General features: G+C 45.4%; 1 long non-coding RNA gene across 1 annotated transcript; it reads left to right on the forward strand.

The window, feature by feature from the left end:
- The first annotated feature begins 58,795 nt into the window (after window positions 1-58,795).
- On the forward strand, window positions 58,796-199,781 carry LOC143791902 (uncharacterized). Its single transcript, XR_013219917.1, has 3 exons — window positions 58,796-58,881; window positions 194,835-194,909; window positions 199,455-199,781. It is a non-coding gene; the product is annotated as an uncharacterized LOC143791902 (long non-coding RNA).
- Window positions 199,782-288,358: the final 88,577 nt, after the last annotated feature.

The raw sequence follows: 288,358 nt of genomic DNA on the forward strand, positions 1-288,358 counted from the left end.
GTGTATGGGTGGATGACAAACTCATATTCAGTGGTCAGTGTCAGGCAGCTGCTACAAAGGCAAATAAAATAATGGGATGTATTAAAAGAGGCATAGATGCTCATGAGGAGAACATAATTTTACCTCTATACAAGTCACTAGTTCGACCACACTTAGAATACTGTGCACAGTTCTGGTCTCCGGTTTATAAGAAAGACATAGCTGAACTGGAGCGGGTGCAGAGAAGAGCGACCAAGGTTATTAGAGGACTGGGGGGTCTGCCATACCAAGATAGGTTATTACACTTGGGGCTATTTAGTTTGGAAAAACGAAGACTAAGGGGTGATCTTATTTTAATGTATAAATATATGAGGGGACAGTACAAAGACCTTTCTGATGATCTTTTTAATCATAGACCTGAGACAGGGACAAGGGGGCATCCTCTACGTCTGGAGGAAAGAAGGTTTAAGCATAATAACAGACGCGGATTCTTTACTGTAAGAGCAGTGAGACTATGGAACTCTCTGCCGTATGATGTTGTAATGAGTGACTCATTGCTTCAATTTAAGAGGGGACTGGATACCTTTCTGGAAAAGTATAATATTACAGGGTATATATATTAGATTCCTTGATAAGGCGTTGATCCAGGGAACTAGTCTGATTGCCGTATGTGGAGTCGGGAAGGAATTTTTTTCCCCATGGTGGAGTTACTCTTTGCCACATGGGTTTTTTTTGCCTTCCTCTGGATCAACATGTTAGGGCATGTTAGGTTAGGCTATGGGTTGAACTAGATGGACTTACAGTCTTCCTTCAACCTTAATAACTATGTAACTATGTAACTATGTAACTATGATTACTGCTGCTTTTCCAGCTTCTGCCATTGAAGCCAGTGCTGGGCAGCGGCGAGCAGATGCTTTTGGGACTAAGTCCTGCTTTTCTCCTTCTGAGCATGCCCAGGGTAAGATCTCTCATTGGAGATTGAGGGTCACATGCTTGGATACTGCAGCAAAGCTCATTGGTTCTCCAGGAAGGTCCTGAAGGTGCTCAGGCTTTGTGGCAGCCTCTCATTGGTCCTTCTAGGAAGGTCTTGTACTTGCTGCAGCTATATAGGGTTTGCACGGCCGCACGGCCATGCTCTAGTATCAATGCATGTTATGAGTTTTGCGCCAATGTGGTCACGGTTGTGTGGATTCAGGGACCCGGCTGAAATAAGCCACTTAGAATACCGGCTCCTCCGGTGAGGAGATTGTATGTTTGCCTCCTTGACTGCATTACCACAGGCTGCTATCTGCTCAGCAGTTACTGTGTATTCCTGTGGAGTTTAACAGAACACAGTCCTTTCTTTATAGCGACTCTGTGAAGCAACAGAGATCACTTCTACCGACATATAGTGCTGCTGTTTGCCAGCAGCAGGTTCTTTTCCTGCACGGTGGACCCCGGGGCTGTGAACGCACCAAATAACATCTCTATATTTACTCGGTGCGTTCCACCAGCCCTAACAGTTAGTTTGTCGTATATCAGCCAGCCACTTTCTGCCACTTACATTGTGTTGTTTTATGCACAGGGCCTGAGTTTTGGTTCAGTCTCCCAAAAAAAAGGGAGATTTAAATTCTCAACAAGTTTATATACACCTTCTACCTTGTTTTACAGTACCATATAATGGTTGTTATTTTGGTTAGATTTTCCAAAAAATTAGGAAGTCTGGAGGAAGTCTGGTGGAAGAGCCCATGGGCTGTGGTTGCCAGCTGGTACTGATGGTGGTGGTGGTGCATCTGGTGGTAGTGGGAAAAGCATCTAAAATAGACACCTGGCCTGAATTGGCAGAATATGCATTACAGGAGCTCGCTTGCCCAGCTGCTAGTGTGCTATCAGAAAGAGTCTTCAGTGCTGCTGGTTCAATACTGACCAAAAAAAGGACACGTCTGGCTACCCAAAATGTTGATGATCTAACCTTCATTAAAATGAACGAATCGTGGATTTCAAATTATTTTGCCCCACCTTCCCCTGCTGACACGTAGCTTGCCTGAAAAATGTCTTGCTTTTGGCCTCCTCTTACTGACTTCTCCAATTCCTCCATTTGCAGCTGCTAAATGTCAACCATAGGCCATTTTTATACCTCCCTAAATGGGCTGACTCCCCCCACAGGGCCGTGGTCACCACTTGGCGCAAGCACAGATGCAAGTGCCGTTTGCCTGGACAGGTGTGTGGGCCCACTCTTGGGCGACGGCACTGGCACAGGGTCCCTCATAGTACAATGAAGTGTCTGTGACGGTGGTGGTGCACAAGAAACGTCAGACACACCGTCGTAATATGAGGGGCCCTGTGCCAGTACCGCCACTCACGAGAGAGTGTTCCCCCCCAGCTTGAACAGTGCTCTACCACTTGCAATACTTACCTCTCCCTGCTCCACCACTGTGTAGTCTGTGCTGTAAAATCCTTCAATGGCACTGCCAATACAAATTTGTTGAAATGATAGATGATAGTTAAAATATACAGGGGCCCTGGCCTCCATTTAGACCAGATAATACTTTGCACCTACTACCACTGTCTGCTACTCAGCAGAGGAGCCCACCCCTGTACCTAGCTATGCCACCTGTTTATTTATAAACAATTTTTTGGCAGACATTTAGCCCACTTTATTATTTGGGCCTACTATCTGTGTCTGCCATTAATTACAGTTTACCTCCACTGAACAAAGCAATGCAGCCTGTTTAATCCTGTTACCACATTTGAACTGCATTTAGCCTACTTTATTATTTGGGCCTACTAACTGTGTCTGCCACTCATTACAGTTTTCCTCCACTGAAGAAAGCAATGCCGCCTGTTTAGTCCTGTTACCACTGTCAGTATTCCGGGTTTTCTAAGTCACCTTGTGAATGATTTTGCCCTTTGTTAAGATGGAGTTTGCTGTTTTTGTCTGCCCTACTTCCTGTTCGTTTGTTTAAAACCCGGGTCAGGTGTCAGCCTCTTTGCTGGAGTATTCTGATTCTGTTCTCCTTCAGCTCAGCTGCTGGTTCTGAGTGTGTCTCTACTTCTGGCTCTGGACATTTCCTGCATTTGTAAGCTACACTCTCTAGGTTATCATTAGTCTGCTGACTTGAAACTTAACCCTTGGTTCACTCCTTCTGGTAAGAACTGTGTTTTTGGAACTTTGTTTCAGGACTTGTTTCGGGACTGAGTGTTGCTACTTAATCCTTCATTTACTCCCCCCGGTGGGAGCTGTTGGAAACAACACCAGTATAATACTTTAATGTGAACCTGTTTTTGAACTTACCCATGTTTATGCCACATTTGGGATCAACTTGTGAACTAGTTTATGGACTTACCCGTGTTCATGCCACACCTGGGATGAACTTGTGGACTTGTTCTGGACTTCACTGTGTTTACTTCATACATGGATTTGACTCTTTCTGTGCCGACAGTGTTTGGATCTGCACCACATCACCCGTCACACTCACCTTGCTGAGGACTCTGCCTTAAGAACTCCGCTGATTTGCTGTATATATTTCAAGGATTTGTTTCTTTCTAGGACATTGTGGGTTATCAGTATATTGTTTTGGGCGTTATTGCTGTTGTACAAATACACTATTTGCACTAAAGAAACCCGTCTCTGTCTGTTCATTGCCCCATGCTATCAGAATCCTTGAGTTCCTACAATAGTATTACAACCACATTTGAACTGCATTTAGCCTACTTTATTATTTGGGCCTACTAACTGTGTCTGCCACTCATTACAGTTTTCCTCCACTGAACAAAGCAATGCCGCCTGTTTAGTCCTGTTACCAATTTTGAACTGCATTTAGCCTACTTTATTATTTGGGCCTATATCTGTGTTTCCTCCTCATCCTGCCCATTGCCCAGCCACTGCTAGATGAGTCTGCTGGTACATTGACCCAGACCACTACATTCCCCTTGCACTCTACACAGCCAGGACCTGACCCTGCTGAAAGTCAGGTTCCCCTTCCCGCATACTATACCACCTTACACGGGGACAAAGAGGAAGGTGCAGATGAAAGTGCAGGTTCCTTCATCAGGTGGGGGGGCATACTCGTTGGCGACGTCACTGGCACAGGGCCCCTCATAGTATGCAAAAGTGTCTCTGCCAGTAGGAGGCGCCACCCGCCGTCAAACACACCGCCATACTATGAGGGGCCCAGTGCCAGTGCCAACAAGTGGGCCCCCCCTGCTTGCTCAGGATCACAGCACTTGCAAAGTTGAAATACTTCTCCCTGCTCCACCGCCGTGACGTATTCTGCGTTTCCTGGGACCACGGAAATCTTGAGCCAGCCCTACCCCCCCACAACTTTAGCCAAATGACCCCCAGTTTTCAATGCCTAAATATTATTATAAAGTAAATTAAGATTGACAAGCTTAAGTAATAAGAATTGATGTTTTTGGCATTAAAATGGGCACTGTAGGTATTTTCCTGTCCTCCACTCACTGCCGACTTTGATTCCCCATTGACTTGCATTGGGTTTCGGTGTTTCAGTCGGCCCCCCACTTTTCGCAATAATCGGCTGATTTCACCCGACCCGACTTTTGACAAAGTCGGGTTTCGCGAAACCCGACTCGATCCGAAAAAAGTAAAAGTCGCTCAACTCTACTTAACACAATATGCAGTGGGGTCGAAGAGATCTCGGATAATAAAGGAGTTACAGCTGCCTCCTCTCAGGAGGTTATCCCTTTAGGAAAAAGATTCGACGAGGCGGACGAAAAAAGAAACCCACAAAAGAAACGAAAGCAAGTCTCCTGGAGGAAGTAACAACTGATAATAATGAATTGCAAATAATAAATCTTTCTAAAAGAATTCTTACTCAAGATCAAGAATATGTATTATCGTTAGGTTTAAATTTCTGTGTTCCCGAAGAGTTTAATTTTACGGACTTTAAGGTGGACCTGTTTAAAGCCACAAGAAAACTGCATCTAAAAAAATTCTTCTCGGGCGTTAAAGAGAAAAAAACTTCTATTAATACCGCTACGGATAGTCCTGCCCTTATTGGGAATTTAGGCTTTATGGCTTTTCCGCCCAGCGATTTGAACGACATTGAAGATGCGTGGCTTCTTGCAGACTTGAACGAGTCGACCTCATATGACTTTAAGACTACCACAGAAATTAATCCTACTATAGAACCTTTCAAAGGAGGCATCAAATCAACGTTTATGCCCCCTATTTCTCCTGGAAATGCTGTTGACTTGTTCCAGGATCTGGTTATAAAGGACGTGGAAGCCATTCTTTATTGTCCCCCTTTGAATAATTTATCTAAAAAGGAGATGAATGCGATATATGAAATGCAGCACTGGAGTGACACAATCATAAGGAAAGCGGACAAGGGTGGCAATATAGTTATTTTAGATAGAACGTACTATATTGAGGAAGCAATGTCCCAGTTAAACGATGTATGTACTTACACCCCATTGGATTCCAACCCTATTCTGAAATTCAAAGAGAAGTTGAGAAAACTTTTAAACAAATTTGTTGTAAAAGGTGTATTATCTAAAAATAAAGCAGAAAAACTGCTTCCAGAACACCCCACTATTCCTAACTGGTACAGTTTGCCAAAAATTCATAAACATGCCACGAAACCACCCGGAAGGCCCATTATAGCCGGTATTGGCTCTTTAACGGAACCCTTGTCCAAATTCCTGGATTGGTTACTCAAGCCCTTGCTGCATAAAATTCCCTCCTTTATTAAAGATTCAGGAGATTTTTTACTGGCTTTACGTACTTTAGAGTGGCAACCCACTTTTTCACTTGTCTCGATCGACATTGTCAATCTGTACACACGAATCCCCCACAATAAGGGCATCGCAGCTATATGCACAATCTTACAAAATTGCAACAAAGACCAGGACTTCATTGATTTTATCGCTGAAAGCCTGGACTTTGTTTTAACGCATAATGCTTTTAGATTTATTAATAAATGGTTTTTGCAACGCACTGGAACCGCAATGGGGACGCCTGTCGCGTGTGTATTCGCAAATTTGTTCCTTGCAGCATTTGAAGAAAAATATATAACTTCAATTAATAATCCTTTTTTGCGGTTCATTCGTGCCTACTACAGATTCGCTGACGATGTCTTTATTGTGTGGGATAGTTCAGAATCAGACTTTGAGAATTTTGTGTCTTACCTCAATAACAATAATGAGGAGAATATGCAGTTTACTGCCTGCTTTGGTGGATTGTCGCTGGAGTTTTTAGATGTTAAAATTGAAGTAGTGGAAGGGGAAATTAACACATGTGTACATAAAAAACCCACAGCGACAAACAGTTTATTGCACTTTAATAGCGCCCACCCTTTCCACACAAAAAACAGCATACCCTATAGCCAGATGGTTAGATATAGGAAAATCACTAACAATGAGGAAGCTTTTGATAAGCAAATAACTGAACTCAAAACCAGTTTTTTGAAAAGGAATTATCCCCCAAAAATTTTAGCTACAGCTGAAAACAGAGTTAGAAAATTAACTCAGGAAGATCTACTTAAAAGCCGCAAAAAAGATAAAAAAACTAAAAACGCTCCTAATGTTGGTGCCAATGATAAGTTCGTTTTTACGTTCACACATAGCCCAATGAATAAAGCAATCCATGCGGCTATACAAAAAAATTGGCACATACTACAATCTGATAGGGAGCTTTCATCTTTAACAATGAGCCACCCGATTTTCGCCTATAAGCGCACAAAAAATTTGGGGGATCTTCTTGTTAAAAATCGTCTGTCATCTAATGAAAATCCTAATTGGTTGAGAAAACTGCAACCTACAGGCAACCACAAATGTGGAAACTGTAGCTATTGTCAGTTCAGATTGATAGATAATCCCATTCGTATTGGTTCCATTTGTCATACAGTCCATCAATTGATAACATGTAAATCACGATATGTGGTTTATATAATAGTATGCCCATGCCATTTCTTTTATATTGGCAAGACTATTCGCCCTTTGTTTCACAGGTTCAGGGAGCACTATAATTCGGTCTCCTCTGGAAAAGGTTGTCCTCGTTTTATTAAGCATATACGCGATATGCATTGTGCCGATCCAAATATATTGCGGTTTGCGGGCTTAGAAATTGTAAACAATCCTCCAAATGGGGGTGATCGCGGAAAAAAACTTTTGCAATGCGAGGCAAGGTGGATCATTGAAACGAATGCGCAGGGCGCTACTGGATTGAACGACAAATTGGATATGTCCATCTTTCTTTAATAATGTAAAAAATTAAGATTCTTTGTATTCTTTATATGTATATTATAAATGAATTTTCTATTGTGCTTATCAGCGAAATTTGGTGCAAGCATCCAAATGTGTTTTTAATTGTCACCTGTTCACATCATGATGTTTAGTTCCTATATAGGATGTGATGTTTTTAATTCACGCACCTGGACCCGTGGAAGCGCGCAGGCGCGAAACGGCCGTCGTCCTCTTGCCTCCCTTTGCACTACTCTCCTTACCAAGCCGCCTCTCCACTATATGTCTGTGAGCGTATGCTCTGAATAAAGGACATTTTTTGTACAGCATCATCGGGTGAGTGCCACTTCTTTTGTCTTTCATTTCTATGGACAATATGCAAGACGCGCATCACTATTACAGTACATGTAAAACCACATGGCTCTATACACACAGCGCGATTGTTGTCTTCAGGGGCAAGAACAGGATAAGACAGTCCACATCCCTACAATTATCTAACACCTACTTTACTAGGAGATTAGTCTTCATTCCTGTAAATGCATGTAAGTGGCTCCCAAACACCTGCTCTTCCTCAGTCTTCTTGCCAGCGTTCAGCTACATTGATAACATACCATTCTCATGTAAGGAAGCAGACCGGGCCATGGGTGCGGACAAGGCACCGGGTCCGGAACTGCTGGGGCCACGCCTCTTGTTGCAGGGGGGAAGGAAATTGAGGACGGAAGAGACCCATGACCTGCCGAGCAGGGGCATGGTGAGTCAGAGGAAGTTAAGGGGTTGTTGCACGGGAAGCGAGTTAGGTTCCCACTGGAGAGAGGAGAGAGCAGGGACCTGCTGCGTGCCATGGGTAGCGTTAGTTTGCACAGCAGAGGGAGAGGACGAGTGCAGGAATGACTGAGCGGGAGATTGTTGTGCGGGACTTCCAACTGCAGAGCACGCTGAGTGGGAGATTGTTGTGCGGAACTCCTGACTACAAACCACGCTGAGCAGGAGATTGTTGAGCGGGACTCCCGACTGCAGAGCACGCTGAGTGAGAGATTGTTCTGCGGGACTCCTGACTGCAGAGCATGCTGAGCAGGAGATTGTTGTGCAGGACTCCCAACTGCAGAGCCCGCTGAGCGGGAGATTGTTGTGCGGAACTCCCGATTGCAGAGCACACTGAGCAGGAGATTGTTGTGCGGAACTCCTGATTGCAGAGCACGCCGACTGGGAGATTGTGGTGGAAGGCTCCCAGCTGCAGAGTAGCGTGATGAACTAGGGGCTCAATGGATCAAATCGGTGAGTACCCGTTGCCGCCAGAAGAGGGAAAATTGAGCTGTTAGGTGGGGAAGCCTGAATATTGAATATTTCAGGAATGGCCTCAGCCGGCATCCAACATACACACCAGAGCACGTGATAAGCATCAGACTCACGATAAGTGAAGCAGACATGCGCATAAACTGTCGCCTTAAGTTAATCAGTTCTTTAGTGATTCTTAGTTTAAGGCTCATACTCACCTGTGAGAAACTCGGATGAGTCTCGCACGGCAATACCCGGCGCTGCTGCCGGTACTCAGGAGCTGAGCGTGTGGCTACATGTATTGCTATGCAGTCGCACGCTCCGATCTGAGTGCCGGGTGCAGTGCTGGGTATTAACATGCGAGACTCATCCGAGTTTCTCGCAGGTGAGTATGAGCCCTAACTCTGGTTTACCTCCCTATTACTCCCTGCAAGGAGATTTCTCACTGAAATCAGTAAATCACACCACTGTTACCCCTGCTAACCCTTGGTCTGTGCCTCTGTGTCGCTGCATCCAGTTACCTGTGTTACACTCATTTGGAGTACAGCTGATGGCAGTGAAAGGGTCAGAACCTGTGTCGCCAAAAATGCAGGAGGAGGAGACAGAGGAGTAGATAAGTGCTGACCCATCCACTACCAGCACCTGTCCTCCAAATGAGTATGTTCTGATATCAGTACTGCTGAAGGCAGCAAATAAACTGGGGAAAAAAACAGGATTTGGAAGTCAATTACAGGCAATTTCATACAGGAACAAAGACAAATCCCCTAATGAAGTAATTTGCAAAGTCTTCAATTTTTAGGATATGAAGAATTCTAAGGTCACTGAATGCACTGGATGGATTATTTTAGTCCATTTAATCCAGGCAATCCTCCTCCACACTTTATAATTAGCCGAAGTCTATGAACTGAGTTGACATTACAGTAAATGAAAATGTAATTATACCATTGATGAGACGAGATGGCTGATGCAAGATCTCTGTGTCAGCAGTAAAGTATCCAGATGATGATCTGACTCTATATTTGGGGACCTCTAAAGTCACACACCATACACCTCTGACACATTCTCCTCACTCCAGTTCACTGGGAAGTTATTCATACTTTCTGATGAATGAGTGACCAATAGAGAAGAGCGAGCACTAAAATGCTAAGATGCTCGTTACTCAAATCAAGCAATTCCTAATGCTCCGATGCTTGTTACGAGTAACGAATATAATGGGAGTCAATGGGAAATCTTATAAGGAGGTTTGGGGGGTAGTGAAAATATTGAAATGGATTGAAAAATTGCTGAATGGAAAAAGAACAGCATAGGGAAGACACCTGGAACTATCGCTGACTCCGAGATCGCAGCTGAGAACACTGGTGTCACACTTTTACTCCACTCAAAGGACTGACAAAAGTGACAATAAATCATTTCAATTCGACGAGAAATTTGAGTTTACAGGAAAAAAAATGTTAACACACATTCTTTCCTGTATAATGACATACATGTAAGGCAAACATTAAAAATAATTAACAAAACAACAATTTAAGAAAAAAAATGTAATATTTATGAATTTTTATTATTTTTTTTACTAAAAAATTGGAAATGTCAGTGTAATTTATGAAGGAAGGAGGAATTGCCAAAAATTAGATGGAAGAGGGATTCAGATACACCCTGTATTAGACATAAAGGAGGGCCTCATTCACATTATTTTCAGATTGTCATTTTGTGGTACCCCTAGACTCCTAAAGTGCGCTGCCTGCCAAAAATTATAAGCATCATCATTCATACACACTTGAAGGCACCATCTGTAATGCCTTTTTCAAATATTGTGAACAAAGTGTAGTTGTGGTACTCCTACACAAATTTAGGCCCTGAACACAGTACACAGCAATAAAATATTATAAGCAGGGTCATCCATACACCCTTGAAGGCACCAAGTGAAGTGCCTCATAAAAATGTTTTAAAAAGTGTAGTTGATGCACTCCTACACTCATACAGGCTTTGCACAAAGTGTAAAGCCAGGAAAAATGATAGGAAGGGTTATCCATACACCCCTGAAGATAACAACTGGAGGGCCTCATTCAAATACTGAACATTAAAAACACTTTATGTGGTGCTGTCATCTGGTGGTGTGTAAAAGTTGGGGTTAATCCAGGCTTAGTTCATTTTTATAAAAGTGAACCTGTCAGCAATCTCTGTTCACAGGCAAAAGCTCCTGTCTGTTATGACCCCCCCAGTGGCACTAAAGACCCGCTCAGACAAGACGCTAGTGGCAGGGCAGCACAACACCTCCAAGGCATAGAGGGACAGCTCATTCCAGGTGTCCAGCTTTGAGACCCAATGGTTGAAGGTGGCAAAGGAATTACAGAGTACGCTGATTTGGTATTGATTTACCAGCTTTAAAAAAGTATCCTTCCTTATCAAAATGACCCGGTCATCAGGCCCTGGACTTTGGTTCTAGTGTCATGAAATTGACCCAGACCTCTGACAGTGTACCCCTGTCTCTGCTGTGTGTCTCCCTTGCCTCTCCTTCTTGGTTGGGTAAAACAGCTTGCCCCCTGCTGCTACCATTGTCTGATGGGATTTTTTTCAGCATATTTTCGACAATAGGCTTCAGGCATAGCAAGATTTTAGAAGATCTCTCAGCCTCAGTAAGGAGAGATACAAAGTCCTCCTTGTAGCGTGGGTCTAGCAGGGTGAACAACCAGTTCTCTGTTTAGTCAAGATAAATATAAGGCGAGGGTCATGGGAAAGGCAGCAGTACATAAAGTCAGCCATATGTGTCAAGTTCCCTACAGCTAATACTTCCCTGTCTCCACCATGATGACGACTCTCCATCTACTCCTCCTTCTCTTCTTCCTCAGCCCATCTATGTATGAGAGACTGGGCAATGGTTGTGTGTGTACTAGCCTCTGATGCACTGGTATTCAGCTTCTACTCCCTCTCCTCCATAGCCTCCATCTCCTTATTACTACCCAGTCCACGCTGAGCAGATGAGATGAGGCTGGGTAGTATCTCCCTTTATCATGTCTTCCTCCATCTCCACCTGGTCTGAATTCATAGCTTCATAATTAATTGTGAGTAGCAACTGTTTAAGTAGGTATTGAAGTGGGATTGGTGCTCTGACTATGGCATCATCGTCACTCACCACCTTTATGAAGTCCTCAAACACTTGGAGAACCCCACAAATGTCAGACATCCATGCAGACTCTTCAGTTGTTATGTGCGATGGCTGGCCAAAATACTGATGGGCGTGTTGGAGCTGGTATTCCACAACTGGCCTCTGCTGCTTACAAAGCCTTGGCAGCAAGTGCAGCGTGGAGTTCCAACATGCAGTGATATCGCACACCAGTCAATGAGCTGGTATTTGTATGTGCTGCTGCAGCACTGCCAGAGCAGAGGCATCTGTAGCTGACATACGGAAACGGGCGCTGATGCGACGTACCTTGACCTGAAGCTCTGGTAAATTTGGGCATGTTTTCAGAAACCCCTGAACTACCAAGTTGAGCACGTGTGCCAAGCATGGTACATGTGTTAGCTGGCTATGCCCATTATCACACACGACTACGCCTCTTTGGAGGTTCAGCAACCAAAGCCACAGATCTGTCTGCTCTGTTATTCCTTTAAGTAGCTCTGCCATGCTGTGTGGTTTGTCTCCTAGACAAATTAGCTTCAGCAGAGCCTTTTGCTGCTTTGCTGAAGCAGTGCTGCAAAGCTTCCATCTTCCGGTTGATGTGGACGACGTCTATGTTGCTATGTGTCTTGAAACCAAGTTTATTTTTAATAATAAAATAAATTGTCACCTGCAACAGTCAAAACAATTTTTTGGAGTTTAATACCACCATAATGTAACACAAAGCACATACAAGTGTATGAAAATTCAATCTATTAATGACAAATTCAATTCAGAAAAAAAATTGAATGATTTTTTGATGTGTAATATAACCACAAAATATAACAGAAAGCACATAATACTCTATGGATGACTAATTGAATCCAGAAATATTTTTCAACACTTTTTTGGGAGTGTAATATACCACCAAAATGTAACAGAAAGCACCTAAAACTACTGTATATGAATGACTAATTGTATCTAGAAATATTTTTCAATACTTTTTTGTAGTGTTATATACCATTGAAAAGTTACAGAAAGCACCTAATACTTTAACTAATTGAATCTAGAAATATTTTTCAAAGCTTTTTTGTAGTGTTATATACCACAGAAATGTAACAGAAAGCATGTAATACTCTATGGATGACTAATTGAAACTAGAAATTTTTATCAATGCTTTTTTGTAATGTTACATACTACCGAAATGTAACAGAAAGCACGTAAGACTCTATGAGAAGATGATGAGCTGATCTGAAAATCCACGGCCACTTCAGTATTGACTGACGTAGTTTAAACATGTAAGGGGGCACCGTGTGGGCTGACACGATGAGGTATAGACGAAAACACATTTTCTATCAAGAAAGGGGTCAGTTTTAGGGAGTCTGCTGGGGCTGTCAGAGCTGTCATCCATGGAGGGAATCAAAATGGGTTGGATAGTGCTAGGCTCTTTGGACATTGCATGAATCTATCTATCTATCTATCTATCTATCTATCTATCTATCCTCCTTTACTTGTTTGAAATGTCTTTGTTCATAGAACTTGCCTTTTTCTATACACATCATCGTGATTAAAGCCCTAATTACACCAATTACCATAGAGACTCCCTCCTCAGTTTCGTATGGAATGTCTCTGACATTGTGTGCTAATAGGCTCATTTACTTTGCTCCAGAGCAATCGTCATGTCAATCACCCACTATTCGGGATATTGAGTTACACCCTAATATTCTGCAATTACCTATCTAAGAGTGAGCCTCGTTACAAGGAATTATAGACTTAAAGTTGCTTAATCGATATTATTATCGGTCATCACCCTACAAGTTTCCTTTAGGGAGAATATAATCTCCTTGTATTGATTGCTCAGACCATTCAAGTTGAAACATCTGATCATGGATCTTCTTGTCCCAGCATTGGTGTATGACTCCTAATCTTTTCCTTGGATCCCAACGTGCTTGGATGAAAATTTCCACAGCAGCTGGAAAGCCACGTGTTTCTCGGCCCTTGTTCGACATAATATCCAATAACTCAGGGTATGAAAGGAGCTTCTTGAAGCATCCATGTGAAACTTAATCTATGATGATAGTGTTGTTGTCACAATGGCTCTGCCATGTGGACTGTGGGTTGAGTCAGTGTTAATTTACAGCCCCCTGGGTGCCCCAGATAGTCTTAGGAGTATTTCTCGGCTGAGATATTATGCATGAAATCAATGATCACAAACAGACACCACGGACAGGAGGCTTTTGTTCGCACGTCCCCATAGACAAATGACATCCCTGGCTCTGCTTACACTCACTGATATTAGTCTCAATTATGCTGTCCGGTTGTAGAACAAGACCCTGAGGTCTGTAGGTTCGAGTTTTCCACTGTCTTTGGCTCTGTCCATGAAATTTGGAATAGTGTGAATATTATACATGTATGCTCTAACCACGTAACTCAATAAAAAATATTTCAGGCCCCCTTTAGATAGTTAAAGGGGTTTTCCGGTTTCAAAAAACCCTAGTTTTGTTTTTTAAAGATCAATCTGAGTTGCCTTGTGCTGGTTGTGAGCCATAGGGGGCGCTGCCGAACTTTGCAGAAATTTGCATACATTCTGTCCTGCAGAGATTTGCTTCCCCAGCCTATCACCTGCTAGCAAGTGATATATCAAGAGACTCCACCCTCCATTACTTGCCTGGACGTTGGTTCCTAACCTGTGAGCACCTCTTTATGCATTTCTAAGTATTCTGTCTCCTGTTATCGAACTGGCCTGTTTTCTTGCTCAGTTTGACTTCTCCATCACTGACTTTGGCTTTGTTTTGTGAAACCATGCTGTCTGACCTTACTTCGGACCGTCAGACTATGTTTTTTACTCACCCTCCTGTACCTCGTACCCGTGCCTCTGACCCTTTGGTCAGCTACTGCAGTCCTGGAGACTGCCCTGCAATGGTATCTGGTGTCTACCAGCAGCCAAGCCTATCCTCACCATCAGAGGCCCTAGTGAAGACCTGGTAGACACTTAGTCATACCCCTTCAGGGTAAGCCCAGCCTGTGGCGCAGTGGGTCCACACCCACCACCATTATATTATGGACTCCCGTCTGTGCTACTGGTAATTATAAATGTGGATGCTAAACACACACAGTAAGCACACATATATACACGAGCTGCATCTTACACACACATGTATATACACATAGCACACACTCATATACATAGAACACATACATACAGATACATGTATACCCAAAGCACATATGTACAGGCGCGTATGTACATGCAGACATAAGTATACAGAACACCATCATACAGACGCATGTGCAGCGCCCCAGAGTCCTGGTCGTTGCAGTACTGTGGCTCCGCCGCTAAGGGGGGCTATGGTACGTCTGATGGCACTGAAGGAGTTCATCTGACCAGGTATCACAGACACCAATACATTTCACAGCCGGGCCTCCAGGGGGAGCTAAGGGTTCTATTCATTAGGCCACTCCTCACATACTGGTAAAACTGGGGGTCAGGCAGGAAGTTAGTTCAGAAAGCTGACTCGGTTGGAACCAGGCAACACCTTGTGGCAGAGGGTGTTGTGGGGGAAGATTCGGTAGGGTCCCTGTCGGGGGTGGGATCCTGACAGAGGCCTGGCAATTGAAGAGAACGTAATGGGACCGTGCCTGCTCAGGATAGCGGCGGTGCCCAAGGAAGGATTGGAAGCGAGATAGATTGTGCTGAGTGAGAAACGAGATCAAAGCAAGAGGAGAAATACCAGTAGGAGTCGTGCTGTAAGACCGAGGCAACATCCTACTGAGGCGCACAACCGGCGGCCGGAACGCCGAGGAAGTATTTATATATCTAGCTCCAAGCAATACTTCAAACCAACGGCAGGACAGTCAGTCTCAGGCGGGCTGTCTCACATACATCACCTATGAAGACATGGGGGGCGCACTAGGAGAGGGGCGACTCTAGGGTCCCGGAAGAGCTCCGAGCCTACTCGTCATACGGGTGCCGTCCCAACCATAACACCGGGAGGGACGGAGGAGAAGAACATCATCCGAACGAGCAGTGAGGGAACATAAGAAACAGACACAACAGTTGTGGGGACTTTCCGTAAGCACAGCAGGGGAGGACCACAACACATAGCGCTAGCAGGATGGCACAGATTTCCACCTGCAAAGAGAACTCTGGAGGTGCCATCGGACCGGCCGGACTTGCGCAGCCTGGTTATCCGGAATCCGGACTGAGGACCCGGAGATCTTCAGTAAAGAGGTAAAGAGACTGCAACCTGGTGTCCTCGTTATTTTACCGTGTTCGGCACTACACCGCATCACCATCCTTATCTATCATTCACTGTACGTCGCCTCCCCACCAGCGGGGTCACGGACCGGGCCTAGCCACCGTGACAACCCCAGAGTAGAGACTCAGAGGCCCGGTACCGGGTATTCCTCGGCCCTGCGGCGGTGGGGGCGCTACAAACTTGGCGTCACGAACAGGATGTACTTAAGCCTGAAGAATCAGGTCATGTGTGCCTAGGAACTGTGATTTATTATACTTGGACTGTGATTTATTGCAAAGACTGTGCCGCGCCATTTACCGCCAAAATCCGCCGCCATTGCAGCGCTGAGGAGAGCGCGGGAGAAGAAGAGGGGCGTGGAGTAGGCGTAGACAAGCTGAAGAGCGCGAAGGACAATGGCCGCCCAGTCTAAATATTTCTGTGTCCTGAGGACGTGCCCGTCAGCAGCCGAGGTCCGCCTCCTGATCCTGTTTGGAGGGTGGAGACCATGGAGACGGGGCCGCCCACGAAAGAGACCGCGGGAAGAAGATACTGGAGAGGAGATAAAGATGGCGACGCCGGGAGCACCGCGTGGGGATGACCTGACTCGGCATAGAGCCGCATCACCGGACACAGCCTCGGAGACGCCATTGTTGCGGGGACTGGCCCTCACGGAACCACCGATGGGTCGACCTAACTGGCAGATGTCCGAGGAGTGTGTGGCCGCAGCCGAGGCCCGACAGATAGCACGCCGCTTGGAGGCTGATGCCCGCGTGCTCGCTCGGCTGGGTCAGCCCACGGAGGTCCGCCTGTCTCCGGTGTCCCCTGCTCCTCCCAACCCGGCCGCGGCTGAAGGTACGCTACAAACACAGGGCATGAGGATCTTGCCGGAGGCCGAACACCTGCGGCACTTGATGATGACGTGGCGGAGCCGGCCCCAACCTGCTGTCCAGATTGACTTGACCAGTGTAGAAGAAACCCCGCCGTCACACTGGGGTGTAGTGGTGTCCTTTAACTCCCGACGCGGAAGGGGAGTTATACAGGAGATTGGGGAGCCGCTACAGGTCCGTGTGGACCGGGAGGAAGGGGAGCCCTGCGGAGGAAGGTTCGCTCGCGACCTGGAGCTAGGTGACGCTGTGACCTACACCAGGTGGAGGAGGGAAACAGGTGAAGCTGGCTGGATAGCTCGGGGCGTCCAGCGGTGCGTCGCACTCCAGGCCGCTGCCGAAACATCCGAAGATGAACCTCCTGCCGAAAAGGCAACGGAACCTGTCCCTGCGGAGCAGCGGGGAACCCGGACCCACCATGTACCTTGGGGGCGTGCCGGCCCATCAGTGAGAAGAGCATCACGGCGAGGGATCCTGTCATTGCTGGGGCAGGAACCGCTCCTTGGATCGGCAGCGCGGCAGGTGGTCTGGTGAGGCCCGGAAGGAAACCACCTTCTGCACCACAAGAGTAAGATCTTAAAACTCTGCATAATATGTAAATAGTTAACTGTTTAACTTTCCTGATTTTGCTGCTAAAACCCGTCCCGGGTTAACTCTTAAAGGGATCCCTTTGTTGACCCGGGATCCCTATTGCTTTTTGGTTATTTTCTATTTGTTCCTTTGTTATCAAGAACTGCCGCCATCATGAACAGTGCATGATACAAACTGCTTGTAAATAGTTTGCACCTTCTTAAAGGTGCTCCCTACTGGTTTTACTTAAAGAAGGACTCTTTGCGAAGATACCGTACCGGAGCCTTTGCTGAGTATGGACTGGTAGCTTGAGAAGATGTGCTACCTCATAAAGACTTGGTCCTCTCTTAAAGGGGATGTTCACTTGTTGTACTTAAAGAATGGTATTGCCTTAAGATGGTTAAGATGGCAATAATGTTTTGAAAGAAAGTTAATGATGCTGCTGATATGTACAAGTTGTATGTAACTAACGTGTTGGAAGAAAGAAGTGTTTAATAATGTGTCCTGAGATAAAGCTAGAAGAAAGATGCAGCAGACCCGTAGGGGTAGACCTAGCGTCCTGCATATTTGTCAGTAAGAAAAGTAATGATGGAAGTTTAATGTTTTATAATATGTTGAAGGAAGAATGAGGACAGGAAGTGAACCCGGACGGGGTTAGTTGGTGAGTCCTCTTAGGAGCCATATAGAGATGGCTCAGTGCTCTTAAACTGAAAGAAAAATGTTATGTTCTATACGGTGTATAGTAGTTGAAAAGGTAGTAGGCCCGGGCTGAAAGGTCCTGTAAAGAAAGGAGAGGCAGTAGGTCTGGAGCCGTTAGGACAGGCGGTCCTGCAGATTTAAAGAAGGAGAATGCATAAAGTTAATTGCCTTATAATGTGTTATAAGAAGGTCTTTTGTGGAGGCAGAGTGTACGTCCTTAAAGACAATGTTAAATTATTGTTCAAAGCATTTGCACTGAGTAGAATACCCGGTTGGGTAACAGGAGTTGTTTATAGCCTGTAATTTATAATGGTTAACCAAGTTTGTAACGTTCAAGTGTCCTCACCTCCCATAAAGGGAAGCTCTGTTCAAGTATACTTATTGTTATTGCACTCAACAAAATTGTATGTCTTTTTGCTAACCTGTATTGCTGTTTTCTTCCCAGTCCAGGAGTACTGGATTTAACCGGGGGGAGTGCAGCGCCCCAGAGTCCTGGTCGTTGCAGTACTGTGGCTCCGCCGCTAAGGGGGGCTATGGTACGTCTGATGGCACTGAAGGAGTTCATCTGACCAGGTATAACATACACCAATACATTTCACAGCCGGGCCTCCAGGGGGAGCTAAGGGTTCTATTCATTAGGCCACTCCTCACATACTGGTAAAACTGGGGGTCAGGCAGGAAGTTAGTTCAGAAAGCTGACTGGGTTGGAACCAGGCAACACCTTGTGGCAGAGGGTGTTGTGGGGGAAGATTCAGTAGGGTCCCTGTCGGGGGTGGGATCCTGACAGAGGCCTGGCAATTGAAGAGAACGTAACGGGACCGTGCCTGCTCAGTATAGCGACGGTGCCCAAGGAAGGATTGGAAGCGAGATAGATTGTGCTGAGTGAGAAACGAGATCAAAGCAAGAGGAGAAATACCAGTAGGAGTCGTGCTGTAAGACCGAGGCAACATCCTACTGAGGCGCACAACCGGCGGCCGGAACGCCGAGGAAGTATTTATATATCTAGCTCCAAGCAATACTTCAAACCAACGGCAGGACAGTCAGTCTCAGGCGGGCTGTCTCACATACATCACCTATGAAGACATGGGGGGCGCACTAGGAGAGGGGCGACTCTAGGGTCCCGGAAGAGCTCCGAGCCTACTCGTTATACGGGTGCCGTCCTAACGAGAACATCAGGGAGGGACGGAGGAGAAGAACATCATCCGAACGAGTTGTGAGGGAACATAAGAAACAGACACAACAGTTGTGGGGACTTTCCGTAAGCACAGCAGGGGAGGACCACAACACATAGCGCTAGCAGGAAGGCACAGATTTCCACCTGCAAAGAGAACTCTGGAGGTGCCATCGGACCGGCCGGACTTGCGCAGCCTGGTTATCCGGAATCCGGACTGAGGACCCGGAGATCTTCAGTAAAGAGGTAAAGAGACTGCAACTTGGTGTCCTCGTTATTTACTGCACCGCACCACCACCACCATCCACATCTATCATTCACTGTACGTCGCCTCCCCACCGGCAGGGTCACGGACCGGGCCTAGCCACCGTGACAACCCCAGAGCAGAGACTCAGATGCCCGGTACCGGGTACCCCTCGGCCCTGCGGCGGTGGGGGCGCTACACATGCATGGATGGAGCACATACATACCGACAGATGCATGGACAGAGCACATACATGCCAACATATGCAGGGACGGAGCATATACATACAAAAACATAGCATAATAGACCCCACACAGCCCTTCAAACAGTATGATTAGCCTCCACACAGCCCTAAAAACAATATAATGGCCCTCCACACAGTAGGATGGAACCCACACAAACCATCACACTGTATAATTGCTCGCATACAGTATAGTAGCTTCCACATAGCCCTCCATTAATTACAAAGGCTCCCACATAGCCCTCCATATAGTATAATGTCCACCACATAGCCCTCCAATTATTATAATGGCTTTCACACAGCTTTCCAAATATTATAATGGCCTCCACATAGTCCTCCATATAGTATAATGGGCCACACATAGCTCTCCAAATATTTTAATGCTCCCCACATTGTCTTCCATACAGTTTAATGAGCCTCACATTGCCTTGCATAGAGTATAATTCATCCCCATAGTCCTCCAAATAATATAACGGACTCAATATTCCTCTATATAGTATAATGCACTTCCCATTTTCCTCTAGATAGTATAATGCACCCTATAGTCGTCCATATAGTTAAATGGAACCCCCGTAGTCCTCCATATAGTGTAATGCATCACCATAGTCCATTATAGATTAATGCTCCACAAAGTATAATACACTCCATAGTACTTTATATACTATAATGCACCCCATAGTCCTCCATATAGTATAATGCACTTCCCATAGCTCTCCATATAGTATAATGCACCCCATTGTCCTCCATATAGTTGAATGTGTGATGAAGGGCTGGGAGTGCCCAGAGTCAGCACTGGCACCAGGCCCCCCCAACTCATGGGTCCCATAGCGGCAGGGCGGTCTGCTGCTATTAGTGGCATGCCATTAGCTGGAGGCTCCTGGTGGAGTGCGGGCCCTGGGCCATTGCCCAGTTTGACCCCCTTATTCTTTAACACTGTCTCTGGTACCAGGTAAACCCCAGTGAGTCAATGTGCCATACAATTACATATACATAAGGAGACTTCAGAGATGTAAGTTGATTGAAATATATTTTTTTGGTCAGACATTTCTTTCATGTCCCTCAATGATCTAATATTGATGGCCATCTCTTTTGCGATTAGATTTTCTTTTTGTATCCAAATCAGTAAAACAAAAGCACAAAGTAAAAGACAAAAATCTGACATATGTGCAATTCTACATCCATAAGACAATTTAACGTAAGCGATGTTGTGAGTCGTTTAGGAAATAGAGGAGGTGATCCGGCAAGTGGGTAACATTCGGAGGCTCGATAGACTGCCCATATCCAATATTCATTACGATGCCATATATATTACAGGCTGACACTTTAGTACTGATGTCCAGCTGAGCTGCGCAGGGAAGATTTATGAGGACCCCAAGGTTCAGGTTCATTTTTAAGAACTGTCTGCCCTTTTGTAAAAACCTCCACATGCATTCTATATGAACAATACATGGGAGCTGGAGCGAAGGTCTGGAAAGAAGGAAACTTTAGCCTGGGTTGTCTGCCCAGTAAATCATCGCCAGGGAGGATCATGTATTCTTGGATATTTTTGTGCTCTGTAATCTCCTGCTAGATGCACCTGCTGGGCACTGTCTGGGTTATTGCATCAGAATAGTAGGGTTCAGCAGCACGACTAAAGAAAAGGACACAAGTCCTTACATTGGTAATTTAAGTTTGTGCATAAGTGTGGACATAAATAACGTTTTTACAACCAAGAACGTAAACTTCACCTTTAAAGTCTTGTGATGCTAGGAGACTATGCATATCTCCTTGTAGAAGCAAAATACTAAAGATGCACAAGTCAATTCTACATTAATCAAAATTCCTTAAATTTCTCCAGAAAATTAAAAATTTGGGGGGATTCTATTTGCACAAATCTTGTTCTCTATTTTTGCTATTTTTTTTTCACTAAGTATCTTAGGGAAGGCAGAGAAAACAGACTATATAAGGAGGAAAGAACATGAAGTGGAAATAAGTGCGGGATAGAAGCTGTGCTCACAGCAGCACCCTGAATACACAAAGAGCTCATATCCAGCCTATATTACTGGGAGAGACAATCCCACAAGAGAAAAATCTGCAACTTGGAGTAGACTTCAAACTGTATATCAGGCGGCCTGAAAATGAATGAAGGAAGGAATTAAGGTAGCCACTAACATAGGTATAATATTTTTTTACACTTCAAAGGCTTTAACCCATTACTTGCCAAATTAAAATGTTTACAAGTACGGATTTTTCAGAAAAGGGCGTCCCAATATTCAATTAAAAATGACAATGACATGATTTCCTATTTTGAAAACATTCATTTTACAAACACAACACAAAAAATTGAACCTAATTATAAAAATTATAAAATCTTAGTTGCTAGAAGCTAAAGATTAGGCGTCCCAAAAAAAGGACATTGGTAGATAATGGGTTATTAAGCATACAGAAATTTCTATATAAAGGATTTCTACATAAAGTTGGCCTACAAAATTTTTGTGTGAATTTTACCTTTATTTTGGCCACTAATACTCCTGGCGTATGTTGCGTTCTTTGCTAGTGCACTTTGAATTGTATGTAAAGAATACCAATCCATTTCTCCTTTTTGGAAAAATCAGATGCTGAAACTCTGCTCGTTTTGTAAAGGCGTGGAGAAGCTGTCGACAACTCTCTTGAAGGCCTTTTGGTTATATGATGCGTTACTATGTTTTGAGTGTTGTTTTGTCTGTTTGTGGCCTGCAGCACCTAGCTAACCAGTGGATAGTGTTAACTATTTGGGCCTGCCCATGGTGGAAGGAGTTAAGTGAACACAACAAATTTAGCTCCTGTTTGTTGGGCAGATGGGGAAGAGTGTTGATAAGAGAAAGACCTAAGGTCCTAATGTCAGCAGACTTGCACTAAAGAAGGGCTGTGTGCAAAGAAGGGAAACCATACCCGGATTCTGAAGTAAACAAGGATTAAGTGGCAGAAGGATTCCTTATCGAGTGGGGCCTACAGCAAATATTGTCTATACTAGTAAGAAGTGTAAGTGTGTCCAGATCTGAGGGTCATAGATGAGAAGATGGCCAGGCTGGGACACAAGTTCTCCGATGGGGAATTAAAGCTGCAGTAGCACACCAAGGGACTTGTGGCCCACATCAATTGGACTTTTGGAATAGTGGTGAGGAATCATGATGACCTCCCATGTGAGGTCCTAACACAAAGGGAAGATTGAGGTTCCCATAGTAAATGTATAGAAAGAAAAGTATGACCACGTGTCACAGAGACGTTCCTGCCTCTGGATTGTGCAGAAAATGTGTTGAGTCTGCTATTTGATGTATAGTCTTCTCATTGGTTTGTTCAGTAATGAAAAGTTTATTATTAGACTTTGGTCTTCCTCAATCATCTCTATCTCATCAGGTCCTGGCCTGCCATGTCAAGAGACAGCATGTCGTTTATGGTGGTGTATCGCCAAGCTAACAGCAGCAGACACATCCAAGAGGACCTCCATTTTTCTGTAGCTTGGTGGGGCGCAAAAGCGACCCTCAACCTCGGCACCCCACCCTTTACACTTTCCTTTGCACTTTCCTGACAAGCAGGTAGAACAATATTTCTACATCCTGATCTGCAGTGAACATTGGATTTCTAGAGAGACCTGGCGGTGGCGTCTCAGGGCAGTAACTGAGCATGTGTGTCCACCAGTACTCAGCTTTCTAGGTGGACACTCACATTCCCATATGCTTGAACACAAGGTGGCGCAATACTATGCAAACGCATTATTGTGTAAATGGTAAATATTGATCATATTTTTAAATAAAATAAATATTGAGTTTGATACTTATTCATTTACCTATAAGTCGGCTGGAACTACATGCACCAACAAAGTAACGTAAAACAATGTTCCATAGTTGATTAAAATGGCTTCTGGCACAGAAGAAAAAGTCTGAACTCTTCTAATTTTATACTCCCATTTGAACACTTCATGAGCTGAGTTTGCAATCATGGTGCTATGTCTCATCGATGTGGTGGCTACTTAAAGCCCTCCGTCCGTTTTAGCAGTTTTTATGTGGTTGCGATGGTACAGTGGAGTGATAAGTAGGAACAATGGCAGGGCTGGATCCACAGAAGCTGGTGTAGCCGATTCACAGCGGAGGAGTTGCAATCCACAATTAAGCAGAGCTAGATTAAAGCCATGGATACTGGTGTAGCAGAGTCAGTGCAGTGAGGTAGCAGAGCTAGCTCAATGATGGGGAAATGGTGATGCTAGGTTGCACAGGAGGTTAACGTAGCAGGATTGGCACAGCGACGACTCAGAGCTATCAAAGCAATGAGGACGTGGGATAGCAGAACTGAGTTCCTAATGTAGCAGAGCTGGCGCAGAATTACAGCAGCACTCAGTAATGTAGCAGAGCTGAGTTTGAAGCAGAGTCTAATATAGCAGAGCTGGCACAGGCATGTAGCAGAGTTTAATTGCAGTGCTAGAACTGCAAAAAATGTCCTCAGAAGAGACGCGGGTGCCAGCTACCTAAATATTCATGCGCCTGAGCCAAGTTACATGGCCGAGAGACTGATGTCACAGACATGCAATGAATTGCAGTGACAGCTATATTGCATAGATCTAATTTACTGCTCATTTTCCATTTTTGCATAATAGCATGTCAGAGATCCATACAATATTGATAAGAGTGAACATGAGGCAGGAAGTGTTGTCATGTGGACATTACTTTCAGCCTTCACTGACCCTTGACTCCCAGTAACATTCTAGGCTAGGTTTAAGCACCACTTGTACACCACATGTTCACATGAGACTTTTCTCTATATAAAGCCTGTATCAGACATATTTATCATCATCATCAGTAATTAGTCATCAAATAACTTCTTCTTCTTCTGGATGTAAGAATTTGCAGTGACCATGGAATTTCGAGGATGGGGCAGTCGATTCACCCACTAGTTATGTCTGGGCACCGGATATGAAAGTGACAGCTGTCCCCAATCTGCTCATTATACACCCGGAGTGGAATAAGAGGTCAAATAATAATATTTAATCCCATAAAGAAATGAATCTTTAGAAAATGGTATATTAATCATTTTTTTATGTTAAAAGTTGTTTTATATAATATTTTTTAGTATCACTATCTATATAAAAAATATCTGAAATCCTGCAGTATTAGGTCACATACTAGATTTACACTTTGTGTTCTCCAGAGAAGGCTTTTCAGCAGTCTCATTATCATCACAGGCAGGATTATAAGGACTGACTATATTTTTACATATAGTAGATAACAGAAATCCACCCTTCGCAATAGATGATATCACAGCTCACCTCCTCCTCCTGTACAATGACTGATAAAACCTCAATATACAGTAGATAACACAGGATCCAGCATTCACAATAGGGGATGTCACAGCTCACCTCCTCCTCCTGTACAATGACTGATAACACCTCTATATACAGTAGATAACACAGGATCCACCATTCACAATAGGTGACGTCACAGCTCACCTCCTCCTCCTGTACAATGACTGATAACACCTCTATATACAGTAGATAACACAGGATACACCATTCACAATAGGTGATGTCACAGCTCACCTCCTCCTCCTGTACAATGACTGATAACACCTCTATATACAGTAGATAACACAGGATCCACTATTCACAATAGGTGATATCACAGCTCACCTCCTCCTCCTGTACAATGACTGATAACACCTCTATATACAGTAGATAACACAGGATCCACCATTCACAATAGGTGATGTCACAGCTCACCTCCTCCTCCTGTACAATGACTGATAACACCTCTATATACAGTAGATAACACAGGATCCACCACTCACAATAGGTGATGTCACAGCTCACCTCCTCCTCCTGTACAATCACTGATAACACCTCTATATACAGTAGATAACACAGGATCCACCATTCACAATAGGTGATATCACAGCTCACCTCCTCCTGTACAATGACTGATAACACCTCTATATACAGTAGATAACACAGGATGCACCATTCACAATAGGTGATGTCACAGCTCACCTCCTCCTCCTGTACAATGACTGATAACACCTCTATATACAGTAGATAACACAGGATCCACTATTCACAATAGGTGATATCACAGCTCACCTCCTCCTCCTCCTGTACAATGACTGATAACACCTCTATATACAGTAGATAACACAGGATCCACCATTCACAATAGGTGATGTCACAGCTCACCTCCTCCTCCTGTACAATGACTGATAACACCTCTATATACAGTAGATAACACAGGATCCACCACTCACAATAGGTGATGTCACAGCTCACCTCCTCCTCCTGTACAATCACTGATAACACCTCTATATACAGTAGATAACACAGGATCCACCATTCACAATAGGTGATATCACAGCTCACCTCCTCCTGTACAATGACTGATAACACTGTTGTGAATTTGCTTTTTGCTCCCTCTAGTGGTTACTAGTTTTTTGACTCTGGTTTTTCTGTCATTCCTTTTATCCGCACCTGGGTCGTTAGTTAGGGGTGTTGCTATATAAGCTCCCTAGACCTTCAGTTCAATGCCTGGCAACGTAGTTATCAGAGCTAGTCTGCTGTGCTCTTGTCTACTGATCCTGGTTCCAGTTATATCAGCTAAGTCTGCCTTTTGCTTTTTGCTATTTGTTTTGGTTTTGTATTTTTGTCCAGCTTGTTCCAAATCTATATCCTGACCTTTGCTGGAAGCTCTAGGGGGCTGGTGTTCTCCCCCCGGACCGTTAGACGGTTCGGGGGTTCTTGAATTTCCAGTGTGGATTTTGATAGGGTTTTTGTTGACCATATAAGTTACCTTTCTTTATTCTGCTATCAGTAAGCGGGCCTCTCTGTGCTAAACCTGGTTCATTTCTGTGTTTGTCATTTCCTCTTACCTCACCGTTATTATTTGTGGGGGGCTTCAATCCAGCTTTGGGGTCCCCTTCTCTGGAGGCAAGAAAGGTCTTTTGTTTTCCTCTACTAGGGGTAGCTAGATTCTCCGGCTGGAGCGTGTCATCTAGAATCAACGTAGGAATGATCCCCGGCTACTTCTAGTGTTGGCGTTAGGAGTAGATATATGGTCAACCCAGTTACCACTGCCCTATGAGCTGGATTTTTGTATTCTGCAGACTTCCACGTACCTCTGAGACCCTCGCCATTGGGGTCATAACAGTTTGCCAGGCCAGTATTAAATGTTTAATGCGTTGCAGAAGAGGGATTATAAGAAAGAAGATTCTGAGTTTTTTTTTTTTTTTCTTTCTTCTTCCCCTTTACCTCAGAGTGGCTATGCTTGCTGCAGACATGAATGTCCAGACCTTGATTACAAGTGTGGACCAGCTGGCTACTCGTGTGCAGGGCATACAAGACTATGTTATCAGAAATCCTAGGTCAGAACCTAAAATACCGATTCCTGAACTGTTTTCCGGAGACAGGTTTAAGTTTAGGAATTTTGTGAATAATTGTAAATTGTTTTTGTCCCTGAGACCCTGTTCATCTGGAGACTCTGCTCAGCAAGTAAAAATAGTTATTTCGTTCTTACGGGGCGACCCTCAGGATTGGGCTTTTTCGCTGGCGCCAGGAGATCCGGCATTGGCTGATATTGATGCGTTTTTTCTGGCGCTCGGTTTACTTTATGAGGAACCCAATCTTGAGATTCAGGCAGAAAAGGCCTTGCTGGCTATGTCTCAGGGGCAGGACGAGGCTGAAGTGTATTGCCAAAAATTTCGGAAATGGTCCGTGCTGACACATTGGAACGAGTGTGCACTGGCCGCTAATTTTAGAAATGGCCTTTCTGAAGCCATTAAGAATGTTATGGTGGGTTTTCCCATTCCCACAGGTCTGAATGATACTATGGCACTGGCTATTCAAATTGACCGGCGGTTGCGGGAGCGCAAAACCGCAAATTCCCTCATGGTGTTGTCTGAACAGACACCTAATTCGGTGCAATGTGATAGAAAAACCGCAAATTCCCTCATGGTGTTGTCTGAACAGACACCTGATTTAATGCAATGTGATAGAATCCTGACTAGAAATGAGCGGAAAATTCATAGACGCCGGAATGGCTTGTGCTACTACTGTGGTGATTCTACACATGTTATCTCAGCATGCTCTAAACGTATAGCTAAGGTTGTTAGTCCTGTCACCTTTGGTAATTTGCAACCTAAATTTATTCTGTCTGTAACTTTGATTTGCTCACTGTCGTCTTATCCTGTCATGGCGTTTGTAGATTCAGGTGCTGCCCTGAGTCTTATGGATCTGTCATTTGCTAAGCACTGTGGTTTTACTCTTGAACCATTAGAAAATCCTATTCCTCTTAGGGGTATTGATGCTACGCCATTGGCAGCAAATAAACCGCAGTATTGGACACAGGTTACCATGTGCATGACTCCTGAACACCGCGAGGTGATACGTTTCCTGGTTTTACATAAAATGCATGATTTGGTTGTTTTAGGGCTGCCATGGTTACAGACCCATAATCCAGTCCTGGACTGGAAGGCTATGTCAGTCTCAAGTTGGGGCTGTCGTGGTATTCATGGGGATTCCCTGCCTGTGTCTATTGCTTCTTCTACGCCTTCGGAAGTTCCGGAGTATTTGTCTGATTATCAGGATGTCTTCAGTGAGTCTGAGTCCAGTGCACTGCCTCCTCATAGGGACTGTGACTGTGCTATAGATTTGATCCCAGGCAGTAAGTTTCCTAAGGGAAGACTGTTTAATCTGTCGGTACCTGAACATACCGCTATGCGTTCATATATCAGGGAGTCTCTGGAGAAAGGACATATTCGTCCGTCTTCTTCCCCCCTTGGTGCGGGATTCTTTTTTGTGGCAAAAAAGGACGGATCTTTGAGACCTTGTATTGATTATCGGCTTTTAAATAAGATCACTGTCAAATTTCAGTATCCTTTACCGCTGTTGTCTGACTTGTTTGCCCGGATTAAAGGTGCCAAGTGGTTCACCAAGATAGACCTTCGTGGTGCGTACAACCTTGTGCGCATTAAGCAAGGTGATGAATGGAAAACCGCATTCAATACGCCCGAAGGTCATTTTGAGTACTTGGTGATGCCTTTTGGGCTCTCCAATGCGCCTTCAGTTTTTCAGTCCTTTATGCATGACATTTTCCGGAAGTATCTGGATAAATTTTTGATTGTTTATCTGGATGATATTTTGGTTTTTTCTGATGATTGGGATTCGCATGTGGAGCAGGTCAGGTTGGTCTTTAAAATTTTGCGTGAAAATTCTTTGTTTGTCAAGGGCTCAAAGTGTCTCTTTGGTGTACAGAAGGTTCCCTTTTTGGGGTTCATTTTTTCCCCTTCTGCTGTGGAGATGGACCCAGTCAAGGTCCGAGCTATTCTTGATTGGACTCAGCCCTCGTCGGTTAAGAGTCTTCAGAAGTTCTTGGGTTTCGCTAACTTCTACCGTCGTTTTATCGCTAATTTTTCTAGCATTGTGAAACCGTTGACGGATATGACCAAGAAGGGCTCCGATGTAGCTAACTGGGCTCCTGCTGCCGTGGAGGCTTTCCAGGAGTTGAAGCGCCGGTTTACTTCGGCGCCTGTTTTGTGCCAGCCCGATGTCTCACTTCCCTTTCAGGTTGAGGTGGATGCTTCAGAGATTGGAGCAGGGGCCGTTTTGTCGCAGAGAGGCCCTGGTTGCTCTGTTATGAAACCTTGTGCCTTTTTCTCCAGGAAGTTTTCGCCTGCCGAGCGAAATTATGATGTGGGCAATCGGGAGTTGTTGGCCATGAAATGGGCATTTGAGGAGTGGCGTCATTGGCTCGAGGGTGCTAAGCATCGTGTGGTGGTCTTGACTGATCACAAAAATCTGATGTATCTCGAGTCTGCTAAACGCCTTAATCCGAGACAGGCCCGCTGGTCATTGTTTTTCTCCCGCTTTGATTTTGTTGTCTCGTATTTACCAGGTTCAAAGAATGTGAAGGCCGATGCTCTTTCTAGGAGCTTTGTGCCTGATGCTCCTGGAGTCGCTGATCCTGTTGGTATTCTTAAAGATGGAGTTATCTTGTCAGCTATTTCTCCGGATCTGCGACGTGTGTTGCAGAGATTTCAGGCTGATAGGCCTGAGTCTTGTCCACCTGACAGACTGTTTGTCCCGGATAAATGGACCAGCAGAGTCATTTCCGAGGTTCATTCCTCGGTGTTGGCAGGTCACCCGGGAATTTTTGGCACCAGAGATCTGGTGGCCAGGTCCTTTTGGTGGCCTTCCTTGTCAAGGGATGTGCGGTCATTTGTGCAGTCCTGTGGGACTTGTGCTCGAGCTAAGCCTTGCTGTTCTCGTGCCAGCGGTTTGCTCTTGCCCTTGCCTGTCCCGAAGAGACCTTGGACACATATCTCCATGGATTTCATTTCTGATCTTCCGCTATCTCAGGGCATGTCCGTTATCTGGGTGATATGTGATCGCTTCTCCAAGATGGTCCATTTGGTTCCTTTGCCTAAGCTGCCTTCCTCTTCCGATCTGGTTCCTGTGTTTTTCCAGAACGTGGTTCGTTTGCACGGCATCCCTGAGAATATTGTGTCAGACAGAGGATCCCAGTTCGTTTCTAGGTTCTGGCGATCCTTTTGTAGTAGGATGGGCATTGATTTGTCGTTTTCGTCTGCTTTCCATCCTCAGACTAATGGACAGACGGAGCGAACCAATCAGACTTTGGAGGCTTATTTGAGGTGTTTTGTCTCTGCTGATCAGGACGATTGGGTGACATTCTTGCCGTTGGCTGAGTTTGCCCTTAATAATCGGGCTAGTTCCGCCACCTTGGTTTCGCCTTTTTTCTGCAACTCTGGTTTCCATCCTCGCTTTTCTTCGGGTCATGTGGAGCCTTCTGACTGTCCTGGGGTGGATTCTGTGGTAGATAGGTTGCAGCGGATCTGGAATCATGTGGTGGACAACTTGAAGTTGTCACAGGAGAGGGCTCAGCGCTTTGCCAACCGCCGCCGCGGTGTGGGTCCCCGACTACGCGTTGGGGATTTGGTATGGCTTTCTTCCCGCTTTGTTCCTATGAAGGTCTCCTCTCCCAAATTTAAACCTCGTTTTATTGGGCCTTACAAGATATTGGAAATCCTTAATCCTGTATCTTTTCGTCTGGATCTTCCTGTGTCGTTTGCTATTCACAATGTATTTCATAGGTCCTTGTTGCGGCGGTACATTGTGCCTGTAGTTCCTTCTGCTGAGCCTCCTGCTCCGGTGTTGGTTGAGGGCGAGTTGGAGTACGTGGTGGAGAAGATCTTGGATTCTCGCCTCTCCAGGCGGAGGCTTCAGTACCTGGTCAAGTGGAAGGGCTATGGTCAGGAGGATAATTCCTGGGTGGTCGCCTCTGATGTTCATGCGGCCGATTTAGTTCGTGCCTTTCATGCCGCTCATCCTGATCGCCCTGGTGGTCGTGGTGAGGGTTCGGTGACCCCTCACTAAGGGGGGGGTACTGTTGTGAATTTGCTTTTTGCTCCCTCTAGTGGTTACTAGTTTTTTGACTCTGGTTTTTCTGTCATTCCTTTTATCCGCACCTGGGTCGTTAGTTAGGGGTGTTGCTATATAAGCTCCCTAGACCTTCAGTTCAATGCCTGGCAACGTAGTTATCAGAGCTAGTCTGCTGTGCTCTTGTCTACTGATCCTGGTTCCAGTTATATCAGCTAAGTCTGCCTTTTGCTTTTTGCTATTTGTTTTGGTTTTGTATTTTTGTCCAGCTTGTTCCAAATCTATATCCTGACCTTTGCTGGAAGCTCTAGGGGGCTGGTGTTCTCCCCCCGGACCGTTAGACGGTTCGGGGGTTCTTGAATTTCCAGTGTGGATTTTGATAGGGTTTTTGTTGACCATATAAGTTACCTTTCTTTATTCTGCTATCAGTAAGCGGGCCTCTCTGTGCTAAACCTGGTTCATTTCTGTGTTTGTCATTTCCTCTTACCTCACCGTTATTATTTGTGGGGGGCTTCTATCCAGCTTTGGGGTCCCCTTCTCTGGAGGCAAGAAAGGTCTTTTGTTTTCCTCTACTAGGGGTAGCTAGATTCTCCGGCTGGAGCGTGTCATCTAGAATCAACGTAGGAATGATCCCCGGCTACTTCTAGTGTTGGCGTTAGGAGTAGATATATGGTCAACCCAGTTACCACTGCCCTATGAGCTGGATTTTTGTATTCTGCAGACTTCCACGTACCTCTGAGACCCTCGCCATTGGGGTCATAACATAACACCTCTATATACAATAGATAACACAGGCTCCACCATTCACAATAGGTGATGTCACAGCTCACCTCCTCCTCCTGTACAATGACTGATAACACCTCTATACACAGTAGCTAACACGGGATCCACCATTCACAAAAGGTAATGTCACAGCTCACCTCCTCCTCCTGTGCAATCACTGATAACACCTCTATATACAGTAGATAACACAGGATCCACCATTCACAATAGGTGATATCACAGCTCACCTCCTCCTGTACAATGACTGATAACACCTCTATATACCGTAGATAACACAGGATACATCATTCACAATAGGTGATATCACAGCTCACCTCTGTTATGACCCCAGTGGACAGGGTCTCAGAGGAACGTGTAAGTCTGCGAGATTCAAAAATCCAGCTCATAGGGCTGTGGTAACTGGGTTGACCAAATAGCTACTCCTAACGCCAACACTAGAAGTAGCCGGGGATCATGCCTACGGATCGCTAGATGACTCGCGCCAGTTGGAGAATCTAACTACCTCTAGGAGAAGAAAACAAAGACCTCTCTTGCCTCCAGAGAAAGGGACCCCAAAGCAAGATACAAGCCCCCCACAAATAATAACGGTGAGGTAAGAGGAAATGACAAACACAGAAATGAACCAGGTTCAGCAAAGAGAGGCCAGCTTACTAATAGCAGAATATAGCAAGATAACTTATCTGGTCAACAAAAACCCTATAAAAATCCACGCTGGAGATTCAAGAACCCCCGAACCGTCTAACGGTCCGGGGGGAGAACACCAGCCCCCTAGAGCTTCCAGCAAAGGTCAGGATACAGATTGGAACAAGCTGGACAAAAATACCAAACAAAACAAAAGCAAAAAGCAAAGAAGAAGACTTAGCTTGAAATACAGGAACCAGGATCATAGGACAAGAGCACAACAGATTAGCTCTGATTTCAACGATGCCAGGCATTGAACTGAAGGTCCAGGGAGCTTATATAGCAACGCCCCTGAACTAACGGCCCAGGTGAGGATATAGGAAAAGACAGAAGCTCCAGAGTCAAATCACTAATGACCACTAGAGGGAGCAAAAAGCAAAATCACAACAGTACCCCCCCCCTTAGTGAGGGGTCACCGAACCCTCACCACGACCACCAGGGCGATCAGGACAAGCGGCGTGAAAGGCACGAACTAAATCGGCCGCATGAACATCAGAGGCGACCACCCAGGAATTATCTTCCTGACCATAGCCCTTCCACTTGACCAGGTACTGAAGCCTCCGCCTGGAGAGACGAGAATCCAAGATCTTCTCCACCACGTACTCCAACTCGCCCTCAACCAACACCGGAGCAGGAGGCTCAGCAGAAGGAACCACAGGCACAACGTACCGCCGCAACAAGGACCTATGAAACACGTTGTGGATAGCAAACGACACAGGAAGATCCAGGCGAAAGGATACAGGATTAAGGATTTCCAATATCTTGTAAGGACCAATAAAACGAGGTTTAAATTTGAGAGAGGAAACCTTCATAGGAACAAAGCGGGAAGAAAGCCACACCAAATCCCCAACACGTAGTCGGGGACCCACACCGCGGCGGCGGTTGGCAAAGCGCTGAGCCCTCTCCTGTGACAACTTCAAGTTGTCCACCACAAGATTCCAGATCCGCTGCAACCTATCCACCACAGAATCCACCCCAGGGCAGTCAGAAGGTTCCACATGACCCAAAGAAAAACGAGGGTGGAAACCAGAGTTGCAGAAAAACGGCGAAACCAAGGTGGCGGAACTAGCCCGATTATTAAGGGCAAACTCAGCCAACGGCAAGAAGGTCACCCAATCGTCCTGATCAGCAGAGACAAAACACCTCAAATAAGCCTCCAAAGTCTGATTAGTTCGCTCCGTCTGTCCATTAGTCTGAGGATGGAAAGCAGACGAAAACGACAAGTCAATGCCCATCCTACTACAAAAGGATCGCCAGAATCTGGAAACGAACTGGGATCCTCTGTCTGACACAATATTCTCAGGGATGCCGTGCAAACGAACCACGTTCTGGAAAAACACAGGAACCAGATCGGAAGAGGAAGGCAGCTTAGGCAAAGGAACCAAATGGACCATCTTGGAGAAGCGATCACATATCACCCAGATAACAGACATGCCTTGAGACACCGGAAGATCAGAAATGAAATCCATGGAGATATGTGTCCAAGGTCTCTTAGGGACAGGCAAGGGCAAGAGCAACCCGCTGGCACGAGAACAGCAAGGCTTAGCTCAAGCACAAGTCCCACAGGACTGTACAAATGACCGCACATCCCTAGACAAGGAAGGCCACCAAAAGGATCTGGCCACCAGATCTCTGGTGCCAAATATTCCTGGGTGACCTGCCAACACCGAGGAATGAACCTCGGAAATGACTCTGCTGGTCCACTTATCAGGCACAAACAGTCTGTCAGGTGGACAAGAATCAGGCCTATCAGCCTGAAATCTCTGCAACACACGTCGCAGATCTGGAGAAATAGCTGACAAGATAATACCATCCTTAAGAATACCAACAGGTTCAGCGACTCCAGGAGCATCAAGCACAAAGCTCCTGGAAAGAGCATCGGCCTTCACATTTTTTGAACCTGGTAAATACGAGACAACAAAGTCAAAACGGGAGAAAAACAATGACCAGCGGGCCTGTCTAGGATTCAGGCGTTTAGCAGACTCGAGATACATCAGATTTTTGTGATCAGTCAAGACCACCACACGATGCTTAGCACCCTCGAGCCAATGACGCCACTCCTCAAATGCCCATTTCATGGCCAACAACTCCCGATTGCCCACATCATAATTTCGCTCCGCAGGCGAAAACTTCCTAGAGAAAAAGGCGCAAGGTCTCATAACAGAGCAACCAGGGCCTCTCCGCAACAAAACGGCCCCTGCTCCAATCTCTGAAGCATCCACCTCAACCTGAAAGGGAAGCGAGACATCAGGCTGGCACAAAACAGGCGCCGAAGTAAACCGACGTTTCAACTCCTGGAAAGCCTCCACGGCAGCAGGAGCCCAATTAACCACATCGGAGCCCTTCTTGGTCATATCCGTCAAAGGTTTCACAATGCTAGAAAAGTTAGCGATAAAACGACGGTAGAAGTTAGCGAAACCCAAGAACTTCTGAAGACTCTTAACTGACGAGGGCTGAGTCCAATCAAGAATAGCTCGGACCTTGACTGGGTCCATCTCCACAGCAGAAGGGGAAAAAATGAACCCCAAAAAGGGAACCTTCTGTACACCAAAAAGACACTTTGAGCCCTTGACAAACAAAGAATTTTCACGCAAAATTTTAAAGACCATCCTGACCTGCTCCACATGCGAGTCCCAATTATCAGAAAAAACCAGAATATCATCCAGATAAACGATCAAAAATTTATCCAGATAGTTCCGGAAAATGTCATGCATAAAGGACTGAAAAACTGAAGGGGCATTAGAGAGCCCAAAAGGCATCACCAAGTACTCAAAATGACCTTCGGGCGTATTGAATGCGGTTTTCCATTCATCCCCTTGCTTAATGCGCACAAGGTTGTACGCACCACGAAGGTCTATCTTGGTAAACCACTTGGCACCTTTAATCCGGGCAAACAAGTCAGACAACAGCGGCAAAGGATACTGAAATTTGACAGTGATCTTATTTAAAAGCCGATAGTCAATACAAGGCCTCAAAGATCCGTCCTTTTTAGCCACAAAAAAGAATCCCGCACCAAGAGGGGAAGAAGACGGACGGATGTGTCCTTTCTCCAGAGACTCCTTGATATATGAACGCATAGCGGTATGTTCAGGTATCGACAGATTAAACAGTCTTCCCTTAGGAAATTTACTGCCTGGAATCAAATCTATTGCACAGTCACATTCCCTATGAGGAGGCAATGCACTGGACCTGGACTCGCTAAAGACATCCTGATAATCAGACAAATACTCCGGAACTTCCGAAGGCATAGAAGAAGCAATAGACACAGGCAGGGAATCCTCATGAATACCACGACAGCCCCAACTAGACACTGACATAGCCTTCCAGTCAAGGACTGGATTATGGGTCTGTAACCATGGCAGCCCCAAAACAACCAAATCATGCATTTTATGTAGAACGAGAAAACGTATCACCTCGCGGTGTTCAGGAGTCATGCACATGGTAACCTGTGTCCAATACTGCGGTTTATTTTCTGCTAATGGCGTAGCATCAATACCCCTAAGAGGAATAGGATTTTCTAATGGTTCAAGAATAAAACCACAGCGCTTAGCAAATGAGAGATCCATAAGACTCAGGGCAGCACCTGAATCTACAAACGCCATGACAGGATAAGATGACAGTGAGCAAATCAAAGTTACAGACAGAATAAACTTAGGATGCAAATTACCAACGGTGACAGGACTAACAACCTTAGATATACGTTTAGAGCATGCTGAGATAACATGTGTAGAATCACCACAGTAGTAGCACAAGCCATTCCGGCGTCTATGAATTTTCCTCTCATTTCTAGTCAGGATTCTATCACATTGCATCAAATCAGGTGTCCGTTCAGACAACAACATGAGGGAATTTGCGGTTTTGCGCTCCCGCAACCGCCGGTCAATTTGAATAGCCAGGGACATGGTATCATTCAGACCTGTGGGAATGGGAAAACCCACCATAACATTCTTAATGGCCTCAGAAAGGCCATTTCTAAAATTAGCGGCCAGTGCACACTCGTTCCAATGTGTCAGCACGGACCATTTCCGAAATTTTTGGCAATACACCTCAGCCTCGTCCTGGCCCTGAGACATAGCCAGCAAGGCTTTCTCTGCCTGAATCTCAAGATTGGGTTCCTCATAAAGTAAACCGAGCGCCAGAAAAAACGCATCAATATCAGCCAATGCCGGATCTCCTGGCGCCAACGAAAAAGCCCAATCTTGAGGGTCACCCCGTAAGAATGAAATAACAATTTTTACTTGTTGAGCAGAGTCTCCAGACGAACAAGGTTTCAGGGACAAAAACAATTTACAATTATTCCTGAAATTCCTAAACTTAAATCGGTCTCCTGAAAACAGTTCAGGAATCGGAATCTTGGGTTCAGACCTAGGATTTCTGGTAACATAATCTTGTATACCCTGCACACGAGCGGCAAGCTGGTCCACACTTGTAATCAAGGTCTGGACATTCATGTCTGCAGCAAGCTTTAAGCCACTCTGAGGTAAAGGGGAAAAGAAAAAAAAAAAAAAAAAAAAAAAATGAGAGAGGGAAAAAAAAACCTCAAAATTTTCTTTCTTATAATCCCACTTCTGCAATGCATTAAACATTTAATACTGGCCTGGCATACTGTTATGACCCCAGTGGACAGGGTCTCAGAGGAACGTGTAAGTCTGCGAGATTCAAAAATCCAGCTCATAGGGCTGTGGTAACTGGGTTGACCAAATAGCTACTCCTAACGCCAACACTAGAAGTAGCCGGGGATCATGCCTACGGATCGCTAGATGACTCGCGCCAGCCGGAGAATCTAACTACCCCTAGGAGAAGAAAACAAAGACCTCTCTTGCCTCCAGAGAAAGGGACCCCAAAGCAAGATACAAGCCCCCCACAAATAATAACGGTGAGGTAAGAGGAAATGACAAACACAGAAATGAACCAGGTTCAGCAAAGAGAGGCCAGCTTACTAATAGCAGAATATAGCAAGATAACTTATCTGGTCAACAAAAACCCTATAAAAATCCACGCTGGAGATTCAAGAACCCCCGAACCGTCTAACGGTCCGGGGGGAGAACACCAGCCCCCTAGAGCTTCCAGCAAAGGTCAGGATACAGATTGGAACAAGCTGGACAAAAATACCAAACAAAACAAAAGCAAAAAGCAAAGAAGAAGACTTAGCTTGAAATACAGGAACCAGGATCATAGGACAAGAGCACAACAGATTAGCTCTGATTTCAACGATGCCAGGCATTGAACTGAAGGTCCAGGGAGCTTATATAGCAACGCCCCTGAACTAACGGCCCAGGTGAGGATATAGGAAAAGACAGAAGCTCCAGAGTCAAATCACTAATGACCACTAGAGGGAGCAAAAAGCAAAATCACAACACACCTCCTCCTGTACAATGACTGATAACACCTCTATATACAGTAGATAACACGGGATCCACCATTCACAATACGTGATGTCACAGCTCACCTCCTCATGTACAATAACTGATAGTGCCAGAGTCCTGGTCATTGCAGTAATGTCATTCTTCCACCAGGGGGAGTGATATTACGTCTGAAGGCAACAAAGGAGATCCTCTGTCCAGGTATCACAATCCACACAACCCACTTCACACTCCAGCCACCAGGGGGAGCAAAGGTTCTATCTACTAGGCCACTCCTCACAGTTAGGTAAAACTGGTAGTTGGAAGGAAAGTCAGAGAGTTCCTGGCTGGAGACTAAGAGAGAAAGGTCTCCAGAGTGAGCTGGCTGGAGGGAGTTCCAGTCAGATCCAAACTGCGGTCTGAGGAGGGTCCACGGAGCTGCGCCTGCCCCACGTGCGGTAGCATTCTAAGAAAGAGACATTGAAAGGAAGTGTATTGCAGTGAGTGAGAAACGAAGTCATAGCAAAAGGAGAGAAAACCAGAAGGAGTTCTGTCCTGTGAGAGACTGCCTCCTTCTGAAGCGCAGGAATACCGGTGGCCGGAATACTGAGGAAGTAAGGATCTCTGTTATGACCCCAATGGCGAGGGTCTCAGAGAAACAAGTAAGTCTGCGACGTACAAAAATCCAGCTCATAGGGCAGTGGTAACTGGGTTGACCATATATCTACTCCTAACGCCAACACTAGCAGTAGCCGGGGAACATGCCTACGTTGGTCGCTAGATGTCTCGTGCCAGCCGGAGGACTAACTACCCCTAGAAGAGGAAAACAAAGACCTCTCTTGCCTCCAGAGAATAGACCCCAAAAGTAGGATAGTAGCCCCCCACAAAAAATAACGGTGAGGTAAGAGGAAATGACAAACACAGAGATGAACTAGATTTTAGCAAAGAGAGGCCCACTTTACTAATAGCAGAATGTAGTAAGATAACTTATATGGTCAACAAAAACCCTATCAAAATCCACGCTGGAGATTCAAGAACCCCCGAACCGTCTAACGGCCCGGGGGGAGAACACCAGCCACCCTAGAGCTTCCAGCAAGGTCAGGAAACAGATAATATGCAAGCTGGACAAAAATGCAAACAAAAACAAATAGCAAAAAGCAAGAAAGCAGACTTAGCTTAATCAAGCAGGAACCAGGATCAGTAGACAAGAGCACTACAGATTAGCTCTGATATCAACGTTGCCAGGCATTGAACTGAAGGTCCAGGGAGCTTATATAGCAACACCCCTGACCTAACGACCCAGGTGAGCATACAAGGGATGAATGACATACCCAGAGTCAAATCACTAGTAGCCACTAGAGGGAGCCAAAAGGTAAATTCACAACAGTACCCCCCCTTAGTGAAGGGTCACCGAACCCTCACCAAGACCACCAGGGCGATCAGGATGAGCGGCGTGAAAGGCACGAACTAAATCGGCCGCATGCACATCAGAGGCGACCACCCAGGAATTATCCTCCTGACCATATCCCTTCCACTTGACCAGGTACTGAAGCCTCCGCCTGGAGAGATGAGAATCTAAGATCTTCTCCACCACGTACTCCAACTCGCCCTAAACCAACACCGGAGCAGGAGGCTCAGCAGAAGGAATCACAGGCACAACGTACCGCCGCAACAAGGACCTATGAAACACGTTATGGATGGCAAACGACACCGGAAGATCCAAGCGAAAGGATACAGGATTAATGATTTCCAATATCTTGTAAGGACCAATGAAGCGAGGCTTAAATTTGGGAGAGGAGACCTTCATAGGAACAAATCGAGAAGACAGCCATACCAAATCCCCAACGCGAAGTCGGGGACCCACACCGCGGCGGCGGTTGGCAAAACGCTGAGCCTTCTCCTGTGACAACTTCAAGTTGTCCACCACATGCCCCCAGATCCGCTGCAACCTATCCACCACGGAATCCACCCCAGGACAGTCAGAAGGCTCCACATGTCCCGAGGAAAAACGAGGATGGAAACCAGAGTTGCAGAAAAATGGCGAAACCAAGGTGGCGGAACTAGCCCGATTATTAAGGGCAAATTCAGCCAACGGCAAGAAGGTCACCCAATCATCCTGATCAGAAGAGACAAAACACCTCAAATAAGCCTCCAGAGTCTGATTAGTTCGCTCCGTTTGTCCGTTAGTCTGGGGATGGAAAGCGGATGAAAACGACAACTCAATGCCCATCCTACCACAAAAGGATCGCCAGAACCTGGAAACAAACTGGAATCCTCTGTCCGACACAATATTCTCAGGAATGCCGTGCAAACGAACCACGTTCTGAAAGAACACAGGAACCAGATCAGAAGAAGAGGGCAGTTTAGGCAAAGGAACCAAATGGACCATCTTGGAGAAACGATCACATATCACCCAGATGACAGACATGCCCTGAGACACCGGAAGATCAGAAATGAAATCCATAGAGATGTGTGTCCAAGGTCTCTTCGGGACAGGCAAGGGCAAGAGCAACCCGCTGGCACGAGAGCAGCAAGGCTTAGCTCGAGCACAAGTACCACAGGACTGTACAAATAACCGCACATCCCTTGACAAGGAAGGCCACCAAAAGGACCTGGCCACCAGATCTCTGGTGCCAAAAATTCCCGGGTGCCCTGCCAACACCGAGGAATGAACCTCGGAAATGACTCTGCTGGTCCATCTAGCAGGCACAAACAATCTGTCAGGTGGACAAGAGTCAGGCCTACCAGCCTGAAATCTCTGCAACACACGTCGCAGATCTGGAGAAATAGCAGACACGATAACTCCTTCCTTAAGAATACCCACAGGTTCAGCGACTCCAGGAGCATCAGGCACAAAGCTCCTAGACAGAGCGTCGGCCTTCACATTCTTAGACCCTGGCAAATACGAGACCACAAAGTCAAAACGGGAGAAAAACAATGACCAGCGGGCCTGTCTAGGATTCAGGCGTTTAGCAGACTCGAGATACATCAGATTTTTGTGATCAGTCAAGACCACCACACGATGCTTAGCACCCTCGAGCCAATGACGCCACTCCTCAAATGCCCACTTCATGGCCAACAACTCCCGATTGCCCACATCATAATTTCGCTCTGCCGGCGAAAACTTCCTAGAGAAAAAGGCACAAGGTCTCATAGTAGAACAACCAGGGCCTCTCTGTGACAAAACGGCCCCTGCCCCAATCTCCGAAGCATCCACCTCAACCTGAAAAGGAAGTGAGATGTCAGGCTGGCACAAAACAGGCGCCGAAGTAAACCAGCGTTTTAACTCCTGGAAAGCCTCCACGGCAGCAGGAGCCCAGTTAGCTACATCAGAGCCTTTCTTGGTCATATCCGTCAGCGGTTTAACAACACTAGAGAAATTTGCGATAAAACGACGGTAGAAGTTAGCAAAACCCAAGAACTTCTGAAGACTCTTAACTGACGAGGGTTGAGTCCAATCATGAATAGCTCGGACCTTGACTGGATCCATCTCCACAGCAGAAGGGGAAAAAATGAACCCCAAAAAGGGAACCTTCTGTACACCAAAGAGACACTTTGAGCCTTTTACAAACAAAGAATTTTCACGCAGAATCTCAAAAACCATCCTGACCTGCTCCACATGCGAGTCCCAATCATCAGAAAAAAACAGAATATCATCCAGATAAACAATCAAAAATTTATCCAGATACTTCCGGAAAATGTCATGCATGAAGGACTGAAAAACTGAAGGTGCATTAGAGAGACCGAATGGCATCACCAAGTACTCAAAATGACCTTCGGGCGTATTGAATGCGGTTTTCCATTCATCGCCCTGCCTAATGCGCACAAGGTTGTACGCACCACGAAGGTCTATCTTGGTGAACCACTTGGCACCTTTAATCCGGGCAAACAAATCTGACAACAGCGGCAAAGGATACTGAAATTTGACAGTGATCTTATTTAAAAGCCGATAGTCAATACAAGGCCTCAAAGATCCGTCCTTTTTGGCCACAAAAAAGAATCCCGCACCAAGAGGGGAAGAAGAAGGACGGATATGCCCCTTCTCAAGAGACTCCTTGATATATGAACGCATCGCGGTATGTTCAGGTACCGACAGATTAAACAGTCTCCCCTTAGGAAACTTACTGCCAGGAATCAAATCTATTGCACAGTCACATTCCCTATGAGGAGGCAGTGCACTGGACTTAGACTCGCTGAAGACATCCTGATAATCAGACAAATACGCCGGAACTTCCGAAGGCGTAGAAGAAGCAATAGACAAGGGCAGGGAATCTCCATGAATTCCATGGCAGCCCCAACTTGACACTGACATAGCCTTCCAGTCCAAGACTGGATTATGGGTCTGTAACCATGGCAACCCCAAAACAACCAAATCATGCATTTTATGCAGAACAAGAAAACGTATTACCTCCCGATGCTCGGGAGTCATGCACATGGTAACCTGTGTCCAAAACTGCGGTTTATTTTTTGCCAATGGCGTAGAATCAATACCCCTAAGAGGGATAGGATTTTCCAATGGCTCAAGAACAAATCCGCAGCGCTTGGCAAATGACAGATCCATAAGGCTCAGGGCAGCACCCGAGTCCACAAACGCCATGACAGGATACGATGACAGTGAGCAAATCAAAGTTACAGATAGAATAAATTTAGGTTGCAAATTACCAATGGCGACCGGACTAACAACCTTAGTAAGACGTTTAGAGCATGCTGAGATAACATGTGTAGAATCACCACAGTAGTAACACAAGCCATTCTGGCGTCTATGAATTTTCCGCTCATTTCTAGTCAGGATTCTATCACATTGCATTAAATCAGGTGTCTGTTCAGACAACACCATGAGGGAATTAGCGGTTTTGCGCTCCCGCAACCGCCGGTCGATTTGAATAGCCAGGGCCATAGAATCATTCAGACCTGTGGGAATGGGAAAACCCACCATCACATTCTTAATGGCTTCAGAAAGGCCATTTCTAAAATTAGCAGCCAATGCACACTCGTTCCACTGGGTCAGCACGGACCATTTCCGAAATTTTTGGCAATACACTTCAGCCTCGTCCTGGCCCTGAGACATAGCCAGCAAGGCTGCCTGAATCTCAAGATTAGGTTCCTCATAAAGCAAACCGAGCGCCAGAAAAAACGCATCAATGTCAGCCAATGCCGGATCTCCTGGCGCTAGCGAGAAGGCCCAATCCTGAGGGTCGCCCCGTAAAAAAGAAATAACAATTTTTACTTGCTGAGCGGAGTCTCCAGATGAACAGGGTTTCAGGGACAAAAACAATTTACAATTATTCCTGAAATTTCTAAATTTAAATCGGTCTCCGGAAAACGGTTCAGGAATCGGTATCTTAGGTTCTGACATAGGACTTCTGATAACATAATCTTGTATGCCCTGCACACGAGCAGCAAGCTGGTCCACACTTGTAATCAAGGTCTGGACATTCATGTCTGCAGCAAACACAAGCCACTCAGAGGTAAAGGGGAAAAGAAAAAAAAATGAGAGAGAGAAAAAAAAACTCAGAACTTTCTTTCTTATAATCCCGCTTCTGCAATGCATTTAACATTTAATACTGGCCTGGCAAACTGTTATGACCCCAATGGCGAGGGTCTCAGAGAAGCAAGTAAGTCTGCGACGTACAAAAATCCAGCTCATAGGGCAGTGGTAACTGGGTTGACCATATATCTACTCCTAACGCCAACACTAGCAGTAGCCGGGGAACATGCCTACGTTGGTCGCTAGATGTCTCGCGCCAGCCGGAGGACTAACTACCCCTAGAAGAGGAAAACAAAGACCTCTCTTGCCTCCAGAGAATAGACCCCAAAAGTAGGATAGTAGCCCCCCACAAATAATAACGGTGAGGTAAGAGGAAATGACAAACACAGAGATGAACTAGATTTTAGCAAAGAGAGGCCCACTTTACTAATAGCAGAATGTAGTAAGATAACTTATATGGTCAACAAAAACCCTATCAAAATCCACGCTGGAGATTCAAGAACCCCCGAACCATCTAACGGCCCGGGGGGAGAACACCAGCCACCCTAGAGCTTCCAGCAAGGTCAGGAAACAGATAATATGCAAGCTGGACAAAAATGCAAACAAAAACAAATAGCAAAAAGCAAGAAAGCAGACTTAGCTTAATCAAGCAGGAACCAGGATCAGTAGACAAGAGCACTACAGATTAGCTCTGATATCAACGTTGCCAGGCATTGAACTGAAGGTCCAGGGAGCTTATATAGCAACACCCCTGACCTAACGACCCAGGTGAGCATACAAGGGATGAATGACATACCCAGAGTCAAATCACTAGTAGCCACTAGAGGGAGCCAAAAGGTAAATTCACAACAGATCTCTATGCTTTACTTCAGAGACTGGCAGGACAGTCAATTCCAAGTTGGCTGCCCGACCTTTATACACAGGAGACACGGTGGCAACTTGTGAGGGCCAGGGCATCTCTAGGGTCCCTATAAAAAGCCTCAGGCCACCAGTTATACGTGTTTTGTTCTATCCGACCACGGGGAACAGTGAGAGGAGTAATAACAGTGAGGACCTTATTGGAGCTTATGCAAGTAGGGACCTACTGTGTTACTGTGTGCATAGGAAGGCTATTGAATTCCACCTGGATAAGAGGACTCTGGATTTGCCTTCGGACTGGCCGGACTCTGCCTACCCTGTGATCCGGTGCCCTGGACTGTGGACACTGAAGCCTTCAGTAAAGGTAAAGAGACTGCAACCTTGTGTCCTCGTACAATGTACAATGACTGATAACACCTCTATATACAGTAGATAACACAGGATCCACCATTCACAATAGGCGATGTCACAGCTCACCTCCTCCTCCTCCTGTACAATGACTGATAACACCTCTATATACAGTAGATAACACAGGATCCACCATTCACAATAGGTGTCGTCACAGCTCACCTCCTCCTCTTCCTGTACAATGACTGATAACACCTCTATATACAGTAGATAACAGGATCCACCATTCACAATAGGGGATGTCACAGCTCACCTCCTCCTCCTGTACAATGACTGATAACATCTCAGTACAGTAGATAATAGGATCCACTATTCACAATAGGTGATGTCACAGCTCACCTCCTCTTCCTGTACAATGACTGATAACACCTCTATATACAGTAGATAACACAGGATCCACCATTCACAATAGGTGATGTCACAGCTCACCTCCTCCTGTACAATGACTGATAACATCTCATTATACAGTAGATAACAGGATCCACCATTCACAATAGGTGATTTCACAGCTCACCTCCTCCTCCTGTATAATGACTGATAACAACTCTATATACAGCAGTTAACACAGGATCCACAATTCACAATAGGTGATGTCACAGCTCACCTCCTCCTCCTGTACAATCACTGATAACACCGTTATATACAGTAGATAACTGTCGTGATCTCTGCAGGCAGAGATCATAGCAAGCCTATAGAGGGACAAGCTCTCGGAAGATGGAACTATACTGACCATGAACTAAGCCTGCCGCGCAACTAGAAATAGCCAGGTAGCATTTCCTATTTATCGCTAGATGCCCAGCTCTGGCCTAAGACCTAAATAGCTAGCAGAGGGAAATATAAGACCTGGCTCACCTCTAGAGAAATATTCCAAAGAAGACAGTAGCCCCCCACATATAATGACGGTGAGTTCAGATGAAACAACAAACGCAGCAGGAAAATAGTCTTAGCAAATTTGAGGTCCGCTTACTAGATAGCAGAAGACAGATAGTATACTTTCATGGTCAGCAGAAAAACACTAACAAAACACCATCCAGAGATTACCTTAAACTCTGGCATTAACTCATAACGCCAGAGTAGCAATCCCTGATCAACGAGAGCTTTCCAGACACAGTAACAAAACTTCAGCTGTGAACTGGAACAAATAGGCAAAACAAAACATGGACAAAAGTCCAACTTATCTAGTAGTTGTCTAGAAGCAGGAACAAGCACTGAGAGGCATCAGATAACATTGTTGACCGGCAAGAAACCACCAGAGAAATGAGCTTAAATAGCGACACCCACTACTGATGGAACCAGGTGAAACAGGAAAGAGGATGACAAGTCCAATTCCACAAGCGGCCACCGGGGGAGCCCAGAATCCAAATTCACAACAGTACCCCCCCCTCAAGGAGGGGGCACCGAACCCTCACCAGATCCACCAGGGCGACCAGGATGAGCCCTATGGAAGGCACGAACAAGATCAGAAGCATGAACATCAGATGCATTGACCCAAGAATTATCCTCCTGGCCGTAACCCTTCCAGTTGACCAGATACTGGAGTTTCCGTCTGGAAACACGAGAGTCCAAAATTTTCTCCACAACGTACTCCAACTCACCCTCAACCAACACCGGAGCAGGAGGCTCAACTGAAGGTACAACAGGTACCTCATACCTGCGCAATAACGACCGATGAAAAACGTTATGAATGGAAAAGGACGCAGGGAGGTCCAAACGGAAAGAAACAGGATTAAGAATCTCCAATATTCTATAAGGGCCGATGAACCGAGGTTTAAACTTAGGAGAAGAGACCCTCATAGGGACAAAACGAGAAGACAACCACACTAAATCTCCAACACAAAGCCGAGAACCAACACGACGATGACGGTTGGCAAAACGCTGAGTCTTCTCCTGGGACAACTTCAAATTGTCCATAACCTGCCCCCAGATGTGATGCAATCTCTCCACCACCGCATCCACTCCAGGACAATCCGAGGATTCCACCTGACCGGAGGAAAATCGAGGGTGAAACCCCGAATTACAGAAAAACGGGGACACCAAGGTGGAAGAACTGGCCCGATTATTGAGGGCGAACTCTGCCAATGGCAAAAAAGCAACCCAATCATCCTGGTCAGCAGAGACAAAACACCTCAGATATGTCTCAAGGGTCTGATTAGTCCGCTCGGTCTGGCCATTAGTCTGAGGGTGAAAAGCAGATGAAAAAGACAAATCTATGCCCATCCTAGCACAGAATGCCCGCCAAAATCTAGACACAAATTGGGTACCTCTGTCAGAAACGATATTCTCAGGAATACCGTGCAATCGGACAACATTCTGAAAAAACAGAGGAACCAACTCAGAAGAAGAAGGCAACTTGGGCAGAGGAACCAAATGGACCATTTTAGAGAAACGGTCACAGACCACCCAGATGACAGACATCTTCTGGGAAACAGGCAGATCTGAAATAAAATCCATCGAGATGTGTGTCCAAGGCCTCTTAGGAATAGGCAAGGGCAACAGCAGTCCGCTAGCCCGAGAACAACAAGACTTGGCCCGAGCACAAACGTCACATGACTGCACAAAGACTCGCACATCTCGTGACAGGGAAGGCCACCAGAAGGATCTTGCCACCAAATCCCTGGTACCAAAAATTCCGGGATGACCTGCCAATGCAGAAGAATGTACCTCAGAGATGACTCTGCTGGTCCAATCATCCGGAACAAACAGTCTATCAGGCGGACAACGATCCGGTCTATCCGCCTGAAACTCTTGCAAGGACCGCCGCAGATCAGGAGAAACGGCCGACAAAATTACTCCCTCCCTAAGGATACCTGTGGGTTCAGAATTACCAGGAGAGTCCGGGTCAAAACTCCTAGAAAGGGCATCTGCCTTAACATTCTTAGAACCCGGTAGGTATGACACCACAAAATTAAAACGAGAAAAAAATAAAGACCAGCGCGCCTGTCTAGGATTCAGGCGTCTGGCAGTCTCAAGATAAATCAAATTTTTGTGGTCAGTCAATACCACCACCTGATGCCTAGCCCCCTCGAGCCAATGGCGCCACTCCTCAAACGCCCACTTCATGGCCAAAAGCTCCCGATTACCAACATCATAATTCCGCTCTGCGGGCGAAAATTTGCGAGAAAAGAAGGCACAAGGCCTAATGACGGAGCAGTCGGAACCTTTCTGCGACAACACTGCCCCAGCTCCGATCTCCGAAGCGTCAACCTCAACCTGAAAAGGCAGATTCACATCAGGCTGACGCAACACAGGGGCAGAGGCAAAACGGCGCTTAAGCTCCTGAAAGGCCTCTACAGCATGAGGGGACCAATTAGCAACATCAGCGCCTTGTCTGGTCAAATCAGTCAGTGGTTTAACGACATCCGAAAAACCAGCAATAAATCGGCGGTAAAAGTTGGCAAAGCCCAAAAATCTCTGAAGACCCTTAAGAGAGGAGGGCTGAGTCCAGTCACAAATAGCTTGCACCTTGACGGGATCCATCTCAATGGAAGAGGGAGAAAAAATATACCCCAAAAAGGAAATTTTCTGGACCCCAAAAACGCACTTAGACCCCTTCACACATAAAGAATTAGACCGCAGAACCTGAAAAACTCTCCTGACCTGCTGGACATGAGAGTCCCAGTCATCAGAAAAAATCAGAATATCATCCAGATATATTATCATAAATTTATCCAGAAAATCGCGGAAAATATCATGCATAAAAGACTGGAAAACTGAAGGGGCATTAGAAAGACCAAAAGGCATGACCAAATACTCAAAGTGGCCCTCGGGCGTATTAAATGCGGTCTTCCACTCATCCCCCTGCCTGATCCGCACCAAATTATACGCCCCACGAAGATCAATTTTAGAGAACCACTTAGCACCCTCTATACGAGCAAACAAATCAGTAAGCAATGGCAATGGGTATTGATACTTAACAGTGATCTTATTCAGAAGCCGATAATCAATACATGGTCTCAAAGAGCCGTCTTTTTTTGAGACAAAGAAAAACCCAGCTCCCAAGGGAGAAGAAGATGGACGAATATGTCCTTTCCAAAGACTCCTTTATATATTCCCGCATAGCAGCATGTTCCGGCACAGACAAATTAAACAAACGACCCTTTGGATATTTACAACCCGGTATCAAATCTATGGCACAATCGCACTCACGGTGCGGAGGTAACGACCCAAGCTTGGGTTCGTCAAAGACGTCTTGATAATCAGAGAGGAACTCAGGGACTTCAGAGGGAATGGACGACGAAATAGAAACCAAAGGTACGTCCCCATGAATACCCTTACATCCCCAGCTCAACACAGACATTGCTCTCCAGTCCAAGACTGGGTTGTGAGACTGCAACCATGGCAATCCCAGTACCAAATCGTCATGTAAATTATACAGCACCAGGAAACGAATAATCTCCTGGTGATCCGGATTGATACGCATGGTTACTTGTGTCCAGTATTGTGGTTTATTATTAGCCAATGGGGTGGAGTCAATCCCCTTCAGAGGAATAAGAGTCTCCAAAGGCTCTAAATCAAAACCACAACGATTGGCAAAGGACCAATCCATAAGACTCAGAGCGGCGCCAGAGTCAACATAGGCGTCCGTGGCAATGGATGACAAAGAGCAAATCAGGGTTACAGACAAAATAAACTTAGACTGAATGGTGCCAATGGAAACAGACTTATCAAGCTTCTTTGTACGCCTAGAGCATGCTGATATAACATGAGTAGAATCCCCACAATAGAAACACAATCCATTCTTCCGTCTAAAATTCTGTCGCTCGCTCCTGGACAGAATTCTATCACACTGCATACTTTCTGGCGTCTTTTCCATAGACACCGCCAGATGGTGCACCGGTTTGCGCTCCCGCAGACGCCTATCAATCTGAATAGCCATTGTCATGGACTCATTCAGACCTGCAGGCAAAGGGAACCCCACCATAACATCCTTAACGGCATCAGAGAGACCTTCTCTGAAAGTTGCCGCCAAGGCGCACTCATTCCACTGAGTAAGCACAGACCATTTACGGAATTTTTGGCAGAAAACTTCAGCTTCGTCTTGCCCCTGAGATAGTGCCATCAAAGTTTTTTCTGCCTGAAGTTCCAAATGAGGTTCCTCATAAAGCAAGCCCAAGGCCAGAAAAAACGCATCCACATCGCGTAACGCAGGATCCCCTGCTGGCAATGAGAAGGCCCAATCTTGAGGGTCACCCCTGAGCAAGGAAATCACAATCCTAACCTGCTGAGCAGGGTCTCCAGCTGAACGAGACTTCAGGGACAAATAAAGCTTACAATTATTTCGGAAATTCTGGAAGCTAGCTCTATTCCCTGTGAAGAACTCCGGCAAAGGAATTCTCGGCTCAGATACCGGAGCATGTACCACAAAATCTTGTAAATTTTGTACTTTCGTGATGAGATTATTCAAACCCGCAGTTACACTCTGGAGATCCATTATTGTCAGGTGCACACAGAGCATACAGAGATTAGGAGGAGAGAGAGAAAAAAGACTGCAGCAAGGCAGACTGGAGGAAAAAAAAAAAAATTCCAGCAGACTTCTTATAACTCTCCTTTCTCAACCTGGGTCTTTAACACTTTATTGGCCGGTCAAACTGTCGTGATCTCTGCAGGCAGAGATCATAGCAAGCCTATAGAGGGACAAGCTCTCGGAAGATGGAACTATACTGACCATGAACTAAGCCTGCCGCGCAACTAGAAATAGCCAGGTAGCATTTCCTATTTATCGCTAGATGCCCAGCTCTGGCCTAAGACCTAAATAGCTAGCAGAGGGAAATATAAGACCTGGCTCACCTCTAGAGAAATATTCCAAAGAAGACAGTAGCCCCCCACATATAATGACGGTGAGTTCAGATGAAACAACAAACGCAGCAGGAAAATAGTCTTAGCAAATTTGAGGTCCGCTTACTAGATAGCAGAAGACAGATAGTATCATACCTCCCAACTTTTGAAGATGGGAAAGAGGGACAAAGTTTGCGGCGCGCTTTGCGCGCCGCGGCAAATTTTAGGCCACGCCTCTGACCACACCCATTCATAATTAGTCACACCCATATCCACATCCCAACCACACCCATTTAGCACTGCCGATCACAGTTTCATATACAATAATTATAAACAAAAAAATATGGCCACACAGTGCCCCATACTGTATAATGGCCACACATGATGCTCCATACTGTACGATGACCACACATGACGCTCCATAATATATAATGACCACACATGACGCTCCATAATATATAATGAACACACATGACGCTCCATACTGTATAATGAACACACATGATGCTCCATACTGTATGACCGCACATGATGCTCCATAGTGTATAATGACCGCACATGATGCTCCAGACTGTATAATGACCGCACATGATGCTCCAGACTGTATAATGACCGCACATGATGCTCCAGACTGTATAATGACCGCACATGATGCTCCAGACTGTATAATGACCGCACATGATGCTCCATACTGTATGACCGCAAATGATGCTCCAGACTGTATAATGACCGCACATGATGCTCCAGACTGTATAATGACCGCACATGATGCTCCAGACTGTATAATGACCGCACATGATGCTCCATACTGTATAATGGCCGCACATGATGCTCCATACTGTATAATGGCCGCACATGATGCTCCATACTGTATAATGACTGCACATGATGCTCCATACTGTATAATGGCCACACATGATGCTCCATACTGTATAATGACATACAGGCACGCAGCTCACACACAGGCACGCAGCTCACACGCACGCAGCTCACACACGCACGCAGCTCACACACGCACGCAGCTCACAAACACATGCAGCTTTGACACAAATGCATCACACACGCAGCCATCACACACACACGCAGCCATCACACACACACACGCAGCCATCACACACACACACACACGCAGCCATCACACACACACGCAGCCATCACACACACACGCAGCCATCACACACACACACGCAGCCATCACACACACACACGCAGCCATCACACACACACACGCAGCCATCACACACACACACGCAGCCATCACACACACACATGCAGCCATCACACACACACACACACGCAGCCATCACACACACACACACACACACACGCAGCCATCACACACACGCAGCCATCACACACACGCAGCCATCACACACACGCAGCCATCACACACACACAGCCATCACACACACACAGCCATCACACACACACAGCCATCACACACACACACACAGCCATCACACACACGCAGCCATCACACACACACACACAACCATCACACACACGCAGCCATCACACACACACACACACACACGCAGCCATCACACACACACGCAGCCATCACACACACACGCAGCCATCACACACACACGCAGCCATCACACACACACGCAGCCATCACACACACACGCAGCCATCACACACACACAGCCATCACACACACACAGCCATCACACACACAGCCATCACACACACACAGCCATCACACACACACAGCCATCACACACACACAGCCATCACACACACACAGCCATCACACACACACACAGCCATCACACACACACACAGCCATCACACACACACAGCCATCACACACACACAGCCATCACACACACACAGCCATCACACACACACGCAGCCATCACACACACACACGCAGCCATCACACACACACACACGCAGCCATCACACACACACAGCCATCACACACACACACCCAGCCATCACACACACACACCCAGCCATCACACACACACACGCAGCCATCACACACACACACACGCAGCCATCACACACACACACACGCAGCCATCACACACATCACACACACACAATCTCCTCTGTGATGCAGGGGCGGCTGATGTCCATGTGCAGCTCTCTGCTGAAGTCTTCAGTCTCCTGCTCACAGCTCTGCACTATCCCGGCACCTCCCCCGTCTCTCCTTCTCTGCCGGGATAGCAGCTAAGAGCAGAAGCCGGAGCTCCGTGCACACACAGCCAGAGGTAGTGAATCGCTGACCTTTCTTCTTGATTGCTGCAGGCACTCTCCTTCAGCGTGGCAGCGCCGCACAGGGGGCGGGAGGGGGGGGGGGGTGTTGCGCGGGCGGTCAGGAGGCAGCTTTTATAAAAAAAAAAAAAAAACAGGCTGGCTCTCTCTACGTCCCGGAAGTGGGCGGGGCTTCACCGGCGGCCGCAAATTCGGGATTTTAAATGCCCGAAGCGGGACAGCGGGACCCCGGTGCCAAAGCGGGACTGTCCCGCTGAAATCGGGACGGTTGGGAGGTATGATAGTATACTTTCATGGTCAGCAGAAAAACACTAACAAAACACCATCCAGAGATTACCTTAAACTCTGGCATTAACTCATAACGCCAGAGTAGCAATCCCTGATCAACGAGAGCTTTCCAGACACAGTAACAAAACTTCAGCTGTGAACTGGAACAAATAGGCAAAACAAAACATGGACAAAAGTCCAACTTATCTAGTAGTTGTCTAGAAGCAGGAACAAGCACTGAGAGGCATCAGATAACATTGTTGACCGGCAAGAAACCACCAGAGAAATGAGCTTAAATAGCGACACCCACTACTGATGGAACCAGGTGAAACAGGAAAGAGGATGACAAGTCCAATTCCACAAGCGGCCACCGGGGGAGCCCAGAATCCAAATTCACAACAGATAACACAGAATCCACCATTCACAATAGGTGATGTCACAGATCACCACCTACTGTACAATGACTGATAACACCTCTACCTACAGTAGATAACACAGGATCCACCATTCACAATGGGGATGTCACAGCTCACCTCCTCCTCCTGTACAATGACTGATAACATCTCACTACAGTAGATAACAGGATCCACCATTCACAATAGGGGATGTCACAGCTCACCTCCTCCTCCTGTACATGACTGATAATACCTCTACGTACAGTAGATGATAACACAGGATCCACCATTCACAATAGGTGATGTCACCGCTCACCTCCTCCTCCTGTACAATGACTGATAACATCTCTATATACAGTAGATAACAGGATCTACCATTCACAATAGGTGATGCCACAGCTCACCTCCTCCTCCTGTATAATGACTGATAACACCTTTATATACAGCAGATAACACAGGATCCACAATTCACAATAGGTGATGTCACAGCTCACCTCCTCCTCCTCCTGTACAATGACTGATAACACCTCTATATACAGTAGATAACACAGGATCCACCATTCACAATAGGTGATGTCACAGATTACCTCCTCCTCCTGTAGAATGACTGATAACACCTCTATATACAGCAGATAACACAGGATCCACAATTTACAATAGGTGATGTCACAGATCACCTCCTCCTCCTGTACAATGACTGATAACACCTCTATATACAGTAGATAACACAGGATCCACCATTCACAATAGGTGATGTCACAGCTGACCTCCTCCTGTTGTACAATGACTGATAACACCTCTATATACAGTAGGTAACACAGAATCCATCATTCACAATAGGTAATGTCACAGCTCACCTTCTCCTCCTGTACAATGACTGATAACACCTCTATATACAGTAGATAACACAGGATGCACCATTTACAATAGGTTATGTCACAGCTCACCTCCTCCTCCTGTACAATTTCTGATAACACCTCTACATACAGTAGATAACACAGGATCCACCATTCACAATAGATGATGTCACAGCTCACCTCCTCCTCCTGTGCAATGACTGATAACATCTCTATATACAGTAGATAACAGGATCCACCATTCACAATAGGTTATATCACAGCTCACGTCCTCCTCCTGTACAATGACTGATAACACCTCTATATACAGTAGATAACACAGGATCTACCATTCACAATAGGTGACATCACAGCTCACCTCCTCCTCCTGTATAATGACTGATAACACCTCTATATACAGTAGATAACACAGGATCCACCATTCACAATAGGGGATGTCACAGCTCACCTCCTCCCCCTCCTGTACAATGACTGATAACACTTCTATATACAGTAGATAACACAGGATCCAGCCTTCACAATAGGTGACGTCACAGCTCACCTCCTCCTCCTGTATAATGACTGATAACACCTCTATATACAGTAGATAACACAGGATCCACCATTCACAATAGGGGATGTCACAGCTCACCCATGTCACTTTGCCCTACAAGTCGAGGGGACCCTCTCAGTCGGTTCTGAGCATCAGTTCCTGAAACAGTCCAACACGGTCATTACATTTCTGTCTGTGACCAACGCACTATCGGACATTGTTGCCTCACGTTTCAGAGTCATAACTTCGTTAGACCCCACCCTCAGTGGTCAGTATTTAAGTCTTGAGTTTTGGTTTTCAAGTCACCATCTGTCTGCGTCATCAGCCCCTTTTTAGACCCTACATTTTTCCAGTATGCCTCTTTACCCGGCCTTTCTCTCCATGGCCGCCACCTACGGATTGTACGGCCGTGAGACTCACAGTCGAGCCTACCGTCTGGTCTGCATCTGCCCTATCTAGTACACTACAGGGACTACTGTCCAAGTCTCTCAGCTTTGTACTGACTTTAGATCTGCCACCTCTTGCTAGACGTCTTTGTCTGTCAACAGTTCAATGACTTGAAGGGCCCCTTCTTTTCCCTGGAACTTGGGTTGAAGGCGGTTGCCATCTGCCACTGATTTTGCATAGCAGTCCTGTAAGGCACAGTCTTTCAAGCCTTAACTGCTCCATCTCTCTTAGATATGCCATACGATATTCCAGCAGGGTCCGTATTTTGCTAAGACTATCCACTGTTCCCACAACAAAGAAGGGAATCATACCCTTTTCCTGGGGTAACTGGTCTTCATGGACACCAGGTATTCTCAACCTCACCACTCCAGACTTATCCACAATCTCTTGCATGGCTTGACCTTTCCTTCCAATGACTCTTTCCACCATAGGAACAGGCATCTGTATTACAGTTTCCCGAAGACTCCGATCTTTCCACATATGCTCCAGGCACCTAGCAGTGTCTTCATTCCTCAAATGGATCATCCACTTTGTACGCACATACTGTTTCTCAAGTGTATGTCACTCAGGGTAGCTACTCTTTTCGCTGTGACATCAGTTGTGGACAGTATCACTAACTGACTAGTTTCCGGGGTCCAGTTCAGCTTACATGCCCCGACAGCCTTCTTGAACTCTTCATGCATAGACTCCCTGGCACATGCCTCTCTCAGGTCTTCAGGTACATCTATCAAGCATTTAAAGAGAGAAGTCTCTTTCTCTCCTGCTGTCATTAGACAAACATCTTGTTCAGCTTTCAGAGCCAACTTCCTCTGAATGTCAACAGCTTCCACATGTTTGGCCAGGATAGACACCTGTTGCTCCATCTTCTCCCAGGCTGCTTTATTCATTGACTGACTTTCTTCCAGGCAACCTCTGACTTCCATCACCTCTTTCTCTAAGGCACCCACATGGCACTCAGCAGCCTGTCTCCGAAGCTGCTTTTACTTCAACCGGGCTTCTACAGTCTCCTGGATCCTCCTTAGTTCGCTTCTGCTATCCCCTGGATTGGTTGAGCTTTCATCACTTGAGGGAGTATCTGCTTCAGGCCCCACTTCTTTGGTGACTTCCTCCACCTTTGCACGCTTGGACTCAGCATGGTCATCTTCAGCCCTCTCTGGGGTCTCAGTGGTGACAACCTTAGCTTTGTCCCATTTCTCTGGGACTTTAGAGTACTTCACACACTCCAGATCCTCAGTATTAGGTTTTCTGGAGTTTTCACCATCTTCACCTTACCTTTATTCAACTCTTCACAAGGTGCAACTGGTTCAACCACTTTGCGCCTTTTACGTCTCCGAAGACGGGAAGAAGACTTGCCATGTGTACCCGGGTCAACGTTAGTGTACTCCCCTTCCATGGCGTTAGAGTCACCGGCCGAATGGGAGTCACCACTACTCACTCTGGCACAACAAGTCCCCACTTAAACAGGTCATATTTTCTAGTATGGCTGCCACCGCCATCCTGACTTTTCCCTGTGGAGTCCTGTCGTTCCACTGTGTCAGTAGTTCCGTCAGCACACCATTGTACTCAGCCCTAACAGTTGCTACTGGCAATGACACGTCACAGTCACCCCCAGAGTCTATATTACACCCCATAGTATGGTGACCCCTCCAGTTGCTTTCTAACTGGGTATCAGCTCGACAGGTTTTATTTACCACATCAATAACAGGCAGCTTGGGGTACACTTCAGGTGACATCAGGTCTGTAAGTTGGGCAGACGCACCCTTTCCACTGGTCAACCTGATGTCTGACCCATCAATTTTGGGAGGTATTACTGGCTTAATGTATGCCTAGAGAGACAGTAGAGAGACGACCATCCTCCTGCTGTAGAGGAACACCCTCCTCCCACAAGACTGAGAACAGCCTAGAGTCCCAGCCTACTCTCACCGGACAGGGTAAGTTTGAGACTATGACAGCCTCAAGACTTGTATGGCCCCTGATCAGTTGTGCCAAGGTCACTGAATAAACTCTAGTGCACCCATGGATGCAGGTGACCACGACCTTCCTTTTGGACATTACAAATTTATCGGGCACATCCCTCACTAGGGTAACCGAGCTCCCAGAATCGACCAGACCAAATACATCCTCTACCTTAGCGTTCAACTCCAGAACGAACCCACGTAACCTCTTGCCGGGTGGGCAGTTCATAGAGCAGATTGGACACACATAGTACAATTGCCCAGGGCAACAGTTCGTCTGCGGCACCCTTATGGGACGCTCCGCCTCATTTTGTGTAGCTACCATTCCCTGTGACTCCAATCCCTTTTGGGCAATTATCTCTGTTTGAGTTACCGCCCCCTTTTGGGATTCCACTCCTTTTTGGGCAACCATCCATGTTCGGGTTACCGACCTCTTTTGGGACTCCACCCCTTTTTGGGCAACCATCCCTGTTTGGGTTACCACCCCTTTTGGGACTCCATCCCTTTTTAGACAACCATCCCTGTTTGGGTTACTGCCCCCTTTTGGGACTCCACCACTTTTTGGGACTCCACCACTTTTTGGGCAACCATGCCTGTTTGGGTCACCGCCCACTTTTAGGGACACCACCCTTTTAGGGACACCAACCCTTCCCTGGGGTACACCCCGTGGACTCCCCACCGTACTCTCAGGCCCCAGTTCGCACAGTACACCAATATGTCTCTGGGCTCGCACTGGCTTTTTAAGAGTTTGCATGACCTGGCCCAATGTCCTGTCAAGACACCACACCAGCTCCTGCTGGTGCTACCACAGCTCTTAATGCAGTTACAAACCGCCCACACCTGCAGAACCTCTTGCTGCAACTGCAGCTCCTCTTCACACGGCCCCGCACCGCAGACTTTGTGGATCCGCCAATCCACAGTAACTCTTCATAACCTCACCGAGTTATATTCAGACGCTGAAAGTAAAGGGGCCTAATAATATTGCACGCCTCACATTTCAGTTTTTGATTTTCCACAAAAATTTAAAATAACCAATAAATTTCATTCAACTTCACAATTGTGTTCCACTTGTTGTTGATTCTTCACCAAAAATTTACATTTGGTATCTTCATGTTTGAAGCATGATATGTGGGAAAAGGTTGAAAAGCTCCAGGGGGCCGAATACTTTTGCAAGGCACTATATAATAAAGTGTAATTTATATGAATTGGTTGCCTTTTTATGTGAGGGTCTACTGGTCACCCCTAGGCACCAGGAGTACAAGTTTTTCTTCACCCCTCTAATCCAATATGAGTTGTACAGATGACATTTAGGATTCTGTGGGTCCCCACTGTACCTCTGTATACCACAGATAATACAGAGAGTCATACAAAGTTTTTCTATTAAATTTATGCTACAGAAGTAATTTTTGTTAAGCGTATTGCTGAAGAATAAAAAAAAATCTAGATCTTTAGACCCTTTAAATCCTTCTTATTCACTGCATTATCCATTCTTCTTGCAGCCTTTCTTTTCTCTGGGATAAAAAGTTTTGCAAAATCTCTTGAAAAAAAAAGTCACAGACCTGCCATGTGCTATTTTTGTCAGTAATCAGAAACTTCTTTTTGTTTAAGAACGTGCCGTTTGTCCTTGAGAATACATGCAGAATTTGCTGAGAGCCTCCAGTGCACATTTCCTGGATAGCCCCGCTAACCCCTGACAATGGATCCCCAGCAGCTTTCTTTTCAGGAAAAGGATTATCCCTGAAATAGCCCAGACACTGAAGGATGAATAGCTGTGGAGCGTTCCTTGTGATTTGTGTCCTGCCCCAGCAGATATAGTCTGATCCTTCGGTAAATCCGCAAGATGTTTCTAAGCTGCTGAGTGCCACCATGTGGAGAGGATGAAGGGGATGATTCTCGGGAAACAGGTATAATCACTGTGTTCGGGTGTGACTTTATAAAAAATAATAAGACAATCTGGGGCATAGCTATAAAAGCTGAAGAGATAGCGATTGGGCCACGATGCGTAACGGGACCGTAAGACTCATGGGTCTCCTAAATGGCACATGGTTGTTTGGTGCAGAGCTCTTGTTACATATTTGGATTGGGGTACAGGAGCTAAATGCAAAATCTGTACCAGTGCCCCGCTGTCCATGTTCATTTATAATATTGGTGTTTTTTATGGGTCAAAGGGTCTTTCCGCATCTTACACCCAAAGGCTTGGGTGCAAGTGCTACCACTGCACCCCTACAACTACCCTTCTGTTCACTAGGGATGTTGAGGGCAACTTCTCCCCGTGCAGCACCATAACCTTGACCCTTTTTATAATGTCTTGACTGTGATTATCGGTCTCCTTTTTCCTCTATCACCACTAGATGAGGAACCCTGTGAACTCCATTGTTGGTTTCAGTCAGAACAACACTTTAGGATAAGTAGATTTTTTTGATTTTTTTTCACCTTGGTCAACAATTCAGTTTAGCACACTCATTCCACCATTTTGGAGAAAATAAACCTGTCCATTATCAGTATTGGAAAGGGTTCTTTACAGTAACAGCAGTGAAGCTTTGGTTGCGGTAACAAAAACATGATCAGAATTTAGAATAGAAATTAAAAAAACATGTCATAACAAAATATATTGGTTTAGAATTAATAGGACGTCACTAGCAACAGTGACAGCTCAGCGGCTCCGAGGGGGTGTGTCATCTACAAGGGCAGAGCTGCTAAGCTCAATGATTGGTTGTTATGCTGTTGACGTGAGAACAGCAGTGCAACCAATACTGGACACTGAGAACAGCACTAGAGACCCAACACTGGACCCTGGGAGGGTGAGTAGAGAGCGGTTTGTTTTTCTATAACAAGCTGCAGCCGGGGATCAAGATTTTCTTGAAGGGGAAAACTACTTTATTTCCCAAAACCTTGCTGACCTCTATTACCTCCAGCATCTAAGAGACAAGGCACCTGAGCCTCCAGGAACCCTCAGCTATGACCTGACCCTAAGTTAGGGGTCAAACTTGTGTCACCAGAAGACTTGCTATCCTAGCATTGACAGCATCAGATATTGTTCCATTGGCTCAAGCCACGCTGGGTTGTCTTATCTGTGAATTACTATAGTATATTGGTTATGTTTCACATTTGGATGTTTTGTTTTAAGTACTGTTGATATCAGTAAATCAATTCGAGGCAAATAGAATCCACCTCGAATTTAACAAAAATTCAGATTCACCAGAATCCGACTTTGTTTGCAAATTGTTTCGGACGAATCCATTGTCTTTTTTCTTCTGCCGTCTTTCGTCTTTCTGCTCAAGACCTCCATTTACTAGACCCATGCTTAAATCACATACATCGCTCCCCACGTGACGACATTGGATATAGTTAATGGAAGACCTGAGGAGGGGAATGATAGAAGGTAGAAGATATAAAAGCCAATTGGAGGACTGGTGAAAGTGGGAAAAGTAAGGGGAGGGCCAGAGGCGTACCTATTGTGGTTGCACGAGTGGGGGAGGAAGCCGACCAAAGCGCTTACTTCAGCTGGATGTGCGTCCCCACACATATGTTCAGCGGACATTTATTGCAGTGCAAGAACCCTCCAGCTCCCTGCACTGCAAAACATGCCAATGGCCAATCAGAGGCTGGCAGCTGATGTCGGCGTGCCAGGCATTGACGTCTCATGGAAGTGACATCATGCATCACCATAACAGGCACGCCGAGGTCAGTTTCTGGGCTCTGATTGTCCCGCAGCATATATGGCAGCACAGGGAGCCTTTCCTTACAGTGCAATACACTTAAACTGAATGCACGTCTGAGGAAGCACAATAAGCAGAAGTAGGCGCTGGAATCGGTGGACCCTCCTCTCACATGGGCCCGGAAGAGGAAAATGAAGAAGACGCCATACGTCGAGGGAGTGGAGGAAGGTAAGATTTTTTTTTTTAATTCAGAAAGGGGAACATAAATACCAAAAATGGGCTTAGAATGGGGGATATATATACTAGGAAAGATCCCAAGATTGCGGACATAAATTCCAGGATGGGCCCAGGATGAGAAACATATGTAGCAGGATGGGGGATATATGTAATAGTAAGGGGACCAAGATTGCAGACATATATATCAGGATGAGCCCAAGATGAGGGACATAGATATCAGGATGGAGGACATATATAATCGGAAGGGGCCCAAGATTGCAGACATATGTACCAGGATGGGCCCAGGATGGGGGACATATATACCAGGAAGGAGCCCAGGATGGGGGACATAGATATCAGGATGGAGGACATATATAATCGGAAGGGGCCTAAGATTGCAGACATATGTACCAGGATGGGGGACATATGTAGCAGGATGGGGGATATATATAATAGTAAGGGGACCAAGATTGCAGACATATATATCAGGATGAGCCCAAGATGAGGGACATAGATATCAGGATGGAGGACATATATAATCGGAAGGGGCCCAAGATTGCAGACATATGTACCAGGATGGGCCCAGGATGGGGGACATATATACCAGGAAGGAGCCCAGGATGGGGGACATAGATATCAGGATGGAGGACATATATAATCGGAAGGGGCCTAAGATTGCAGACATATGTACCAGGATGGGCCCAGGATGGGGGACATATATACCAGGATGGGCCCAGGATGGGGGACATAGATATCAGGATGGAGGACATATATAATCGGAAGGGGCCTAAGATTGCAGACATATGTACCAGGATGGGGGACATATGTAGCAGGATGGGGGATATATATAATAGTAAGGGGACCAAGATTGCAGACATATATATCAGGATGAGCCCAAGATGAGGGACATAGATATCAGGATGGAGGACATATATAATCGGAAGGGGCCCAAGATTGCAGACATATGTACCAGGATGGGCCCAGGATGGGGGACATATATACCAGGATGGGCCCAGGATGGGGGACATAGATATCAGGATGGAGGACATATATAATCGGAAGGGGCCTAAGACTGCAGACATATGTACCAGGATGGGGGACATATGTAGCAGGATGGGGGATATATATAATAGGAAGGGGACCAAGATTGCAGACATATATATCAGGATGGGGGACAAATATACCAGGAAGGAGCCCAAGATTGCAGACATATATACCAGGATGAGACCAGGATGAGGGACATAGATATCAGGATGGAGGACATATATAATCGGAAGGGGCCCAAGATTGCAGACATATATACCAGGATGGGGGACCTATATACCAGGAAGGGGCCCAAGATTGCAGACATATATAACAGGATGGGCCCAGGATGGGGGATATATATACCAGGAAGGAGCCCAAGATTGCTTACATATATACCAGGATGGGCCCAGGATAGGGGACATATATACTGTGTCAGAAAGGGGCCTAAGATTGAAGGGGCCCAAGATTACGGACATATATAACAGGGTGGGGCAGGATGGGGAACATGTATACCAGGATGGGGGACATATGTACCAAAAAGGGACCCAGGATGAGGGACATATGTACCAGGAAGGTGCCCAGCAAGGATGATATATATAACTAGAAGGGGCAATATGGCAAACATTCGGCTGCTATTTTGTTGGATTTGTCCCCCAAAAATAAATTGCACTGAATTTGCATTGGAGCAATTTAATTTACTTCTAATTTATTCTAGGCAAATTGAAATTCATGCTCGAATATAATGAATCTGATTAAATCAAATTTCAATAGATTGACTTACCTCTAGTTATATGGCAAGCAGACTATTTGGACAAGATTGTCGTAGAAGGCTGCCGAATAAGTCAAACTCCGTGCAAAAAAAAATTCTGTTAATTTTCTAAATGGCACCATCGTTAAAGGGACAAAGAAGATACTTAGTTGTAACATTGTATTATGAACTAAACCTTTAACATTCTATGTTCATAGTAAAAATGAATATTTACGTAACTTACTTCTAATTGTTATGCTACGGTGTGTAACAAGTATCTTTCTCTTTGAATCGGGGGGATAAATATAAAGAAGGATCTCAGCCTCTTGTGCTGTTTCCCCACCAATAATGAGAATAGACCATGTTATTATGACAGATGTGGCAGATGGGAGTTGGGCACATTAACATAAGTTGTGAATGAGAGTGACTACATTGACTACCGGCTTGTGCATATGGACATTCAGCCTTTCTCGTTGCTCCCCTGCATGACTCGCATTCTGATCAGCAGTTGCTGAATGGTACAAATGTTGAGGAGATGATTGATCCTTTTGAAATTTTCTGGCCCTGATTATAAGGTTGGTGAGAGCAAAAATAAAAAATAAAAAGTGTATGAAATAACTCATCATGAATTTCTCAATTTCTTCTATATGACACCTGCAACCGAATGGAACACAGCCTTCCTGAAGAAGGAACTGGGATGGACACTGCCCATGTGGAGGTCTATAGTCATGACCTTATTGGTCTTGCTTCTCTTTGCGGTGATCTAGCTGTACCAAAGAGTCTTGAAAACAAGGCTCTCTGGAAAAATGTAGGCTAATTAGTTCTTCTCTAGAAGGAGAATGCTGTCTCTTTTTATTGCCCCAAAGGCCTTGAAGGTCAATGTCCAACCCATTAAGGAAAACGAAGACACCTATCTGTAGCCATTGCTACTGTTGGACTTGCTCCTTATCAGTAAAGATCAGGGTGCTAGTTGACTGTGTGTCTTGACTCAGAATGATGTAGGGTTTAGACCAATTGTATTGAATACGTTATTGGTCTTAATAATTTTGTAAAATAAGGGTTATGGCAATTTCAAGTGTCATACCAGACATATTTGGAATATCGTAGAAGCAGGAGTGCTGCACCATAAGGGCGGCAGTGGGACTGTTACCCCACAAACAATCTAAAGGCTATAGTTACAAACTGTAAAATTCTTTTGGTCCTGTTGTGGTGATTTCCCCATGTTTTTACACTTCTCTTTCAGGCATTCCAATATACAGCCAATCTTACACTACATTCTGTCCAGATAATGTCAAGTAAGACTCACTTAAGATGGCCATACATAGATAGTAGTCTGCCAAATTATCCTTTGGTCAAAAGTTATCCCTTCAGACTTTGCCTTACCTTTTCTTTGTGGAGGTCTCTCCATTGCTTATGCAGGGTCAGTCCATTTGCCATTCAGTTCACACATAGACTCTACTCTCCACCATCTTGGTCTCAGTCTCAAAAACTTCTTGAGGACCGCTCTATCAGGACAACTCATCAAAAACCCTACAATTGCTAAATCTGGCACACTTTCCACCACAAGGACATTACCGACACTGGATCAAAGCAAAATTCAATAAAAAAAATCCAACACACTTGACAATAACAACAAATAAAATACAACTTTACTGCATCATCGCTATTTGGAGCAAAATCCATAAGTAATCACTATTGTCCTGGGTTTCTTTTAAAGAACAAGCGGACATGATATGATTGATTGGTATGAGGGAGGAACCTTACAGGTCTCATGACTTATATACTGTAATCATGTGACCTGTAAGCACACTCAGTTTGTCCCATGAAGAAGCAAACAGGTGAAACCCAGTGTCTGGTAGAAGCTGGTATGCTACGTTCGACATATTTTTTTATGTGTTTTGAACTCTTTGATTCTTGTGAGTATAATAACAAGTTATAACACAGATTGATGGTAACATCATTGAATCAATATGACGATACTCAAAGTGTGACAAAGTGGGATGATTCCAGATTATGATGATTTGTTGTTGCTGTATAGATGTTCATGCTTAAGGGTGTCATGCACCGGAAACGAGTTGATGTTTTAAGGAATTATCAATCTTTTTGCACTGCTTTTGTGCTCAACAACAAATAAATATTTGCATGTTTGTGAAGCTAGACATCTTCTTTTCCTTGGACTTTCTGTGTCTAGGCAGAGATGCCACTGTTACTCCAAACTGCTTGAGATCCTATACGGGTGAGAAGACATTTTCTCTTAAAGTTGAACCCCTTATCTGATTTCACCGTAAACCTTACTGGAGCTCTCGAAGAGAATCTTTTCCTCAGTACAGGGGTAATATTTCCCTTGGTAGAAACTTACTCCAAACTACTAAATGTGCCACATTCCACCCATTAAATGTGGACAACTCTAACACTATGAAGCCAAACTACAAATGCCTCGACGTCTGTCATGCAGGTCCCTTCCAGACAAGGGATCCAGTGACTGTATCCTTTAGTAATATGGCATCAGAGCCAGTTTCTCAGGCGATATGCTGCTTATCAACAGAGATGGATACAAGAAGTTCTGTCTCGAAATACATTGGACTCATCCTCTTTGTGTCACAGACTTATTTCACCTCTTCTGATGGACCTAGAGATGGTTCAGGGCTCAAAGACACCGGTTCTCATAATATTCATCGTTATCGAATATATTTAGTGTTTTTTTTTCTCAATAACGTAACATATCACACATACTATTTAAGCTTTGGGACAAATGTCGTGAAGAATAATAAGTAATGTGTCCTCCTGTTCTTTAAACTCATAGTCTGATTATTATACATCATGATAGACAATGCCAATTCCCATGAGAAAACGTTCTCTCTCTCACTGTCTCTTAACATAATTCTGTTTTTATTGTACTTTAGACAGCTGTTAGGTGGGTCTCTCCTGTTTTATCAGCCAACCGGAAATTTTCTTAGATGAACAAGAGACATTTGTATTTAGAAAATCCAGTTAGGCAGGAACTCAACAAGTACGTACCTGAATATTAACCATTAAGCGGTACTGAACGTATATTTAGGGAACCAAAAATCCAGAAGTCATATCTCTAGATCTCTAACTTCTATCAGTCTAGGGTACTAATACTAAACCAGCCACCGTAAGCTCTTGAGATAACAAGTATCTTACACACGGTAATGAAAGAGTGATACCAGTGAGTGCTGTTAGTCACTCGTGGAATTAAACTGGATGTTCAGGACTTGTTGACCTATCGTAAGCAAAAGCTAGCAATATTAGATGAAAGTAGTAAAACAATTGAGTTGATGTATTGGAAGCAGGAAGAATGGCTAAGCATAAACATCTGAGCGACTTTGACAAAATAAGAAAGGAGCTACAGGCTCATGGAGTGTAATCTTAAAATAATATTTATTTAATTAATTTAAAATACAATTATGGTAAAATACAGAGACTGCTAAGCAAAAAAAGGTAGAGTAAGAGACTAGCAAATTAAAGTGCTTAGTGCCACAAAATCACAATACATTCATATAGATTTCACTGGCCAAATTCACAAACAGATTGGGTCCACACATTAAATTAAACTGAACCAAAACCATGCACATTGGCTTAACAGAATGGCTGGCTAGATACCAAGTACAAATAGCCTAAAGTGAGGGATATATCTAGACTGATTTAGTCATGGATGTGAAGAGGGGCCCAAAGTAAGCAGAAAGCCATAAAGGGCTTAGGAGTGAAGCTACTTACTACCGATTGTGCAGGTCTGAATACTCTCCGTCACCCCAACGCACGTTTTGTCACAACTTCACGCGGCCTGATGAAGTTGTGATGAAACGTGCGTTGGGACGACGGAGAGTATTCAGACCTGCACAATCATTAGTAAGTAGCTTCACTCCTAAGCCATTTATGGCTTTCTGGTTTACTTCGGACCCCTTTTCACATCCATGACTAAATCAGTCTAGATACATCCCTCAATTTAAGCCATTTGTACTTGGTATCTAGCCAGCCATTCTGTTAGGCCAATGTGTGTGGTTTTAATTCAATGTGCCTGTCGTGCCGGTCTACACCAGCCATGCCAGACAGTACTTGCCAAGGCTACCTTTCCTGGCTGTTCCCGCCTCCTGTCCCTTGGGGGTCAGCTGCCTTCCATTCAAGGTCAGTCCTGGTGTAGCACCTGGTTCCTCCTCCTCATCCCTCCTTGGATCACAGTATCGTCAGTCTCTGTGTATCCAAGGTCGGACTTGATGAGGCATCTAGGCACACCCCTCCAGGCTCTCCTCGGATCACGGCACAGTGGTTCCACCACCCAGTCCATTACAGAGACGCTGTTTATAACCACGTATACACTTATCAAGAGATGAGGACACATCTGAACACAGGACTACTTATATTATTTAAGAATTACCTAAAAATGTTTAATAAAATCGGTTTTACAAACTGGAGAGTCAGAAGAACATTTTCATAGGATCATCTACATAAATGGATTTTTTAACAAATGAACTCCTATATAGTTCATACTAAAATCTATTTTACACAAATAAAAGTTACATTTGAATAATTAAGCACCATCCTGGTGTCCAAAAATCCCTATGATAGCCTTCCCTGTCTTGTGTTGTTATGGGGTCCCTGGGGTGGTCCATAGTTGAAATGTTGAACTTAATCCCTTAAACATTTTCCTGCCTGATAACTGTCTACATAATTAGGAATTAAGGGGGTATACTAACCCTAATTACATTTTATAGACATGATAGTTTTTTTAGTTAGTTAATAAACCCACCACGAACATCCGTAGAATGAAGCCTGCAGTATAATTCACCCCCATACTGGTATGGGGGTGCATTATACACTATGGAGGTGCATTATACTGATATGGGGGTGCATTATACTACTATCGGGGTGCATTAGACTAGTATATGGGTGCATTATACTGCTATGGTGTGCACTATACTACTATGGGCTACATTATACTACAATGGGGGTGCATTATACTCCTATGGGGTTTATTACACTACTATGGGGGTGTATTATACTGCTATGGGGTTGCATTATACTGCTATGGGGATGCATTATACTGCTATGGGGCAGCATTATACTACAATTGGGGTGTGTTACACTCCCATGGGGTTCATTACACTACTACATGGGTGTATTATACTGCTAAGGGGTGCATTATACTACAATGGGGGTTCATTATACTCCTATGGATTGCATTATACAACTATGGGGATGCATTATACTACTATGGGAGTGCATTATACTGCTATTTGGGTACATTATACTGCTACAGGGGTGCATTATACTACTATATATGACTATGGGGTGCATTATGCTACTATGGGGTGCATTATACTATGAGGGTGCATTAAAATATGGGGGTGCATTATACTACTATGGGGGTGCATTATCCTGTATACATGACTATGGAGATGCATTATACTATTATATATAAATATGGTGGTGCATTATACTTTATGTATGACTATGAGGGTGCATTATACTACTATACAGTGGGGGAAATATGTATTTGATCCCTTGCTGATTTTGTAAGTTTGCCATCTAACAAAGACATGAGCGGTCAATAATTTTAAGTGTAGGTTAATTTTAACACTGAGAGATAGAATATCAAAAATAAAATCCAGAAAATCACATTGTATTATTTATATAAATGTATTTGCATTTTGCAGTGAGAAATAAGTATTTGATCCCCTACCAACCATTAAGAGTTCTGGCTCCTATAGACCAGTTAAACGCTCCTAATCAACTCGTTACCTCCATTAAAGACCAATGTCTTACATAGTCACCTTATAAAAGACTCCTGTCCACAGACTCAATTAATCAGTCAGACTCTAACCTCTACAACATGGGCAAGACCAAAGAGCTTTATAAGGATGTCAGGGACAAGATCATAGACCTGCACAAAGCTGGAATGGGCTACAAAGCCATAAGTAAGACGCTGGGTGAGAAGGAGACAACTGTTGGTGCAATAGTAAGAAAATGGAAGAAATACAAAATGACTGTCAATGGACATTGATCTGGGATACCATGCAAAATCTGACCTCATGGGGTATCCTTGATCATGAGGAAGGTGAGAGATCAGCCTAAAACTACACAGGGGAACTTGTTAATGATCTCAAGGCAGCTGGGACCACACTCACCCATTACGTGGTAAAGGTTCTCATTGGTGAACATTGTATCACTATATACAGAGCTCCTGTGTAAAACGTCACTGGTGATCACTGTATTACCTGTACACTGACACTATATACAGAATTCCAGTGTATAAGGTCACTGGTGATCCCTGTATTACCTTTACACTGACACTATATACAGAGCTACTGTGTATAATGTCACCGGTGATCACTGTATTATGCATACACTGACACTATACACTGTGTACTTTATACAAAGCTCCTGTGTATAATGGCACTAATAGCAAAATTAGTATTGTGTTTTTTTATTAATGATCTGTATTGTAGCATTCTGTCACTATGTGGTGATAATATGTGGTCCGGCCATGGTGTGGTGGTATTTGTTCCTTGTATGTGGTATTATCCGGTAGCAATATGGTTGTAATATGTGGTCTGGCCAAGGTGTGGCACTATTTGTGCCTTGTATGTGGTATTTTTCGGTCACTATGTGGTGGTAATATGTGGCTGGTCATGATGTGACAGTATTTGTCCCTTGCATGTGGTATTATTGTTCATGCTAAAAAATGTATGTGACTCATTCCCTTACAGAAACATAAATAAAAATATACCTAAAAAGAGTACTGGATATTTTAATAAATATTTAATAGGTTAGAGTAGAGTAGCTCCCGGCCAAAAAAGTCTACCTTGTCGTGGTGGCAGCTTAAAAAAACATCTTTTAGCCAAAACAAAAGCTGCTGGCTATGTATGTGATCTGGTCTTAGATGGGAACTGATAATGTATGATTGCTGAGGACCTGGTGGTGGAGCCTGGGCAGAATCTGGAAAATTTTGCCAGTATGGGGCCCCAAAATTCCTGGTGGCAGCCCTGGTGACACGTACCAACTACCTAAACTTTGTTCAGACCAAATATTCTCCTTCATATTAACAGTATTTCCTAAACACAGCGGTAACACAACTTTTTTTTCACCTTTTTATGTTTAAGTTTAGTTTTTAATGGACAATGGCTGACAATGACGTAGTTACCAGTCTCAGGACACTACAAATTTTCCATTAATACCAGCCAAATAGTCTAATGTCTACTGCAGCCGGGTGTGTCAGTGTGGAAGAGGATGCAGACCTTCAATTCGCATTTTCACGGAGGAAAGGAAAATTGTATCCAGCTGGCTGATAATAAACACCATTTCTCCTGTGTCTGATATCTAAAACAAGATTAATCCTGTAAAAACAAGAAATCTGAGGATACAAATTTAGAAGAAATGTAAAACATATACTGAGGAAATGTGATACTTCCTACACAAAGTAGCCATCGTGAAAAATATGCCGAATGCAAAAAAGAAAGGGGAATAGTATCAGCAATGGAAATAAAAGTCACATAATATATCTCAAAGGCCTGCTTAAAGGCAATGCATGAAAGCCACTCACTTGTGTAAACCTCCGCCATCATGTTTATTAACTCCGAAACATTCTCCTTTGGGACAAAAGAAACAAAGGTACTAACAAAGGTCAATATAGCAATGGGACGAACCAACCAAATATCCTTCCAATAAAATAGATCCGCATCTCGTCTCATAGAAGTCAACGAGTATTTGTAGGCTGCAGGTTCTAATGATTCATCTGGCTGCTCTAACCCCCCCACAGATCTTTAAAATCTGTAAACCCAAAATCTGGCAAGATCATTCTCACGTAATAACCAGATAGAAGAGCTGTTCTTGGTGTCAGAGTCAGCCGTAACTGCTCAGTTACAGAACAGCACACCTCCGTCGACTAGGCTTGCCACAGCCAAGTATTGCATATCCGCCACCAATTCAAATAAATATGGAGTGGAAGTACAGTACCTGGATGCGGCCTACAGAAGTAATGATAATTTGGTTGCTAAGATTTCTCCATCACTTTGCTAAAGATTATTATATAACTCCATCAGTTGTCCATTCTGCCATATTGAAAAAGGCTCTACATATTTCCAAAAAGTCTTCTTTCGTAAGAAGCATATTTATCCTGACTTCATTATTGCTGTCATCTAAGGCAGCCTCTGTAGCATTGGAAACAAAGAAAATTAAGCTGGCAGGGATCAGGAGTTAACTCACACTTCAGCGATTCCGGCCAGCTTCAGAGGAATGCTTGCAAGCTCACTTTAAATTAACTTGTTAGTGGTACACATGTTCAGCCACCACTGCTAAAATACAGCAGTGGCTGGCTGCTCCTCTTGACAGTAAGCTATAAAATATAATGGGTGATTTTAGTGAGAGGACGAAGCTTACTAAGAAGTAAATTGGAAAGTTGCTTGTTTTTATAAGCACCTTGCAAATGTACTAATTTTTAAAGATGGCAAGAACCCTTTAAAGCATACCTATCATTTCAAGTGCCATTTTAGAATAAGGCTACTTTCACACTAGCATCGTTCGATGCACGTCGCAATGCATCGTTTTGGAGAAAAAACGCATCCTACAAAGTTGTCCGCAGGATGCATTTTTTCTCCATAGACTTTCATTAGCGACGCATTGCGATGGACTGCCACACGTCGCATCCGATGCACAAAAAAGTTCCATGTAACTTTTTTTGTGCGTCGAGTCCGCCATTTTCGACCGCACATGCGCGGCTGAAACTCCGCCCCCTCCTCCCCGGAACTCACAATGGGCAGCTGATGCGTTGTAAAACTGCATCCGCTGCCCACGTTGTGCTACATTAACCCACTGTCCGTCAGTACATCGGGCTGACGGTTTGCGACGGCCCATACCGACGGACTAGTGTGAAAGTAGCCTAAGCTGTACTGTACATGTACAGTACATAAGGAATATCACTATTTCTCACCATTACATTACTTGCATCCTGTATTTTTCACCAGATTTTTCCTCTGCGGCCTTTGTCTTTAATTTTCAGCTGTCTGTGAGTCAATGGGTGTAGAGCACCTGCTATAATGTCCCCCATACACTGCACACACAGACATCAAATTTGCACACACCGCAGAAGCAGTAGCAGTATGGAGGATATCATACACCAGTAATGAATGATGTAGCTGTGAATCCAGCTCTGATAAGATAAATACATGCAAAAAAGAATCAGCTGTATCGAGGACATTAGTACGGTAAGCAGTACTAAGCAATGTAACTGTGAATCCAGCTCTAGCTTAAGAATGCATGCCTGTAAAAAAAATAAAATACATGTCCTGTATACGTGTACGTATACTCTCACTATTTTCCTTCCTTGTCCCTCTCACCTCTTTCACCTCTTAATAGACTACAGTAGACAGCAGTAATCTGATCCCTTAGTGAACTGTCAGAGTCTTTTCTTGACACTTTTAACAGTTTTATAAGGTGAATGATGACTTCTGTAGAAATGGGAAGGAGAAGTAGCACATAATTGGAGAAGGAAGTGTAGTGTACTTATCGGATAAGATATATTATAGGGTTTCTTATATGCGCTTGTACTATTGATTTATGCAAAGATTGTTGAAACGACTAGTTAATGGATTTTATACCATAGTACAGAAATTGTTAAACACTATGTGCACCCTCATTTTATTTTTGCAACTTAACTTGAATGCACCCGCACCGTCCACACATTACAATGACATTCTTGTAAGACGGGAATTCAAAGCAAAGAAGGAATAAAAGCTGGCTCTACTGTAGTAGTAGGTTGTAAAAATAACTTACTAAGTCACAATAGGCAAATTGACAGGTTCCCAATCTGCCATGAAAAATATTTTCATATTCTTATGCTAGGCAAACTAGATTGCAACATACTACATACCGTATATGAATCCAATAAACACAACTGATGCCGACAGTAAGCAAATGATTAGAGATGGGTGAACCCGAACAGTAAAGTTGGGCATTCGTACCGAAAACCTACTGTTCAGGCACGGACATGGAACACGGACTTCACCAGGAAGTCCATGTTACTGTTGCGGTTTGGTCCCCTGAACACCAGGTGTTTGTCACCCTGCCATGTACATGACAGCGCCGAAAACAATGCTTCTGACGGGCAGTAAAATCATTACTGCTGGTCAGACAGCGTGAGAGCGTGACCCGCAGCTGTGATCGGATGTAAAAAGTTTAGCACCGGTCACTGGCATTGGATGACGGGACTACTGCTCTCATCAGCCTATGCCTGCTGCTGTGAAGAGCAGTGAGAGCAGGAGGTGGCTGATGGGAGAATTCATCAGCCAGCGATTGCGCTCTAAATAAATAATTTAAAAAAAAGGCATGGGTTATCCTGTATTTTTGAGAACCAGCCAGGCAAAACTTACAGCTGCGGGATGCAAACCTCAGCTGTCAGTGCTAGCAAGGTTGGTTATCAAAAATAGAGGGGTCCCCATGCTGTTTTTTAATATTATTTAAATAAATAATTAAATAAAACGGCGTGGAGTCCCCTCCATTTCTGACAACTAGCCTTGCTAAAGCAGACAGCTGGGGAATGTTATTCAAGGTTGGTTATCAAAAATAGAGGGGTCCCCATGCTGTTTTTTAATATTATTTAAATAAATAATTAAATAAAACGGCGTGGAGTCCCCTCCATTTCTGACAACTAGCCTTGCTAAAGCAGACAGCTGGGGAATGTTATTCTCAGGCTGGTAAGGCACCATGGATATTGTCAACCCAGCCTAAAAATAGTAGCCCGTAGCCACCCAAAAAAAGGGCACGTCTGTAACAGGTGACCTGTTGAAGCGCAATGTAAGCGTTAAACGATCGTCGTCTGTATTTGCTCTAATTTTTTATCTGCTTGCTGTTGGTATGATGATGCCACAATAAAGGATTTTGTTGCACAGGACAGTATGTGCCAATCCACTTTCTTTTCTATGGACATACAGATTCTTTTTCTTTGGAAGTGGCACACGTAATCCCTGGTGTGTGTGCAGCTTTATCAGCCGAGGTCATACAGCTGTGCCTTTGTCCTGATTCTCTTCTATGGTATATGGAATGGAAACTTGTTAATGATCTCAAGGCATCTGGGACCACAGTCACCAAGAAAACCATTGGTAATACATTACACTATAAAGGTTTAAAATCCTGCAGTGCCCACAAGGTCCCCTGTTATGGACCTGGTGGTTAGGTGCACCTGGAATGACCTGATGGCTAAACTGAAAGACAGGACAAGCTCTGGGAAGTGGGAACTCTGCTGACCGCAAATCCTAATCCTAACACACACACTAGAAATAGCTGTGGAGCGTACCTAACTCTCCCTAGATGCCTCTTCACAGCCTAAGAGCTAATTACCCCTAAAGATAGGAAAATAAGCCTTAACTTGCCGCAGAGAAATTCCCCCAAAGGTAAAGGCAGCCCCCCACATATATTAACTGTGAGTTAAGAGGAAAGTCACAAACACAGGGATGAAACAGGTTTCAGCAAAGGAGGCCGGACTTACTAGATAGACTGAGGATAGGAAAGGAATCTATGCGGTCAGCACAAAAAACTACAAAAAGCCACGCAGAGTGTGCAAAAAGACCCCCGCACCGACTCACGGTGCGGAGGTGCCACTCTGCAACCCAGAGCTTCCAGCTAGCAAGGCAATATCAAGTTAGCAAGCTGGACAAGAACTTAGCAAGCACTAAGAAACATATTAGTACACCAATGAATAACAAATAAACTAGCAGGGACTTAGCTTCTGCTGGAGTAGACAGGTCATCAGAAAGATCCAAGAGAGATCTGAACCAGTACCAATACATTGACAGCTGGCATGGAGTAACGATCTGAGTGGAGTTAAATAGAGAAGCCAGCCTAGCCGCAAATGAGGGCAGCTGAGGACACAACCTCAGAACCAGCAGTTCCACTCACAGCCACCAGAGGGAGTCCACGAACAGAACTCGCCGAAGTACCATTCATGACCACAGGAGGGAGTTCGAGAACGGAATTCACCACAGTACCCCCCCCCTTGAGGAGGGGTCACCGAACCCTCACCAGAGCCCCCAGGCCGATCAGGACGAGCCAAATGAAAGGCACGAACCAACTCGGCCGCATGGACATCGGAGGCAAAAACCCAGGAATTATCCTCCTGACCATAGCCCTTCCATTTAACCAGGTACTGAAGTTTCCGTCTCGAAACACGAGAATCCAAAATCTTCTCCACCACATACTCCAACTCCCCCTCGACCAACACCGGAGCAGGAGGGTCAGCGGAGGGAACCATAGGCGCCACATATCTCCGCAACAACGACCTATGGAACACATTATGGATGGCAAAAGAAGCTGGAAGGGCCAAACGAAACGACACAGGATTGAGAATTTCAGAAATCTTATAAGGACCAATGAAACGAGGCTTAAACTTAGGAGAAGAAACCTTCATAGGGACATGACGAGACGACAACCAAACCAAATCCCCAACACGAAGTCGGGGACCAACACAGCGACGGCGGTTGGCGAAACGTTGAGCCTTCTCCTGGGACAATGTCAAATTGTCCACTACATGAGTCCAAATTTGCTGCAACCTGTCCACCACAGAATCCACACCAGGACAGTCCGAAGGCTCAACCTGCCCTGAAGAAAAACGAGGATGAAAACCAGAATTACAAAAGAAAGGCGAAACCAAAGTAGCCGAACTGGCCCGATTATTAAGGGCGAACTCAGCCAATGGCAAGAAGGTCACCCAATCATCCTGATCAGCAGAAGCAAAGCATCTCATATAGGTCTCCAAAGTCTGATTTGTTCGTTCGGTTTGGCCATTTGTCTGAGGATGGAAAGCCGAAGAGAAAGACAAATCAATGCCCATCTTAGCACAAAAGGACCGCCAAAACCTTGAAACAAACTGGGAACCTCTGTCCGACACGATGTTCTCCAGAATGCCATGCAAACGAACCACATGCTGAAAAAATAGTGGAACCAAATCAGAGGAGGAAGGTAATTTAGGCAAGGGTACCAAATGGACCATCTTAGAGAAGCGATCACAAACCACCCAGATGACCAACATCCTTTGAGAGACAGGGAGATCTGAAATAAAATCCATGGAAACATGCGTCCAAGGCCTTTTCGGGACTGGCAAGGGCAAAAGTAACCCACTGGCACGAGAACAGCAGGGCTTGGCCCGAGCACAAGTCCCACAGGACTGCATAAAAGAACACACATCCCGTGACAAGGAAGGCCACCAAAAGGACCTAGCCACCAAATCTCTGGTACCAAAAATCCCAGGATGACCAGCCAACACCGAACAATGAACCTCAGAGATAACTCTACTAGTCCATCTATCAGGGACAAACAGTTTCTCTGCTGGACAACGGTCAGGTCTATCAGCCTGAAACTCCTGCAGCGCCCGCCGCAAATCAGGTGAGATGGCAGACAGAATTACCCCCTCTTTGAGAATACCAGCCGGCTCAGGAACTCCCGGGGAATCAGGCACAAAACTCCTTGAAAGGGCATCGGCCTTCACATTTCTAGAACCCGGAAGGTAAGAAACCACAAAATCGAAACGGGAGAAAAACAGCAACCATCGAGCCTGTCTAGGATTCAACCGCTTAGCAGACTCGAGATAAGTCAGATTCTTGTGATCCGTCAAGACCACTACATGATGCTTGGCTCCCTCAAGCCTATGTCGCCACTCCTCAAACGCCCACTTCATTGCCAACAACTCCCGATTGCCAACATCATAATTACGCTCAGCAGGCAAAAACTTTCTGGAAAAGAAAGCACATGGCTTCATCACAGAGCCATCAGAAGATCTTTGAGACAAAACAGCCCTGCTCCAATCTCAGAATCATCAACCTCGACCTGAAAAGGGAGCGAAACATCTGGCTGACACAACACAGGGGCCGAAGAGAAACGACGTTTCAACTCCCGAAAGGCCTCAACAGCCACAGAGGACCAATTCACCACATCAGCACCTTTCTTGGTCAAATCAGTCAATGGTTTAACAACACTAGAAAAATTAGCGATGAAGCGACGGTAAAAATTAGCAAAGCCCAGGAATTTCTGAAGGCTCTTCACAGATGTAAGCTGAGTCCAATCATAAATGGCCTGAACTTTAACAGGATCCATCTCGATAGTAGAAGGGGAAAAAATGAAGCCCAAAAAGGAAACCTTCTGAACTCCGAAGAGACATTTAGACCCTTTCACAAACAAAGAATTAGCACGAAGAACCTGGAACACCATTCTGACCTGCTTCACATGAGACTCCCAATCATCCGAAAAGACCAAAATATCATCCAAATATACAATAATGAATCTATCCAAATACTTTCGGAAGATGTCATGCATAAAGGACTGAAACACAGATGGAGCATTAGAAAGCCCGAATGGCATCACCAGGTACTCAAAATGGCCCACGGGCGTATTAAATGCTGTTTTCCATTCATCGCCTTGTTTAATACGCACGAGATTATACGCCCCTCGAAGATCTATCTTGGTGAACCAACTAGCCCCCTTAATCCGAGCAAACAAATCAGACAGCAGAGGCAAAGGGTACTGAAATTTGACCGTGATTTTATTGAGAAGGCGGAAATCTATACAGGGTCTCAGAGAACCATCCTTCTTGGCCACAAAAAAGAACCCTGCTCCCAACGGTGACGACGACGGGCGAATATGCCCTTTCTCCGAGGTCTCCTTTATATAACTCCGCATAGCGGCGTGTTCCGGCACAGATAGATTGAAAAGCCGTCCCTTAGGAAATTTACTACCAGGAATCAAATTAATAGCACAATCACAATCCCTATGAGGAGGTAGGGCACTGGATTTGGGCTCATCAAATACATCTCGGTAATCCGACAAAAACTCAGGGATTTCAGAAGGAGTAGAAGGAGAAATTGACAACAACGGAACGTCACCATGTACCCCTTGACAACCCCAACTGGACACAGACATTGATTTCCAATCCAATACTGGATTATGGACCTGTAGCCATGGCAAATCCAACACGACCACATCATGCAAATTATGCAACACCAAAAAGCGAACATCTTCCTGATGTGCAGGAGCCATGCACATGGTCAACTGAGTCCAGTACTGAGGTTTATTCTTGGCCAAAGGCGTAGCATCAATTCCCCTTAATGGAATAGGATACTGCAAGGGCTCCAAGAAAAAACCACAGCGCCTGGCAAACTCCAAGTTCATCAAATTCAGGGCAGCGCCTGAGTCCACAAATGCCATAACAGAGTAGGACGACAAAGAGCAAATCAGAGTAACGGACAAAAGAAATTTAGGCTGTACAGTACCAATGGTGACAGACCTAGCGAACCGCTTAGTGCGCTTAGGACAATCAGAGATAGCATGAGTGGAGTCACCACGGTAAAAACACAGCCCATTCTGATGTCTGTGTTCTTGCCGTTCAGCTCTGGTCAAAGTCCTATCACATTGCATAGGCTCAGGCCTCTGCTCAGAGGACACCGCCAAATGGCGCACAACCTTGCGTTCACGCAAGCGCCGATCGATCTGAATGGCAAAGGACATTGATTCATTCAGACCAGCAGGCATGGGAAACCCCACCATAACATCCTTAAGGGCTTCAGAAAGACCTTTTCTGAAAATTGCTGCAAGGGCACACTCATTCCATTGAGTAAGCACAGACCACTTTCTAAACTTCTGGCAATATACCTCCGCTTCATCCTGACCTTGACACAAAGCCAGCAGGATTTTCTCTGCCTGATCCACAGAGTTAGGTTCGTCATAAAGCAATCCAAGCGCCAGAAAAAACGCATCTACATTAAGCAGTGCAGGATCTCCTGGCGCAAGGGAGAATGCCCAGTCTTGAGGGTCGCCACGTAACAAAGAAATAATGATTTTTACTTGCTGAATGGGGTCACCAGAGGAGCGGGGTTTCAAAGCAAGAAACAGTTTACAATTATTTTTGAAATTCAGAAATGTAGATCTATCTCCAAAAAACAAATCGGGAATTGGAATTCTAGGCTCTAACATAGGATTCTGAACTACATAATCTTGAATGCTTTGTACCCTTGCAGTGAGGTGATCAACACAAGAGGACAGACCTTGAATGTCCATATCTACACCTGAGTCCTGAACCACCCAGAGGTTAAGGGGAAAAGAAAGACAAAAAACACTGCAGAGAAAAAAAAATGGTCTCAGAACTTCTCTTATCTCTCTTTTGAGATGCATTAACACTTTGTGGGCCAGCTGTACTGTTATGGACCTGGTGGTTAGGTGCACCTGGAATGACCTGATGGTTAAACTGAAAGACAGGACAAGCTCTGGGAAGAGGGAACTCTGCTGACCGCAAATCCTAATCCTAACACACACACTAGAAATAGCTGTGGAGCGTACCTAACTCTCCCTAGACGCCTCTTCACAGCCTAAGAGCTAACTACCCCTAAAGATAGGAAAATAAGCCTTAACTTGCCTCAGAGAAATTCCCCCAAAGGTAAAGGCAGCCCCCCACATATATTAACTGTGAGTTAAGAGGAAAGTCACAAACACAGGGATGAAACAGGTTTCAGCAAAGGAGGCCGAATCTTCTCTAGAAAGACAGAGGATAGGAAAGGGATCTATGCGGTCAGCACAAAAAACTACAAAAAGCCACGCAGAGTGTGCAAAAAGACCCCCGCACCGACTCACGGTGTGGAGGTGCCACTCTGCAACCCAGAGCTTCCAGCTAGCAAGGCAATATCATGTTAGCAAGCTGGACAAGAACTTAGCAAGCACTAAGAAACATATTAGTACACCAATGAACAACAAATGAACCAGCAGGGACTTAGCTTATGCTGGAGTAGACAGGTCATCAGAAAGATCCGAGAGAGATCTGAACCAGTACCGATACATTGACAGCTGGCATGGAGTAACGATCTGAGTGGAGTTAAATAGAGAAGCCAGCCTAGCCGCAAACGAGGGCAGCTGAGGACACAACCTCAGAACCAGCAGTTCCACTCACAGCCACCAGAGGGAGTCCACGAACAGAACTCGCCGAAGTACCATTCATGACCACAGGAGGGAGTTCGAGAACGGAATTCACAACAGTCCCCCTGCTGAAGAAGGCACATGTGCAGGCCCGTCTGGAGTTTGCCAATGAACACCTGGATGATTCTGTGAGTGATTGGGAGAAGGTGCGATGGTCAGATGAGACAAACATTGAGGTCTTTGGCATTAACTTAACTCGTCGTGTATGGAGGAAGAGGAATGCTGCCTTTGACCCAAAGAACACCGTCCCCACTGTCAAGCATGTAGGTGGAAACATTATGTTTTGGTGGTGTTTTTCTGCTAAGGGTACAGGACTACTTCACCGCATCAATGGGAGAATGGATGGAGCCATGTACCGTAAAATTCAGAGCGACAACTGCCTTCTCTCAGCCAGGACATTAAAAATGGGTCGTGGCTGGGTCTTCCAGCACGACAAATAACCAAAACATAAAGCCAAGGCAACAAAGGAGTGGCTAATAAAGAAGCACATTAAGGTCATGGAGTGGCCTAGCCAGTTTCCAGACCTTAATCCCATAGAAAACTTATGGAGGGAGTTGAAGCTTCGAGTTGCCAAGCGACAGCCTCAAAATCTTAATGATTTACAGATGATCTGCAAAGAAGAGTGGAGCAAAATTCCTCCTGACATGTGCACAACCCTCATCATCAACTACAAATAACATCTGACTGCTGTGCTTGCCAACAAGGGTTTTGCCACCAGGTATTAAGTGGCTATTTGTCTATCTATCTACCTATCGATTTTTCTATCTATCTATCATCTATCTATCAATCTATTAGCTATTTGTCTATCTATCTCTCTATCGATCGATCTATCCATCTATCATCTATCTATCTACTGTATCTACTATCTATCTATATTATCTATCTATTATCTATCTGTCTATCACCTATCTATCGATCCATTATCTATTGATTATCTATCTATCATCTATCTATCAATCTACTATCTATCTATCTATTATCTGTCTAGTATGGGATCACAGCTGATTCTTTTTGTGAGGTAAAACATTTCCCTGCCTGTTTTTAAACAATGTCTTATTTCAAAGAAATAATCAGCTGTGGGGGTCTAGGAATACAGGTGGCATGAACATTTTTTTTTCAAAAAAAGTATTTAGGAAAATTGTAACGAACCGTTAAAATAAATGTATTCATTAAAAGTAAAAAGAAATTGTAGAAAATCAAATTGTGAAATTGCATTTTTTTGATTCCTCTAAAAAAAAGTCATAAAACATATTCAGTATAATATGTACCGCAAAAAGGTGTCCATAAAAGAAAAACATCTCAATATGCAAAAAAAGAATAACTAAAACATGGCCTTGTTAAGTATATGAAGGGAATGTATAAATACAAAAAATGCATTCTTTCGAAAAGTGGAGCGGAAATAAAAAATAGTCTGAGTCACTAGTCCATTCCATCCCTTTAATGCTCAAGCCAGCATGAAAATATAAACACCAAGAAAAACCTTCAAAATGAAGTAACGTGTAAGAAAAATGACATGTAGGTCGTGTAATTGTAGAAGCGTTAAGAAAATAAGTTAGAAAACTATGCAAACACTTGTCATCTCCATCTGACAAGAAAATTACGGGAGTGTAGTAAGAAGAAAACAGCCTGAGCTTCCAGTCAATGGTAATGTAAGGTAAATATACAGCCCGGTGTATAAAGGCCCCTTTCTTTCATTCGCCTGCTGGAGTAACGAACTTCAACTAGATGGATAATTAAGAATTAATAGGCTGGGAAATAAAAGTTAATCTGAATGATAGAAAATATAGAATGATGGATGGCTGGGCTAACGTGTCAATTATGGTGCCGAGGCCTGAATGTGAGGACATGGAAACACGATCCGGCACAGGCTACACACATGTCCTTTGTGTCTGCAGTGGGTAGTTGTTGGCGCGCGCACACACACCCTTCTTAGTATAGTTTTCTAGGATGGGAAAGTGACAATATTATAGGATTCGGTCTTTATCCCTTCTTCTCCAGAAACGCCAAGTGACAGGTACTTCCACCCTATTATATATTTAGGGTATAGAGGATGCTGGTTTTTTTTCTTGTAGAGACCTCCAGGATGGCTTATGGAGACTTACAATGCTCCCTGGGAAAAAATATGGTAATTACCGTAGTTCTCCTCTAGAAGAAATAAAACGGTCTCTCTAGTGACACCTGTCGAAGGCTGCCAATGTCAATGTTGACTTAACCACAGGACACCGGATATTTAGCTAAATCTGATTCTCAATGTAGTGTAGTGTATTATCGTTGACTTTTCCAGCCCCTCTGCTCTTCCCCCTCATCAGTCCGGTCCTCGTCACATCTTCGATCCCCACCGTGATTGCTGAAATCCCCTGGACGGTTCTTTATATTCACACACAAGGTCACGGCGCATGCAGCCTGATGTCGTTTTGAGCGCTTGTGCAGAAGCCTCCTTGGCTTCACCAAAGTTGGAAGTCCCGACTCACGGTGAGAGACCCGGGGATTTCAGCGCTCATGGCGGAAATCAGAAGATGGGACGAGAGTGAAACGGGTGACGGTGAAGTTAGGTGAGGGATAAGGTGAGTATTAAGTTACTCTGCTTTTTTTGCTTTTGCTTTTTACATATTACGTTTATCATGCTCTGACCCCAGAGCATAAGGGACATGACATTCACAGAAAATAACATTTCTGCTAAACTAATTTCCTGATAAAAAAACATGCATATAAGCAAATTTCAATTTTGCCTGATTCGTTCATCTCTAGTTTTAACTTTTTATGGGTTTAACCCCTTCATGACCCAGCCTATTTTGGCCTTAATGACCTTGCAGTTTTTTGCAATTCTGACCAGTGTCCCTTTATGAGGTAATAACTCAGGAACGCTTCAACGGATCCTAGCGGTTCTGAGATTGTTTTTTCGTGACATATTGGGCTTCATGTTAGTGGTAAATTTAGGTCGATAATTTTTGCGTTTATTTGTGAAAAAAATGGAAATTTGGCAAAAATTTTGAAAATTTTGCAATTTTCACATTTTGAATTTTTATTCTGTTAAACCAGAGAGTTATGTGACACAAAATAGTTAATAAATAACGTTTCCCACATGTCTACTTTACATCAGCACAACTTTGGAAACAACATTTTTTTTTGCTAGGAAGTTATAAGGGTTAAAATTTGACCAACGATTTCTCATTTTTACAACAAAATTTACAAAACCATTTTTTTTAGGGACCACCTCACATTTGAAGTCACTTTGAGGGTTCTATATGGCTGAAAATACCCAAAAGTGACACCATTCTAAAAACTGCACCCCTCAAGGTGCTCAAAACCACATTCAAGTAGTTTATTAACCCTTCAGGTGTTTCACAGCAGCAGAAGCAACATGGAAGGAAAAAATGAACATTTGACTTTTTAGTCACAAAAATGATCTTTTAGCAACATTTTTTTTATTTTCCCAAGGGTAAAAGGAGAAACTGGAACCCAAAAGTTGTTGGCCAATTTGTCCTGAGTACGCTGAATCCTCATATGTGGGGGGGAACCACTGTTTGGGGGCACGGCAGGGCTCGGAAGGGAAGGAGCGCCATTTCACTTTTTGAATGAAAAATTAGCTCCAATCTTTAGCGGACAGCATGTCGCGTTTGGAGAGCCCCTGTGTGCCTAAACATTGGAGCTTCCCCACATGTGACCCCATTTTGGAAACTAGACTACCCAAGGAACTTATCTAGATGCATATTGAGCACTTTGAACCCCAAGGTGCTTCACAAATTGATCCATAAGTATGAAAAAGTACTTTTTTTTCACACAAATTTTATTTTAGCCTCAATTTGTTTCATTTTTACATGGGCACCAGGATAAAATGGATGCTAAAATTTGTTGGGCAACTTCTCCTGAGTACACTGATACCTCACATGTGGGGGTAAACCACTGTTTGGGCGCACGGCAAGGCTTGGAAGGGAAGGAGCGCCATTTCACTTTTTGAATGGAAAATTAGCTCCAATCTTTAGCGGACACCATGTCGCGTTTGGAGAGCCCCTGTGTGCCTAAACATTGGAGCTCCCCCACATGTGACCCCATTTTGGAAACTAGACTACCCAAGGAACTTATCTAGATGCATATTGAGCACTTTGAACCCCAAGGTGCTTCACAAATTGATCCATAAGTATGAAAAAGTACTTTTTTTTCACATAAATTTTATTTTAGCCTCAATTTTTTTCATTTTTACATGGGCATCAGGATAAAATGGATGCTAAAATTTGTTGGGCAACTTCTCCTGAGTACACTGATACCTCACCTGTGGGGGTAAACCACTGTTTGGGCGCACGGCAAGGCTTGGAAGGGAAGGAGCGCCATTTCACTTTTTGAATGGAAAATTAGCTCCAATCTTTAGCGGACACCATGTCGCGTTTGGAGAGCCCCTGTGTGCCTAAACATTGGAGCTCCCCCACATGTGACCCCATTTTGGAAACTAGACTACCCAAGGAACTTATCTAGATGCATATTGAGCACTTTGAACCCCAAGGTGCTTCACAAATTGATCCATAAGTATGAAAAAGTACTTTTTTTTCACATAAATTTTATTTTAGCCTCAATTTTTTTCATTTTTACATGGGCATCAGGATAAAATGGATGCTAAAATTTGTTGGGCAACTTCTCCTGAGTACACTGATACCTCACATGTGAGGGTAAACCACTGTTTGGGCGCACGGCAAGGCTTGGAAGGGAAGGAGCGCCATTTCACTTTTTGAATGGAAAATTAGCTCCAATCTTTAGCGGACACCATGTCGCGTTTGGAGAGCCCCTGTGTGCCTAAACATTGGAGCTCCCCCACATGTGACCCCATTTTGGAAACTAGACCACCCAAGGAACTTATCTAGATGCATATTGAGCACTTTGAACCCCAAGGTGCTTCAAAAATTGATCCATAAGTATGAAAAAGTACTTTTTTTTCACACAAATTTTATTTTGCCTCAATTTTTTTCATTTTTACATGGGCACCAGGATAAAATGGATGCTAAAATTTGTTGGGCAACTTCTCCTGAGTACACTGATACCTCACATGTGAGGGTAAACCACTGTTTGGGCGCACGGCAAGGCTTGGAAGGGAAGGAGCGCCATTTCACTTTTTGAATGGAAAATTAGCTCCAATCTTTAGCGGACACCATGTCGCGTTTGGAGAGCCCCTGTGTGCCTAAACATTGGAGCTCCCCCACATGTGACCCCATTTTGGAAACTAGACTACCCAAGGAACTTATCTAGATGCATATTGAGCACTTTGAACCCCGAGGTGCTTCACAAATTGATCCATAAGTATGAAAAAGTACTTTTTTTTCCAATAAATTTTATTTTAGCCTCAATTTTTTTCATTTTTACATGGGCATCAGGATAAAATGGATGCTAAAATTTGTTGGGCAACTTCTCCTGAGTACACTGATACCTCACATGTGAGGGTAAACCACTGTTTGGGCGCACGGCAAGGCTTGGAAGGGAAGGAGCGCCATTTCACTTTTTGAATGGAAAATTAGCTCCAATCTTTAGCGGACACCATGTCGCGTTTGGAGAGCCCCTGTGTGCCTAAACATTGGAGCTCCCCCACATGTGACCCCATTTTGGAAACTAGACCACCCAAGGAACTTATCTAGATGCATATTGAGCACTTTGAACCCCAAGGTGCTTCAAAAATTGATCCATAAGTATGAAAAAGTACTTTTTTTTCACACAAATTTTATTTTGCCTCAATTTTTTTCATTTTTACATGGGCACCAGGATAAAATGGATGCTAAAATTTGTTGGGCAACTTCTCCTGAGTACACTGATACCTCACATGTGAGGGTAAACCACTGTTTGGGCGCACGGCAAGGCTTGGAAGGGAAGGAGCGCCATTTCACTTTTTGAATGGAAAATTAGCTCCAATCTTTAGCGGACACCATGTCGCGTTTGGAGAGCCCCTGTGTGCCTAAACATTGGAGCTCCCCCACATGTGACCCCATTTTGGAAACTAGACTACCCAAGGAACTTATCTAGATGCATATTGAGCACTTTGAACCCCAAGGTGCTTCACAAATTGATCCATAAGTATGAAAAAGTACTTTTTTTTCCAATAAATTTTATTTTAGCCTCAATTTTTTTCATTTTTACATGGGCATCAGGATAAAATGGATGCTAAAATTTGTTGGGCAACTTCTCCTGAGTACACCGATACCTCACCTGTGGGGGTAAACCACTGTTTGGGCGCACGGCAAGGCTTGGAAGGGAAGGAGCGCCATTTCACTTTTTGAATGGAAAATTAGCTCCAATCATTAGCGGACACCATGTTGCGTGTGGAAGGTATGTAGTGTATGTGAAGTTGGTGTGTGTGGTGTAGTATTCACCACACACACCAACCTGACATACACTATACCAATCTACACACCAACCTGACGTACACGCCATACACACCCACCTGACACACTTTGTCAGGTTGGTGTGTGGTGTAGTGTACGTCAGGTTGGTGTGTGTGGTGTAGTGTACACCATACACACACACCAACCTGACGTACACTATACCACACCACACACCAACCTGACGTACACTACACCAGACACACCAACCTGACGTACACTACAACACACCCCAACCTGACGTAGTGTACGTCAGGTTGGTGTGTATGGCGTAGTGTACGTCAGGTTGGTGTGTGGTGTGGTATAGTGTACGTCAGGTTGGTGTGTGTGTATGGTGTACACTACACCACACACCAACCTGACGTACACTACACCAGACACACCAACCTGACGTACACTACACCACACACCCCAACCTGACGTAGTGTACATCAGGTTGGTGTGTATGGCGTAGTGTACGTCAGGTTGGTGTGTGGTGTAGTGTACATCAGGTTGTTGTGTGGTGTAGTGTACGTCATGTGTGGTGTAGTTTACACCCCACACACCATCCTCACGTACACGCCACACACACCAACCTGACACGCTACGTCAGGCTGGTGTGTGTGGTGTGGTGTACGTCAGGTTGGTGTCGCATAGTGTACGTCAGGTTGGTGTGTGTGTGGTGTATACTACACCACACACACCAACCTGACGTACACTACACCAAACATCAACCTGACATACACTATACCACACTCACCAACCTGACGTAGTGTGTCAGGTTGGTGTGTGTGGCGTAGTGTACGTCAGGTTGGTGTGTGGTGTGGTATAGTGTACGTCAGGTTGGTGTGTGGTGTGGTATAGTGTACGTCAGGTTGGTGTGTGGTGTGGTATAGTGTACGTCAGGTTGGTGTGTGGTGTGGTATAGTGTACGTCAGGTTGGTGTGTGTGTATGGTGTACACTACACCACACACACCAACCTGACGTACACTACACCACACACCAACCTGACGTACACTACGTCAGGTTGGGGTGTGTGGTGTAGTGTACGTCAGGTTGGTGTGTGTGGTGTAGTGTACGTCAGGTTGGTGTGTGTGGTGTAGTGTACACCATACACACACACACCAACCTGACGTACACTATACCACACCACACACCAACCTGACGTACACTACGCCATACACACCAACCTGACGTACACTACGTCAGGTTGGGGTGTTTGGTGTAGTGTACGTCAGGTTGGTGTGTGGTGTAGTGTACGTCAGGTTGTTGTGTGGTGTAGTGTACGTCATGTGTGGTGTAGTATACACCCCACACACCAACCTCACGTACACGCCACACACCAACCTGACACGCTACGTCAGGCTGGTGTGTGTGGTGTGGTGTACGTCAGGTTGGTGTCGCATAGTGTACGTCAGGTTGGTGTGTGTGTGGTGTATACTACACCACACACACCAACCTGACGTACACTACACCAAACATCAACCTGACATACACTATACCACACTCACCAACCTGACGTAGTGTGTCAGGTTGGTGTGTGTGGCGTAGTGTACGTCAGGTTGGTGTGTGGTGTGGTATAGTGTACGTCAGGTTGGTGTGTGGTGTGGTATAGTGTACGTCAGGTTGGTGTGTGGTGTGGTATAGTGTACGTCAGGTTGGTGTGTGGTGTGGTATAGTGTACGTCAGGTTGGTGTGTGTGTATGGTGTACACTACACCACACACACCAACCTGACGTACACTACACCACACACCAACCTGACGTACACTACGTCAGGTTGGGGTGTGTGGTGTAGTGTACGTCAGGTTGGTGTGTGTGGTGTAGTGTACGTCAGGTTGGTGTGTGTGGTGTAGTGTACACCATACACACACACACCAACCTGACGTACACTATACCACACCACACACCAACCTGACGTACACTACGCCATACACACCAACCTGACGTACACTACGTCAGGTTGGGGTGTTTGGTGTAGTGTACGTCAGGTTGGTGTGTGGTGTAGTGTACGTCAGGTTGTTGTGTGGTGTAGTGTACGTCATGTGTGGTGTAGTATACACCCCACACACCAACCTCACGTACACGCCACACACCAACCTGACACGCTACGTCAGGCTGGTGTGTGTGGTGTGGTGTATGTCAGGTTGGTGTCGCATAGTGTACGTCAGGTTGGTGTGTGTGTGGTGTATACTACACCACACACACCAACCTGACGTACACTACACCAAACATCAACCTGACATACACTATACCACACTCACCAACCTGACGTAGTGTGTCAGGTTGGTGTGTGTGGCGTAGTGTACGTCAGGTTGGTGTGTGGTGTGGTATAGTGTACGTCAGGTTGGTGTGTGGTGTGGTATAGTGTACGTCAGGTTGGTGTGTGGTGTGGTATAGTGTACGTCAGGTTGGTGTGTGGTGTGGTATAGTGTACGTCAGGTTGGTGTGTGTGTATGGTGTACACTACACCACACACACCAACCTGACGTACACTACACCACACACCAACCTGACGTACACTACGTCAGGTTGGGGTGTGTGGTGTAGTGTACGTCAGGTTGGTGTGTGTGGTGTAGTGTACGTCAGGTTGGTGTGTGTGGTGTAGTGTACACCATACACACACACACCAACCTGACGTACACTATACCACACCACACACCAACCTGACGTACACTACGCCATACACACCAACCTGACGTACACTACGTCAGGTTGGGGTGTTTGGTGTAGTGTACGTCAGGTTGGTGTGTGGTGTAGTGTACGTCAGGTTGTTGTGTGGTGTAGTGTACGTCATGTGTGGTGTAGTATACACCCCACACACCAACCTCACGTACACGCCACACACCAACCTGACACGCTACGTCAGGCTGGTGTGTGTGGTGTGGTGTACGTCAGGTTGGTGTCGCATAGTGTACGTCAGGTTGGTGTGTGTGTGGTGTATACTACACCACACACACCAACCTGACGTACACTACACCAAACATCAACCTGACATACACTATACCACACTCACCAACCTGACGTAGTGTGTCAGGTTGGTGTGTGTGGCGTAGTGTACGTCACGTTGGTGTGTGGTGTGGTATAGTGTACGTCAGGTTGGTGTGTGTGGTGTTGTGTATGTCAGCCTGGTGTGGGTGAGTCCATGTCAGGATGTGTTTAGTCAATGGACGTGTGATGAATTCTGAAGCATTCATTCAAACACAGTCCAGGTTTGTCAGGACACGTTTCACATTGGAAACGAGTTGTTTTTCTTGTCCCCCTTTTATAGCACACTCGGCACCTTTTTCTTATCCCCTCTCTGGGAAAATGTTGCCCTGGTACAATACGGGAAGCTTGAGTTCCAGAGGTGCTGGGGCCCGCTCCTTCCTCGCCTCCAAACATCAGGGCCTTTATCACCGCCTCCTGGAACTGAAGGAAGGTGTTGTTGGTCTGGCCTGCACATCGTGATAGCACGAATGCGTTATACAGTGCCATTTGTACGATGTGCACAGCCAGTTTTTTATACCACACCTTCGTTTTCCGCATGGCACTATAGGGCTGGAGGACTTGATCAGAAAGATCAACTCCCCCCATGTGTTTGTTGTACCCCAGGGCACAGTCCGGTTTTTGGACCTGTACTGGGGTACCTCGAACGGTGGTGGCCGTGGTGCCGGGACCATGGATTGTGGTCAAGAAAAAGACGTCCCTTTTGTCTTTGAACTTGACCACAAGCATGTTGCCGCTACATTGGGCCCGGCTCTCACCCTTTGGGAGAACCTGCTCAATTAGTGACAAAGGGAGACCCCTCTGGTTGCACGGTACCGCAAGCGACGGTAGCTCTGGCAGAGAGGGATTGAAAGAGTGGGATGCTTGTATAAAAGTTATCAACGTACAGATGGTAACCTTTATCAAGCAGTGGGTGGACCAAATCCCACACTATTTTCCCACTCACCCCCAGAGCGGGTGGACATTCTGGGGGCTGGATCCTGCTGTCCTTTCCTTGATAAACTCTAAAGCTGAGAGTGTACCCTGAGGTACTCTCACAGATCTTGTAGAGCTTTATCCCGTACCTTGCCCGTTTGCTGGGCAGGTACTGACGGAACTGAAGCCGCCCTTTGAAGTGGATGAGGGATTCATCCACACAAATTTCCCTTTGGGGAATGTACACTTCAGCAAACTTGTTGCTGAAGTGTTCGATGATAGGCCGAATTTTGAACAGTCTGTCAAAATTCGGGTCATCGCGGGGAAGGATGTCAGTGTTGTCCCTAAAATGAAGAAATTTATGAATCGCCTCAAACCGTTTGCGATTCATAACCATGCCATATATTGGAGTTTGATATAAAATATCAGTACTCCAGTATTGGCGAATTTCTGGTTTCTTCACAATCCCCATGTGAAGGACCAGTCCCCAATATTTCAACATTTCTGCAGAGTCAACGGGACTCCAAGCAGAAAATGATGAAATCGGGTTTTGGGAAAAAAATTGCAGGGCGTACAAATTTGTTTGCTCCACCATGAGACTGACGATTGACTCCGAGAAAAAGACTTTGAAAAAGTCTATTTCCCTGAGGTTGGCAGTCTCAAATTGGATTCCTGATTGGGGAATGAAATCAGGAATCCGTGGAGCAAAATTTTCAGGGACGGGGGTCCAGGTGGGGGCACTAGTGCTAGGTTGGGCGTGACTAGCACTAGGTTGGGGGTTACTTACCCTTGGGTGTGTGTCTTCTCCCCTGGGCTCCGGCTCTCCTCCGCTGGGCTCCGGCTCTCCTCTCCTGGGCTCCGGCTCTCCTCTCCTGGGCTCCGGCTCTCCTCTCCTGGGCTCCGGCTCTCCTCTCCTGGGTTCCGGGCGATTTCTCGTCCTGCGACATCTTGGGGGTGGCGAGTCCGTGTCACTGGAGGAGGAAGAGGGGGAGGAATACAAAAAAGTAGGGTCCTCACCCTCACTATCAGCGTCGGAGGCAAGAAAGGAATATGCCTCCTCAGCTGAGTACAGCCTTTGTGACTGGGATGAGCGGGACATTGTGTGTGTGGTGTGTGTGCGTGTGTAAAAAAAATCTAAACTTTATTATAGTGTTGCGTGTGTATGTGCGAGTGTTTGGTGAAACTCTTCTGCAGGGGGGGCTGTCAGGCGCAGGGGGGGCTGTCAGGCGCGGGGGGGGGGGCTGTCAGGCGCGGGGGGGGCTGTCAGGCGCGGGGGGGCTGTCAGGCGCGGGGGGGCTGTCAGGCGCGGGGGGGAGGAAGGGGCTGAGGAGATGCAGCGTCAGATGGAGATGGAGCTGGCAGCAGCGATAAAGGGGGGTGATCAGGTGGACAGGGGGTGATCAGGGGGGCAGGGGGTGATCAGCGGGGCAGGGGGTGATTAGAGGTGATTACTGAAGAGGGTGATCACCAGGTGAGGAGGGGCTGACAAGGCGCAGGGGGCGGTAGAAGAGAAATTAGCGCGACAGCCGCAGATGATAAAGGAGTGCAGGGGGTGATCAGTGGGGGGCAGGGGGTGATCAGGGGGGTGGGGGGGGGCAGGGGGTGATCAGGGGGGGCAGGGGGTGATTAGGGGTGATCACTAAAGAGGGTGATCACCAGGTGAGGAGGGGCTGACAAGGCGCAGGGGGCGGTAGAAGAGAAATTAGCGCGACAGCCGCAGATGATAAAGGAGTGCAGGGGGTGATCAGTGGGGGGCAGGGGGTGATCAGGGGGGTGGAGGGGGGCAGGGGGTGATTAGGGGTGATCACTAAAGAGGGTGATCACCAGGTGAGGAGGAGGGGCTGACAGGCGCAGGGGCGGTAGAAGAGAAATTAGCGCGACAGCCGCAGGTGATAAAGGAGTGCAGGGGGTGATCAGTGGGGGGCAGGGGGTGATCAGGGGGGTGGGGGGGCAGGGGGTGATCAGGGGGGTGGGGGGGGCAGGGGGTGATCAGGGGGGTGGGGGGGCAGGGGGTGATCACTGAAGAGGGTGATCACTAGGGGAAGAGGGGCTGACAGGCGTGGGGGGTAGGAGAGGAGAAAATGGAGCACGCAGCAGCAGGTGACAAAGGGGGGCAGGGGGGTGATCAGGTGGACAGGGGGGGGCAGGGGGTGATCAGGGGGGGCAGGGGGTGATCGGGGGGGCAGGGGGTGATCGGGGGGGGCAGGGGGTGATTAGCGGTGATCACTGACTAGAGTGATCACCAGGGGAGGAGGGGCTGACAGGTGCAGGGAGCGGTAAAAAGATCAATAAGAACGGCAGCTGGGGGGGGCGCTCACCGGAGCAGGGGGTGATCAGGGGGGAAGGGGGAGGAAGTGGAGGTTGGGGGGAGTGGAGGACAGGAGAGGGGAGGTACCTGTCCTCCGCAGCAGCGGCGGTGCCTGCAGTGGCAGTGGGGGAGGCGGTGGCAGCGGCGGCGCTGACACTAAAGAAGTGTGCAGCAGCGGCGGCGGCGATCGCGGCGTCTGGGGGGGCAGGTGACTTGTCAGGCACGTCGCTCCTCAGCTTCCACGGATGGGATGAAGCTGAGGAGCGAGGCAGACGTTGTTTTTCTCCGCCCCTCCACATCTAATTGGAGGGCTAGCGTCACATGGACGCTAGCTCCAATCAGATCAGAGGGGGGTGAAAAAAAGGTCGCCAGGAGCGATCGTAGCCCCGGGGGGGCAAAGCCACCCCCCCTGGGGTGAAGTATAGGTCCCCCTGCACCTGCGGGTCGGGTGACCTTTCATTAACCCCGGTCACCCGACCCGCAGGAATGCAATCCTTCTGTGACACAGCATATGCGTCACAGGTCGGGAAGGCACCGACTTTCATGACGCATACGCTGTGTCACAGGTCGGGAAGGGGTTAATGAAGTAAAAGAGAGCAGTTATGCAATTTTTTCATGAAAAAAAATTCCAGTGTCGGCAACTGAAAAAACCTTCAAAGCTTTACTTTAAAACATAGAATTAAAATTAATCGTTGTAGATAATATAACACTCAGTCTTGTTTCAGGCATAAACTGCCCTTGATCACTTTTAAGGTATTTACCCATCACCATAAATAATCAGTTTACTGTATTGCATGGGGTATTACACTCATAGGGATACCAGAAATGTACATATTATTTCTTCCTTTATTTGTAAAAAATGTATTAAAAATGAAAAAATGGCATTGCTGTCATTGTTTTTCATTATTTTTTAAGTAATTTCATAGTAAAACAATCTTTTATTTTACCTATAATATGCAAGTATTTAGAGATGCACTGGTATATAGATGTGTATCTCTAGGTACCAGTGTACAGTACAATATGCTTGTAAAGAAGAAAAATATCATTTATGTCTTGAGGCAGAAAAAAAATTTCATTTACTTAGCAGTGTAGGCTGTAGCTCACTGCTAAATTTTCTGTTTGCCATGCTGCAGGTTGTGATCTAACGTCCCTGAAACACTACACTTCAAGAAAAGGAAATTATTAACTATATATATAAGGGCATCTGCTACAGACACATTCTGGGTCCCTCTTCCACAATGTCCTGATAATCTATGAGTGGAGAAAACAGAATATCACAGCATTTTTCTGACTCCTGACTGAGATACATGCACTGTAGCCAAGTCTCCATCTACTTCAGGCCCCTGTACAGGAGAACGAGCTTAGGGGCATGTCTTGTAGAAATTGGGCAAAAGGAACATAGTACTATCTAAGAAGTCTCTCTGTTGTCCTTTCTCAAAAATTTGGCAAGTATTCATTATTTAGCATGACCATTCATGGATAAAGAGATTGTAATTATATCAAATCGTAATGTAGAGATGTTATTTATTTAAATATGTTTTGTAAAACAGGGATTAAATCAGAGGTAGAACAAATAGGTCGTAGGTCCAATGCCTCTTTAAAATAGACCTGTCACCCGGTTCAAAATGGCCAGTTTTTGCTCACACTTTATTCTCATGCCTTCCTTGGTGTTCACAGGGTAATAATGAAACCTAAAGTCACACCCCAGAGGATCCTGTGAGCCACGCCTCTTTATAAAGACCATAGAAATTAGTACTAAATAAAAAGACCCATATCTTTGGAAAAAAATACTCAGGGAAGCAGTGGGAACAAAATAAAAGCAAAATTTAGGCACTTTTAATCTTATGATAAATCCTCTTTTAACCTGGTTTATAGCAGCTGCAAAAATTGGGAAATTAATTGCCAAATTGCCAAATACCCTGTTCAGGTCATTCTGCCTAATCAGATAGATAATATCAAATCAGATGTATATTATCAAAGAGGTGTGATGTTTTATTATTTCCATGGAAAGCTCGGCTCTGACATTGCCTTTTGCATTGTTTGTACAGGATTTCCCCTGGCCGTGGAGATGCATTTTAAATAACTGAGTTGGAATCTTGTCATAGCATCTTAAAATATTCTAGATGAATGTACTGTCCTCTGCTGCACAGTAATGTTTAACTACACAGCACTGTGATCAAACACTAACCTTCATCAAGGGCTGGTCTACATTGAACAATTTCTACTTATTAGAAGAGTCAAGAGACAAGTTTATCACAAGATGCTCCTCTACTGAGACCACCAGCAATCAATTGTAATCTGTGAGCTAACATGGTAAATGATCCGTTTCTCTGCAGCACCACCATAGGGGAAATTAAACATTGCACATCCAGGGAGTGTAACATGGGACCTTTTGGAAATGTTGAATAATGAGTCACATGGTAGCCTCAGAAGGTCAAAAGTGTCCAAGCGGTATTGGTAAACAAGGGTTGGACATTGTAAGCAGATGGTAAACTGACCGAGAGATTAACATTCGAGAAGTGATAGTCTTGACTATGGAACAGGACAGCTTGAAAGTTCTATGTGGGCTATCGCCGAAGCGGGAAAGGCTAACACTGATTCCATCCTGGAAAAAATTTCTTCTGGGGCAGTGAAAGATGTCAGACCAGAGAGAAGCCAAGCCAAGATGGGTAATGTCCAACCTACACCCAGCAGAAGTTACTGCTGCACCAGGAGGAACTGTGTTGGTGGGGATCAGTAGAAGGTTGGCTGCCCTGCAGCCTATAGTGTGGTCTATTAGGTATAGTTTAGTGCTGTGGCTGATGATCAAAAGTACTATAAAGGGTAGGAGGGCTCTCAAGAATAGGGTTAGAATTAGTGACTAGTGATGAGCGAGTGTACTCATTGCTTGGGTTTTCCCGAGCACACTCGGGTGACCTCTGAGTATTTATGACTGCTCGGAGATTTAGTTTTCATCGAGCCAGCTGAATGATTTACAGCTACTAGCATGCTTGATTACATGTGGGGATTCCCTAGCAACCAGGCAACTCCCACATGTACTCAGCCTGGATAGTAGCTGTAAATCATTCAGCTGAGGCAATGAAAACTAAATCTCCGAGCAGTCATAAATACTCGGAGGTCACCCAAGTGTGCTCGGGAAAACCTGAGAAATGAGTACACTCGCTCATCACTAGTAGTGACACTCCACCTGCTGGTGTACAGAAAATTTTAATAGTAAGTTCATAAGTGCAGTGTGAAGTTAACACTCTCCCACGGGACTACGCGATGTTAACACTGACTTGAGGTCACCCAAGTTAATAGGGTTGTCTGGGACTTTTACACTGAAGGCCTATCTAGGATCTGATTGGTTGGGGTTTGACACCGGTGTGACATATTATTGGTTTATGTAGGATCTGATTGGTTGGAGTGTGACACCGGGCACCCCTGCTCCCGATGATGGCGGTGATTGGAGACATTCATTACAGCTCAGTCAACTGCATAATAGTCATGGCTGGGTATTGATTTGAATAGTTGGTGGATGTGCAGTACCCGGCCATAGCCACTATACAGTCAACGGAGCTGTGCAGCTCCGCATCTCAATGCTTCTTCCCGCCATCGGGAACAGCTGATCAGTGGGGGTGCCATGTGTCGCACCCTCACCTATAAGATATTGATGATCTATCATAATGATAGGCCATCGATGTAAAGGTCCCAGACAACCCCTTTAAGTTTTAGAAAGTTCAGGTTACTGGGTCTTCCTATGAATGTGTAAAAAATAACAAAATGCAAATACAATACGATCCGGCCACATCCTCTCGATTAAACACGTTCACGAATTTGTTTGTAGTTTGCGGTCACTTCATATTATGCGGAGAAGTATGCGATTGTCGTGTTGTGAAAAGGACTCTTTGAAATGCTTCACATCAAAGTCATCGCATGGAGCAGATTACAGGTGCCGAGTACAAAGAAATGTAAAGGGAAAATTACAACATGAACAGGGAAAATGTAATGAGCCGGGGGATATTTTTATAAGGTTGTTTTTTTTTTGCTCCTTTGTAACATCAGATTTTCCATCTTGGTAATTAGAATAACTGATTTTCATTCATAATAGCAGAAAATAACACACAGAACTTTTCGCCTATAGTGGGAGGAATGTGATAATAATAATCTCCATTGTGCATGGATTGACAAGCCAAAAACAGTGGCTATCCTGGATCATAGAAGAGGGGCTCTAGTGGGACCACAGAACATATGATCACTAATACACACTTTTCAACATTGAAATTGCAACACCAAGAAGAAAAATCAATGGAGATCTTGAAATAACAGGATGGATAGACATGTTAATGGTGTGTAAGTGATGAAAAAATGGAAACCAAATTTTCAAAACCTCTCAAATGATTCAGCATGAGCACAAAATACAGAAATCCCCACACATACAGCCCTGGCTGCTATCAGAGAGGTTATAAATTGTCATACTGAATGTACTCGGGCATGAAAATCATCAAGATCCTCAGCTGGCAGCTCCTTTTTCAATTGCCGACCAATAATGTCCCAGATGTGCTCGATGGAAGACAAGTCTGGAGATGCTGCTGGACATGATGGCAGATTTAGTCCATGCAGGCAGCTCCCAGTATCAGAAGCAACATGTGATGGGGGTGTCTTGTTAAAAAAAAGGCTCCTGGGACTCTTTGGAGAAATGGGGGTACCATTGGTTCCACCACCAAATTAAGGTAACATTGAGCTGTTAATGCATACGAAATAAAGACGAGAGGGGTTCTGCTATCGTACATTATGCCACCCTACACCATATTCCTGGGAATAGGACCAGTGTGATGTTCTCTTGTGAAGACTCCCTTAATGGCGCTGCCCATTTATCCATCTGGAGACCACGTGAGTAACATTATAAAGAAGCCTTCATGAGGAATCGTCACACCAGACCTAGTCCCGGGATTATGGTGTGGGGTGGCATAATGTACAGTAGCCAGACCCCTCTAGTCTTCATTCCAGGTACACCAAAAGCTTGGCATAGCAGTGATTTGGTGGTGGAACCACTGCTATGGCCATTTCTCCAAAGTGTCCCACAAGCAATCCTTCAACACAACAACACCAGGCCGCATGTTGATTTTACTACTGTGAGCAGCCTGCTTGGCCTAAATGTGCTTTTATGGCCTGCGGCGTCTCTGGACTTGTCTCCCAACTAGCACATCTGGGACACTATTGGTAGGCAATTAAAAAGGGAGTTGCCAACAGTGGATCTTGATGATTTGACCTAGTGCATTCATACTTGATACTGAGTAATTCAAGATGTTTTTAAAATATTGTTTCCATTTTTCCATTATTACCATGTCTATTCATTCTGTGATTTTCATAATTTCACAACTTTTCCTTCCCCAGGTGATGCAATTCCAGCAATGAAGAGAGAACAATATATCATTAGTCTACACCCAAATTCCACATTTTTCTTTTCTGTCTTGTGGTATTTGATGACATTTTGTGTGCCAAATTCTTCAAAATGGCACATGCCGGTCATTCATTTTGTGCAAAGTCAAAAATGTTTTCTATTTTTGTCTTAAACCATTTTTGGGACTCTTTAGGGCAAAAACATTGCACGTTTTGAAAAACAGTGCGAAAATAATACCAAAATATCTGGCAGACATACTATCTCTCATTGTGAGAACTGGAGTATATTTGAGACAAATTTTGCAACTTTTTAAAAAGTCGCAACCATCCGGAAGCCCTAAATTTTGTCCACAGGGTCAAATGAAATAAAAATCAAAACAGGCAAACATGTATAAAGTAAACTTAAAAAATGTGGCAAGTGGAATGGAGCAATCAAAAATACAGGCACTAATGCAATAGTGAATGGAGCCTTACACAGTATGTATGTATAAAAATTACTTCATTTATATCTACTATATAATTGTCTAAGGGTCACTTCCGTCTTTCTGTCCTTCTGTCTTTCTGTCACGGATATTCATTGGTCGCGGCCTCTGTCTGTCATGGAATCCAAGTCGCTGATTGGTCGTGGCAAAACGCCCACGACCATTGCCACGACCAATCAGCGACGCGCACAGTCCGGAAGAAAATGGCCGCTCCTTACTCCCCGCACTCACTGCCCGGTGCCCGCATACTCCCCTCCGGTTACCGCTCACACAGGGTTAATGCCAGCGGTAACGGACCGCATTATGCCACGGGTAACGCACTCCGTAACCGCTGCAATTAACCCTGTGTGTCCCCAATTTTTTACTATTGAGGCTGCCTATGCGGCATCAATAGTAAAAAAATGTAATGTTAAAAATAATAAAAAAACAAAAAACCTGCTATACTCACACTCCGTAGTCCGCCGAGCCGCTCGCGCCGGCCGCCATCTTCCGTTCCTCGCGATGCATTGTGAAATTACCCAGAAGACTTAGCGGTCTCGCGAAAGTCTTCAGGGTAATTTCGCAATGCATCCTGGGAATGGAAGATGGCGGCAGCCACGCGAGCGGCTCCGCGGAGCTTCGGTGGAGAGTCGATACCCGCTTCCTGGATCCAGGCGCCAACGGAAGGTGAGCATAAAACTATTTTTTATTTTAATTCTTTTTTTTTAACAGGGATATCATGCCCACATTGCTATATACATGGGCTGCACAATATACAGCGTGGGTTGCGCAATATACTACGTGGGCTGCGCAATATACTACATGGGCTGCGCAATATACAACGTGGGCTGCGCAATATACTACATGGGCTGCGCAATATACAACGTGGGCTGCGCAATATACTACGTGGGCTGAGCAATATACAACGTGGCCTGCGCAATATACTATGTGGACTGCGCAATATACTACGTGGGCTGCGCAATATATAACGTGGGCTGCGCAATATACAACCCGGGCTGCGCAATGTACTGCGTGGGCTGCGCAATGTACTGCGTTGGCTGCGCAATGTACTGTGTGGGCTTCACAATGTATTGCGTGGGCTGTGCAATGTACTGCGTGGCTGTGCAATATAGTACGTTGGCTGTGCTATACACTACGCATACATATTCTAGAATACCCGATGCGTTAGAATCGGACCACCATCTAGTACTTATATATATATACACTAGATGGTGGCCCGATTCTAACGTATCGGGTATTCTAGAATATGTAGGTAGTATATAGCACAAGCTGCGTACTATATTGCACAGTGACGTAGTATATAACACAACCGACGTAGTATATAACATAGCTACGTAGTATATAACAGAGCTACGTAGTATGTAACACAGCATACGTAGTATATAGCAGAGCTACGTAGTATATAACACAGCCACGTAGTATATAACATAGTACGTATGTTATGACCCCAATGGCGAGGGTCTCAGAGGAACGTGGAAGTCTGCAGAATACAAAATCCAGCTCATAGGGCAGTGGTAACTGGGTTGACCATATATCTACTCCTAACGCCAACACTAGAAGTAGCCGGGGATCATTCCTACGTTGATTCTAGATGACACGCGCCAGCCGGAGAATCTAGCTACCCCTAGTAGAGGAAAACAAAGACCTTTCTTGCCTCCAGAGAAGGGGACCCCAAAGCTGGATAGAAGCCCCCCACAAATAATGACGGTGAGGTAAGAGGAAATGACAAACACAGAAATGAATCAGGTTTAGCACAGAGAGGCCCGCTTACTGATAGCAGAATAAAGAAAGGTAACTTATATGGTCAACAAAAACCCTATCAAAATCCACACTGGAAATTCAAGAACCCCCGAACCGTCTAACGGTCCGGGGGGAGAACACCAGCCCCCTAGAGCTTCCAGCAAAGGTCAGGATATAGATTTGGAACAAGCTGGACAAAAATACAAAACCAAAACAAATAGCAAAAAGCAAAAGGCAGACTTAGCTGATATAACTGGAACCAGGATCAGTAGACAAGAGCACAGCAGACTAGCTCTGATAACTACGTTGCCAGGCATTGAACTGAAGGTCCAGGGAGCTTATATAGCAACACCCCTAACTAACGACCCAGGTGCGGATAAAAGGAATGACAGAAAAACCAGAGTCAAAAAACTAGTAACCACTAGAGGGAGCAAAAAGCAAATTCACAACAGTACCCCCCCCTTAGTGAGGGGTCACCGAACCCTCACCACGACCACCAGGGCGATCAGGATGAGCGGCATGAAAGGCACAAACTAAATCGGCCGCATGAACATCAGAGGCGACCACCCAGGAATTATCCTCCTGACCATAGCCCTTCCACTTGACCAGGTACTGAAGCCTCCGCCTGGAGAGGCGAGAATCCAAGATCTTCTCCACCACGTACTCCAACTCGCCCTCAACCAACACCGGAGCAGGAGGCTCAGCAGAAGGAACTACAGGCACAATGTACCGCCGCAACAAGGACCTATGAAATACATTGTGAATAGCAAACGACACAGGAAGATCCAGACGAAAAGATACAGGATTAAGGATTTCCAATATCTTGTAAGGCCCAATAAAACGAGGTTTAAATTTGGGAGAGGAGACCTTCATAGGAACAAAGCGGGAAGAAAGCCATACCAAATCCCCAACGCGTAGTCGGGGACCCACACCGCGGCGGCGGTTGGCATAGCGCTGAGCCTTCTCCTGTGACAACTTCAAGTTGTCCACCACATGATTCCAGATCTGCTGCAACCTATCCACCACAGAATCCACCCCAGGACAGTCAGAAGGCTCCACATGACCCGAAGAAAAGCGAGGATGGAAACCAGAGTTGCAGAAAAAAGGCGAAACCAAGGTGGCGGAACTAGCCCGATTATTAAGGGCAAACTCAGCCAACGGCAAGAATGTCACCCAATCGTCCTGATCAGCAGAGACAAAACACCTCAAATAAGCCTCCAAAGTCTGATTGGTTCGCTCCGTCTGTCCATTAGTCTGAGGATGGAAAGCAGACGAAAACGACAAATCAATGCCCATCCTACTACAAAAGGATCGCCAGAACCTGGAAATGAACTGGGATCCTCTGTCTGACACAATATTCTCAGGGATGCCGTGCAAACGAACCACGTTCTGGAAAAACACAGGAACCAGATCGGAAGAGGAAGGCAGCTTAGGCAAGGGAACCAAATGGACCATCTTGGAGAAGCGATCACATATCACCCAGATAACGGACATGCCCTGAGATAGCGGAAGATCAGAAATGAAATCCATGGAGATATGTGTCCAAGGTCTCTTCGGGACAGGCAAGGGCAAGAGCAAACCGCTGGCACGAGAACAGCAAGGCTTAGCTCGAGCACAAGTCCCACAGGACTGCACAAATGACCGCACATCCCTTGACAAGGAAGGCCACCAAAAGGACCTGGCCACCAGATCTCTGGTGCCAAAAATTCCCGGGTGACCTGCCAACACCGAGGAATGAACCTCGGAAATGACTCTGCTGGTCCACTTATCCGGGACAAACAGTCTGTCAGGTGGACAAGACTCAGGCCTATCAGCCTGAAATCTCTGCAACACACGTCGCAGATCCGGAGAAATAGCTGACAAGATAACTCCATCTTTAAGAATACCAACAGGATCAGCGACTCCAGGAGCATCAGGCACAAAGCTCCTAGAAAGAGCATCGGCCTTCACATTCTTTGAACCTGGTAAATACGAGACAACAAAATCAAAGCGGGAGAAAAACAATGACCAGCGGGCCTGTCTCGGATTAAGGCGTTTAGCAGACTCGAGATACATCAGATTTTTGTGATCAGTCAAGACCACCACACGATGCTTAGCACCCTCGAGCCAATGACGCCACTCCTCAAATGCCCATTTCATGGCCAACAACTCCCGATTGCCCACATCATAATTTCGCTCGGCAGGCGAAAACTTCCTAGAGAAAAAGGCACAAGGTTTCATAACAGAGCAACCAGGGCCTCTCTGCGACAAAACGGCCCCTGCCCCAATCTCCGAAGCATCCACCTCAACCTGAAAGGGAAGTGAGACGTCAGGCTGGCACAAAACAGGCGCCGAAGTAAACCGGCGTTTCAACTCCTGGAAAGCCTCCACGGCAGCAGGAGCCCAGTTAGCTACATCGGAGCCCTTCTTGGTCATATCCGTCAAAGGTTTCACAATGCTAGAAAAATTAGCAATAAAACGACGGTAGAAGTTAGCGAAACCCAAGAACTTCTGAAGACTCTTAACTGACGAGGGCTGAGTCCAATCAAGAATAGCTCGGACCTTGACTGGGTCCATCTCCACAGCAGAAGGGGAAAAAATGAACCCCAAAAAGGGAACCTTCTGTACACCAAAGAGACACTTTGAGCCCTTGACAAACAAAGAATTTTCACGCAAAATTTTAAAGACCAACCTGACCTGCTCCACATGCGAATCCCAATTATCAGAAAAAACCAAAATATCATCCAGATAAACAATCAAAAATTTATCCAGATACTTCCGGAAAATGTCATGCATAAAGGACTGAAAAACTGAAGGCGCATTGGAGAGCCCAAAAGGCATCACCAAGTACTCAAAATGACCTTCGGGCGTATTGAATGCGGTTTTCCATTCATCACCTTGCTTAATGCGCACAAGGTTGTACGCACCACGAAGGTCTATCTTGGTGAACCACTTGGCACCCTTAATCCGGGCAAACAAGTCAGACAACAGCGGTAAAGGATACTGAAATTTGACAGTGATCTTATTTAAAAGCCGATAATCAATGCAAGGTCTCAAAGATCCGTCCTTTTTTGCCACAAAAAAGAATCCCGCACCAAGAGGGGAAGAAGACGGACGAATATGTCCTTTCTCCAGAGACTCCTTGATATATGAACGCATAGCGGTATGTTCAGGTACCGACAGATTAAACAGTCTTCCCTTAGGAAACTTACTGCCTGGGATCAAATCTATAGCACAGTCACAGTCCCTATGAGGAGGCAGTGCACTGGACTCAGACTCACTGAAGACATCCTGATAATCAGACAAATACTCCGGAACTTCCGAAGGCGTAGAAGAAGCAATAGACACAGGCAGGGAATCCCCATGAATACCACGACAGCCCCAACTTGAGACTGACATAGCCTTCCAGTCCAGGACTGGATTATGGGTCTGTAACCATGGCAGCCCTAAAACAACCAAATCATGCATTTTATGTAAAACCAGGAAACGTATCACCTCGCGGTGTTCAGGAGTCATGCACATGGTAACCTGTGTCCAATACTGCGGTTTATTTGCTGCCAATGGTGTAGCATCAATACCCCTAAGAGGAATAGGATTTTCTAATGGTTCAAGAGTAAAACCACAGCGCTTAGCAAATGAGAGATCCATGAGACTCAGGGCAGCACCTGAATCTACAAACGCCATGACAGGATAAGATGACAGTGAGCAAATCAAAGTTACAGACAGAATAAATTTAGGTTGCAAATTACCAACGGTGACAGGACTAACAACCTTAGCTATACGTTTAGAGCATGCTGAGATAACATGTGTAGAATCACCACAGTAGTAGCACAAGCCATTCCGGCGTCTATGAATTTTCCGCTCATTTCTAGTCAGGATTCTATCACATTGCATTAAATCAGGTGTCTGTTCAGACAACACCATGAGGGAATTTGCGGTTTTTCTATCACATTGCACCGAATTAGGTGTCTGTTCAGACAACACCATGAGGGAATTTGCGGTTTTGCGCTCCCGCAACCGCCGGTCAATTTGAATAGCCAGTGCCATAGTATCATTCAGACCTGTGGGAATGGGAAAACCCACCATAACATTCTTAATGGCTTCAGAAAGGCCATTTCTAAAATTAGCGGCCAGTGCACACTCGTTCCAATGTGTCAGCACGGACCATTTCCGAAATTTTTGGCAATACACTTCAGCCTCGTCCTGCCCCTGAGACATAGCCAGCAAGGCCTTTTCTGCCTGAATCTCAAGATTGGGTTCCTCATAAAGTAAACCGAGCGCCAGAAAAAACGCATCAAGATCAGCCAATGCCGGATCTCCTGGCGCCAGTGAAAAAGCCCAATCCTGAGGGTCGCCCCGTAAGAACGAAATAACAATTTTTACTTGCTGAGCAGAATCTCCAGATGAACAGGGTCTCAGGGACAAAAACAATTTACAATTATTCACGAAATTCCTAAACTTAAACCTGTCTCCGGAAAACAGTTCAGGAATCGGTATTTTAGGTTCTGACCTAGGATTTCTGATAACATAGTCTTGTATGCCCTGCACACGAGTAGCCAGCTGGTCCACACTTGTAATCAAGGTCTGGACATTCATGTCTGCAGCAAGCATAGCCACTCTGAGGTAAAGGGGAAGAAGAAAAAAAAAAAAAAAACTCAGAATCTTCTTTCTTATAATCCCTCTTCTGCAATGCATTAAACATTTAATACTGGCCTGGCAAACTGTTATGACCCCAATGGCGAGGGTCTCAGAGGATCGTGGAAGTCTGCAGAATACAAAATCCAGCTCATAGGGCAGTGGTAACTGGGTTGACCATATATCTACTCCTAACGCCAACACTAGAAGTAGCCGGGGATCATTCCTACGTTGATTCTAGATGACACGCGCCAGCCGGAGAATCTAGCTACCCCTAGTAGAGGAAAACAAAGACCTTTCTTGCCTCCAGAGAAGGGGACCCCAAAGCTGGATAGAAGCCCCCCACAAATAATGACGGTGAGGTAAGAGGAAATGACAAACACAGAAATGAATCAGGTTTAGCACAGAGAGGCCCGCTTACTGATAGCAGAATAAAGAAAGGTAACTTATATGGTCAACAAAAACCCTATCAAAATCCACACTGGAAATTCAAGAACCCCCGAACCGTCTAACGGTCCGGGGGGAGAACACCAGCCCCCTAGAGCTTCCAGCAAAGGTCAGGATATAGATTTGGAACAAGCTGGACAAAAATACAAAACCAAAACAAATAGCAAAAAGCAAAAGGCAGACTTAGCTGATATAACTGGAACCAGGATCAGTAGACAAGAGCACAGCAGACTAGCTCTGATAACTACGTTGCCAGGCATTGAACTGAAGGTCCAGGGAGCTTATATAGCAACACCCCTAACTAACGACCCAGGTGCGGATAAAAGGAATGACAGAAAAACCAGAGTCAAAAAACTAGTAACCACTAGAGGGAGCAAAAAGCAAATTCACAACATACGTAGTGTATTGCACAGCTACGTAGTATATTGCACAGGCACGTAGTATATTGGTCAGCCACGTAGTATATAGCAGAGCCACGTAGAATATAACATAGCCACATAGTATATTGTAGAGCCACATAGTATATTTCACAGGCACATAGTATATTGCACAGCCATGTAGTATATAACACAGTCACGTAGTGTTTTGCACAGCTATGTAGTATATTGGTCAGCGACGTAGTATATAGCAGCGCCACATAGTATATAACAGAGCCACGTAGTATATTGTAGAGGCACTTAGTATATTGCACAGCCACGTAGTATATAAAAGAGCCACGCAGTATATTCCATAGTCGACGTAGTATATTACAGAACCGACACAGCCACATAGTATATTGCACAGCTACGTAGTATATAACACAGAGCACATAGTATATTACACAGCCACGTAGTATATTGGACAGTCACATTGTATATTGCACAGTCACATTGTATATTGCCCAGCTACATAGTATATCGCACAGAGATGTTGTATATAACAGAGCCCACGCAGTATGTAACATAGGCCATGTAGTATATAGCAATGTGGGCACTATGTGCGTGGTTAAAAAAGACTTAAAATAAAAAATAAACATATACTCACCTTCCGAAGGCCCCTTGTAGTCCTGACGCCTGTGTGCGGTGCACGCGGCAGCTTCCAGTCCCAGGGTTGGTATGAGCGCAGGACCTGTGATGACGTTGCGGTCACATGACCGTGACGTCATGACAGGTCCTTCTCGCATAGCATCCTTGGCACCGGAACCTGCCGCTTGCACTGCTGAGGACAGCGCATGACGTCGGAAGGTGAGAATAACCTTTTTTTTATTATTATTATTTGTAACATTAGATCTTTTTACTATTGATGCTGCATACGCAGCATCAATAGTAAAAAATTGGTCACACAGGGTTAATAGCTGCGTTAACGGAGTGCATTACACCGCGGCATAATGTGGTCTGTTAACGCTGCCATTAACCCTGTGTGAGGGCTGACTGTAGGGGATTATGGAGCGGGCACTGACTGCCGGGAGGAAGGAGCAGCCATTTTGCCACCGGACTGTGCCCGTCGCTGATTGGTCGCGGCTGTTTTGCCGCGACCAATCAGTGACTTGGGATTTCCGTTACAGACAGACAGACAGAAGGACAGACAAAAAGACAGAAGTGACCCTTAGACAATTATATAGTAGATACACTGCTCAAAAAAATAAAGGGTGCACTTAAACAACAGAATATAGTTCCAAGTAAATCAAACTTCTGTAAAATCAAACTGTCCACTTATAAAGCAACACTGTTTGACAATCAATTTCACATGCTGTTGTGCAAATGGAATAGACAACAGATGGAAATTATTGGCGATTATCAACACACACTCAATAAAGGAGCGGTTCTGCAGGTGGGGACCACAGACCACATCTCAGTACCAATGCTTTCTGGCTGATGTTTTGGTCACTTTTGAATGTTGGTTGTGCTTTCACACTCGTGGTAGCATGAGACGGACTCTACAACCCACACAAGTGGCTCAGGTAGTGCAGCTCATCCAGGATGGCACATCAATGCGAGCTGTGGCAAGAAGGTTTGCTGTGTCTGTCAGCGTAGTGTCCAGAGGCTGGAGGCACTACCAGGAGACAGGCCAGTACTACACCAGGAGATGTGGAGGGAGCCGTAGGAGGGCAACAACCCAGCAGCAGGACCGCTACCCTCAGCCTTTGTGCAAGGAAGAACAGGAGGAGCACTGACAAAGCCCTGCAAAACGACCTCCAGCAGGCCACAAATGTGCATGTGTCTGCACAAATGGCTAGAAACCGACTCCATGAGGATAGTCTGAGTATCCGACGTCCACAGATGGGGGTTGTGCTCACAGCCCAACACTGTGCAGGATGCTTGGCATTTGCCACAGAACACCAGGATTGTCAAATTCGCCACTGGCACCCTGTTCTCTTCACAGATGAAAGCAGGTTCACACTGAGCACATGTGACATATGTGACAGAGTCTGGAGATGCCGTGGAGAGCCATCTGCTGCCTGCAACATCCTTCAGCATGACCAGTTTGGTAGTGGGTCAGTAATGGAGTGGGTGGCATTTCTTTGGAGGGCTGTACAGCCCTCCATGTGCTCGCCAGAGGTAGCCTGACTGCTATTAGGTACCGAGATGAGATCATCAGACCCCTTGTGAGACCATATGCTGGTGCGGTTGGCCATGGGTTCCTCCTAATGCAGGACAATGCCAGACCTCATGTGGCTGGAGTGTGTCAGCAGTTCCTGCAAGATGAAGGCATTGAAGTTATGGACTGGCCCGCCCATTCCCCAGACCTGAATCCGATTGAACACATCTGGGACATCATGTCTCACACCATCCACTAACATCACGTTACACCACAGACTGTTTAGGAGTTGGTGGATGCTTTAGTCCAGGTCTGGGAGGAGATCCCTCAGGAGACCATCCACCGCCTCATCAGGAGCATGCCCATTCATTGTAGGGAGGTTATACAGGCACGTGGAGACCACACGCACACTACTGAGCATCATTTCCTTGTTTTGAGGCATTTCCACTGAAGTTGGATCAGCCTGTAATTTGATTTTCCACTTTGATTTTGAGTATTGTTCCAAATCCAGGCCTCCGTTAGATATTAATTTTGATTTACATTGATAATTTTTATGTTTCTTTGTTCTCAACGCTTTCCACTATGTAGTGAATAAAGATTTACAACTGGAATATATTATTCAGTAATATCTAGGATGTGGTATTTTAATGTTCCCTTTTTTTTTTGAGCAGTGTGTATATATATATATATTTATACATATATATATATATACAGTATATATACAATATTCTGAAATATTACCATCCTAAAGTTAAACTCTATCTTGAGTTAAAAATGGTCCGCCATCTGGGACCTCTGTAAATTACGGTAACCAGAGAACAGGTAAATCAGTGAGAGTTCCTTGACCTGGTGGACCCAACACATCTAGACGTCATTGAATTCAATGATAACTGCAATGCTTTTGTCCTTCTTTGGTGGCACTAGGGGAAAAGTTGAATATTTGTTGTAAGGTCCTTCTGAATTTTACATATGATCACTGGTTGGTCCCTGCAAAAAAAAAAACCTAATGAGCAACTTATTTTTGCGAAAGACTTCCATCCATGCTAAAGAATGGACAATTTCTTGAAAGGGATTTTCTTAATATCATAAATGAGAGAAATTTCAATTTCAATAAGAGATTTTTAATTTTATTGTGTACTGTTTGTTGCTTCGGTATTACCGGCCACCTCTGCAGTCTATCAGCAGTAGCCAGTCTCCCGGGCAGGGAGCACTCTAGAGCTTGTACATGTTACTTTTGACAAGATAAGAGGGATCTGGTCATTATAGTTTACCTTAAACCCAATACTTTACCCTTAAAATACCATCTACTTCAAATAAGACACGTGACTGCTTGCGACTTGGGTAAAATGGCCACAATAGCCTTTTATTAAACATACAAACCCGGGGCGCCAACAACAAAGTGGCGACCCCACACTATATAAAAAGACAATAAACATTTTAATCTCTACCTACAGACTAACAGGTCCAGGCCAGAGGCAAATCCCACGTCCTATAAAACTTTCCCTATACGCGCCACACCAGCCAAGGAAGTAAGGGTATTAGCACCTCCCCTCGCAATACCCTTGACCGCACGGGATCTACACCCTCCATTTGTATTAGGATGCAACTGGCATTACTATCCCCCAAAAGTGTCCTTTATGCAAAGACTATAACACCTAAAAAGAGCCTCTGATCCAGAGTATCTCCCTCTGCTGTGACAAATAAAGTTATGTCAAAAGCCCCTTTATTTGACTATCAGCCATATGTTATAAATACAACTGAATATAAGATTATTATAAAAGAAAACATTATTTTTTTTTAAATAAAATTCTAAACCATATTTCTTAGGGCAGGGTGGGTGAGTTGTCAATTCAAGCTGGAACCAAGAGGAGGTACATTACTCCCCCACACCTTGTAATGCCCCCTATAAAGCATCCACCTTTCCCTCCCTCTATCCAACATATCCCTGGCATGTCCACCACACAACATTGTGTACAATGATGTCCCTTTGTTGACCCTTGCAAACCCTTTCACTCCCATCCCTTTGCCTTGTCGTAGTGCCGTACGCCCTAGACTTAGGCTCCCTGGCTGTTTTGACGCTGTCCAAATCGCTAAATCCATCCAGTTTCAGTGCCACTACCTTTCTCTGATGTTGTAGAGGCGAAGCTGCCCTTGCTCGGAGCATTGGAGAGGGCCCAGTTTGGGCCAACAGCCTCACCATGCCGCAGGTTTTAACTTCACATAGCTCCTGATTGATTGACAATTTAGCAAAGTGCATTGAGCACTCTCCAATTCCGCAAGTAGAAGCGACATCGGAGTGGAAGAGCCGTTCACTCCACAAGAATGAGATTGAAAAAACCTCGTTAAGTGTCAAATCAAATTTCATACTCATTGGCATGTATACCGTAGAGATAGAACAGGTGGTTCCTTGCAAAGAGTGGGCAAATCGATGTTCTTTTTTATCCTCTTTGCTTCTGGGTAGTGATAATTTGTGCAGAATTCCTTCTAGAAGGACTGTTCTTTTTAGCTTGGATTGATCCGAAGGGCATGGAAACTGTACCCTAATGTCATAGGTATCAAATTCCACCACCATAATTTGGAGGAGCCCATTTTTATGTCACTCCTGATACTTCTTTCAAGATAACAGTTCTCATTTCTTCTCACGCTCTTCAGTCATCCGACAACTTTCATTCTATTTTCAACCAAATACCATACATTTCGAGCAACATTTTCCCCTGAAATGGTTCTTGAAGGTAGCGCAACCTATTGTGTTTCACAGAACCACATGTAAGTATTGGTTTACAGTGAAGTGTATAGATGGATATTGTTGAAGCCCAGTGAGTTTAAGCTCTATGCATCCTTTGTACTTAGAGGTTTATGCCTAAAGCACGGCTGAAAGACACATTCCTTCTGAGCTTTATTGTGGAGGGAGTTATTCATTTGTATCACTTGCAGCAACTAGCTCAGAATCCGGAACCTCCCTAACTACATTCTTTCCAAACCCAAACAAAACACTAATCAGATAGTTACAAATCCTTTGGTGTCCTGGGAAACAAAAAGATTTTTTTATCTGATATATATGTATTGCTTTATGCATTCCATTATCCTCCTACGTACGCATGGTGTTCATGATATCATTAAAAAGATCCCTCCATCATTGGACCCAATCTTCTTAGTCCTTAGTAGGGTTGAGCGAAACGGATCGTTCATTTTCATAAGTCGCCGACTTTTGGCAAAGTCGGCGTCTCATGAAACCGAGCCGATCCCAGCGTTGCATCGGCCATGCGGTACGCGACTTTCGCGCCAAAGTCGCGTTTCGATGACGCTAAAAGCGCCATTTCTCAGCCAATGAAGGTGGACGCAGAGTGTGGGCAGCGTGATGACATAGATCTCAGTCCCCACCATCTTAGAGAAGGGCATTGCAGTGATTGGCTTGCTTTCTGCCGCGTCACAGGGGCTATAAAGGGGCGTTCCTGCCGACCGCCATCTTACTGCTGCTGATCTGAGTGTAGGGAGAGGTTGCTGCAGCTTCTTCGGAAGCAGGGATAGTGATAGGCAGGGTACATAAAGCTACAAACCGCTTGTGCTGTAGCGATTTCCACTGTCCAACACCACCTTTTGTTTGCAGGGACAGTGGAAGCTACATTTTTTTTTCCTCAGCGCTGTAGCTCATTGGGCTGCACTAGAAGGCTCCCTGACCCTGATAGCTGCGTTGCTGTGTGTGTATGACGCTGTGCAAACCAACTGCTTTTTTCAAAGCACAAATCCTGTATTTCCTTCCTTTCTGCACAGCTATCTTGTGTGTTTGTCCACACTTTTGTGTGCAGCAGTCCTTTTTATAGCTGCCTGCCATACTTTTCTGAGATAACTGCAGGGAGATAAATATTGGCAAGTCTGCCTCCGTGCCATTGCTGTGGGTGGCATCTCTCTCTCATTGTGTGGCACCGAAAATGAAAACCACTGTGTGATACTTGGCCATTTTTTTTTTTTTGGCTACATTCTCCCTTTTCCAAAAAAATAAATTAGTGAGAGATAAATATTGGCAAGTCTGCCTCCGTGCCATTGCTGTGGGTGGCATCTCTCTCTCATTGTGTGGCACCGAAAAAACCGCTGTGTGATACTTGGCCATTTTTTTTTTGGCTAAATTCTCCCTTTTCAAAAAAAAAAATTAGTGGGAGATAAATATTGGCAAGTCTGCCTCCGTGCCATTGCTGTGGGTGGCATCTCTCTCTCATTGTGTGCCACCGAAAAGCACTGTGTAATACTGGGCCTTTTTGTTTTTTTTGGGTAAATTCTCCCTTTTCAAAAAAAATAGTGGGAGATAAATATTGGCAAGTTTGCCTCCGTGCCAGTCCTGTGTGTGCCATCTGTCTCTCATTGTGTGCCACCGAAAAGCACTGTGTAATACTGGGCCTTTTTTTTGGGGGGGGGGGGTAAATTCTCCCTTTTCAAAAAAAAATAGTTAGTGGGAGATAAATATTGGCAAGTTTGCCTCCGTGCCAGTCCTGTGTGTGGCATCTGTCTCTCATTGTGTGCCACTGAAAAGCACTGTGTAATACTGGGCCTTTTTGTTTTTTTTGGGTAAATTCTCCCTTTTCAAAAAAAAATAGTTAGTGGGAGATAAATATTAGCAAGTTTGCCTCCGTGCCAGTCCTGTGTGTGGCATCTGTCTCTCATTGTGTGCCACCGAAAAGCACTGTGTGATACTGGGCCTTTTTGTTTCTTTTGGGTAAATTCTCCCTTTTCAAAAAAAAATAGTTAGTGGGAGATAAATATTGGCAAGTTTGCCTCCGTGCCAGTCCTGTGTGTGGCATCTGTCTCTCATTGTGTGCCACCGAAAAGCACTGTGTAATACTGGGCCTTTTTGTTTTTTTGGGGTAAATTCTCCCTTTTCAAAAAAAAAATAGTTAGTGGGAGATAAATATTGGCAAATTTGCCTCCGTGCCAGTCCTGTGTGTGCCATCTGTCTCTCATTGTGTGCCATCGAAAAGCACTGTGTAATACTGGGCCTTTTTGTTTTTTTGGGGTAAATTCTCCCTGTTCAAAAAAAAATAGTTAGTGGGAGATAAATATTGGCAAGTCTGCTTGAGTGCTGCTCCTGTGTGTGCCATCTGTCTCAAATTATTGGGGCACAGAAAACCTAGTGTGTAACATTGGGCCTGATTTTCCTTTCAGTGTCAGGCACCTATAAAGGTATATATAAATCCTACAGAAGTTTGAGTTCAACTTATAAGTTGTTTTACAGTAACAAATAGCGTTACTTTGGTTACGTTTTGCAAACAATGAGGAAGTCTAGTGGAAGAGGTCGTGGCCGTGGGCGGTCATTGTCAGCTGGTAATGATGGTAGTGGTGGTGGAGCATCAGGTGGTCGTGGTAAAAGCAGTACAGCACCTAAGTCTCGAGTTGTTGAGCCAAAAACGTCGTCTGCCTACACAAGGCCTCGAACGCTCTCTTTTCTGGGAGTAGGAAAACCACTTTTGAAGCCGGAGCAGGAGGAACAAGTATTGGCTTTCATTGCTCACTCTGCCTCTAGCTCTTTCGCCTCCTCCTCGGAAAGTGCAAAATGTCAGAGCAGTGCATCATCAGTGGATACTCCCGGTCAGGAACAAGTCGCTTCCTTGTGTCCTTCACCCAGAACAACAGTGAAGGATGCGTCAGTCGACACAACAGGTTACTCCATGGAGCTCTTTACACATACCGTTCCTGGGTTAGACAGTGAAACAGTTAACAGGCCATGCCCATTAGAAGTTGAATCGGACATGGAGTGCACAGATGCACAGCCACAGCCAGATTACTATGCTGTTCCTTTGACTCAGACCAGAACATTGCCCTCGCAGTGTACTGAGGCAGAATCAAACCCAGCGGAGACTATGGTGCCCCGTCACGAACGCTATACCACCGGCTTACACGGTGACACAGACGAAGTTGCACACGACATAGAAGAGGAGGTCATAGATGACCCAGTTGTTGACCCCGATTGGCAGCCATTGGGGGAACAGGGTGCAGGTGGCAGTAGTTCAGAAGCGGAGGAGGAGGAGCCGCAGCAGGCATCAACATCACAACAGGTTCCATCTGCCGGGCCCGTATCTGGCCAAAAACGCGTGGCAAAACCAAAACCAGTTGGAGGACAGCGTGGCCATCCGGTTAAAGAAGCTCAGTCTGCAATGCCTGAAAAGGTATCCGATAGTAGAAAGAGTGCAGTCTGGCATTTTTTTAAACAACATCCAAATGATCAGCGCAAAGTCATCTGTTAAAAATGTTCAACTACCTTAAGCAGAGGTCAGAATCTTAAAAGTCTAAATACAAGTTGCATGCATAGACACTTATCCACCATGCATTTGCAAGCCTGGACTAACTACCAAACGTCCCTAAAGGTTGCAGCACCCTCGGCCAATGAAGCTAGTCAGCAACGCTACATCCCTTCCCTCACTGTAAACCCACCATTCCCCGCACCACCTGCAGTATCTGTGCAGCTTTCGTCGCCAGGCCAAAGAAGTCAGGGAATCGCCAGGTTTGCAGTAGGAAACACTGCATGTAGGGCACCGGCAAGAATACCATCTCCAACCCTCTCTCACTCACCCATGTCCACCGGCACCACTGCTAGTTCCACGATCTCCAGCTCTCCAGTCCAACTCACCCTACATGAGACTCTTGTTAGGAAAAGGAAGTACTCATCCTCGCATCCGCGTACACAGGGTTTGAACGCACACATTGTTAGACTAATCTCATTAGAGATGATGCCCTCCCGGTTAGTTGAAAGCGAAGCTTTCAAAGCGCTGATGGACTACGCTGTACCACGCTACGAGCTACCCAGTCGGCACTTCTTTTCTAGAAAAGCCATCCCAGCCCTCCAACAGCATGTTAAAGACCGCATCGTCTATGCACTCAGGCAGTCTGTGACTACAAAGGTGCACCTGACAACAGATGCATGGACCAGTAGGCATGGCCAGGGACGTTACGTGTCCATCACGGCACACTGGGTGAGTGTGGTGGATGCAGGGTCCACAGGGGACAGCAATATTGGGACAGTTTTGCCTAGCCCACGGTCAAGGAAAGAGTTGGCTGTAGGCGTTCACCCCCCTCCTCCTCTTCCTCCTCCTCATGCAGAAGCGAGAGCTCGTCCACACACCGCAGTCGCACATCCACTACATCCGCAGCTGCCACTGTTGCACACCAGGTGTGCCATTATGGGACAGCTAGTGGCAAGCGTCAGCAGGCTGTATTGGCAATGAAGTGTTTGGGCGACAACAGACACACCGCGGAAGTTCTGTCCGAGTTCTTGCAGAATGAAACTCAGTCATGGATGGGCACTGTACATCTTGAGGCAGGCAAGGTTGTGAGTGATAACGGAAGGAATTTCATGGCTGCCATAGCCCTTTCCCAACTGAAACACATTCCTTGCCTGGCTCACACCTTAAACCTGGTGGTGCAGTGCTTCCTGAAAAGTTACCCAGGGTTACCCGACCTGCTCCTCAAAGTGCGCAGACTTTGCTCGCATATCCGCCGTTCGCCCGTACACTCCAGCCGTATGCAGAACTATCAGCGGTCTTTGAACCTTCCCCAGCATCGCCTAATCATCAACATTGCAACAAGGTGGAACTCCACACTGCACATGCTTCAGAGACAGTGCGAACAGAGGCGTGCTGTTATGTTTTTGTGGGAGGATACACTTACACGGGCAGGCAGTTGGATGGCAGACATGGAGTTGTCAGGTGTGCAGTGGTCGAAGCTACAAAACCTGTGTCAAGTCCTTCAGTGTTTTGAGGAATGCACACGTCTGGTTAGTGCAGACAACGCCATAATAAGCATGAGCATCCCCCTAATGCATCTGCTGATGCAAAGTTTGACGCACATAAAGGAGCAGGTGTCTGCAGCCGAGGAAGAGGAAAGCCTTGATGACAGTCAGCCATTGTCTGGTCAGGGCCGTGTTGAGGACGCGGTAGCGGGCGAAGAGGAGGAGGAGGACGAGGAGGATGATGGGGATGAGTACTTTTTGAATGAGGAAGCTTCTCCTGGGCCAACAGAAATTAGTGGCGTTGCAAGGCCGGGTTCTGTTTTTTTAAGGGAGACAAGTGACGTAGATTTGCCTGTAACTGCCCCTCCAACCAGCACAACCGCAGATTTGACAACTGGAACTTTGGCCCACATGGCAGATTATGCCTTACGTATCCTCAAAAGGGACACACGCATTATTAAAATGATGAGCGATGATGATTACTGGTTGGCCTGCATCCTTGACCCTCGCTATAAAGGCAAATTGCAAAATATTATGCCACATGAGAACCTCGAACAAATATTAGCAACCAAACAAGCTACTCTTGTAGACCGTTTGATTCAGGCATTCCCAGCACACAGCGCCGGTGATGGTTCTCAGTCTCACACAAGCTGCAGGGGGCTACATGGCAGAGGTGTTCGAGGTGCACAGATCAGAAGTGGCGTAGGACAGAGGGGTTTTCTGACCAGGTTGTGGAGTGATTTCGCAATGACCGCAGACAGGACAGGTACTGCAGCATCCATTCAAAGTGACAGGAGACAACATTTGTCCAGTATGGTTACTAACTATTTTTCAGCCCTTATCGATGTTCTCCCTCAAGCGTCATTCCCATTTGATTACTGGGCATCCAAATTAGACACCTGGCCTGAATTGGCAGAATATGCATTGCAGGAGCTTGCTTGCCCAGCAGCTAGTGTGCTATCAGAAAGAGTATTCAGTGCTGCTCGTTCAATATTAACCGAAAAAAGGACTCGTCTGGCTACCCAAAATGTGGATGATCTCACCTTCATAAAAATGAACCACTCATGGATTTCAAATTATTTTGCCCCACCTTTCCCGGCTGACACCTAGCTTTCCTATAAAAAGTGCTTGCTTGTGGACTGGTCTTACTGAGTGTTCCAATCTGTTAATTTGCAGCAGCTGTTTGTCCAGCATACGACATGTTTACACCTCCCGCAATGTGAAAACTCCCCCCACGGGGCCGCGGTCTCGCCACTTGGCTCAAGCACCCGTTACAGTGCTGTTTGTCTGAAGAGGTGGGTGTGCCCGCTTTTGGTCGACGGCACTGCCACTGGGTCCCTCATAGTACAATGTAGTGTCTCTGGCGTTACACCGTTGTAACATGAGGGGCCCTGGGGTGGTACTGCCGGCCACAAGAGAGTTCCCCCCCCCCCAGCTCAAACTGTGCTCTACCACGTGCAAAATTATCTCGCACAGCTCCACCAATGTTTAGTCTATTCGCTGACATCATTCAATGTCTGGCACTGACAATACCAATTTGTAGACATCTATGATGCTACTTAAAGTAGTCTGGGTCAGTGTCCCATATTGGCACCATTAAATATTTACTTCCAAATTTCTATGTCAGAAACTCAGCAGATGAGCCCACCCCTGTACCTAAGTATGCCACACTTTTTATTTTTTTTTGTTTGTTTTGCGAGACATTAACATCTATTTATATTTTGGGAGTACTGAATCAGAGACTCCTTGCAATACTCCTCCACTGACCACAATGCTGCCTGCCTGTGTATCCATGTAACCGATGTAAAACTGCCATGAGCCTATTGTTTGTTAGTTTAGGCCTTTGATAGCCTGTCTGCGGTCCCTACTTGCATTACTCCTCCACTGACCACAATGCTGCCTGCCTGTGTATCCATGTAACCGATGTAAAACTGCCATGATCCTATTGTTTGTTATTTTAGGCCTTTGATAGCCTGTCTGCGGCCCCTACTTGCATTACTCCTCCACTGACCACAATTCTGCCTGCCTGTGTATCCATGTAACCGATGTAAAACTGCCATGAGCCTATTGTTTGTTATTTTAGGCCTTTGATAGCCTGTCTGCGGCCCCTACTTGCATTACTCCTCCACTGACCACAATGCTGCCTCCCTGTGTATCCATGTAACCGATGTAAAACTGCCATGAGCCTATTGTTTGTTATTTTAGGCCTTTGATAGCCTGTCTGCGGCCCCTACTTGCATTACTCCTCCACTGACCACAATGCTGCCTGCCTGTGTATCCATGTAACCGATGTAAAACTGCCATGAGCCTATTGTTTGTTATTTTAGGCCTTTGATAGCCTGTCTGCGGTCCCTACTTGCATTACTCCTCCACTGACCACAATGCTGCCTGCCTGTGTATCCATGTAACCGATGTAAAACTGCCATGAGCCTATTGTTTGTTATTTTAGGCCTTTGATAGCCTGTCTGCGGTCCCTACTTGCATTACTCCTCCACTGACCACAATGCTGCCTGCCTGTGTATCCATGTAACCGATGTAAAACTGCCATGAGCCTATTGTTTGTTATTTTAGGCCTTTGATAGCCTGTCTGCGGCCCCTACTTGCATTACTCCTCCACTGACCACAATGCTGCCTGCCTGTGTATCCATGTAACCGATGTAAAACTGCCATGAGCCTATTGTTTGTTATTTTAGGCCTTTGATAGCCTGTCTGCGGCCCCTACTTGCATTACTCCTCCGCTGACCACAATGCTGCCTGCCTGTGTATCCATGTAACCGATGTAAAACTGCCATGAGCCTATTGTTTGTTATTTTAGGCCTTTGATAGCCTGTCTGCGGCCCCTACTTGCATTACTCCTCCACTGACCACAATGCTGCCTGCCTGTGTATCCATGTAACCGATGTAAAACTGCCATGAGCCTATTGTTTGTTATTTTAGGCCTTTGATAGCCTGTCTGCGGCCCCTACTTGCATTACTCCTCCGCTGACCACAATGCTGCCTGCCTGTGTATCCATGTAACCGATGTAAAACTGCCATGAGCCTATTGTTTGTTATTTTAGGCCTTTGATAGCCTGTCTGTGGCCCTTACTTGCATTACTCCTCCACTGACCACAATGCTGCCTACCTGTGTATTCATGTAACCGATGTAAAACTGCCATGAGCCTATTGTTTGTTATTTTAGGCCTTTGATAGCCTGTCTGCAGCCCCTACTTGCATTACTCCTCCACTGACCACAATGCTGCCTGCCTGTGTATCCATGTAACCGATGTAAAACTGCCATGAGCCTATTGTTTGTTATTTTAGGCCTTTGATAGCCTGTCTGCGGTCCCTACTTGCATTACTCCTCCACTGACCACAATGCTGCCTGCCTGTGTATCCATGTAACCGATGTAAAACTGCCATGAGCATATTGTTTGTTATTTTAGGCCTTTGATAGCCTGTCTGCGGCACCTACTTGCATTACTCCTCCGCTGACCACAATGCTGCCTACCTGTGTATTCATGTAACCGATGTAAAACTGCCATGAGCCTATTGTTTGTTATTTTAGGCCTTTGATAGCCTGTCTGCGGTCCCTACTTGCAATACTCCTCCTCCGCTGACCACAAAGCTGCCTGTGTATCCATGTAACCTATTTTAAACTGCCTCAAGCCCAAAGAAAAAGAATGTAGCGCACTCCTCAAACCGGACAAAAAAAATCGTTTTCTTTATTCTTTAAAAGGACATTTTACAGAGTCAAGCGGGCGGGAGGGAACGTGCTGGAGGAAAAAAGGACTACAGCTGTTTCGCGCGGAAGGCGCTTCTACAGGTCCTCCGGGACCTGTAGAAGCGCCTTCCGCGCGAAACAGCTGTAGTCCTTTTTTCCTCCAGCACGTTCCCTCCCGCCCGCTTGACTCTGTAAAATGTCCTTTTAAAGAATAAAGAAAACGATTTTTTTGTCCGGTTTGAGGAGTGCGCTACATTCTTTTTCTTTGGGCTTGATTATGTTGGATCTCATAGACTGCAGCACCTTCAAAGAGCCGACTATATGAGACGATGGAGTCTCAGCTACTTGGATAAATTCCACACACGAGGGGTAAGTGCACTACAGCGGTGCTCATTTTCTTTCTTTTCTTCTTTTTGGCAAATATTGTCTATTTTAAACTGCCTTGAGCCTATTTTTAGGTATTTTAGGCCTAGTAAGCCTGTCTGCGGTGCCTCCTTGCAATCCTCCTCCACTGACCACAACAATGCTGCCCGTTTACCCCTGGAACCTATTTTACAGTGCTATGAAGCGCACATAATACATCACCCAGCTTTGCGCATAGACTTTCCCCTGCTCCTAGCATTGTGATGGTATGTTCATCCAGATCTCCTATGAAGCGCACATAATACATCACCCAGCTTTGCGCATAGACTTTCCCCTGCTCCTAGCATTGTGATGGTATGTTCATCCAGATCTCCTATGAAGCGCACATAATACATCACCCAGCTTTGCGCATAGACTTTCCCCTGCTCCTAGCATTGTGATGGTATGTTCATCCAGATCTCCTATGAAGCGCACATAATACATCACCCAGCTTTGCGCATAGACTTTCCCCTGCTCCTAGCATTGTGATGGTATGTTCATCCAGATCTCCTATGAAGCGCACATAATACATCACCCAGCTTTGCGCATAGACTTTCCCCTGCTCCTAGCATTGTGATGGTATGTTCATCCAGATCTCCTATGAAGCGCACATAATACATCACCCAGCTTTGCGCATAGACTTTCCCCTGCTCCTAGCATTGTGATGGTATGTTCATCCAGATCTCCTATGAAGCGCACATAATACATCACCCAGCTTTGCGCATAGACTTTCCCCTGCTCCTAGCATTGTGATGGTATGTTCATCCAGATCTCCTATGAAGCGCACATAATACATCACCCAGCTTTGCGCATAGACTTTCCCCTGCTCCTAGCATTGTGATGGTATGTTCATCCAGATCTCCTATGAAGCGCACATAATACATCACCCAGCTTTGCGCATAGACTTTCCCCTGCTCCTAGCATTGTGATGGTATGCCTTTCAGCTAACCCCCAACTTACTCTGTGATATTTATGACCTTGTTTACTTAGTCTTGATTGTATGCATCTGGTCGACCCTTAATTCTCTGACCAAGATGAGCAAAGACCACTCCTCTCTGCTCCACACCTGACCGCACTTAGTTTTCCATATATTGCATAGCACAAGTCTGCAGGACTTTAGTCTGCAGTGTGATTTCTAGAAGTGTGTTCTAAAAGTGTGGATTACATTAGAATTAAAACCTGAATTGGAACTGAAGGGAACTGAAGGTAACTGGCCAGTCACTGCAAACAATGTTTCTGTTTGTTGTCACTTTTACCCCTATAATCTTTCACTTTCTGCTACCTCCCCCAATCCCCACACCAAGTAAGGAACTGTTCATCTCCTCTTCAATCCTCCCCATCCATCTCACCTCCTCCTCACAACTGTTCCTTAACATACAATCCTCTGTCTCAAAACACAGGCAGCCCCCTCATGCCCTCTCCTGCTCCCACCTGCTAACACTATCTCTGCTCCTTCTCACTGCTGGTGATATCTCTCCAAATCCTGGTCCTCCTCACCACATTCCCACAGTCATTTCTACCTCCCATCCACGCTCCATCACAAACTTCCGTAACCTCTCTAACCTTATACCCATTCGCCCAGCCCCCGCTTCCCCAGTCCCACTAACAGGAGCTCTGTGGAACGCTCGCTCTGTCTGTAACAAGCTTTCCTACATCCATGATCTTTTTGTTACTACCAAACTTTCCTTCCTCGCCATCACCGAAACCTGGCTCACCCCTTCTGACACGGCCTCCCCTGCTGCACTCTCTTACGGTGGCTTCCACCTTTCTCACACACCCCGCCCCAGCAGCAAGCATGGTGGAGGAGTTGGTTTTCTCCTGTCAGATAACTGCTCCTTCACCCCAATCCCACTGCCACCCTCTGTTACCCTCCCTTCCTTTGAGGTGCACTCTGTGCGCATCTACTCCCCCTCCAACCTCCAACTGGCTGTCATTTACCGCCCCCCAGGGCCAGCCACCACCTTCTTTGACCACTTCACCACCTGGCTACTTCATTTCCTTTCTGCGGACATCCCCACTATCATCATGGGCGATTTCAACATACCCATTGACACTTCCCTCTCAGCTGCCACTAAACTTCTATCTCTCTCTTCCTCCTTCGGCCTCACTCAATGGTCTTCTGCAGCCACTCACAAAGATGGTCACACACTGGACCTCATCTTCACCCGCCTCTGCTCCCTATCTAACCTCTCTAACTCGCCTCTTCCTCTCTCTGACCACAACCTTCTCACATTCTCATCTCTCCCCACTCCATGTCTAGAGTCCCCACCCCACAAACTTTCACACCCTCGCAGAAATCTTAAACATCTTGACCTACATTCATTCTCTGAATCCCTCCTCCCTCTCACAGACATAAGTTCCATACACAATGCGGATGACGCTGCCGCTCTATATAACACCACAATAGCTGTAGCTTTGGAATCTGCTGCCCCACTTACACATACCAAAGCTCGCAAAATCAACAGACAGCCCTGGCACACCAGCCTGACCAAAGAACTGAGGCAAGCTTCCAGGGCTGCTGAGCGCAGATGGAAAAGATCCCACTCCAACGACCACTTAATCGCATTCAAACAGTCCCTCACTACTTTCAAGACCGCACTCGCCACAGCTAAACAAACCTACTTCTCATCTCTCATATCCTCCCTGTCTCACAACCCTAAACAGTTATTCAACACCTTCAATTCTCTCCTCCGTCCCCCAGCACCTCCTCCCTCCTCACTTATCTCTGCTGAAGACTTTGCCTCATTCTTCAAGCAGAAGATTGATAACATCAGAGACAGTTTTGGTCAACAAGCCCCAGAGCCCTTCCTCCCAACTTCCCTACCCTCCACCTCCAAAACCAACTACTCCACCATTACAGAAGATCAACTCGCCACTCTACTCTCAAGATCGCATCTCACCACCTGTGCACTTGACCCGCTCCCAACCCACCTCATCCCAAACCTCACCACAATCTTCATCCCAACCCTAACCCATCTCTTCAACCTATCACTAACAAATGGTGTTTTCCCCTCAAGCTTTAAACATGCCTCCATCACACCTATCCTCAAAAAGCCCTCTCTTGACCCATCCTCTGTATCTAGCTATCGCCCTATATCACTTCTCCCCTATGCCTCAAAACTACTGGAACAACACGTCTACCTTGAACTGTCCTCCCATCTCTCTTCTTGCTCCCTCTTTGACCGCTTACAATCTGGCTTCCGGTCACACCATTCCACTGAAACTGCCCTAACTAAGGTCACCACTGACCTTTTAACCGCCAAGAGCAAGCGACACTACTCTGTTCTCCTCCTCCTCGACCTGTCGGCTGCCTTTGACACAGTGGACCATTCCCTATTATTACAGACCCTCTCATCCCTTGGCATCACAGACTTGGCCCTATCCTGGATCTCATCATACCTAACAGACCGGACATTCAGCGTCTCCCACTCACACACCACCTCCTCACCTCGCCCCCTCTCTGTCGGAGTCCCACAAGGTTCAGTCCTTGGGCCCCTGCTCTTCTCCATTTACACCTTTGGCCTGGGACAGCTCATAGACTCTCATGGCTTTCAGTATCACCTCTATGCTGATGACACACAGATCTACATCTCTGGACCAGATATCACCTCCCTACTAACCAGAATCCCTCAATGTCTGTCCACTATTTCATCCTTCTTCTCCGCTAAATTTCTGAAACTTAACATGGACAAAACAGAATTCATCATTTTTCCCCCATCTCACGTGACCCCCCCAACGAACCTATCCATTACAGTAAATGGCTGCCCACTCTCCCCAGTCCCACAAGCTCGCTGCCTCGGGGTTATCCTTGACGCTGATCTCTCCTTCAAACCACATATCCATGCCCTTTCCACTTCCTGCCGACTTCAACTCAAAAATATTGCACGAATCCGTTCATTCCTCAACCAAGAATCTGCAAAAACCCTAGTCCATGCCCTCATCATCTCTCGTCTTGACTACTGCAACCTCCTGCTCTGTGGCCTCCCCTCAAACACTCTCGCACCCCTCCAATCTATTCTAAACTCTGCTGCCCGACTAATCCACCTGTCCCCCCGCTATTCTCCGGCCTCTCCCCTCTGTCAATCCCTTCACTGGCTCCCCATTGCCCAGAGACTCCAGTACAAAACCCTAACCATGACGTACAAAGCCATCCACAACCTGTCTCCTCCTTACATCTGTGACCTCATCTCCCGGTACTTTCCTACACGCAACCTCCGATCCTCACAAGATCTCCTTCTCTACTCCCCTCTTATCTCCTCTTCCCACAATCGTATACAAGATTTCTCTCGCGTATCACCCCTACTCTGGAACCCTCTACCACAACACATCAGACTCTCGCCCACCATCGAAACCTTCAAAAAGAATCTGAAGACCCACCTCTTCCGACAAGCCTACAACCTGCAGTAACCACCGATCAACCAACCGCTGCACGATCAGCTCTATCCTCACCTACTGTATTCTCACCCATCCCTTGTAGATTGTGAGCCCTCGCGGGCAGGGTCCTCACTCCTCCTGTACCAGTTATGACTTGTATTGTTCAAGATTATTGTACTTGTTTTTATTATGTATACCCCTCCTCACTTGTAAAGCGCCATGGAATAAATGGCGCTATAACAATAAATAATAATAATAATAATAATAATAATAGAGCCTATTTTTTTATTTTATTTAATATTAATAAAGCCATGATGGACTACGCTGTACCACGCTATGAGATACCCAGTTGACAATTCTTTTGCGAGAAAAGCCATCCCACCCCTCCACCAGCATGTAAAAGACCGCATTGTCCATGCACTCTGTCAATCTGTGAGTCCAAAGGTACACCTGACAACAGACACATGAACCTGTAGGCATGGCCACGGAAGGCTACATGTCCTTTATGGCGCAATGGGTTAATGTCTTGGATGCATGGTCCACACAGGGGACAGCCTGCTAAGTCTGTCTGCAGTCCCTAATTCAAGTTGTCCTCAAATGAATAAAGCTGAGCTTCTACCTTCTGGCTCTCATTAAGTGCTGTTTTTTTAAAAAAAATAGGTGTTTAGGGCCTACTAACGGTGTCTGCCCCTCCCTGGTGTTGCCCTCAACTGAATACAGCTGAGCTTCAACCTTCTGGCTTTCGGCCTATAGTATCAGATATTAAACTGCATTTGACCTTCAACTTTGGTTACGGCCTACTAACGGTGTCTGCCCCTCCCTGGTGTTGACCTCAACTGAATACAGCTGAGCTTCTACCTTCTGGCTCTCATTAAGTGCTGTTTTAAAAAAAAAAAATGGTGTTTAGGGCCTACTGATGGTGTCTGCCCCTGCCTGGTGTTTGTCCTCAACTGAACACAGCTGAGCTTCAACCTTCTGGCTTTCGGCCTATAGTATCAGATATTAAACTGCATTTGGCCTTCAACTTTGGTTACGGCCTACTAACGGTGTCTGCCCCTCCCTGGTGTTGCCCTCAACTGATTACAGCTGAGCTTCAACCTTCTGGCTTTCGGCCTATGGTATCAGATATTAAACTGCATTTGACCTTCAACTTTGGTTACGGCCTACTAACGGTGTCTGCCCCTCCCTGGTGTTGCCCTCAACTGAATAAAGCTGAGCTTCTACCTTCTGGCTCTCATTAAGTGCTGTTTTTTTGAAAAAAATTGGTGTTTAGGGCCTACTAACGGTGTCTGCCCCTCCCTGGTGTTGACCTCAACTGAATACAGCTGAGCTTCAACCTTCTGGCTTTCGGCCTATAGCATCAGATATTAAACTGCATTTGACCTTCAACTTTGGTTACGGCCTACTAACGGTGTCTGCCCCTCCCTGGTGTTGACCTCAACTGAATACAGCTGAGCTTCTACCTTCTGGCTGTCATTAAGTGCTGTTTAAAAAAAAAAAAAATGGTGTTTAGGGCCTACTAACGGTGTCTGCCCCTGCCTGGTGTTTGTCCTCAACGGAATACAGCTGAGCTTCTACCTTCTGGCTCTCATTAAGTGCTGTTTTTAAAAAAAAAATGGTGTTTAGGGCCTACTAACGGTGTCTGCCCCTGCCTGGTGTTTGTCCTCAACTGAATACAGCTGAGCTTCAACCTTCTGGCTCTCATTAAGTGCTGTGTTTTTAAAAATTGGTGGTTAGGGCCTACTAACGGTGTCTGCCCCTCCCTGGTGTTGACCTCAACTGAATACAGCTGAGCTTCAACCTTCTGGCTTTCGGCCTATAGTATCAGATATTAAACTGCATTTGACCTTCAACTTTGGTTACGGCCTACTAACGGTGTCTGCCCCTCCCTGGTGTTGACCTCAACTGAATACAGCTAAGCTTCTACCTTCTGGCTCTCATTAAGTGCTGTTTTTTAAAAAAAAATGGTGTTTAGGGCCTACTAACGGTGTATGCCCCTGCCTGGTGTTTGTCCTCAACTGAATACAGCTGAGCTTCAACCTTCTGGCTCTCATTAAGTGCTGTGTTTTTAAAAATTGGTGGTTAGGGCCTACTAACGGTGTCTGCCCCTCCCTGGTGTTGCCCTCAACTGAATACAGCTGAGCTTCAACCTTCTGGCTTTCGGCCTATAGTATCAGATATTAAACTGCATTTGGCCTTCAACTTTGGTTACGGCCTACTAACGGTGTCTGCCCCTCCCTGGTGTTGCCCTCAACTGAATACAGCTGAGCTTCAACCTTCTGGCTTTCGGCCTATAGTATCAGATATTAAACTGCATTTGGCCTTCAACTTTGGTTACGGCCTACTAACGGTGTCTGCCCCTCCCTGGTGTTGCCCTCAACTGAATACAGCTGAGCTTCAACCTTCTGGCTTTCGACCTATAGTATCAGATATTAAACTGCATTTGACCTTCAACTTTGGTTACGGCCTACTAACGGTGTCTGCCCCTCCCTGGTGTTGACCTCAACTGAATACAGCTGAGCTTCTACCTTCTGGCTCTCATTAAGTGCTGTTTTTAAAAAAAAAAAAATGGTGTTTAGGGCCTACTAACGGTGTCTGCCCCTGCCTGGTGTTTGTCCTCAACTGAATACAGCTGAGCTTCTACCTTCTGGCTCTCATTAAGTGCTGTTTTAAAAAAAAAAAAAATGGTGTTTAGGGCCTACTAACGGTGTCTGCCCCTGCCTGGTGTTTGTGCTCAACTGAATACAGCTGAGCTTCAACCTTCTGGCTTTCGGCCTATAGTATCAGATATTAAACTGCATTTGACCTTCAACTTTGGTTACGGCCTACTAATGGTGTCTGCCCCTCCCTGGTGTTGACCTCAACTGAATACAGCTGAGCTTCTACCTTCTGGCTGTCATTAAGTGCTGTTTTTAAAAAAAAAAAATGGTGTTTAGGTCCTACTAACGGTGTCTGCCCCTGCCTGGTGTTTGTCCTCAACGGAATACAGCTGAGCTTCTACCTTCTGGCTCTCATTAAGTGCTGTTTTTTTTTTTAAAAATGGTGTTTAGGGCCTACTAACGGTGTATGCCCCTGCCTGGTGTTTGTCCTCAACTGAATACAGCTGAGCTTCAACCTTCTGGCTCTTATTAAGTGCTGTGTTTTTAAAAATTGGTGGTTAGGGCCTACTAACGGTGTCTGCCCCTCCCTGGTGTTGACCTCAACTGAATACAGCTGAGCTTCAACCTTCTGGCTTTTGGCCTACAGTAGCAGATATTAAACTGCATTTGGCCTACTAGTGTGGTTGGGCCCTTAAAACAGTGTCTGCTGCTCTTGGGTTTGCTACTCCACTGAACAAAGCAATGCCGCCTGTTTAGTCCTGTTACCAATTTTGAACTGCATTTAGCCTACTTTATTCTTTGGCCCTATATCTGTTTCCTCCTCATCCTGCCCATTGCCCAGCCACTGCTAGATGAGTCGGCTGGTACATTGACCTAGACCACTACATTCCCCTTGCACTCTACACAGCCAGAATCTGACCCTGCTGAAAGTAAGGTTCCCCTTCCTGCATGTTATACCACCTTACACAGGGACAAAGAGGAAGGTGCAGATGAAAGTGCAGGTTCCTTCATCAGGTGGGGGGGGCATACTCGTTGGCGACGTCACTGGCACAGGGCCCCTCAGAGTACGCAAATGTGTCGCTGCTGGTGGGAGGCGCCCCCGCCATGCAAACACACTGCTGTACTTTGAGGGGCCCTGTGCCAGTGCCAATGCGAACGAGTGGGCCCCCCCTGCTTGCTCAGGATCACAGCACTTGTAACGTTGAAATACTTACCTCTCCCTGCTCCACTGCCGTGACGTAGTCCACGTTTCCTGGGCCCACTGAAAACTTGAACCAGCCCTACCCCCCACAACATTTGCCAAATGACCCCCAATTTCCTATGCCCAACTATTATTATAAAGTTAATTAAGATTGACAAGCTTCAGAAACAAGAATGGATGTTTTTGGCATTAAAATGGGCACTGTAGGTGTTTTCCTGGCCTCCACTCACTGCCGACTATGCTTCCCCATTGACTTGCATTGGGTTTCGTGTTTCGGTCGATCCCCGACTTTTAGCGATAATCGGCCGACTGCACTCGACTCGACTCTGGACAAAGTCGGGTTGCACAAAACCCGACTCGATCTTAAAAAAATGAAAGTCGCTCAACCCTAGTCCTTAGGTGTTTTGGTGGTAGAAGATCTGTTTCTTCCCATTTATGATCGATAATTTTGATCTGTCTTCTTGATGAACCTCACATGATAGAGTTGTCTTGTATCAACAACTGCTTTTTTATTGTATGTCCCTGTAGGGCACCTGGATGTTGGACAAAGCTTGAAGCTCATGGGCTCCAATCTAAATCAGTAACAGGGCATCCACCTTCTGTCTTTTCTGTGGCAAAGAGGTCTTTCATAAGAGATTAGGCACAAATGTTCCAAGAGCACCCAAAATAAATCTGCCCATGTAAAATCTCACCTAGCAATAAGCAAATATGCTGAAATTCAATTTGGCAGATCATCTTGAATTGGCATAGAATTTATTCTCTGTGAATTTAATGTGCCCTAAGTCTCTCCAGACTCCAGAGTGTAAGCATAGATAAAAAATAAATAAAAAATAAATTTACTCACCTTGTCCTTGCCTCACCTGTCCATCTGCACAGCCCCTTTCCACTCAAGTCTTCAGGTGTCTGCATTGGTCTGTTCAAATTGCCTCTTCTGAGAAAAAGAAGGCTTAAACTCTATAGCGTCACCTGTTGGAAGTAGCGATCCTACAAGTCACAATCAACCCTCTAACGAGTCGTGCAATATGACTAAGGGTACCGTCACACATTGAAATTTTCATCGCTGCGACGGCACGATTCGTGACGTCGCAGCGTCGTATAATCATCGCTCCAGCGTCGTAGACTGCGGTCACACGTTGCAATCACGGCGCTGGAGCGATGCCGAAGTCCCCGGGTAACCAGGGTAAACATCGGGTAACTAAGCGCAGGGCCGCGCTTAGTAACCCGATGTTTACCCTGGTTACCAGCGTAAACGTAAAAAAACAAACAGTACATACTCACCCGTCGGTGTCCTTCAGGTCCCTTGCCGTCTGCTTCCTGCTCTGAGTGCAGCCGTACACTGAGAGCAGATCGCAGCACCGCTGTGATCTGCTCTCACTTTCCGGCCGGCACTCAGAGCAGGAAGCAGACGGCAAGGGACCTGAAGGACACCGACGGGTGAGTATGTACGGTTTGTTTTTTTACGTTTACGCTTGTAACCAGGGTAAACATCGGGTTACTAAGCGCGGCCCTGCGCTTAGTTACCCGATGTTTACCCTGGTTACAAGCGAAGACATCGCTGGATCGCTGTCACACACAACGATCCAGCGATGTCAGCGGGTGATCAAGCGACGAAAGAAAGTTCCAAACGATCTGCTACGACGTACGATTCTCAGCAGGGTGTCTGATCGCAGTAGCGTGTCAGACACAGCGATATCGTAACGATATCGCTAGAACGTCACGAATCGTAACGTCGTAGCGATGGAAATTTCAATGTGTGACGGTACCCTTAGGATAGAAGCCAAATCAGTATCTCAATTCGCAGACACGGTGTTTCGGGCTGTTGGCCCTCGTCAGTGTGAAGCATGAGAACTGATTTGACTAGGTGAGAGGCTCTGGACTGGGGTCTAAGGGGTAACGTTTCTCCTTATGGAGAGTGGCTTTTATCATAAGTCATATTGCACGACTCGTTAAAGGGTTGATTGTGACTTGTAGGATCGCTACTTCCAACAGGTGGTGCTATAGAGTACAAGTCCTCTTTTTCTACCATCACACCATGACTGGACTACATATTACCACCACATAGTGACAGAATAACATCACATTATGTAGAAAGGAGATATACCGCCACACTGTGACCAGACCACATATTACCACCACATAGTGACTAAATATTATCACAGACAAGGAACAAATACCACCACACCATGACTGGACTACATATTACCACCACATAGTGACTAAATATTATCACATACAAAGAAAAAATACCACCATACTGTGACTGGACTACATATTACCACCACATAGTGACAGAATAATATCACATTATGTACAAAGGAGATATACCGCAACTCTGTGACCAGACCACATATTACCACCACATAGTGACTAAATATTATCACAGACAAGGAACAAATACCACCACACCATTACTGGACTACATATTACCCCCACATAGCGACTGAATAATACCGCATACTGTACAAGGCAGATATACTGCCACACTGTGACCTGACCTCATATTACAACATAGTGACTTTTCTTCCAGCCAGGACTCATCTCTGCAGAAAATAACAGTTATCAATAGTTTATCGCTTCCAGAGCAAATTCCCCACTTATTCCCCAACTTATACACTATGCCAGATGAAGAAAAAAAGCAACATAGTGCCAACCTGCAAAGTTACAGGACCCCTCTTTTGTTTCCTTCATGGAAAACAGTATTCTAAAAAGTAAATTATATTACAGCAGTAATAATGTCCCTCACTTGCTACCATAAACTAATAATGTATATTCCTCATTTTGGCCTCAATTCAGTAATTAAGTCCCTCAACCTGGCTCCTTTAATTAATAACACCCCCAATCCTGGGACCTTATGTTGCCCAATAGCCCTTGTTCTTACCCCATGTCCCTTGTGCTGGTCCTGTGTCCCTTGTCCGGGCTTCATGTCCCTTGTGCTGGCCCCATGTTCATTGTGATGGTCTCATGTCCATTATGCTGACCCCAAGTCCCTTGTCCTGGCCTCATGTCCCTTGTGTTGACCCCAAGTCCCATGTCCTAACCCCATCTTACTTGTGGTAGCCCCATGTCTGTTTTCCTATCCCTGCATCATGCCACATCACATCCACAAAAGAAAGAAAAAAAAATCCTCTTACCTGTCTGTACTCCCACCCCCCCTGCGAAATCGGCAGCCATGTTAACTACTGCACTGCAATATATTTCAACTGAATGTGTGTACTCTGATGTACATTCAGTTGAAACCAGTGGGCCCCCTCTACATCCTGATTGGGGCCTGTCGAGTACCCATGGCCCACTGGAGAATCATCCGGTATCCTGGTGCTCCAGTCTGACCCTGTATCTATCTATATATCTCATATACTGTACAGGCATGTTTAAAAAATACTAGGCTTAGGACACCCATCAAAGAAACGCCTTGTTGTGGCTGATGGGCTCTCATGAATTGGCCAATTTGTGCACTAAGTACCTTCCTTATATAAATATATTCTGTATACAGTAATGCATTCAAATGTCATATATTCAATGTTTACACATTTCAAAACTTACAGAGGCTGCTGTATGCTTTCACTTGAAGCCATCTATTTATTTATTGAGCATTTATTATCTATGTATCAATCTATTATCTATTAATCTATTATCTATCGATTATCTATCATCTATTAATATATCTATTATATCTATCTATCTATCATCTATCTATTATCTATTATCTATGTATTATCTATCTATTATCTATCTAATATCTATCTATTATCTATCATCCATCTATTATCTATCTATTATCTATTATTTATCTATTATCTATTATCTATCTATCTATTATCTATCTATCTATCTATCTATCTATCTATCTATCTATCTATCTATCTATCATGCTCCTATAGCATACTTACATTTCAGGCAGTAGATGGGCATCATAAGGACACTGATTGGTATAAAACATCTGTACTTTTACAGTAAAAATAACTGTAATTTTATCTCACTATCCATCTTAAAAATATTACAATATGTATTAATAAATAAATCTTGTCATTCCCAACTCACAAATGTTTGGGGCCCCCTATGGCAGTGCCCCCATATACCCTTGCCCTGCCCTTGTGCCACTATTTATAACCCCTCCGACATCTTCATGAAATGTATAGTGTTTTCTTAAGTTGTTCCCAAGTGCCAAACTATTTGAAAGCATAATATAACTTTCTTCAGTAACTGAATGTACAAAGCCTGACATTGTTCCTGCTCGTCGCACAATTGTTGGCTGTGGAAATGAGCCAGAAATATGTATTCTATTCTGTGTTTTCCAACAATGATGTGAGAATGGGAACAGATGTGACCCAGGACTGAAGCCATTGATACAGTAAGGAGTGCACAGTATCACAATTACAGCAAGGTGTAATGAACGGATAATCGGCATCAGGGTGTTTCTTAGACCTGGAAAACAGGGTTATTTTTCTAAGAATTCAGATATTTAAAGCCTTAGAGGAAGCAGAATTGCCATTGATTAGAGGATTAGGTAGAGATTTCCGCAAGCAATTGTCAAGATTGATGTCAAACGATAATCTGTCTCTCCTCCAAGACTGAGTCTGATTGTAATTGCAGTGGGACACCTAGAAAAAACGATAAAAAGGAGACATTTTAATCAAAATTAAATGGTTGATTTTTATAAATATTGTATTTTTAAGACGATATGATTAGATCCTAACGATGATTTCAGAAGCCAAATCTCGTGATCAGTGGACGACCCAACACTGGGACCCCCGGCGATCCTGTGGTTTATTTTTTCTTTATTTTTTTTTTACATTTTCAGTAGGAATATCCTTATAAGAGCTTGTTTTTTTGAGGGATGAGTTTTAGTTTTCTATACAGCCATTTAACTTTCCATATAATGAAAAATTGAAAAAAAAGGAAAAAAATATTTGTGGGATGAAACGTTAAAAACCACAATGTGAACAAAGAGTTTTTCAAGGAGTTTTGGGGGAATAAGCTGAACGGAAACTGAGTGTAAACTCTCCAAATCATCCTTCAAATATTCGAAAACCTCAAAAACTCATAGCTACCGATCGGTGGATATGGGCACACAGAGGTCCCTATTCATCATTGCTGTTTCCCCACTTTTCTGTAGTAATTTGCTTCTTTTTAGTGGCTTTACTATTTGCTCCTTATTCGTTTTGACCACGTTTTATGTTTTCTTTCTTCTTTAACCCCTTCATGACCCAGCCTATTTTGACCTTAATGACCTGGCCGTTTTTTGCAATTCTGACCAGTGTCCCTTTATGAGGTAATAACTCAGGAACGCTTCAAAGGATCCTAGCGGTTCTGAGAATGTTTTCTCGTGACATATTGGGCTTCATGTTAGTGGTAAACAAAGGTCGATAATTTTTGCGTTTATTTGTGAAAAAATTGGAAATTTGGTGAAAATTTTGAAAATTTTGCAATTTTCAAATTTTGAATTTTTATTCTGTTAAATCAGAGAGTTATGTGACACAAAATAGTTAATAAATAACATTTCCCACATGTCTACTTTACATCAGCACAATTTTGGAAACAAATTTTTTTTTGCTAGGAAGTTATAAGGGTTAAAAGTTGACCAGCGATTTCTCATTTTTACAACAAAATTTACAAAACCATTTTTTTTAGGGACCACCTCACATTTCAAGTCAGTTTGAGGGTTCTATATGGAAAATACCCAAAAGTGACACCATTCTAAAAACTGCACCCCTCAAGGTGCTCAAAACCACATTCAAGAAGTTTATTAACCCTTCAGGTGCTTCACAGCAGCAGAAGCAACATAAAAGGAAAAAAGGAACATTTCACTTTTTAGTCACAAAAATGATCTTTTAGCAACAATTTGTTTATTTTCCCAAGGGTAAAAGGAGAAACTAAACCACAAAAGTTGTTGTCCAATTTGTCCTGAGTATGCTGATACCCCACATGTGGGAGGAAACCACTGTTTTGGCACATGGCAGGGCTCGGAAGGGAAGGAGCGCCATTTGACTTTTTGAATGAAAATTTTGTTCCAATCTTTAGTGGACACCATGTTGTGTTTGGAGAGCCCCCGTGTGCCTAAACATTGGAGCACCCCCACAAGTGACCCCATTTTGGAAACTAGACCCCCCAAGGAACTTATCTAGATGCATAGTTAGCATTTTGAACCCCCAGGTGCGTCACAAATTGATCCGTAAAAATGGAAAAGTAATTTTTTTTCACAAAAATTTTCATTTAGCCTCAATTTCTTTCATTTTCACATGGGCAACAGGATAAAATGGATCCTAAAATTTGTTCGGCAATTTCTCCTGAGTACATTGATACCTCATATGTGGGGGTAAACCACTGTTTGGGCGCACGGCAGAGCTCGGAAGGGAAGGAGTGCCATTTGACTTTTTGAATGAAAAATTAGCTCCAATCTTTAGTGGACACCATGTTGCGTTTGGAGAGCCTCTGTGTGCCTAAACATTGGAGCACCCCCACAAGTGACCCTATTTTGGAAACTAGACCCCCCAAGGAACTTATCTAGATGCATAGTTAGCATTTTGAACCCCCAGGTGCGTCACAAATTGATCCGTAAAAATGAAAAAGTAATTTTTTTTCACAAAAATTTTCATTTAGCCTCAATTTTTTTCATTTTCACATGGGCAACAGGATAAAATAGATCCTAACGTTTATTTGGCAATATCTCCTGAGTACACTGATGCCTCATATGTGGGGGTAAACCACTGTTTGGGCGCATGGCAAAGCTCGGAAGGGAAAGAGCGCCATTTGACTTTTTGACATACATAGTGTACATCAGGTTGGTGTGTGTGTGTTGTAGTGTATGCCAGGTTGGTGTGTGTGGCGTATACTACACCACACACACCAACCTGATGTACATCACACCACACACCAACCTGATGTACACTACACCACACACCAACCTGATGTAGTGTCAGGTTGGTGAGTGTGGCGTAGTGTACATCAGGTTGGTGTGTAGTGTACATGTGGTGTAGTGTACGTCAGGTTGGTGCATGTGTGTGGTGTATACTACACCACACACACCAACCTGACGTACACCACACACCAACCTGACATACACTACACCACACACACCAACCTGACGTGTAGTGTTCATCAGGTTGGTGTGTGGTGTACGCCAAGTTGGTGTGTGTGGTGTAGTACACACCACACACACATGCACCAACCTGATGTACACTACACCACATGTACACTACACACCAACCTGACACTACATCATGTGTGGTGTAGTGTACGTCAGGTTGGTATGTGGTGTAGTGTACGTCAGGTTGGTGTGTGTGTGTGGTGTATACTACACCACACACACCAACCTGACGTACACCACACACCAACCTGGCATACACTACACCACACACACCAACCTGACGTAGGGTCAGGTTGCTGTGTGTTGTGTAGTGTACGTCAGGTTGGTATGTGGTGTAGTGTACGTCAGGATGGTGCGTGTGTGTGTGGTGTATACTACACCACACACACCAACCTGACGTACACCACACACCAACCTGGTATACACTACACCACACTCACCAACCTGACGTAGGGTCAGGTTGGTGTGTGTGGTGTAGTGTACGTCAGGTTGGTATGTGGTGTAGTGTACTGTTGTGAACTCTATTTTTGGGCTCCCTCTTGTGGTCACAAGTGGTACTGTGTGAGTGCTGTCTTTGGGCTCCCTCTGGTGGCTCTTTGTGTCTTTCTGCAGGTTTGTGGCTGGCATCAGCTGTCTCGTTATCTCATAGTTGGTTTCCTATTTTAGCTCACCTGGACTTTCAGTTGTTGCCGGCTGTCAATGTATTCAGTGATATTTGGAGCTCTCCTGCATTCCTTCGTTATCAGTCTCTTCAAGAGAAGCTAAGTTTTTGTTTATTCATTTTTTGATCACCAGTGTTCAATATGTTTCTTGGTTGGTGATTAGTCCTTGTCCAGCTTGCTTATATGTGATTTCATCGCTTGCTGGCAGCTCTAGGGGGCTGAGTTTCTCCCCCCACACTGTTAGTTGGTGTGGGGGTTCTTGTATTCTCAGCGTGGATATTTTGCATAGGGTTTTCTACTGACCGCACAGTTCCCTATCTGTCTTCTGCTATCTAGTATTAGCGGCCTCATTTGCTGAATCTGTTTTCATTTCTACGTTTGTATTTTCCCCTTCCTCACCGTTATTATTTGTTGGGGGCTTCCTATATCTTTGGGGTTATTTCTCTGAGGCAAGTGAGGTCTTATTTTCCCTCTAGGGGTAGCTAGTTTCTCAGGCTGCGTCGAGACGTCCAGGATTTTAGGCACGTTCACCGGCTACCTTTAGTGTGTTTGGTTAGGATCAGGTTTGCGGTCAGTCCAGTTACCACCTCCCTAGAGCTCGTTTCTATGTTCAGTAACTTAGCTAGTCCGTTTTGTGATCCTCAGCCACTAAGGATCATAACAGTACAGCCAGCCTAAAAAGTGTTTAATGCATCGCAGAAGTGGGATAAGAGAAGTCCTGAGTACAATTTTTTTTTTTCTCTCCCTTTGCTGCATTCTGTCCAGCTTCTCTCATCCCCTTAATCTCTGGGTGGTTTTGAGTTCAGCTGCAGACATGGATATTCAGAGTCTGACTTCTAGTGTGGATCATCTTGCTGCAAGGGTGCAAAGCATTCAGGATTTTGTTGTTCATAGTCCTATGTCAGAGCCAAAAATACCTATTCCTGAGTTATTTTCTGGAGATAGATCTAGGTTTCTGAATTTTAAGAATAATTGTAAATTATTTCTATCTTTGAGACCTCGTTCCTCTGGTGATTCCGCTCAGCAAGTTAAAATTGTTATCTCCTTGTTACGTGGCGACCCTCAAGATTGGGCTTTCTCCCTGGCGCCAGGAGATCCTGCATTGCTGAATGTGGATGCGTTTTTTCTGGCGCTTGGACTGCTTTATGAGGAACCTAATCTTGAGAACCAGGCAGAAAAGGCTTTGCTGGCCCTCTCTCAAGGTCAGGATGAGGCAGAGGTGTATTGTCAGAGATTTAGGAAATGGTCGGTGCTTACTCAATGGAATGAGTGTGCCCTGGCTGCAAATTTCAGAGAAGGTCTTTCTGAAGCCATTAAGAATGTTATGGTGGGGTTCCCCACGCCTGCAAGTCTGAATGACTCAATGGCTTTGGCCGTTCAGATTGATCGGCGTTTGCGGGAGCGCAAATCTGCGCACCATCTGGCGGTGTTTTCTGAACAGAGACCTGAGTCTATGCAATGTGACAGAATTCTGACCAGAAGTGAGCGGCAAAGTCATATATGTCAAAATGGGTTGTGCTTTTAGTGTGGTGATTCTACTCATGTTATCTCAGCATGCTCTAAGCGCTTAAAAAAAAATCGCTAATCCTGTCACCGTTGGTACTATACAGCCTAAATTCATTTTGTCTGTTACTTTAATTTGTTCTTTGTCATCCTACTCGGTTATGGCTTTTGTGGATTCAGGTGCTGCCCTGAATCTGATGGATTTGTCATTTGCCAGGCGCTGTGGTTTTATCTTGGAGCCTTTGGAATTCCCTATTCCACTGAGGGGAATTGATGCTACACCATTGGCTGAGAATAAGCCTCAGTATTGGACTCAAGTGACCATGTGCATGACTCCTGTACATCAGGAGGTGATTCGCTTTCTTGTGCTGCATAATTTACATGATGTTGTCGTTTTGGGTCTGCCATGGCTGCAGGCCCATAATCCAGTTCTGGATTGGAAAGGTATGTCTGTGTCAAGTTGGGGTTGCCAGGGGATTCATGGCGATGCTCCTTTGGTGTCAATTGCTTCTTCCACTCCTTCTGAGGTCCCTGAGTTTTTGTCGGACTACCAGGATGTATTTGATGAGCCCAGATCCGGTGCCCTGCCTCCTCATAGGGATTGTGATTGTGCTATAAATTTGATTCCTGGTAGTAAGTTCCCTAAGGGACGACTTTTTAATTTGTCTGTACCAGAACATGCTGCGATGCGGAGTTATATAAAGGAGTCTTTGGAGAAGGGACATATTCGTCCATCCTCCTCCCCTCTTGGTGCAGGATTCTTTTTTGTGGCCAAGAAGGATGGTTCTCTGAGACCTTGTATAGATTACCGTCTTCTAAATAAAATCACGGTCAAATTTCAGTATCCTTTGCCATTATTGTCTGATCTGTTTGCTCGGATTAAGGGGTCCAGTTGGTTCACCAAGATAGATCAACGTGGTGCGTATAACCTTGTGCGTATTAAGCAGGGGGATGAATGGAAAACAGCATTTAATACGCCCGAAGGCCATTTTGAGTACTTGGTGATGCCTTTTGGACTCTCTAATGCTCCTTCTGTGTTTCAGTCCTTCATGCATGACATCTTCCGAGAATATCTGGATAAATTTATGATTGTGTATCTGGATGATATTTTGGTCTTTTCTGATGATTAGGAGTCCCATGTGAAGCAGGTCAGGATGGTATTTCAGGTCCTGCGTGCTAATGCCTTATTTGTGAAGGGCTCAAAATGTCTCTTCGGAGTACAGAAGGTTTCCATTTTGGGTTTTATTTTTTCTCCTTCTACTATTGAGATGGACCCAGTCAAGGTCCAGGCTATTCATGACTGGACTCAGCCTACATCCATTAAGAGTCTTCAGAAGTTCTTGGGTTTTGATAATTTTTACCGTCGCTTCATCGCTAATTTTTCTGGCGTGGTTAAGCCCTTGACGGATTTGACCAAGAAGGGTTCTGATGTGACTAATTGGTCTCCTGCGGCCGTGGAAGCCTTTCGGGAGCTGAAGCACCGGTTCTCTTCAGCTCCAGTCTTGTGTCAGCCTGATATCTCTCTTCCTTTTCAGGTCGAGGTTGATGCTTCTGAGATTGGAGCAGGGGCTGTTTTGTCGCAGAGAAGCTCTGATTCCTCTGTAATGAAGCCTTGTGCTTTCTTTTCAAGAAAGTTTTCGCCTGCCGAGCGGAATTATGACGTTGGTAATCGGGAGTTGTTGGTAATGAAGTGGGCATTTGAGGAGTGGCGACATTGGCTCGAGGGAGCTAAGCATCGTGTGGTGGTCTTGACTGATCACAAAAATCTGATTTATCTCGAGTCTGCCAAGCGGCTGAATCCTAGACAGGCTCGTTGGTCGCTGTTTTTCTCCCGTTTCGATTTTGTGGTCTCGTACCTGCCTGGTTTGAAGAACGTGAAGGCTGATGCTCTTTCTAGGAGTTTTGTGCCTGACTCTCCGGGAGTTTCAGAGCCGGCTGGTATCCTCAGAGAGGGAGTGATTTTGTCTGCCATTTCCCCAGATTTGCGACGAGTGCTGCAGAAATTTCAGGCGGATAGACCTGACCGTTGCCCACCAGAGAGACTGTTTGTCCCAGATAGATGGACCAGCAGAGTTATTTCCGAGGTTCATTCTTCGGTGTTGGCAGGTCATCCTGGGATTTTTGGTACCAGAGATTTGGTGGCTAGGTCCTTCTGGTGGCCTTCCTTGTCACGGGATGTGCGTTCCTTTGTGCAGTCCTGTGGGATTTGTGCTCAGGCTAAGCCTTGCTGTTCTCGTGCCAGCGGGTTGCTTTTGCCTTTGACTGTCCCGAAGAGGCCTTGGACGCACATTTCCATGGATTTTATTTCGGATCTTCCAGTATCTTAGAGAATGTCTGTCATCTGTGTGGTGTGTGATCGTTTTTCCAAAATGGTCCATTTGGTGCCCTTGCCTAAGTTGCCTTCCTCCTCCGATTTGGTTCCTTTATTTTTTCAGAATGTGGTTCGCTTACACGGCATCCCTGAAAATATTGTGTCTGACAGAGGATCCCAGTTTGTGTCCAGATTTTGGCGGATCTTTTGTGCTAAGATGGGCATTGATTTGTCTTTTTCGTCGGCTTTCCATCCTCAGACGAATGGTCAAACCGAGCGAACTAATCAGACCTTGGAAACGTATTTAAGATGTTTTGTTTCTGCTGATCAGGATGATTGGGTGACTTTTTTGCCATTGGCCGAATTTGCCCTTAATAATCGGGCTAGTTCTGCTACTTTGGTTTCGCCTTTTTTCTGCAATTCTGGTTTTCATCCTCGTTTCTCCTCAGGTCAGATTGAGCCTTCTGACTGTCCTGGGGTGGATTCTGTGGTGGATAGGTTGCAGCAGATTTGGAACCATGTGGTGGACAATTTGAAGTTGTCACAGGAGAAGGCTCAGCGCTTTGCCAACCGCAGTCGTGGTGTGGGTCCCCGACTTCGTGTTGGGGATTTGGTATGGCTGTCTTCTCGGTATGTGCCTATGAAGGTCTCCTCTCCTAAATTCAAGCCTCGCTTCATCGGTCCTTATAAGATTTTGGAAATCCTTAACCCGGTGTCTTTTCGTTTGGACCTCCCAGCGTCGTTTGCCATTCATAATGTGTTCCATAGGTCTTTGTTGCGGAGGTATGTGGTGCCTGTGGTTCCTTCTGTTGAGCCCCCTGCTCCGGTGCTGGTTGAGGGCGAATTGGAGTACGTGGTGGAGAAGATCTTGGATTCTCGTATTTCTAGACGGAGGCTTCAGTATTTGGTTAAGTGGAAGGGCTATGGTCAGGAGGATAATTCCTGGGTTGTCGCCTCTGATGTTCATGCGGCCGATTTGGTTCATGCCTTCCATGTGGCGCATCCTGATCGCCCTGGGGGTCTTGATGAGGGTTCGGTGACCCCTCCTCAAGGGGGGGGTACTGTTGTGAACTCTATTTTTGGGCTCCCTCTTGTGGTCACAAGTGGTACTGTGTGAGTGCTGTCTTTGGGCTCCCTCTGGTGGCTCTTTGTGTCTTTCTGCAGGTTTGTGGCTGGCATCAGCTGTCTCGTTATCTCATAGTTGGTTTCCTATTTTAGCTCACCTGGACTTTCAGTTGTTGCCGGCTGTCAATGTATTCAGTGCTATTTGGAGCTCTCCTGCATTCCTTCATTATCAGTCTCTTCAAGAGAAGCTAAGTTTTTGTTTATTCATTTTTTGATCACCAGTGTTCAATATGTTTCTTGGTTGGTGATTAGTCCTTGTCCAGCTTGCTTATATGTGATTTCATCGCTTGCTGGCAGCTCTAGGGGGCTGAGTTTCTCCCCCCACACTGTTAGTTGGTGTGGGGGTTCTTGAATTCTCAGCATGGATATTTTGCATAGGGTTTTCTACTGACCGCACAGTTCCCTATCTGTCTTCTGCTATCTAGTATTAGCGGCCTCATTTGCTGAATCTGTTTTCATTTCTACGTTTGTATTTTCCCCTTCCTCACCGTTATTATTTGTTGGGGGCTTCCTATATCTTTGGGGTTATTTCTCTGAGGCAAGTGAGGTCTTATTTTCCCTCTAGGGGTAGCTAGTTTCTCAGGCTGCGTCGAGACGTCCAGGATTTTAGGCACGTTCACCGGCTACCTTTAGTGTGTTTGGTTAGGATCAGGTTTGCAGTCAGTCCAGTTACCACCTCCCTAGAGCTCGTTTCTATGTTCAGTAACTTAGCTAGTCCGTTTTGTGATCCTCAGCCACTAAGGATCATAACAGTACAGCCGGCCTAAAAAGTGTTTAATGCATCGCAGAAGTGGGATAAGAGAAGTCCTGAGTACAATTTTTTTTTTCTCTCCCTTTGCTGCATTCTGTCCAGCTTCTCTCATCCCCTTAATCTCTGGGTGGTTTTGAGTTCAGCTGCAGACATGGATATTCAGAGTCTGACTTCTAGTGTGGATCATCTTGCTGCAAGGGTGCAAAGCATTCAGGATTTTGTTGTTCATAGTCCTATGTCAGAGCCAAAAATACCTATTCCTGAGTTATTTTCTGGAGATAGATCTAGGTTTCTGAATTTTAAGAATAATTGTAAATTATTTCTATCTTTGAGACCTCGTTCCTCTGGTGATTCCGCTCAGCAAGTTAAAATTGTTATCTCCTTGTTACGTGGCGACCCTCAAGATTGGGCTTTCTCCCTGGCGCCAGGAGATCCTGCATTGCTGAATGTGGATGCGTTTTTTCTGGCGCTTGGACTGCTTTATGAGGAACCTAATCTTGAGAACCAGGCAGAAAAGGCTTTGCTGGCCCTCTCTCAAGGTCAGGATGAGGCAGAGGTGTATTGTCAGAGATTTAGGAAATGGTTGGTGCTTACTCAATGGAATGAGTGTGCCCTGGCTGCAAATTTCAGAGAAGGTCTTTCTGAAGCCATTAAGAATGTTATGGTGGGGTTCCCCACGCCTGCAAGTCTGAATGACTCAATGGCTTTGGCCGTTCAGATTGATCGGCGTTTGCGGGAGCGCAAATCTGCGCACCATCTGGCGGTGTTTTCTGAACAGAGACCTGAGTCTATGCAATGTGACAGAATTCTGACCAGAAGTGAGCGGCAAAGTCATAGATGTCAAAATGGGTTGTGCTTTTAGTGTGGTGATTCTACTCATGTTATCTCAGCATGCTCTAAGCGCTTAAAAAAAAATCGCTAATCCTGTCACCGTTGGTACTATACAGCCTAAATTCATTTTGTCTGTTACTTTAATTTGTTCTTTGTCATCCTACTCGGTTATGGCTTTTGTGGATTCAGGTGCTGCCCTGAATCTGATGGATTTGTCATTTGCCAGGCGCTGTGGTTTTATCTTGGAGCCTTTGGAATTCCCTATTCCACTGAGGGGAATTGATGCTACACCATTGGCTGAGAATAAGCCTCAGTATTGGACTCAAGTGACCATGTGCATGACTCCTGTACATCAGGAGGTGATTCGCTTTCTTGTGCTGCATAATTTACATGATGTTGTCGTTTTGGGTCTGCCATGGCTGCAGGCCCATAATCCAGTTCTGGATTGGAAAGGTATGTCTGTGTCAAGTTGGGGTTGCCAGGGGATTCATGGCGATGCTCCTTTGGTGTCAATTGCTTCTTCCACTCCTTCTGAGGTCCCTGAGTTTTTGTCGGACTACCAGGATGTATTTGATGAGCCCAGATCCGGTGCCCTGCCTCCTCATAGGGATTGTGATTGTGCTATAAATTTGATTCCTGGTAGTAAGTTCCCTAAGGGACGACTTTTTAATTTGTCTGCACCAGAACATGCTGCGATGCGGAGTTATATAAAGGAGTCTTTGGAGAAGGGACATATTCGTCCATCCTCCTCCCCTCTTGGTGCAGGATTCTTTTTTGTGGCCAAGAAGGATGGTTCTCTGAGACCTTGTATAGATTACCGTCTTCTAAATAAAATCACGGTCAAATTTCAGTATCCTTTGCCATTATTGTCTGATCTGTTTGCTCGGATTAAGGGGTCCAGTTGGTTCACCAAGATAGATCAACGTGGTGCGTATAACCTTGTGCGTATTAAGCAGGGGGATGAATGGAAAACAGCATTTAATACGCCCGAAGGCCATTTTGAGTACTTGGTGATGCCTTTTGGACTCTCTAATGCTCCTTCTGTGTTTCAGTCCTTCATGCATGACATCTTCCGAGAATATCTGGATAAATTTATGATTGTGTATCTGGATGATATTTTGGTCTTTTCTGATGATTAGGAGTCCCATGTGAAGCAGGTCAGGATGGTATTTCAGGTCCTGCGTGCTAATGCCTTATTTGTGAAGGGCTCAAAATGTCTCTTCGGAGTACAGAAGGTTTCCTTTTTGGGTTTTATTTTTTCTCCTTCTACTATTGAGATGGACCCAGTCAAGGTCCAGGCTATTCATGACTGGACTCAGCCTACATCCATTAAGAGTCTTCAGAAGTTCTTGGGTTTTGATAATTTTTACCGTCGCTTCATCGCTAATTTTTCTGGCGTGGTTAAGCCCTTGACGGATTTGACCAAGAAGGGTTCTGATGTGACTAATTGGTCTCCTGCGGCCGTGGAAGCCTTTCGGGAGCTGAAGCACCGGTTCTCTTCAGCTCCAGTCTTGTGTCAGCCTGATATCTCTCTTCCTTTTCAGGTCGAGGTTGATGCTTCTGAGATTGGAGCAGGGGCTGTTTTGTCGCAGAGAAGCTCTGATTCCTCTGTAATGAAGCCTTGTGCTTTCTTTTCAAGAAAGTTTTCGCCTGCCGAGCGGAATTATGACGTTGGTAATCGGGAGTTGTTGGTAATGAAGTGGGCATTTGAGGAGTGGCGACATTGGCTCGAGGGAGCTAAGCATCGTGTGGTGGTCTTGACTGATCACAAAAATCTGATTTATCTCGAGTCTGCCAAGCGGCTGAATCCTAGACAGGCTCGTTGGTCGCTGTTTTTCTCCCGTTTCGATTTTGTGGTCTCGTACCTGCCTGGTTTGAAGAACGTGAAGGCTGATGCTCTTTCTAGGAGTTTTGTGCCTGACTCTCCGGGAGTTTCAGAGCCGGCTGGTATCCTCAGAGAGGGAGTGATTTTGTCTGCCATTTCCCCAGATTTGCGACGAGTGCTGCAGAAATTTCAGGCGGATAGACCTGACCGTTGCCCACCAGAGAGACTGTTTGTCCCAGATAGATGGACCAGCAGAGTTATTTCCGAGGTTCATTCTTCGGTGTTGGCAGGTCATCCTGGGATTTTTGGTACCAGAGATTTGGTGGCTAGGTCCTTCTGGTGGCCTTCCTTGTCACGGGATGTGCGTTCCTTTGTGCAGTCCTGTGGGATTTGTGCTCAGGCTAAGCCTTGCTGTTCTCGTGCCAGCGGGTTGCTTTTGCCTTTGACTGTCCCGAAGAGGCCTTGGACGCACATTTCCATGGATTTTATTTCGGATCTTCCAGTATCTTAGAGAATGTCTGTCATCTGTGTGGTGTGTGATCGTTTTTCCAAAATGGTCCATTTGGTGCCCTTGCCTAAGTTGCCTTCCTCCTCCGATTTGGTTCCTTTATTTTTTCAGAATGTGGTTCGCTTACACGGCATCCCTGAAAATATTGTGTCTGACAGAGGATCCCAGTTTGTGTCCAGATTTTGGCGGATCTTTTGTGCTAAGATGGGCATTGATTTGTCTTTTTCGTCGGCTTTCCATCCTCAGACGAATGGTCAAACCGAGCGAACTAATCAGACCTTGGAAACGTATTTAAGATGTTTTGTTTCTGCTGATCAGGATGATTGGGTGACTTTTTTGCCATTGGCCGAATTTGCCCTTAATAATCGGGCTAGTTCTGCTACTTTGGTTTCGCCTTTTTTCTGCAATTCTGGTTTTCATCCTCGTTTCTCCTCAGGTCAGATTGAGCCTTCTGACTGTCCTGGGGTGGATTCTGTGGTGGATAGGTTGCAGCAGATTTGGAACCATGTGGTGGACAATTTGAAGTTGTCACAGGAGAAGGCTCAGCGCTTTGCCAACCGCAGTCGTGGTGTGGGTCCCCGACTTCGTGTTGGGGATTTGGTATGGCTGTCTTCTCGGTATGTGCCTATGAAGGTCTCCTCTCCTAAATTCAAGCCTCGCTTCATCGGTCCTTATAAGATTTTGGAAATCCTTAACCCGGTGTCTTTTCGTTTGGACCTCCCAGCGTCGTTTGCCATTCATAATGTGTTCCATAGGTCTTTGTTGCGGAGGTATGTGGTGCCTGTGGTTCCTTCTGTTGAGCCCCCTGCTCCGGTGCTGGTTGAGGGCGAATTGGAGTACGTGGTGGAGAAGATCTTGGATTCTCGTATTTCTAGACGGAGGCTTCAGTATTTGGTTAAGTGGAAGGGCTATGGTCAGGAGGATAATTCCTGGGTTGTCGCCTCTGATGTTCATGCGGCCGATTTGGTTCATGCCTTCCATGTGGCGCATCCTGATCGCCCTGGGGGTCTTGATGAGGGTTCGGTGACCCCTCCTCAAGGGGGGGGTACTGTTGTGAACTCTATTTTTGGGCTCCCTCTTGTGGTCACAAGTGGTACTGTGTGAGTGCTGTCTTTGGGCTCCCTCTGGTGGCTCTTTGTGTCTTTCTGCAGGTTTGTGGCTGGCATCAGCTGTCTCGTTATCTCATAGTTGGTTTCCTATTTTAGCTCACCTGGACTTTCAGTTGTTGCCGGCTGTCAATGTATTCAGTGCTATTTGGAGCTCTCCTGCATTCCTTCATTATCAGTCTCTTCAAGAGAAGCTAAGTTTTTGTTTATTCATTTTTTGATCACCAGTGTTCAATATGTTTCTTGGTTGGTGATTAGTCCTTGTCCAGCTTGCTTATATGTGATTTCATCGCTTGCTGGCAGCTCTAGGGGGCTGAGTTTCTCCCCCCACACTGTTAGTTGGTGTGGGGGTTCTTGAATTCTCAGCGTGGATATTTTGCATAGGGTTTTCTACTGACCGCACAGTTCCCTATCTGTCTTCTGCTATCTAGTATTAGCGGCCTCATTTGCTGAATCTGTTTTCATTTCTACGTTTGTATTTTCCCCTTCCTCACCGTTATTATTTGTTGGGGGCTTCCTATATCTTTGGGGTTATTTCTCTGAGGCAAGTGAGGTCTTATTTTCCCTCTAGGGGTAGCTAGTTTCTCAGGCTGCGTCGAGACGTCCAGGATTTTAGGCACGTTCACCGGCTACCTTTAGTGTGTTTGGTTAGGATCAGGTTTGCAGTCAGTCCAGTTACCACCTCCCTAGAGCTCGTTTCTATGTTCAGTAACTTAGCTAGTCCGTTTTGTGATCCTCAGCCACTAAGGATCATAACAGTACAGCCGGCCTAAAAAGTGTTTAATGCATCGCAGAAGTGGGATAAGAGAAGTCCTGAGTACAATTTTTTTTTTCTCTCCCTTTGCTGCATTCTGTCCAGCTTCTCTCATCCCCTTAATCTCTGGGTGGTTTTGAGTTCAGCTGCAGACATGGATATTCAGAGTCTGACTTCTAGTGTGGATCATCTTGCTGCAAGGGTGCAAAGCATTCAGGATTTTGTTGTTCATAGTCCTATGTCAGAGCCAAAAATACCTATTCCTGAGTTATTTTCTGGAGATAGATCTAGGTTTCTGAATTTTAAGAATAATTGTAAATTATTTCTATCTTTGAGACCTCGTTCCTCTGGTGATTCCGCTCAGCAAGTTAAAATTGTTATCTCCTTGTTACGTGGCGACCCTCAAGATTGGGCTTTCTCCCTGGCGCCAGGAGATCCTGCATTGCTGAATGTGGATGCGTTTTTTCTGGCGCTTGGACTGCTTTATGAGGAACCTAATCTTGAGAACCAGGCAGAAAAGGCTTTGCTGGCCCTCTCTCAAGGTCAGGATGAGGCAGAGGTGTATTGTCAGAGATTTAGGAAATGGTTGGTGCTTACTCAATGGAATGAGTGTGCCCTGGCTGCAAATTTCAGAGAAGGTCTTTCTGAAGCCATTAAGAATGTTATGGTGGGGTTCCCCACGCCTGCAAGTCTGAATGACTCAATGGCTTTGGCCGTTCAGATTGATCGGCGTTTGCGGGAGCGCAAATCTGCGCACCATCTGGCGGTGTTTTCTGAACAGAGACCTGAGTCTATGCAATGTGACAGAATTCTGACCAGAAGTGAGCGGCAAAGTCATAGATGTCAAAATGGGTTGTGCTTTTAGTGTGGTGATTCTACTCATGTTATCTCAGCATGCTCTAAGCGCTTAAAAAAAAATCGCTAATCCTGTCACCGTTGGTACTATACAGCCTAAATTCATTTTGTCTGTTACTTTAATTTGTTCTTTGTCATCCTACTCGGTTATGGCTTTTGTGGATTCAGGTGCTGCCCTGAATCTGATGGATTTGTCATTTGCCAGGCGCTGTGGTTTTATCTTGGAGCCTTTGGAATTCCCTATTCCACTGAGGGGAATTGATGCTACACCATTGGCTGAGAATAAGCCTCAGTATTGGACTCAAGTGACCATGTGCATGACTCCTGTACATCAGGAGGTGATTCGCTTTCTTGTGCTGCATAATTTACATGATGTTGTCGTTTTGGGTCTGCCATGGCTGCAGGCCCATAATCCAGTTCTGGATTGGAAAGGTATGTCTGTGTCAAGTTGGGGTTGCCAGGGGATTCATGGCGATGCTCCTTTGGTGTCAATTGCTTCTTCCACTCCTTCTGAGGTCCCTGAGTTTTTGTCGGACTACCAGGATGTATTTGATGAGCCCAGATCCAGTGCCCTGCCTCCTCATAGGGATTGTGATTGTGCTATAAATTTGATTCCTGGTAGTAAGTTCCCTAAGGGACGACTTTTTAATTTGTCTGCACCAGAACATGCTGCGATGCGGAGTTATATAAAGGAGTCTTTGGAGAAGGGACATATTCGTCCATCCTCCTCCCCTCTTGGTGCAGGATTCTTTTTTGTGGCCAAGAAGGATGGTTCTCTGAGACCTTGTATAGATTACCGTCTTCTAAATAAAATCACGGTCAAATTTCAGTATCCTTTGCCATTATTGTCTGATCTGTTTGCTCGGATTAAGGGGTCCAGTTGGTTCACCAAGATAGATCAACGTGGTGCGTATAACCTTGTGCGTATTAAGCAGGGGGATGAATGGAAAACAGCATTTAATACGCCCGAAGGCCATTTTGAGTACTTGGTGATGCCTTTTGGACTCTCTAATGCTCCTTCTGTGTTTCAGTCCTTCATGCATGACATCTTCCGAGAATATCTGGATAAATTTATGATTGTGTATCTGGATGATATTTTGGTCTTTTCTGATGATTAGGAGTCCCATGTGAAGCAGGTCAGGATGGTATTTCAGGTCCTGCGTGCTAATGCCTTATTTGTGAAGGGCTCAAAATGTCTCTTCGGAGTACAGAAGGTTTCCTTTTTGGGTTTTATTTTTTCTCCTTCTACTATTGAGATGGACCCAGTCAAGGTCCAGGCTATTCATGACTGGACTCAGCCTACATCCATTAAGAGTCTTCAGAAGTTCTTGGGTTTTGATAATTTTTACCGTCGCTTCATCGCTAATTTTTCTGGCGTGGTTAAGCCCTTGACGGATTTGACCAAGAAGGGTTCTGATGTGACTAATTGGTCTCCTGCGGCCGTGGAAGCCTTTCGGGAGCTGAAGCGCCGGTTCTCTTCAGCTCCAGTCTTGTGTCAGCCTGATATCTCTCTTCCTTTTCAGGTCGAGGTTGATGCTTCTGAGATTGGAGCAGGGGCTGTTTTGTCGCAGAGAAGCTCTGATTCCTCTGTAATGAAGCCTTGTGCTTTCTTTTCAAGAAAGTTTTCGCCTGCCGAGCGGAATTATGACGTTGGTAATCGGGAGTTGTTGGCTATGAAGTGGGCATTTGAGGAGTGGCGACATTGGCTCGAGGGAGCTAAGCATCGTGTGGTGGTCTTGACTGATCACAAAAATCTGATTTATCTCGAGTCTGCCAAGCGGCTGAATCCTAGACAGGCTCGTTGGTCGCTGTTTTTCTCCCGTTTCGATTTTGTGGTCTCGTACCTGCCTGGTTTGAAGAACGTGAAGGCTGATGCTCTTTCTAGGAGTTTTGTGCCTGACTCTCCGGGAGTTTCAGAGCCGGCAGGTATCCTCAGAGAGGGAGTGATTTTGTCTGCCATTTCCCCAGATTTGCGACGAGTGCTGCAGAAATTTCAGGCGGATAGACCTGACCGTTGCCCACCAGAGAGACTGTTTGTCCCAGATAGATGGACCAGCAGAGTTATTTCCGAGGTTCATTCTTCGGTGTTGGCAGGTCATCCTGGGATTTTTGGTACCAGAGATTTGGTGGCTAGGTCCTTCTGGTGGCCTTCCTTGTCACGGGATGTGCGTTCCTTTGTGCAGTCCTGTGGGATTTGTGCTCAGGCTAAGCCTTGCTGTTCTCGTGCCAGCGGATTGCTTTTGCCTTTGCCTGTCCCGAAGAGGCCTTGGACGCACATTTCCATGGATTTTATTTCGGATCTTCCAGTATCTTAGAGAATGTCTGTCATCTGTGTGGTGTGTGATCGTTTTTCCAAAATGGTCCATTTGGTGCCCTTGCCTAAGTTGCCTTCCTCCTCCGATTTGGTTCCTTTATTTTTTCAGAATGTGGTTCGCTTACACGGCATCCCTGAAAATATTGTGTCTGACAGAGGATCCCAGTTTGTGTCCAGATTTTGGCGGATCTTTTGTGCTAAGATGGGCATTGATTTGTCTTTTTCGTCGGCTTTCCATCCTCAGACGAATGGTCAAACCGAGCGAACTAATCAGACCTTGGAAACGTATTTAAGATGTTTTGTTTCTGCTGATCAGGATGATTGGGTGACTTTTTTGCCATTGGCCGAATTTGCCCTTAATAATCGGGCTAGTTCTGCTACTTTGGTTTCGCCTTTTTTCTGCAATTCTGGTTTTCATCCTCGTTTCTCCTCGGGTCAGATTGAGCCTTCTGACTGTCCTGGGGTGGATTCTGTGGTGGATAGGTTGCAGCAGATTTGGAACCATGTGGTGGACAATTTGAAGTTGTCACAGGAGAAGGCTCAGCGCTTTGCCAACCGCAGTCGTGGTGTGGGTCCCCGACTTCGTGTTGGGGATTTGGTATGGCTGTCTTCTCGGTATGTGCCTATGAAGGTCTCCTCTCCTAAATTCAAGCCTCGCTTCATCGGTCCTTATAAGATTTTGGAAATCCTTAACCCGGTGTCTTTTCGTTTGGACCTCCCAGCGTCGTTTGCCATTCATAATGTGTTCCATAGGTCTTTGTTGCGGAGGTATGTGGTGCCTGTGGTTCCTTCTGTTGAGCCCCCTGCTCCGGTGCTGGTTGAGGGCGAATTGGAGTACGTGGTGGAGAAGATCTTGGATTCTCGTATTTCTAGACGGAGGCTTCAGTATTTGGTTAAGTGGAAGGGCTATGGTCAGGAGGATAATTCCTGGGTTGTCGCCTCTGATGTTCATGCGGCCGATTTGGTTCATGCCTTCCATGTGGCGCATCCTGATCGCCCTGGGGGTCTTGATGAGGGTTCGGTGACCCCTCCTCAAGGGGGGGGTACTGTTGTGAACTCTATTTTTGGGCTCCCTCTTGTGGTCACAAGTGGTACTGTGTGAGTGCTGTCTTTGGGCTCCCTCTGGTGGCTCTTTGTGTCTTTCTGCAGGTTTGTGGCTGGCATCAGCTGTACGTTATCTCATAGTTGGTTTCCTATTTTAGCTCACCTGGACTTTCAGTTGTTGCCGGCTGTCAATGTATTCAGTGCTATTTGGAGCTCTCCTGCATTCCTTCATTATCAGTCTCTTCAAGAGAAGCTAAGTTTTTGTTTATTCATTTTTTGATCACCAGTGTTCAATATGTTTCTTGGTTGGTGATTAGTCCTTGTCCAGCTTGCTTATATGTGATTTCATCGCTTGCTGGCAGCTCTAGGGGGCTGAGTTTCTCCCCCCACACTGTTAGTTGGTGTGGGGGTTCTTGTATTCTCAGCGTGGATATTTTGCATAGGGTTTTCTACTGACCGCACAGTTCCCTATCTGTCTTCTGCTATCTAGTATTAGCAGCCTCATTTGCTGAATCTGTTTTCATTTCTACGTTTGTATTTTCCCCTTCCTCACCGTTATTATTTGTTGGGGGCTTCCTATATCTTTGGGGTTATTTCTCTGAGGCAAGTGAGGTCTTATTTTCCCTCTAGGGGTAGCTAGTTTCTCAGGCTGCGTCGAGACGTCCAGGATTTTAGGCACGTTCACCGGCTACCTTTAGTGTGTTTGGTTAGGATCAGGTTTGCAGTCAGTCCAGTTACCACCTCCCTAGAGCTCGTTTCTATGTTCAGTAACTTAGCTAGTCCATTTTGTGATCCTCAGCCACTAAGGATCATAACAGTACAGCCGGCCTAAAAAGTGTTTAATGCATCGCAGAAGTGGGATAAGAGAAGTCCTGAGTACAATTTTTTTTTTCTCTCCCTTTGCTGCATTCTGTCCAGCTTCTCTCATCCCCTTAATCTCTGGGTGGTTTTGAGTTCAGCTGCAGACATGGATATTCAGAGTCTGACTTCTAGTGTGGATCATCTTGCTGCAAGGGTGCAAAGCATTCAGGATTTTGTTGTTCATAGTCCTATGTCAGAGCCAAAAATACCTATTCCTGAGTTATTTTCTGGAGATAGATCTAGGTTTCTGAATTTTAAGAATAATTGTAAATTATTTCTATCTTTGAGACCTCGTTCCTCTGGTGATTCCGCTCAGCAAGTTAAAATTGTTATCTCCTTGTTACGTGGCGACCCTCAAGATTGGGCTTTCTCCCTGGCGCCAGGAGATCCTGCATTGCTGAATGTGGATGCGTTTTTTCTGGCGCTTGGACTGCTTTATGAGGAACCTAATCTTGAGAACCAGGCAGAAAAGGCTTTGCTGGCCCTCTCTCAAGGTCAGGATGAGGCAGAGGTGTATTGTCAGAGATTTAGGAAATGGTCGGTGCTTACTCAATGGAATGAGTGTGCCCTGGCTGCAAATTTCAGAGAAGGTCTTTCTGAAGCCATTAAGAATGTTATGGTGGGGTTCCCCACGCCTGCAAGTCTGAATGACTCAATGGCTTTGGCCGTTCAGATTGATCGGCGTTTGCGGGAGCGCAAATCTGCGCACCATCTGGCGGTGTTTTCTGAACAGAGACCTGAGTCTATGCAATGTGACAGAATTCTGACCAGAAGTGAGCGGCAAAGTCATAGATGTCAAAATGGGTTGTGCTTTTAGTGTGGTGATTCTACTCATGTTATCTCAGCATGCTCTAAGCGCTTAAAAAAAAATCGCTAATCCTGTCACCGTTGGTACTATACAGCCTAAATTCATTTTGTCTGTTACTTTAATTTGTTCTTTGTCATCCTACTCGGTTATGGCTTTTGTGGATTCAGGTGCTGCCCTGAATCTGATGGATTTGTCATTTGCCAGGCGCTGTGGTTTTATCTTGGAGCCTTTGGAATTCCCTATTCCACTGAGGGGAATTGATGCTACACCATTGGCTGAGAATAAGCCTCAGTATTGGACTCAAGTGACCATGTGCATTACTCCTGTACATCAGGAGGTGATTCGCTTTCTTGTGCTGCATAATTTACATGATGTTGTCGTTTTGGGTCTGCCATGGCTGCAGGCCCATAATCCAGTTCTGGATTGGAAAGGTATGTCTGTGTCAAGTTGGGGTTGCCAGGGGATTCATGGCGATGCTCCTTTGGTGTCAATTGCTTCTTCCACTCCTTCTGAGGTCCCTGAGTTTTTGTCGGACTACCAGGATGTATTTGATGAGCCCAGATCCGGTGCCCTGCCTCCTCATAGGGATTGTGATTGTGCTATAAATTTGATTCCTGGTAGTAAGTTCCCTAAGGGACGACTTTTTAATTTGTCTGTACCAGAACATGCTGCGATGCGGAGTTATATAAAGGAGTCTTTGGAGAAGGGACATATTCGTCCATCCTCCTCCCCTCTTGGTGCAGGATTCTTTTTTGTGGCCAAGAAGGATGGTTCTCTGAGACCTTGTATAGATTACCGTCTTCTAAATAAAATCACGGTCAAATTTCAGTATCCTTTGCCATTATTGTCTGATCTGTTTGCTCGGATTAAGGGGTCCAGTTGGTTCACCAAGATAGATCAACGTGGTGCGTATAACCTTGTGCGTATTAAGCAGGGGGATGAATGGAAAACAGCATTTAATACGCCCGAAGGCCATTTTGAGTACTTGGTGATGCCTTTTGGACTCTCTAATGCTCCTTCTGTGTTTCAGTCCTTCATGCATGACATCTTCCGAGAATATCTGGATAAATTTATGATTGTGTATCTGGATGATATTTTGGTCTTTTCTGATGATTAGGAGTCCCATGTGAAGCAGGTCAGGATGGTATTTCAGGTCCTGCGTGCTAATGCCTTATTTGTGAAGGGCTCAAAATGTCTCTTCGGAGTACAGAAGGTTTCCTTTTTGGGTTTTATTTTTTCTCCTTCTACTATTGAGATGGACCCAGTCAAGGTCCAGGCTATTCATGACTGGACTCAGCCTACATCCATTAAGAGTCTTCAGAAGTTCTTGGGTTTTGATAATTTTTACCGTCGCTTCATCGCTAATTTTTCTGGCGTGGTTAAGCCCTTGACGGATTTGACCAAGAAGGGTTCTGATGTGACTAATTGGTCTCCTGCGGCCGTGGAAGCCTTTCGGGAGCTGAAGCGCCGGTTCTCTTCAGCTCCAGTCTTGTGTCAGCCTGATATCTCTCTTCCTTTTCAGGTCGAGGTTGATGCTTCTGAGATTGGAGCAGGGGCTGTTTTGTCGCAGAGAAGCTCTGATTCCTCTGTAATGAAGCCTTGTGCTTTCTTTTCAAGAAAGTTTTCGCCTGCCGAGCGGAATTATGACGTTGGTAATCGGGAGTTGTTGGCTATGAAGTGGGCATTTGAGGAGTGGCGACATTGGCTCGAGGGAGCTAAGCATCGTGTGGTGGTCTTGACTGATCACAAAAATCTGATTTATCTCGAGTCTGCCAAGCGGCTGAATCCTAGACAGGCTCGTTGGTCGCTGTTTTTCTCCCGTTTCGATTTTGTGGTCTCGTACCTGCCTGGTTTGAAGAACGTGAAGGCTGATGCTCTTTCTAGGAGTTTTGTGCCTGACTCTCCGGGAGTTTCAGAGCCGGCAGGTATCCTCAGAGAGGGAGTGATTTTGTCTGCCATTTCCCCAGATTTGCGACGAGTGCTGCAGAAATTTCAGGCGGATAGACCTGACCGTTGCCCACCAGAGAGACTGTTTGTCCCAGATAGATGGACCAGCAGAGTTATTTCCGAGGTTCATTCTTCGGTGTTGGCAGGTCATCCTGGGATTTTTGGTACCAGAGATTTGGTGGCTAGGTCCTTCTGGTGGCCTTCCTTGTCACGGGATGTGCGTTCCTTTGTGCAGTCCTGTGGGATTTGTGCTCAGGCTAAGCCTTGCTGTTCTCGTGCCAGCGGGTTGCTTTTGCCTTTGCCTGTCCCGAAGAGGCCTTGGACGCACATTTCCATGGATTTTTGTTGTGAAATTGGATTCTGGGCTCCCCCGGTGGCCACTTGTGGAATTTAACTTGTGTGCATCATCCCCTCTGTTCACCTGCTCCTATCAGGATGTGGGAGTCGCTATATAACCTTGCTCCTCTGTCAGTTTCATGCCGGTCAACAATGTAATCAGTAGTCTTTCTGTGCATGTTCCTGCTACTAGACAACTCCCAGCTAAGTTGGACTTTTGTCCTTGTGTGTTTTTGCATTTTGTTCCTGTTCACAGCTGCTGTTTCGTTACTGTGTCTGGAAAGCTCTTGTGAGCGGAAATTGCCACTCTGGTGTTATGAGTTAATGCTAGAGTCTTAAAGTAATTTCTGGATGGGGTTTTGATAGGGTTTTCTGCTGACCATGAAAGTGCCCTTTCTGTCTTCATGCTATCTAGTAAGCGGACCTCGATTTTGCTAAACCTATTTTCATACTACGTTTGTCATTTCATCTAAAATCACCGCCAATATATGTGGGGGCCTCTGTCTGCCTTTTGGGAAAATTTCTCTAGAGGTGAGCCAGGACTGTCTTTTCCTCTGCTAGGATTAGGTAGTTCTCCGGCTGGCGCTGGGCATCTAGGGATAAAAAAAGTAGGCATGCTACCCGGCCACTTCTAGTTGTGCGGCAGGTTTAGTTCATGGTCAGTATAGTTTCCATCTTCCAAGAGCTAGTTCTCATTTATGCTGGGCTATGTTCTCTCGCCATTGAGAATCATGACAGTTTGACCGGCCAAAAAAAAGGGTTAAATTACTGGCTGAGAAAGGAGAGAAAAAAGAAGTCTGCTACAATTTTTTTTTTTTTTTTTTTTTTTCCCTCTAGTTCTGAGTGTGCTCTTAATTGAATCACTTGCTAGTCTGCCTATACTGCAGCCTTCCTCTCTTCCTCTCCTTCTAATCCTTGAATGGCTCTGTGTTCACCTGTTTCAAATGGATCTTCAGAGTGTAGCTACAGGTTTGAATAATCTCGCCACAAAGGTACAAAATTTGCAAGATTTTGTTGTTCATGCACCTATGTCTGAGCCTAGAATTCCTTTGCCTGAATTCTTCTCGGGGAATAGATCTCACTTTCAAAATTTTAAAAATAATTGCAAATTGTTTTTGTCCCTGAAGTCTCGCTCTGCCGGAGACCCTGCACAGCAGGTCAGGATTGTAATTTCCTTGCTCCGGGGCGACCCTCAAGACTGGGCTTTTGCATTGGCACCAGGGGATCCTGCGTTGCTCAATGTGGATGCGTTTTTTCTGGCCTTGGGGTTGCTTTATGAGGAACCTCATTTAGAGCTTCAGGCGGAAAAGGCCTTGATGTCCTTGTCTCAGGGGCAAGATGAAGCTGAAATATACTGCCAAAAATTCCGCAAATGGTCTGTGCTTACTCAGTGGAATGAGTGCGCCCTGGCGGCGATTTTCAGAGAAGGTCTCTCTGATGCCATTAAGGATGTTATGGTGGGGTTCCCTGTGCCTGCGAGTCTGAATGAGTCCATGACGATGGCTATTCAGATCGATAGGCGTCTGCGGGAGCGCAAACCTGTGCACCATTTGGCGGTGTCTACTGAGAAAACGCCAGAAAATATGCAATGTGATAGAATTCTGTCCAGAAGCGAGCGGCAGAATTTTAGACGAAAAAATGGGTTGTGCTTCTATTGTGGTGATTCAACTCATGTTATATCAGCATGCTTTAAGCGTACTAAGAAGCCTGACAAGTCTGTTTCAATTAGCACTTTACAGTCTAAGTTTATTCTATCTGTGACCCTGATTTGTTCTTTGTCATCTATTACCGCGGACGCCTATGTCGACTCTGGAGCTGCTTTGAGTCTTATGGATTGGTCCTTTGCCAAACGCTGTGGGTATGATTTGGAGCCATTGGAGGCTCCGATACCTCTGAAAGGGATTGACTCCACCCCATTGGCTAGTAATAAACCACAATACTGGACACAAGTGACTATGCGTGTTAATCCGGATCACCAGGAGGTTATTCGCTTTCTGGTGCTGTATAATCTACATGATGTTTTGGTGCTGGGATTGCCATGGCTGCAATCTCATAACCCAGTCCTCGACTGGAGAGCTATGTCTGTGTTAAGCTGGGGATGTAAAGGAACTCATGGGGACGTACCTTTGGTTTCCATTTCATCATCTATTCCCTCTGAGATTCCTGAATTCTTGTCTGACTTTCGTGACGTTTTTGAAGAACCCAAGGTTGGTTCACTACCTCCGCACCGGGAGTGCGATTGTGCCATAGACTTGATCCCGGGTAGTAAATACCCTAAGGGTCGTTTATTTAATCTGTCTGTGCCTGAACACGCTGCTATGCGAGAATATATAAAGGAGTCCTTGGAAAAGGGACATATTCGTCCTTCGTCATCTCCCTTAGGAGCCGGTTTTTTCTTTGTGTCTAAGAAAGACGGCTCTTTGAGGCCGTGTATTGATTATCGACTTTTGAATAAAATCACGGTTAAATATCAATATCCGTTACCACTGCTTACTGATTTGTTTGCTCGTATAAAGGGGGCCAAGTGGTTCTCTAAGATTGATCTCCGTGGGGCGTATAATTTGGTGCGAATCAAGCAGGGGGATGAGTGGAAAACCGCATTTAATACGCCCGAGGGCCATTTTGAGTATTTGGTGATGCCTTTTGGTCTTTCAAATGCCCCTTCAGTCTTCCAGTCCTTTATGCATGACATTTTCCGCGATTATTTGGATAAATTTATGATTGTGTATCTGGATGATATTCTGATTTTTTCGGATGACTGGGACTCTCATGTCCAGCAGGTCAGGAGGGTTTTTCAGGTTTTGCGGTCTAATTCCTTGTGTGTGAAGGGTTCTAAGTGTGTTTTTGGGGTTCAGAAGATTTCCTTCTTGGGATACATTTTTTCCCCCTCTTCCATCGAGATGGATCCTGTCAAGGTTCAGGCTATTGGTGATTGGACGCAACCCTCTTCTCTTAAGAGTCTTCAGAAATTTTTGGGCTTTGCTAACTTTTATCGTCGATTTATTGCTGGTTTTTCTGATGTTGTAAAACCATTGACTGATTTGACTAAGAAGGGTGCTGATGTTGCTGATTGGTCCCCTGATGCTGTGGAGGCCTTTCGGGAGCTCAAGCGCCGCTTTTCTTCCGCCCCAGTGTTGCGTCAGCCTGATGTTGCTCTTCCTTTTCAGGTTGAGGTCGACGCTTCTGAAATCGGAGCTGGGGCGGTGTTGTCGCAGAGAAGTTCCGACTGCTCCGTGATGAGACCTTGTGCTTTTTTTTCCCGTAAATTTTCGCCCGCCGAGCGGAATTATGATATTGGGAATCGGGAGCTTTTGGCCATGAAGTGGGCTTTTGAGGAGTGGCGTCACTGGCTTGAGGGGGCCAGACATCAGGTGGTGGTATTGACTGACCACAAAAATTTAATTTACCTTGAGTCTGCCAGGCGCCTGAATCCTAGACAAGCGCGCTGGTCGTTGTTTTTCTCTCGGTTTAATTTTGTGGTGTCTTACCTACCGGGTTCTAAGAATGTTAAGGCGGATGCCCTTTCTAGGAGTTTTGAGCCTGACTCCCCTGGTATTTCTGAGCCCACAGGTATCCTTAAAGATGGAGTGATATTGTCTGCCGTTTCTCCAGACCTGCGGCGGGCCTTGCAGGAGTTTCAGGCGGATAGACCTGATCGTTGCCCACCTGGTAGACTGTTTGTTCCTGATGATTGGACCAGTAGAGTCATCTCTGAGGTTCATTCTTCTGCATTGGCAGGTCATCCTGGAATCTTTGGTACCAGGGATTTGGTGGCAAGGTCCTTCTGGTGGCCTTCCCTGTCACGAGATGTGCGAGGCTTTGTGCAGTCTTGTGACGTTTGTGCTCGGGCCAAGCCTTGTTGTTCTCGGGCTAGTGGATTGTTGTTACCCTTGCCTATCCCGAAGAGGCCTTGGACGCACATCTCGATGGATTTTATTTTGGATCTGCCTGTTTCTCAGAAGATGTCTGTCATCTGGGTGGTGTGTGACCGTTTCTCTAAGATGGTCCATCTGGTTCCCTTGCCTAAGTTGCCTTCTTCTTCCGAGTTGGTTCCTCTGTTTTTTCAAAATGTTGTTCATTTGCATGGTATTCCGGAGAATATCGTTTCTGACAGAGGGACCCAATTCGTGTCTAGATTTTGGCGGGCATTCTGTGCTAGGATGGGCATAGATTTGTCTTTTTCGTCTGCTTTCCATCCTCAGACTAATGGCCAGACCGAGCGGACTAATCAGACCTTGGAGACATATTTGAGGTGTTTTGTGTCTGCGGATCAGGATGATTGGGTTGCTTTTTTGCCTTTGGCGGAGTTCGCCCTCAATAATCGGGCCAGCTCTGCCACCTTGGTGTCCCCGTTTTTCTGTAATTCGGGGTTTCATCCTCGATTTTCCTCCGGTCAAGTGGAATCTTCGGATTGTCCTGGAGTGGATGCTGTGGTGGAGAGGTTGCATCAGATTTGGGGGCAGGTGGTGGACAATTTGAAGTTGTCCCAGGAGAAGACTCAGCTTTTTGCCAACTGCCGTCGTCGTGTTGGTCCTCGGCTTTGTGTTGGGGACTTGGTGTGGTTGTCTTCTCGTTTTGTCCCTATGAGGGTTTCTTCTCCTAAGTTTAAGCCTCGGTTCATCGGCCCGTACAAGATATTGGAGATTCTTAACCCTGTGTCCTTCCGTTTGGACCTCCCTGCATCCTTTTCGATTCATAATGTTTTTCATCGGTCATTGTTGCGCAGGTATGAGGTACCAGCTGTGCCTTCCGTTGAGCCTCCTGCTCCGGTGTTGGTTGAGGGTGAGTTGGAGTACGTTGTGGAAAAGATCTTGGACTCTCGTGTTTCCAGACGGAAACTCCAGTATCTGGTCAAATGGAAGGGATACGGTCAGGAGGATAATTCTTGGGTCACTGCCTCTGATGTTCATGCCTCCGATCTTGTCCGTGCCTTTCATAGGGCTCATCCTGATCGCCCTGGTGGTTCTGGTGAGGGTTCGGTGCCCCCTCCTTGAGGGGGGGGTACTGTTGTGAAATTGGATTCTGGGCTCCCCCGGTGGCCACTTGTGGAATTTAACTTGTGTGCATCATCCCCTCTGTTCACCTGCTCCTATCAGGATGTGGGAGTCGCTATATAACCTTGCTCCTCTGTCAGTTTCATGCCGGTCAACAATGTAATCAGTAGTCTTTCTGTGCATGTTCCTGCTACTAGACAACTCCCAGCTAAGTTGGACTTTTGTCCTTGTGTGTTTTTGCATTTTGTTCCTGTTCACAGCTGCTGTTTCGTTACTGTGTCTGGAAAGCTCTTGTGAGCGGAAATTGCCACTCTGGTGTTATGAGTTAATGCTAGAGTCTTAAAGTAATTTCTGGATGGGGTTTTGATAGGGTTTTCTGCTGACCATGAAAGTGCCCTTTCTGTCTTCATGCTATCTAGTAAGCGGACCTCGATTTTGCTAAACCTATTTTCATACTACGTTTGTCATTTCATCTAAAATCACCGCCAATATATGTGGGGGCCTCTGTCTGCCTTTTGGGAAAATTTCTCTAGAGGTGAGCCAGGACTGTCTTTTCCTCTGCTAGGATTAGGTAGTTCTCCGGCTGGCGCTGGACATCTAGGGATAAAAAAAGTAGGCATGCTACCCGGCCACTTCTAGTTGTGCGGCAGGTTTAGTTCATGGTCAGTATAGTTTCCATCTTCCAAGAGCTAGTTCTCATTTATGCTGGGCTATGTTCTCTCGCCATTGAGAATCATGACAGATTTTATTTCGGATCTTCCAGTATCTTAGAGAATGTCTGTCATCTGTGTGGTGTGTGATCGTTTTTCCAAAATGGTCCATTTGGTGCCCTTGCCTAAGTTGCCTTCCTCCTCCGATTTGGTTCCTTTATTTTTTCAGAATGTGGTTCGCTTACACGGCATCCCTGAAAATATTGTGTCTGACAGAGGATCCCAGTTTGTGTCCAGATTTTGGCGGATCTTTTGTGCTAAGATGGGCATTGATTTGTCTTTTTCGTCGGCTTTCCATCCTCAGACGAATGGTCAAACCGAGCGAACTAATCAGACCTTGGAAACGTATTTAAGATGTTTTGTTTCTGCTGATCAGGATGATTGGGTGACTTTTTTGCCATTGGCCGAATTTGCCCTTAATAATCGGGCTAGTTCTGCTACTTTGGTTTCGCCTTTTTTCTGCAATTCTGGTTTTCATCCTCGTTTCTCCTCGGGTCAGATTGAGCCTTCTGACTGTCCTGGGGTGGATTCTGTGGTGGATAGGTTGCAGCAGATTTGGAACCATGTGGTGGACAATTTGAAGTTGTCACAGGAGAAGGCTCAGCGCTTTGCCAACCGCAGTCGTGGTGTGGGTCCCCGACTTCGTGTTGGGGATTTGGTATGGCTGTCTTCTCGGTATGTGCCTATGAAGGTCTCCTCTCCTAAATTCAAGCCTCGCTTCATCGGTCCTTATAAGATTTTGGAAATCCTTAACCCGGTGTCTTTTCGTTTGGACCTCCCAGCGTCGTTTGCCATTCATAATGTGTTCCATAGGTCTTTGTTGCGGAGGTATGTGGTGCCTGTGGTTCCTTCTGTTGAGCCCCCTGCTCCGGTGCTGGTTGAGGGCGAATTGGAGTACGTGGTGGAGAAGATCTTGGATTCTCGTATTTCTAGACAGAGGCTTCAGTATTTGGTTAAGTGGAAGGGCTATGGTCAGGAGGATAATTCCTGGGTTGTCGCCTCTGATGTTCATGCGGCCGATTTGGTTCATGCCTTCCATGTGGCGCATCCTGATCGCCCTGGGGGTCTTGATGAGGGTTCGGTGACCCCTCCTCAAGGGGGGGGTACTGTTGTGAACTCTATTTTTGGGCTCCCTCTTGTGGTCACAAGTGGTACTGTGTGAGTGCTGTCTTTGGGCTCCCTCTGGTGGCTCTTTGTGTCTTTCTGCAGGTTTGTGGCTGGCATCAGCTGTCTCATTATCTCATAGTTGGTTTCCTATTTTAGCTCACCTGGACTTTCAGTTGTTGCCGGCTGTCAATGTATTCAGTGCTATTTGGAGCTCTCCTGCATTCCTTCGTTATCAGTCTCTTCAAGAGAAGCTAAGTTTTTGTTTATTCATTTTTTGATCACCAGTGTTCAATATGTTTCTTGGTTGGTGATTAGTCCTTGTCCAGCTTGCTTATATGTGATTTCATCGCTTGCTGGCAGCTCTAGGGGGCTGAGTTTCTCCCCCCACACTGTTAGTTGGTGTGGGGGTTCTTGTATTCTCAGCGTGGATATTTTGCATAGGGTTTTCTACTGACCGCACAGTTCCCTATCTGTCTTCTGCTATCTAGTATTAGCGGCCTCATTTGCTGAATCTGTTTTCATTTCTACGTTTGTATTTTCCCCTTCCTCACCGTTATTATTTGTTGGGGGCTTCCTATATCTTTGGGGTTATTTCTCTGAGGCAAGTGAGGTCTTATTTTCCCTCTAGGGGTAGCTTGTTTCTCAGGCTGCGTCGAGACGTCCAGGATTTTAGGCACGTTCACCAGCTACCTTTAGTGTGTTTGGTTAGGATCAGGTTTGCGGTCAGTCCAGTTACCACCTCCCTAGAGCTCGTTTCTATGTTCAGTAACTTAGCTAGTCCGTTTTGTGATCCTCAGCCACTAAGGATCATAACAGTACAGCCAGCCTAAAAAGTGTTTAATGCATCGCAGAAGTGGGATAAGAGAAGTCCTGAGTACAATTTTTTTTTCTCTCCCTTTGCTGCATTCTGTCCAGCTTCTCTCATCCCCTTAATCTCTGGGTGGTTTTGAGTTCAGCTGCAGACATGGATATTCAGAGTCTGACTTCTAGTGTGGATCATCTTGCTGCAAGGGTGCAAAGCATTCAGGATTTTGTTGTTCATAGTCCTATGTCAGAGCCAAAAATACCTATTCCTGAGTTATTTTCTGGAGATAGATCTAGGTTTCTGAATTTTAAGAATAATTGTAAATTATTTCTATCTTTGAGACCTCGTTCCTCTGGTGATTCCGCTCAGCAAGTTAAAATTGTTATCTCCTTGTTACGTGGCGACCCTCAAGATTGGGCTTTCTCCCTGGCGCCAGGAGATCCTGCATTGCTGAATGTGGATGCGTTTTTTCTGGCGCTTGGACTGCTTTATGAGGAACCTAATCTTGAGAACCAGGCAGAAAAGGCTTTGCTGGCCCTCTCTCAAGGTCAGGATGAGGCAGAGGTGTATTGTCAGAGATTTAGGAAATGGTCGGTGCTTACTCAATGGAATGAGTGTGCCCTGGCTGCAAATTTCAGAGAAAGTCTTTCTGAAGCCATTAAGAATGTTATGGTGGGGTTCCCCACGCCTGCAAGTCTGAATGACTCAATGGCTTTGGCCGTTCAGATTGATCGGCGTTTGCGGGAGCGCAAATCTGCGCACCATCTGGCGGTGTTTTCTGAACAGAGACCTGAGTCTATGCAATGTGACAGAATTCTGACCAGAAGTGAGCGGCAAAGTCATAGATGTCAAAATGGGTTGTGCTTTTAGTGTGGTGATTCTACTCATGTTATCTCAGCATGCTCTAAGCGCTTAAAAAAAAATCGCTAATCCTGTCACCGTTGGTACTATACAGCCTAAATTCATTTTGTCTGTTACTTTAATTTGTTCTTTGTCATCCTACTCGGTTATGGCTTTTGTGAATTCAGGTGCTGCCCTGAATCTGATGGATTTGTCATTTGCCAGGCGCTGTGGTTTTATCTTGGAGCCTTTGGAATTCCCTATTCCACTGAGGGGAATTGATGCTACACCATTGGCTGAGAATAAGCCTCAGTATTGGACTCAAGTGACCATGTGCATGACTCCTGTACATCAGGAGGTGATTCGCTTTCTTGTGCTGCATAATTTACATGATGTTGTCGTTTTGGGTCTGCCATGGCTGCAGGCCCATAATCCAGTTCTGGATTGGAAAGGTATGTCTGTGTCAAGTTGGGGTTGCCAGGGGATTCATGGCGATGCTCCTTTGGTGTCAATTGCTTCTTCCACTCCTTCTGAGGTCCCTGAGTTTTTGTCGGACTACCAGGATGTATTTGATGAGCCCAGATCCGGTGCCCTGCCTCCTCATAGGGATTGTGATTGTGCTATAAATTTGATTCCTGGTAGTAAGTTCCCTAAGGGACGACTTTTTAATTTGTCTGTACCAGAACATGCTGCGATGCGGAGTTATATAAAGGAGTCTTTGGAGAAGGGACATATTCGTCCATCCTCCTCCCCTCTTGGTGCAGGATTCTTTTTTGTGGCCAAGAAGGATGGTTCTCTGAGACCTTGTATAGATTACCGTCTTCTAAATAAAATCACGGTCAAATTTCAGTATCCTTTGCCATTATTGTCTGATCTGTTTGCTCGGATTAAGGGGTCCAGTTGGTTCACCAAGATAGATCAACGTGGTGCGTATAACCTTGTGCGTATTAAGCAGGGGGATGAATGGAAAACAGCATTTAATACGCCCGAAGGCCATTTTGAGTACTTGGTGATGCCTTTTGGACTCTCTAATGCTCCTTCTGTGTTTCAGTCCTTCATGCATGACATCTTCCGAGAATATCTGGATAAATTTATGATTGTGTATCTGGATGATATTTTGGTCTTTTCTGATGATTAGGAGTCCCATGTGAAGCAGGTCAGGATGGTATTTCAGGTCCTGCGTGCTAATGCCTTATTTGTGAAGGGCTCAAAATGTCTCTTCGGAGTACAGAAGGTTTCCTTTTTGGGTTTTATTTTTTCTCCTTCTACTATTGAGATGGACCCAGTCAAGGTCCAGGCTATTCATGACTGGACTCAGCCTACATCCATTAAGAGTCTTCAGAAGTTCTTGGGTTTTGATAATTTTTACCGTCGCTTCATCGCTAATTTTTCTGGCGTGGTTAAGCCCTTGACGGATTTGACCAAGAAGGGTTCTGATGTGACTAATTGGTCTCCTGCGGCCGTGGAAGCCTTTCGGGAGCTGAAGCGCCGGTTCTCTTCAGCTCCAGTCTTGTGTCAGCCTGATATCTCTCTTCCTTTTCAGGTCGAGGTTGATGCTTCTGAGATTGGAGCAGGGGCTGTTTTGTCACAGAGAAGCTCTGATTCCTCTGTAATGAAGCCTTGTGCTTTCTTTTCAAGAAAGTTTTCGCCTGCCGAGCGGAATTATGACGTTGGTAATCGGGAGTTGTTGGCTATGAAGTGGGCATTTGAGGAGTGGCGACATTGGCTCGAGGGAGCTAAGCATCGTGTGGTGGTCTTGACTGATCACAAAAATCTGATTTATCTCGAGTCTGCCAAGCGGCTGAATCCTAGACAGGCTCGTTGGTCGCTGTTTTTCTCCCGTTTCGATTTTGTGGTCTCGTACCTGCCTGGTTTGAAGAACGTGAAGGCTGATGCTCTTTCTAGGAGTTTTGTGCCTGACTCTCCGGGAGTTTCAGAGCCGGCTGGTATCCTCAGAGAGGGAGTGATTTTGTCTGCCATTTCCCCAGATTTGCGACGAGTGCTGCAGAAATTTCAGGCGGATAGACCTGACCGTTGCCCACCAGAGAGACTGTTTGTCCCAGATAGATGGACCAGCAGAGTTATTTCCGAGGTTCATTCTTCGGTGTTGGCAGGTCATCCTGGGATTTTTGGTACCAGAGATTTGGTGGCTAGGTCCTTCTGGTGGCCTTCCTTGTCACGGGATGTGCGTTCCTTTGTGCAGTCCTGTGGGATTTGTGCTCAGGCTAAGCCTTGCTGTTCTCGTGCCAGCGGGTTGCTTTTGCCTTTGCCTGTCCCGAAGAGGCCTTGGACGCACATTTCCATGGATTTTATTTTGGATCTTCCAGTATCTTAGAGAATGTCTGTCATCTGTGTGGCGTGTGATCGTTTTTCCAAAATGGTCCATTTGGTGCCCTTGCCTAAGTTGCCTTCCTCCTCCGATTTGGTTCCTTTATTTTTTCAGAATGTGGTTCGCTTACACGGCATCCCTGAAAATATTGTGTCTGACAGAGGATCCCAGTTTGTGTCCAGATTTTGGCGGATCTTTTGTGCTAAGATGGGCATTGATTTGTCTTTTTCGTCGGCTTTCCATCCTCAGACGAATGGTCAAACCGAGCGAACTAATCAGACCTTGGAAACGTATTTAAGATGTTTTGTTTCTGCTGATCAGGATGATTGGGTGACTTTTTTGCCATTGGCCGAATTTGCCCTTAATAATTGGGCTAGTTCTGCTACTTTGGTTTCGCCTTTTTTCTGCAATTCTGGTTTTCATCCTCGTTTCTCCTCGGGTCAGATTGAGCCTTCTGACTGTCCTGGGGTGGATTCTGTGGTGGATAGGTTGCAGCAGATTTGGAACCATGTGGTGGACAATTTGAAGTTGTCACAGGAGAAGGCTCAGCGCTTTGCCAACCGCAGTCGTGGTGTGGGTCCCCGACTTCGTGTTGGGGATTTGGTATGGCTGTCTTCTCGGTATGTGCCTATGAAGGTCTCCTCTCCTAAATTCAAGCCTCGCTTCATCGGTCCTTATAAGATTTTGGAAATCCTTAACCCGGTGTCTTTTCGTTTGGACCTCCCAGCGTCGTTTGCCATTCATAATGTGTTCCATAGGTCTTTGTTGCGGAGGTATGTGGTGCCTGTGGTTCCTTCTGTTGAGCCCCCTGCTCCGCTGCTGGTTGAGGGCGAATTGGAGTACGTGGTGGAGAAGATCTTGGATTCTCGTATTTCTAGACGGAGGCTTCAGTATTTGGTTAAGTGGAAGGGCTATGGTCAGGAGGATAATTCCTGGGTTGTCGCCTCTGATGTTCATGCGGCCGATTTGGTTCATGCCTTCCATGTGGCGCATCCTGATCGCCCTGGGGGTCTTGATGAGGGTTCAGTGACCCCTCCTCAAGGGGGGGGGGTACTGTTGTGAACTCTATTTTTGGGCTCCCTCTTGTGGTCACAAGTGGTACTGTGTGAGTGCTGTCTTTGGGCTCCCTCTGGTGGCTCTTTGTGTCTTTCTGCAGGTTTGTGGCTGGCATCAGCTGTCTCGTTATCTGGTAGTTGGTTTCCTGTTTTAGCTCACCTGGACTTTCAGTTGTTGCCGGCTGTCAATGTATTCAGTGCTATTTGGAGCTCTCATGCATTCCTTCGTTATCAGTCTCTTCAAGAGAAGCTAAGTTTTTGTTTATTCATTTTTTGATCACCAGTGTTCAATATGTTTCTTGGTTGGTGATTAGTCCTTGTCCAGCTTGCTTATATGTGATTTCCTCGCTTGCTGGCAGCTCTAGGGGGCTGAGTTTCTCCCCCCACACCGTTAGTTGGTGTGGGGGTTCTTGTATTCTCAGCGTGGATATTTTGCATAGGGTTTTCTACTGACCGCACATTTCCCTATCTGTCTTCTGCTATCTAGTATTAGCGGGCCTCATTTGCTGAATCTGTTTTCATTTCTACGTTTGTATTTTCCCCTTCCTCACCGTTATTATTTGTTGGGGGCTTCCTATATCTTTGGGGTTATTTCTCTGAGGCAAGTGAGGTCTTATTTTCCCTCTAGGGGTAGCAAGTTTCTCAGGCTGCGTCGAGACGTCCAGGATTTTAGGCACATTCACCGGCTACCTTTAGTGTGTTTGGTTAGGATCAGGTTTGCGGTCAGTCCAGTTACCACCTCCCTAGAGCTCGTTTCTATGTTCAGTAACTTAGCTAGTCCGTTTTGTGATCCTCAGCCACTAAGGATCATAACAGTGTACGTCAGGTTGGTGCGTGTGTGTGTGGTGTATAATACACCACACCCACCAACCTGACGTACACCACACACCAACCTGACATACACTACACCACACACACCAACCTGACGTAGGGTCAGGGTGGTGTGTGTGGTGTAGTGTACGTCAGGTTAGTATGTGGTGTAGTGTACGTCAGGTTGGTGGGTGTGTGTGTGGTGTATACTACACCACACACACCAACCTGACGTACACCACACACCAACCTGACATACACTACGCCACACTCACCAACCTGACGTAGGGTCAGGTTGGTGTGTGTGGTGTAGTGTACGTCAGGTTGATATGTGGTGTAGTGTACGTCAGGTTGGTGTGTGTGTGTGGTGTATACTACCCCATAAACACCAACCTGACGTACACCACACACCAACCTGACATACACTACAACACACACACCAACCTGACGTAGGGTCAGGTTGGCGAGTGTGGAGTAGTGTACATCAGGTTGGTGTGTAGTGTAGTGTACGTCTGGTTGGTGTGTGTGTGTGTGTGTGTGTGTGGTGTATACTACACACACCAACCTGACATACACCACACCACACACCAACCTGACATACATTACACCACACACACCAACCTCACGTAGGGTCAGGTTGGTGTGTGTGGTGTAGTGTAAGTCAGGTTGGTACGTGTTGTAGTGTACGTCAGTTGGTGCGTGTGTGTGGTGTTGTGTATATCAGCCTGGTGTGGGTGAGTTCTGTAGTGGAATATCAGGATGTGGCTAGTCCACGGACGTGTGATGAATTCTGAAGCATTCATCCAAACACAGTCCAGGTTTGTCAGGACACGTTTCACATTGGAAATGAGTTTCCCTTCTTATCCCCCTTTTATAACATACCCGGCACCTTTTTCTTTTTTGCCCCTCACCGGGAAAATGTTGCCCTGGTACAATACGGGAACCTTGAGTTCCAGCAGTGCTGAGGCCCGCTCCTTCCTCATCTCCAAACATCAGGGCCTTTATCACCGCCTCCTGGAACTGAAGGAAGGTGTTGTTGTTCTGACCTGCACATCGTGATAGCACGTATGCGTTATACAGTGCCATTTGTACGATGTGCAGAGCCAGTTTTTTATACCACACCTTCGTCTTCCGCATGGCACTATGGGGCTGGAGGACTTGATCAGAAAGATCAACTCCCCCCATGTGTTTGTTGTACCCCAGTGCACAGTCCGGTTTGTGGACCTGTGCTGTGGTACCTCGAACGGTGGTGGCCGTGGTGCCGGGACCATGGATTGTGGTCAAGAAAAAGACGTCCCTTTTGTCTTTGAACTTGACCACAAGCATGTTGCCGCTACATTGGGCTCAGCTCTCACCCTTTGGGAGAGCCTGCTCAATTAGTGACAAAGGGAGACCCCTCTGGTTTCTGCGCACGGTACCGCAAGCGACAGTAGCTCTGGCAGAGAGGGATTGAAAGAGTGGGATGCTTGTATAAAAATTATCAACGTACAGATGGTAACCTTTATCAAGCAGTGGGTGGACCAAATCCCACACTATTTTCCCACTCACCCCCAGAGCAGGTGGACATTCTGGGGGCTAGATCCTGGTGTCCTTTACTTGATAAACTCTAAAGCTGAGCGTGTACCCTGAGGTACTCTCGCAGAGCTTATAGAGCTTAATCCCGCCTTGCCCTTTTGCTGGGCAGGTACTGACAGAACTGAAGCCTTCCTTTGAAGAGGATGAGTGATTCATCCACACAAATTTCCCTTTGGGGAATGTACACTTCAGCAAACTTGTTGCTAAAGTGTTCGATGACCGGCCGAATTTTGAATAATCTATCAAAATTCGGGTCATCACGGGGAAGGATGTCCGTGTTGTCCCTAAAATGAAGAAATTTATGAATCGCCTCAAAAAGTTTGCGAATCATAACCATGCCATATATTGGAGTTTGATATAAAATATCAGTACTCCAGTATTGGCGAATTTCTGGTTTCTTCACAATCCCCATGTGAAGGACCAGTCCCCAATATTTCAACATTTCTACAGAGTCAACGGGACTCCAAGCAGAAAATGATGAAATTGGGTTTTGGGCAAAAAATGGCAGGGCATACAAATTTGTTTGCTCCACCATGAGACTGATGATTGACTCAGAGAAATAGACTTTGAAAAAGTCTATTTCCCTGAGGTTGGCAGTCTCGAATTGGATTCCTGATTGGGGAATGAAATCAGTAATCCGTGGAGCAAAATTTTCAGGGACGGGGGTCCAGATGGGGGCACTAGTGCTAGGTTGGGCGTGACTAGCACTAGGTTGGGGGTTACTCACACTTGGTTGTGGGTCTTCTCCCCCGGCCTCCGACTCCTCTTCCCTGGGCTCTGGCTCTTCTTCCCTGGGCTCCGGACGATTTCTCGTCCTGCGACTTCTTGGTGGTAGCGAGTCCGTGTCACTGGAGGAGGAAGAGTGGGAGGAATACAGAAATGTGGGGTCCTCTCCCTCACTATCAGCTTCGGAGGCAATAAAACAATATGCCTCCTCTGTCGAGTACAGCCTTTGTGACTGGGATGAGTGGGACGAGCGGGACATTGTGTGTGTGGTGTGTGTGTGCGTGTAAAAAAACTAAGCATTATTATAGTGTGTGTGTGTATGTGCGAGAGTTTAGTGAAACTTTCTACTGCAGGAGGGGGCTTTCAGGCATGGGGGGCTGTGGAGATGCAGGAGCCGGCAGCAGCAAGGGGAGCGATCAGCGGGGCGCGGGAGCGATCACACGGGAGCGATCAGCGGGGCGGGGGAGTGATCAGTGGGGCGCCGGAGCGATCACACGGGAGTGATCAGCGGGACACGGAGCAATCAGCGGGGCGCGGGAGCGATCAGTGGGGCTCGGGAGCAATCACACAGGAGCGATCAGCGGGGTGCGGGAGCGATCACATGGGAGCGATCAGCGGGGCGCAGGAGCGATCAGTGGGGCGCGGGAGCGATCACACGGGAGCGATCAGTGGGGCACGGGAGTGATCACATGGTAGCGATCACACGGGAGCGATCAGCGGGGCACGGGGGAGCTGTCAGGTGAAGGGGCCTGAGGAAATGCAGGAGCCAGCAGCAGCAGGGGGGTGATCAGGGGGGCAGGGGGTGATCAGAGTGATCACTGGGGCGGGTGATCACCGGGGGGGCAGAAGGTGGCTGTCAGGAGTGGAGGGAAGGAGGGGGCAGGGGAGATGTAGGAGCCTGCAGCAGGGAAGGGTGATCACTGGGCAGGGGGGTGATTTCCGGGACGTGGGAGGGAGTGGAGGTCAGAAGGGGGGGAATCGGATTGCGGGGGGAGCGGGAGGCAAGGGGGGGTTAGTACCGGAAGGCGGCGATCAGCGCACCGGAAGGCGGACAGGCAGCGATCAGCGGGGCACGGGGGAGCTGTCAGGCGAAGGGGCCTGTGGAAATGCAGGAGCCAGCAGCAGCAGGGGGGGTGATCAGGGGGGCAGGGGGTGATAAGAGTGATCACTGGGGTGGGTAATCACTGGGGGGGAGGCGGCAGAGGGTGGCTGTCAGGAGCGGGCAGGTGAGATGTAGGAGCCTGCAGCCCTGCAGTAGGGAAAGTTGATCACTGGGCAGGGGGGTGATTTCTGGGGTGTGGGAGAGAGTGGAGGGGGGATCGGATGGCGGGGGGGATCGGACAGTGGGGGGAGCGGGAGGCAGAAGGGGGGAGTACCGGAAGGCGGCAGCAGCGGCGATCAGGCAGCGGCGGCGGTCTGGAGTCAGCAGCGGCGGCGATCAATAGGCGGCAGCGTCGGTAAGGTGGCGGCAGCGATCAGGCAGCAGCAGCGGCGGGTGCAGCAGGCAGGACCCTCACTCTCCAGCTTCCACGGAAGGGATGAAGCTGGAGAGTGATGTCAGACATGTTTCACTCCGCCCCTCCACATCTGATTGGAGGGAAAGCGTCACATGGACGCTTTCTCCAATCAGAGCTGGAGGGGGGTGAAACAGAGGGCACAGGAGCGATCGTGGCCACCCCCCTGGGGTCAACTAGAGGTCCTCACGTACCTGCGGGTCCGGTGACATTTCATTGACCCCGGTCACCCAACCCGCAGGAACGCGATCAAACCATGACGCATACGCTGCGTCATAGGTCGGATTGGCACCAACTTTCATGACGCAGCGTATGCGTCAAAGGTCGGGAAGGGGTTAAGTTTTTATTTTTAATTTTTCAATAACTTGTCACAAAAAATGTCAGCGAATACCACAAGACAAAAAAAAAGAAAAGTGACTCCAATAAATCATAAATGACAGTTCGGGCCCTAACTTTCCCGGTCAGACAAAGTAGACACAGTACCCGAACAATCTGCCTGATCTCTATCAGCTCCATTTGATAATGTTTGATTCAACTTTTATTGTGTCCACCCATGATTTAATTTACTTCAGTTCTACTTTGGTTTATTTTATGTGTAATTGTTTTTACAGCATTCACTCTGTTTAAGGAATAGGCGACTTATTGCACTTTGACACTTACATAGCTCTCTCTGATATAGTAGAGGCTGTCAATCAATAGTGGAGACCGCCCACTGGACTCTTTAGCCCACAGTGAACAGAAATCTTAATAGGTTACATGCTCTATAGATCCTTTTTCCCCCACAAAACTATATATATCAATCTGCTCAGCTCATCCTCTTCCATATCACCAGCTTCATGGTGACAATTTCCCTTTAATATTCAGAAAACAAATAAGACAATGGTTCCTTTTACAAATAATGTGTTTTTATAAATGAGGCTTTTCATTCAATTATTCATGAGTTAAGCGGCTAATGTAAACCACGTTCAGATAAATAATCGCCGTGCATTCCAGCTGCCTTTATTCTTGGTATTCTGAATGGCTGATGTCAGCTCGTAAAAGAGTAAGACAAACAACAATAGTAGTGTATGTGTGTAAGGCAGCCACATCAAATGCCCCATCTACTGGGAAAGTAAAGGGAGAAGCAAACACAAGTAAGGAGGAGACCAGGACAACTTGTTATTTTTAATACAGTCAAGTCAATAGAATTGTCATGGAAGGAACTTCAATGGTTTTGAATATGTTTGGTATTCTTTGATAGTAAAGCCCCCAGAAACATTAGTAGTCCATGAGCCGGGCCAGATATCGGTACCACCCGGAGTGACTAATTTTCTTTGGTATTTTTAGGTAGATGCATGTCTGTAGTTTATTTTTTGATATGATAGCCCTTACATATACGTAGCTTATTAACCCCTTCAGCCCTAGGCCTATTTGTACCCAAGTGCCTAAGCCAATCTGACCTGTGCCACTTCATGGGCTAATAACTTTGGAACGCTTTCACCTATCCAAGCCATTCTGAGATTGTTTTCTCGTGACATATTGTACTTCACGTCAGTGCTAAATGGGAGTCAATATATTTTACCTTTCTATATAAAAAAATGCTAAATATTCGGAAATTTTGGAAAAATCGGCAATTTTTTAACTTTGAAATTCTCTGCTTTTTACAAAAATACTGATACCCCCCATAATAGTTATTAATTTACACTCCCCACATGTTTACTTCATATTGGCATCATTTTGAAAATGAAACCTTATTGTTTTACGACGTAATAGGGCTTATAGTTTTATGCGCAATTTTTCACATTTACAGCAAAACCCACTTTTCAAAGGACCAAGTCACTTCTGAAGTCACTTTAAGGGGCTTACATAACAGAAACCACCCATAAATTACCCCATTTTGCAAACTACACCCCTCAAGCTGTTCAAAACTCATTTTTAAAAACTGTTAACCCTTTAGGTGTTCCACAGGAATTTTAGCATGAGCCAAGAACCAAATATGACGATATCGGTACCACCCGGAGTGACTAGATGTAGTATTTGTAACAAAATTTAATCCAAGTTATGTAAATACACACTGAACATGTCATGTGCATATATATATATATATATATATATATATATATATATATATATATATATATATATATATATATATGTTACTCCATAATATCTTCAACATCGGACTCTGAATCTGACTGTTGTTCTACTGGCTCGTCTTCAGTACCCTTGTTCTGGCATGTCTGTAATCTGCACATGTCTGTGCACTTCAGGCCATTGCTGAGGCAAGTACACTGAGGAAGTTCACATGACCGCACACACTTGCAGGACAGTAGCTGTATAATAGCTTCTGGTGCTGGTGCCCCTTGCATCCACTTGACAACAAGCTTTCCGTCGTTATCTATCATCCAACCGCAGTCTGTTGGGTTTGCAACCCATGGCTGGCTCTGCAGACTTCTCCTCCAGATCGCAGCCTGGTAGTTTGCACGCAGTGCATGCATGAAAAGGCAGTCCTGGCAAGGAGGGAGTTGACTTGACTCTACCACTCCACGTCTGGCACAGAACAGCTGATAACGGAGCCTGTTTACCTCAGTTGTTTGGGTAGTTGGCAGGTACATGTGGCAGGTGATTTCCTGTAACTTCTCAAAAAGTTCGGTAGACACTTCCCATGAACGACCAACTTCCTGAAAGGCATCCTGGTATGTCTTGTTCATCTTCAACTGCTTGAGTGTCGTCATCTTCCCACGGCCAGCGAATGCACTGACGGTGTCACAGCCTGTAAATGCATGCATACCAATCAATGAATCACATACGCTGCCTCCCAATGTTCGGCTCAGAGTGGTGATATCCAGGAATCTTGTCCGGTTCTGTGTACCGCATTTCTGGAACAGGTGGGATGGGATTTTGTGGCACATGCCCAGACACAGGACCATGACATCAGTATCCTCCGAAGTGATGATGACCGACTTGTAACCAGATTCTGCTGCATGAAGAGCATGGAGAAGGAGGCGTGTGTCTGCTTCTTCTTGATTTGACTTAAGGTCAGCAGCCTCTTCCCACTGTTCTTTGGTGATCTTAAAGCAGAGCTGCTCACATGTGACATACAGCTCCTTCTCCTCAAGCTTCTCCCTGTGGTGTTTCGCCTTCCATTCTTCTACCAGAAACTTTATGAGACTTGCCTTGTTGGAGGAACTACTTAGAAGCTTTTTCCACTGCTGGATGTTGTGCCCATGTTGAATGTTCTTGAAATGGATCCCTGTGCCTTCATATCTGTTGACTCTTTCTGTATCTTTGATGGATGTCTCCTTGTAGACGTCAAAGACAATATCAATGCGCTTGCTCTTAGCACCCTCATGGATAGCGCGACTCATTGCTGTGCCTGCTAGCTGGCCAAATGTTGCATTGTTTCCCTTCAGTTTCTGAACCAGGCTCATCCCATCAATGATGGTTGCAGAGGGCTCGGGGATCACTTCTGCAGGACGAGCATTCCTCTCCAACTCCCTTGCGAGGGCAGCCTTGTTGGTCTTGCGGATAGACCCATCACCATTGGCAAGTGCCCATGGCAATGGACCCAGGGGATGAGTCAAGACATCACTCATTTGTAGCTTTCTGTTCTCAGCTACAAGTATCATCTGGCCAAATAGGTTTCTGTCAGCCTTCAAAATTACCTCCTTGCCAAGACCTTGTCTGCGTGTCTTCATTTGGATGTTAGAGAACGTTTTAAGTTTGTTCTTCGTCATCTTGTCATGAAACAATGTAGTTGGCTTATCGGTACCCAAACGCTCATCCTTGAATGTTTGATATGCATCCTCTCCTTTGATATGCTTCTTTTCTTCGACTTGGTTACATCTGGCAGGACTTTCTTTGTCACAGAGCATGCAACATTGGACTGAACAGCAATGCCATTGACTCTATGAGATGTACCTGCTCCACTTAGTGTCTCCTCAAGTCTGTCAATGTTATCCCAGGCCAGGGTTGTGAACACACCTGGGTAGATACTTGCTGGCATTGGGATGTCATCCTTTGAACATTCCAACTTCTGGATACAAAGGGCTGTATCGATCTCCTCAGCCATTGAATATGACACACAGTGGCCAAGACGATTCAGAGTTCGAATCAGTTCTGTATTGCCGGTCAAAGACTTAACTGCAAAGGATAGCAGTACGTGCTTTGGTGGCTTTGTCTTTCCATTGGTAACAGCAAAAACCAAGTCACTGCCGAAGGATGTGGCAAGACGTTGAGCTCTTTCACAGGTAGTTTGGCACTCACAATCTCCTGTAAGCAGGGTTTGCAGGAATTGAGTGACTAATGCAGGAACGACATTCTGATCTGTATTGGGAGGCCATGGCTGACTCACATCTTGCTTCTTGATCTCATTCCTTAGCTGCATTGCTGCTTTGGTTACGATATCTCCAGAGTTAGCAGCTCTTGCTTCTTGCAGATCTTTTTTCAGTCACAAGCCTGGGAGGTGTCAGCCTCTACAGAGGGAGATAGGAGCTCTGCAGAGAAGACCGGAGAGTCCTGTTCAGCACAGAACGTGTATGTGTCAGTGTGTGTGCGTGTGTTGGGGCACCTCAGGGTGTCTTCAAATGTGACATAGCCCCCTAGATTTCTTCCAGTAAAATTTGCACTCCAAAAGTCATTTGGCGCTCCTTCCCTTCCGAGGCCTGCCGTTCCCCAATACTGCAGTGTACGACAACATATCGGGTGTTGTTGTGTTCGGGAGAGATTGGTGAACAAATAGTGGGGTGCATTTTTTGCTGGTACACCTCTTAAAAATAAAAAAATGAGCCTAAAATGACACCTTCATGTAAAAAATGCACTTTTTCCATTTTCTCAACCAAGTGTTTCCAACTACTGTGAAACACTGGTTGGGTCAAAGTGGTCACTATACCCCCTAAAAGATTCCTTGGGGGTGTAGTTTCCAAAATAGGGTCACTTTTTGGGGTTTCCACTGTGGGGGTACCTCAGGCAGCCTTCAAATGTGACATGGCCCCCTAGATTTCTTCCAGTGAATCCGCCACCCAAAAACCACATAGCGCTCCTTCCGTGTTGAGCTGTGCTGTGTGCCCATACTTTAGTTTACGAGTACATGTGGGGTGTTTCTATAAACTGCAGAATTAGGGTAACCAAGTTTGGGTTTGCCGTTAACCCTTGCTAGGTTGCAGGTAAAATTGGATTACAATGTAATATCTGGAAAAAAAATGAAATTTTGAAATTTCGCCTTCATTCTGCTAAAATTCCTGTGGAACACCTAAAGGGTTAACAGTTTTTAAAAATGAGTTTTGAACAGCTTGAGGGGTGTAGTTTGCAAAATGGGGTAATTTATGGGTGGTTTCTGTTATGTAAGCCCCTTAAAGTGACTTCAGAAGTGACTTGGTCCTTTGAAAAGTGGGTTTTGCTGTAAATGTGAAAAATTGCGCATAAAACTATAAGCCCTATTACGTCGTAAAACAATAAGGTTTCATTTTCAAAATGATGCCAATATGAAGTAAACATGTGGGGAGTGTAAATTAATAACTATTATGGGGGGTATCAGTATTTTTGTAAAAAGCAGAGAATTTCAAAGTTAAATAATTGCCGATTTTTCCAAAATTTCCGAATATTTAGCATTTTTTTATATAGAAAGGTAAAATATATTGACTCCCATTTAGCACTGACGTGAAGTACAATATGTCACGAGAAAACAATCTCAGAATGGCTTGGATAGGTGAAAGCGTTCCAAAGTTATTAGCCCATGAAGTGGCACAGGTCAGATTGGCTTAGGCACTTGGGTACAAATAGGCCTAGGGCTGAAGGGGTTAATAAGCTACGTATATGTAAGGGCTATCATATCAAAAAATAAACTACAGACATGCATCTACCTAAAAATACCAAAGAGAATTAGTCACTCCGCTTGGTACCGATATCGTCAAATTTGGTTCTTGGCTCATGGACTATAGACCAATGTCCACCGACCCACCAATATCGATGGGTTTGGCCAACACTCTAATATGTATGGGGGAGCTGGCCAACTGAATGTCAAGCGAGATGTTGACCAGGAATGTCCAATTTCGGACTATCCATCAGTTTATTCTCCTGCAGATAAGCCAACTCCAGACATGTCTGACGATGCCTCTCTCACAGAGAACTCAAGAATACTCAGCCAAACGATCAACTGAAGCATCTCTCACAGTGAACTCAAGAGTACTCGTCCAAATGATCAACTGAAGCATCTCTCACAGAGAACTCAAGAGTACTTGGCCAAACGATCAACTGATGCATCTATCAGCCTATAGCCATCTAATGTGTGTGGTCGGCCTTAATGCTGAATTTAAACATCGGTGAATCATGGACCATTCTTGCATCGGAAGACCCAGCATATATAAAACAGTTAGCGATCGCCATGAGACCCAGAGGTTGTTTCAAGCCTTCGTATCCGAGCATGAAACTGGGCCTTAATTTCATTTGATGAGGTAAAGCAAAAAATATGTGAATGTTCCTGATCAAAAGTTTTTAGTTAGCAAATGAACACTCATGACTAACCTCCTTCGTGACCATAGCCGGATATATCTGTTGCAGGCAGTTGCTTAATCTTTTAGCCATGCCCTACTGCAACTCCAAGGATGATATCCTTTAAGTGCCCTCCTGGCTGGCAAGCTGCAAATAAAGATCTTTAGCTATAAAGGTTCATCCCTGCCCTGACCACTATTATTATTATTACTATTATCACCATCATTATTGTCATATTTACAGGGTAAATCCTTGTAAAACATCTGGGTATTTATTCTTTTTACTTCTAGCATGACAGTAAAACTCTGGCAGTAAACTGATACCGTAAACCAGGGGTGGGGAACCTTTTTCCAGCCAGGGGCCATTTGGAAATTTCTACCATCATCCGGGTGCGAAATAAAAATGATCACCTTGAAAATTACTCAGGTATATTTAGTCAAACAAGTAATTACGGTAACTCACCCTCTTTTTTTTATCAGATACATTTTTATTAAACATATCGAAGCTTACAACCGCTCATATGACAATATTCATTTTTGTTTAACAAAAGAAATACCCCCCCTCCCTCCGGAGACCAAATCCAGGGCATACAGTAATCTGTCCGTATTAACCGAATAAAAACAGAATTACAAATTCTTATATGTTGTACAGTCTAGTATTGTATTCAAATAACCATTAATTATACCCATCCAGCCATGGCTGCCACAATTTATGGAAAAATCCCAGCCTGTTTCTCTTAGGGTATGACTCCACGGTACGGATGGGCGGCGGCCTCGCCGCAGCGGCGAAGCCGCTCGGCGCTAAGCCCCGCCCCCTTAATTGGACACGATCATGCCGGATGTGTTAACTCTTCACATCCGGGATGATCGCTCTGTCCCATAGGGCCCTGTGATATGCCTTGCGGGGACGCTGCGTCCCCGCAAGGTGTACGGGCATGCTGCGATCTGAAAAGACGCGCAGCATGTCCGTAGTCGCAGGGCCGCCGCGTGCGGGTTTCCACGCATAGTGGAGACGGGATTTCATCAAATCCCCTCCACTATGCTGGAACATCTGGACGCTGCTTGTTTGACCCTGCAGCGCTGCGCAGCGTCAAACAAGCAGCATTTCCTGAACGTGGAAACATACCCTTAGTGTATATACTTTTCTCAAGCTGGATTATATGGTTCGTTTGAGTGATGAAATCCCGTCTGGATGGAGGTTCCTCTCTGATCCAGTACCTTGCAATCAGTTTCCTCACAATAGACTTGCAATTGCAATTTTAGTCGTGTTGTCAGCTAATATTTCCTCCACATACCCTAGTATGCATATCAACGGGTCTCTAGGAACTTTGCACCCATATATCACTTCAATTCGGTTCAGCACTACAATCCAGTAGGAAGACAGTCTGGGGCAATGCCAGAGCATATGTAATATATATCAGTGTTCAGGAGGATAAACCCGAAAAGTGGAACCTCTGGGTCGTGGCTTCAGAGCCCCCGAGGACAAGCGGACCAGATGGATCCACCACCTATACAGGGAGTGTTTGGAACAGGCCCAAGGGGGATGAAAGCCACAACTTCCGGAGCCAAAGGGGCGACTAAGAGCTGGACAAAGAAGAAAAGAAGACGGGGTATGGATGAAGAGAAAGGGCTGGCAGGAATGGCAGAGACACAGGGCTGGTGGAATGGCAGAGACACAGGACTGGCAGAACGGCAGGAACACAGTACTGGCGGGAAGGCAGAGACACAGGACTGGCGGTATGCAGAGACACAGGATTGGTATGACGACAGAGACACAGGACTGGCGGGACGGGAGAGACCCAGGACTGGCGGGGCGGCAGAGACACAGGACTGGCAAAACGGCAGAGACACCTGGGAAACAGAAAAGGACAAGGCTGAAACTAAGCGAAGTAAATAGGGAGAGGGAGCCTAGGTACCAGGGAAAATGCCAGGAAGAATGCTAGCGTGAGCACAATAGACACTTAGGCGTCTTACCTGAGTAGATGCAGGATTGAAATAACCAATGGGTGCTGCCATTTTGGGGCGGAGCCACTGGGTCACAACCTCCCAGAAACCCTAGCGGCGGGAGGAGCGCATCTGCGCATGCGCGGACCGCAGAAGCATCGCGAGCCTGAGAACCCGGGTGGAAGAGAGCAAGGGACACCGTCGTGAGCGCGCCGGCTGGACAGGTAAGTATCCGACGATGTGACAGACGTGACAGTACCCACTCTCTTACTCCCCCTCCTTTTAGTGCTGGAGAGGAACCTTCTTAAGATATGAGGAGCATCGATGTTCTCTTGGGGCTCCCAAGATCTTTCCTCAGGACCGAATCCTTTCCAATCAATTAAAAATAAAGTCCTCCCCTAACCGATTTTCTGGCTAGAATATCCTTAACTTCAAATATACCATCAGAAGTACTAAGTTGAGGGGAGTGAGACGGAGCAGAGTGAAAGTGATTGAAGACTGAAGGTTTGACGAGCGACACATGAAAAGCATTAGGAATATGTAACGAAGCAGGCAACTTTAACTTGTTGGCTACGTCATTGATACGACTAGAAATCTCGAAGGAACCAATGTAGTGTGGACCTAACTTCTGAGAGGGAACTTTAAGTCTGATGTAGCGTGAGGATAGCCAGACTTTATCACCTGAATGATACCGAGGAGCATCCAGATGCCTCTTATCAGTGTATCTTTTCATTCTGCAACTAGCTCTCTCAAGTGCCCCTTTAGTCTCCTGCCAAATTTTAGAAAATCCCAAGGACAGGGAATCCGCCGCCGATACACCTGAGGTAGTGAGAACAGGAAGAGTAATGCTGGGATGTTGCATCCCTTTTTTCGGGACTCCGAAAAAAGGAGACTTGGATGAGTATTCACTAGGGCGGTTGTTGTAGGCGAATTCTGCCCATGGGAGGAGAGAGACCCAGTCACTCTGGTGAGCATTGGAGAAATGCCGAAGGTAAGACGTGAGAACTTGATTTACATGTTCTACCTGACCGTTGGACTGAGGATGATAGGCGGAGGAGAAATCCAGAGACACTTTCATTAACTCGCAAAGAGCTCTCCAGAAATGAGAGGTAAATTGGACTCCTCGATCGGACACGGTATGCTGAGGAAAGCCATGAAGTCGGAAAACTTGATGTAAAAAGATCTTTGCCAAGTCAGGGGCAGAAGGCAATCCAGGCAAGGAAATGAAGTGGGCCATCTTGGAAAATCTATCCACAACTACCAAGATGACTGTGCAGTTCGAGGAGCGCGGTAAATCGGTGACAAAATACATAGATGTATGGCTCCAGGGAACAGAAAGCACAGGGAGCGAATGCAGGAGTCCCGAAGGTAGCTGCCGAGGAACTTTGTTTCTGGCACAAGAAGAACAGGAAGCGATAAAATCACGGACATCTTGGCGAAGTGACGGCCACCAATAATGGTGAGAAGTAAGGGAGAGAGTCTTCTTGCCCCCAACATGTCCAGCAAACCTGGAGAAATGACCCCAACGCAAGACTTTCATCTTGTCACGACTTGACACAAAGGTTTTTCCAGGAGGAGGGATGATCACGTTCAAGGTAGCTGCGGAAATGAACCTAGCTGGATCAACAATGTGCGCCCGTCTCTCCTCTTCATCCAGTGGTTGAAAAGACCTAGATAGGGCATCGGCTTTGATGTTCTTATTACCAGGTCGAAAGTGGAGATCGAAGTCAAAACGTCCGAAGAACAATGACCATCTGGCTTGCCGAGGATTTAGTCTTTGGGCGGACTGAACGTAGGCCAAATTTTTGTGATCCGTGAAAATGATGAAGGGATGAACAGCCCCTTCGAGAAGATAACGCCACTCCTCCAAGGCTAGTTTGATGGCCAACAGTTCCTTATCACCAATGGAATAATTTTGTCCGGAAGAGGAGAATGCTTTAGAGAAAAACCACAGGAGTCTAAACGACCAGAGTTAGACTTTTGCATAAGAACAGCTCCAGCTCCAATAGAAGATGCATCAACCTCGAGGATAAATGGTCTATTGGCATCCGGTCGATGGAGCACCGGGGCTGTAGCAAATTTTTGTTTCAGGGTTTGGAAAGCGACCTCAGCTTCCGGGGGCCAGTGATTAGGGTCGACACCCTTGCGAACAAGAGCAGAAATTGAAACCTACAAGAGAAAAAAGTAAGCAAAAACTCTGATGGAACTAAGTAAAAAAAGCAAAAGTAAATTTAAATAACACAGAGTTTTTAGTAATACTGTTTTTTGATTAAAAAAAATAGCACAAAAGCCATCCCACCGCGTCAAGGTAACTTTAATAGGGACAGTCCTACACTGTCTAATATTAAAACTTTACCATGTGTCAATGTTGACCTCAGTGTGAATAAGGGCAGACAAAAAGGACTGGGCCCAACCAGTGAAACACCAGACTGGGGAAGTGTTATATATAGTCTCTAGCTCAGAAACAGGGAGGCCACACCCCGGCTTGAACAGAATGCAACAATACAGAGAAAAAAAAAACACAAAAATTGAGCTTAACTTCAGTTGGTACACATGCAGAGGTTAAACGCATGTTCACATTGGCCACAATGTTGCCTCCCTGTTTCTGAGCTAGAGACTATATATAAGGCTTCCCCAGTCTGGTGTTTCACTGGTGAGGCCCAATCCTTTTTGTCTGCCCTTATTCACACTGAGGTCAACATTGACACATGGTAAGGTTTTAATATTAGACAGTGTAGGACTGTCCCTATCAGAGTTACCTTGACGCGGTGGGATGGCTTTTGTGCTATTTTTTTAATCAAAAAACAGTATTACTAATAACTCTGTTTTATTTAAATGCACTTTTGCTTTTTTACTTAGTTACATCAGGGTTTTTGCTTACTTTTTTCTCTTGTAGGTTTTAATGTTTTGTGGCCAATGTGAACATTTGTTTAACCTCTGCATGTGTACCAACTCAAGTTAAGCTAAATTTTTTGTGTTTTTTTCTCAAGAGCAAAAATTGGTCTAGTTAAGGAGGAGAAATGAGAGATACTGGCTAAAACATAAAATGCCATTTTCTCCTTATGTAGGGCCCCTACTTGAAGCTCTACCAGCTGCATAACCTGGGTTATGGTCTCTTGCAGAGGCTTGCCGTCCACAGAAGCGAGAAAGAGCGGATTTTCTAAAGTCCTAACAGGAAAAGAAAATTTAATAACTTCCTCTAACCTAATAAAATTTTCCTCAGCGCCCGAGTCTACATAGGCCTCTAAAGAAAAATGTTTACCATCAACATGCAACAAGATAGACAGAGTGAGGGATAGAGAGGTATCAGGTGCGCCTATGGAGGCCTCTCTTACCTGACCTAGGCGAAGAAGTTTTCCGGACGACCAGGACAGGCTCGAAGAACATGAGAGGAACTCCCACAGTAGAAACAGAGACCTTGGGTGCATCTCTCCTTGCGACGTTGTTCGGATAATTTAAGGCGATCGACTTGCATCGGCTCTGGTGCTGATACAGAAGCGGAGACCCTGGGACATGGACTGGGTGGTCTGCGAGAAGTCAGTGGAGGACGAGGAAACCTTCTCTCACGGGTTCGCTCCTGAAAGTGAAGGTCAATACGAGTGGCCAAAGCAATAAAATCATCCAAATTGATTGGAGTATCGCGACCGGCTAATTCATCCTTTATGCGTCCGGATAGCCCTCGCCAAAAAGCCCCCACCAAAGCCTCATTATTCCAACCCAAGTCAGAAGATAAGGTCCGAATCTGAATAGCGTACTGACCAACAGTTGAGGACCCTTAGTGTAGATTTAGCAAGGACTCAGTAGTAGAGGACAGGCGACCCGGTTCGTCGAAAACTCGACGAAAAGTCTCCAAAAAAGAAGTCAGTTGAGAGACCACGGGGTCGTCATGCTCCCAAAGAGGCTTTACCCATGCCAAAGCATCTCCTTCTAAGTTAGAATTTATAAAGGCTACCTTGGCCTGATCAGTAGGGTATTGCAGAGGCAGGAGTTCAAAATGGAGACGACATTGATTAAGAAAACCCCGACATAATTTGGGATCACCATTAAACCAAGGTGGCTTGGCCAGACGGGAAGGAGGATGAGGGGCCGAGACTGGGGCAGGGACAGACGCGGCAGTCTGCAAAGAAAGTAAACGACTGTCGACTGATGCCATGTAAGTAAGGATATGAGCCTGAGTGTCTCGCTGCTGAGCCAGTTCTTGTTGCAGACTTGCCAGCTGGGAGGCATTCCCCAGAACAGAGGCCTGAAGAGCGGAGAGACAAGAGTCCATGGATTTCATAAAGTACATCATCCGAGTCTGATTCTCCCGCAAGAAAACAAGTTCCTTCTGAGCAGCCAAGGCTCCAGTGGGATCCATGGCCTAAGTGTACTATCAGGGTTCAGGAGGATAAACCCGAAAAGTGGAACCTCTGGGTGGCGGCTTCAGAGCCCCCGAGGACGAGCGGACCAGATGGATCCACACCCTATACAGGAAGTGTTTGGAACAGGCCCGAGGGGGATGAAAGCCACAACTGCCGGAGCCAAAGGGGCGACTAAGGGTTGGACAAAGAAGAAAAGAAGATGGGGTATGGGCGAAGAGAAAGGGCTGGCAGGAATGGCAGAGACACAGGGCTGGCGAAATGGCAGGAACACAGGACTGGCAGGAAGGCAGAGACACAGGACTGGAGGAACAGCAGAGACACAGGACAGGCGGAATGGCAGGAACACAGGACTGGCAGGAAGGCAGAGACACAGGACTGGAGGAACGGCAGAGACACAGGACAGGCGGAACGGCAGGAACACAGGACTGGCAGGAAGGCAGAGACACAGGACTGGCGGGACGGCAGAGACACAGGACTGGCGGGACGGCAGAGACACAGGACTGGCGGGGCGGCAGAGACACAGGACAGGCGGAACGGCAGGAACACAGGACTGGCAGGAAGGCAGAGACACAGGACTGGAGGAACGGCAGAGACACAGGACTGGCGGGACGGCAGAGACACAGGACTGGCGGGGCGGCAGAGACACAGGACTGGCGGAACGGCAGAGACACCTAGGAATCAGAAAAGGACAAGGCTGAGACTAAGCTAAGTAAATAGAGAGAGGGAGCCTAGGTACCAGGGAAAACGCCAGCAAGAATGCTAGCTTGAGCAAAATAGACACTTAGGCGTCTTACCTGACTAGACGCAGGGTTGAAATACCCGATGGGTGCTGCCATGTTGGGGCAGAGCCACCGGGTCATGACCTCCCAGAAACCCTAGCGGCGGGAGGAGCGCATCTGCGCATGCGCCGGCCGCAGAAGCGTCACGAGCCTGAGAACCCAGGCGTAAGAGAGCGAGGGACACTGTCGTGAGCGCTCTGGCCAGACAGGTAAGTATCCGACGACGTGACAGACGTGACAATATACCCGCCTGAGACTGTGAAAATCTAGGGCACTCAGAAGTGGATCTCAACCCAGCTTTAAATAGCATATCAGTTGTCCTATATACCCTATGTATCACATATAATTGTGACAATCTCCCGGGTTCATTCATAGATATCTTGGGTACATACTCTAAAATAGACTCCCACCTATCATCATCTGTCTCACCCAAGTCAGCCTCCCACTTCCTTCTGGATTAGCAGGATGATCTTCAAGAAAGGTGTGTAATAGCTCTCCGTATACTTCAGATATTGCCCCCTTCGTTACACTATTCTTAAGTATAAAATCCAGCGTGAGATCCATCTGTATCACTATAGGCCCTCTTCTTCTTTGCGACCTGGAATGCATGCTGAACCCGTCTATATTGAAAGATATTTAGCCTTGGGAGCCGAAATTCTTCCTGCAACATTTCATATGACTTGAGATCCCCTCTGAAAATCAACTGGCCTTTCAGCCCAATGCCCCTTTCCTTCCACTCGCCCATTCCCTCCATATTGTTAAACTCCTGAAAATATATATTATCCCAAACAGGTGAAAACTCTGTGAATCGCACTATCCCCCTAATTTGTTTGATTGTCTGCCATAACTTGTGAATTAAATTTATGGCATGGTATTTAGACCCCAATTTCTTGAAAAGTCCCACTTCTAGACCCCTACTCAAAGGCCAAGTCTCAATTATGTACTCCAGACTACTATGAACCTGTCCCTTCTCAGACATTTCCCCCCATCCCCAGAGATGTTGGCACTGCGCAGACAAGAAATATATCCAGGGGTTAGGAAGGGCAAGCCCTCCTTCATCTTTTGGCTTCTGCATTATTTCTTGTTTGATTCTCGGACTCTTCCTACCCCACACTAACTCACCGAATAATGATTTTATCCTGCGGAATCTGCTCAATGTGAGCCAAACAGGAGAGTTATGCAAAACATACAATAACTGCGGCATCACAATCATCTTAAGGAGATTCACTATACCCACCACTAGGGTTGAGCGACCTTGACCTTTTTAGGGTCGAGTCATGTTTTGCGAAACCTGACTTTTTGAAAAGTCGAGTCGGGTGAAATCGGCCGATTACTGCGAAAAGTCGAGGATCGGCCGGACCACGAAACCCTATGCACGTCAATGGGGATTTTTTTTTCTCTCTCTCTCTCTCTCTCTCTCTCTCTCTCTCTCTCTCTCCCTCCTCCGTCCCATATTCCCCTCCGTCCCAGCACAGAAAATCTCGTGTTACACATTGCAAATCCCTACTGCGCACAAGCGATAAAATGATGATAGCCGTGCACGCCCCTAACCCCTATGTCATCACTCTGCCCACACTCCTTCATTGGCTGAAAAAATGGCGCTAAACGTGTCATACGAAACGCGACTTTGGCGCCAAGATCGCGTACCGCATGGCCGACCCCACACAGGGATCGGGTCGGGTTTCATGAGACGCCGACTTTGCCAAAAGTCGGCGACTTATGAAAATGAACGATCCGTTTCGCTCAACCCTACCCACCACTGATAAATGCAGCTTGTTCCATGCTGAGATTTTGGTACGCAGTCTTTGTAGTAATGGATCTAAATTAAGCTCCTCAAATCTTGTCAATGGGGGAGCTATATTGATCCCCAGATACTTAAATTTTTGAACCACCCTTAAATTGGTGCATTCCTTCACCTCCCCTGTACAATCATATTCTCTGTCTACCTGCAAAACACACGATTTATCCCAATTAATAATCAGCCCGATATTGGCCCAAAACCTTCAATTAATGACACTGCATTTCTTAAGGGCTCCCCAGGACCTTCCAAGAAAAGTAGGATGTCGTCAGCATGTAGAGCAACCTTCTCCTCCATTTTCCCATAAACAAATCCCCTCACTTCCTGCGACCTTCTAATTGCAGCAGCCAATGGCTCCACTGCCAGGGCAAAGAGCAACGGGGACAATGGACATCCCTATCTTGTACCTCTAAACAACTGAAAACTTTCTGACAGTGTATTGTTCACTCTAATCTTAGCCACCAGAGAGGAGTACAGTAATTTCACCCACGAGATAAAAACTGGCCCAAACCCACAATGACCCAGCACCGACCACAGGTATTTGCATATTTAAATACAGCCTTCTTAAGATGACAGCAGTAGATTTATTAGGCATAAAGCCAGATTGGTCCGAATGAACCACTTTATCTATTACCCGAATCATTCTGTTCGCCAAGGCCTTTGCCAGAATCTTGACATCTGCCGTTAGGAGTGATATCGGTCTATATGACTCCGGCAACCGTGGATCGTTTTCCGCTTTAGGGATAACCACAATAATGGCCTCCCTCATAGATGCAGGCAATACTCCCCTCTCCAGCAACTCATTAAAAACCCCTAGCATTTGGATCACCAACTCCTCATTGAGGATACTATACACTTCAGTTGGGATGCCGTCAGCCCCCGGAGCCCTCCCCCCTACCATGGACGCCAAAACCCCCCTCAATTCCTCCACTGTAAGTGGCCCATCTAGCCAGTCCCTATCCTCAATGCTCAATTTAGGCAATTTTGCCTCTTCTAAAAACCTATCAATTTCCCCTTCCCTCTGCTGTGTCTGTGAAGAGTATAATTTACTGTAAAATCCCCTGAATCCCTCCAAAATGTGTGCCCCCTGCGTAGCCATACTTCCATTCTATAATTTTAAGGCATATACGTGTGCTGAATCACTCTGCGCTGATGCCACCACTGAGAGCAGATGTCCCACCTTCTCCCCTTCCACATAAAAAGCTTCTCTTTGAAAGGCCCTCTCCCTCTTTGCCTTACGCAAATGTGATTTATTTACCTCTTCCTGAGCAGCCTTCATACGATTGAGCGTACCTTGTGAACGCAAATTACTCAGCGCTTCTTCTGCTGCCCTCATTAGCTCCAATACCGCTTTATCAGAATTCCTAGTTTGCGTCTTATGCCTAGACACATCCCTAAATAAAATCCCCCTCAAATAGGCCTTGATAGTATCCCAAACCACATGCTTCGCCTCATTAATTCTAAAAAATTCCCCTATCTCTTGCCCAATCTTTTCCATATCTAGGAGTTGTAAACAGAAGGGGTTATTTTTCCAACCCAACCCCACATTTTTCCCTGGATCTTTAATTTGCAATGTCACTACCAGCGGACTATGGTCCGACACTACTCTAGGCATATTCTCCACCTCCCGCACCAAACTGTCCATCCCTTCATTACCCAGGGCCAAATCAATATGGGATAGAGAATATGTCGCTGAGTAACATGAGAAACAGTATGTGTCAATATTATGCACTCTCCATAGATCTTTCCAAGCCACTTCTTTCAAGTAATTACCAAACGCTGTCTCATTCCCCTCCTTCCTCAACAAAGCATGTCTTCCTTTATCCCAGTGGTCTTTGATAATATTATTGATGTCTCCTACTACGAGCAAGGGGACCCCCACCCACCTTCCTGATATATCTACAATTTCTTGCAGTTTTTTCCCCGAATATGGTGGTGGAACATACACCGACACAATACACAACATTCTATCAAATATTTTACACACCATAAATACACATTGACCATCATTGTCTATCACCACCTCCACCTCCTCAAACAGTACACTTGTGTGAACAAGGATTGACACACCTCTGGCATAGGCTGAGAACGTCGCATGGTACGCCCTCCTCACCCATCTTCTTTGCAGCACATCTACTCTTTCTTTAACCAAATGTGTTTCCTGATGATGGCATGTTATCAAGGGTCTCTGTTTCAAAATGTACTGCAAAATTGCCATACGCCTTGTATCATTAGATAGACCCCTAACGTTCCAGCTCAAAATTGTAACTCTTCCTCCCATCATTCTGCAAAACATCAAAACTACACTGCCCCTTTCCTTTGGTCTCCCTTCCCCCCCTGAACTCTTCCCGCCTATCCCCAACCACCCCCCATATCTTCATTATTACAGCCAACCTAACCCTATCCCTCCAACTTCCCCTACCAACTGTAACTACCCCCACCCACAAAATGTTATGAACACTTTATGTAAATACTCACTACTCCCTCTCTGTATGAGAAAAGGGAACGCTCTACCACAATCCCAGCAGTGAACTAAAAAACCGGAGCCTCAGCGGGTCCTCTCTGCTCCAATGCATTTGGCATTCTGATCCAGCCAGTTTGTCACCTCCTCAGGATTCTGGAAAAAGTGAACCTTCTCCTTGGCCACAACCCTCAATTTAGCTGGATAAAGCATAGAATAGGCCAGACCCAGGTCACGCAGACGTCTCTTGACCTCACCAAACTTCATCCTGAGATTCTGCACGGTTGTAGAATAGTCAGGGTAAATGGAAATCCGGTTACCATCAATGATTAAATCCTCCATATTCCTGGCATTCCTCAGCAAAATGTCCCGATCTCTGTAATTCAAAATTTTGGCCAGAAAGATTCTCGGAGGAGACCCAGGGGGTAAAGGTCTGGACTGCACCCGGTGAGCTCTTTCCACTGCAAATAATTTGGTGAGACTGTCCCCCTCAACCTTGGTTTTCAGCCATGTCTCAATATAATCAGTGGGGTTACTCCCCTCTGCTTTTTCGGGCACACCAATAATTCTCAATTGAACGGTTTTCAAGATCATCAGTTTTAAATTCCAGCTCCGAAATATGTTGGACATATTTTTTCTCCCGTTTTAACAGTTCAGCAATCTGGTCCTCCGCACCCCCCACACGTTCCTCCACCATTTCCACTCTCTCCTCCATTTTTTGCATGGCAGAATGGAAGGTGGCAACTTCTCCCTTCAAATCATCTACCCGGAGGGCTAGGGTTGTCAGTGCAGACGTGCAGAATATCACTGCAGAGAATATATACCTCAGGGTCGGCTCTGCTGCTTCACCAGCACACACACACAGTCTCCAACTGAGCAGTTTGATCAGGGACCAGCTCTGCCATAACAGTAGGTGAAGTGTCCCTTGTATTAGGTGTTTACAGTAGGTCTTATGGGGGCCCCCTGCGCTGCCACATCATCCTGTGCCCCGGGCTACACTCCCACCTGCTCTCCTGAATCCTCCACTTCGCCAGCCTCCTCACCTCCGGCTCCCTTCAGCAGCTGCCCAGCCTCCTCCGTTCTCGCAAACTTCTCTAGTTTAGAGATAACTTCCAGACGCCCCTTATATGCGGCGCGTTTGTAGCGGCCCCCAAACGCAGGGCAGCGGGGTACTCGGTACCGGGTCCCTCGGTCTCGGTTCTAGGGGTGTCACGGTGGCCTGACCCGGTCCGTGGCCCTGCTAAGGAGCGCCCAAATAAAGATGTAGGTGAGAGTTTGTCAAGTGTTCGTGACACCACCTGTGGTATTCGGTCAGGGTGACCGACGCTGCTAGGAGTCCGCTGGGGTGATGGAATGGCAGCTAGATGGTGTAGCTTCCCACATGTGAAGTATGTCCCCAGGGCTTCCCTTGATGAATAGATGGTAATGGTGTAGGTCGCAGTAAATGACGAGGACACAGGGTTGCAGTCTCTTTACCTTTTTACTGAAGGCTTCGGAATCCACAATCCAGAGCACTGCTAACAGGGCTGGCTGAAACCGGCCGGTCCGAAGGCACATCCAGAGTTCCCTTTGCAGGTGGAAATCAGTAGCCTTCCTACTAGCGCCTGTGTGTTGTAGTACTTCCCTGCTGAGCACCACGGGATGGTCCTCACAACTGTCGTGTATGTTTCTGTTCTCTCTCTCCGTCCCCCAGATGGTATGGATAGGACGCACCCGTATGACGGGGTAGGCCTGGAGTTATTTTATAGGGACCCTAGAGATGCCCCTCTCACACAATTGCCTCCGTTGTCTTCATTAGGTGTAAAGGTGAGACAGCCAACCTAGAGTTAACTGCCCTGCCGTAGTTCAAAGTAATGCGTAGAGCCTATTACTTCCTCGGTGCTCCGGCCACCGGCTACGCGCCTCAGAAGGATGTTACCGATCTTATGGCAGGACTCCTTCTGGTGTTGTCTCCTTGCGCCGTGACTTCAATTCTCACTCTCTACAATCTACTTCGCTTCTTGTCCTTCCTTAGGAGACTGCCGCTATGCAGTGCAGGCGCAGCTCCGTAACGATCTGTCTCGTGCTAGGCCACTGTCAGGATCCCACACCTGACAGGTCCTCCCTGGAACACTCCCAGGCTGCTTTCTGACTAACTTCCTATCCAACCCCCAGTTTTACCCGTGTGTGAGGAGTGGCCTAGTAGATAGGACCATTTTCTCCCCCTGTTGGCCGGAGTGTGAAGTGTGATGTGTGACTGTGATACCTGGCAAGGTGAACTCCTTTAGTACAATCAGACATACCATCACTCCCCCTGGTGGAGGAGCGACGTTACTGCAACGACCAGACTCTGGGGCGCTGCACTTGCCTTTCCAGCATCCTCCTCAGCACTTTCAGGGCCATCTTGGGATCGTGTGCTTCCCGTCATCCCGGGCTCCTTCTGCCGTTTGCGTGTTATCCTGGGGCTCAATGTCTTCACCGCTAGCCCCACTACGCTTACCGGCACCACAGGCTCTCCTCCCGCTGGAATAGGCGTTCGGCGTGCCTCCGTTAAGCCTTTTAAGCAGTACGTGCAGTGGGAGAGATCCTTCAAGCGTCCGCTCACATCTCCCGCTAGGCCACGCCCCCACAGTAACTCACCCTTAATGTGACGGATGGAGCTGCTTCTCTTTGGTGCAGCTGTGATGTTAGGTGATGCTGGTCATGTTGCTTCTCACAGCTGCTTTTCCAGGGGTGGCATGAAGATCACAGGGGGCACAGAAATCATGGGGAGGGCACAAAGATCAAAGGAGGGCACATAGCTGGGGGACACAGATCACGGAGGGGCACATAGCTGGGGGGCACACAGCTGGAGGGGATAGATCACAGGGGGCACAGATCACATGGGAGCACAAATATCACAGGGGGTACTTAGCAGGGGGCACAGAGATCACAGGGGGCACAAAGCTGGGAGCCAAAGAGATCACAGGGATGCATGTAGCTGGGGGGCACAGAGATCACAGGGGGCATATAGCTGGAGGGCACAGAAATCACCGGGGGGCATATAGCTGGAGAGCACAGAAATCACAGGGAGGCACAAAGATCAAAGGAGGGCACATAGCTAGGGGAACGGAGATCACAGAGAGGAACAAGGCTGGGGGGCACACAGCTGGAGGGGACAGATCACAGGGGGCACAGATCACATGGGAGCACAAATATTGCAGGGGGCATAGCAGGGATCACAGAGGGGCACATAGATCACAGGGGGCACAAAGCTGGGAGCCACGGAGATCACAGGGATGCACATAACTGGAGGGCACAGATCACAGGGGGGCATATAGCTGAAGGGCACAGAAATCACAGGGGTAACAGATCACAGGGGGTACAGAGCTGGGGGGCACAGATCACAGGAGGCATATAGCTGAAGGGGCAGAGAGATCACAGGGGCAACAGAGATCACAGGGGGCACATAGCTGGGGGGCACAGAAATCACAGGGGGCACAGAAATCACAGGGGGCACATAGCTTGGGTGACAGGGATCACAGGAGGGGCACAGAGATGACATGGGGGCACATAGCTGGGAGGCACAGATCACAGAGGGCTTATAGTTGGGGGAGCAAAGAGATCATATTGGGCCACATAGAGGGGGGACACAGATCACAGGGGGCACATAGCTGAGGGGCACAGGGATCACAGGAGGGGCACAGAGATTACATGGGGGCACATAGTTGGGAGGCACAGAGATCACAGAGAGCTTATAGTTGGGGGAGCAAAGAGATCATATTGGGGCACATAGTGGGGGGCACAGAGATCACAGTGGGCACATAGCTGAGGGGCACAGGGATCACAGGAGGGGCACAGAGATGACATGGGGGCACATAGCTGGGAGGCACATGGATCACAGAGGGCTTATAGTTGGGGGAGCAAAGAGATCATATTGGGCACATAGTGGGGGGCACAGAGATCACAGGGGGCATATAGCTAAGGGGCACAGTGATCACAGGAGGGGCACAGAGATGACATGTGGCACATAGCTGGGAGACATAGAGATCACAAGGGGCTTATAGTTGGAGGAGCAAAGAGATCATATTGGGGCATATAGGGGTGGCACAGAGCTCACAGTTGGCACATAGATTAGCTGAGTGACACAGATCACCTGCAGACACAGAGCTGCCAGCACAGAGATCTCTCTGGCAGCAGCCCCTCTTCTGGGACGGGAGAGCATTTGGCGCTAGCCCTGCCCACCCTGGTGCTAACCACGCCCACTCCATCACTAACCCCACCCACCCCGATGACACCATTCATGTGCAGGGCAGGCAGCATTCTGTGATGAACACTGTGTGCCGTGCACTTGAGTTGAAGGGCCGGTAGCCGGCAGGATGTGGCTGCTGCCCGGACATTGCGGACTTCGGGGACCTTCCCTTTGCATGCGGCCCGAGGGCCGGAGGTTCCCCACCCCTGCCGTAGACCCATCTAGCTCATCATTTCTTGCACTGGACTTGGCATGTGTTGCATCTAGACAAAAGCTGGACATACTCATTAGATGACAGTCGGTCAAATGATGCATAGGGCAGCTGTTACGCAGATAGTCATCTCAGCCGTCTCTCTTAAGCCTCATTCAGACGTCTATTTTTTGCGTACAGGTTCTATCCAAGATTCTCACAGATAATCAATGAGGCCATTCACATGTCCAATCTTTTCCTCGTACCTAGTGGTCTGTGGAAAATATCAGAAACATGTCCGATTCTTATCCGAGAGTCAATGGGTCCGTGATAAAATTGTACTGCACTCGGAAGTAATCCAAGTGCGGTCCCATTTTTACAAACTATCAGATTGGAGAAAGTGGAGAAATATTTTTTGTTATTTCTCCATAGCAAGAAAATCGGACGACACTCGAACCACACTCTGTTCAAACTCTGATCAGAATAATCAAAACCATTTTCTCGTATGTAAAAAAATCGGACATCTGACTGATCCCTCATACACTCGTTTGGCTGAGCGCTCCCATGTTCTCTGTTAGAAAGGCGCTAAGAGACAGTAAGTGTGGGCCTTCATTGTGCAATTGTATACTGGGCAGTCACCCCCTCCAGGAGTGGGTAGGTGGTGAGTGGCTGTTGATCTGGTATTTTGTACCTGTGTTGCTAACATCTTGCTTCATGGGCTGGCTGCACCCTGCAGTGCATTTGTTCCAAGATCTGGGCAGGTAAGTGTTGCTGCCTTTTTTCTGCTGTTGTAAATTAAATTTTTGGAGACCTTGAGTCTTTAGTGGCTTTGCTATTGAGTTGCAGGTGTTATTTTCTATTTGCACTTCCCTGTTGTTCCCTGCTTGGAGTTGCAGCAGTCAGCTAGTGTCCTTTTTTTGAAGGACAACAGTGTTTCTCTCTGAGTTTACTCAAGCTAAGCTTCCCCTTGTTTTGTGTATCCTAGCTGTCTTTAGTGTTAGCGGGGTTTAACCAGCCTCACCCCTTCCTTCGCTAAGCAGGGCTTACCGCTAGGGTCTGACAGGGACTAGGTATCCTGCTCGGCGATAGGTGCGGAACCTATTTAGGGTCTCTTAGGGTAGACAGGATAAAGTTAGATCTGCATAGGGGGTTTCCACTCCCCCCTTCCCCAGTGTTGGGCCACCCTTTCCCTTATCCCATTGTGTTGCACTTAGTCTGTCCTACACTGTGCGTGACACAATGCAATTGTAATGAGCAAGGCCGGAAGTAGTCTAGTCGAAATGTGACCGGCAGTATTCTTATTGCAGAATTCTCACAGTGTGCATGGTGTGAGGATTCAAAAGTCTGCCATCACACAAAGTGCACTCTTGTAGCTTAAGGCTACTTTCACACTAGCGTCGGGCCGAGGTCCCCGACTCTAGCGTCGTCTCCGCCGCACAACGGGGGCAGCGGATGCATTTTTCCAGCGCATCCGCTGCCCCATTGTGAGGTGCGGGGAAGTGGGGGCGGAGTTCCGGCCGCGCATGCACGGTCGGAAAAAGTGGACCGTCGGGAGCAAAAAACGTTACATGTAATGTTTTTTGCTCCCGACGGTCCGCCACAGCACGGCGCAACCGTCGCACGACGGTTGCGACGTGTGTCATTGCGTCGCAAATGCGTCACTAATGTTAGTCAATGCAGAAAAAACGCATCCTGCAAGCACTTTTGCAGCATGCGTTTTTTCGGCAAAACGACGCATTGCGACGTAATGCAGTTAACGCCAGTGTGAAAGTAGCCTTAGAGAGGAGAACCCCTTTAAGTTTCAAGTTCTGAACAATAGCACTGAATATAAATCACCCCTTTCTTCACAAAAAAACAAGCCCCAATACGTTAACGTTAAAAAAATCAAAGGTCACTGCTCTTAAAAATTAAAGACTCTAAATAAAAAAAAACTAACACATTTTCTTTTTGAAGTTCTACAGAGGTCTGCATAAATTTTACTTAAATGTAATTCTTTTTTTAATTTATTATTGGATTTATTATATGTTTTTCATATCTGGTCACTAATGATCCAGTAATTTAAAAAAAGTGTTTCTCCCTTAAGAAATCTAATAAATTTGTTAAAGTGCACTACCGTACAAAAACGTTTTAGTTTCCCATAAGTACTGTTTATGTTGATGTCTATCCTGTCTCTGCTGGGAATATTTTTGGAAAATATTTGATGGAATTTTTTTCTTTTCAGACCATTGACTCATTCTGGTAGTCAACAAAGCACAGAGGTGACCCGAAATAACTGCACATTCCAGCTGCATTAAAGGTAATTGTCAACGAGCACATAATAGAGGTTGGATACAATGATATGAAATTTGGGTTTTAAAGGGAACCTGTCACCTGATTCATGCTGCCCACACCACGGGTGTTATGAACCAGATCCTAGCTGCACAATATTTCTCTGAAACCCTCTGGCATTTCAGAGAAGATTTACTTTAAGGCCGGGGACACACTTAACGTATAAAAAAACGGTCCGTTTTTCACGGCCGAGAATCGCACAAATGTTTCAAAAACAGTGATCCGTGTGCAGTGCAAGGATGCGATTTCCTCGCATCAAATGATCCGTGTGACATCCGTGTGACATCCGTATGGCATCCGTATGCCGAGATTTTCTCGCAAGCTTGCAAAACCGACATCTAATGGATTTATGTGCTCAAATGTTCGGGAAAACATATATACAGTATATATATATATAGAGATATGTCATTGAGACACATATATATATATTCTGTATTTAGATTTCATTCAGCGCGATATATGTGAAAAGTCGGTAATTCAATTGCCGGCTTTTCATTTCTCCTGCACAAACCCGACAGGATATGAGACATGGTTTACATACAGTAAACCATCTCATATCCCCTTTTTTTTTGCATATTCCACACTACTAATGTTAGTAGTGTGTATGTGCAAAATTTCAGCGCTGTAGCTGCTAAAATAAAGGGTTAAATGGCGGAAAAAATTGGCGTGGGCTCCCGCGCAATTTTCGCCGCCAGAGTGGTAAAGCCAGTGACTGACGGCAGATATTAATAGCCTAGAGAGGGTCCATGGTTATTGGCCCCCCCGTGGCTACAAACATCTGCCCCCAGCCACCCCAGAAAAGGCACATCTGGAAGATGCGCCTATTCTGGCACTTGGCCACTCTCTTCCCACTCCCTGTAGCGGTGGGATATGGGGTAATGAAGGGTTAATGTCACCTTGCTATTGGAAGGTGACATTAAGCCAGATTAATAATGGAGAGGCGTCAATTATGACACCTATCCATTATTAATCCAATTGTCTGAAAGGGTTAAAAAACACACACACACATTATTAAAAATTATTTTAATGAAATAAACACAGCGGTTGTTTCAGTATTTTATAGCTCTCTCAATCCATCAGGAACACCCTCGCTTGGAAAAATAATAAACGCACAAGATACATACCCTCAGCTGAACCGTCACGTCCCACGAGGTAATCCATGATCTGAAGGGGTTAAAATATTTTACAAGCAGGAGCCCTGCAAATGCAGCTGTGCTCCGTGCCTGTAATCCCCGGCGAATGAAGGAAATGTAGGTCATTGACCTACATTTCCTACAGTCGCGGTGATGCGCCCCCTGGTGGATGTCCTCATATGACCTGGAGCGTGGGAAAAAGTTCCCAGGCTGCAGTTCATGAGAACATCCAGCAGGGGGCGCATCACCGCGACTCAATGTAAGTATAGATCACTGCTTTCCTTTCAGCACCCGGGGATTACAGGCACGAGCGAGTGGTTTATCGCAGCTCCTGCCTGTAATATTAGTTAACCCCTTCAGATGGATTACCTCGTTGGACGTGATAGGACATCAGAAGGTATGTATCTTGTGCGTTTATTATTTTTCCAAGCGAGGGTGTTCCGGATGGATTGAGAGAACAATAAATTATTAAAACAACCGCTGTGTTTATTTCATTAAAATACTTTTAAATCACGTGTGTGTGTGTTTTTTAACCCTTTCATACAATTGGATTAATAATGGATAGGTGACATAATTGACGCCTCTCCATTATTAATCTGGCTTAATGTCACCTTACAATAGCAAGGTGGCATTAACCCTTCATTACCCCATATCCCACCGCTACAGGGAGTGGGAAGAGAGTGGCCAAGTGCCAGAATAGGTGCATCTTCCAGATGTGCCTTTTCTGGGGTGGCTGGGGGCAGATGTTTGTAGCCAGGGGGGGCCAATAACCATGGACCCTCTCTAGGCTATTAATATCTGCCCTCAGTCACTGGCTTTACCACTCTGGCGGAGAAAATTGCGCGGGAGCCCACGCCAATTTTTTCCGCCATTTAACCCTTTATTTTAGCAGCTACAGCGCCCAAATTTTGCACATACACACTACTAACATTAGTAGTGTGGAATATGCAAAAAAAAGGGGATATGAGATGGTTTACTGTATGTAAACCATGTCTCATATCCTGTCGGGTTTGTGAAGGAGAAATGCAAAGCCGGCAATTGAATTACCGGCTTTTCTATAGAACACCGCTGCATATTTCTCGCAATGCACACGCATGGTCCGTGTGTAATCCGATTTTTTCTCGCACCCATAGACTTGCATTGGCGAGTCTCGGCCGAGATACACTGACAATCGCAGCCTGCTGCGAGTTCCCTCGGATCCGAAATACGGTGGAGAAAATATCGGATGATGGGAGCTGGACCATAGATTAACATTGGGCCGAGTGCTATGCGATTTTTTATCGCATAGCACTCGTCCGTATTACGGTCTAGTGTGACCCCGGCCTAACAATCCTACTGGGGACTATAGCCGGAAAGGTGATTAGTCCGGCTATTCCCAGCGCTGCTAGAACTGATTAACGAGTCTCTCGCTATGGAAAAGACCTGTAAATCATGGGAAGCGGTGCTGGGAAGAGCCGGCCAAGGGCAAAGCTGGACTACTCTCGTCTCTTTCTATTATCACCCACTTTTTAAAATATATTTGTGCAGCCAGGGTCTGATTGATTTTTCCCGTGTTCTGAGCAGCATGATCAGATAATAGATTCTCTTTAAATCAACTGAAGTGGTCGTAAAATGGCCATGATTTTTATGTGAAATTTGAAGATTTTTAGACACTATTTGTGAGCACATACACTATAACATCCAGAAGTATGTGGCCACCCCTCCTAACTTTTCACTTCAGGTACTTAACTGATAATCACCAGCGGGACACTAAACACAAACTCACATTATTGAGATACTTGCCTCCTGATTTAACCCCTTAGCCCCTGGGCTATTTTCATTTTTTTGTTTTTGTTTTAGTTTTTTCCTCCCCTTCCTCCAAGAGGCATATGTTTTTTTTAGCTTTCCATCAATATAGCCATATGAGGGTTTGTTTTTTTGCAGCACGAGTTGTACTTTTAAATTCCACCATTGATTTTACCACTTAGCGTACTGGAAAACAGGAAAAAAAATTAGAAGCGCAATTCCACAATTGTTTTGTTTTTTTTATTTACCATGATCACTATATGGTAACACTAACCAGGTAATAGGATTCTCCAGGTCAGTACGAGTACGCAGATACCAAACATGTATAGTCTTTTTTTAAAACGTAAGTGATGAAAAAAAATGTGGAAACTTGTAAGAAATTTTTTTTCCGCTTTTGTCGCCATTTTCTGGGATCTGTAATGCTTTCATTTTTCAGGATCTGAGTGAGAGCTCATTTTTTGTGCTCTGAGCTTACATTTTCACTAACACCATTTTGGGGTAGATATGGTGTTTTGATCGCCACTTATTGCATTTTATTTCAATGTTGGGGCAGTGACAAAAAAGGGATTTTGGCATTTCGATTTTTTTTCTCCTTACGCTGTTTACCGATTGGATTAATTTATTTTTTATTTCAAAATATTGGGCATTTCTGAAAGCAGTGATACCAAACATGTGTATTTTTTAAAGGGAACCTGTCACCCCCCCCAGCCGTTTCAAACTAAAAGAGCCACCTTGTGCAGCAGTAATGCTGCATTCTGACAAGGTGGCTCTTTTAGTTCTGGGTGCTGTAACTTGAGAAATAATCAGTTTTATAATTTGTCTGAAATACCTGCTCCTCAGTCAAGTGGGCCGGCGTTTCCCCCCTGCTTCAGACAGCACACAGCTGTCACTCACATCTTGGCGCCGGGCGCTGCCTCCTACTCAGCGCTGTTTTCAAAAGTAGCCGGCGCCTGCGCTCTTATCCCCTGCCTGGTGCAGGCACAGTGAGCGCTGCCTGTCTTTACTCATATGCAGTCTAGCTGACTGCACCTGCGCAGCCGCCCTGCTTGTGAATCCCAGCCCCGCAGTGACTTATGGTTTATTCACATTGCGGGGCTGGGATTCACAGGCAGGGCGGCCGCGCAGGCGCAGTCAGCTGGGCTGCATATGAGGACAGACGGGCAGCGCTCACTGCGCCTGCACCATGCAGGGGATAAGAGTGCAGGCGCCAGCTATCTTCATAACAGCGGCGAGGAGGAGGCGGCGCCCGGCGCCAAGAAGATGTGAGTGACAGCTGTGTGGCGTCTGAAGCAGGGGGGAAACGCCGGCCCACTTGACTGAGGAGCAGGTATTTCAGACAAATTATAAAACTGATTATTTTTCAAGTTACAGCACCCAGAACTAAAAGAGCCACCTTGTCAGAATGCAGCATTACTGCTGCACAAGGTGGCTCTTTTAGTTTCAAACGCCTGGGGGGGGGGGGGGGTGACAGGTTCCCTTTAATTATGTTTTCAATTAAGCAAAAAAGGGGGGGGGGTGATTTTAACTTTTGTGCTGTTTAATTTATTTTATATATTTTTTTTACTTTGTTTAAAACTTTTTTCTTTATATAATAGTCCCCTTAGAAGATTTGAAGCTGCGATCGTCCGATCACCTGCGCAACACATAATAAGGTTTCAGCACGGCTGTGTAGAGCAGAAATCATGATCTCCTATGAACGCCAGGTTGGAATATCATAAAGACAGGCATGTAAGATATCAGCAGAAGACTGGCTGCCATGAAAACTTATCGGAACCCCGTAATCACTTGACTGAGGCGCTGATTGGAGAGATGAATGATGCACTTCCGGCCGGCGCATGGTAAATTCTGCTGTTAGTGATTAACAGCAGGATTTAACTGGTTAAAGGCCATGGGTGAGGCAGCGCTCCACCCACCGCTATTAAAGACACATGATGGCTGATTAAATCAGGCATCATGAGTAGGGAAAGACGCGGGCTCAGCGTGTGAGTCCGCATCAAAGGCAAGGATGCAACATATGATGTAAATATCAGATGTTGTGCAAGGGTTAATGTTCTGCTCAGGACCTTTCACTAAAGACTGGCTTTGTTTTCTGGTGCACTTGAGCCATTCATGTGTTACGTATGCTCATGTAATAGTACTTTTGTGTTGTGTATGCTCATGTAATAGTACTTTTGTGTTACGTATGCTCATGTAATAGTACTTTTGTGTTCTAGTGGCCACCGCAGAGATGACATATGGCATTGGCGACATCAACTTTTCCCGATCTCCAGCTCTTTGCTGGAGGTCTGAGAATCTTAGTGAATGTAAGGGATGTATTTACGAGATTTACCTAAAAGGGAAGGCACATTTTGGACAACCGTCTATAAGCATTACAGAACAGAAACCAACTCTAAAGAAAAACTCCTGCCCTGGAAAACGCAACGCAACCATGATATACATGACCACACATTATAACAGGGTGGAAACGTAATACTACTTCGCCTCTGGCTATAGAGGCGAGATGTGCACTGATCATTTGATTAACATTGATGTCCATTCATAAAAGGGAATGACTTCTTTAAAGGGAATCTGTCAGCAGTTTTGTTTTCTATGCAATCCGAGAATAGCATGATGTAGGGGCAGAGAGTCTGATTCCGACGACGTGTCACTTGCTGGGCTGTGTTTTGCTGTTCCAATAAAATCTGTTTTTTATCAGCAGGAGATTATCACTACAGGACTAGGTGTCTCTTGCCTCCTGGTCCAACCACGCCCCCCATCACTGATTGGAATATTTCTATCAATATAGAATGTACACAGAAATCTGCCAATCAGTAGTGTGGGAGGGGTTATACAGAGAAAGCTGCCAATCAGTACTGTGAGTGGGGTTATACAGAGAAAGCTGCCAATCAGTACAGTGAGTGGGATTATACAGAGAAAGCTGCCAATCAGTGGTGTGGGCAGGGTTATACAGAGAAATCTGCCAATCAGTGGTGTAGATGGGGCTATGCAGAGACAGCTGCCAATCAGTGGTGTGTGGGTGGTGTTATATACAGAAATCTGCCAATCAGTGGTGTGGGTGGGGTTATACAGAGAAATCTGCCAATCAGTGGTGTGGGTGGGGTTATACAGAGAAAGTTGCCAATCAGTGGTGTGTTGGTGGGGTTATACAGAGAAATCTGCCAATCAATGGTGTGGGGGCGGGGTTATACAGAAAAGCTGCCAATCAGTGCTGTGGGTGGGATTATACAGAGAAATCTGCCAATCAGTGGTGTGGGTGGAGTTATACGGAGAAAGCTGCTAATCAATATTATGGGCGGGGTTATGCAGAGAACGTGCCAATCAGTGCTGTGGGCAGGGTTATACAGAGAAAGCTGCCAAACAGTGGTTTGGGTGAGGTTATACAGAGAAATTTGCCAATCAGTAGTATAGGCGGGGTTATACAGAGAAAGCTGCCAATCAGTGCTTCAAACCCTCTCAGAGTATACGGCAGCCCCCTCCAGAGTATGCTGATACCCCCTCAGAGTATACTGCAGCCCCACATACACACAGTATAATGCAGTCCCCTTAGAGTATACTACAGCCCCCCTCAGAGTACACTGCAGCCATCCTCAGAGTATACTGCAGCTCACCTCAGAACATACTGCAGCCCCCTCAGAGTATAATGCAGCCCCCCACAAACAGTATAGTGCAGCTCCCCACACACAGTATCGTGCAGCCCCCTCCAAACACACAGTATAACGCAGCCCCCTCCACACACATTATAGTGCAGCTCCCCCAAACACATTGTATAGTGCAGCTCCCCTGTTATAACCCCAATGGCAGAGGATCTCAGAGGTTACAACAAAGTCTGCAAACACAAAATACCAGCTCATAGGGAAGTGGTAACTAGGCTGACCGTATACCTGATCCTAGAACAACAACTAGCAGCAGCCGGGGAACGTACCTACGTTGATTCTAGACGTCTTGCGCCAGCCGGAGAACTAACTAACCCTATAAGGGAAAATAAGACCTTTCTTGCCTCCAGAGAATAGACCCCAAAGTTAGATACAAGCCCCCAACAAATAATAACGGTGAGGTAAGAAGAAAAGACAAACGTAAGAATGAACTAGGTTTTAGCAAAGAGAGGCCCACTGACTAATAGCAGAATATAGGAAGATGACTTATACGGTCAGCAAAAAACCCTATCAAAATATCCACGCTGAATATTCAAGAACCCCCAAACCGACTAACGGTGTGGGGGGAGAATATCAGCCCCCCTAGAGCTTCCAGCAATATCAGGAATCACATTTTGTACAAGCTGGGCAAAAATTAGGACAATGCAAATAACCAAAAATAAAGAAGCAGGACTTAGCTTATCTTGCAAAGAACCAGGACCTGCAGACAGGAGCAAACAGAAATGAACTGATTACAACGATGCCAGGCACCAGACTGAGAATCCAGGAAGTTTAAATAGCAACACCCCTGGCCTAACGAACCAGGTGGGTACCAAGCTGGGGAAAGACAATCCCAGTGCCATACCACTAGTGACCACAAGAGGGAGCCAAGAAGTATAGTTCACAACAGTACCCCCCCTTTAAGGAGGGGTCACCGAACCCTCACCAAGACCACCAGGGCGATCAGGATGAGCAGCGTGAAAGGCACGAACCAAATCGGCCGCATGAACATCAGAGGCGACCACCCAGGAATTATCCTCCTGACCATAGCCCTTCCATTTGACCAGATACTGAAGCCTCCGTCTAGAGAGACGAGAATCCAAGATCTTCTCCACCACTTACTCCAACTCGCCCTCAACCAACACCGGAGCAGGAGGCTCAACAGAAGGAACCACAGACACAACATACCGCCACAACAAAGACCTATGGAACACGTTGTGAATGGAAAACGACACCGGAAGATCCAAACGAAAGGACACTGGATTAAGGATTTCCAAAATCTTATAAGGACCGATGAAGCGAGGCTTGAATTTAGGAGAGGAGACCTTCATAGGAACAAACCGAGAGGACAGCCATACCAAATCCCCAACACGAAGTCGGGGACCCACACCGCGGCGGCGGTTGGCAAAATGCTGAGCCTTCTTCTGTGACAACTTCAAGTTGTCCACCACATGATTCCAAATCCGCTGCAACCTATCCACCACAGAATCCACCCCAGGACAGTCAGAAGGCTCAACATGTCCCGAGGAAAAACGAGGATGAAAACCAGAGTTGCAGAAAAATGGCGAAACCAAAGTAGCGGAACTAGCCCGATTATTAAGGGCAAACTCAGCCAATGGCAAGAAGGTTACCCAATCATCCTGATCCGCAGAAACAAAACACCTCAAATAAGCCTCCAGTGTCTGATTAGTTCGCTCCGTTTGGCCATTAGTCTGAGGATGAAAGGCAGACGAAAACGACAAATCAATGCCCATCTTAGCACAAAAGGATCGCCAGAACCTGGACACAAATTGGGATCCTCTGTCAGACACGATATTCTCAGGAATGCCGTGCAAACGAACCACATTCTGAAAGAACAAAGGAACCAGATCGGAAGAGGAAGGCAACTTAGGCAAGGACACCAAATGGACCATCTTGGAAAAACGATCACACACCACCCAGATGACAGACATTCCTTGAGACACCGGAAGATCTGAAATGAAATCCATGGAAATGTGTGTCCAAGGCCTCTTCGGGACAGGCAAGGGCAAAAGCAACCCACTGGCACGAGAACAGCAAGGCTTAGCCCGAGCACAAGTCCCACAGGACTGCACAAATGACCGCACATCCCGTGACAAGGAAGGCCACCAAAAGGACCTAGCTACCAAATCTCTGGTGCCAAAAATCCCTGGATGCCCTGCCAACACCGAGGAATGAACCTCGGAAATGACTCTGCTGGTCCATTTATCAGGAACAAACAGTCTGTCAGGTGGACAAGAGTCAGGTCTACCAGCCTGAAATCTCTGCAACACACGTCGCAAATCAGGAGAAATGGCAGACAAGATTAGTCCCTCTTTAAGAATACCAGCTGGCTCTGAGACTCCAGGAGAGTCAGGCACAAAGCTCCTAGAAAGAGCATCAGCCTTCACATTCTTCGAACCAGGCAGGTACGAGACCACAAAGTCAAAATGGGAGAAAAACAATGACCAACGAGCCTGTCTAGGATTCAGGCGCTTAGCAGACTCAAGATACATCAGATTTTTGTGATCAGTCAAGACCACCACACGATGCTTAGCACCCTCGAGCCAATGACGCCACTCCTCAAATGCACACTTCATGGCCAACAACTCCCGATTCCCAACATCATAGTTCCGCTCAGCAGGCGAAAACTTCCTAGAAAAAAAAGCACATGGTCTCATTACAGAGCAACCAGAGCCTCTCTGTGACAAAACAGCCCCTGCACCGATCTCAGAAGCATCCACTTCAACCTGAAAGGGAAGTGAGACATCAGGCTGACACAAAACAGGCGCCGAAGTAAACCGGCGCTTCAGCTCTTGGAAGGCCTCCACGGCTGCAGGAGCCCAATTAGCAACATCAGAACCTTTCTTGGTCATATCCGTCAAAGGTTTAACAACGCTAGAAAAGTTAGCGATAAAACGACGGTAGAAGTTAGCAAAACCCAAGAACTTCTGAAGACTCTTAACAGACGTGGGTTGAGTCCAATCATGAATAGCTCGGACCTTGACTGGGTCCATCTCCACAGCAGAAGGGGAGAAAATAAAACCCAAAAAGGGAACCTTCTGCACTCCAAAGAGACACTTTGAGCCCTTCACAAACAAAGCATTCTCACGCAAAACCTGAAACACCATCCTGACTTGCTTTACATGAGAGTCCCAATCATCAGAAAAAACCAGAATATCATCCAGATAAACAATCATAAATTTATCCAGATACTTCCGGAAGATGTCATGCATAAAGGACTGAAACACTGAAGGAGCATTAGAGAGCCCAAAAGGCATCACCAAGTACTCAAAATGACCTTCGGGCATATTAAATGCAGTTTTCCATTCATCTCCCTGCTTAATGCGCACAAGGTTGTACGCACCACGAAGATCTATCTTGGTGAACCACCTGGCACCCTTAATCCGGGCAAACAAGTCCGACAATAGAGGCAAAGGATACTGAAATTTAACAGTGATTTTATTCAGAAGCCGATAGTCTATACAAGGTCTCAAAGATCCGTCCCTCTTGGCCACAAAAAAGAATCCCGCACCAAGAGGGGAAGAGGATGGACGAATATGCCCCTTCTCCAAAGACTCCTTGATATAAGAACGCATTGCGGCATGCTCGGGTACAGACAGATTAAATAATCTTCCCTTAGGAAATGTACTACCCGGAATCAAATCTATAGCGCAGTCACAGTCCCTATGAGGAGGAAGAACACTGGACCTGGACTCACTGAATACATCCTGATAGTCAAACAAATACTCAGGAACTTCTGAAGGAGTAGAGGCAGCAATAGACACCTGCGGGGAATCGCAATGAATTCCCTGACAGCCCCAACTAGACACAGACATAGCCCTCCAATCCAAAACTGGATTATGGGTCTGTAACCATGGCAGACCTAAAACGACCAAATCATGCATTTTATGCAGAACAAGAAAACGAATCACCTCCCGATGTTCAGGAGTCGTGCACATGGTCACTTGTGTCCAAAACTGCGGCTTATTTTCCGCCAATGGCGTAGCATCAATTCCTCTAAAAGGGATAGGATTTACTAAAGGCTCCAAAACAAAACCACAGCGCTTGGCAAACGACAAGTCCATAAGACTAAGGGCAGCACCTGAGTCCACAAACGCCATAACAGGGTAGGAAGACAATGAGCAAATTAAAGTCACAGACAAAATAAATTTAGGTTGCAAATTACCAATGGCGACAGGACTAACAACCTTTGTTAGGCGTTTAGAGCATGCTGATATAACATGTGTAGAATCACCGCAGTAAAAACACAACCCATTCTGACGTCTATGATTTTTCCGTTCGATTCTAGTCTGAATTCTATCACATTGCATTAATTCAGGTGTCTGTTCAGACAGCACCACCAGAGGATTAGCGGCTTTGCGCTCCCGCAAACGCCGGTCAATCTGAATGGCCAGCGCCATAGAATCATTCAGACTTGTAGGAATGGAGAAACCCACCATCACATTCTTAATGGCTTCAGAAAGGCCATTTCTGAAATTTGCGGCCAGAGCACACTCATTCCACTGAGTAAGCACGGACCATTTCCGAAATTTTTGGCAATACACTTCAGCTTCATCCTGGCCCTGAGAGACAGCCAGCAAAGCTTTTTCTGCCTGAATTTCAAGATTGGGCTCCTCATAAAGCAATCCGAGCGCCAGAAAAAACGCATCAATATTTGCCAATGCCGGATCTCCTGGCGCCAACGAGAAAGCCCAATCCTGAGGGTCGCCACGCAAAAAGGAGATAACAATTTTAACTTGCTGAGCTGAGTCTCCAGACGAACGAGGTCTCAAAGATAGAAACAATTTACAATTATTCCTAAAATTCCTAAATTTAAATCGATCTCCAGAGAACAGCTCAGGAACAGGTATTTTAGGTTCTGACATAGGACTACTAGTAACAAAATCCTGAATGCCCTGCACACGTGCAGCAAGCTGGTCCACACTAGTAATCAGAGTCTGGACATTCATGTCTGCAGCAAAGCTTAAAGCCACTCAGAGAAAAAGGGGAGGAAGAAAAAAAAAAAACTCAGAATTTCTTTTCTTTACTCCCACTTCTGCAATGCATTAACTATTCACTTAGGCCTGGCATACTGTTATGACCCCAATGGCAGAGGATCTCAGAGGTTACAACAAAGTCTGCAAACACAAAATACCAGCTCATAGGGAAGTGGTAACTAGGCTGACCGTATACCTGATCCTAGAACAACAACTAGCAGCAGCCGGGGAACGTACCTACATTGATTCTAGACGTCTCGCGCCAGCCGGAGAACTAACTAACCCTATAAGGGAAAATAAGACCTTTCTTGCCTCCAGAGAATAGACCCCAAAGTTAGATACAAGCCCCCAACAAATAATAACGGTGAGGTAAGAAGAAAAGACAAACGTAAGAATGAACTAGGTTTTAGCAAAGAGAGGCCCACTGACTAATAGCAGAATATAGGAAGATGACTTATACGGTCAGCAAAAAACCCTATCAAAATATCCACGCTGAATATTCAAGAACCCCCAAACCGACTAACGGTGTGGGGGGAGAATATCAGCCCCCCTAGAGCTTCCAGCAATATCAGGAATCACATTTTGTACAAGCTGGACAAAAATTAGGACAATGCAAATAACCAAAAATAAGGAAGCAGGACTTAGCTTATCTTGCAAAGAACCAGGACCTGCAGACAGGAGCAAACAGAAATGAACTGATTACAACGATGCCAGGCACCAGACTGAGAATCCAGGAAGTTTAAATAGCAACACCCCTGGCCTAACGAACCAGGTGGGTACCAAGCTGGGGAAAGACAATCCCAGTGCCATACCACTAGTGACCACAAGAGGGAGCCAAGAAGTATAGTTCACAACACTCCCCCCAAACACATAGCATAGTGCAGCTTCCCAGCAAAGCACATAGTATAGTGCAGCTCACCCCAAACACATAGTATAGTGCAGCTCCTACCAATTCACAGTTTAGTGCAGCTCCCTCCAACACACAGTATATTGCAGCTCCAGTCCAACACACAGTACAGTGTAGCTCCCTCCCAGCACACAGTACAGTGCAGCTACCCCAATACACAGTACAGTGCAGCTCCCCAACATACAGTACAGTGCAGCTCCCTCTCCCAACACATACTGCAGTGCAGCTCTTTCCCCAACCCTTAGTACAGTGCAGTTCCCTCCCCAACACATAGTACAGTGCAAATCCCCCCCAAATACATAGTATAGTGCAGCTCCCCCAACACACAGTATAGTGCAGCTCCACTCCAACACACAGTACAGTGCAGCTCCCCCCAACACATAGTACAGTGCAACTCCCTCACCAAACACACAGTACAGTGCAGCTCCCTCCTCAACACATAGTATAGTGCAGCTCCCACCAACACACAGTTTAGTGCAGCTCCCCCCAACACACAGTATATTGCATCTCCACTCCAACCCACAGTACAGTGCAGCTCCCTCCCAATACACAGTATAATGCAGCTCTCAAAACATACAGTAAAGTGCAGCTCCCTCCCCAACACATAATACTGTGCAGCTCCCTCTCCCAACACATACTACAGTGCAGCTCTTAGTACAGTGCAAATCCCCCCAAACACATAGTATAGTGCAGCTCCCCCAACACACAATATAGTGCAGCTCCACTCCAGCACACAGTACAGTGCATCTCCCCCAACACATAGTACAGTGCAGCTCCCTCCCCAAACACACAGTACAGTGTAGCTCCCTCCCCAACACATAGTACAGTGCAGCTCCCTCCCCCAACACATAGTACAGTGCAGCTCGCTCCCCACCCAGGGGTGGATTATAACAGGGTCAATCTGGGCGGTAGCTATTATGGACCTGGTGGTTAGGAGCACCCGAAATGACCTGATGGTTAAACTATAACACAGGACAAGCTCTGGGAAGTGGGAGCTCTGCTGACCGCAACCCCTAATCCTATCACACACACTAGAAATAGCCGTGGAGCATACCTAACTCTGCCTAGACGCCTCTTCACAGCCTAAGAGCTAACTACCCCTAAAGATAGGAAATAAAGCCTTACCTTGACTCAGAGAAATTCCCCAAAGGAAAAGGCAGCCCCCCACAAATATTGACTGTGAGTTAAGATGAAAGTCACAAACACAGGAATGAAACAGGTTTCAGCAAAGGAGGCCAGACTTCACTAAACAGACTGAGGATAGAAAAGGTATCTTTGCGGTCAGCACAAAAAACTACAAAAAACCACGCAGAGTGTGCAAAAAGACCCCTGCACCGACTCACGGTGCGGAGGTGCCACTCTGCATCCCAGAGCTTCCAGCTAGCAAGGCAATATCATGATAGCAAGCTGGACTAGAAAACAATGAACAACAAATAAACTAGCAGGGACTTAGCTTCTGCTGGAGTAGGCAGGTCATCAGAAAGATCCAAGAGAGATCTGAACCAGTACTAGGACATTGACAGCTGGCATGAAGTAACGATCTGAGTGGAGTTAAATAGAGAAGCCAGCCTAGGAATAAACGAGGTCAGCTGAGGAAGGAACCTCAGAACCAGCAGCTCCACTCACAGCCACCAGAGGGAGTCCATGGACAGAACTCGCCGAAGTACCATTCATGACCACAGGAGGGAGTTCGAGAACAGAATTCACAACAGGTAGCCCAGGGCCCCCCACACCACTCAGATTGCCCACAGCCATCAGGGCATTACTGCCTTGACTGGCATATGGGCCCAGTGGGCAGAGAGGGGGCCCGCATCGGGCTCCGTTTCATCTGCTCACCGGGCCCCTACCGACGCTGGGGCAGTTTCACCTATTGACGTGCGTTAACAACAGCCACCAGCCAATTGGAGGCTGGCAGCTGAAGTCGGCCGCAGGCGCAGCGCCCAAGTCGCCGGTGTCTGACGTCATTGTCAGTTGCCTGCGAGTGCACGCTGCTGGAGGGAGCTTCGCTGCTGGAGCGCAAGTCAGGTGAGGAGAACTCGGTTTTTTTTTGCGAACGGCAATCCGGGGGGGCCCAGGCCAGAATGCTGGACACTGTCAGGGGGCAATATGCTGGAAACACTGGGGCAGATTGCTGGACACACTGGGGGCAATATGCTGGACACACTGGGGCAGATTGCTGGACACACTGGGGGCAACATGCTGGACACACTGGGGGCAACATGCTGGACATTTTGGGGGCAATATGCTGGACACACTGGGGGCAATATGCTGGACACCCTGGGGCAGAATGCTGGACACATTGGGGGCAGGATGCTGGACACATTGGGGGCAGGATGCTGGACACATTGGGGGCAGAGATGCTGGACACATTGGGGGCAGAGATGCTGTACACATTGGGGGCAGAGATGCTGTACACATTGGGGGCAGAGATGCTGGACACACTGGGGGCAGAGATGCTGGACACTGGGGCAGAGATGCTGGACACACTGGGGGCAGGACTGGAGACATGGGCAGAATGTAGATACGGGGCATGATTGGAGACATGGGGCAGAATGAAAGACATGGGGCAGGATTGGAGACAGATCGTGCAGGATCATGGGGCATGATGGATACGATGGAGTCTGATTGGGCAGGATGGGGAGATCATATGGGGCAGGATGGATACTCATGAGGACAGGATGGGATAACATATGGCTGGAGCCAGGAATGAGATACACGGAGCCAGGATGGGGGATATTGTTATTACCATAGGGGCTAATTAAGGGATATTATTACTGCAGTGATGTATTTATTTTATTTTTTGAAGACACTGTTTTAAATGGGGGGGGCGGTCCTGTTACTGTGTAGAGTGACACTATGTTGCCTCTTTTTCTTCATGTGGTGTAATGTAGAATTTGGGAAAAATTAAGTAATGTGTTCTTCAAGCGGAGCTCGAGATAACTGTGTTATTTCCTGCAGAGACGAGTCCTGGCTGGATGAAGTGATGGCGGTCTGTGCTGGATGAAAGATGAAGGACTTCACCTAGAGACATCACTGGTGAGTCAGTGTTACCTATACACTGACACTATACACTGTATACTATATACTGAACTGAAGGGTAAATTGACTAGATCAATGGATGTTTGACAGGTTATAGTTTCACACAGCAACTATTTTTCTGGAATAATCTGGTTCAGGTATATGATGATCCCAGCCGTCACATGACCCCGTCGCATGACCCCGTCACATGACCCACAGTGTCTGAACAGCCCGGGGCCCTGGCTACCCTTAATCCACCCCTGTCCCCAACAGATAGTATAGTACAGCTCCGTCCCCAACACATAGTACAGTGCAGCTCCCTCCCCCAACACATAGTTCAGTGCAGTTCCCTCCTCAACACAAAGTACAGTGCAGCTCCCTCCCAACACACAGTATAGTGCACACACACACTATAATGCAGGCCCCGCACTCTCTCACACACACAATACCGCATAAACACACTCGCACAATATTCACCCCCCCCCCTCCTTGTTCCCTGACGCTCTCTCCTCCATCACTGCTTTCATCTGTATCGGCAACTATGATGCCGATAAGTTGAATCAGCGTTGGAGTGCGAAACCAGGGCCGTGGAGGAGTGGGGTCCCTAGGCAGCTGACTGGTCTGCCTGCCCCTAACGCCGGCCCTGCCTACATCATACTGCTATCAGATTACATGTCAAAATCTGCTGACAGATTTCCTTTAACTGGGTTGAATTGTGCTTATTAGCATGTAATGCATATCCAGGCTATTGAAGGAAATTTGACAATGTAAAGCTTTTATTGGTGTGAGTGGCCAAACTGTTTGTGAATGGGTAATGTCTACAGTCAAGCTTCTAGGATCTGTAAGCACCCATCACTGACTTATGCAATCATTTACAGTACGTACCCAGATGAACGCTCCTTTGGCTTCCACCATTATAAATATTATATTCCGGTCTAAATAATAAGCGTAACTGATCTCACTATTGCAAATCCGCCTGCTATTTAGAACAAGGACTCTGCAGGCTGCAGGTTCTGGGGTTTCCAAGCTCTGCTCTGCATTTCATTCATCATTTAGTAGTATCTATAAATAAATGGGATTGCGATCTCCAGATTGTTTACTCACCATTGTGCTCAGTGAACCGTCCCGTGTGCACCGAGTGGGTACTCCCTGCAGGAATGTCTTCATGTTTGGAAAGGCAGACATTTTCCTGTTGCTCAATTCCTGTTTTTAAAGAAAATATTGTGTGTTTTTGCTGGAACTAAGAACCATAGCAAATAGTGGGAGGATAGGCGATTATTTTAATTTATCTGTACAAGATCTCACACATACAGACAGTAATTATTGATTAATTATTATACTTCTAAGCTTGATTAAGTAATAATATAATTATCCATCATCTATTCTGACAAGTTAATCTCTTTGTGTTAATCCAATATTTAATCTGCATAAAAAATGTTGTAACTTTCATAATAAAAAGAATTACTAATTTGTACTGATCCTCAGCTTATTCAAGAGCTGTATGCACAATTCTGCTGGTGGAGTTACCTTATAAATATATTATTCATCTTGTACTGATGCTACATCCTTTCCTTGTACAGAGTTACATCCTGTATTATACTCCAGAGCTGCACTCACTATTCTGCTGGTGCAGTCACTGTGTACATACATTACATTACTGATCCCGAGTTACATCCTGTATTCTACCCCAGAGCTGCACTCACTATTCTGCTGGTGCAGTCACTGTGTACATACATTACTGTTGTGAATTCTGCTCTTGGGCTCCCTCCGGTGGTTATAAGTGGTAGCGCTGCTGTCTTTGGATCGCTGCATTCATCAGATGTGTCCACTTATTGCAATTCTGACTGGGCTATTTAGTCTTGTTTGACCCTTTAGCCAGTGCCAGTTGTCAATTGTTCCTGGAGGATTCACATCCCTGCCTGGTCTCTCCTGCTTTGCTGTTCATTTCATCAAAGATAAGTTCTGGCCTTGATTTTTGCTGTCCTCATGCTGTGGCCTTATTGTTCAGTTCTTTTCCATGTTTTGTCTTGTCCAGCTTGGTCTGTATAAGGATTTGTTCAGCCAAGCTGGTATCTCTGGAGATGCAGATATACCCTCCATATCTTTAGTTAGATGTGGAGATTTTGTATTTTCTGTGTTGGAGATTTTCTAGTGTTTTAATACTGACCGCATAGTAATCTGTCCTATCCTTTCTATTTAGCTAGAGCACCTACACCACGATGTCCCTCTCCACCTCCTCTTCCACTTGGACCTCTGCTTCATGGTTTAAGATTATTATTTTTTATTTTTTTTATTTTCTATGTTATTTTAAGTCATTTCCCTATCCACATTTGTTTGCAGGGCAATTGACCCCCATTTTGCTTTCTTTTCCATACTATGACCATTTTACAGCACCAAAGTTAGGGTCTCCATTGCCTTCTATGAGGTTCAGAATCAGGGTTAAGTTCTGGTGTCCGTACCAAATTTTGGATTACAGTTCAATGGAACCTGATGAACCCGAACATCCACTGGTCCACTCATCCCTAATAACAAGCTAAACTGTGAATGTGGATTTGGGCTATAGCACAAGTTGTAAGGTAAACGGAAGCCAAGAAGAATGGTATGTGAGCATCCATTTGTATGTCTCAGGTACTGCAAGTATACTCCCAAGATTGGTGGCAGTAGCACAGCATTTCTCCTACCGCTGCCTCAAACTATAAGGATTGGAAAAAACTCAGATCCTAGTAGTCATCCTCTCCAATGCTGCAATAAACCATGTTTCCAGTGGAGCGGCCCCCAAACGCAGGGCAGTGGGTTACTTGGTACCGGGTCCCTTCTGTCTTGGTTCTGGGGATGTCACGGTGGCCTGACCCGGTCCGTGGCCCTGCTAAGGGGTGCCCAATTAAAGGTGTAGGTGAGAGTTTGTCAAGAGTTCGTGACGCCACCTGTGGTATTCGGTCAGGGTGACCGACGCTGCTAGGAGTCCGCTGGGTCTGATGGAATGGCAGCTAGATGGTGTAACTTCCCACAGGTGAAGTATGTCCCCAGGACTTCCCTTGATGAGTAGATGGTGATGGTGTAGGTCGCAGTAAATGACGAGGACACAGGGTTGCAGTCTCTTTACCTTTTTACTGAAGGCTTCGGCATCTACAATCCAGAGCACTGCTATCAGGGCTAGCTGAGATCGGCCGGTCTGAAGGCACATCCAGAGTTCCCTTTGCAGGTGGAAATCAGTAGCCTTCCTACTAGCGCCTGTGTGTTGTAGTACCTCCCTGCTGAGCACCACAGGATAGTTCTCACAACTGTCGTGTATGTTTTCCGTTCTCTCTCTCCGTCCCCCAGATGGTTTGGATAGGACCCACCCGTATGACGGGGTAGGCCTGGAGTTATTTTATAGGGACCCTAGAGACGCCCCTCTCCCACAACTTGCCTCCGTTGTCTTCGTAGGTGTAAAGGGTGGACAGCCAACTTGGAATTAGCTGCCCCTGCCGCTATCTGGAGTAATGCGTGTAGTCGGTACTCCCTCGGTGTTCCGGCCACCTGCTACGCGCCTCAGAAGGATGTTGCCGATCTGGGGGCATGACTCCTCCTGGTTCTATCTCCTAGTGCTGTGATCTCGTTTCTCACTTCTCCACAAAACACTTCACTTCTTGTCCTTTCTTAGGAAACTGCCGCGATGCAGTGCAGGCGCAGCTCCGTAACGATCTATCTGTGCTCGGACGCTGTCAGGATCCCACCCCTGCCAGGTCCTCCCTGGAACTCTCCCCGGCTGCTTTCTGAACTCACTTCCTATCCAACCCCCAGTTTTACCCATGTGTGAGGAGTGGCCTAGTAGATAGGACCTTTTGCTCCCCCTGGTGGCCGGAGTGTGAAGTGTAGTGTGTGACTGTGATACCTGGTCAGGTGAACTCCTTTAGTGCCATCAGACGTACCATCACTCCCCCTGGTGGAATAGCGACGTTACTGCAACGACCAGACTCTGGGGCGCTGCGCTCCCCAACCGTTAAATCCAGTACTCCCGGACTGGGAAAAGAAGAACAACAATACATGTTAGCAAAAGACATACAACATTTTTGAAATGCTGTAAACAATCAAATATACAACAGTGCTTCCCTTTATGGGAGGTGAGAACACTTGAACGTTGCAAAAACCTTGGTCATGCACAGTTCATGACTCCCAGTTCAGTGAGTGCAACTTGAAACTGCAGGGATCCCAGGTACAAAGGGATCCCTTTTGAAAGTTTTGGAGCAATTCACTGTCCATTACTCCATTGTCCATTTTAAATCTGTAACAAAGATATATATATATACAAACATTTTTAACCAAACAGCAGCACCCGTTAATATTTCCAAGTTTTGTAGCGAATTGGGCTTTGATTCTTGGTGCTACGTGTAGACCTCTGCAGTGCCGGGGTTGCTAGTGACCTAACAGGACCCGCTGTGCTTGCTATTGCTGGTGTAGTGCACTGTCTTCTAGCTACACTTCTGGTGAGTCTGGGTAGCACTGGTATACCGGAATTCTCATGACTGCTGTTACTAATTGTGGGCATGGCAGGTTCACCGATAGCAGAGGGGGAATCAGCCAGTTCAACTATTGGCATGGTATCTTCTGGTGGAATCTGCTGTGATTGAGGCTCCAGATGATCTGGCATCACATTTGGTTCCGGCGGCTTCAGCTGGCGAAACGTTAAGACAGGTACCACGATGGCCTGATTTATTTGTCCAAGACTGGGGAAAATCACCAAGAACAGTGTGTATCATCTTCTCCTCTTCCATGGGTGGAGATGTCCCTGGGTCTGTTTCCCCATCTCTCAACTTATCAGGGCATATTTTGAAGTAGTCTCTGGATATTGCCGTTGAAGTCTCTCCCCCATCTTTGCTGATGAAACAGACCTTTGTATTGTCAAAATCGGATGGCAGGATGGTATATGGCTCTGCCTCCCATTGATCGTCAAGCTTGTGTAATCTCCTCTTCCGTTTGAGCACTTGCTCACCGGGTGACAAGGGAATTGCAGGAGCATGCTGGTTGTAGTCACTTTCTTGTTTTTGTCGGGCTTGGGTTAAACTTCTTTCCACGCATTCCTGTATTTTGCGGTACCTTTGCTGCCTTTCTGTATCCCAATCTGCAGCTGGCGAGGTGTCTTCGAGGGTTAGGACCCCCATGTCTAGGTCAACAGGTAATTTGCTAGATCTCCCTCGCATCAGGTAGGCTGGAGTGCAATTGGTGGAATTCACCGGGATGTGGTTGTACGTATCTACCAAGTCAGGCAACTTCCACAGGTAAAGTCTTCAGTAAGTCGATTACCACTTGGTTCATCTTCACGCACATCCCGTTAGTTTGTGGGTGATACGGCGTTGTTCTGATCTTCTTACACCCGTATAAACTGCAGAATTCCTGGAACACCTTCGCTTCGAATGCTGGCCCTTGATCAGTCAGCACCTTCTCCGGGTACCCATGCGGCCTACAGAAGTACTGCTGGAAGGCTTTGGCGGCCGTGCGGGCCGTCAGATCTTTGACCGGCACAACTACCAGAAATCTAGAGTAGTGGTCCATGATGGTAAGAGTGTAGACATAGCCTGACCGGCTGGGTGTTAGTTTCACGTGATCTAGCGCAACCAGTTCAAGCGGCCATTTGGTGATGATAGGCTGCAAGGGAGCCCTTTGGCTGTCACGGTCCTTCCTGCATAGGCTACATGGGCCACACTCTCGACACCACTTCTCTATGGCTTTCTTCATGCCAATCCAGTAGAACCTCCCGCGGAGTAGACTCTCCAACTTCCTCCATCCGAAGTGTCCTGCTCCATCGTGGTACGCTGCCAGAACCATTGGCGCGTCTTGCCGTGGGACTACTATCTGCCACACCAACTCATGAGTGCGTGGGTCGATGCTTCTTCGGCACAGCTTACCATCGTGAATGAACAGTTTGCCTCTCCCCTTCCACAGTTGTTGTGTCTCTTGTGGATCATCCGGGCTGGGATGCAAACCTGCCTGTGTCAGGAGCTCTTTCACCCGACGGACCACAGGGTCACCGTCTTGGGTCTCTGCCCATCCGTGGTGGGGCAGGGGATTTAGCGTTGCATCCTGCTTGTTCTTGCGCCTATTCTCCACATGATGGGAACACTGGGTGGCCTTGAGGCGATGGAACGCGGTCAACTCTATCTCTTCAAGTGCTTCTGAGTCTTCTCCCGTTTCCGGCAAGTTGGGCATCCTGGACAAGGCATCGGCATTTGCATTCTTGTGCCCTGCCCGGTACTTGATGGTGAAGTCGAAATTGGACAACCGGGCCATCCACCGTTGTTCCAAGACGCCAAGTTTTGCTGTGTCCAGGTGTGTTAGGGGATTATTGTCCGTGAAAATTATGAATTTTGCCGAGGCCAGGTAGTGCTTGAACCTCTCCGTCACTGCCCAAACGATGGCGAGGAACTCCAGCTTAAAGGAACTGTAGTTGTCAGGGTTCCTTTCAGTGGGACGAAGCTTCCTGCTGGCGTAAGCAATTACCCTCTACTTGCCTTTCTGGACCTGGGACAACACGGCTCCCAACCCCACGTTGCTGGCATCCGTGTACAGCACAAACGGTTGGTTATATTCAGGGTAGGCCAGTACCTCTTCTCCTGTTAGCGCCGACTTTAAACAAGTGAAGGATCCCTCCAGTTCATTGTTCCAGTCAAATGGGGTATTCCTACACTTGGTCTTCTTGGATTGGCCCACCAACAGGTTTTGCAATGGCGTGGCTTTCTTGGTGAAGTCCTTGATAAATCTCCTGTAGTAGCCTACCAACCCGAGGAACTGCCAGACTTCGTGGAGGTTGCTTGGCTTCGTCCAGTCCTTGATAACAGTGACCTTGTCGGGGTCAGGGGCCACTCCCTCGGCACTCACCACATGGCCCAGGTACCGCACTTTGGGTTTTAGCAGATGGCACTTGGACGGTTTTACCTTTAAGCCGAAGTTGGACAGGGCTTCAAACACCTCGGCCAGGTGCTTCAGATGGTCTTCATAGGTCTTGGAGAAGACAATGACATCGTCCAGATATAGCAGCATGGTTTCAAAGTTCTTGTGTCCCAGACAGCACTCCATCATCCTCTGGAATGTTCCCGGGGCGTTGCACCGCCCGAAGGGCATGTAGTTGAATTCGCAGAGACCCATCGGCGTCGTGAAGGCCGTCTTTTCCTTGTCTGCCTCTGCCACGGGAACCTGCCATTACCCACTGGTGAGATCCAAGGTAGAGAAGTAGTTAGCAGATTTTAAAGCGGCCAAGGACTCTTCTATCCTAGGCAGTGGGTATGCATCCTTATGTGTAATGCGATTTAGCTGCCTATAATCAACACACATCCTTATTGTGCCATCCTTCTTCCTAACGAGGACTAAGGGAACTGCCCAGGGGCTACAACTGTCTCTCTCTACCCTAGCCTCCTTCATCTCTCACTACATGTCTTTGGTACACTGATAATGAGCTGGGGGTACAGGATGGTATCTCTCTTTTATAGGTGGGTGATCTCCTGTGGGGATATGATGTTGAATCCCTTTTACCTGCCCAAAATCTAGGGGGTGCTTGCTGAATACCCGTTCATACTCATGAACCACCCTGTAGGCCCCCTGTTTCTGGTGTGATGGGGTAGAATCAGTGCCCACGTGCAATTCCCGACACCAATCTACCGTTTTCCCTGCAGAGCCGTTGTTCTCCGCCTGGTTGGATGGACTCAAGGGTTCTGGTGCCTGTACCACATTATTACCAACAGTAAACAGTTTAGCAAGTGTGGCATATTTGGTTAGGTGGACCTCTTCCTCTCCACAGTTAAGGACACGTACTGGCACCCTCCCCTTGCGGACTTCAACCATTCCCCTGGCGGTCAGGAGGGTAGGCCTGCTATCTGAATACACAGGTTCTACCAGGGCCTGGTAGTCTTTACCCCTGAGGCCTATTGCCGCTCGACGCCATATTAACATTTCACTCCTGGGGGGTTGTTATGATCTGGTGGCCTAGGAGCAGCATGAGACGTACTCTGGAGAAGGTGGTACCTGTACTGACCGCAGACCCTGAACTTAACACCGCAACTAGAAGTAGCCATGGAATGTACCTAACACTCCCTAGACATCTCGACACAGCCGGAGGACTAAATACCCCTAGAGATAGAAAAGAGAAAACTATCTTGCCTCAGAGAAAATCCCCAAAGGATAGACAGCCCCCCACAAATATTGACTGTGAGAGGAGAGGGAAATAACATAAGGCCCATAGCATGTGGACTGCAAAAAACAAGCCAGAACTTATCTTTGTTGAAATGAACAGCAAGCAGGAGAGACCAGGCAGGGATGTGAATCCTCCAGGAACAATGGACAACTGGCACTGACTAAAGGGTCAAGCAAGACTAAATAGCCCAGTCAGAATTGCAAATAAGTGGACACACCTGATGAATGCAGCGATCCAAAGACAGCAGCGCTACCACTTATAACCACCGGAGGGAGCCCAAGAGCAGAATTCACAACAGTACCCCCCCCTTGAGGAGGGGTCACCGAACCCTCACCAGAGCCCCCAGGCCGATCAGGACGAGCCAAATTAAAGGCACGAACCAAATCGTCAGCATGAACATCGGAGGCAACAACCCAAGAATTATCCTCCTGGCTATAACCCTTCCATTTGACAAGATACTGAAGCTTCCGCCTCGAAAAACGAGACCCCAAAATCTTCTCATCCACATACTTCAACTCCCCATCAATCAACACCGGGGCGGGAGGATCAACAGAGGGAACAACGGGCACCATATATTTCCGCAACAAAGATCTATGAAAAACATTATGGATGGAAAAAGAGGCTGGAAGGGCCAAACGAAAAGACACTGGATTGATAATCTCAGAAATCCTATAAGGACCAATAAACCAAGGCTTGAACTTAGGGGAAGAAACCTTCATAGGAACATGACGGGAAGACAACCAGACCAAATCCCCAACCCGAAGCCGGGAACCAACACACCGACGATGGTTAGCAAAACGCTGAGCCTCCTCCTGAGACAACACCAAATTGTCCACAACATGAGCCCAAATTTGCTGCAACCTGTCAACCACAGAGTCCACCCAAGGACAATCAGAAGGCTCAACCTGCCCTGAAGAAAAACGAGGATGAAAACCAGAATTACAAAAGAAGGGTGAAACCAAGGTAGCAGAACTAGCCCGATTATTAAGGGCAAACTCGGCCAATGGCAAGAAAACCACCCAATCATCCTGATCAGCAGACATAAAGCATCTCAAATAAGTTTCCAAGGTCTGATTAGTTTGCTCTGTTTGGCCATTTGTCTGAGGATGAAATGCGGAAGAAAAAGACAAATCAATGCCCAGCCTAGCACAAAAGGCCCGCCAAAACCTAGAAACAAACTGGGAACCTCTATCGGACACAATATTCTCCGAAATGCCATGCAAACGAACCACATGCTGAAAAAACAACGGAACCAAATCAGAAGAGGAAGGCAATTTAGGCAAAGGTACCAAATGAACCATCTTAGAAAACCGGTCACAAACCACCCAGATAACCGACATCCTCTGGGAAACCGGAAGATCTGAAATAAAATCCATAGAAATATGCGTCCAAGGCCTCTCAGGGACCGGCAAAGGCAAAAGCAACCCACTAGCATGGGAACAGCAAGGCTTGGCCCGCGCACAAGTCCCACAGGACTGCACAAAAGAACGCACATCCCGTGACAAAGAAGGCCACCAAAAGGACCTACCAATCAAATCTCTGGTACCAAAAATCCCAGGATGGCCAGCCAACACAGAACAATGAACCTCAGAAATCACTTTACTAGTCCATCTGTCAGGAACAAACAGTTTCCCCACTGGACAGCAGTCAGGTTTATCAGCCTGAAATTTCTGAAGAACCTGTCGTAAATCAGGGAAGATGGCAGAAAGAATCACCCCCTCCTTCAGAATGCCGACCGGCTCAAGAACCCCAGGAGAATCAGGCAAAAAGCTCCTAGAGCGGGCATCAGCCTTAACATTCTTAGAACCCGGAAGATACGAGACCACAAAATCAAAACGGGAGAAAAACAGGGACCATCGGGCCTGTCTAGGATTCAACCGTTTGGCAGACTCGAGGTAAATCAGATTCTTATGATCGGTCAAAACCACAATACGGTGCTTGGCCCCCTCAAGCCAATGTCGCCACTCCTCAAATGCCCACTTCATAGCCAACAACTCACGATTGCCGACATCATAATTGCGTTCCGCAGGCGAAAACTTTCGAGAAAAGAAGGCACACAGTTTCATCAAGGAACCATCAGAATTCCTCTGAGACAAAACGGCCCCTGCCCCATTCTCAGAAGCGTCAACCTCAACCTGAAATGGAAGAGAAACATCCGGCTGACGCAACACAGGGGCAGAAGTAAAACGGCGTTTAAGCTCCTGAAAGGCAGAAACAGCCGCAGAGGACCAATTCGTCACATCAGCGCCTTTCTTCGTCAAATCGGTCAGGGGTTTAACCACACTGGAGAAGTTGGCAATGAAACGGCGATAAAAATTAGCAAAGCCCAAAAATTTCTGAAGGCTCTTCACGGATGTGGGCTGGATCCAATCATGAATGGCCTGAACTTTAACCGGATCCATTTCTATAGATGAGGGAGAAAAAATGAAGCCCAAAAAAGAAACCTTCTGTACTCCAAAGAGGCACTTAGACCCCTTCACAAACAAGGCATTATCACGAAGGATCTGAAATACCATCCTGACTTGTTTCACATGGGACTCCCAATCATCGGAAAAAATTAAAATGTCATCCAAATATACAATCATGAATTTATCAAGATAATTCCGAAATATATCATGCATGAAGGACTGAAACACAGATGGAGCATTAGAGAACCCGAATGGCATCACAAGGTATTCAAAATGGCCTTCGGGCGTATTAAACGCAGTTTTCCATTCGTCACCCTGCTTAATACGAACAAGATTATATGCCCCTCGAAGGTCAATCTTAGTAAACCAACTAGCCCCCTTAATCCTAGCAAACAAATCAGAAAGCAAAGGCAAAGGGTATTGGAATTTGACCGTGATCTTATTCAAGAGGCGATAATCAATACAGGGTCTCAAGGAGCCATCCTTCTTGGCAACAAAAAAAACCTGCTCCCAATGGTGTAGAAGATGGCCGAATATGCCCCTTCTCCAAAGACTCCTTACCATAACTCCGCTTGGCGGCATGTTCTGGTACAGACAGGTTGAAAAGTCGGCCCTTAGGGAACTTAAAGCCTAGAACCAAGTCGATAGCACAATCACAGTCCCTATGCAGCAGAAGGGAACTGGACTTGGGCTCATCGAATACATCCTGGAAATCTGACAAAAACTCAGGAATTTCAGAAGAGGGGGAGGAGGAAATTGACATCAAAGGAACGTCACCATGAACCCCCTGACAACCCCAACTAGTCACAGACATAGATTTCCAATCTAATACCGGATTATGCACCTGTAACCATGGGAAACCCAGCACAATAGCTGTTGTGAATTAGACTTTTTTGGCTCCCTCTTGTGGTTACTAGTGATATGACTCTGGGATTTCCTTCCCTCAGTTTGCACCCAGCTGGGTCGTTACTTCAGGGGTGTTGCTATATTAACCTCCTGGAACCTTAGTCCAGTGCCTGGCATCGGTGTTATCGGACACATTCTGTTTGCTCCTGTTTGCTGGTCCTGGTTCGTGCAAAATTAAGCTAAGTCTTGCTTCCTTGTTTTTTGGGTTATTTGTTTGCTATCATTTTTGTCCAGCTTGTACTAAATGTGATTCCTGACCTTGCTGGAAGCTCTAGGGGGCTGGTGTTCTCCCCCCGGGCCGTTAGACGGTTCGGGGGTTCTTGAATTTCCAGTGTGGATATTTTTGATAGGATTTTTTGCTGACCATATAAGTTATCTTTCTATATTCTGCTATTAGCTAGTGGGCCTCTCTTTGCTAAATACCTAGCTCATTCTTATGTTTGTCTTTTCCTCTTACCTCACCGTTATTATTTGTGGGGGGCTTCTATCCAACTTTTGGGGTATTTCCTCTGGAGGCAAGAAAGGTCTTTCTTTTCCCTTCTAGGGGTAGTTAGCTCTCCGGCTGGCGCGAGACGTCTAGGATCAACGTAGGAACGTTCCCCGGCTGCTGGTATTTGTGGTGCTAGGATTAGTTATATGGTCAGCCCAGTTACCACTGCCCTATGAGCTGGTTTTCTGTATTTACAGACTTAGCATTATTCCTGAGACCCTCTGCCATTGGGGTCATAACAAATAGCATCATGCAAATTATGCAACACCAGAAAACGACAATCTTCCTGATGGGCTGGCGCCATGCACATGGTCAGCTGTGTCCAAAACTGAGGTTTATTTTTAGCCAACGGTGTAGCATCAATGCCCCTCAAAGGAATAGGACTCTGCAAAGGCTGCAAGGGGAAACCACAACATCTGTCAAATTCTAAGTCCATTAAGTTTAAAGCGGCGCCTGAATCCACAAATGCCATGACAGAAAATGATGATAATGAGCAGATCAGGGTCACAGATAACAGAAATTTAGGTTGTACAGTACTGATGGTAACGGAACTAGCGATTCTCTTGGTACGCTTAGGGCAATCAGAAATAACATGAGCAGAATCGCCGCAGTAAAAACACAACCTATTCTGACGTCTGAATCCTTGTTGTTCAGCTCTAGACACAATCCTATCATACTGCATAGGCTCAGGACTCCGCTCGGAAGACAACGCCATAGTGTGCACAACTCTGCGCTTGCGCAAGCGCCGATCAATCTGAATGGCCAGAGACATAGAATCACTCAGACCATCAGGCGTGGGGAACCCCACCATAACATCTTTAACGGATTCAGAAAGACCCTTTCTGAAAATTGCCGCCAAGGCATCCATTCCATTTAGTCAGCACAGACCATTTTCTAAATTTCTGGCAATATGATTCTGCCGCTTCTTGACCCTGACACAGGGCCAACAAGGTCTTCTCAGCATAATCCACTGAATTAGGTTCATCATACAATAACCCTAGCGCCTGGAAAAAGGTGTCTACATTAAACAAGGCCGGATTCCCAGATTCCAGGGAAAATGCCCAATCCTGAGGATCACCGCGCAGCAGAGAGAGGACTATTTTAACCTGCTGAATGGGATCACCAGAGGAACGGGTTTTTCAGAGCAAAAAACAGTTTACAGTTATTTATAAAGCTCAAAAATTTGGACCTGTCCCCAAAAAACAAATCAGGAGTTGGAATTCTAGGCTCTAAAACCGGAGTCTGAATGATATAATCGGAAATACCCTGTACTCTAGCAGCAAGTTGATCCACACGAGAAGCCAATCCCTGAACATCCATGCCAGCGCCAAACTCCTGAGCCACCCAGAGATAAAGAGGGAAGAAAAGACACAACAGACTACAGAAAAAAAATGGCTCAGCACTTTCCTTCCCTTCTTCTGAGATGCAATTAACTCATTGTTGGCCAGTTGTACTGTTATGATCTGGTGGCCTAGGAGCAGCATGAGACGAACTCTGGAGAAGGTGGTACCTGTACTGACTGCAGACCCTGAACTTAACACCGCAACTAGAAGTAGCCGTGGAATGTACTTAACACTCCCTAGACATCTCGACACAGCCGGAAGACTAAATACCCCTAGAGATAGAAAAGGGAAAACTATCTTGCCTCAGAGAAAATCCCCAAAGGATAGACAGCCCCCCACAAATATTGACTGTGAGAGGAGAGGCAAATAACATACGCAGACTGAAATCAGGATTTAGCAAAGAAGGCCACTCTAGCTAAATAGAAAGGATAGGACAGAGCACCATGCGGTCAGTATTAAAACACTAGAAAATATCCACCACAGAAAATACAAAATCTCCACATCTAACTAAAGATATGGAGGGTATATCTGCATCTCCAGAGATACCAACTTGGCTGAACAAATCCTTATACAGACCAAGCTGGACAAGACAAAACATGGAAAAGAACTGAACAATAAGGCCCACAGCATGTGGACTGCAAAAAACAAGCCAGAACTTATCTTTGTTGAAATGAACAGCAAGCAGGAGAGACCAGGCAGGGATGTGAATCCTCCAGGGACAATGGACAACTGGCACTGACTAAAGGGTCAAGCAAGACTAAATAGCCCAGTCAGAATTGCAAATAAGTGGACACACCTGATGAATGCAGCGATCCAAAGACAGCAGCGCTACCACTTATAACCACCGGAGGGAGCCCAAGAGCAGAATTCACAACAGGGGGTATTGCAATGGGGGTTGAATCACTCACGGTGACACAACCAATTTCACCACCAGTCAGCTCTACCTGTTGTCTCCGCATCAGAGCCCAAATTTCCTTCTGCAGGGCACGTTGCTCACTGTAACCAGCTGTTTCTGCTACCTGCTGTAACAAGACAATGACTTCTGCAAGACAATTTTCTATGACATTAGTACCAATGGTCATCATGGGGTTACATTCACGCCAGTCAATATCAACAATTATGATTCCTTGGGCCTCCAATTCTACCCGCCCCACTTTAATGGTGACCTCTTTGTACCCCACTTGTGGCAATGGCTGACCATTACTGGCTATTATGGTGAAATCATCATTGGGGCCACGAGTGATGTCGGTGTCCTCCCAATAACGTCTATAAAGGATGTAGGGCATAGTTGTCACCTGAGAACCGGTGTCCAACAAAGCGTTCATGGGGATACCGTCGATCACAATGGGGAGAACTGGTCGTCCTCCAATGTATTTGGCTCTCCAATTTTGCGGGCCTGGCGTCCTACTCCTGGGGGTTGGCCCTCTGCCCCAGGGGTTGCTCATTTACATGACAGTACATTGCGATGTGGCCCACCTGGTTGCAGCGGCGGCAGATGGGTCGTCCGTCCTGATGAAAGCGATCGCGTCTGGTCAGCAGAACCCTCCTCTGTTGTTGCCATGGAACATCCTCCGGTGCGGAAGCCAGCTTGATCTTCTCCTTGGGGGCCTCCTGTAGGGACTGGACGGTCCGGGCTAAGGCAGCAATGCTCTTGGTCAGCTCCTGCATCTGGAGGCATAGTCCTGCAGGGGAATCGTCTTCTAGGATCTGGGCATCGGCCTCGGCAGAGACTGGAGCATCTGATGCCACTTCCTGGTGGTACGTGAGAGCTTGACGCCTAGGAAGTACTGCATGGCTGGACTGTCGCTCCTGGAGCATCTGTATGGCTTTGTTATTAAATTGCGCGAAGGGCAGGTCAGGGTTCTGCATAGCCATGAGGTGCAGCTGGGCCCTTTGATGACTGCACAGGAGCCCCTCGATGAAACACTCCTTTAAGAGTTTATCCTCATCTTGCATGCCGTTTGGGTCATCCTGCTTAATGGCCCGTAATGCCTCTTGGAGATTAAGGGCATAGTCCCGTAAGCTATCCTGCGGTCTCTGCTTGCACCCATAGAACGTCAATTTAATTTCTGTTTCGGTGCGGGTGTCAAAGGTGGTTTTAAGCTTTGCAAAGACCTGCTGCACAGTTTTCTTATCTGCAGCGGGCCAGGACTTTACTTCTCTCAGAGCCGCTCCAAACAGTTGACTCGTTACCATGTGGACTTTCTGAGGCTCTGTCAAGGGATAAAACTCAAGCAGACTGCCGATCCCTTCTTTAAAGTCTGTTAATGTATGCAATTCTCCGGAGTATCTGGGGAGCCAGGCTGCTCCAGGTATATACGGCATGGAGAAGGGCATTATAGCCGCTGTAGCCGGGACAGTGTCCGGCTGGCTGATGGGGGCGGCAGGCTCCACAGGACCCGGCGGTGATACAAGGCCCGCAGCTACGCCTATTGCGGGGTCTGGTAGCGCTGCCTGGTCGGCGGCTGTGGCCGCCGCTGCTTCTCCTCCCGGATCAAACATGGCCGCTCCTCCACTCTGCTAACCTGGTGGAAGTCGGGGCTCCTCTCCGGGGTCGGTGCTTTGCAGCGTCTCTTCTGGCGGCTCTGCGGCACTGCGTCTCCACTTCCGGCTTTCCCAGACGGCAGCACGGCACCTGTCTTTTCTGTTTCGCGCTCTTTTTCAGCTGGTTCCGCCCACGAAGCGACGGATTCTCCCCTCGCGTCCCACACGGCGCGGCAATGGCGGACTTTTGGCGGCAATTGGCAATACACAGTTTTAAGCACAATTCCGACACAGTTCCAAGGCACACATGACCTGATTCTCAGGCTTAAGTAGATCCTGTTCGTGACGCCAAGTTTGGAGCGGCCCCCAAACGCGGGCAGTGGGGTACTCGGTACCGGGTCCCTTCTGTCTCGGTTCTGGGGATGTCACGGTGGCCCGACCCGGTCCGTGGCTCTGCTAAGGGGCGTCCAATTAAAGGTGTAGGTGAGAGTTTGTCAAGTGTTCGTGACCCCACCTGTGGTATTCGGTCAGGGTGACCGACGCTGCTAGGAGTCCGCTGGGTCTGATGTAATGGCAGCTAGATGGTATGACTTCCCACAGGTGAAGTATGTCCCCAGGGCTTCCCTTGATGAGTAGATGGTGATGGTGTAGGTCGCAGTAAATGACGAGGACACAGGGTTGCAGTCTCTTTACCTTTTTACTGAAGGCTTCGGCATCCACAATCCAGAGCACTGCTAACAGGGCTGGCTGAGACCGGCCGGTCCGAAGGCACATCCAGAGTTCCCTTTGCAGGTGGAAATCAGTAGCCTTCCTACTAGCGCCTGTGTGTTGTAGTACCTCCCTGATGAGCACCACGGGATAGTCCTCACAACTGTCGTGTATGTTTTCCGTTCTCTCTCTCCATCCCCCAGAGGGTTTGGATAGGACGCACCCGTATGACGGGGTAGGCCTGGAGTTATTTTATAGGGACCCTAGAGACGCCCCTCTCCCACAACTTGCCTCCGTTGTCTTCGTAGGTGTAAAAGGTGGACAGCCAACTTGGAATTAGCTGCCCCTGCCGCTATCTGGAGTAATGCGTGTAGTCAGTACTCCCTCGGTGTTCCGGCCACCTGCTACATGCCTCAGAAGGATGTTGCCGATCTTGGGGCACGACTCCTCCTGGTTCTATCTCCTAGTGCTGTGATCTCGTTTCTCACTTCTCCACAAAACACTTCGCTTCTTGTCCTTTCTTAGGAAACTGCCGCGATGCAGTGCAGGCGCAGCTCCGTAACGATCTATCTGTGCTCGGACGCTGTCAGGATCCCACCCCTGCCAGGTCCTCCCTGGAACTCTCCCCGGCTGCTTTCTGAACTCACTTCCTATCCAACCCCCAGTTTTACCCATGTGCGAGGAGTGGCCTAGTAGATAGGACCTTTTGCTCCCCCTGGTCGCCGGAGTGTGAAGTGTAGTATGTGACTGTGATACCAGGTCAGGTGAACTCCTTTAGTGCCATCAGATGTACCATCACTCCCCCTGGTGGAAGAGCAACATTACTGCAACGACCAGACTCTGAGGCGCTGCACCAGCATTGTACAATTAAGGCTATGATGTAGCCAAAAAGTTGCGAAACCAGTGGTGGGAATACTACACTGCATGCTGGCCACACCAAGGGTGAACCGTGCGCACTAATTAGCATATTTGATTAAACTACAATTCCTGCAGAAAGGATGCCGATATTAACAGTGCATTTTTTTAGGGTCTATATCACCTACAAGACTATGTGTTTACCTTATACTCTCAGTTTGACCCTTTAGCCAGTTATACAAAGTTTACCACTTATGGATAGGGGAAATGTATTGGCTGCTTGGTCTGAATGCTTGGATTCACATTAATCCACAACAGGGCCAGTTTTAGACAAAGTGGGACCCTGGGTAAAAGTTTAAACTGGGGCCCCAAATGCCCACATATTGTACCATCACAGAAAAACATTTTGGTTGCATTCACAAGCGCTGTGTTCAGGCCGTTCAATGAGCGCGATCGAAAATATTGAAGTCCTTTGACGCTTGTTTCCCGGCCTCTTTACACAGGATGAGGAACAATGATGGGCACAGAACGATCCCTAGGAGATCAATCTGTCCCCATACAGTATCATGTTATCAGCAGCACGTCTGCTGCTTACACCGGGCGATGTGCTGCCGAGAACAATGATTTCTGTTCCACCATAAACAATCCAATCACCTTACTTATGACCATGTGATATTTCATTTTTTCTTTTTTAATAAATTTGCAAAAATTTCTACAATTCTGTTATTCTGCAGTCAAGATGTGGTGCAGAGTGTACATTAATGAGAAAAAAATGAACTTTTTTGAATTTACCAAATGGCTGCAATGAAACAAATACTGAATACTTTACGTACCCACTGTATATACAGTATACAGTGGGAAAAACACTGTATTTTAATTATTAAGCACTAGATGGTGGTCCGATTCTAACGTATCGGGTATTCTAGAATATGTAGGTAGTATATAACACAGGCTACGTACTATATTGCACAGTGACGTAGTATATAACACAACCAACGTAGTATATAACATACCTACGTAGTATATAACAGAGCTAGGTAGTATGTAACACAGCGTACGTAGTTTATAGAAGAGCTACATAGTATATAACACAGCCACGTAGTATATAACATAGCCACGTAGTGTATTGCACAGCTATGTGGTGTATTGCACAGGCACGTAGTATATTGGTCAGCCACATAGTATATAGCAGAGCCATGTAATATATAACATAGCTACGTAGTATATTGTAGAGCCACATAGTATATTGCACAGGCACGTAGTATATTGCACAGCCACCTAGTATATAACACAGTCACGTAGTGTATTGCACAGCTATGTAGTGTATTGCACAGCTATGTAGTATATTGGTCAGCGACGTAGTATATAGCAGAGCCACGTAGTATATAACAGAGCCACGTAGTATATTGCACAGGCGACGTAGTATATAACAGAACAGACACAGCCACATAGTATATAGCACAGCTACGTAGTATATAACACAGAGCACGTAGTATATTGCACAGCCACGTAGTATATTGCACAGCCACATAGTATATTGGACAGTCACGTTGTATATTGCCCAGCTACATAGTATATAGCACAGAGATGTTGTATATAACAGAGCCCACGCAGCATGTAACACAGCCCACATAGTATATAGCAATGTGGGCACTATATGCGTGGTTAAAAAAGACTTAAAATAAAAAGTAAACATATACTCACCTTCCAAAGGCCCCTTGAAGTCCTGGCACCTGTGTGCGGTGCACGCGGCAGCTTCCGGTTCCAGGGTTGGTATGAGCGCAGGACCTGTGATGACGTCGCGGTCACATGACCGTGACGTCATGGCAGGTCCTTCTCGCATAGCATCCTTGGCACCGGAACCTGCCGCTTGCACTGCCGAGGACAGCGCACGACGTCAGAAGGTGAGAATAACCTTTTTTATTATTATTATTATTTGTAACATTAGTTCTTTTTACTTTTAATGCTGCATACGCAGCATCAATAGTAAAAAGTTGGTCACACAGGGTTAATAGCTGTGTTAACGGAGTGCGTTATACTGCGGCATAATGCGGTCCGTTAACGCTGCCATTAACCCTGTGTGAGTGCTGACTGGAGGGGAGTATGGAGCGGGCACTGACTGCGGGGAGTAAGGAGCGGCCATTTTGCCGCCGGACTGTGCCCGTCGCTGATTGGTCGTGGCTGTTTTGCCGCAACCAATGAGCAACTTGGGATTTCCGTTACAGACAGACAGAAAGACAGACAGAAAGACGGAAGTGACCCTTAGACAATTATATAGTAGATCATCCTGGTGTTCCAAAATCCCTATAACCACACTTCCTGTCTTGTGTTGTTATGGGGTCATTACGGTGGTCAGTGGAGGAAATGTTGAACTTAATGCCTTGTAAGATCCTGTCTGCCTGATAGCTGTCTACACAATTAGGAATTAAGGGGATACTCTAACCCTAATTACATTTTATAGATATGACTATTTCTTTAGTTTGTTAATGATTACGATTCTCCAGGTCAATATGAGTACCAAAATACTAAACATATGTAGTTTTTTTATTAAAGTAGTGAAAAAAAATTCTAAAATTTATTTTTTAAAAAAGTTATCTTTTGTCACCATTTTCTGAGTCACATAACAATTTCATTTTCTGGGATCTGGGGCTGTGTGAGGGCTTATGCCCTGAACTGATGTTTTTACTGATACCATTTCATGGCAGATACAGTGTTCTGATCGCATCCTATTGCATTTTTTTGCAATCATGTGGTTGCCAATAAAATGTAATTCTAACGTATTGATTTTTTTCCCATTACGCCATTTACTGAGCGGATTAATTTACTTTTATATTTTGATAGACCTAACTTTTACAAATACAGCGATACGAAATATGTGTATTTTTTTTTAAATTCTTTCCATGTTATCAGTGTAGCGCCCGGTGTAGAAGCTGGGGGCCACCAAGGGAGTGGGTGTCCTGAGCAAATGCCCAGTTACCTCTCCCCTAACACTGACCTTGATCCCCTGGATGGGCAGAGCACCATCTGAGTAGAATGGAGGACGGGCATGCCCAACTCCAACGTATTCATTCTTTATTGGAGATAGCTGAGCGCTGTACTCCACCAGCATCGTAGAGAATGAATAGAGTGATGGTGCACATGATAAACACATGTTCAGTCAAATGGGCCAAGTCTCAGGATCAATAAGATATCCCCTATCCTATGAAAAAGGGGTAACTAATAAACTTTGTATAACCCCTTTAAGAAATATACACGCCTGATAAGATATCCCATATAAATAGGCCATAACCCATGACATAACATGTACTCCAAAAAGAAAAGCATTACACAGGGTGCAAAGTTAAAACATACGATTTTTAATAAATACATGAATCTAAAAACAATGTAGAGATATATAAAAAGTGAGAAACCTCTGGTAAGATAATAAGTGGGTACACCTGGACAACATGTGTAATGATTAACGGGTTTATGGGTCAAATAATTTATGCAATCCTCAATGCTTAAATACAAAACTATTGTCTGCATGTCCATTCCTCCTAAGTATAGCATTAACTGATTCAGGACCAACAAGCCATAAATAACAATGTCTATAATAACCTAAAGGTATATGGCAGTGTCCGATAATAGAAACATCAAAAGCTATTGAAGGATGCTAATGAGAAAGAGGATTGAATAGAAATAGTGCTAAAGGCATTATTCTCTCAAATACCTAGTAGGTATGGTATTACAACATAAAGTGACATAGATAGTAAATCGATACATAGTAAACATGGCACATAAAATTACATCAATAAAGAGTCAAGGGATCCACCACACCCGACGCGCGTTTCCCATTTAAATTTTTTGTCCAGGGGTGGTTAGATGCTTTCTGCTAAGATAGGAAATAGACGGAAATCATGTACACAACATAATCTATGAGCACGCCCAAGATACTTGGAGAATACCCGAGCATGCTTGGAAAACTCGAGTAACAAGCACACTCGCTCATCACTACTGACAGTAAAACATTGAAAATCGAAAATAAATTGAAGAAATATTCTTTCCTGTATAATGACTTGTATACAAGGCAAAATTTTAAAAGGATTTAAAAAATAATAATTTAAGGAAACCAAAATTAACATTTTTAATAAAAAATTGGAAATTTCAGTCTACTCTATGAGGGAAGCAAGACCTGCCAAAAATTTGATGGAAGAGGTACTCAGATGCACCCTGTATTAGACATAAAGAAGGGTCTCATACACATTCTGTTCAAATTGTCATGTAGTGGTACTCCTACACTCATAAAGGCTATGTAGTAAGTGCAAAATCTTCCAAAAATTACAAGCAGGGTCACTCATTATACCCCTAAAGGCATGAACTGTAGTGCCTCATTTAAATATTGTGATCAAAGTGTAGTTGTGGTTCTCCTGCACTCATAACAGCTCTGCACAAAGTGCAAAGCCTGCCAAAAAGTACAAGCAGGGTCATCCAAAAGCCCATTAAGGCACCAACTGGAGTACCTCATTCAAATATTGGGAACAAAGTTCATTTGTGGTACTCACACAGTCATAAAATCTCTGCACACAGTGCATAGCCTGCCAAAAATTACAAGCAGGGTCATCCATACATCATTGAAGGCAACAACTGGAGGGCCTCAATAAAATATTAAGAAGGTTTGGCTGAGGTACTTCTATACTCATAAAGGCTCTGCATAAAGTGCAAAGCCAGGAAAAAATTATAAGGAGGGTCATCCATATACCCTTAAAGGCAACAAGTGGAGGGCATTATTCAAATGTTGAAGATTAAAAACACTTTATGTGCTGCTGTCATCTGATGGTGTTGAAAAGTCGGGGTTAATGCAGGCTTAGTCTATTTTTATCAGGGTGAGCCTGTCAGCATTTTCTGTGGACAGGCGAAAGCGCCTGTCTATTATGAGATCCCCCCGGAAGCACTATAAAGCCACTCAGATAAAACAAGAGCGGCAAAGCAGCAAACATTCTTCAAGGTAAAGAGGGAGAGCTCATGCCAAGTATCCAACTTTGAGACCCAATATTTGAAGGTCACAGAGGAATTAGGGAGTATGCTAGATTTGTCAGCCAGGTACTGCTTGACCATCTTTAACCCCTTTCTGCCATCGGACGGAATAGTACGTCCGATGGCAGATCCCCTGCTTTCATGCGGGCTCCGGCAGTGAGCCCACATCAAAGCCAGGACATGTCAGCTGTTTTGTACAGCTAACATGTGCCCGCGATCCACCCGCCACTATTAACTAGTTAATTGCACCTGTCAAACATTGACAGTGGCATTTAACAAGCACTTCCGGCCATCGGGCCGGAAATGCGCGAATCGGTGACCCCCGTCGCGTGATCAGGGGTCATCGGTGCATTGGTATAACAACCAGAGGTCTTCTGAAGACCTCTATGGTTGTTGATGCCAAATTGCTGTGAGCGCCACTCTGTGGTCGGTGCTCATAGCAATGAAGTAAATCTGCTACATAGGAGCGATCTAAACATTGCTCCTATGTAGCAGAGCCGATCAGGCTATGCCAGTTTCTAGCCTCCCATGGAGGCTATTGAAGCATGGCAAAAGTAAAAAAAGTTTCAAAAAATATGAAAAAAATAAAAGTTTAAATCACCCCCCTTTCGCCCTATTCAAAATAAAACAATAAAAAAATCAAACATACATATATATGGTATTGCCGCGTTCAGAATCGCCTGATCTATCAATAAAAAAAATAATTAACCTAATCGCTAAACGGCGGGTGATCAAAAGAACATATCTGCACTCAAATGGTATCATTAAAAACGTCAGCTCAGCACGCAAAAAATAAGCCCTCACCCGACCCCAGATCACGAAAAATGGAGACGCTATGGGTCTCGGAAAATTGCGCAATTTTTTTTTGCAAATTTTGGAATTTTTTTTCACCACTTAGATAAAAAAGAACCTATAGATGTTTGGTGTCTATGAACTCATAATGAACTGTAGAATCATAATGGCAGGTCAGTTTTAGCATTTAGTGAACCTAGCAAAAAAGGCAAACAAAAAATCAGTGTGGGATTGCACTTTTTTTGCAATTTCACCGCACTTGGAAATTTTTCCCATTTTCTAGTACACGACATGGTAAAACCAATGATGTCATTCAAAAGCACAACTCGTCCCGCAAAATATAAGCCCTCATATGGCCATATTGACAGAAAAATAAAAAAGTTATGGCTCTGTTAAGGAGGAGGGCGAAAAACGAAAACGAAAAAATGAAAATACCCAGAGTCATGAAGGGGTTAAGAGACAAATTACTCTAAACGCAAAGATGTTTATGATTATTTTCTTTTATGTGCATTGTAAGTTTTATTTTGCCATATTATATGTGGCATATTGTTTAGTTTTTGACTTTCTTCCAGATCTAGAAACTCTTAATTTGTTAAAATATAACAATTAGATGTACACTAGTCATTGTTAAGTTAAAAAAAGCCCCTGGCTGTATGACAGCAGGGTCGTGTTTGCCACTAGGCACTTGAGGGCACGTACCTAGGGCGGGACGATGCAGGGGGCGGCACCTGAGCAAGTTTTTTGTTCTGTTTTTTTATTTTATTTAAGTCCGGGGTCTCCTCCACGCTTGCGCCCGCCCGCCTCCCACCTCACAACCCCTCCGCTTGAGGACGTCATACTCACCTACTCCAGCGATGCCTGGTCTCAGCACCTGCAGCTCGTCCTGTTTGAGCGGTCACGTGGTACCGCCCATTAAGGTGACGAATATGGACGCATATTCATCACCTTAGTGAGCGGTACGACATGACCGCTCACGCAGGAAGAAGCTGCCGCGCCGGGACAGAGCTGGATTTGGCGCATTGTGGAAAGATGAGTATGACAGCCAGGGAGGATGGGGGGGAGGATGAAGAAGGGCAGAGGGAGGGTGGGGGAGCGTGCCATGCGAGCAAGATGGGAGCAGGAGCCGGGGAAAGCTGAGCCATTCATACAAGGGGGAGGAAACTGAGCCATTCATGCAAGGGGGGTGGGGAAAGCTGAGCCATTCATACAAGGGGTAGGAAACAGCCATTCATACAAGGGGTGGAAAGCTGAGCCATTCATACAAGGAGGGGGAGAGCTGAGACATTCATACAAGGGGGAGGAAACTGAGCCATTCATACAAGGGGGTGATGAAAGCTGGGACATTCACACAAGGGGGAGGAAACTGAGCCATTCATACAAGGGGGGAAAGCTGGGCCATTCATACAAGGAGGGGGAGAGCTGAGACATTCATACAAGGGGGAGGAAACTGAGCTATTCATGCAAGGGGGGAGAGCTGAGCCATTCATACAAGAGGGAGGAAACTGAGCCATTCATACAAGGGGGAGGAAACTGAGCCATTCATACAAGGGGGAGGAAACGGAGCCATTCATACAAGGGGGAGGAAACTGAGCCATTCATACAAGGGGGGAAGCTGGGCCATTCATACAAGGGGGGAAAGCTGAACCATTCATACAAGGGGGAGGAAAGCTGATCCATTCATACAAGGGGGGGAGAGCTGAGCCATTCATACAAGGGGGGAAGCTGGGCCATTCATTCAAGGGGGGAAAGCTGAACCATTCATACAAGGGGGGGATAGCTGAGCCATTCATACAAGGGGGGTATAGCTGAGCCATTCATACAAGGGGGGAAAACTGGGCCATTCATACAAGGGGAAAGCTGGGCCATTCATACAAGGGGGAGGAAAGCTGGGCTGTTGTGAACTCTATTTTTGGGCTCCCTCTGGTGGTCACTAGCGGTACTGTGTAGTGTTGTCTTTCTGCAGGTTGGCAGCATCAGCTGGTTCGTTATCCTTGGTTGGTTTCCTATTTAGCTCACCTGGATACTCAGTTCCTTGCCGGCTATCAATGTATTCAGTGCTCTTCAGATTCCTTGTGACTACCTTGCTCCCAGTCTCTCCAAGACAAGCTAAGTTTTTGTTTGTTTATTTTTTGATCATCAGCATTTATCATGTTTCTTGTCCAGCTTGCTAAAATGTGATTTCCTCGCTTGCTGGTTGCTCTAGGGGACTGAGTTTCTCCCCCCACACCGTTAGTTGGTGCGGGGGTTCTTGAAATCTCAGTGTGGATATTTTGTAAGGGTTTTTTTACTGACCGCACAGACCCCTTTACTATTTTCTGCTATCTAGTATTAGTGGGCCTCATTTGCTGAATCTGCTTTCACCCCTGTGTATGTGCCTTCCTCTTACCTCACCGTTATTATCTGTTGGGGGCTTCTATATCTTTGGGGATTATTTCTCTGGAGGCAAGAGAGGTCTTTCTTTCTCTCTAGGGGTAGTTAGTTCCTCAGGCTGGCTCGAGACGTCTAGGATTTTTAGGCACGTTCACCGGCTACTTCTAGTGTGTTTGGATAGGTTCAGATTTGCAGTCAGTCCAGTTTGCCACCTCCCTAGAGCTTGTCCTATGTTTGTTACTTAGCTGGAGTCATTTGTGATCCTCAACCACTAAGGATCATAACAGTATAGCCGGCCAAAAAGTGTTTAATGCATCGCCGAAGTGGGATAAAAAGAAGACCTGAGTACATTTTTTTTTTCCCCTCCCGCTTTTTCTTTGCTGCAGTCTGTCTAGCTTCTTTCATCCCCTTGAACTTTGGGTGGTTTTGAGCTCAGCTGCAGACATGAATGTTCAGACTCTGATTTCTAGTGTGGATCATCTTACTGCACGGGTGCAAAGTATTCAGGATTTTGTTATTCATAGCCCTAGGTCAGAACCAAAGATACCCATTCCTGAGTTGTTTTCTGGAGATAGATCTAGGTTTCTAAATTTTAAGAATAATTGTAAGTTATTTCTATCTCTGAGACCTCGTTCCTCTGGTGATTCCGCTCAGCAAGTTAAAATTGTTATCTCCTTGTTGCGTGGCGACCCTCAAGATTGGGCTTTCTCTCTGGCGCCAGGAGATCCTGCATTGCTTAATGTAGATGCATTTTTTCTGGCTCTTGGACTGCTTTATGAGGAGCCTAATCTTGAGAATCAGGCAGAAAAAGAGTTGCTGGCTATCTCTCAAGGTCAGGATGAAGCAGAAGTGTATTGTCAAAAATTTCGGAAATGGTCGGTGCTTACTCAATGGAATGAGTGTGCCCTGGCTGCAAATTTCAGAGAAGGTCTTTCTGAGGCCGTTAAGAATGTTATGATGGGGTTTCCCACCCCTACAAGTCTGAATGATTCTATGGCTTTAGCCATTCAGGTTGATCGGCGTTTGCGGGAGCGCAAATCTGCTCATCCTTTGGCGGTATTTTCGGAACAGAGACCTGAGTCTATGCAATGTGACCGAACTCTGACCAGAATTGAGCGACAAAGTCATAGACGTCAAAATGGGTTGTGCTTTTACTGTGGTGATTCTACTCATGTTATCTCAGCATGCTCTAAACGTTTAAAAAAAATCGCTAAACCTGTCACCATTGGTACTATACAGCCTAAATTTATTTTGTCTGTTACTTTGATTTGTTCTTTGTCGTCTTACCCGGTTATGGCTTTTGTGGATTCAGGTGCTGCCCTGAATCTGATGGATTTGTCGTTTGCCAGGCGCTGTGGTTTTGTCCTGGAGCCTTTGGAATTTCCTATTCCTCTGAGGGGAATTGATGCTACGCCATTGGCTGAGAATAAGCCTCAGTATTGGACGCAAATGACCATGTGCATGACTCCCGTACATCAGGAGGTGATTCGCTTCCTCGTTCTTCATAATTTGCATGATGTTGTCATTTTGGGTCTGCCATGGCTGCAAGCTCATAATCCAGTCCTAGATTGGAAAGCAATGTCTCTGTCAAGTTGGGGTTGTCAGGGAATTCATGGCGATACTCCGTTGGTGTCTATTGCTTCTTCCACTCCTTCTGAGGTCCCTGAGTTTTTGTCTGACTACCAGGATGTATTTGATGAGCCCAGGTCCAGTGCCCTGCCCCCTCATAGGGATTGTGACTGTGCTATAAATTTATTTCCTGGTAGTAAATTCCCTAAGGGACGACTTTTTAATTTGTCTATACCAGAGCATGCCGCGATGCGGAGTTATATAAAGGAGTCTTTGGAGAAGGGACATATTCGCCCATCCTCTTCCCCTCTTGGTGCAGGTTTTTTTTTTGTGGCCAAGAAGGACGGTTCTTTAAGACCTTGTATAGATTATCGTCTTCTGAATAAAATCACAGTCAAATTTCAGTATCCTTTGCCACTATTGTCTGATTTGTTTGCTCGGATTAAGGGTGCCAGTTGGTTCACCAAGATAGATCTCCGTGGTGCGTATAACTTTGTGCACATTAAGCAGGGAGATGAATGGAAAACAGCATTTAATACGCCTGAAGGCCATTTTGAGTACTTGGTGATGCCTTTTGGACTCTCTAATGCTCCTTCTGTGTTTCAGTCCTTCATGCAAGACATCTTCCGAGAATATCTGGATAGATTTATGATTGTTTATCTGGATGACATTTTGGTCTTTTCTGATGATTGGGAGTCTCATGTGAAGCAGGTCAGGATGGTGTTTCAGGTCCTGCGTGCTAATGCTTTATTTGTGAAGGGCTCAAAATGCCTCTTCGGAGTACAGAAGGTCTCCTTTTTGGGTTTTATTTTTTCTCCTTCTACTGTGGAGATGGACCCAGTTAAGGTCCAGGCTATTCATGACTGGACTCAGCCCACGTCTGTTAAGAGTCTTCAGAAGTTCTTGGGTTTTGCTAATTTCTACCGTCGTTTCATCGCTAATTTTTCTAGCGTGGTTAAACCTTTGACGGATTTGACTAAGAAGGGTTCTGATGTGACTAATTGGTCTCCTGCGGCCGTAGAGGCCTTTCGGGAGCTGAAGCACCGGTTTTCTTCAGCTCCAGTCTTATGTCAGCCAGATGTCTCTCTTCCCTTCCAGGTTGAGGTTGATGCTTCTGAGATTGGAGCAGGGGCTGTTTTGTCGCAGAGAAGCTCTGATGGCTCTGTGATGAAGCCATGTGCTTTCTTTTCAAGAAAGTTTTCGCCTGCCGCGCGGAATTATGATGTTGGTAATCGGGAGTTGTTGGCCATGAAGTGGGCATTTGAGGAGTGGCGACATTGGCTCGAAGGAGCTAAACATCGTGTGGTGGTCTTGACGGATCACAAAAATCTGATTTACCTTGAATCTGCCAAGCGCCTGAATCCTAGACAGGCTCGTTGGTCGTTGTTTTTCTCCCGTTTCAACTTCGTGGTCTCATACCTGCCTGGTTCGAAGAACGTGAAGGCTGATGCACTTTCTAGGAGTTTTGTGCCTGACTCTCCGGGACTTTCTGAGCCGGCTGGTATTCTCAGAGAGGGAGTGATTTTGTCTGCCATTTCCCCAGATTTGCGACGAGTGCTGCAGAAATTTCAGGCGGATAGACCTGACCGTTGCCCACCAGAGAGACTGTTTGTCCCGGATAGATGGACCAGCAGAGTTATTTCCGAGGTTCATTCTTCGGTGTTGGCGGGTCATCCTGGGATTTTTGGCACCAGAGATTTGGTGGCTAGGTCCTTCTGGTGGCCTTCCTTGTCGCGGGATGTGCGTTCCTTTGTGCAGTCTTGTGGGATTTGTGCTCGGGCTAAGCCTTGCTGTTCTCGTGCCAGCGGTTTGCTTTTGCCTTTGCCTATTCCGAAAAGGCCTTGGACGCACATTTCCATGGATTTTATTTCGGATCTTCCTGTATCTCAGAAAATGTCTGTCATCTGGGTGGTGTGTGATCATTTTTCCAAGATGGTCCATTTGGTGCTCTTGCCTAAGTTGCCTTCTTCCTCCGATTTGGTTCCTCTGTTTTTTCAGAATGTGGTTCGCTTGCATGGCATTCCTGAAAATATTGTGTCTGATAGAGGATCCCAGTTTGTGTCCAGGTTTTGGCGGACCTTTTGTGCTAGGATGGGCATTGATTTGTCTTTTTCGTCGGCCTTCCATCCTCAGACTAATGGCCAAACCGAGCGAACTAATCAGACGTTGGAAACTTATTTGAGATGTTTTGTTTCTGCTGATCAGGATGATTGGGTGACTTTTTTGCCATTGGCCGAGTTTGCCCTTAATAATCGGGCTAGTTCTGCTACTTTGGTTTCGCCTTTTTTCTGCAATTCTGGTTTCCATCCTCGTTTTTCCTCGGGTCAGGTTGAGCCTTCTGACTGTCCTGGGGTGGATTCCGTGGTGGATAGGTTGCAGCAGATTTGGAACCATGTGGTGGACAATTTGAGGTTGTCACAGGAGAAGGCTTAGCGCTTTGCCAACCGCCGCCGTGGTGTGGGTCCCCGACTTCGTGTTGGGGATTTGGTGTGGCTGTCTTCTCGGTATGTTCCTATGAAGGTCTCCTCTCCTAAATTCAAGCCTCGCTTCATCGGTCCTTATAAGATCTTAGAAATCCTTAACCCGGTGTCTTTTCGTTTGGATCTCCCAGCATCGTTTGCCATTCATAATGTGTTCCATAGGTCTTTGTTGCGGAGGTATGTGGTGCCTGTGGTTCCTTCTGTTGAGCCTCCTGCTCCGGTGCTGGTCGAGGGCGAATTGGAGTACGTGGTGGAGAAGATTTTGGATTCTCGTATCTCTAGACGGAGGCTTCAGTACCTGGTTAAGTGGAAGGGCTATGGTCAGGAGGATAATTCCTGGGTTGTCGCCTCTGATGTTCATGCGGCCGATTTGGTACGTGCCTTCCACGTGGCTCATCCTGATCGCCCTGGGGGTCTTGATGAGGGTTCGGTGACCCCTCCTCAAGGGGGGGTACTGTTGTGAACTCTATTTTTGGGCTCCCTCTAGTGGTCACTAGCGGTACTGTGTAGTGTTGTCTTTCTGCAGGTTGGCAGCATCAGCTGGTTCTTTATCCTGGGTTGGTTTCCTATTTAGTTCACCTGGATACTCAGTTCCTTGCCGGCTATCAATGTATTCAGTGCTCTTCAGATTCCTTGTGACTACCTTGCTCCCAGTCTCTCCAAGACAAGCTAAGTTTTTGTTTGTTGATTTTTTGATCATCAGCATTTATCATGTTTCTTGTCCAGCTTGCTAAAATGTGATTTCCTCGCTTGCTGGTTGCTCTAGGGGACTGAGTTTCTCCCCCCACACCGTTAGTTGGTGCGGGGGTTCTTGAAATCTCAGGGTGGATATTTTGTAAGGGTTTTTTTACTGACCACACAGACCCCTTTACTATTTTCTGCTATCTAGTATTAGTGGGCCTCATTTGCTGAATCTGCTTTCACCCCTGTGTATGTGCCTTCCTCTTACCTCACCGTTATTATCTGTTGGGGGCTTCTATATCTTTGGGGATTATTTCTCTGGAGGCAAGAGAGGTCTTTCTTTCTCTCTAGGGGTAGTTAGTTCCTCAGGCTGGCTCGAGACGTCTAGGATTTTTAGGCACGTTCACCGGCTACTTCTAGTGTGTTTGGATAGGTTCAGATTTGCGGTCAGTCCAGTTTGCCACCTCCCTAGAGCTTGTCCTATGTTTGTTACTTAGCTGGAGTCATTTGTGATCCTCAACCACTAAGGATCATAACACTGGGCCATTCATACAAGGGGGGAAAGCTGGGCCATTCATTCAAGGGGGAAAGCTGGGCCATTCATACAAGGGGGAGGAAAGCTGGGCCATTCATACAAGGGGAGTAGAGCTGAGCCATTCATACAAGGGGGGGGAAAGCTGGGCCATTCATACAAGGGGGGGAAAGCTGGGCCATTCATACAAGGGGGGGAAAGCTGGGCCATTCATACAAGGGGGAGGAAAGCTGAGCCATTCATACAAGGGGGGTAGAGCTGAGCCATTCATACAAGAGGGGGAGCTGAGCCACTCATACAAGAGGGAGGAAAGCTGAGCCATTGATACAAACGGGGAAGCGGAGCCATTCATACAATATGGGAGGGGGGGGGAAGCTGAGCCATTCATACAAGATGGGAGGAGGGAACAATTTGAGTGGGGATGGGGAGATTTATTATGTGTGGTGAGTTTGAGTGGGGATGAGGGGATTTATTATGTGTGGGGACAATTGGAGTGGGGATGGAGGGATTTATTATGTGTGCGGAGAATTGGAGTGGGGATGGGGGTTTAATGTGTGGGGGGATATTTGAGGACACAAAATGAAGAGCAAAGGGGAAATGGGTAAACAGTATTGGGAATAGGGGCATGTATGAGGAAACAATACTGGGGAATGGGGGCATGTATGAGAAAACAGTACTAGGCAATGGGGGCATGTATGAGGAAACAGTACTGGGGAATGGGGGGCATGTATCGGCAATGGGGGGCATGTATGAGTAAACAGTAAGGGGGATGGGTGCAAATAGTATGGGGAACGAATGGTGGAATGTATGCGGGCACAGTATGAGTAGCAATGTGAAAAATGTATGTGGACAGAGTACAGGGAGTGAGGGTGATGGGATGTGTGCAGACACAGTATGAGGAGTCAGGTGCACAGGCAGTAGAGAAAGCAAGGGGGTAAATATATGAGGAGACAGTATGGTGAACAGGAGGGAAGTGAGAGGAGACAGTATGAGGAGGGAGGGAAATAGTGTGATGAGACAGTATGGGGGGAGAAAAGTGAGTGGGCACAGAATAGAAACTGAAAAGGAATATTGGAGTACAAGTCCAAAATAGTATAAAAAAGTACAAGTTTATTATACACTACATCATAGACAAAAACATACACCTTTTTTAAAATAGTATTACAAAAAACAATGGTACATGTTCAGCAGGGATTGCAAGATGGAACCAAAGAGCGGTGTACCCTCCTAATACTACTGCAAATATATTCCATAACTAAAGTGCTCAGTGCTAAAAAGTAAATGGGAACAAGGAAGCGGACCAGGTGATAAGTAATATCATTAAAGTGTCTATAGGAGTCCCTGATCACAGAGGAGCCATTTTCATAGCTATTTCCCTAATTCAGCATTCCTTACCCATGTTGCAGTGTATATGGAGTCCACACCGTGATGCCCCTGGGATACACCGCTCTTGGTTCCATCTTGCAATCCCTGCTGAACATGTACCATTGTTTTTTGTAATACTATTTTTTTAAAAAAAGTGTATGTTTTTGTCTATGATGTAGTGTATAATAAACTTGTACTTTTTTATACTATTTTGGACTTGTACTCCAATATTCCTTTTCGGTTATGATGATGTATTAATAGGAGTGTCCTAATATTTTTCTTGATGTGGCTTCTCCCTCTCATTAGTCTCCCCACAAGGTGTTGAGCATGTGGGGGAGGGTCACTTTGATGCTTTCCATTTTGGGCTGTTTTTATTACAGAATAGAAACTGAGCAGTAGGGGCGTAGCATGGAGGGACAGTGTTAGGCCATGTGCACACGTTCAGGATTTTTCGCGTTTTTTTCGCGTTTTTTCGCTATAAAAACGTGATAAAAACGCGAAAAAAAGCATACATATGCCTCCCATTATTTTCAGTGTATTCCGCATTTTTTGTGCAAATGTAGCCTTTTTTTCCGCGAAAAAATCGCATCGCGGGAAAAAAAAGCAACATGTTCATTAAAATGCGGAATTGCAGGGGATTCCGCACACCTGGGAGTCCATTGATCTGCTTACTTCCCGCATGGGGCTGTGCACACCATGCGGGAAGTAAGCAGATCATGTGCGGTTGATACCCAGGGTGGAGGAGAGGAGACTCTCCTCCACGGACTGGGCACCATATAATTGGTAAAAAATAAGAATTAAAATAAAAAATAGTCCTATACTCACCCTCGATGTCTTCCCGCCTCTCCACTGCACGCTGTCGCTTCGGTTCCTGTAGCTGGTGTGCAGTGAAGGACCTGCCGATGATGTCACGGTCCTGTGATTGGTCGAGACCGGTCATGTGACCACTCACGTGACCGCGACGTCATGGAAGGTCCTGCGCGCACACACCAGCTATATGGAACGGACGCCGGTGAGGAGATCAGCTGTCTGCGGGTGAGTATAAGCATTTTTTTATTTTTTTTATTATTTTTAAACATTCTATCTTTTACTATAGATGCTGCAAAAGCAGCATCTATAGTAAAAAGTTGGTCACACGTGTCAAACGCTATGTTTGACAAGTGTGACCAACCTGTCAGTCAGTTTTCCAAGCGATGCTACAGATCGCTTGGAAAACTTTAGCATTCTGCAAGCTAATTACGCTTGCAGAATGCTAAAAAAAACACAAAAAAACGGAAAAAAAACGCAAAAAAAACATGTGGATTTCTTGCAGAAAATTTCCGGTTTTCTTCAGGAAATTTCTGCAAGAAATCCGGACGTGTGCACATACCTTAAGGGCACAGCCAGGAACGGACAGTATACCAAGGAGGGGGAGTGTGATGAGAGAGTACAGTATAAATACTGGGCCCTATAGGGGGGACACAGTGTGAGAGGACAGTGTGAAGAGGGGGCCGGAATGGAAAGGAGAGGTCAGTGTGAAGAGCATGTACCATAAGAGGGACAGTGTGGGGGTCATGTTTTATGCAGACAATATAGTGAGGGGCAATTTTTCATTCAGGAGCATTATAATGACACTTGTATCTTTAAGGGCGTCATGTGGAGACTTTCTGCAAAAGAGCGGAGAAGATGGAAGTCTGCAGAGACGGCTGTGGATGAGAAAACTCATCATGGGATCTGGACAAGATGAAGAAAAGAAGGAGAACGACTCCAGAGACGACATCATCTATAAGGTACCTGGATATAAATGTTATTTGTGATACTGACTAACTCTCATGTTTTATTTATGTTAGGAGCATTAAAGGGGATGTCCAGGTTTGTAATGAGTCTGCAGTCATTCTTTGTGACTGCAGACTTCTGACTTCTCACAATGCACCCTGCACGCTGTCAGGATTCTCTCGTGCCGGCGATTTACATACATGCGGTCACGTGCTGACTAGACATGTGTGGCCTCACTCTATGAAAATGAACTGAGTGAGGCCGGGCACGTCTAGTCGGAATGTGGTCAGAGTATACAAATCACATGCTTGTGCTGACATGACTGTCCACTGGCCAGGGAGAATCCTAAAAGTGTGCAGTGCATTAGTTGTGAGAATTCAGAAGCTGCGATGTCAGGATTCAGCTCTGCAGGTTCCAGTAGTCATCACATGGACACTTCACTCATATGTGATTTTCATACTTATGGTCCTGTGACACCGAGCTTCTCTTCTGCTTCTCTCTGTTTGTCACTGAACATTAAGAGTATTAGGGAGAGAAGCTCGTGGGTACATGACTGTGTGCAAATCGCATGTGTGCTGTGGGGGGCACCAAAATGAATTCTTTCCCCGGGTGCCAGAAAACCGACATACACCTCTGCCGGTATGCTACTGCGAGCAGTGATTACTGGGTCTGGTGGAGGAAGGTCTGTGCACAGGCAGTGAGGCAGGGACTGAGGGTGTGCACAGAGAGGATGCAGACCCGGAGACTGCCCGTCCTAGTCTACGCCGTAGCCTGGAGCCTCATTATCATAGGAATATTTCAGTTAACAAATTGTTTTTCTAAAGCTTTATAGTGTAGTTTTAGGTCAGAGAGGGATGGAGAGGGATGGATAGGGATGAGCTAGGAAGGTGCAGGGGCAGGTAGTGATGGCTACTTGCTGACATGTGCAGCACTTGCGGTTTTGCACTTGCGGTAAGACAAAAAAACACTGCTAGCAGCGTTTTTTTCCATTGCTGCAAGTACCGCATTTGCCGAATAGCGGCAAAACCGCAAGTGCCGCACATGTCCGCGAGTCCCATAGGGAATGAATGAGGCCGAACGCAGTGTTGCCGTAAGTGATCCGTTATGCGGCAGATGCGGAAAAACTGCCGGATCTGCTGCAAAAGGCTAGTTTCACATCATCGATTTTTGCCAAAGTCACTGCCGATAGTGTCATACTCACCAAAGGGGGAGGCAGCACTAAAAGTGCCTAGGGCAGAAGAATCTCTAAATACGGCCCTGTATGACAGCATTTTTTGCAATAGAACCACGTTAATGATTCGGCTCTTCCTTCTCCTTTAAGTTCAAGTAGACGTTCATATATTTGCTAAATCTTGTCTACTGCAAATTATCTAAGGATTACTTACTTACTACGCATGAAATCTACACAAGCAAGCAGGATATTTTCCATCTAACGTCATCATTGTGCTGCACGGTATGTGGATTTAATGTTTGGAACTACTGGGTCTCTGACTTTCTGCGAAATACAGGATTTCATCATCATCAATAAAATTCCACCTGCGGCTAGTCTTCCATGCCCAGGACAACCACATAGGTAAACTCCTCTCTATTGACATAGCCTCTGCATGCACACCCACCTCTGCTGGATCCATTTTGCTCCTTCTTGATTCTGGATAAACTCACTCGTGGGCAGCCGGTCGGTCTGACACACCCAAGATGGTCACAGAGACAAACTGCCCTCTGTTAGTGTAATCTAAAGTGGCACACTGCACTTATGTTGGTGCTTATCCTCACCTACAGCTCCACTTGTCCTTTGCAACTGACCCTGGACGCAGGGAAGCACAGACCTTTATCATCCTGGCATGCTGGGAGCATTCTGATACTTTTCCGCCAGCCCATGTCACAAGCCACTCACAGCTTGACATATTTTTTTACCACATTGGCACCACACAACTACAACCTTCATATGTACTATTTAGATGTTCCAGAGCCACCTATGTAACGATGGGCACCATCAGTGCACACCACTGCTCATTGCTCCTAGGTCCCCTTTACAATGTCCCGGTGCTGACCGATGGCAGGACATCATATGAGATGATGCGCAGGGGTGAAGAGGACCCTAGAGCGAGGAGGTGTAAGTTATTCAAGCTGCTCTCTATTGGATTAAATCCAAATCAGTAATGGCCAGTGTTGACCCTTCTTGATTCCTCAAGGCTCATTGGTGGTTGTTATGCTCCTACATATATTTTTTTTCATTTTGGCATAACGCTTTGCCTGCCATGGCATAGCACAATGGTCATGTTTCTAGGTGGATCTAAATAATAAAAGCAGTTCTAAATAAACAACTTGGAAGCTTCTCACATTTCCGTTTCCATGAATACTAATAGTATGCTAAGAGAGTCCCCGTTCTCTTATCTCACTCTGAGCTTTGGCTTGAGATGATACATGAACAGAATGATGACATAATGATGCCTTTATTACAGTTTCTTCAGAGCTGGCTAATTGTTCCTTTGTGGGATGCATCTAGTCTTTGGATCAAGGAACTCAAAGGATTGAAACACTGCATCAATTCATGCACCTGGTCGAAAAAGAAGATTCTTTTGATCACGGTCTGTGTTTATAACATTGAAAGAGAATGTTCTCATCAGACCTTTGGTAAATCTTGCGCGAACAGAGAGTCTGAAGCGGTTGATTTTCTTTGTTGTTAATGACATGTAGGACCATACTGTAGAAAATTCTCGCTCTAAATGTTTGGATAAGGATCATTGATTGATCAGAGTGGGATAAGGATACATAAAGCACTAAAACCACATGGAATAGAAAAGGAAACTAACAAAGAAAAAAGTGATATTGACAGAGGTGATAGAGACGCCTGCCCATCATGTGTTTACTAGAGCTATAAAGCACTGTAGAACCTTCAACAGAACATGACAAGGTTCACTTCTTTTTGCAGTAGAGTGTTGTAGGTACAGTACTTTACAAATTTGCACCTTACTGGCTAGATTTTACCTTTAAAGAAATGCGACATAAAAGAGGATTCTATTTAAAAGCTTATACAAAAATGTGAAAGACATAAATTATGTATTGTGAAGGCACTATCATCTCTTCTCAGGGTGCATCTGCGGTCACGACACTCACACATTGCCATGGTTCTCTCAAGCTCTATCATCTCAGGTTTTACATTCCCACTAGTAGAGGGAATATTATTTCCTCAGGAGACATCTTTTATTCAGGTCACCTTCTTGGTGGACAGTCCCATGTTTCTTTCTCTCAGGCCTCAGAAGACTACTGCTCATTAATAATTGACATGGTACCTCAGCGCACAAACTAGCAGCCTCATTTTTTCTTGGTGGCCTACTTAAAACCAACAGTTTGAAAGCAAACTCTTTTTTGTGTCCTTTGATTTGCCACAATCATGATGTAAACTAGAATGATTATGGGCGAGAAGTTGACTAACTTCTGTCCAACCAGCGAAGGTGGCACCCTTCTCTTTTGATTGTGCCAATCCCAAGACTTTTCATTAAAGGCTAATCCAATAGTTTTCTGGAACATGAAATATCGCCTCCATTTTTGTTCCTGAATAATCGGTGTAAAGAAGCACTCTCATTCATTTTTTTAATTAGCTAGAGCTGTGTAAATGTGTGTCGTGTAGTGAAACTATGTTAACATATTTACTGATCGCAGTCTTCCCTGGTATCCAGCACTGCTCCGGTCGTCTACTCACTCATGTCAGTTCTGTTCCAACTTGTCGGCTAACACAGGCCTCTATGTGTGAGGTGAAAGTGGCCCATTCATCCCTTTCCTGGTAGGCATGGCACCCTCATCCATATCCTGGTATGCATGGCCCCCTCATCCCTATCCACATATGCATGGCCCCATCAGAAAAACATAAAAAAAAAACCATCCTACTTACCTTCCCTGTGCTCCCTTGCAGCATCTTGTTCCGATGCCAGCAGCTGATTTATGGTAGTAAGCATTGTATGGCAGTGAGGACAGCTGCCGGAATACTCACTGCTCTGCACACTTGAACTGTGTGCATGGAAAGCAGTGAATATTCATTGCTCTTTAATAGCGGGCACAGTAACCTCTGCCGTGGGCTTGCTGCCGCGGCCGAGCAATCAAGTCTGCCCTCTACTAAAGGGAATGAATATTCTCTGCTCTCTGCACCTATGGAAGTGGAGGGCACTAAATATTCATTCCCTTAAGTAGCAGCACACGTGACCGCCCGGCTGCTGCAGGAAGCCGGCAACTGCGGCTACTGTGCCCACTATTAAAGAGCAATGAATATTTAATGTGAGCGAAGTGAATATTCATTGCTTTTTAGCAGCGGGCACAAGTGTTAGCTGCTGCAGCCAGCTCCTGCCTTCTGTGACCAACTACTTTGCGGCTGCCACTCCCCCTTTGTCTTGTGGGACACTTACTTGAGTACAAGTCGAGGGTGGGCTTTTTCAGCATAAAAAATGGGCAGAAAAACTCGGTTTATACTCGACTATATACAGTATATTTCATATTTTCTATTCACCACGACAGCACCCACTGAGAGAGGGGATCCGCCCCTAGGAACAGGAAACCTACAGAGAGATAAAAGGGGCGGCCCCCCCTCGCTCCTCAGTTGGTTTCCTGTTCCCGGGTGGAACACCTCAGAGAGAAACTCTGCGGACTTAAGGAAGAGGAAAAGCTTGCCTGGACTGCCGCCTGTTCGTCTCTGTTGAGCGGCAGGGGCTCCAGAGTAAGTCTCAGAGAAGGGGGATGTCCTGTTGGCTTCCCCCTATCCTGATAACATCAGCATGGATACCGAGTTAATAACAGTCTCCCTGATGGGAAACTGTTATATCGCTCCACCGCGTGTACGAACCCTTCAGCTATGCCTGGTAAGAGGTTTCGTTTTCTTTGCTTACCCCTCGATGATGCGGTGGGATGTGGCGGTGTGCAGTGCGGCAGCGGCAGCCTCGGTAAGCGGCGGCTTCAGCCGCATGGATAAGAGGGAATGTGCGCATGCGCAGTCTGGTAGCGTCCCGGAAGTGGATTGTAGGACTTCCGGGGACGCAAGGTCAGCCTGGGTTCGGCTGTAGGTACCAGTATGGTTACCAGTGATTGAGGTGCGACAGCATCTGTGGCTGGAGGAGGAGACTGCGGGCCGCACACCAGGGCTAATCGCTGAACTCCCTAAACGGTCAGTTACAAAAAAAAAAAAAAAAAGAGGTGTGTTTTTTCTCAGCATGAGGCACAAGCAGGGCTATATAAGGCAGTTTTAAGGCACTACAAGTTGCGCAACATGTTGTCCCAGGAGGATATCGAGCGCCCACTGGAGGATTTAATCCTGCCTAGTGGTGATGCGAAAAAGAAAAGCAGTGGACACTCGAAAATGAGTGACTCCACTGAGAAATCTGTGAAAAAATCTGGCCGCTCTTCGCCAAAAGCAAATCGTACCCGGCAGACGGTATTTAAACCTTATTCCTGGGTGAAGGATTAAGTGGGTTTATGATGGCTAATAGTAGTTTCTCCCGCTTCTGTTTTATAGGGTAAGCGGACGGAGAAAACTAGACACAAGCAGTGTGCGATGTGTAAAGAGCCCTTGCCAGACTCATACATTAAAAGATTATGTCAAAGCTGCATAGATTATACCTTGCAGCAGGAGAGTTCGGTTAGGATGAACGAAATTCGTCTCATTATAAGAGAAGAACTTCAATCTTTGGGAGGTAGTCCAGCTAGGAGTATGGAGAAAAAAACCAGGAGAACACCTTCACCTGCAGTGGAAACATCAGCTGAAAGTGGGGAAGTTAATTCAGACATTTCTCAGAGATCAGGTTCCTCGGATGATGAGGACTTTGTCTGTTTCCCTACGGACAATGTAAATAATCTGATTAAATCAGTGAGAGGTACTATGGGGGTGTCAGAGTCTAAGGAACCTCAAACCCCTCAGGACATTATGTTCGCTGGTCTTTCACAAAGAAAGGGCCAAGTATTTCCGGTAAATCAGGCCATCAAGGACCTTGTTAAACGGGAATGGAGTAAAGGACAAAAAGGGTTTGTACCTGTCTCATGTAAAAGACGGTATCCCTTTGACGATGAGGACTTGACCACTTGGTCTAAAGTTCCTAAAGTGGATGCAGCAGTGGCATCCACCTCCCGCCGTTCCTCCCTACCAGTGGAAGATGCGGGTTCCTTATCGGATCCTATGGACAGAAAATCTGACACGCTCCTTAAAAAATCATGGGAGGCCTGTGCTACTGCCTTTAAACCTGCAATTGCAGCCACATCCACTAGCAGGTCTATGCTGGTGTGGTTAGACCAGCTAGACCAGAACATCAAGGCGGGGGTATCCAGGGAAAAACTGCGCGCCGCTATTCCTTTAATTAAAGGGGCGGCTGCATTTATATCCGATGCCTCTATAGACTCGCTCCGTCTGGCGGCCAGAACAGCTAGTCTCACCAATACGGCTCGTCGGGCCTTATGGTTAAAGAACTGGAAAGGAGATGCCCAGTCCAGGTCCAAGTTGTGTGCCATACCCTGTCAGGGTGAGTACCTCTTTGGAACCGTATTAGATGAGATACTCAAGAAGGCGGGTGAGAGGAAAAAGGGGTTCCCTAATCCCTTTATTCCTTCTTACAGAAGGGCGTTCAGGAAGCCACCATTCGGGAAGAAGGGAGGCTTTAAAGATCGATGGAACACTAATAAAGAATTTAAACAAAAAGGGAACTTGTTCAATAAACGCCCCTTTAAGCCAGCAGATAAATTCCATTGACCCCGTTTTGCCAGTGGGAGCTAGACTTCTACACTTTGTGAAACAATGGAAGGAAATAACGTTCAATCCATGGGCCATCAATTTAGTGTCTTCAGGCCTTGTGTTAGACCTCATTCAAACACCTCCAGATTCCTTCCTTCTCACATCATTAAAATCTAGACCTCAGCAGGAGGCCCTTGAAACAGAAATTAAAACATTAATATCCAAACGAGTATTAATAAAGGTTCCATCATCCCAGATAGGAAAGGGCTTCTACTCCCCCCTGTTTCTGATTACTAAGCCCGACGGCTCTTTCAGAACCATAATCAATTTGAGAAAGCTGAATTCCTTTATAAAACACAGGTCATTTAAGATGGAATCTATTCGTTCAGCTATTAAAAATCTATTTCCAAATTGTTACATGGTAGTATTGGATCTCAAAGATGCTTATTACCATCTCCCCATACACCAATTACACCAGCAATTTCTTCGGGTAGCAGTGGTTGTAGATGGGGAGGTCTGTCATCTACAGTACCGGGCAATGCCATTTGGTTTATCCATGGCTCCGAGGGTTTTTACCAAATTATTGTCAGAGGTAATGTCTTTCCTACGAGTAAGGGACACACTGGTAATCCCGTATTTAGATGACCTGTTGATTGTAGGTAAAAATTCTCTACAGTGTGAGGAAAGGTTAGAGGAAGTATTATTTTCTTTGCAAAAACTGGGCTGGATTATAAACTGGGAAAAATCCAAACTCCAGCCAGTGACATGTCAGAAATTTCTGGGGCTCCTATTGGACTCAGTTGACCAGATATGTAGACTTCCTGATGAGAAGAAGACCACTATAATTAATAAAGTGAGTTCAGCCATTAGTAAGCGCAGTATGTCATTGAGAAATGCCATGTCTTTATTAGGTTCCCTAACCTCTTGTATTCCTGCGGTCCAATGGGCGCAATACCACACTAGACAGCTTCAGAAATTTATATTGCAAAGGGAAGGAGACCTGGATAAAACAGTTGTTTTAACGCCAGAGGTGTTACACTCCCTTGCATGGTGGTTAGATTGGAGCAATCTGTCTAGGGGAGTTTTGTGGGTAATCACTTCATGCACTAATATTACCACGGATGCTAGTCCTGATGGCTGGGGGGCACATTTTCAGGATCAGGTAGTCCAGGGTCTCTGGTCTGGTGCTGAGCTTGAGAATTCCTCTAACGTAAAAGAGTTGAAAGCTGTATTTTATTCCCTGCTCCACTTTCTCCCTCAGCTGAAAGGCTCTCACGCAAGGGTCTTCTCCGACAACACTACCGCAGTGGCTTATCTCAACCATCAAGGAGGTACACGGTCGGAAAATCTTATGGCGATTGCTTCAGACATCATGGAGCTAGCCAAAGGTCACCTACTATCCTTGTCGGCAGTTCATATCAGAGGCATAGACAACTTTCGTGCAGACTTCCTCAGCCGCCACACTCTGCACCAGGGGGAATGGATGCTCAACAGGGAAGTTTTCAAATTAATAACAGCCAAATGGGGTGTACCCCAGATAGACTTGTTCTCCACACGAGCAAATCGTCAGGTCAAGACGTTCGCCTCTCTATGCAGAGAGGACCATCCGGACATATTCGATGCCCTCCATATAACGTGGGCATTCGATCTAGCCTATGCGTTTCCCCCATGGAATCAACTGCCGGTGGTAATAAGAAAAAATAAGGGAAGAAGGGGCAAGAGTTCTGCTGATAGCCCCATTCTGGCCCAAGAGGCCATGGTTTTCATGGCTCAGAGCGATGTCAGTTTCAGACCCCTGGATTCTGCCTCAGTCCAAGGACCTTCTATCTCAGGGGCCGTTCCTACACCCTCAAGTAAAAGGAATGAACTTGACTGCCTGGAATTTGAGAGGCAGTTACTAGAGCTTAGAGGTTTTTCTAGAGGACTAATAAATACCCTAATGAAAAGCAGAAAGCCTTCCACCACCAAAATCTATGTTAGAGTTTGGAAGAAGTTTCTTGAATTTCATACCGCACAAATCTCTTCGGAGATTCCTATATTTCCAATACTGGAATTTTTACAGAGGGGTCTGGACTTGGGGCTCTCGGTTAGCACGTTAAAAGTCCAAATTTCGGCTCTAGGAGCGCTCTTTAATTCTGACATTGCGGGCAATAGATGGGTATCTAGGTTTATTTCTGCATGCGAAAGATCAAAACCTATTAAAATACCGCAGATTCCTCAGTGGGATCTGACGTTAGTCCTGGACGCATTGACACAAAGTCCTTTTGAGCCTCTTCAGACAGCCTCATTAAAGCATATCTCATTAAAGACGATATTGTTAGTGGCATTAGTATCTGCCAGAAGGGTGAGTGATCTCCATGCCTTATCTGTAGATCCTCCATTCCTATCAGTGACTTCTGACAGAATAGTGTTAAAGACAGATCCATGTTATCTCCCTAAGGTGGCCACTAATTTTCATAGGTCTCAGGAAATCTTGTTACCTACCTTTTATGAGAGCCACTCAACTCCAGAAGAAGCTAGGCTTCACACCCTAGATGTTAAAAGAGCTGTTCTAACTTATATAGATAGAACTAGGGACTGGAGGGAGAGTAGGGCTCTCTTTGTGTCTTTCCAGGGGAAAAACAAGGGATCCAGAGTCACAAAGAACACACTGTCGCGCTGGATCCGGGATGCTATAGTCTTGGCGTACAGATCTAAAGGAAGAGATCCTCCTCTGCATATCGGAGCACACTCCACTAGAGCCTTATCGACCTCCTGGGCAGAGAGAGCGAACGTGCCAATACACCTTATATGTAAGGCTGCAACTTGGTCTTCGCCTAATACCTTCTATAAACATTATAGGTTAGACCTTTCTGCTGCTTCTGATCTAACCTTTGGGGTTTCGGTTCTCGGCTCAGTTAACCCACCCAATCTATAATCTCTGTAAATCTCTCAGTGGGTGCTGTCGTGGTGAATAGAAAATACCGAATTACTCACCGGTAATGCTCTTTTATAGAGCCCACGACAGCACCCATTCGATTCCCTCCCTTTTCTTTATGTAGTACACGTGGTGTCTTAATAGGGAGTTGTATATAATACAGTATAATGACATGAAGTTGTAAATATGTATATATGTCTAAACCTGTTAAACTAAAAAACCTGGCGGCGGTTCCTCCTATTCTCTGTAAAACAACTGAGGAGCGAGGGGGGGCCGCCCCTTTTATCTCTCTGTAGGTTTCCTGTTCCTAGGGGCGGATCCCCTCTCTCAGTGGGTGCTGTCGTGGGCTCTATAAAAGAGCATTACCGGTGAGTAATTCGGTATTTCTAGGATTTACCTTGTGTGCGCTATTTTAATTATTTCCTCACTTAATTTATACATGCACAAGCACTTTTGAAGTGTTTGCGGTATAATTGCAGAATGTATCTGAATTGTGGAATGAATATGATGATGTCTTGAACTACGTTGGAAGAAAAAGTAGTTAAAAACACTTTCTGCTGCTTCGCAAGGAATGTGAATGCATCCATCTAATTAGGACTATTATATTTTGTAATAATGTAGCCTTTGATTTTATAGTAAGGTATGGATATCTATTGGTATGGGTGTTTTTGGACTGGTATGACTGTATGCTCATTATCATTGTACATTTACACCCTGTTCATATTTTTGCAGATTGGTCATTTTGGCACTTAATTTATTTCATATATATTCTTTATGGTATATGACTTGGACCTAGTGGTTCAATTAGTATGCATTGTACTAGTCATTACTAGTCATTTTTATAGATATTTTTTTCTTACATACATATACTGTACTTACATAATCACTTTTGCACTTGCACTTTACATTTATTATGTTAGCACTACCTAGGGAAGCAGGTGGATTAATATACATTGTATTTTTTTCACACACGTATATAGACATATATTTATATCTTCTATACATGTATATTTACATTAGCACTTTATATTCATCATTTATGTTTACAACCTTGTAGGTGGTGAAGGTAAATTTACAATATTACAGGTCTTTTTCTGCGCCCATATATATGCATACGCACCTTATTAGATGTCTTTCCTTCACATACGCTTCATCACTTTGTCTATATTTATCTGTATTTTTTCTTAACATTTTGAATATATGTATATGTTTTTCTTGAAAATAGCATGATTATTATAGTACATTGTCATTAGAGGGAATTGCTATCCTGTTTTATTTTTTTGTAAATATGCACTTGCACTTTTCTAATAATATGCAATTTATTATTGGACTATATATTGTAATGCATACTAATACCAGATATAGCAATGTAATGACCCACTCTTACTAATATTGCTAATTTAGGGGCAAGGGTATTTGATCCACAGTTCCATTCTTTGGATTTTGATAATACATCGTTGTGGTTGGTTGTGCGACCCACCAGCGGCTTATCCCACTGACTTCCTGCCATGTATAATCATATGGCCGCATGCTTTCCAGCACACACTGAATAGAAAATCCCATTGGCGGATATGGGATGTAGTGGATGCGCTAAGTGCCGATGATACCACGAAATGGCTAATTTGAATATGACGCGGCATCCTCCCATTGGCAGCCAAGCGATATATGTTTAGAGCTTGATCCCTCACTTTAAACAACTGCTAGAAGAAGTGAGGCGAAACGGCTTTGGGGTGGTGGGACACAGAGCATGGGACCTCTTAGGTGGTGCATTTATGGCAGGTAATGTACAATTCATATATTGATTTTAAATGTATGCCCCAATAAGGCAATACAAGACATGAGGTCACTGCATGTTTAGCTATTTAGGTGGGATAAATGTACCCTCTTCTAAAGCACAGCACTTGCACTTTAGGTATCTATAGTATGGCCTTGCCTCTGCTATATATATGGATCTTTAATAGGGATGAGCAAGCACTAAAATGCTCAGGTGATCGTTGATCGAACCAAGCAATTCTTAATACTCACATGCTTTTGCGAATAATGAGTATAATGGGAGTCAATGGGACAGGTGAGATTTTCCGGCAGACCCTACAAAGAGGTCTGGAGGGTAGTGAAAATGTTCAAATGGATGGTAAAAGTGCTGAATGTAAGGACAACAGCACTGGGAAGACCCCTAGAAGCATTTATGATGTCACACTTTTACTCCACTTTTAAGGAGTGACAATAAAACATTCGAAACCGACGAGAAATAGCATTTTACTGGAAAAAGAATGTTAAGAAACATTTATTCCTGTAAAATGACTTGTATATAAGGCAAAATTTAAAAAACATTTAAAAAAAATAATAATTTAAGTAAACCAAAACTGATTTTTTTAATTAAAAAATTAGGACATTTCAATTGAATTTATGAAGGAAGCAAGAACTGCCAAAATTAAGGGACTCAGATACCCCCCGTATTAGACATAACGGAGCCTCATACACATTCTGTTCAAAGGCTATGCACTTTTGAGGATTATATACTAAGGAAATGTATTCCAGACCATGGAATAGTCTATAATACCGATAAAGGGATGTGCACACGTTGAGTAAAATTTCTGCACCATTTCTGCATCTCTTGGCAGGAAAAATGCAGCTACAAAAAAATGTGCTTTTTTGGTGCATTTTTACCGCATTTTTTATTGATTTGAGTGAAGTGAATGTTGAAAAGCACACAGAGAATTGACATGCAGTAGATTATTTTCTGCACCAAATCTACAAGTCAAAAATACTCAACCTGCGCATGATGCTTCAGGTTTCTCATTCACTTTGTTAGCATCGGGTTCTGCTTCAGGTTTTGTCCCAAATCCATGCAGAAAAAATGCGACAAAAACGCAGCAAATCTTCAATGTGCGCCCACAGCCCAAAATTTTTAACAAATTTTTTGAGGGTTATATACCAGCGATTAGTGTTGAGCGATACCGTCCGATACTTGAAAGTATCGGTATCGGAAAGTATCGACCGATACCGGCAAAGTATCGGATCTAATCCGATACCGATACCCGATACCAATACAAATCAATGGGACTCAAGTATCGGACGGTATCCCTGATGGTTCCCAGGGTCTGAAGGAGAGGAAACTCTCCTTCAGGCCCTGGGATCCATATCAATGTGTAAAAGAAAGAATTAAAATAAAAAATAGGGATATACTCACCTCTCTGACGCGCCCTGGACTTTACCGCCGTAACCGGGAGCCATTGTACCTAAGAATGCGCGCTTGAAGGGCCTTAGATGAGGTCACTGCTCTCTGATTGGTCCGTAGCGGTCGCGTGACCGCTACGTGACCAATCACAAAGCCGTGACGTCACCTTAGGTCTTTCAAGTGCTTGAAATACCTTAGAAGACGTCCGCAGCTTCTGATTGGTCGCGTAGCGGTCGCGTGACCGCTACGCGACCAATCACAAAGCAGTGACGTCTTCTAAGGTATTTCAAGCGCTTGAAAGACCTTAGGTGACGTCACGGCTTTGTGATTGGTCGCGTGGCGGTCACATGGGCCGTCGCGACCAATCACAAAGCCGTGACGTCATCTTAAGGTCCTTCACGCGCTGATTCTTAGGAAGGAAGGCTGCCGGAAACAAGCAGGGCGCGTCCGAGGGTGAGTATATTCCTATTAGGTATATACTCACCCTCGGCTTCTTTCCGGCAGCCTTCCTTCCTAAGAATCAGCGCGTGAAGGAACTTAAGATGACGTCACGGCTTTGTGATTGGTCGCGATGGCCCATGTGACCGCCACGCGACCAATCAGAGCGCAGTGACCTCATCTAAGGCCCTTCAAGCGCGCATTCTTAGGTACAACGGCTCCCGGTTACGGCGGTAAAGTCCAGGCTGCGCCGGAGAGGTGAGTATATCCCTATTTTTTATTTTAATTCTTTCTTTTACACATTGATATTAATCCCGATACCGATTCCCGATACAACAAAAGTATCGGATCTCGGTATCGGAATTCCGATACCGGCAAGTATCAGCCGATACCCGATACTTGCGGTATCGGAATGCTCAACACTACCAGCGATATGTACCCAAGAAGATGTAATACCCTATGGGTGAGCAATATAATACCAATACATTTTTGAACAAGTTTTTTGAGGGTGATATACCAACGAGAGGTACCCAAAAACACGTAATACTCTGTGGCTGAGAAATATAACCCAGCAACATTTTTAAACTTTTTTTTGAGTGCTATATATCACAAAATTGTACCCCAGAACACGGAATAGTATATGGGTAATAAATGTGAATAAACAAGCAAAATTTTCAAATGCTTTTTTGTACTGTTATATGCCAGCAAAATGTGACAGAAAGCACGTAATACTGTATGGGTGACTAATCTAATCATGAAATATTTTCTACGCTTTTTGTAAGTTTTACATACCACCACAATGCAATAATAACAGTTTTAAACTGTATTGGTAACCCATTGAAAACCTCTGGAATATAATCAAGAGGATGATGGATAGTCACAAGCCATCAAACAAAGAAGAACTGCTTAGATTTTTGTACCAGGAGTGGCATAAGGTCACCCAAAATGCAGTATGAAAGACTGGTGAAAGCATTCCAAGACGCATGAAAGCTGAGATTAAAAATCGTGGTTATTCCACAAAATATTGATTCCTGAACTCTTTCTGAGTTAAAACATTAGTATTGTTGTTTCTAAATGATTATGAACTTGTTTTTTGGCATTATTTGAGGTCTGCAAGCAATCCATTTTTTTGTTATTTTGACCATTTCTCATTTTCAGAAAAATAAATACAAAATTTATTGCTTGGAACTTCGGAGACATGTTGTCAGTAGTTTATAGAATAAAAGAACAATTTTCATTTTACTGAAAAATATACCTATAAAGAGCAAAATCAGACCAACTGAAAATGTTGCAGTGGTCTCTTAATTTTTGTACATCTCTCAGACATACAGTGTTACATGGTCTGTGAACATTTCTGTGATCTGTAAAACTGCTAAAAAGCTTTTAAAAATTGTGTAGGCTTCCATTTCTCAAACAAACAGTGTTACTTGATCTGTGAATATTTCTGTGAACTCTAAAAGTGAACAAAAGATTTTAAAACTGTTGTAGGCTTCCATTTCTCAGATATAGCATTACGTAGTCTGGGAACATTTCTGTGATCTCTAAAAGTGAACAAAAACTTTTAAAAATGTTGTAGGCTTCCATTTTTTCAGACATATATTGTTCCGTGGTCTGTAAACACTTCTGTGATCTGCAAAACTACTACAACATTTTTAAAGACTTTTGTTCACTTTTTGTCATGTCGGACGCTATTCACTCTAGGGCATCCGACAGACAGCGGTAATTCCGCATTCGTCCACTATACGCTCAGTGGCGCCGACTAGATTTTATCTAGGTTGTCCGGGGTTAATTTAGCTGGTACTCGGGTTGGAGGCTGGGTCACGCCCACTGCCTTTTAATAGTTCTGCTGGACTTTGGGCGTCGCCGATTATAGCTTGTGCCTCGTGCCTAGTGATTTCGGTCTGGAGTGGTGGTCTAGGAGAAGAAATATCGTATCTGGTGGTGTATTATCCTTTGTCATATTTCTCCTTCCTATATTTGTATTTGTTTTGCCCTGTGCACATTATAGTATTTTCCTGTGTGTCTGCGGCGTGGTGCGTTTTTCAGTTTTCCCTGTCTGTGCTTTCTGTGGGGGTTGGTGTGTGGTCTAATCACTGGGTGGCGGGTGGAGGTTTCAGCATAGGACTGAAACAGGAGTCAGGGTCAGGCCTGGTGGCCCAGACAAGCACACCATCAGTGTAAACTCTGGGAGAGGGACAGACAGGGTTTTCCCTAGCCTGAGGGATATCGCAGGGGCCCGGGTAACCAGCCTTAGTCTACCCAGTACCCACGTGACACTTTTTGAGCTCACAGAAATGTTCATAGACCACGTAACATTGTTGTCTGAGACAGCTTTTTAGCAGTTTTACAGATGAAGAAATTCCAGCAGCCAGATCTTTGAAAAAAAATCACAATTTATTAAGTATAAAAAAAATATAAAAATAGACGAATGTCATAATGACAGGGAGACTATGGGCAGAGTCATTTCAGAAATCCTTATTCATTGCATACCAAACAGCATGTAATTCGGCATTTTAAGTCATATCCTGTTAGGACACGTGATCAACATCCCTCAATACTAGAGAAACAATTAAACAACATTGTGCCATACAAGTAATAATAAAAATCATTATATTCGCAATGTGTGGGAAATAATTCATTCATATCATAACGATAAATTAAGTCATGTTTTATGTTCATTCCATAAGGGGATCTCGTACTTAATTCATATATCCAACATGATTCACAATTGAGCAGTTTCCTCGATGGTCTACTCCTCTGTACGGTTTGTTAACTCTTTCTATTCCCCCATTATGTTCTTTTTCTACGAATTAGTTCACCTATTGGAACATTTTTATGATAGTATTGAATGGCATGGGGTTGCCAAAAGGGTAGAAATTGTAGCCATATTTTTCCTGAAGGGAGCTTCTGAAATACAAGTAGAAGAATTATTGTTAAGTGAATTGTCCAAATAATCAATATCTGATATTTGAATATTGTATGTGAATTTTAAGTTCATATTGTTACAATTAATATATTGCACAAAATGCATCGTTGTTTCCCGAGTCGCCTTATACCAAATCCACCCTTGCAAATGTCCCCTGTAAAAAAAAATAAAATAAACAACCATATCCCTAACCTGTTCGAAGTGAAGATGAGCAATTCTGTCCCACGCCGTAAACCATCTCTGTAATAACTTGTCTACAACCTGAATGATGACATGACGCGACCATCCAGGCTGAAAACCAGGACACAATGAGGTGCAGCTCCAGTGACAAGCGGGAATGTCATAGATGTTACCGCTGGGGTCCCTCCATAAAATAACCAGTAAAGACTAACTAAACAGCTGTGAGCTAATATTAATAGCCTGCAAACCTTTTAGGGATATTGCTCTCCTTCCCAGAATATTAAAATCAGCCATCAGTCATCATCTTTCCCTCTAATTTAAGAAAATTGCATGAGACCCCTCTATTCTTGATAACCAGCTATGATAAAGCTGACACCTGAGGGTTGCAACCTGCAGCTGTCAGTTTTGCCTGAGCTGGCTATCAAAAATATATTTTTTAATTTATTAATTTATTTTAGCACAAGTGCCGGCTGATGAATACTCCCATCAGCGGTGCCTACTCTCATTTTTATTAGCGATAACTGGCTCACGCTGGCAGCTTGGATTCGCAGCTCTCTGATGGCGGTAATGATCTTACTGCCCATCAGAGCCGCCAGTGTTTCTCTCGCTGTCATGCACACTACAGAGTGGAAAACACCCAATGTTCTGGCTACCGAACCCGGACAGTAATACGGACTTCCTGGAAATGTCCGTCTTCAGGGTCCGTGCCCGAACAATAGGTGTTTGGTATGGACTCCGCACTTTATTGTTCAGGTTCACCCATCGTTACTCATCACTGATACAAGATGCAGAAAAATAATTCTTTTACCGGGGGAAGTATCTTACATTACATTTTATAAGGTAGAAATAAATAGGATGCGCATGCAAGGAGCCTGCCAGCAGGAACACAAATAAAGCTGCTGCCTGCCTTACGACCTGGCCCGTGTGCTTCTGTATTCTCAGCTGCTCGTTTGCATTGTGCTTCCAACTGTGAATAAAATGAGCACCTGCTTACATGACAGAACTGATGTATGCTCAGTGCCAATGTCAACTACACGCCAAGTAAAGGGCATTCTTTCTCATTTTTTTCTTTTTTTCAGAAACCCAAGGCATGATGGCTACCATGTGTTGGAGGAACACAGGAAGGAGTCTGCAGCTATGTGAAATTCCACAGCTGCGGAATCTAAAGCCATCACATATCTTGTAAGGAGCACAGGACCTATAATGACTGCCCTCATTTGTTCTCGTTTGTCAAAAGATATGGCTATAAAATGGGATTTCCTCGATGCCAAGTGTGCAGTGGGTCCCAGATATGTGGTTCATTGTTACATCTGTAAATGACCCACATTATGTCTTATAATAGTGATGCAATAAAGGATGTGTTTATGAAGTCATGCCTCAATGAAAAGCTTAGATGACCCATTAGTGAACTAGAGAATGGCAGAGCAGCTGAGTTGAGGTTTATTCCCGAAGACTCAGAAATGTGATAATCTGTACTTAATGCATTAGAAGTTGACATTTAAAAATTTTGGCATGTGCATTGGTGGTGAAACCTAAATACTTGTGAATAGAGATGAGCGAATCGATCCGCACAGATCGAGCTCGAGTCAGATTTACTGGAATTCACAGTTCCATGAAAAATCTAACATTTTGAGATTCGGTTCACGGCTTGCAAAAAAATCCTTTGCCCGGCATAATTTCTCACACTGTTGAAGCATCTGAGAGCAGGCTCACATTATTTTGCATGGCCTTGCGGGCTATTCCATAATACCCTGCAGTTATGAGTTAAGACATCTAACAGATTATCATACCTTGCTCAGCGGTGGTCAGTACCTGGTCCACCACAGATCAGCGGTTCTCAGCGAGGCACAGTTTTTACGATAGAGTCACTTTCCATCTCTAGAGTCACAGTGGGTAAATCTCTCTCTTGTAGAAAGTTAAGCTCTCATGGTCAGCAGTGTCATCTCTCTCTTACTGAGTATAAGCTATTATGATCAGCGGAGTCCTCTTTCTCCTATACAGATTAATTTATTTCGATCAGCAGGATCCTCTCTTTATCTCCCTGTAGGGTGTAAGCTGTTATGGTCAGTGGGGTCCTCTAGCTCTCCTGTAGAGTGTTAGGCCTTATGATGATTGTTACCCCCTCTCTCTCTCCTGTAGAGTGTTATCTCTTATTGTCAGCAAGTCCTTTCTCTCTCTTCTGTAGAGTGTAAGATCTTATGGTCAGCAGGGTCATTTCTTTCTCTCCTGTAGAGTATAAGCTCTTATGGTCAGTGGGGTCCTCTTGCTTCTGAAGAGTGCAAGGTCTTATGATCAGCTGGATCCTCTCTCTCTTTCCTTTACAGTGAAAACTCATAGTCAGTCGTGTCCTCTCTCCCTTATAGTGTAAGCTCTTATTGCCAGCGAGGTTCTCTCTGTCTTTTCTCCCCCATGTCTATTTTCAGAGCAATTATAAGATTTTCTGTATTAAGATTCATGCAAATTTATTTACAGCTGTGAAGGATGATACCTTAGACATCACACATATCCCACTGCTGCTACCAATATGTGAAGAACCGCACCTCGCAGCCTCACCTGATGTCACTAATATATTGAGGGGTCACATGGTATGGTCTCCCCACTTTCACAGTTGTGATATACAATTTTCAGATGTACAAATACAGGTGGTAGTACAAAAAGTTTAAGCAGATGAAACATGTCAGATACCGGCTTGATGTTTGGCCTTGGAGCTGCTAACCACATGTGAGGTGTGGGGGTGCCAACTGTTTTTACCAACACGACACAAGGTGTGAGCTCCCTCAGAAGTGAACCCAGGCCAACAGTCTCACACAAGCACTTAACCCCTTGGTCAGTCACTCCCTCTCCTAGTTCCCCTCCTCTGGGCTCTTGGTAGCTGAAACTCCAAAACCTATGATGGATCATAACTTCTCTGCGAAAGGTCATAGCCAGGATGCCCATTACGCTTGGAAACCAAGGCTCTGCCGATAGGCACATTGGGGTGGGTGTCCGTCCAGGGATCTCTCTGCCCCTTTGGCTGCTATTCCATAAGGTAAACAACACATGGATTCCACTTTTTGATGTATGATCATATTATTTTTATCTGTGATTATATGATATCCATCACTGATACTATTGCTTTTGCCTTACTGAGGCCAGATGGGGTGTTGCAATGGATAATTATGTTCATGGGTACACTATGGTGCCTATGTTTTAAATTTATAGAATTTGTTGAGGGATTCCTACAAGGAATATGCGCCCTTTGCATGTATGAATTTCATGCAGCCCCCTTCTCTACATATCTGTTCCTTCGTTCATTTTCGCATTGCTTTAATATCATGTTCTTTCAGCGATTTATCCTTATAATTGGTCCTATTTAATGAATGATATATGTGGTAATTTTTGCCATCAGATTATATTATACACATGCATAGTTTTCCTATGAGTTATTTTTGGAGCCCAAACAAGGCTTTGCTACCTGGCTTCTATTGCTGTTCTATGTAACTCCCCACTCTGGTGTGCTAGAATGGATCAAGACCCTGGCAGGTGTTTGGCCCGTTCCTGATATCTTGAAAATGTAACTGGTATGTGGTTAGAACGTACAGTAACTCAATAATCTCCATTTGACTGGGGAATTTGATTGAAGCAGTTACACAGCGTGGACCCCCGGCTTGGGGTCATCCTGCCAGGAAGGTCTTGTTACCAGTAAGGATGCTGGAGTTGTGAATTTATCTATCTTGAGCTGATGTAGCTGGGTCACCTGCTGAGCAAGGTGTCCTGGCTCAGTTTTACACTTTAAAAGTAGGGGAACATAACCTGAAACCAGATATGGTACAGTCGATTGGCATGCAGTTATATCTTCCATATTCTTCACAACAGCGAATAACGTTTTTGGGGAAAATCAGCAGAGATCCGCTCTTCTTTACTTGTGAATGAGTGTAAAAGATGTGATTCCAGTTGCTGAAAAGCATCAATGAGTGAATGATAAATCATAAAATTAGACATGCACAATGGATGTAAGTCAATCAAACTCTACAATTTGGCTCGACTCATTGACCATTTAATGTAACATAGTAACATAGTTATTAAGGTTGAAGGAAGACTTTAAGTCCATCTAGTTCAACCCATGTTAGGGCTAGCGGAACACACCGAGGAAAATAGTTTTTATTATTATTGGTGCGTTCGCAGCCCGGGGTCCACCGTGCAGGAGAACCTGCTGCTAGACAAATGGCAGCACTATATGGCTATGTATGTATTGGCTAGCTCGGTTAACTCACAGAGCAGCCGTGAAAGCAAAGCTCTGCGCCCTGTTAACTTCACAGGAGCACAGGCTAACTACCCAAGAGGGAGCAGTCAGTGGTCATGCATGCACACAAAACTCCTCGCCGGAGGTGCCAGCATTCTAGGGGCTTATTTCAGCCAGGTCCCTGAATGTACTCAGACACACAAACTCCTCGCCGTAGGTGCCAGCATTCTAGGGGCTTATTTCAGCCGGGTCCCTGAACACAATCACACATGACCACACTGGCGCAAAGCACATAATTTAGAAAGACACTAGCGCATGGCCGTGCGGCCTTGCGAGCCTTATATAGCTGCAGCCCGAACAGGACCTTCCAAGAAGGACCAATGAGAAGCTGCCGCAAAGCCTGAGCACCTTCAGGACCTTGCTGCAGTATCCAAGCATGTGACCCTCGATCTCCAATGAGAGATCTTACCCTGGGCATGCTCAGAAGGAGAAAAGCAAGACTTAGTCCCAAAAGCGTCTGCTCGCCGCTGCCCAGCACTGACTACAATAGCAGAAGCTGGAAGAGCAGCAGTAATCCTCACAGAGTCAGATTGAGCGAGATGCTGAGACCGATGTCTCCGCTGAGCAGCCTCCACTGCGGCAGGAGAAGAATGGGAGACCACAGCGGAGATGGCCCGAGATTCCCCCTGTGCAGAGACGGGAACTCGAACCCTAACAACCCATAGCCTAACATCCCTAACATGTTGATCCAGAGGAAGGCAAAAAACCCATGTGGCAAAGAGTAAGCTCCACATTGTGGAAAAAATTCCTTCCCGACTCCACATACGGCAATCAGACTGGATCAACGCCCTATCAAGGAATCTAGTGTATATACCCTGTAACATTATACTTTTCCAGAAAGGCATCCAGTTCCCTCTTAAATTTAAGTAATGAATCACTCATTACAACATCATACGGCAGAGAGTTCCATAGTCTCACTGCTCTTACAGTAAAGAACCCGCGTCTGTTATTATGCTTAAACCTTCTTTCCTCCAGACGTAGAGGATGCCCCCTTGTCCCCGTCTCAGGTCTATGATTAAAAAGATCATCAGAAAGGTCTTTGTACTGTATATGATTGCGTCCCGACTTTTCCCTGGCATATATCATATATGTCATATAAAAGAAGGGTCAGCAGTTTTGATTTCCATATGCAACATCACAGTTGATAACAAATGTTTAAATTTTAAGCTACGGTAAACACCCCAGTTCCATAATGGCAATGCCCAAAAGCAAGCATTATTTTTTTTGTATTTGTGTGTGTTTTTATAACAAACCCAGTCTCTTTGTGGCTTGGGACATCCCTGAATTTGTGGAGATCGTGTTCAGAGAATAAACACAGCCTGTCAATTTTGAAACTGTTGGCAATAAGATATGTTACCATGTTCTGAGGACAGTGAAGCATACTAATCAACTCTCCCTGAATGTTTGAATGCACATTAAGTGGACAGGAACCTGCCCTGGGTGCAGCATGGCCTGTTGGAAATGGGGTGCAGTAATGCAAAAGGAAATTCCTTATCTCTCAGAAGACAATTTGAAAAGTTAGTAAGCTTAAAGATAACCCATGGCGTGTTCTTCATTTTGAAAGCAATTACTGTATCTGGCCAAGCCAAGCATTTATGTGTCAGAAAGAATAACTGTTTGTTGCACAAGCTATAATGAGGCAGTGCTGCATGAGAAAGAGGGCTAAAGGGGCTATTTCCCATTCATAAGTTCAAAATAGCTTCCTTGGATAGACTTGGCACGTGCCTCTCCACTTAGAAGGTCCTTGAGGCTTTGAAGCACCCTGGTCTTCACCATGTAATAGCTATACAAGCATCTTGACCTACCACAGGGCCCCCTGGGTTGTTCCACTGGAGTAGCTGCTGGCCAGAAGAGCAAACTCGAAGCAGTGAAAATTATCTGGGTCAATAACGGGAGTGTCAAAAAAAGTAGGAAATCAGGAGACATAAAGTCAGAAGAATAGTCGAGATTAAATAACAGGAGGTGAGTAGAAGTAAAACAAGCTGAGTTGAAGGTTAAGGAAAGAAAAAACACAAAGTCAAGGATCGATATCCAAGAAATATCGTTTCTCCTTGCGGAGATTCACATGCTAAGCATGCCGAGATGAGGAGACTTAAAGCTGTAATGCTCCTCTGGGAAAGTCAAGGATCAAAACAGCAGGAATAATGTGCCAGAATTATTGGAGTAATTCAACTAATGACTTACAACTCCCATGGTGTGATCACAGCATGAGAAACTGATTGCATTTGCTTATCAGCCGAGAAACACAAGCAACCTGGCTGGGTAGAATCACATTCCTTAGCAACATTTGTACATGTTAGCTGCCAGTACATCATCCAACACATACAGGGTGTATTATTATTTTCTGAGACATGGCCCATTCCATCTTTCATGTAGCCCCACAGAATCAGCATGTTGATGCCTAACATAGGAAGCATACATTGCTGCATCAAGGTCATGTAAGTAGTATGTTAGACATACAGACATGGCCGAAAGTTTTGACACCCTTGAAATTGTTCCAGAAAATGAAGTATTTCTCTCGGAAAATTATTGCAATTACATATATTTTGTTATGCACATGTTTATTTCCTTTGTATGTATTGGAGAAACACAAATAAAACAGAGAAAGCTGGGTTTGCGTCCTAGGTCATGGGCCTTCCAGAAGGACAATGACACCAAACAAACTTCAATAAGCACCAAGAAATGGATGGAACTTTGGAGAGTCCAGAAGTGGCAGCAATGAGTCTGGATCTAAATCCCATTGAACACCTGTGGATAGATCTTAAAATTGCTGTTGGGAGAAGCCGCTTTCAAATATGAGAGACCTGGAGCAGTTTTGAAAAGAAGAGTGCTCCAAAATCCAGTTGAGAGGTGTAAGAAGGTTGTTGATGGTTGTAGGAAGCGATTGATTGCAGTTATTTATTCCAGAGGGTGTGCAACCAAATATTAAGTTGAGGATACCAACAATTTTGTGCAGCCCATTTTTGGGGATGTGAAATTATGTCCAAATTGCCTTTTTTTTCTTTGTTTTTTTGGGTTCTTCCAATACACACAAAGAAAATAAACATGTGTATAACAAAACATGTGTAATTGCAATAATTCTCTGGGAGAAATACTTCATTTTCTGGAACAACTTCAAGGGTGCCAACACTTTCGGACATAGCAGTATAAAGGGGGGCATCCACAGCATAGTTTTCTGTGGGTTTTCGTCAAACAAGATATGAGAGTTTAAAATATTTTTGTGTGCATGTTCCTCATTTTACATGTTATCCATGAGTAGAAAAAAAAACAATCACGCTAATCTGACATGTACATTATGAAGATTTGGAGAGTAATTTTTGACAAGATTGGAGAGGATATTTGTAGGGAAGGGCAAGGGAATTTGGTGGAGAGTAACAAAAGCCTATTAGAAAGTTTGATACCTGTAAATAGGAGCTTTCACCAGTTTCAGGATGTTAAACTGGCCACATCATGCAATAGTGGCTGCAGAGCTGAGTAAAATGTAGTTTTTAATTTCCCCTGTCCGTTACCAAAATATAAGCTTGTAAATTTTAGGTTATAATTAGTGTTGAGCATTCCGATACCGCAAGTATCGGGTATCGGCCGATACTTGCGGTATTGGAATTCCGATACCGAGATCCGATACTTTTGTGGTATCGGGAATCGGTATCGAAACAACATTAATGTGTAAAATAAAGAATTAAAATAAAAAATATTGATATACTCACCTGTCCGGAGGCCCCTGGACATCACCGCTGGTAACCGGCAGCCTTCTTTGCTTAAAATGAGCGCGTTTATGGCCTTCCATGACGTCACGGTTTCTGATTGGTCGCGTGCCGCTCATGTGACCGCCACGCGACCAATCACAAGCCGTGACGTAATTCTCAGGTCCTAAATTCCTAGAATTAGGAATTTAGGACCTGAGAATTACGTCACGGCTTGTGATTGGTCGCGTGGCGGTCACATGAGCGGCACGCGACCAATCAGAAACCGTGACGTCATGGAAGGCCATAAACGCGCTCATTTTAAGCAAAGAAGGCTGCCGGTTCACAGCGGTAAGGTCCAGGCTGCGTCGGAGAGGTGAGTAAATCAATATTTTTTATTTTAATTCTTTATTTTACACATTAATATGGATCCCAGGGCCTGAAGGAGAGTTTCCTCTCCTTCAGACCCTGGGAACCATCAGGGATACCTTCCAATACTTGAGTCCCATTCACTTGTATTGGTATCGGTATCGGATCAGATCCGATACTTTGCTGGTATCGGCCGATACTTTCCGATACCGATACTTTCAAGTATCGGACGGTATCGCTCAACACTAGTTATAATTAATGTTAAAGTTTAACTGGGTGTTACCAGAGATTTGTCTCAAAGGGTGTGTACTTCTTCCCCTGCATGGAGTTAGCCAATCATAAGCAGGCAGTGTCATGCCAGGGAGAAAAGAAAATGCCCTCCTCACATCTCACAGTGCTCTCAGCTCTCGCTCTCATCCTCCCCCCCATTGACTGCCATGAGATGAGCTCTTGAAGTGTTTGGAATAATACACAACTCAGCTTTGCTGTATCTCTGCACAGTAGATACAGAGTTATGTATCATTACAAATACTTTCAAATCTCATCTGACAGTGCTGTCAGATCTAACCCACCCACACACTGATTGCCGTGAGATGAGATCTGGAAGTGTTAGAAATGATACAGAACTCAACTCTGGTGTATCTCTACACAGTAGCAGCAGCATTATGTATCATTACAAACACTTCCCAATCTCATCTGACAGTGCTGTTATCTCTCACCCTCCCCCCACACTGACTGCTGTGAGATAAGATAAGGAAGAGTTTGTAGTGGTAAATAACTCAGCTCTACTGTACACAGTTTTTTGAGATTCTAATAAAATACTACCTTTTGCTATGGACTTATTGGGTCACATTTTTGTGTGTGGTTTCCATATTCTCCCCTCTGTCTACAGTAGCTGTAGAGATCAGTGAAGAGAAATGGGTGTGTTCTTTTCTCCCCCACGTGACCCTGCCTACACACCCTCAAAGACAAATCTCTGGTAACTTTAACAAATTAGAACCTAAACTTTACAAGAAAATATCTCTTCAACTCAGATGAGAAACTGAAAAATAAAAATTACATTTTACCCATCTATGCAGCCACTTTAAAGTGGACATACAATATGCTCAAACTGGTGAATGGTCTTCTTTCAGATAGATTGTCAGTCATTATAACAGTAATCCCTTATTTATATATTTTTGCCAGTAGAACCCTACCTACGTCACATTTGCCAACATCTGAGAAGAGTGAGTGTTAGTAATTTCTTTTTGTGACATAAAATATCATATGGCACAGTTTGACATATATACGTCCGGAGGTTTTCTGGGATCTACAATAATCTATAAAATGATGTGTGAAAGGATTAGTTGTGCACTCATGATATTTCCTTTCACTGTTTTATTCTCAGATTTACAAAGTCATCTGCTGTTCTGGTAAACCACAGCCCTGGCCTCTTCGCCTCGGGCATCACATGTTGGAGGTTTCCGTCGGCCAGTCTTATGATATATCCACGTATATGTCTATATAGCTCAGCCTTTCTTGTGACAGTTTAGTTTCCCAGTAAAGAACTAATCACATTCTTGATTGTTATTGTTACCAAAAGTTTTCATTTTTTTTTGAAAAGTGAAATTCCTTCTGTCTGGTTGTTGTGATGCCATTTAACTGATGATTTTAGTAACCGAAAGCAAATTGTTGCCAGCTATAATTATGAAAATTGTGCTTGACGTTGTTTTATCCCTTTATGTGTTAGTTTTCAACATTTGCTGGGCTAAATGTTTTACATATTTCGTCATGGTAGTCGAATTTTGCCAAAAATTTTCATGGGGTGTTTTTAGGCTAAAACATGGCAAAGACAAAGTTGAATGCATGAGTTTCAGTCAAGAAGCCTTTCATCTCTGCAAAGAACCGGAAGGTCCGACTTAACCCCATAGTGACTGGGCCAAATTTTTTAAATCTGACATGTGTAACTTTATGTAGTAATAACTCTAGAATACTTCAACAAATTTCAGTGATTTTGAGATTTTTTTTTGTGGCACATTATAATTCATGATAATGGTGAATTTAGGTCGACATGGTTTGTATTTATTTATAGAAAATATCAGAAATGTGACAAAAATGTAAAAAAAAATAGCAATTTTCAAACTTTGAATGTTTGTTCCTTTAATCTAGGTAGTCGTACCATTAGTAAATAACATTTCCCACATGTCGGCTTTGCATCAGCACCATTTGTAAAATGTTATTTTAATTTATTAGCATTTTACGAGGTTTAAAAATGTAGCAGCAATTTTTCATTTTTTCAAGGAAATTTTCAAAATTTATTTTTTTAGGGACGTATCCAGGTTTGAAGCGACTTTCAGGGTCCTATATATTGGGAAAGTTATACCATTTTAAAAACAGCACCCCCTGACATATTGAAAACTGCTATCAGGTAGTTTATTAACCCTTCAGGTGATTTTCAGGAATTAATGAAAAGTGACATGACAGGAATGAAAAAGTGTATTTTACCACCTAAATGTCGCTAACTTCTGAACAGGTTACTAGAGACGGCAGACTCTAAGGCCTCTATTTGGCCGTGACTTGTCATGACAACCATCAGGACCACACAATCATGATCTTAGGATGTTGGCGGGAATAAAGAGGGAGCTCCCACACTCTGTTAACCATTTAAATGATATAGTCATTATTGACTGATTAAACAGATATGGACGGTGCCATCACTGATCGTGGCTAATGCAGCAAGTTGCCAGTTATAGTGGACAGCTGACAGCTGCTGGATTGTCACCTGTATGGGGGCTATTCTCTTATATCTCAGGTCAGTAAAAAGACATATTGGTGGTCATTAAGGGGTTAAACTTGCCAAAGAACACAGTCAATGAAAAGAGTCAAATTGATGTGAGATGTTGTGGTTGAATGAATCAAAGTTCAATCTGTTTTGTAGTGATGAGAAGCACTATATATATACTGCCCCACTGGAAAATGTAACGATGCAAGGTACCAAACACCTACAGTGAAACATAGTGGTGGCAATGTCATGGTTTGGGACTGCTTTTCTGCATCTGCCATTGGCCCTCTGCATAGAATTGATGCAAATATGAATTTTACCATCTACAAGAATATACTGCTGAATGTTAGGCTACCACGTGGTAAAACCACATTAGGCAGGGGCTGGAAATTTCAACAAGACAATGATCCTAATCACACACCCAATTTAGTAAACAATTGGTTATCAAAGTAAAATATTGGCCAGTTGCAATGACCAAGCCCATTACCTGATTTAAACCCTATAGAGCACTTTTGGGATGAATTAGGGTGACGAGTTGGGGCCCGTACCAATAGCAGTAAAGATGAATTGTTTACAGATTTGCAAATGGAATGGAGCAAGATCCTTCAAGACGTCCTGAATACCCAAGTGGCTTCAATGCCCCATCGGTGTGGTGCAATAATTAAAGTAAGAGGTTATACTCCAAAATACTAAGTTAAGGCATTGTAACAAGGAATTACTCTCTATGTTGTGATCAATAAATAGTAGATGCAAATCTTGTGGCAGTTTTCTTTCATTAAATGGCCATACCTATATTCTAAAGCATTTTGGTTAAAATTAAGGTCTTACATGATGACAACTTCATGCACTTTCAATTTATCACCACGTAAATGGTATCACAACAACCAGAGAGTAGTATGCCCCCTTTAAAAAAAAGCTAAACTTTTTGTTGCCACTGTATATCATCCTATTACTACAGTCCATCAATTCGAAAGCAGATGTTAAACGGTATATCCGAGATTTTATGAAAAACCCAAAATGTTCCTTACCACTAACAGGCAGGTAGTTGCTAACTACCTGCCTGTTGTGCACGGCAGCATTCTTCCCTGGCACAGAACGGTCACAGGCCAGGATTTCTAACGTCATTCTGGTTGACAGCCATATTCCCGCGGCATAACTGGGGGAGACGGTTGTCAATCAGAATGACGTCGAAAGTCACACATTCGCTGATTGACATCTCGTCTCAATGATGTCTCAATATGCAATCCCAATTTCCCAATCTGTTCATGTGCCGCCCTCAGTGTCATTTTACTGAAGAGGAGTCAGAAAATCAATCTGTACACACGAGATTTCTAACAGGAGGCAGGTCACTTAAAAAAAGCTGTGACCTGTCTTTCAAACACCGGAGGCAGGTGCAGGAGTCGGAGCTGGAGCAACAGAAAAAATGTGCAGTCCAGCCCCTGTGCACCTAAATATCATTAATTACCAAAAACTTCAAATGCGAATTAAAGATGAAACACAAAGCAGATTTCTTTACTAAAAGTATTGATTTATTCTGCATAACAGCACTATTATGGCCATGTCTTTTGTTTAATTTGCAGGAGTGCATTATACTATATGTAGGCTTATGAAGAGTTCATTATATTACATAGAGGTCTATAAGGACTGCATTATACTATCTAGAGGCCTATGATAAGTGCATTATACTATATGTAGGCTTATATGGAGTGCATTATACTATATAAAGATTTGTGCAGAGAGCATTATACTGTATGGAGGACTATGGTGAATGCAGTATACTACACGAGCAATGGGGAGTGTATTACATTATACAGAGGCTTTTGAGGAGTGCATTACACAATATAGAGGCTGATGGTGAGTGCATTATACTATATTAAGGACTATGGGGTGCATTTTATTATATTGAGGACTGTGGGGTGCATTATACTATATGTAGGACTAATGTGAGTGCATTATACTATATTGAGGACTATGGGGAGTGAAGTATACTATATAAAGAACTATAGGGAGTGCATTATACTACATAGAGGTCTATGTGGAGTGCATTATACTGTATGGAGGAATATAGGGAGTGCATTATACTATATTGAGGACTGTAGAAATTCCTTGTACTATATAGAGGCCTATGAACAGTTCATTATAGTATATGAAGGCATATGGGGAGTGCATTACATTATATAGGGCAGCACGGTGGCTCAGTGGATAGCAGTGGAGTTTGTATGTTCTCCCCGTGTTTGTGTGGGTTTCCTCCGGGTACTCTGGTTTCCTCCCACATTCCAAAGACATACTGATAGGTAATTTAGATTGTGAGCCCCATCGGGGACAGTGATGATAATGTGTGCAAAACTGTAAAGCGCTGCGGAATATGTTAGCGCTATATAAAAATAAAGATTATTATTATTATAGAGGCTTGTGAGAGTGTATCACACTACATTGAGGACTATGGGAAGTGTATTATACTATATGGAGGACAATAGGGAGTGCATTATATGATATTGAGGACTATGCTGTGCAAAATAATATATATGGAGGCCTATGGAGAGTGCATTATACTATATGAAGTCCAATGGGGAGTGAGTTATGCTGTATTAAGGACTATGGGGTGCCTTATGAAATATAGAGGACTATGGGCTGTGCATTATACTATATAGAGGCCTATGGGGAGTGCATTATACTATATAAAGGCCTATGGTGAGTGCATTATCTATATATACAAATGTCTAAGGGTTTAATTGTCTGTCTGTCCTGGAAATCCCACGTCTCTGATTGGTCGAGGCCAGCCGGCCTCGACCAATCAGCGACGGGCATTGTCCTCCACTGCTGTCAAGTGCCGCCATTGTGTTGTCTAAGGGTCTAATTGTCTGTCTGTCTTGGAAATCCCGCCTTGCTGATTGGTCGAGGCCAGCGACGGGCAAAGTCTGCCGCAAAATCTGGAATCTGTCATGGTTCTCAATGGCAGGGACTCAGGCAAAAACGGACTAGCTCTAGGAATGATGGAATCTCAGATGACCGCGACGCTGAACCTAACACGCAACTAATAGTAGCCAGGGGGTGTGCCTACGATTATCCCTAGACACCTCGCACCAGCCGGAGATCTAGTTACTCCTAGTAGAGGAATACACAGACCTGGCTTGCCTCCAGGGAAACCCCAAAAGTGATAGTAGCCCCCCACATATAATAACGGTTAGGTAAGAGGAAAACACGTACGCAGTATGAATATAGATTCAGCAAAGAGAGGCCCTCTGACTAGATAGCAGAAAATACAAAAGAGGACTTCGCGGTCACCTCAAAACCCTAAACAGCCATCCTGAAATTACTTTAACTCCGTTATCAACTCATGACACCGGAGTAGTAATTTCAGATCACTAGAGCTTCCAGCAGCAAGAGAAATATAAATGCATGCTGGACAAACAAACACAAAAAATGCCAAAGATCCAACTTAGCTGAATTGCAGACTTGGAGCAGGTAGCAAGCAACAGAGGTGCTCTGGTAACATTGATTGCCGGCACTAGAATGACTGAGAAGCCAGACTAAATAGGAAACTCCCAGATTCCTGATGGGAACAGGTGCAAGACAAAAGTCAGCCAGTACCACCAGTAACCACCAGAGGGAGCCCAAAAACAGAATTCACAACAGTACCCCCCCTTAAGGAGGGGGCACCGAACCCTCAGGAGAACCACCAGGGCGATCTGGATGCGCCCTATGAAAGGCGCGAACCAAATCAGAGGCATGAACATCGGAGGCAGTCACCCAAGAATTATCCTCCTGACCGTATCCCTTCCATTTAACCAAATATTGAAGTCTCCGTCTGGAAACGCGAGAGTCCAAAATCTTCTCCACAACATACTCCAATTCACCCTCCACCAACACAGGAGCAGGAGGCTCAACAGAAGGAACAACCGGTACCTCGTACCTCCGCAACAACGACCGATGGAAGACATTATGAATGGTGAAAGATGCTGGTAGGTCCAAACGAAAAGATACAGGATTAAGAATCTCCAAAATCTTATAAGGACCTATGAACCGAGGTTTAAACTTAGGAGAAGAGACCTTCATAGGGACAAAACGAGAAGATAACCACACCAAGTCTCCAACGCGGAGATGATGACCCACACGACGATGACGATTAGCAAACTGCTGAGTCTTCTCCTGAGACAACTTCAAATTGTCCACCACATGACTCCAAATCCGGTGCAGTCTATCCACCACCGTGTCCACTCCAGGGCAATCCGAAGATTCCACCTGGCCAGATGAAAAACGAGGGTGAAACCCTGAATTGCAAAAGAAAGGAGAAACCAGAGTGGCAGAACTGGCCCGATTATTGAGGGCAAACTCTGCCAACGGCAAAAAGGCGACCCAATCATCCTGATCAGCAGACACAAAACACCTCAAATAAGTCTCCAAGGTCTGATTAGTTCGCTCCGTCTGGCCATTAGTCTGAGGATGGAATGCAGACGAAAAAGACAAATCAATGCCCATCCTGGCACAGAACGCTCGCCAGAACCTAGACACAAATTGAGACCCCCTGTCAGAAACGATGTTTTCCGGGATACCATGTAAACGAACCACATTCTGAAAAAATAAAGGAACCAACTCAGATGAAGAAGGCAATTTGGGCAAGGGTACCAAATGAACCATCTTAGAAAAACGGTCACACACCACCCAAATGACGGACATTTTCTGAGAAACCGGGAGGTCCGAGATAAAGTCCATAGAGATGTGCGTCCATGGCCTCTTCGGAATAGGCAAGGACAACAACAATCCACTAGCCCGAGAACAGCAAGGCTTGGCCCGAGCACAAACATCACAAGACTGTACAAAGGCACGCACATCCCGAGACAGGGAAGGCCACCAGAAGGACCTGGCCACCAAATCTCTGGTACCAAAAATTCCAGGGTGACCTGCCAACACAGAAGAATGAACCTCCGAGATGACTCTACTGGTCCATTCATCTGGAACAAACAGTCTCCCAGGCGGACAACGATCAGGCCTATCAGTCTGAAACTCCTGCAAAGCACGTCGCAAGTCTGGGGAGACAGCAGACAAAATCACCCCATCCTTAAGGATACCCGTAGGCTCAGAATCACCAGAGGAGTCAGACTCAAAACTCCTAGAAAGGGCATCTGCCTTCACATTTTTTGAACCCGGCAAGTATGAAACCACAAAATTAAACCGGGAGAAAAACAACGACCAGCGCGCCTGTCTAGGATTCAGACGCCTGGCAGACTCAAGGTAAATCAGATTCTTGTGATCAGTCAAGACCACCACCTGATGTCTAGCACCCTCAAGCCAATGACGCCACTCCTCAAATGCCCACTTCATAGCCAAGAGCTCCCGATTACCGACATCATAATTTCGCTCGGCGGGCGAAAACTTTCGAGAGAAGAATGCACATGGTCTCATCACTGAGCAATGGGGACTTCTCTGCGACAAAACCGCCCCCGCTCCAATCTCGGAAGCATCAACCTCGACCTGAAAAGGGAGCGAAACATCAGGCTGGCGCAACACAGGGGCGGAAGAAAAGCGGCGCTTAAGCTCCCGAAAGGCCTCCACAGCCGCAGAGGACCAATTGGCAACATCAGCACCCTTCTTAGTCAAATCAGTCAGAGGTTTAGCAACACTTGAAAACCCAGTTATAAATCGACGATAGAAATTAGCAAAGCCCAAGAACTTCTGAAGACTCTTCAGGGAAGTAGGCTGCGTCCAATCACAAATAGCCCGAACCTTGACAGGATCCATCTCAACAGAAGAAGGGGAAAAAATATACCCCAAAAAGGAGATCTTCTGAACCCCCAAAATACACTTTGAACCCTTTACAAACAAAGAATTGGCCCGCAAAACCTGAAAAACCTTCCTAACCTGTTGAACATGCGACTCCCAGTCATCCGAAAAAATCAAAATATCATCCAAATACACAATCATAAATTTATCCAGGTATTTACGGAAAATATCGTGCATAAAGGACTGAAAGACTGAAGGAGCATTAGAAAGACCAAAAGGCATTACCAAATACTCAAAATGGCCCTCGGGCGTATTAAATGCAGTTTTCCACTCATCTCCCTGCTTAATCCGCACCAAATTATACGCACCCCGAAGATCAATCTTAGAGAACCACTTTGCCCCTTTAATACGAGCAAATAAATCAGTCAATAGTGGCAAAGGATACTGGTATTTGACTGTAATCTTATTTAACAGGCGATAATCAATACAGGGCCTCAGGGAGCCATCTTTTTTACCCACGAAAAAAAACCCTGCTCCTAAAGGGGATGAGGATGGACGGATATGTCCCTTTTCCAAGGACTCCTTAATATACTCTCGCATAGCAGCATGTTCAGGCACAGACAGATTAAACAAACGACCCTTGGGAAACTTGCTGCCCGGAATCAAGTCTATAGCACAATCACAATCCCTGTGAGGGGGGAGAGAACTAAGTTTGGGCTCCTCAAAAACATCACAATAGTCAGACAAAAATGCCGGAATTTCAGAGGGAGTAGATGAAGCAATGGAAACCAAAGGTACTTCCCCATGAGCCCCCTGACATCCCCAGCTTAACACAGACATTGTTTTCCAGTCAAGGACTGGATTATGAGTTTGCAACCATGGCAATCCAAACACTAAGACGTCATGCAAGTTATGCAACACAAGGAAGCGAAACACCTCCCGATGGTCAGGAGTCATACACATAGTCACTTGTGTCCAGTATTGTGGTTTATTCCTAGCCAATGGTGTGGAGTCGATACCCTTCAGAGGGATAGGAACTTCCAAAGGCTCTAGGCTAAACCCACAGCGTCTGGCAAAGGACAAATCCATAAGACTCAAGGAAGCGCCAGAATCCACATAGGCATCCACAGTAATAGATGATAATGAACAGATCAAAGTTACAGACAAAATAAACTTAGACTGTAAAGTGCCAATTGCAAAAGACTTATCAACCTTTTTTGTGCGTTTAGAGCATGCTGATATAACATGAGCAGAATCACCACAGTAGAAGCACAACCCATTTTTACGCCTATAATTCTGCCGTTCACTTCTGGACAGAATTCTATCACATTGCATAATCTCCGGTGTCTGCTCAGAAGACACCGCCAAATGGTGCACAGGTTTGCGCTCCCGTAAACGCCGATCAATCTGAATAGCCATAGTCATGGATTCATTCAGACCTGTGGGCGTAGGAAACCCCACCATGACATCTTTAACGGCATCAGAGAGACCTTCTCTGAAATTCGCTGCCAGGGCGCACTCATTCCACTGAGTAAGCACAGACCATTTTCGAAATTTTTGACAATATATTTCAGCTTCATCATGCCCTTGAGAGAGGGCTATCAAGGCCTTTTCAGCCTGAATCTCCAAATTAGGTTCCTCATAGAGCAACCCCAGTGCCAGAAAAAACGCATCCACATTGAGCAGCGCAGGATCCCCTGGTGCCAATGCAAATGCCCAATTCTGGGGGTCACCCCGCAACAAGGAAATCACAATTTTAACCTGCTGAGCGGAGTCTCCAGCGGAGCGAGATCTCAGAGAAAGATACAATTTACAATTGTGCTTAAAATTCAAAAAACAAGATCTATCTCCAGAAAAGAACTCAGGTATAGGAATCTTGGGTTCTGACATAGGAGCATGTATAACATAGTCTTGGATATTTTGAACCTTAGAAGAGTGCAAGAGCACTCAGGCCTGTAGCTAAACTCTGGATATCCATTTCTCAACAGCTGAGATCTGAGCCATTCAGGGGTTAAGAGGAGAGAAAAAAGCAGCAGATTGCAATTATGGCTAGACAGAACTTCTGAGTAAAAAAAAAAAAAAAAAGTGTCAGAAACTTCTTCTTTTCTCTCTTTCTTCAGCCAATACCTTTAATACATTTGCGGCCGGCAATACTGTCATGGTTCCCAATGGCAGGGACTCAGGCAAAAACGGACTAGCTCTAGGAATGATGGAATCTCAGATGACCGCGACGCTGAACCTAACACGCAACTAATAGTAGCCAGGGGGTGTGCCTACGATTATCCCTAGACACCTCGCACCAGCCGGAGATCTAGTTACTCCTAGTAGAGGAATCATCATTGTCCTCCACTGCTGTCAAGTGCCGCCATTGTGTAGGGTTCGTGCTTGCGTCTCCCTGTATGAGTGGCATCTCCCTGTGTTTCTATCTTAGAATGGGTCGTAAACGAAAATACGCCAATGAGGATGACAGAAAAGCAGCAGCAGCAAGAAAACGACAACATCGGGAACAGGAGACACCACAACAAACTGACGCCAGACAAGCCCGGGATGCGGAATCTCACAGACACCGTCGCCAACCGGAGACACCACAACAAACTGTTGTACGACAGGAACAACATGATCGCCTAATTCATAAAAAACGAATGCTCTACCAACTAAGGCACGACCAGGACAATATTCAACAACTTGCACATTACGTAACAGACAATGAAAGTACAATTCATGAACACTACTGTGGGAATATGAATGCAGTTTGCTCTAAATGCGACTCTCTGAATTTCATTGATGAAAAACCATCTGACAATCAGTTTACTCAATGCTGCCAAAAAGGAAAAGTTATGCTACCGAGACCTCCCTACTCAGATCTGTTTGAGCAGTTAATGAAAGGAATGCATCAACACAGTAGAAATTTCATGGAAAATATCAGAAGCATCAACAGTTCTCATGCGTTTGCTTCATTCGGTGCCAACATTGCACTGCCCCCTGGATTCGGACCGTATTGTTTTAAAATTCACGGCCAGATCTACCACCGCACTGGAACACTTCACCCAGAAATAGGACAACCACCAAAATTTGCACAATTATACTGTACATCATTGATACAAATGAGGCTACAGAACAAAGGATGAACCTAAAAGAAAACGAAAAGTGTGATGCTGAACTGATGAACCAAATTGCTGTACATTTACAAATTGCATACATATTCTAGAATACCCGATGCATTAGAATCGGGCCACCATCTAGTACTGTATAAAGGCCTATTGGGAGTACATATTACTTTATAGAGGTATATGAGAAGTGCATTATAATATATAGAGGCCTGTAGGGCCATACTGTATGGATGACTATGGGATGTGCATTATACTATATTATACTATATTAAGGACCATGGGGTGCATTATATTATATAGAGGACTACGGGGTGCATTATACTATAAGGAAATGTATGGTGAGTGAATTATACTTTATAGGGGGCTATAGGAAGTGCACTATACTATATAGGGGCCTATGTGGAATGCATTATACTATATGGAGTACTATAGGGAATTCATTATACTATATAGAGGCCTATGGGGAGTGCATTATTCTATATAGAGGCCTGTGGGAGTGAACTATTCTATATTGAGGACTATGGGGGGTGCATTATACTATGTGAAGGACAAAGGGAAGTGAATTATACTACATTGAGGACTATATTGTGCATTATGCTATATGAGGACTATGGGCTGGGCATTATAGTATATAGATGACTATGGGGAGTGCATTATAGTATACTGTATATAGAGGCATATGAGGAGTGCATTATATTATATAAAGGCCTACTGGGACTGCATTTTACTTTATAGGGGCCTATAGGGAGCACATTATATTTTATAGATGTCTATGGGGAGTTCATTATACTATATAAAGACCTATGGTGAGTGCGTTATACTTCATAAAGGCCTGTGGTTAGTGAATTATACTATATGGAGGACTGTGGGGGGCACATTATACTATATTGAGTACTATGTGGAGTGTATTAATCTGGACGGAGGACTATGAAAAGTTTTTTATACAATATAGAGTCCTATGGGAACTGCTATATATTACATAGAGGCCTTTGGTGAGTGTATGATACTATATAGAGGCCAATGGGGAGTGAATTATACTGTATGCGGGACTATGGGGAGTGCTTTTTACTGTATGGAGGACTATGTGCAGTGCATTATTCTATATGGTGGACTACAGGAAATGCAGCATACTATATGGAGTATGGAGAGTGCATTATACTACATTATAATATATTGAGGACTATGGGATACATTATAGTATATGGAGGACTATTAGGATTGCATTATACTATATTGAGGACTATGGGGAGTTTCTTTTACTACATAGGGGACTATGGGCAGTGCATTATACTATATAGAGGCCTATTGGGAGTGCATTATACTGTGTTCCGGAATATGGGAAGTTTATTACACTATATAGAGGCCCATGGGGACTGCATTATACTTAACAGAGTCCTATGGGGTACATTATACAATATTGAGGATTATGAGGAGAGCATTATACTATATGGAGGACTATAGGGAGTGTCTTATACTATATTGATGGCTATGGGAAGTGTATTATACTATATTGAAGACTATAGGGTGCGTTATACTATATGGAGGTCTATGGGGAGTTCATTATATTATATGGAGGTCTATGGGGAGAGCATTATACTATATTGATGACTCTTGAGTGCATTATACTGTATGGAGGACTATGGGCTGTGTATTATATGATATTGAAGAGTATGAGGGTGCATTACATTATATGGAGGCCTACGGGGAATGCATTATCCTACATGTAAAACTATGGGCAGTGCATTATACTGTATGGAGAAAACAAGTCCAGAAAATCACCTTGTCTGATTTGGCAAGATTTATTTAGCAAATTATGGTGGAAAATAAGTATTTGGTCATTAACAAAAGTTCATCTCAATATTTTGTTATATATCCTTTGTTGGCAATAACAGAGGTCAAATGTTTTCTGTAAGTCTTCTAAAGGTTGACACACACTGTTGGTGGTATTTTGACCCATTCCTCCATGCAGACCTCCTCTAGAGCAGTGATGTTTTGGGCCTGTCGCCTGGGCAACACGGACTTTCAACTCCCTCCTAAGGTTTTATATGGGTGGAAATCTGGAGACTGGCTAGGCCACTCCAGGACCATAATATACTTCTTACAAAGCCGCTCCTTCGATGCCCTGGCAGTGTACTTGGGATCATTATCATGATTCATCTTCAATGCCCTTGCTGATGGAAGGAGGTTTGCACTCAATATCTCAATATACATGGCTCCATTCATTCTTTCATGTACACGGATCAGTCTTCCTGGTCCCTTTGCAGAAAAACAGCCCCAAAGCATGGTGTTTCCACCCTCATGCTTCACACTAGGTATGGTGTTCTTTGGATGCAACTCAGCATTCTGTCCTCTCCAAACACGACAAGTTTTGTTTCTACCAAACAGTTCCACTTTGGTTTCATCAGACCATATGACATTCTCTCAATACTCTTCTGGATAATCCAAATGCTCTCTAGCAAACTTCAGATGGGCCCGGACATGCACTGGCTTAAGCAGGGGGACACATCTGGCACTGCACTGCAGGATCTGAATCACTAGCAGCGTAGTGTGTTACTGATGGTAGCTTTTGTTACAGTGGTCCCTGATCTATGCAGGTCATTCACTAGGTCCCCCATGTGGTTCTGGGATTTTTGCTCACCGTTTTGTGATCATTTTGACCCCACGGGGTGGCATCTTGTGTGGAGCCCCAGATTGAGGAAGATTATCAGTTTGTCTTCTATTTTCTTATTATTGCTCCCACAGTTGATTTCATCACACCAAGCTGCTTGCCTATTGCAGATTCAGTCTTCCCTGCATGTACAGGGCTACAATTTTGTTTCTGGTGTCCTTTGACAGCTCACCGCCATAGTGGAGTTTGGATTGTGACTGTTTGAGGTTGTGGACAGGTGTATTTTAAACTGATAACAAGTTCAAACAGGTGCCATTACTACAAGTAATGAGTGGAGGACAGAGGAGCCTCTTAAAGAAGAAGTTACAAGTCTGTGCATGCCAGAAAATTTGCATGTTTTTAGGTGACCAAATACTTAATTTCCACCATAATTTGCAAAATAAATCTTGCCAAATCAGACCAGGTGATTTTCTAGATTTCTTTTCTCATTTTCATTCTCATAGTTGTGGTCTACCTATGATGTCAATTACAGGCCTCTCTCATCTTTTTAAATGGGAGAACTTGCACAATTGGTGGTAGACTAAATACTTTTTTTTTACCCACTGTATATATAGTATATAAGTATTTGATCCCTTGCTGATTTTGTAAGTTTGCCCACTGACAAAGACATGAACAGTCTATAATTTTAAGAGTAGGTTAATTTTAACATTGAAAGATAGAATATCAAAAATAAAATCCCAAAAATCACCTCGTATAAATTATAGAAATTTATTTGCATTTTGTAGTGCAAAATAAGCATTTGATCCCTGTGGCAAACAAGACTTAGTACTTGGTGGCAAAACCCTTGTTGGCAAACACAGCAGTCAGACTTTTTTGTAGTTGATGATGAAGTTTGCGCACATGTCAGGGGGAATTTTGGTCCACTCCTCTTTGCAGATCATCTCTAAATCATTAAGAATTTGAGGCTGTTGTTTGGCAACTCGGAGCTTCAAATTACTGCATAAGATTTCTATGAGATTAAGGTCTGGAGACTGGCTAGGCCACTCCATGACGTTAATGTGCTTCTTTTTGAACCACTCCTTTGTTGCCTTGACTGTATGTTTTGAGTCATTGTCTTACTGGAAGATCCAACCATGACCCATTTTTAATGTCCAGGCGGAGGGAAGGAGGTTGTCACTCAGGATTTTACGGTACATGGCTCCATCCATTCTCCCATTTATGCGGTGAAGTAGTCCTGTACTCTTAGCAAAGAAGCATCCCCAAAACATAATGTTTCCACCTCCATGCTTGACAGTGGGGACGGTGTTCTTTGGGTCACATGCAGCATATCTCTTCCTCCAAACACGGCGAGTTGAGTGCATGCCAAAGACCTTAATTTTTGTCTCATCTGACCACAGCACCTTCTCTCAATCACTCACAGAATTATCCAGGTGTTCATTGGCAAACTTCAGACGGACCTGAACTCTTAATGGTTGGTAGGTAGGGAATGAAATACTTATTATTTCACTGCAAAATGCAAATACATTTCTATAATTTATACAATGTGATTTTCTGGATTTTATTTTTGATATTCTATCTCTCAATGTTAAAATTAACCTACCATTAAAATTATAGACTGTTCATGTCTTTGTCAGTGGGCAAACTTACAAAATCAGCAGGGGATCAAATACTTATTTCCCCCGGCAGTATATATTTATGAATTACCATGCACAGTGCATTTTGTATATCTGAATTTAGGCATTACACTGTCTTACATCCTTCCCACTCTTATTAAATCCTTTTTATCTTGTCATTGGTGTTCTATGTGTTTTATAATATGCAATTTTTTTTAATAAATAAATTGTAATTTTTTTTACATTACTGCCTAATTTGGAATGCCGCTTGATTGCTTATTGAAGCGTTATTTTAATGCAACCCATCTTTTCTAGACTCCATTTTACTGAGCTATATGAAAAATGTAAGAAATTTTGAGCATAATATGTACGCTCAGAGCAAGAGTTTGCATTTTGCCCTAATATGGAGGATGTATTTTAGAACAGATATCTATTTTGTTCTACCATCCTTTTTCGGTTTGGTGATTTTCCCTGCACAAAAAACAGATTTGATTTGTGACAACGCTCTCCTCTGTTTTCTGTCTATACGATCCAGGAATCTCCCGTCTTTTCTGATGCCATTTTTCAGCCTTAAGAGGAAATGAAATTCACTGACCATAAATGAAAAAGCAGATCTTGTATTTACGAAGCTTATGTGACTGCTGAAAGAAAATGAAATCCATCTAAAAAGTTTCCTTCTCTCTAAAACAAGACCCCTACTGCTAGCCTAAAGGATGAATAAAGCAACTCCAAATACGAAGATTTAATCATCGAAAGGGATTTATTAAGTGGAGTGGTCTATGGACAAATGAATTTTCTGTAGCCAAAAATCAACTTCTAGCCAAGTTTCCAAAACATCTTGCTGGATAAACAACTCATTGCCAATCTCTAAACTGACTTTTCATTCCATCCGTATTATACTTAATTATGGAAAAAATAGCCTCTCTCTGCCAGGCTTGTGAGGGCAATGAACATGTTCTTTGATAAGAATTGTTATTGTAAGCCTGGTGGGATTTTGTCTCTTGGACGCAACCATCGAGATGAAAATTCCAAGGGCTAACCCAGTATTGCTCTCTTCAAATTGAAGCTAATATTTTTTTTATTTCAGCTTTGTGTTCCTTAAGGGATTGAAACTGTTGGAGCTTCTGTGACTTGGCCGATTCTCAAAGTGAAATCTATTCGTAAATGTTCCTCTCGATCTAACCATGTGTCTACTGTCCATCTAGAGGATTAGCCGGGTAGTAATTTAGACTTCATTCAATTAACTCAACTTATCTAAGCACTGACGTGTACATCTAAAATATACAAAGTTTGCTTCAACGTAGACCTTTGCAGAATAATTGATTTTATTTATAGATAAAATAATTAACTTTAAATTTGATGGACCTTATCTCATTGATTAAATCACACTTTTCCATTGAGAAATAATCCCATAATTTGTGCAATTAAGGAGGTTACCTGGTTGTTGAACATGGGGGCATCCCCAATTAGTAGTGTTACTTATTGGGCTGGTTTTTAGGACATTATATAAAAGAGACGCAAGGACTGGACTCTTGCATCATCCGTGAGAGGCTTGTCAATTTTTTGTAAATTAGGCAATTGACTGTGTGATACTCAAGATCTGTACTCCTAGGAACAATCTTTAGAGTGCAGCCAGTTACTGTCAAAGCATGCAATAAGCATACTTGCCTACTTTACAGGATTGACTCTTGGAAGATATACATTCCAAAGGTGCACGCACTGTGATACATAAAACATTCAAATATAGCTATGTGACTTTTCAGGACAGTGCCACCCAGAGGCATAACCTGAAGCTCATGGGTCAAAATTCAAAATCTCCAAAAGAGACCACAACTATGACAGTTTTCAATATTAATAGTTGTTACATATGGGCCAAAGGGACCTTTAGACTCTGGGGTTATAGTACAATTGCAATCCTTGTATCCATTATAGTTAGGCCCCACTTTTCCACCTCAAACAGTTGATAGTTCACAAGAAACCAATTTGCCAATTTTATCCTGAGATTCTGAGAGGTCTCCTCTTTCCCAGAAAGTCTTCTGGACTTTCATGCGATTTGGCACGTATGGCTGTAGAGTGTAGTTTCCCAACAGCAGGAAAGCTATAGTTTGCAGAATGATACAGTATTCGGCCCCCTGGAACTTTTCAACCTTTTCCCACATATCATGCTTCAAACATAAAGATACCAAATGTAAATTTTTGGTGAAGAATCAACAACAAGTGGAACACAATTGTGAAGTTGAATGAAATTTATTGGGTATTTTAAATTTTTGTGGAAATTCAAAAACCGAAAAGTGGGGCGTGCAATATTATTCGGCCCCTTTAACTTAATACTTCGTTGCGCCACCTTTTGCTGCGATTACAAGTCGCTTGGGGTATGTCTCTATCAGTTTTGTACATCGAGAGAATGAAATTCTTGCTCATTCTTCCATGGCAAACAGCTCGAGCTCAGTGAGGTTTGATGGAGATCGTTTGTGAACAGCAGTTTTCAGCTCTTTCCACAGATTCTCGATTGGATTGATGTCTGGACTTTGACTTGGCCATTCTAATACCTGGATACGTTTATTTGTGAACCATTCCATTGTAGATTTTGCTTTATGTTTGGGATCATTGTCTTGTTGGAAGACAAATCTCCGTCCCAGTCTCAGGTCTTTTGCAGACTCCAACAGGTTTTCTTCAAGAACGGTCCTGTATTTGGCTCCATGCAACTTCCCATCAATTTTAACCATATTCCCTGTCCCTGCTGAAGAAAAACAGGCCCAAACCATGATGCTGCCACCACCATGTTTGACAGTGAGGATGGTGTGTTCAGGGTGATGAGCTGTGTTGCCTTTATGCCAAACATATCGTTTGGCATTGCTGCGAAAAAGTTCGATTTTGGTTTCATGTGACCAGAGCACCTTCTTCCACATGTTTGGTGTGTCTCCCAGGTGGCTTGTTGCAAACTTTAAACAACACTTTTTATGGATATCTTTGAGAAATGGCTTTCTTCTTGCCAGTCTTCCATAAAGGCCAGATTTGTGCAGTGTACGACTGATTGTTGTCCTATGGACAGACTATCCCACCTCAGCTGTAGATCTCTGCAGTTCATCCAGAGTGATCATGGGCCTCTTGGCTGCATCTCTGATCAGTCTTCTCCTTGTTTGAGATGAAAGTTTAGAGGGACGGCCGGTTCTTGGTAGATTTGCAGTGGTATGATATTCCTTCCATTTCAATATGATCGCTTGCACAGTGCTCCTTGGGATGTTTAAAGTTTTGGAAATCATTTTGTATCCAAATCTGGCTTTAAACTTCTCCACAACAGTATCACGGACCTGCCTGTCGTGTTCCTTGGTCTTCATGATGCTCTCTGTGCCTCAAACAGAACCCTGAGACTATCACAGAGCAGGAACATTTATATGGAGACTTGATTGCACACAGGTGGATTATATTTATCATCATTAGGCATTTAGGAGAACATTGGATCATTCAGAGATCCACAATGAACTTCTGGAGTGAGTTTGCTGCACTGAAAGTAAAGGGGCCGAATAATATTGCACGC

This window comes from Ranitomeya variabilis, chromosome 1 (assembly GCF_051348905.1).
Source record: "Ranitomeya variabilis isolate aRanVar5 chromosome 1, aRanVar5.hap1, whole genome shotgun sequence".
In the NCBI taxonomy this organism is placed as follows: domain Eukaryota; kingdom Metazoa; phylum Chordata; class Amphibia; order Anura; family Dendrobatidae; genus Ranitomeya; species Ranitomeya variabilis.